Here is a 210,000-nt window from a genome sequence, read left to right on the forward strand (position 1 = left end):
GATAGTTGGGCTCACCTCCACACATAGCGTGGACTCTGGAACCAAACTCCTGGAGAGAGGCTGGACTCTCTCCTTTTCCGGAGTTGCCCAGGGTGAGAGGCGCCGGGCAGGTGTGGGGATACTCACAAGCCCCCGGCTGAGCGCCGCTGTGTTGGAGTTCTCCCCGAGGAACGAGAGGGTCGCCTCCTTGCGGCTGCAAGTCGAGTCTGTCTGTGCTTATGCACCGAACAGCAGTTCGGAGTACCCGGCCTTCTTGGAGTCTCTGGGTGGTGTCCTGGAAGGGGTACCGCCTGGAGACTCTATAGTTCTTCTGGGAGACTTCAACGCTCACGTGGGTAACAATGATGGTACCTGGAGGGGGGTGATTGGGAGGAACGGCCCGATCTGAACCCGAGCGGTGTTTTGTTATTGGACTTCTGTGCTCGTCACGGATTGTCCATAACAAACACCATGTTCGAACATAGAGTTGCTCATAAGTGTACCTGGTACCAGAGCACTCTAGGCCAAAGATCGATGATCGATTTCATTATCGAATCATCAGATCTGCTGCTGCATGTTCTGGACACTCGGGTGAAGAGAGGAGCAGAGCTGTCAACTGATCACCACCTGGTGGTGAGTTGGATCAGGTGGTGGGGGAGGCTGCTGGACAGACCTGGCAACCCAAAGATGTAGTGAGGGTGAACTGGGAACGTCTAGCGGAGGCCCCTGTCCGCAGGGTCTTCAACTCACACCTCCGGAAGAATTTCTCCAGCATCCCGGGTGAGGCTGGGGACATGGAGTCCGAATGGGCCATGTTCAACATGTTCAAAGCCTCAATTGTTGATACGGCTGGTAGGAGTTGTCTATCGTGGCGGTAACCCAAGAACCCGCTGGTGGACACCAGCGGTGAGGGAGGCCGTCAAGCTGAAGAAGGAGGCCTTTCGGTCTTGGCTGGCCGAGGGGTCTCCGGAATCAGCAGACAGGTACCGTTCGGCCAGAAGGGCTGCAGCTGCGGCAGTCGCCGAAGCAAAAACTCGGGTATGGGAGGAATTCGGGGAGGCCACGGAGGAGGAATTTCTGTCGGCCTCAAAGAGGTTCTGGCAAACCGTCAGGCGACTCAGGAAGGGAAAGCAGGGCTTGGCCCAAGCTGTGCTCAGCGGGGAGGAGACCTGCTGACCCGACCTGTGGATGTCATCAGACGGTGGAAAGAGCACTTTGAGGAACTCCTTAATCCAGCCAACACGTCCTCTGTGGAGGAGGCAGAGTCTGAAGACTCAGGGAAAGACTCACCAGTATCCCTGGCAGAGGTCGTCGAGGTAGTCAAAAAGCTACCCGGCTGCAAGGCGCCAGGGTTGGATGAGATTCGCCCTGAGATGCTGAAGGCTCTGGACACTGTTGGGCTGTCATGGTTGACACGCCTCTTCAGTGTCGGGTGGAGGTCTGGGACAGTGCCAGTGGAGTGGTTCCCAATTTTAAAAAGGGACCGGAGGGTGTGTTCCAGTTACCGTGGAATCACACTTCTCAGCCTCCCCGGAAAAGTCTACTCCAGGGTGCTGGAAAGGAGGCTCCGGCCGATTGTTGAACCTCAGATTCAGGAGGGACAATGCGGCTTCCGTCCTGGCCGTGGAACAACGGACCAGCTCTTTACCCCCCGAGACTTCTGAAGGGGGCATGGGAGTTTGCTCATCCAGTCTACATGTGTTTTGTGGACTTTAACTTTATCTATTTTTGGTCATTTTGTGTCATTTATATTCATTTTTTAGTCATTATTAATCCCTTATCCCTTATAAGTGCGTATAAAGTCCATACAAAGTAAAGCATATTAAGATCATAACTCATATACAACAACTTCCTTACTTACTACTAATAACCAATAATTCTGAGGTTATTGAGGGAAAACTCTTAGTTAATGTCTTACTGGTTGTATAATAAAGCCATGCAGAATAAGGCATTAATAACTACTTAATAATGACTCATTAAGAGCCAATATGTTACTTATTTGCATGCTAATAAGCAACTAAATAAGGCTGAATATTTGTTCCCTAATATAAAGTCTTACCAAAAAAGTTATTGCAAAATGGAAGTTGAGGGAATTAGGAACCATAGAGACCTATTACACCATAACTTTATATAGAGATCACCATTTATACTGCAACATCTGCAGCAGCTGCTCAGCTGGTTCTACTTGTGGTTAGCATTTGTCTCTCTTCTATCTGCAAACATCTAAAGAGATCAGTATGAACATGTACAGAGCACTGTATTTATTTCACAGCTTCAGTGAACGGCCTGTTTGCAATCACCAGCAAAGAGAGAAGAAGAAAAAGAAAAGAAGGATTCGTGAGTGTGAAGCAGGGCGCTCGCTGTTTGTTTCCTTACATTTATCATGTTTAGATGGCAGCTTATTTGAGTCCGAGCCTGATTCACTGTGAGAAACAGGAGGCATAAATATAAATGTAATATTGAACACTCAACTCCTTCTCCATTTGTCTGCCACAACAGCTGTGGATGTCGGACACTTGGCTGGAGAAACAAGAAGCTTATTCACTGAAACACTCCTCCTCCACTGGGAAAAGCTCTACAGCACTGGGAAAAGCCCCACAGCACTGGGAAATGCTGGTGTGAGGATGAGACACACTGGAGGTGACTCCCGTCTGGGGTTGGACGAGCACACACACCGTCCTAGGGCCAGAAATATTTGCACCAAATGTGTATTCATCCGCTGCTGAAAACAGTCCCCAACACAAAAACTATTTCCTTTTATTTGAGTGAGTTCTCTTAGAACAGGGGTCTCAAATTCAAATTACCTGGGGGCCACTGGAGGCAGTATCAAAATGACCATAAAAAGACACAAAATTACTAAAAAATAAATAAATTACTTAAAAAAGACACAAAATTACAAGGAAAAAAATACTTAAAAAAGAGACAAAATGACCAAAAAAGACACAAAATTACAGGGGAAAAAAGACACAAAATGACCAAAAAGACACAAAATTATATATATAAAAAAAAGATACATGACTGAAAAAACACGAAATTACTTAAAAAAAGATTATTACCAAACAAGACACAAAATGACCAAAAAAAGACACAAAATGACAGAAAAAAAAATTACTTAAAAAAGACATAAAATGACCAAAAAAGACACAAAATTATTAGAAAAAGACACAAAATTATTTTAAAAAGACATAAAATTATTTTAAAAAGACACAGAATTACAAAAAAAGACACAAAAATACCAAAAAGACACAAAATTACCAATAAAAGACACAAAATTACCAAAAAAAGACGAAATGGGACACAATGGTGGCTGGGGAGAGGGACGTCTGGAATGCCCTGCTTAGCCTGCTGCCCCCGCGACACGGCCGGATAAGCGGACGAGAATGAATGGATGGATGGATAGATAGGACAATAAGCAAATGGTGATAAGCAAATCTTTCATTGGAATACATAAAAAACACAAGCTATCTCATGCTAAAACTAGGAGAAATTCATATATATATATATATATATACTAATATATACATTATTCTGAATTTGATGCATTCTATTTCGTTTATGTTTTACACAGCGTCCCATTATTTCAAAATTTGGATTGTAATATTTAGGATTTCATTCATCCAGAAGCTTTTTAACATGAAACTAGCATTCAGAATCCAACATCTGCAGTCATTGATTAAATAAAACATGTTTCTCTTGTGTCTTTTCACATTTTTCCAGGGCGTCGGGGCAGTTTTTACCAGAGTCATCATCAAGTTTGGATTCTTTGCAGTGTTACGACATGCTGTCAGATCAGCGTCAGAGCTGCTTCCCCACACGGCTGCTGCACTCATTATGCAGGAATGTGAGTGTAGCAACACTTTAGACGCCTCTCATGTCTCATGCATGACTTTAAACGAGCTATGAAAGCCTTTGAGATAACAGTCAATCAACACACTGCAGCCTGAGACATTAGCATGTGGTCGGTGGTCGGAGGAGAACTTAATATGAGACAAACAGTTATTATCAATACCACAATGAGTGAAATATAAAGGAAGTGTTGATGACGGCTTCACTGTCGTTTATTTCAAGCCTGAGAACAAAGTCATCAAAGCATGAGCATTTACAGATATATATTTTTCTCTCCCTCTGCACTCTAGCGATGATGTCATCCACTCTAGCCTCTCCATAGGGTAACATTGGGGGGATTTTTTGGCGTGTTTTTGCCCAATAATTTGAAAACCGTTTGCTGAAACCCTTAGAAAAGTCAGAGCACACTCGTCATGGCCGAGCTGGTCGATTTGATACCTTTTTAGTGTATGTACGACCGAAACTCTGGGAAGAGTAGCTGACCGGAAAAAAAAACATGGAAGAAACGGAAGAATAAACAGGATTAAGCCTGATGAATAGTATATAGTGTGCTCTTTCAAGCACACTCAATGAATGGCCAAATTTAACCCTTTGATGCACAACATGGGTCTAAAGTGACTCGACAGAGTTTTTATGTTCTATATCTTTGCAATAAATTATTTTCATCATTCAGTATTCCAGGTTTTCCTCAATTAGTTTGTTTTTGATCATCATACATCCTAATTTTATGTTTTCCTTTATTATGTTTTTAATAAAATCCCTTTTTGTGTCACTACTCTTCTAATGCACAACATGGGTTAAAAATGACCCATGTCCATTTTTTAGCTAAGTAGCTTGCTAAGCTAAGTACTTAGCTAACTTCTTGGCTAAGTAGCTTGCTAAGCTAACTACTTAGCTAACTTCTTGGCTAACTACTTGGCTAAGTAGCTTTCTAAGCTAACTACTTAGCTAACTTCTTGGCCAAGTAGCTTGCTAAGCTAACTACTTAGCTAACTTCTTGGCTAACTACTTGGCTAAGTAGATTCCTAAGCTAACTACTTAGCAAACTTCTTGGCTAAGTCGTTAGCTAAGTTGCTAGCTAAGTTAACTACTAAACTAAGTAGTTAGCTAAGGAAGCTACTTAGCCAAGTAGTCAGCTATATAATAATACAAAAACAATTTTTCTTCATAAAGTATGAGAGGCAAAATGGAAATAATGATCTGTTGTTATCAAAAACAAGATATTTAAAGAATACTTGGTATATTCAATCATAAAATGAGTTGATATCAAAAGATAGAAACACACAGCAGCATTAAATAACATGGGGAATGAATGCGGGTCATTTTTGAACCATGTTGTGCATTAGAAGGGGTTAAAATATGTTTTCCATTAACGGGTTAAAGCCACTCTGTCATTGATCTCTATCTCTCCATCCTCTCTACTGTCTCTCCTTGTTTTCTCTGCAGGAAGTCCACAGATCTGCATGTGAGGCGTCTTCACTAGGTCACATGGAGGAAATGGTCCTAACGATGTGTGGATGACTCTCATCACAGAGAGGCCGAGCTCTCTGTCCTCCTGCTGCTCAGCAGACCTGGGTCATGCTGGGGTTTGCTAATAACTCTCAAAGAAACATTTCTTTCATCCTCCGCTGGTGGGGTTTGTCATAACACCAGCAAATTAAAAGTGTCACTTTTATCTGCATCAAAGTCAGGTCAGACATGTTGGTTACACCCTCAGACGTCTCAGCTGTCCAGCTTTAGCTGAATGATTCTGTGTTTCTGTCTTGTTCTGTACATCATGTCAGACAGACGGTCTTATTGTCGGTGCTTTCATCATGTCTGATCATTAGAAAACTAAACATCAGGAGGAAAGTGAATGTAACAGATTTCACTAACAAACAATGACAGCAGCAGTTTGGTCATCAATCACAGAAACTTTTGCCATTGAAATGTTAAAAAAAAATGTTAGAATTGCACAATAATACACCTAAGCCAGGGGTCGGCAACCTTTTCCATGAAAAGAGCCATTTTTGGCCAAAAAACAGAAAGAAAAGTCCCTCTGGAGCTGCATCTTTGAGCCTTATAATGAAAGTAATTTGCCAATTACTCGCTGCAAATCAAGCAAATCACTCAGCGCAAAACAAATCTGTCTTTTCTGTTGTAGCTAGTTTTGGCAAAAATGTATAGAAGAATATAAATGGCGAAGAGCCAGATGGCCATAGGCTATGATGCACATTTCAGTCGACTAAAATATACTTTTTTTCCTGTCTATAGGGTACATATTTTTTACAATTGGATCATGTAAGAATCACTACAATGATGTGAATTAAATTCTAGACAAATTCCAAAATATTTTTTTCTGTCAAAGCAACAGGGAGCCACTGTAGACGACCTGAAGAGCCTCATGTGGCTCTGGAGCCTCAGGTTGCTGACCCCTGACCTCAGCAATACTTATGGCATGAAAAAATTAGGTTGTTTATTTACAAATAATAAACAAGGGAAACTTTTAGATGTTCAATCCTATATTCTCTATGAAACACTGTGTCGTAGATGGCTCTCAATTGTATCGTTTTAATATGGACATATCATATTCAGTGGTGTTAAAAGTATTCAGATCTCTTACTGCAGTAAAAGTACTAATACCACACTGTGAAATTACTCCACTACAGTAAAAGTCCTGCATTCAACATTTACTGAAGTAAAAGTAAAAAAGTATCAGCATCAAAATGTACTTAAAGTATCAAAAGTAAAAGTATTTGTTTTGCATACTGGACCCACTCAGATTGTTTATTTACATTACAAATATATTACTGAATTATGATTATGAGTGATTAGTGAAGGAAAAAGTCTGTCGGTTTAAAAATTAAACAAATTGTATTTGTACAGTTTTCAACTGAATATACAGTCATGGAAAAAAATATTAGACCACCGTTTTTCTCTTATTTCTTGTCCATTTTAATGTCTGGTTCAACTAAAGGAACATTTGTTTGGACAAATATAATAATAACAACTAAAATATCTGATAAGAGTTTAAATTAAGAGCTGATATCTAGACATTTAAGATGGTTTTATTGATAATAACCAAAATCCTTATAAAGAAAACCATGTTAAATGTCTAGATATCAGCTCTGAAATGAAACTCTTATCAGCTATTTTTATTGTTATCATTATATTTGTCCAAACAAATGTACCTTAAGTTGTACCAGGCATTAAAATGAACAAGAAATTGAAGAAAACAAAGGTGGCCTAATCATTTTTTCCATGACTGCATCACCAAGGATTAGCTAATATTGTTTCATTTACATCGTCCCAACTTTCTTTTTACAGTCTACAATCAAAATAAGCTAAAAGATGCTAACAGCTGTGCAGGGCTGATAACTCTGTGTGTCTACATGTTGAATCAGGACTACAGCAGGACGTTAGCGCCCTCTACTGACCACAGACTCAACCTCACCATGTTCAAACAGCCTCCAGTACAAATAGATATTCACTGTCTGTGATGAATAATGCAAACAATAATCTAAACTTGATAAACATTTATGTATTTTGCATATACTTTGGGTCATTTCTTCCATGCCTCTTTTTAACTTTTGAAATATTTTAACAATGTTAGAAAGGTAACTTGTGGTGCTCACAGCAAAGATGAAAATGACAGTAAATGTAAATAAACTAGCAGTTTAACAACATTTTTGCAGTAGCTTGCTAATAGTTCAGCTACCGTCATATTTGTGTAGTGATTCATGTAGTTAAATTAAGTTTTTTTGTTGCATTTTTGTGTAGTTAACTACTGAAACTACAAACTATTATGGGCCATAAAAAGAAAGGAATGTTTTGTTTTGCTTCTCTACTGTAACTGAAACCCTTTTGATCACTCTGCCCACTTTCTGTCATCCTGACTGCTGTGAAGACATCGCATTCATTACGCGGCCACCACCATAGATATTTATAAGAAAGGCTAGATGGCTCATGGTGGAGTCACCAGCGTCCCTATATGGCGGCCATCTTGCTACAGGCAGCTCGACCACTCATAACATCAAAGTCTTAAAACGATTTTCAAATGGTTTGGTTTGTTATAAACCTCAGATTGTTTATGTTCCTGCATATTAAGAATAATTTTAACCATGGACTTTCATAAATAAAACATTAAGCAATAGCTATAGGCCTACACGCACAAGATACACAAACATTTAATCATTCCATGTATGTTATATTAGTAATATTTTTATTATAATATAACTAACACATAACATTAACATATATGTATTTATTTTAAATATAAATATCTCTCATGTTGACTTTCTGTATATCGATTCTGTGAGATGTATATATATATATATAGTGAATAAACACTATAGTAAACCTTCATTTTCGATAGTTTTATGCAATTTATTTTCTAATTAAATAATGGAAACTTGTTAAAATGCAACTGTTGCCCTGAGGCAACAACGTACCATTATGGAAAATTGCTATGTTGCCTCAAGAGAAAAATGAACCACTATGAAATCAGCATGGAGGCATGAGATGTTGGTAGTGTTTGTTTACTTATTTATATAATGTTCAAAAGCATACTATTCATCATAATTTTGTTTTGATCTTTACAAATCTGTAGGCCATAGTCTACTCTTATAGTGAACTTTGCATGTCTTAAAAGGCAACAAACAAAAAAAAAGATATTATATATATATATATATATATATATTTAATTTCTCCAGATTATGTTTATTTAGTCTATTTTAAGACAAAAAACTCTCCAAACATTTTTTTCCTAACTGGCATCATAATGCATACCATCGAGGGTTAAAAGAATCAGAAACAGGAACACGAGGAACGTTTTGCATCATTATGTACAGCTGTTTTATTTGTGATTTCCCCAAAACATTATCAGTATTTTACTACATACAATGCATGTAATCAAAGTACAATGGATCAACTTCAAAGACAAGAAGAGCAAAAAAAAAAAAAAAAAGAGAGAAAAGAGCAACACAAAAAACAGGCGGCGATTTTGACCACGAAGAGAGACATTGGTTAAGGTACTGTATGTATAACACTAGTTCTTTTATATATATCGGGCTGCTGATGGGGCCATCAGCAGCGCTGCTATGGCAACGGTATATGTTTGAAAAGACAAGTTTTCTGCATGGAGCACTGAGGTCTGGTGAGTTTTACTGCATGGTGGTGTGCATGTGAAGGTAAAGGTTCTTATCTTGGGACTCTGCTGAGATCAACTACAGTTTAAAAACTCTTATTAATAATAATAATAATGTTATAATGCTAGTGGAGGTCACAGTCTGCTGGACGTTCTTTAAAAAAAATCAGCTGGAATTAAGTCAAATCTGTTGCATCCGCGTAAGATTTCTACTTGACGTTTAGATTTCTACTTGACGTTTAGATTTCTAACTTGTTAGGCTTTTTTAAAGAAATCATTAGAGGGGAATATATTAAAAATAGTGTATGAAACGAAAGAACAACCAGCAGAAAAACACACGCTCCTCCCACAAGCAAGCTGCAGAAAAAACTAACACGTGTGGATATGAAGAGAGAGGAATCAGCTACTGAAAATAAGTGAAAGCAATACGGAGACGGATCGTCCCGTATTCTGGATTAAAACCCCTGATATTGTCCCAAAATAAGGCTGTGGGTTCTAGGCACACCAAGGTACAACTGAGCTGAGCAATATGTGCATTTATGTTTGTTTTCTTTAAAAAGACATGAAACTTTCTGTATGTACTGGATGAATTTAAATTGATTTCTAACCACCTGGCTAACCCAGGGCTTGCTATAGAGATTTTTTTTTCTTTAAAAAATAAAATAAAATAAAATAAAATTAGAGAAGAAAAACAGAGACGATGACAAGAAATCTTTTTTTTTTTTTTTTTTTTTTTCCTTTTTGAGACGTCACACGTTTTGCAGAGCATTTAGAGACAAAAACACAAGTGCATCATTGGCAAAAAACTGCTGGTGAAGATAAAGAAGTGCACACAAATGTGCATATTGTGTGTGTGTGTTTGAGTGCGTGTTCAGTGTCTTTTTTCAGTCAGTATGTGTGTGTGTGTGTGTGTGTGTGTGAGTGCAGTTGTTTTAAGTGCATGTGTGTATGAGCAAGCGCATATTTAAAGAGGTAGCAGAGAAATGCAATCAGAGCAACAGATGACAATCTTGACTGACAACCATCCGTCTGTTTTAACAGTAGAAAAGCAACTTTTTTTTCCATCTACCTGCTTTTCCTCATTGTTCAAACACAAGCTGTTATATTTCAGAGACCTTCTGCTAAAGGCCTGAGACCCTTTAAACTGTCACAAAACAGCTTTAAGTTCAAGATTCAGTCTGTTGATTTCCATTTCATTTTCCAGGGTAATTTAAGTGTAAACATTTAATCAAACAAATAAGCTTCTTAGTTTCCGTTTCTCAGGGCTTTCAGCAGACAAATTCCACCATCTTTCTTTCTTTCTTTCTGAGTAAAAACTCAAAATCTATAATTTGATCCATTAAAAACAGAGAACATGTGGATGCAATTAAAAATAATAATAATTGCATCACTAAACATCGAATACTTTGAAGAACTGAAGGAACTCAGTCCGTCCGTCTGTGAGTTTCCATATCTGCCCAAAAGCTTTTTAAACTTCCACATGCTGTGAGTTCAAACATAATTCATTAGTCGATATAGTACAAGAGTGATCACTAAAGGCGTGGTGTGTCGTTCACAGCATATATTTCCAAGGCCTGGTTTCCTGAAAGCAGAGTGAATGCAGCGAACGATTCAGAACCAGAGTCAGAGAGAGAAGAAGAAGAAGAAGAAGGCAGAGTGCTGAGGACAGGGTGTGTGTGTGTGTGTGTGTGTGTGTGTGAGAGAGACTTGGCTGTGTAAAAAATAAAAACACACAAAAAAACACACTATTTGTATGTATAGTGTCTAATATGGGATCCCAATGTTACAAACCCTTATGAGACGTTTAAGGAGAGCTACAGCTGGAGGGAAACACAGAAAACCTGAAATACCAAAAGCGAAGCAGACTGAGTCGTGTTTAGTTCAGGCCACGGCAGATTATTACATTTTTTTTTAGCCGTTAGCATAGATCGGTTATTAAAGTCTCCCTTTATCCCAGTCAGTATGGAGCAAAGTAGGGCTGCACGATTATGGCCAAAATGATAATCACGATTATTTTGATCAATATTGTAATCATGATTATTCATCATGTTAGGGAAAACATCTGTATTTTTATTGCACTACTTTTAAACGAACAATAGGAACAGTTTTTAGTGTCCGGTGTTTGTTATTCAACACAGGCTAACAGTTAGCTCTGTAGCATATTCTAAAATTTGTGGATCATGGTTTTCCTTTTTGTGTTTTACTGACTGATACTTCAACAACTGGGGATGAAATATGTATCTGTACCGATAAAGTATGTGCAGATAATGTTGATTATTATGCATTTTTATTATACAATTATAGCCAATAATTTATAATACAAAGCCAAAATTAAGTGCCTTAAGCTGCATTCTACCATAAATTCCAGCAGGGGGCGCTGATGGCAGCTGCAGAAGCATTTGGGTCCATTCAATCTCACTTGGTTTATTATCTCGGTTTTTTTTCTTTAGGACAATCACTAGTAAAAAAAGACAATCTGATGTTAATAGTTTAAATAATGGCCCCATTTAGAAGAAAATAGAAGATAAAGAATCGTTTGATTTGGGAAAATAATGACATTTACCGATCTAGACATTTCCCATGGTTTTCTTGGCAAAGATTTTGGTTATTATCAATAAAACCATGTTAAATGTCTAGATATCAGCTCTTAAATTAAACTCTCATGATCTATTTTTGTTGCTATCATTATATTTGTCCAAACAAATGTACCTTTAGTTGTACCAGGAATTAAAATGAACAAGAAATTGAAGAAAACAATGGTGGTCTAATCATTTTTTGATTGATCCGTCTTGACTTAATCAGTCACACATGATTTTTGGTGAAATCAGCCAGTCAGGAAACATTCTGTGTAACCAAAAATGTTAAAATATGGGTTATTGCATCGGTATTAGCCATGCTAATCGCTATTGGTATCGTGCATCCCCAGGTACTACAATTATTTAGTTTTTTTTATTTTTATAAAACTTGTTTGACATTTACTTATTCACTTTCTGGTGAAGAGTTAGCTGAGAAAAGCAATGCCACTTTTAGATTTGTACGAGTGTGAAGCTACAGCCAGGAGGTGGTTAGCTTAGCTTAGCTTAGCTTAGCTTAGCGTAGCTGAGCATAAAGACTGGAATCAGCAGGAGAAACAAGCTAGCAGTCTGGCTCTGTTCAGAGAAAAAGAATCCACCTACCAGTGCCTCTAAAGCTCATTAATTACCAACAAAAATACTTTCTTTCACTGCTAAAAAGATGAATTAATTTGGTGTCTAGTGTAAGCTAAGTGTTGCTAAAGAGGCCTCGGATTGACTGACTTTAAGAATTGTTGGCTTATATATTGAGATTTGAGGTAAAAAAAAATATCATCAGCATTTGAAAAGTAGAAGAAGAAAAAAAATAGGAATTTACTGTACATATAGATAAAAAACCCTTCTAAATTAGTGTTAAAATAAAAACGAATGCTTTATCATAAACACAATCATGCTGCGACAAATATATATGTATTTATGTTTGTATGGAGAGGTAGTATGTTTGGTTAAACCAGCGTCGGAGCTTAGCGGCACGTCGTCTGTTTGTAGAGACGGAGAGAGGAAAGAGAATGAGGCAGAGATGAGGATCGACGTGAGTAAAGCAGAAAAAGTGACAGTTAACATGTAGAAACATTGGGATCCACTCAGACTGACTGGTTCTACTGGCAAGAAGGGTTCTACTGGGACACTTTAAGTCTTTATACAACTGGCAACTAGTTTACTTTGACAAAGTAAAAACACTGCAAAGGTTGCTGAGGAGAGAGTTGTGGTTGTGTGTGTGTCTGTGTGTGTGTGTGTGTGTGTGTGTGTGTTTATGTTTGGTTCCTTAAAGGCTATTGTGAAAATCATCCTGTAAAATATTGAGGTATCTGTTAATGTTTCCAGCTGAGTGAGGTTTCTGTACGTAAGGCTACTGAGGTGGAGCTGCTGACCTGGTTGAGGGGAGGAGGGCCGAGAGGGACCAGGGACGCCTTGTTGGGCTTCATTAGACCAATAATAATAATAATAATAATAATAATAATAATCTATCATATCAGCTACAATATCATGTTGCATTAACCCAAAATGCAGCCATTTATGGACATTTAATACAGTTTTTCTCAGTCGATTTCGGTGCATTTTTCGCATCTCTATTAATATTTGCACAACAGTTAGTTCAACCTCCACAACATTTAGTTATTTGTGCAAAAAGTAGCAGTTTCTCATTCATAACAACAAATTATAAATGCTTTTAGACATGCATCAAGTGCTTTCATACAACTCTCTGCTGTTTTATAACTTTATCATTTGCTTAAGTCATGTCAGAATTACAGGGCCAAAAAAGTAGTTTAGCAAATTTTATACATTTTTTTAAAAATCTTTATTTATTTATTTTTTACTGAAAATGTCTACGGAATTGAACAAAGGGACTTTATGTTTGTTGTAAATAAGGTGTTTTTTTTCCTTTTGCACAATGCTGTAAACAAATTAGATTTGCAAAGAGCATATGCAATAAAAATATGAAACATACATATTCAGTGTGTTGTATTCAGTTACCTCACTAAATACAGTAATGTGTAACTTTACTGTAGTTTTCAAATGGCTGTAAATAGTATAAAGTCTGTCTGGAGCATTTTCTTCTGACTTTTTTTTTTCATTGAAAACATTTAGAGAGTAAACTGTCATAATGAAAACATGACAGAGACATTGGACTATCTGGTTCATGAACATGATGTCAGGACTTTAGAAATTGAAGAACTTTTATTTTGAAGAGGTGACTTTTATTTTGGTGACTCCTGTTTTGTTATCCGCAAGAGCAACAATCCTTCTTTATTCTTGTGGCATTGCCAGTAGTATGTGTATTTGTATTTGTATATTTGTTTAGGAGGATTTAACAATGTTGTAAATTATATATAATTGTATATTTGACTTATGCACATGGTTAATATTGTCTGTTATTATTTGTTTATTTTCAGTTTTACCTTTTCTTCATTAAAATCCTGCCAAGTACTTCACCCGGCCTGATCTTTGGAGGAGATTTTTGGAGAGATAAGTTTAGCTGTTTAACTGTTTCATAACAGTACAATGTCACTGAAACTTTCATTGATATAAATATGAATTTTGAGGAATTAACTTTCTATTTTGTGCACGCTTTTGCAGGTTATCAACAAGGTTTTTGCAGGTTGTACTAATTGTTTTGAGGAATGCATTAACTGTTGTGAAAATGTAAATAGTAATGTGAGAAATGCACCAAAGCGACTGTGAAAAACTGTAATAATCCAATATAATAACACAAATTGTTTTTGTTTTGTATCTTTCAGAAGCCTTGAAACAAAGCGCCCCCTGCCCCCCCCACCTCGTCCTGCTTTCCCTTTAAAACAGATGATGTAGATGTTGAATGCAAAAAGTCCATTTTTTTTTCTGTATTTCCTTAACAAACAATGGTTTTAAAAATCTAAAATTCCAAGAGAGCTGCGTTGCGAGACGACGTGAGAAAAGGTAAAATGTCACACTTTGGGTTTCAGGAGGTCCGTCACTGCACACTCTGCCTGTAGAGCACGTCACTATCTCTTCTTCGTTGGTGTTTTTTTTTAGTCGTTTTTTTTGTTTAAAACTCTTTAAAATCTTCTATACAGATTCTACACAGTCTTCCGGAGGTCCAATCCAAAGGTTTTCTGGGTCAAACAGGACAAAAAGGAGCCAAATTTCTGCATTGTCTTGTTTCACAGTAAAGTGACGCGTCCAATCAAACAGCAGCTGTTCCACTAAATCTCTAAAGACTCCCATCAGCCCTTGGTGCACCACAGTTTTGTGTTTTTTTTTCCTGTAAAACAGAGTCTGCGAAGTTAAAGCTATGAAGAGTAATCCTGCTGTAATTGGCTATTGCAGACGAAGAGGCGGTTAGATGTTGGGGTGGTGATGAAGAGGCACGCCCATGCTGTTGCTGCAACACTTTGCCATTGGCTAAAATCCTGTGTCAGTCATGTTGAGGCAGTGTTAGTTCATGATTGTGTTTGACATCCTGCTGATTTTTCAGAGCTGGGGACTGCTTTTTTCCATTGCAAATGAAAATATTTTCGCTCCACTTTGTTCCTTCCTGTCAGCGCTGCAGCTCCAGGTGGAAAACCGCTCACCGCTCACCGCGCTGACGTTTTTTATTCCTTTTAGAAACAAAGAAAAGAAGAAAAGTTCCATCCCGGATCTTGGAAAACCAAGAGAAAAAAAGGGAAAAGTGGAGCCGGTAGCGGTCCGCCAGGCTCGTCTCTGCTTCATTAAAACGACGTTCCCAGCGCAGCAAGCCAAGCGCTAGCTAGCTAGCTAGCGAGCTAGCTAGACAGCAAACTCTGACACACAATAAAATTGACAATTTTTTTTTAAAAAGAAACAAAAGAAAAACTTGATTTTCACCAATATGAAAATATTATGGATATACTGTATAATTGTCAAAAGCTTATCGATAGACTTTAGAAAGAGAGAAAGAGGAAAAGATGTACATCCATAAGCTTGGAATGGACAGAGAGGACACAATGCAGAAAAAGGTGACTAAAAAAAACATAAAAACGCTAAATCTGAGGGAAATGATCTTGCTGCATGGACAGATAATTTCACTTGACATTAATTCATAAATTAAGATTATTAAATCTAGAAATAAGCATGTTGAACGCTTAAAATAAGAATTTAACTCTTAAAACAAGATAAATTATCTAACACTAAAGCATGGAAATGTCCAACAAAAGATATTTTTAAAAAAATCAATATGGGTGTTATAGTCCAAAACATCATGAAAATGAGGTTATTTATTATGTTGTTGAAAATTTCACAAAAATATTGTCGGTCATGACAAGTGTGCTATGGCTTTTCTAAGGGTTTCAGGAAAAAGTTTTCAAATTATTCTGCAAAAACACACCATAAAAATCCCCCCAATGTTACCCTATGGAGAGACTAGAGTGAATGACATCATCACTAGAGTGTAGAGGGAGAGAAAAATTTGGAAACTGCGCTTGAGGCCGCAGATACCACTCTAAAGAAATAATTTATACTTAATTTTGAGATAAGTCATAACTATGAGATTAAAGTCGAAATTATGAGACAAAAAAAATTGAAATCATCAGATAAAAATTGAAATTATGAGATTAAAAAAGTCATAATTTTGAGAAAAAAAGTTGAAATAATGAGATAAAAAGTCATTATAAGATAAAAACTTGAAATTATGACATAAAAAGTCATAATTTTGGGAAAAAGTCTTGTCGTTGGAAATACTTTTCAGAGGCCAACATTAACATATTCAACGTACTTTTTAAAATTGGTCTTTTGTAATGTTAAAATTTTGAGAAAAGTCATAATTATAATTTATACTTGGAAACTTCTAAAAAACACACTATTTTTCTTATTTTAAGCGTTCAACATGCTTATTCCTAGATTTAATAATCTTAATTTAAGAAATCTTGTCAAGGTAAATTATCTGTCCATGCAGCAAGATCATTTCCCTCAGATTTACTGTTTTTATCTGGTTTTTAGACTAAACACCTTTTTTTGCAGTTTATTTCCTGGGGAGACACACTGAGTTGTTTGGTTCTTTCAGAAGACTTAAAGATTCTCACACTCGTGTTTTTTTTAGAGCGGAGATGGTGTGAAGAGACTCGGCCAGTTGGAATGATCAACACAACCAACACTGGGAATGTTCAGTCGCTGCAATTAGAACGTCAGATTTCTGAGAATCGTTGCACTTTTACGAGCATCATTGAAAACATAAATGGGGCAATAAAGCAATATTATAGGAGCATCTCAATAAATTAGAATATAATGGAAAAGTCAATTTCTAGTAGTTCAAGTCAAACAGCCCCAGCCAAGTATTGAGTCATATAGGTGGACATACTTTTCAGAGGACAACATTTACATCTTAATTACTATTATTGGTCTTTTGTAATGTTAAAATTTTGAGATAAGTCATAATTATGAGATTAAAGTCGAAATTATGAGACAAAAAAAATTGAAGTTATCAGATAAAAATTGAAATTATGAGATTAAAAAAGTCATAATTTTGAGAAAAAATTGAAATAATGAGATAAAAAGTCATTATAAGATAAAAACTTGAAATTATGACATAAAAAGTCATGATTTTGAGATAAAGTCTTGTCGTTGGAAATACTTTTCAGAGGCCAACATTAACATATTCAACGTACTTTTTAAAATTGGTCTTTTGTAATGTTAAAATTTTGAGAAAAGTCATAATTATGAGATTAAAGTCTAAATTATGAGATTAAAAAAATCAAAATGATGAGATTAAAAAGTCATAATTTTGGGATAAAAAAGTTAAAATAATTATTCCAATTCCACAATTCCAATGACCAAAAGATACACGGACCAATCGATATATACAAGATATATATAAGTGTAATTAACAAGTTTGTCTGAGAGTTTATATACTTTTGTACCCCTCTTTAACTAAATCCATCAAATATTTACTACATTTTTGGGTTTTCAGGTTCTCTGTTCACTGTTTAGACAACAAAAACAAAGTTTTCTTCACAAAAATGAAAGTAAAACAGGGTATTTAAGTGTAATTAAGGGTGAATTATCACTTTAAATTTGGATTTGCTGAATGCTGGGTGCTAAAATGACATTTTTCTTTTAAAAACCAGCTTTTAGAAAGCCGTTCTGGTGGTCTCCGTCCCCCTGCTGGACCCTGAAACAGCTCAGCGTCCCTCCAGGATTTGGTCTCTCTGCCCATTCGGTTTGAATACAACATAAGAGTCCATCTCCTAATTGCATATAGTGCTGTATCTCCAGAGCATCTTGCCATCAACAATTGAATTCTCTTAGTATTTTTGCCTACATTAATCTCTAACTATGTACAGACTTAGCAAGTGGTATTTACAAGGTTTGTCCACAAGGGGGCGCTCCAGGCCTGCATGAGGGGTGAGCATGCACTGTGTCGACTGAAACGTAGTATATGATATGTAGTGATGTCCAAAAGTAACATCCTAAACCTCGCTTATGTGGCTGGTGTTGAAATGATATCAATGTGACAAAAAAAAGGTGAGGTTGATTTTTATATTTAATATAAAAAAAGTTCTTTCTTTCCTGTTTTATAACAGCTGTTAAGAGCATCTAAAGGTTTCATTCCAAAAACACTATATATGTTTAACTACTGTACATTGCTACCTTCTGTAGATTATTTAGTCACTTTGCCCTGAAAAAATTACACTTAACTTAATTACTTAAGGCCGATATTAATAACTTAATGTTTTTGATTTTAGATGGATTCTGTAGTTCAAAATGTAGCTATTTAACCCTTTGATGCACAACATGCTGACTCTTTTTTTTTTTTAATTATTACTACAGATCATTATATCCATTTTTCCTTTCATATTTTATGAAGAAAAATAGTTTTTGTATTATTACATCAAGTTTACACACATGGGTCAAAAATGACCTTGTGCATTAGAAGCGTAGTGATACAAAAAGTGATTTAAAATTAATAATTTCAGTATATGTGTAACTATGTTTGTCTTATTTTGAAGGTTTAACTTTAAAAGAGTTGTTAGAACCACCAGGTTATATTGGAAAATCACATATTTTAACATTTGAGACTTATTAGAGCCACCAAATAATAATTTCCATTGGAAAAAAACACCAATTTAACAAAATAGGATAGTTAATATTTGTGTTTTCTTACATATAAACACCTTCTAATGCACAATAGGGTCAAAAATGACCAAAAATGCATTAGAAGAGTAGTGAAAAAAAAAGTTTTTTATGCAAAAAGTAAGAAATGCAAACAAAAAATTAGGATTTATGATGATCAAAAACAAGCTAATTGAGGAAAACCTGCAATACTGACTGATGCAATTAATTTATTGCAAAGATATAGAATATAAAAACTCATTAAAAGTCATGTTGTGCATCAAAGGGTTATTATTAATGGGGAGGTCCACTTTATCAATGATCTCTAATGGATTGTACAATCATGCAAACCATCTCATAAGTTTAGAATTGATAAGTTTAGGTATGAAAATGTAATTATTATCTCAAAAAAAGGTTCACTTTTTAGCTTACTTATGCTGTTATTTAGTATGATTAGAAATCACAGTGATGCCTAGAGCTTCAAAAACAATCTCTGTCTTATGATTGTAAGCTTACGCCACACACACCATAAACACCAAGTACACAATATCATCAGACAAACTTTTCCCTGAGGCAACAGCCGGTAGTTGGTTGTTTCTGTCCCAACTATCTAGCTCTAACTGTCTTAGCAGCAATCTAACCAGCCGATATAATAACAAATATTTTGGGATAAATCACTATCCACCAAAAAACATTGACGTTGTGTTTTGCGTAAAATGTCAGTCTACAAACTTTCACAGGTCCAAAAAAATATCCAACAGAGAAAAGTGCTTCCCTGCACTGAAGCCTCGGTCAGAGCCTGTACACACACCCCCTTGTGGTCCATCAATATTCTCATTTACTGTACACACATCACAAAAATAGAAGGGCTCCTCACACACACTTCTCAGTGCTTTCTGATGCGTGTTTGTCTTTTAGAAAAAAAGACGACACATACGACTGAGGAGCGGCCTTCAAATCCTCTACATTATACAACACTCAGAACTATTTGCTTCCCACGGAAGCAACCATGTTTCTCTCTCTTAAATATATATATATTCATATATATCAGCTTATCATTTATATTTATATAGCATTATACATACATTCTTGTTTTGTGAGATTCCCTTTTGTCTTGCGAACTGGGAATTCCAACCGTAGCATATCCCTCCTTCTATCCCACCTCCTTTATTTAACTCCTTCTCCTCCCGATCTCACCTTTTTATTTCTTCTCACCAAACAGGAAACGTTCCTACTTTTACTTTGACCTTTGACCTCTCTACTCACATACAGATACACAGGGCTAAAAGCCCGTCTTAACCAACACGTTTTTTTTTTCATTACATTGCTGTATGTTTGCTGGCTATTTTTGATGTTTTGATAATAATATTTGGATGTCTTTGCTGCCAACAAACTGGAAATCAATAGTTTTTTTTTATAGCTATCTAAGTGTAGTAACATTGCTGGTATTTTTCTCTTCTACCAGCATGGTTAATAGATGTAAATCTGTGTATCTGATTCCTGTCTGCCAACATGGAACAATGTTATGAGGATGATGGTAAACAGGATGTGATGTCACATCCATGAAGCTGTCTTCACTGTAAAAAAACAACAAAAAAATGGCAGGAATCTAGCAGAGATGTCTGGATTTAAAAAAAAAAAAAGGTGGTTGATGAGAAAAAAGGCGACTTTTTCTGTGGATTTGGAGAAGATGGAGGTCCGTCTGATCCAGGTGAGTTGGAGATTTCTACCTGATGTTATGACATTTTAATGCTGTGTTGGCGAATCCAGAGAGGTTAGAATATAATCCGGTTATCCTGTGAGTGCTGCAGGAAAAAGATCCACAGCGTTTTTTTAAAATCTGTAAATCCAAAAGGTCCAGGCTGCTTGAGGTCCAGGAGGAGCAGATCAGATGATGAGGAGGTGAAGATTACCGTCTATCTATCTAATTATCCTTTATTTCTCCCTCGGGTCCAGGTAGAGCAGGGCCGGGGGGGTTCTGTTGGGGGGACAAGGCGGCGAGGGTTGGTTTAATCATCCTGTGGTTCGGTGCTGGGCGGAGCCACGCCGGTTGCTATGACACCTCGCTGCCGAACACCTCCAGGACCAGCGGGGTGAGCTGCATGCTGTGCTCCGGCTGGAAGGAGAGCGAGCGGTACTGCTTGGAGTGCTCCTCGTTCAAGCTGCGCAGGTCGGCCAGCTTCTGGATCATCTTGGCGTAGAGGAGGCGCCCCCCCGGGTGGTTGACCCGGATATAGGCCTGCAGCACGTCAGACAGGTGGTCCTGGAGCTGCTCGATGCGCCCGTGGTCCTGGACCCCGGGACGGTCTGAGGAGTAGAAGAGAGGACGGTTCAGGAGAGGAGCAGAGAGGAGGGGAGAGGGAGCAGAGAGGGAGTAGGGTAGGAGTAGAGAGGGAGTAGGGTGGGAGCAGAGAGGGAGCAGGGTGGGAGCAGAGAGGGAGTAGAGAGGGAGTAGGGTGGGAGCAGAGAGGGAGCAGGGTAGGAGTAGAGAGGGAGTAGGGTAGGAGTAGAGAGGGAGTAGGGTAGGAGTAGAGAGGGAGTAGGGTGGGAGTAGAGAGGGAGCAGAGAGGGAGTAGGGTTGGGAGCAGACAGGGAGTAGGGTGGGAGTAGAGAGGGAGTAGGGTGGGAGTAGAGAGGGAGTAGAGAGGGAGCAGAGAGGGAGTAGGGTGGGAGCAGAGAGGGAGTAGAGAGGGAGTAGGGTGGGAGCAGAGAGGGAGTAGGGTGGGAGTAGAGAGGGAGCAGGGTGGGAGCAGAGAGGGAGTAGGGTAGGAGTAGGGTGGGAGTAGAGAGGGAGCAGGGTGGGAGCAGAGAGGGAGTAGGGTGGGAGTAGAGAGGGAGCAGGGTGGGAGCAGAGAGGGAGTAGGGTAGGAGTAGAGAGGGAGTAGAGAGGGAGTAGGGTGGGAGCAGAGAGGGAGCAGAGAGGGAGCAGGGTAGGAGCAGGGTGGGAGTAGAGAGGGAGCAGAGAAGGAGTAGAGAGGGAGTAGAGAGGGAGTAGGGTAGGAGCAGAGAGGGAGTAGGGTGGGAGTAGAGAGGGAGTAGGGTGGGAGCAGGGTGGGAGCAGAGAGGGAGTAGGGTGGGAGTAGAGAGGGAGCAGAAAGGGAGAAGGGTGGGAGCAGAGAGGGAGCAGGGTGGGAGCAGAGAGGGAGTAGGGTAGGAGTAGAGAGGGAGTAGAGAGGGAGTAGGGTGGGAGCAGAGAGGGAGTAGGGTGGGAGCAGAGAGGGAGTAGGGTAGGAGTAGAGAGGGAGTAGAGAGGGAGTAGGGTTGGAGCAGAGAGGGAGCAGGGTGGGAGCAGAGAGGGAGTAGGGTAGGAGTAGAGAGGGAGCAGAAAGGGAGAAGGGTGGGAGCAGAGAGGGAGCAGGGTGGGAGCAGAGAGGGAGTAGGGTAGGAGTAGAGAGGGAGTAGAGAGGGAGTAGGGTGGGAGCAGAGAGGGAGCAGAGAGGGAGCAGGGTAGGAGCAGGGTGGGAGTAGAGAGGGAGTAGAGAGGGAGTAGGGTGGGAGCAGAGAGGGAGCAGAGAGGGAGCAGGGTAGGAGCAGGGTGGGAGTAGAGAGGGAGCAGAGAAGGAGTAGAGAGGGAGTAGAGAGGGAGTAGGGTAGGAGCAGAGAGGGAGTAGGGTGGGAGTTGAGAGGGAGTAGGGTGGGAGCAGGGTGGGAGCAGAGAGGGAGCAGGGTGGGAGCAGAGAGGGAGCAGAGAGGGAGCAGAGAGGGAGTAGAGAGGGAGTAGGGTAGGAGCAGAGAAGGAGTAGGGTAGGAGCAGAAAGGGAGTAGGGTGGGAGCAGAGAGGGAGTAGGGTGGGAGCAGAGAGGGAGTAGGGTGGGAGCAGAGAGGGAGCAGAGAGGGAGTAGGGTGGGAGCAGAGAGGGAGTAGGGTGGGAGTAGGGTGGGAGCAGAGAGGGAGTAGGGTGGGAGCAGAGAGGGAGTAGGGTGGGAGCAGAGAGGGAGCAGAGAGGGAGTAGGGTGGGAGCAGAGAGGGAGCAGAGAGGGAGCACCAGTAAAACAGGATTAATGTTATTTCGACTATTTACATTGCAGCACATAGAGAGTCCGGCAGCTAATGGTGCATTCAAGGTCTACACGAATGTCAGAATTTTCTACGTTGTTCGAGTATGATAATTTTTTTTATCACATACTGGTATCGGATCTGTGGTATCAGAACATCTCTAGTGGTGAGAAGCTCAGTGTTTTGCACACAAAGACCCAAACTATTCGCTACACTACAATGTTTCCAAATATCCCGTCAACTCCAGAAAGACTCCCTGTGGTACCAGTCCCACTGGTTGTAAATCTCTGTTTTACTCTCCTGACATGGTGCTGTTAGCAGTCAGTCAGTGTTCTAACAATCTCTGTGTTTAAAAAGCTCAGCTGGGAATACACCTCCACATGAACACAGAACCAGCAGCGGTACCTGGGGAGAGCAGGCAGATGGCCATGAGCAGCACGTGTTCCTCCTCGTGCAGGTTCAGTTTTTTCAATCCAACCTGGAATTTCACCAGCGGCTCCAACAGCTCCAGAGTGTGACCCGCTGAGGAGGACAACAACATCTCGTTAGGGATCCACACTCGTTTACTACGAGGCGGGAAAAGATACACTACAGGCAAACAAGAGTTGGAAGCAACTTAAACTTTCTGTTCATAATGGCTTTATTAACCCTTTGATGCACAACATGGGTCTAAAGTGACCCGATATGTATGAGACCGAAATGTTTTTTCAATTCTAGTTTTCGCTAACTGTTGCCCCCGCAACCCGGCCCCGGATAAGCAGACGAGAATGGATGGATGGAAGTATTTATGTTCTATATCTTTGCAATAAATATTTTTAATCATTCAGTATTCCAGGTTTTCCTCAATTAGTTTGTCTTTGATCATCATACATGCTAATTTTATGTTTTCCTTTGTTACTATTTTTAATAAAATAAAATAATTTGTGTCACTACTCTTCTAATGCAAAACATGAGTGAAAAATTACCCATATCCATTTTTTTAGCTAAGTAGCTCGTTAAGCTAACTACTTAGCTGACTTCTTGGTTCAATAGTTAGCTAAGTAGCTCGTTAAGCTAACTACTTAGCTGACTTCTTGGTTCAATAGTTAGCTAAGTAGCTCGTTAAGCTAACTACTTAGCTGACTTCTTGGTTAAATAGTTAGCTAAGTAGCTCGTTAAGCTAACTACTTTGCTGACTTCTTGGTTCAATAGTTAGCTAAGTAGCTCGTTAAGCTAACTACTTAGCTAACTTCTTGGTTAAATAGTTAGCTAAGTAGCTCATTAAGCTAACTACTTAGCTGACTTCTTGGTTAAATAGTTAGCTAAGTAGCTCGTTAAGCTAACTACTTAGCTAACTTCTTGGTTAAATAGTTAGCTAAGTAGCTTGCTAAGCTAACTACTATAGCTTTTTTTGGGGGAAAATGCTTAGTTTTAGTTTAGTTTTTATTAGTTTTAGTTTTTTGTAATGGGGTATTTGTTGGGTGCCAGATTCAATAAAGTCACAATAAATGTTTCCTTTATTTCCTTTGTCTGATCCATCTCAGCCCCAATAAGTTTATTAAGTCATAAAACCAGATAGATGAAACAGATTTCATATCAACGAAAAAAGGTTTATGTTTGAAAAAAGTTGACAAAGACGAAAACGAAGGACATTCTCACTATAATTTTAGATAGTTTTGTAACCACAAAATACAATTTCAGTTAGTTGTTATTTTTAATTCAGTTAACGAATTCGCTAACTGTTGCCCCCGCGACCCGGCCCCGGAAAAGCGGACGAGAGTGGATGGAAAATAACCTTAGAAAGAAGGAGACACAAAATCTAAGCAATAAAAACCCAAAGAGCTGATAATTATAGTAAAAATGTGTTCTAAGAAGTGATTCTTTATATAATAATCACATTTATTTTGTTGCAAAGTATAGCAATGATGATCTTTTTCTGTACAAATTTTATCTTGCTTCCAAATTTTTTGGCCTGTAGTGTACGGTATAAACATATATTGTGTTTTTCTGATTTATGAATGAAAACACTTCCTCCAGCAGCGTGCTCAGAGAATCATTACTCTCTGTGTATATATTTGCTCTCTGTGGACACTGGCCTGCATGTGTGAGTGAATAAGAACTGAGAGAGAGTTTGTGGCTTCTTTTATTGCTTCCATGAAAATACCTGCAGTCAAACCCTCACAGTAATGTGCAAGTGTGCATAGAGAAGCAGTGCACTGCAAAAACTGACATCCAAGTCAGATTAAATATCTCAGATCAAGGGGATTTATGCTTATTTTTTGTCTTAGTCAGCATCTTTTATGTTCGACTGTTTCACTTGTTTTAAGTGTTTTGGTCCTTAATTATCTAAATAATCAGATATTGCAGCTTGTTACTGAGATTTTATGACCTATACTGAGTAAATACATGCTTGAAACTAGAATATCAACAGTTACAAAGCTGTTTCATCAACACTTACAAGATTTACAAGACACAAAAAGACACAAAATGACTAAAAAAATACACAAAATGTTCAACTGTTTCACTTGTTTTAAGTGTTAAGTGTTAAGTGACATTTTGTGTCTTTTTTTGTCATTTTGTGTCTTTTTTTTGTTCATTTTGTGTCTTTTGGTAATTTTGCGTCTTTTTAGGTAATTTTGTTTCCTTTTTTTAGTCATTTTGTGTCTTTTTTTGGTAATTTTGTGTCTTTTGGTAATTTTGTGTCTTTTGGTAATTTTATTTCCTTTTTTTAGTCATTTTGTGTCTTTTGGTCATTTTGTGTTTTTTTTAGTAATTTTGTTTTCTTTTTTTAGTCATTTTGTATCTTTTTTTTTAAAAGTCATTTTGTGTCTTTTGGTCATTTTGTGTTTTTTTTGGTAATTTTGTTTCCTTTTTTTAGTCATTTTGTGCCTTTTGGTCATTTTGTGTCTTTTTTTTTTAAGTCATTTTGTGTCTTTTTTTAGTCATTTTGTGTCTTTTGGTCAATTTGTGTCTTTTTTTAAGTCATTTTGTGTCTTTTTTTGTCATTTTGTGTCTTTTTTTAAGTCATTTTGTGTCTTTTTTTAGTCATTTTGTGTCTTTTTTTAAGTCATTTTGTGTCTTTTCTGACAAATCCCAAAGCAGCAAGTTATTAAGTGAGCGGGGGTCACGGACAACATGGAGGTTGAGAACCACTGTCGTATATGACAAAAGGAAAAATAATCAATGGTGTGTCATCAGCCCCAACAATGAACACTCCTCTCTCCTTGAGAGTGTGTTTGTGTGTGTGAAGCATGTTTGACACATGCAGCAGAGCTGGGTGGATGGAGGCTGCAGGGACCTTGAGGGAAACTTCCGGAGCGTTCGGTCCACGCAGCAGAAGAGACGGATGTGTGATCAATAAGCAGGATGTGTAATCAATAATCAAGGCCTCTGTGTGTGTGCTGTCATGTGTCTATGTTCTGGTTGTGGTGCTGTACGGGGACCAACCCTTGGTGACGTCGTTGATGCAGTACTTGAAGTCGGGTCCTCCACAGCTCCAGGACATGTCCTCCAGGCTGAAGGACTGGTTGGAGCGCAGCATGATGATCTCGATGGCGCTCGACTTCAGCAGAGCGATCTGGTCCTCTGCTGTCAGCTCTCTGCAACACACACACACACACACACACACACATACACACACACTTTGTTACTGCTGAAACACACACTGGACGGTTATATATACACTACCGGTCAAAAGTTTTAGAACACCCCAATTTTTCCAGTTTTTTATTGAAATTCAAGCATTTCAAGTCAAATGAACAGCTTGAAAGGGTACAAAGGTAAGTGGTGAACTGCCAGAGGTAAATAAAAAAAGGTAAGCTTAACCAAAACTGGAAAATAATGTACATTTCAGAATTATACAAGTAGGCCTTTTTCAGGGAACAAGAAATGGGTTAACAACTTAACTCTATGGAGTCTTGGGCTATTTTTGAATTCTTTTCATGTCTTTGTAAGTCATTTTGTGTCTTTTTTGGTAATTTTGTGTCTTTTTTTGGTCATTTTGTGTCTTTTGGTGTCTTTTTTTGGTCATTTTGTGTCTTTTTTGGTAATTTTGTGTCTTTTTTTAGTCACTTTGTGTCTTTTGGTGTCTTTTTTTGGTCATTTTGTGTCTTTTTTTAGTCCTTTAGTCCAACATAAAATGTGATTTTGAATCTTTTTTTTACTTTCAAAACACTATCATGCTCGATAAAGAATTTTAAATGTTGCAAATGTGCACTCATTTCAGAGTAGACTGAGACATTAAACCGCATCATTTTCAATTAAATTCTGGAAAAAGTTGGTGTGTTCTAAAACTTTTGACCAGTAGTGTATGTAATATAGTCACATGTTGTGTCAGCTGCTGGGACTACTCTTTTTTTTTTACTTTGGTTATATAGGAACTGTAATGTCATTGCAATCTTTTAAGGTAGATAAAAATAAATAAATTGACTGTATTGTGCATAATATATATATATATAACTTCTTCATGACGTAAAGACATAAAAGTGAAGCAATGTGGAGCCTTCAGCCATCAGCTTCCCTCTGAAGTTCTCGCTTGAAACTCCATACCAGATTTTTTTTTTGATGATATTCGGCCAAGTAAAAACGGAGATAATGTCAAATATATTTAGTATAAAAATACAGAAGTAGGGATTATCCTCATTTTGCCTGTTATATGTAATATTTGCAACCTGTATTCATATTTCCAACATTTAAAATTCTGTGTATTGAAATATAATTTTCATAAAATAAATTACACAGAAAAACCTGAGTTTTAGTCCATTAAACTGAACTCTCAATAAAGGAATGAATGCGTCTATTGTTGCTCTCTAAACTGAAAATCAGTAAATGAATAAATAAAAAATAACTCTGAAAAACATAAAATATGACCCTGAAAAAAAAAGAGAAAAACCACAAAAAACTGAAAAAATGACTCATTAAAACAGAAATAAATACCCCAAAAAACTAACCAAAAATTAAATTACTCAAAAACGCTTCCAAACAAGATAAAATAAATTCAGTAAAAATATTTTGTTCAAATTGAAAGTATTTTAACTGTACAGAAACCAAAACAGACAGAAACAGAAAAATGACAAACAACTATATTTTCCTGTAAGTTTTAAAATCATTCAGTGCTATGAGGTTCAGCTAATGTCTGAACGTTTTTGTCTAGACTGCACAAATACTAGATAAAGTCAGTGTGTAACGTGTGAAACGAGTGTGAAAATTAACTTCCTGTTGAAACTGAACACAGCAGCAGAACAAGAACCTCAGATAAAATATCTGTATCACAATATTTCACTCTCTGCACGTTTCAAGATCCACTTAACAGATTACAGGTAGACAGAACCTGACAGGAAGTTACACACACACACACACACACACACACACACACACACACACACACACACACACACCCTCAGCCTTCAGCAGGTGACAGCAGCAGGTGGAAGAACAAAGACTCTCAGTCATGGAGAAAGATTTTATAAAGGTCTAAAAACCTTTGTAACATTTTTAAATAATAACAATAATAATAATAATAATAATAGTAATAGTAATTATTATTATTATTATAAAGTCTGTTTAATAATAATAATAATAATACTTATTATTATTATTATTATTATAATTATAAAGTATTTATAATAATAATAATAATAATGTATTATTATTATTATTATTATTTAATTATTATTATAAAGACTTTATAATAATATAAAGTATTTATAATAATAATAATTATAATTATATGAAGAAGAAGAACAATTATTATTAACTCCATTGATTTTTTGGGGGGCTAAACAGAATGTCCTTTCTTTTCTTTTTGCTTCTTTTTAAAAAACTAAAACAAATAATAAAGGTGAAGTTGCACCACAGTAATTCTAGTGTAGAAGTGAACAGATATAACTATTACTGTTTTACAGGACATGTATTTTATTGCTGTTTCTTTTCTATCTTTTTTGTACGGTGTCCTTCAGTGCCAAGAAAGGCGCCTCCAAATAAAATGTATTATTATTATTATTATTATTATTATTATTATTATGAGGAATAGATAGAAACTGTTATTTTCAAACAGTATAACCTGTATTATTTAGTAAATGCTGAGGATTAAGACCAAAATTAATATGAGATATTGACGGTTTTTACAATTTTCCCGGATTCATTTCTGAATTGACATCTTGAAAGCTGCTGAACAAAACAATTTCCATACAATGTTCAGTATTAAATAAGAAAATAACATGGAAAACATTCACACTCAGATCAAAAACTGGCTGAATTCTTTAAATCCAGACCAGAGAGACCCCTAGGACCCTGATCTTCAGCATCCAGCTGCAGCTTTTCTTATTTCCAAACAAAGAAACCCAGCATCTTGTATATTCCCAGAGGAGACCTCCCTCACCACACACAGCTGAGCCTCAACAATAAATGTATGTAAATATAACACGAGCTGCATGACAACAATTAGAGTTCAGTTTTCTCTCTCACAACATGCAAACACACACATTATGCATGATGTGTCGCCACATGTGTCATATCTCTTCTTTTGTTATGAGCTCTCTGTTTGTGCATACATTAAGAAACTTAGCTCAGCGTGCATTCATAAAGCTTCATACAGCTTGTTCCAGCAGATTCCTGGAAGAGCCTGTTTGTCTGGAGAGATAATAGCACCTCAGCCTGAAACATCCTGCTGCACGGAGGCAGCACAGCACTGTGTGTGTGTGTGTGTGTGTTTGTGTGGGCGGCTATGACTAGTTTTACTAGTCATCAGGGGACAAAAACATGGCGTACGCTGTTTTTCCCACAAACGCCTCATGGATGAAAAGTGAACCTGCCGTGAGAATGTGAGGTGGCAAAAACTTCTGTTTTTTATGTTCTATTTAAAACGAGTTTCTATCAAAACTCAAACTACACACAACTGGCTTTGTGTTTACAGCAGGGGTCTCAAACTCGCGGCCCGCGGGCCAATTGTGGCCCTCGTGATGATATTTTGTGGCCCCCACCTTGATATGAAAGTTTAATGTGAGTTTTATATGAATGGCACTTTACCGTGTTGTGTGTGGAAGGTCCCTTTAATTACTTTTTGGGTAATTTTGTGTCTTTGTTAAAAATAATTTTGTGTCTTTTTTTGGTAAGTCTGTTTTTTTTTGGTCATTTTGTAACTTTTTAAATTATTTTTTTCCCCCTGTCATTTAGTGTCTTTTTGTAATAATTTTGTGTCTTTTTTAGTAATTTTGTGTCTTTTTAAAAAAAATAATTTTGTGTCTTTTTTTGGTAAGTTTGTGTCTTTTTAAAAAAAATAATTTTGTGTCTTTTTTTGGTAAGTCTGTTTTTTTTTGGTCATTTTGTAACTTTTTAAATTATTTTTTTCCCCCTGTCATTTAGTGTCTTTTTGTAATAATTTTGTGTCTTTTTTAGTAATTTTGTGTCTTTTTTTAAATAATTGTGTGTCTTTTTTAGTAATTTTGTGTCTTTTTTTAAATAATTGTGTGTCTTTTTTTGTAATTTTGTGTATTTTTTGGTCATTTTATGTCTTTTTTGTGTCATTTTGTGTCTTTTTTTAAAGTAATTTTGTGTCTTTTTTTGGTCATTTTGATTCTGCCTCCAGTGGCCCCCAGGCAATTTGAGTTTGAGACCCCTGGATTAATCCCTTTGTCTGTAAAATGTAACAAAATTGTAAAAAAATGACCATCAAGATTTTTTTCAAGAGTTAATTTCTTATTTTAAGCGTTCAACATGCTTATTTCTAGATTTAATAATCTTAATTTAAGAAATCTTTTTGGTTTTTAGACTAAACACCTTTCTGCAGTGTAGTGTGATTAGAGTAACGTGTTACTAAGTAGCGTGTCAGTGACATCACTGCCAGTCTGTACCTGAAGCCTGGGATCATCTTGGCGAAGCCGATGACCTTCTGGATGCTGTAGGAGACCAGGTCGGCCAGGTGGGGCAGCATGGAGAGCTTGGAGTCCTCCTCGCTGGAGTCGGGGCTGCTGGCTCCGTCCTGGTACATCATCAGCAGGTTGCTGAAGTTCATCTTGGTGTCCACCGACTCTGTTAGAGGAGAGAGGAGGAGAGGGGAGGAAAGAGAGGGAGGGAGAGAGTCAGGGAGGAGAAGAGGAAGAGAGAGAGTTAAAAGGAGCATTTTGAACACAGAAACAGCAAAATACTGTGCTCCTGGGCTCCTTTTTGACCCCAAATCACATCATAGATTTGCTTGAACTTTTCAGCATATGTGTCCCTCTGCATCCTTTATAGATAATATAAATTTCAACTTTCTTCATACATTTTTATGTGTTTCATAAATTTGACAGCAGCCATGGTCCTCAGGGGTCAAAAAGGACCCCATGACATCAGACTGGTTTTAGGACATGTAGAAAAATATTTTTTTTTTTTCACCTTTTAAGGCAACTCATGACCAACACATTGATATTTAATTTTCATATTTTTTTCATTATTATTGGTCAATCTTTAGTTGAATTTTTGGAACATATATTAGACATACTGAGGAAAATCAGGTGGCCGTCTTCTTTACCAAACTCAAAAAGTTGACTTTATTCCCTGCATTTCGATTTTTTTCTCATCATGTCGACTTTTTTCTCGAAGTACATAATTAATTTTTTTCCCTCCTCTCATTATTTTTTTCTACTACCTGGCCCTAATAGCTCACAATGCTACAACTTAAGAAAAAATGCAAATACACAAAACACAAGCAAATTGAGAAAACATCTTCATCAATCTGACAACACAAGAGCAGCATTTAGAAAACGCTGCAAAGACCACAACACAACAGAAGTGTTTCCAGAGGACACTTAAAAGTGATGCACACGTCTGGACACGCTTGATATTATCACGTTATTTCAAGATAATTATAATTTCACGTTAAAAATGATCATAGCATGCTAACATTAGCCGGCCATCAATAGTGTGCTAGCTTTAGCGGGCTAGCAAGACCAAGGCCAACTCGGTGTCGTTGAGAGAGACCAAATAAAACGTGAATCATTCATTTATTTGATTTGTTTAAGTGCAAAGTGATTGATACGGGCTAGCAGGCTAACGCTATATATCACGTTATAACATGAAAATATAATTATATTGAAATAATGTGATAATATCAAGTTTGTCCAGACGTGTGCATCACTTTTAAGTGTCCTCTGGAAACACTTCTGTTGTGTTGTGGTCTTTGCAGGGCGTTTGATAAAGATGTTTTCTCAATTTGCTTGTTTTTTTTTGTGTATTTGCATGTGTTTTCTTAAGTTGTAGCACTGTGAGCTCTCAGGGCCACCGTAGTTATCCTCTTCCATATCATCATAGAATGATATATATATATATATATATATTTAAGGGCAGCCAGTCCTTGGTCCAGTAGTGACAGAGCCCTGTGGAGGGAGATCTGGCCTTGCAGTAACAACGAGTATGAAGCAGAGCTGGACTGTGTGTGCAGAGCTCCTGTTAGAGTGTGAATGTGTTTCTAAATGAGCAGATGTGTTGGTGAGTGAGTCCTTGGTGAGTCCCACTGAGTCTCACCAGGTGAGTGGTTGAATGAGTCAGAGGAGGCGTCAGACAGAGAGTGGAGGGAGGCGGCTCTGCTGGCGCTGCGTGTTACTGGACCTTCACGCACTGGAGGCTGAGGACACACATAGAAGAACACACATTAATATCATTATTATCATATTACTGTATTACAGTCACAACTCAATGCTCTGCTGGAGCTCCAGGGTCAAATATCATATAGCACTTTGTGTTGCATTTTTATGTATGAAAAGCGCTATATATTTGATATCAAACACAAATAATCAGCAGCAGGCTGAGTCACTGGTTACCTGGACACTCTGCTTTCATTTTTACATTTAGAGTTGTTTTTTACTTCAGTCCGTGTTCCACTTTTAAATGTGTAATATTTTACAAATGTTTCATTTTCTGCCACAAGGGTTCTCTCACTCAAAAGATGTTGTCACTTTCTCTCTGCTGGAATGTTTCTTCAAACCTCAAGTTTAAACTTTAAAATCACTTTTTCTGCAACAGTGTTCAGCATATCGCTGCCATTTTCTCAGCTTGATTCTCTGGATCAAAACTTTCAGGAAGATTTTACCAGGAGCTGAAATATCTGCAAAGCAGCGTGGAGCCCTACTGTAAATTGACCTCTAAAGTTCTGGCTGTAAACTCCATGAGGCCAGTTTCAGTTTGATGATGATATACCAAGTAAAACTGGAGACAAGCTCAAATAGATTTAGTATCAAATGATAGAACTGGATGGAACCCTCTTATATGGTAGATTTGACACCTTTGGTCACATTTGCAACATTTAAAATTCTTTATTGAGTATGATAGTGTTTTGAAAGTAAAAAAAAGATTAAAAATCACATTTGATGTTGGACTAAAGGACCAAAAAAGGACACAAAATGACTAAAAAAAAGACACAAAATGACTAAAAAAAGACACAAAATCACAAAAAAGACACAAAATTACCAAGAAAGACACAAAATGACAAAAAAAAGACAAAACGACCAAGAAAGACACAAAATTACCAAAAAAGACACAAAATGACTAAAAAAAGACACAAAATGACTAAAAAAGACCAAAAAAAGACACAAAATGACTAAAAAAAGACACAAAATGACTAAAAAAGACAAAAAAAAAGACACAAAATGACAAAAAAAACAACACAAAATCACCAAAAAAAGGACACAAAATATCTAAAAAAGACACAAAATGACCAAAAAAAAAAGACACAAAATGACCAAAAAAAAAAGACACAAAATGACCAAAAAAAGACGCAAAATGACAAAAAGAGACACAAATAAAATAGAGTCCCACTAGAATAAAAACCAGAGTTGATGACAGGATCACACACAATCACATTTATGTTGGTTTTTCTTATTTTCTCTTTGGATCCAGTAAGTCAGAATAAAAAATAAATTATTATTAGTTCATATAGGTGAGGTTGTGCTGAAAAAAATATACCAACATGGCATTTAAACATTGTTTAAGTGGTGTATAGGCCTACAGGCAGGATGGAAATTGTTTTAACTTGCTCTTCAGATAACTCAATGACTCATTTGTTAAACAGGCTGATCACTTCCGAATAACCTTGAGTTTTGTTTGTTTGTTGTTTAGATCAAAGCTGATTGTTTGCTTCAGCCCAGGTCACACACAGTAGTTCAACTTGACACCCACAACTCACTTCCTGTGGTTGTGTTTGAAGCACAGTGTGTTCTAGTCTCAGGCGAAGGAACAAATGTTCTGAGACGTTCTCATCTACTCCGGGGAACCGTATTATTGTGGTGCGCAGAGAGAACGTCGTTTCAATGTATCAAGTTCACGACGTGAAGGAAGAAAACACGAAGCTTCTGATGGACGGATCGACGCCTTTAGTTACTCCTGTTACCAGTGGCAAGTTAATTAAAAACACACACACACACACACACACACACACAGGCGAGTGTAGCTGGTAGCAGGTTAGAAGTAAATCTGAGTGTGGTGACAGACATTATCTACATTTATATATCAAGATCACAGAGCAGAGCTGAGTCCCATTTCTTTCATCCACAGTACAGTCGTTTTACACCACGCATTCATTAATCTGGCTGTCATGTGTGAGAGTTTAATTTAAGAGCTGATATCTAGACATTTAACATGGTTTCCTTGATAATGATTTTGGTTATTACCAAGAAAACCTAGCCTGGGTATACCCATACTGCCTTGCGCGCTCGAATTTAATTTCGAACCTCCAGACGGTCTGGAAACTAGAGAGAGATCTTAGCCCTGTTTTAGGGATCCAATCACAGAGCGGGGAGGGACGGCAAGACGATGACGCGTACTACTCGCCACTTGGAAGCTTGTAGTTTTCTTACGGATCCAACATGGCTGCAGCAGGCGCGAAACTCTCTTTAGCTGTAGATGGTGTTTTAAATAGTTTAGAGCGAAAGTTGAAAGGCGAAAGGTCTCTCGGCGGCTCCGCTGAGATCACCGGCGTTATGGTAGGCTCGGTGGCTCCGCTGTCCGCGGTAGCGGGGCTATTAGCGCCGCTAGCGACGCTAATAGCCCCGCTACCGCGGACAGCGGAGCCCCCAGAGACCCGCAGCAGCTTGTTTGTTGCCCATAAAATCAGTGGATGTGTGTGGCTGAATGACATGAGGGGGAATAAAGCGTGAAAATAAATAATCTTGCAGAAAGCGAGAACTGGAGAAGCAAAGCAGCAACAACACTCTCTCACAGACACACACACAACAAACATCCATCTCTGTTGCTCTACTACGTCATCTGGTATAACTGATCTGATTGGCTAAGAGCTACCTACAGACGCTTTGATAGACATTCTAAGCGCCCAATAAACGGCTCCGGAGGATCGTAAACCACACCTCCTCTACGGAGAAATAAACGGCTGGATTCCAGACCTAATCTCCAATGAGATTTGGTCTGCTGTTAGCCAGGCTAAAGAAAACCATGGAAAATGGCTTAAATTAAACTCTTATGAGCTATTTTTGTTCTTATTATTATATTTGTCTGGCTGGGCGATATATCAATATAAAAGATATATAGATATATTTTTAAGTGTGATATGGAATTGGACCATATCGCATATGTCGATATAGTTTTTTATATTAATTTTTTTTTGTGCACACTTTAAGATTTTTTTTTATTTAAATGTTCACTTTATGGAGCTTTGATTCTTAAAAAAGGTTCTCCTGTTGTTATACAGTATTTATGTTCACTTAAATAAACAGTTTCAATAAAAACTACTTGTGACATGTCATATTTGACTTTGACTGAACATTTGCTCTCACTTTTCGATATTCAGCCTAAATATATCGAGATATGATTTTTGGTCCATATCGCCCAGCCCTAATATATATATATATATATCTTTAATTAGCCACAGGGACTTTTACTGTCTGGTTACTAAAAGTAAATCCTACTCTCAGCATGCTGTAGTTCTCTACTTCCTCCCTGTTAAAATTTAAAACATGAAGGAGTAGCAGTGTTTCCTGGTATTATAACTATAATTGCAGCCTCCATAACAAATTACAGTGGTGGTATAAACTAACCAGGACAAAGCCAGAGTCTGTAGTGTTGTTGTGGCAAACCACAGCAGATTGTTCCCATATATCCTCTGATTATACTTCTGTTTGTTTGACTAGTTCTTTAGCAGCTTACTTCCAATGAGTTTAGTTTCTCTGGTGGCAGCAGGCTGCTACTAGAAAAATAAAAAGTTTCTCCTCTATTAATTAGCTTTTTAACTGATCTATGTTGGAAGTGTGGGGCAGAAAGTGGCACATTTATCCATGATGCATTATGGGAATGTTCTAAGATCCTCCCCTTGTGGGAAAAAGTTATAGATTATATGAGCAAATCATTAAATTGTGCGAGAAGACGTTGAGGAGATTAAATTGTGAAAATTATATTATAAAAGAAAAATGAGATAGTTTTGGTGGACAGATGTGTTAATTTGCCTGCTTTGCCTACTCACCTGCCTGTCTTATTTTTAGTTCATTTATTTTCAGATTTTGTATTTATTTATTTATTTATTTTATTTCTTATTTTATTTATTTACTATTATTATTATTATTATTATTATTATTATTTTTATGACCTCCATTCTGTCTGTTTTGTTCGATGTTTGTTTGTCTGTTGTAATAATGAAAATATAATAAAAACTTTGAATTATAAAAAAAAAAATCGCTTTTTAAATTTTAAAATTTAAATTGTGAAAATGATATGATAAAAGAAAAATGAGATAGTTTTGGTAGACAGATGTATTAATTTGCCTGCCTTGCCTACTCACCTGCTTGTCTTATTTTTAGTTAATTTATTTTCAGATTTTGTATTTATTTATTTATTTAATTTCTTATTTTATTCATTCATGTACTTATTTTATTTTATTTTAATTTTATTTATTTATTTTATTTATTTATTTACTTTTTTTATGACCTCCATTCTGTCTGTTTTGTTTGACGTTCGTTTGTCTGTTGTTATGATGAAAATATAATAAAAACTTGGAATTATATATATAAAAAAAAGCTTTTTATCTGGAATATGTAGTGTATTATGACTCGACTTCTGTTGCCATCAGGACCTGCTCGACCTGTATTTATGTGAAGTGATTTTAGCTGCACAGATGATTTGAACAGTGTTTTTGGTTTTGTTAAAGGAATAAAACTGGACTCACCCTGAAGCGGGAGAAGTCGGAGTAGGAGGCGTCGTAGGTCTTGTGGTGAGCTTCCACCAGACTGGAGATGATCCGGGCCTGCTCCTCGTTCAGACGAGGCCTCATGGCCTCACGGGCCGCCTCCTCCTCCTTCCTCTTCAGGATCATGTCCTTCTTCCTCTGCACCTCCTCGTCCGTCAGGATGACTGCAACAGAGGACAGAATATAGTGAATATTATATTAAAATATCTTGAAATTAACAGACGAACCAAACACACATTCCCACATGCCTGAAACTGTTCCTACATCATAAAGTATGGGAGAAATAATAAACAGCAGTTATTGTCAAAATAAAAAAATAAAACCAAGCTTTAAAAAGTCTGATTTTGTATTTTTTGCTAAATAATTTTTGCTATTTTCCGCCTTGAATAAAAGATTGAAGAAAGGCAGACGGGTGACCGGGAAGTGAAAATAAATCTATCAAAAAATAAAAGCAGAGAGTATAAAATTGTAGTTATTCTGAAAAACACTATGCAAGTAGGGGTGGGCGATATGGCCCAAGAGAATATCACGATATTTCAGGGTGTTTTTTGCGATAACGATATTCTTGACAATATTACAAAATACTGAAAAATATATAGAAAATATGATGATTTAGTCTGTATAAATAAAAATAAAACGTACAACAAAATGAAAATCAATCATAAATCTAAAATGGAGTGTAAAGTGCAAATCGCCAAGTTGCCAAATACAAAAAGTTTACTCTTTACTCTTGAGTATTAGCAAATAATAAAAACTAACCATCTAGGGGGGCACAAAGTTGCCTTTTCCAACTTTTTTCTTGTAAATCTGCAACTTTTTTCGTGCAGATATGCCACTTTAGATCTCTTAAATTTGCAGCTGTTTTTCTTGTAGATTTGCCACTTTAATCTAGTAAATTTGTTAAAATGAAGTTATCAAATATAGTTCTTCGCCTGATAAAGGGTTAATGGGAAACCCTTACGCCACTACGTCAAAAATGCATAGCGGTATAATGGTGAACGATACGATATGGTACACCTCTATCATAAAGTAACTACTTATTCATTAACGTCTTCCATTCCTGTGATATACAAACACTAAAGAAAGAACCAAAAGACAGAAAGCTGCAAACAAGTCTTGGATTTAATCAAGAGGTAGCTCCATTAACACCCTGAGTATCACAAGGTGTAACTGATCTGGGGGGTATTCCAGAAAGCAGGTTCAACAACCTCTGAGTCTATCCCTGAACTCTGAGATGACTTACCCTGAGATGGGAAACTCTGGGTATCCGGTTCCAGAACAGCTGATCTGAGTCAGTTCAATCATCTCTGAGTATGTCAGCCTCGGGTTACGCGCGTGCACAACCACTATAAAAAGCCATCATCAATGGAGCCCCGATTCCACGAGTCACCATGACAACGGAAAAAAAACAAAGATCGACCTATTTCACCGCGGTAGAGTTGGAGATACTCATGCAGTCCTACGGCGAGTATGAGCACATATTTCGCCGAAAAAGTAACACGGCTGCAGCAGCGAAGGAGAGAGAGACTGCATGGGAGAAAATTGCTGCCCGAGTCAACGCGTAAGTTTGAATGTAACACTGACGTAACATTTAACCGTAAGATCGTAGCATTGCCTATAGTTATGATCATAAGTAGGAATTAAATCTAATTTTCATTTAGGTGCAATCCAACAGGAGAAAGGAGGACTTGGAGGCAGTTAAAAATGAAACATAAAAACATTATTCAAAAAGGTAAGACATATTTTGCTAGGCTATGATTGCACCTCACTTAGATTTTTATTTTATTTTTTTAAATTGACTTAGGCTATTAAACAAAGTAAATATTAATTCAGTGGCTACTTCAAATAGTAATTTAAACCCCTAACAAAATGTTGTTTTTCAACGTCCTCTCACTTAATACTCCACTTAGTAGATTAACACTTTATACACATCGAAACACATTTATATTTTATATCTATTGAAGTTATTTAATGTGAGTGCTCGTCCACGGTGTGTGAGGTTGGTGATATATGGGCGGAGAAGGTTATTGAGATAAATGATACTGTTTGATGAAAAGCGGTAGCGTTCGAAAAGAAAATCCTCTGGAAATGATAAAACGTCTAACCTGGGTCGGAAGATTCTTTCGCGACGTAAAACATTTCTAATCAAAACGGCCTCGATGTCGATCGGATTTCTAAGAAAGGGGCAATCCATATCTAACCGCTTTCTTCGTGTGGGAGGAGACAGGTAGAAACTCTGGGGTTTTTATAGTAAACCTGCAGCGAGCAGGTTATGTTCACAGAGTACGTCACCGCAGTAACGGACCCAGAGTTTAAGTTACCTCTCTTTCTGGAACGGATAACCTCAGAGTTTCCCTCATCTCAGGGTTAACAAGCTCAGAGTTTTCACATAACCCGCTTTCTGGAATACCCCTCTGGGCTCCTTTCATTGAGTCTGATCTAGTGAAAGTAAACAAGCACACATGGAGTCACTATTCTCTCTTTACTCTCTGCTACGGTTGGGCGATTCAGCCCTGACAGAGCAGAGCAGAGCCTTTATCTAAATGGAAAAAGTGTTTGTTGGCATCACATCACAACAGCAGGTTGTCTATTTATAGAGTCATTAAGCTGGCAAATATATTTATACATGTAATGTCTTAGAACAGTAGAGTGTTGAAGTTTATATAAACATTGCTGCTGCAGACACACCCACTACACGAGGAAACCCGGAAACAACAAGATATGAATAGTGTTGCTTTCGTCAACGAAAGTTATGACTAAATATCGTCGTCAACAAACTTTTTTTCACGTGACGAAAACGAGACGAGATGCAATGTAAATGCTGGTCATGTGACGATAACTATAATTTAATATATAATGCAATATTGTTGACGAATAAAAACGAGACTAAATGTGGTTCACTAAATAAAAACTCTGCTAAAATAACGAGACGAGACGAAATGTTATTGTAACGTTATTTCGTCTAGTTTAGTTGCGTTGTTATTATTATTTTGCAGTATTTCTGTTTCTCCAGTAAAGTCAATCAATGGTGATATATAACCTGCTGTCTTATGATAAGCGGAGGACGCTGTGCATAATTAGCCATGCTGGTTTGTTTACTATCAGCGGAGACGCTGTGCATAATTAGCCATGCTGGTTTGTTTACTATCAGCGGAGACGCTGTGCATAATTAGCCATGCTGCTAACGTTGTGCACAGTTAGGGACGGTGGCCAAAGTTGCGTCTCCCGAGTTTAATCCGTCACATATGTGACATCGCGGCCGAAACTGTTGCTAAGCGATTACACAACGATCTAAAGCCATACGTCACCTCCGGAGGCTCGTAAATCCCTCTGGAGGCCTTTTTTTGTAATAGAGACACGCAGAGTGGATTTCGGGAGATTTTAGGGTTATTGGGGTTTTTTTTATTCATCATTTTGGTATTTGTTGTTGTTGTTGTTGTTGTTGTTGTTGTTTTCAGTCCATGGTACAGGAACATCCTGTTAATCTCATTTTATGTAATGGGTACAAATTAAGTTGTTTTGTTCCACTCACTTTCAATAAAAATGGAAACCAGGAACATGAAGTTAGGACCCCCTTCTTATGTTTGACCTTAAAATCCTTTTGATGACATCAAGACGTTTTTAAAAGCGTAAAATTAAAAGTGTCTGCCAACTCATAACATGTTCAGAGGGTGGTTCAAATCCCTAAATATCACCTGAACCGGCTCCAATAAACAGAATAATGATCAAGTTTTTGGATTAACTGTAGCTTATACTGCAGGAGTTGTGTGTTGGGTTAAAGTTAGAGCATTCTTCCTGCTTCCTCCTTTAAACTGTGGAAAATATCATCTCCACAGTTTAAACTGCAGCTGCCTGGTTTAAGGCTGGGTAAGTCTGAGTGACCAGCCATAGAAAGACCTCCAGAGACTCGGCACTGGGAGTGAAAATTTATATTTTAGAAAGCCTGAAGTTCTGTTGCTAGTGTGACTAACTCAGCTTTTACATTAATATTCATCCAATCATGGCTGACCACAGCTGGACTTTCCTTATCTATCACTACTGGGCAGCACTCATTCTACCAGTCACACTATATTCACTATATTCTCACAGCAGCTCTGTTCAGTTTTCAGTTTTGCACAGTTCTGTTAGTTGATGCGCAGCTATTCTCAACCTTGGGGTCCCGACCCTAATTGGGGTCGCGAGATGATTTCTGGGGGTCGCCAAACCATTTTGGAAGTCAGCTCTGTCTCCACTGTGTTAAAGTCTTCATGTGTTAATGTGTTTTGATTTGTGTCTTTGTGGTCATTTTATGTCTTTTTCTGATCATTTTGTGGTGAATTTGTGTCTTTTTTGGTCATTTTGTGTCTTTTATTAGACAATTTGTGTCTTTTTTTTGTCATTTTGTGTCTTTTTCTGATCATTTTGTGGTCAATTTGTGTCTTTTTTGGTCAATTTGTGTCTTTTTTTGGTCATTTTGTTTCTTTTTTGCGTCATTTTGTGTCTTTTTTGTGTCTATTTTGTGTCATTTTTTTAAATTTTTTGGTAATTTTGTGTCTTTTTCTGATCATTTTGTAGGCAATTTGTGTCTTTTTGGTCATTTTGTGTCTTATTAGACAATTTGTGTCTTTTTTTGGTCATTTTGTTTCTTTTTTGCATCATTTTGTGTCTTTTTTGTGTCATTTTTTTTCTTCTTTTTTTTTCTTTTTTTTGGTTATTTAGTGTCTTTTGGGGTCATTTTGTGTCTCTTTTAGTCATTTTGTGTATTTTTTTTAGCATTTTGTGTCTTTTTTTGATCATTTTGTGTCTTTTTTTAGTCATTTAGTCCAACATAAAATGTGATTTTTCATTATTTTGTTGCTTTCTTTTCTTTTTTTTAAAACTACAATCCAAATTGACTGGACTCCTTTTGTTGCCACACGTTGCGTTTTAAAAGTTTTTTTTAACTTCACAACATCCCTGCTTCATGTCTGGGAGTGCATTGGGTTTTTAAATCCAATCGAGCTAGATGTAAATCTGTTGCGATCTGTAATAAATAATGAGTGTTGTGAATATAAGATTACAAAGTATGTAATGCCTTCAGACATGTGGAAGTGGCATGCAAACCCAGAGATTCCCCGAAGAGTCAAAGCTAAGAGTCCCTATAAACACCATGTCTAATCCATTCTGCAGCAGCGTCCTCTCCGCCTGCAGCCTCCGCTCTGCTGCATGAATAAGGCACGAGGCACTTAAACATCCAACACCAGCAGCATCAGCCACAGAAAGAGGAGCAGACATGACAGGTCTGCTCTGCCTTCTGAGCCCAGGAGATGTATAGTTCATGTAACCTGGATGGAAATATTTGGAGCTTACATTACAGCTGCTTCGCCTAGTTTTAAGAGCTAACTTTGCTTTACTGCTGACAAGTAGCACTTTTTTTTTTTTTGCGTAACTCGATGGAGTCTGGGGCTGTTTAGTCCATTTCTAATCCTTTTCATCCTGCCTGTATACACCATTTAAGTGTCTTTTTTTGGTCATTTAGTGTCTTTTTTTAAAAATCATTTTACTTCTTTTTTTTGTCATTTTGTGTCTTTTTTTTTTGTCATTTTGTGTATTTTTTTTTTTGTCATTTTGTGTATTTTTGGGCCATTTAGTGTCTTTTTGTGTCTTTTTTTCTGGTCATTTAGTGTCTTTTTTAGTCATTTAGTGTCTTTCTTGGTCATTTTGTATCTTTTATTGGTCATTTTATGTCTTTTTGTGTCTTTTTTTTGGTCATTTTGTGTCTTTTTTGGTCATTTTGTGTCTTTTTTTAGTCATTTTGTGTATTTGTTGGTCATTTTGTGTCTTTTTTAAGTAATTTTGTGTCTTTTTTAGTCCTTTAGTCCAACATAAAATGTGATTTTTAATCTATTTTTTTACTTTCAAAACACTATCATGCTCAATAAAGAATTATAAATGTGTCAAATGTGAACAAAGGTGTCAAATCTAACATATAAGAGGGTTCCATCCAGTTCTATCATTTGATACTAAATCTATTTGAGCTTGTCTCCAGTTTTACTTGGTATATCATCATCAAACTGAAACTGGCCTCATGGAGTTTACAGCCAGAACTTTAGAGGTCAATTTACAGTAGGACTCCACGCTGCTTTGTTTTCTAGTCTGGATGGAGTCAACAAGTCTGGATTATTTGGAGCTTTTGGAGTCTAGGAAAGCAGCAGAGCTCGACTTCTTGATGACGTCACAACGTAAAAACGAAGCAGCATGGAGTCCTGTCTGCTGTCAGCTTCCCTCTAAAGTTTTGGCTTTTCTACAAGTTTCCATGTCCCAGTTTGTGCGTCAACTCTTTTTCAGCAAAAGTGAAAACCACCATGACCAAGTGTGACATGATTTTACTGACGTTTTTGCAGAGTTTTTTCAAATTTTGCACTGTGCATTCAGCATTTTAAATGCAATATTTTCTTGTGAAACAAAATGTGTTTTTTGTGTGTTTTTTTCTGTGTTTTTTTTGTATTTTTTTATGCATGTTTTTGTGTGGTTTTTATGTGTTTTTTTTATTGTATTTTTTGTGTTTTTGGTTAAAAAAATGTTTTTTGTGTTTTTTTTGTGTATTTTTCTTTTTTTTTTGTAAAACAAAATGTGTTTTTTGTGTGGTTTTTTTTCTATGTGTTTTTTTATGCATGTTTTTGTGAATTGTTTGTGTGGGTTTTATGTGGGTTTTTTGTAAAAAAGAAATTGTATTTTTGTGATTTTGTTTAAAAAAAATGTTAGTTTTTCCTATGTGTTTTTTGTAATTTTTTGTTGGGTTTTTGTGTTTTTTATGCATGTTTTTGTGGGTTTTATGTGGGGGTTTTTTTTGTAAATTTTTTTATTTTTTTGGTTAAAACAATTGTTTTTTTGTGTTTTTTATGTGTGTTTTTTTGTGTTCAACATGTTGATCCAGTAAGTCAAAATCAAAAAAATAATAATTAGGTCATATAGGTGAGGTTGTGCTGAAATGTGATATATACAGGCAGAATGAAAAAGAGTCAAAAACCAACAAAATCTCCCCAGTCTCCATAGAGTTAAAGGCCTCTGAGCCACAGAGTGAATGACCAACATCTGGATGTGCTGCAGAGTGGCCGGTCGTGGTGTGAAACAGGAAACCTCAGAATACAAGCTGTGCCGTTAGAGATTTTATAAAGATGACAAACAGGCGGAGAAAATGTTCCATATGAGCATGTGACATCTGTAACGAGGTGGTCTGAAAAAATCCATCTGTGTTACATTTCTTGTTAGACTACTTTGCAAAAAAAGTTGTTAGAACTGGCTGTAAGAACACATTTTAACACTAAATCACTGTCATTGCTTTAATTGAGTGTGTTTGAAACTCAGCACACTATAAACTATTCACCAGGCTTGATCCTAGACTTTATTCTTCTGTTTCTTCTGTGTTTTGTTGCACTTACACTGAACAGGTTTTTATGTTTATTCTAGTCTCATAATACTTATTCTAGGGCAAAATTGCATTTCATTTATTTATTACTTTTTATTGGTGATCAGGCTTAGCACTTCTAATGTCACTGTGTACTGCAGACAATAAAGGCTTGATTTAATTATGTTGTATTCTGTAAAAAAATAAAAATGTAAAAGTATACAGGAGTATGCCATTAAATATGCCATAGAAAACAGTCATAGTATATAGTATGTCGTCCAAAATCATAAAAAAGTCACAAGATATGTTGTCCAAAAATGTCATAAAAATGTCATAAAAATGCCACTAAAATGTATAATATGTCGTTCAAAATATATAAATATGGTATGTCATAGTATAGTGTATTGTCCAAAATGTCATAAAAATTGCCATTCTCTTTGTCACTATCAAATAAAGCATGGAAATGTAAAAAAAAAAGGTATTTAATATAGTATAATATGGGTGTCATAATATAGTATGTCGTCCAAAACATCATGAAAATTAGGTTATTTATTATGTTGTTGAAAATTTCACCAAAAAGTCATGGTATTGTTGGCCATGACGAGTGTGCTATGACTTTTCTAAGGGTTTCGGGAAATTTTTTTTAATTATTCTGCAAAACACGCCAAAAAATCCCCCCAATGTAACCCTATGGAGAGGCTAGAGTGATGACATCATCGCTAGAGTGGAGAGGGAGAGAAAAATTTGGAAACTTTGCTCGAGGCCGCAGATACCACTCTACAGAAATCATTTCTTCATAGAAACGTAGGAAAACTCGTCTTCTCACTCACATTGGACGCACACGCTTAAAATAAGAAATAACTCTTAAAAACAAGATCAATTATCTTACACTTGTAAATCTAAAGGTTTTTTTTATCTTGGTAAGAAACTAATAATCATCAGGTCACTCTGCTCGGGCCAGTTCATCGCTGCTTGCAGCTTTAATTTATCTCTTTTGTAAATTTTTTTGTCTTTTTTTGGTCATTTGTGACCAAAAGAAGATGTAAAAAAAGACACAAAAAAGACAAAAAAGACAAAAAAGACAAAAAAGACACAAAATGACAAAAAAAGACACAAAAAAGACAAAAAAAAGACACAAAATGACCCAAAAAAGACAAAAAAAGACACAAAATGACAAAAAAGACACAAAAAAGACATACAATGACCAAAAAAAGACACAAAAAGACACAAACAAAGGACAAAATAGACCAAAAAAAGACACGAAAAGACAAAAAAAAAACACCAAAAACTACACAAAATGACAAAAAAAAAGAAACAAATAATCGTCAGGTCACTCTGCTCGGGCCAGTTCATCACTGCTGGCAGCTTTAATTTATCTTGTTTTAAGAGTTAATTTCTTATTTTAAGCGTTCAACATGCTTATTTCTAGATTTAATAATCTTGATTTAAAAAAAAATCTTGTCAAGGTAAATTATCTGTCCATGCAGCAAGATCATTTCCCTCAGATTTACTGTTTTATCTGGTTTTTGAACACACCTTTTTTTGCAGTGTGGCTTCAAAAAGTGAGCACATCCACTGTATATACATCCAGCCGTTAAATATTGGACCCAGGTGTTGCTCTCCTATCTGTTTCAGACTGAGCTGTGTCTGTTTGGTCCCAGAGAAACAAGCACAAAGAGAGTTATGTCATCAGTGTTTGATGTAGCTGCTGCTGCCAATAAGAACATATGGCAACCTTCCCAGAACACACAGAGACTGTAGAGAGAATATACAGCTAATAACACACAGGGAGAACTGGACGCCTTTATGTTGAGAGCAAACATGACCCCTGAAGTAAACAAGGAGGGAGGATTTGCCAAACCACATTTCATTTCCTCATCACAATATGTTATTTGCACACAACGTTTTCTTCTTCATGTGATTGTGACGGATGAAAAATAGAACACAGGGAACGAAGAAACAGCACAGAATACAGAAAAACAAGATAAAAACACTAAATCTGAGGGGAATTATCTTGCTGCATGGACAGATCATTTCAAAATTTCTTGAAATAAGATTAATTAATCTAGAAATAAACATGCTGAACGCTTAAAATAAGAAATTAACTCTTAACCCTCTATGGCAGTAGTTCTCAACCTTTTTGAGTCGCGACCCCTAATCTAACGTCCATGTTGTCCGCGACCTCCGCTCACTTAATAACTTGCTACTTTGGGATTTGTCAGAAAAGACACAAAATTACCCAAAAAAGAATCAAATTGACCAAAAAATGACATAAAATTAAGCGAAAAAGGACTCAAATTGACCACAAAATGACAAAAAATGACCACAAAAAGACACAAATTTACAAAAAAAATGACAAAAAATATATATATAATATAAAATTTCTTCAGATTATGTTTATTTAGTGTATTTTAAGACAAAAAAGCGCTTCAAACATTTTTTTCCTAACTAGCATCATGATGTGTACCATAGAGAGTTAAAAGAAGATAAATTGTCTAACACTCCTGAATCTAAGTTTTTTTTAAATAATAATATCATTTTTTATATATATATATTTTTTTAATAATTTGCAGTGTTCTCAATAACTGAACAGAACATGTCTGACTCCAGTGGTGTTTTACAGTCAGTCTTCCTGACAGCAGGTCTGTGGCTCCGAGTCATGCTCTGACCCCTGAATGCCTCATCCTCTATTATCCTCTTGACTCTCTGCCACACTGACCGATTGGCCATGAAGAGATCAACTGTGCAGACAGACAGACAGACAGACAGACAGCATGACTGCCAAAGAGTGACAGGCCTGGAGCGATGAGGTCACAACAGGAACAGATACGCTCCGCCGGACTGTTCACACTTCACTCACTTTACATTTATCTCAGTGCAATGATGCTAATTCATTCAGGTTTAGAAGCACACTGCAAAAAACATGAAGCTTGCCAAGTATTTTCTTCTTATATCTAGCAATAGTACCTTAATTATGTTGTTTTGAGTATAATTTACCTACTGACCATAGCTTTATGTGCTTATTAGGGCCTCGGGGCAATCGCACCGAGCACTGGTCCCTACAGCAATAGCTGTAGGGACCAGTGCTGCACTACTGTTATACTGTGGATTTCTTCTTCTTCCTCTTCCGGACGCAATTTCGTCCCGCTACTAGTCCTACAACTTGAAGAGTTGCAGGACAAATTATATATCAAAACGTGCGTTTTGATTGGGATCGGTATGCTACTACTTTTCTCTACACAATACAAATTTTTGCCCAAAATTTTGCATTGAAATGAATGGGACGGCCGACAAAAAATGAGCAAAAAAGAACAATAATTGGAGATTTTTAAACGTCTACTTCTCCGGCATAATTTCACCTAGAGACTCCATTTAAACTTTAAACAGTAGACACAAGTCTTGTGTATCGGTGTATTAATCCACGTTTCGATAGGTCATATAGTTTTTTATCAATCGCTGTTCAATGACCATGATCATTTTTGGAGAAATTCTGAGATTATAATGGGTGTGTATTGCACGGAATGTTCGTGTCACAGTGTGTGACATCATCGCCAGAGTGTAGAGGGAGAGAAAAAACTGTCAAAAAATACATTTGAAAAGAAAACTGCACTCCAGGCTGCAAATTCCACTCTACAGAAATAATTTATACATAGAAATATAGGAAAATTAGTCTTCTCCCTCACAATCCTCTGGTAAAGCTGTCAGAGTTATAGTTTGGGCGTAGGACGCACAGATGATCCACCAACACCACCAACAGCCTCATTGGCTCCCATTTTAAAAACGCAGGAAGATTTCGGAAAAAAGGAAGATGGAACAGTTTTTTTAGATCGCTCTAACAAAGCTATTTTTTCATTTTTCTTAAAAAAAATTATATGTAGACGTTCAGGAAGAACTCAGGACGCTCAAAGTGAAGTCGGATCAATGATAGGTATTATGGTTTTGCCAAAAATGCTTTCTGTTCGAGGACAGAATTTCCACCTGTCAGTGTTCCGGGACATTACCAGGTGTCAGTTAATTCTGTTGATTGCTTTGATCTGATTGCCTTTGATCTTTGATGTGATTACAGTTACAGATACACACACACACACACACACACACACACACACACACACATGCGCTACATACAGTAGCCCCCGCTTTTGACTTGTTTTTAGGATTGACATTGTGAGCTTTTTAATGCTTCCTTTCAATCTATTCAACTGTTGAATATGGTGAGTTTTTACCTAAAATATTGGCTCCAAATGAGTTTTAGTTGCATGTAGTTTGAACGCTATTTCAAAATGTTCTATCACCAAAACATGCTCGTTTCAAGTCTTGCTGGCTTATTTTAATGTTACTACAGTCGGGCTATTCAAGCCACAATTGCCCAAAATAAGTATATTTGGATTTATTTCAAGACATCATTGGTTTTCCAATGCCTCCAGTAGATATTTTTTTTACTTATTTAAAGAATTCTTACAAAGAAACATTTACTTACTGCACAGGAAGATAATTGTACTCGTTTCGAGCATGTATTTGCTTCATTCTAGTTATTTATTTCTTGTTTTTTGTCAGTTGGTTTTTGCAGAGTGCACTGCCAATTATTAGTTTCTTACCAAGATAAAAAAATAACTTGTGTAGAAGTGTTAGATAATTTATGTTGTTTTAAGAGTTAATTTCTTATTTTAAGTGTTCAACATGATTATTTCTAGATTTAATAATCTTAATTTAAGAAATCTTGTCAAGGTAAATTATCTGTACATGCAGCAAGATCATTTCCCTCAGATTTACTGTTTATATCTGGTTTTTAGACACACCTTTTTTGCAGTGCATGCATGCACACACACACACATGCAGAGTAATCACATTTAGAGCGAGAGGTTGGTTAAGATCAATTATTTCAGGTTGGTTTCAAATTTCTTCAGGTTTAAATCGTCAGACAAAGAGCAGAAAAAGACTTTCTGGGGGCGGCAACACAAGCAACCTGGTCTACCACCTCCATGCAATATGAAGAATATGAGGAAAGTAAAAGAATGCGACTAGTGAGTGGACAAGCAGCGGTGGGAAGGAAAAGGCGAACTCTGCACAATTTCAGACGTCACTAACACTGCTGTATTTAGAGTAAAACCAAGAAGGTTAACCAAGCAAAGATGGATCAAGGAGAAGACTTTCTTTCTCTTTCTTTCTTTCTTTCTTTTTGCACTATTACTAGGCTTATTCCTGCAATACTGCAACTAGGGCTGGGCGATATCGTTTTTAGTATATATTTCCTTGTATTTATAATATCTCCTTGTTTTTATATTTTATATTGTATTTTTATGGTGTGTTGAACGCTCTTATTTTGCACATTATGACTAGTTATCGACTTTTTTCTGATTTATTCTATTTTATTGTATTGGTGTTGTGCTGCTGCTGGAATTGCCAATTTCCTGAGGGATACATAAAGTTTCTATCTATCTATCTATCTATCTATCTATCTATCCATCTATCCATCTATCCATCTATCCATCCATCCATCCATCCATCTATAAAAAATAGTTTCGATATATTTTTAAATGTGATGTGGAATTAGACCATATCACCTATATCGATAGTTCATTTTTTTATTTATTTTATATATAAATGCTGCCCTTACTAGAGTTTGTCATATTTAGTTCTTTTGTTGTGTTTGTTATTCTTTCTCATATAAATATATTTATTTCGGAAAAAGATTGGCCTATTTTATTTCATAGGCTATTTTCATTTAAGATATTTCTTTTGTTTAAAAGTGCACAGAGACAGAAATTAATGCATAAGAAGTTGACAAATTTGACCCAAAATCTCCTGGACTTCAGAGGGTTAAAGACGTACGTAGTGTTTTTAAGAGACAGAGACCTTGTTCATGTCGACTCAAATCTGGATAAAAGCTCTATAAACTATGTTGTTTTCTACATTTCTGTACTGGTGAAACCGTTCGGATGTCTTCATCTGTATAAAAAGCCATTTTTATATTGTTTAATATGTTATGCTACAGGTTCCAGCCTCAACAATGGTAAGCACATATTTGGATCAAAGGAATAAATCCAGCCAATAAAAACATATTTTACAGTAAGCGCTAATTTAAAAGCCCGATGATGACTCAGCCCATGCACCTCCAACTGAACGCTGCTTGTTTTCCTGGAAGCTGTAAACAACTATATTTGAAGTGGATTTTCAGTGATTGCGACCACAGAAACGGCGTTACATAACCTCATAATGTGTCCAAGCAGACAACAACAACAACAACAACAAGAGTTTGGCTACACGGGATTAAAAGGGCAACAGAATCTGACTGCTTAGCTCACCAAAGGATTTATTTGGCTTTCATCTCTTTTAACCCACCGCCATTAATTAGGCCTTGGCTCGGCTCCAATGTCCATCCAGGCGGGAGCCAGCAGGACGGCGTGCCAGGACCGCTCCTTGTGGCGAGGACATCCAAGTATGCAGCATGGAGCCCAATCATGAATAGGCACAGTTTGGTCAAAGTTTGGCTCGGGCGGTCAAAGCAGCTATTCTAAGTCTGGGACATGATTGAAGCAGTCAGACGGCAGCCAAGCTCCAGCCTGGATGGCATCATTAAGGCAGCAGGCCACCAAAAACAAGAGAGCATCAAAGGGACATGGTGACCACCCCACAGCGCCTGGCAACCACGCTCCGCTACCAGGAGAACCGTTCTGTTGGGAACACTGACTGATTGGATGATGTGGTGATGTGGGGCCCTGAACGCCACAGACCAGCAGAGAGAGAGAGAGAGAGAAAGAAAGAAAGAAAAAAAGAAAGAAAAAAGAAAGAAAGAAAGAGAGAAAGTATTTTTTGTCTTATTTTTCTCCTCTCTCCTGTAATTATCATTATTAGTATTATTGTTACTCATGCATGCTCTTTTTTTATTTTATTTTTTATTATATATATATATATATTTTTTTTTTTTTTCATTATATTTACATTTTAGTGATACCGCTTTCTCTGCCTAATAATGATACATAATATTCAATATCATATATTAATACTTAACTGCTTAACACGCAAAGAAAGAAAGTAATTATTTTATTATTATTATGTAATTATCATTATTAGTATTATTGTTACTCATGCATGCTCTTTTTTATTTTTTATTTTATTTTTTTAATATATATATATATATATATATATATATATTTTTTTTTTTTAATTCTGTTTACATTTTAGTAGTAGCGCTTTCTCTGCCTAATAATGATACATAATATTTATTATCATATATTAATACTTAACCGCTAGATCTATAACTGAAACACACACACACACACACACATAATATAATATATAATATAATATTCACAGAAAGAAAGAAAGAAAGAAAGAAAGAAAGAGAGAAAGAAAGAAAGCACATCATCATGTTGGTTTTTTTTGTCTTATTTTTCTCCTCTCTCCTGTAATTATCATTATTAGTTTTATTGTTACTCATGCATGCTCTTTAAAAAAAAATGTAAATAGAATAAAAATAATAATAATATAATAATATATATATACTATTATTATTATTATTTTTATTCTATTTACATTTTAGTAGTACCGCTTTCTCTGCCTTATAATGATACATAATATTTATTATCATATATTAATAATTAACTGCTAGATCTATAACTGAAACACGCACACACACACACACACACACACACACACACACACACACACACACACACACGGGGGTACCATTATTGTCGTTGTTTAATATTCACTCTGTCTGTCTATGTCACTGTATTGTATTAGAAAAAAACAAAGAAAAACAAAGAAGGACAGAAAGACAAACAGAGAGAGGGGGGGTTAGAGGGTGGTGGTCAACACCAGTGATGCCAGAGACTCAGGAGGACAAAGAAGTAGAGTGTGGTTGTAGTGGAGGCCAGAGGTTCCCAGTGGGTTCAGTCATTAACCAGTCCAGAGACCAGTTCAACACAAAGGACGCCGCCAACACTCAGATCTGCTCTGATAATATGTCAACAGGGTCTGGTGTTGGTGTCTGGCCAGTATCAGTCCTCTGCTGCCCTCAAAAGCACAACACAAGAGGTCAACTCAGGTCAGAGAGGCACCAAAACATGCTGAGAGTCATGTTAAACGGCTTAACAATAACAGAGAATACACTGTGAAAAATGTCTGTAGATTTTACGGTGAAAAACTGTGTGCTGTTGTTTTTTATTAGGGCCATTATTACGGCAAATTAATTGAATGAATGAATTCTGAGGACTTTATCATATTCAAAAACTCACCAAACTTGGGACCAAATTCAATCCTGTTGAAAATGTACGTATTTCATTGGTTCCAGAAATGGGCGTGGCTAAATGACCTACTAGCGCCCCCTAGAATTGAGGTCCCTAAAACAGGTTTGTCGTAGAGACACGAAATTTGGTACATCCATGTATCATGGGAAGACGCACCAAAAAGTCTCAAGAAGCCATACCCAAAAACGAACAGGAAGTCGGCCATCTTGGATCGAAAATGGCGTTTTAGAAGTTTTTCGACATTTCAACGCCGCATACTTTAACAAACTCCTCCTACAGATTTAATCCGATCCACTTCAGACTAGGTCTGTACCATTTTAAGGCCTTTGAGATCAAAAGTTATGAAAAGCTCTAACGACCATCACAATATGTGGGCGTGGCATGGCGGCAAAATATGGCGTTTTGGCATAAAACACGAGACCTTATAACTTGACCATACATTGTCCAATCTGCCTCAAACGTATCCTGCATGATGATGGTCCATCACTGAACAGTTCTACATAACAATATTTCAATAAGGGCCACCCCTTATGCTTTGACCACGCCCCTTTTCATAACTAATGAATCGTTTGTCATGGAAACTTGTTCGGGGTGTCAGTGTACTCAGCAGTGACGTCCCTTTTCACAACTCATCGACGATTTGTTGATTCCATTTATTTTCTTAATCTTTATTCTACTTTCTTAATGTTATTTTGTCTTTTTTAATTTTTTCTTATTTATATACATATATTTATCTATTACTCTTGATTACTCTTCAATGTCTGCATATATTGCGTCACAAATTGTTTCACTGTAACTATTTTCACCTGTCTGGTCTTTCTTGTTGCCTGTTTTTGTGGAGAAAAGCAATAAACAAAGTTGGGTGTGGGTGGTTAGTTGTCTGATTGTATCTACTTTGTAATTTTAATAACCTCTTCATTTCTTTATGTGGGCGTCAGTCTAACCACTCATGTAGCTCTTCTCTTTAATTGAAATTCATTAGCTTAAGTTACCGCCAACAGCAAGATATATTATATTGTGTGGGTGCAGAGAGAAGAAAATACAGATTTATTTTTATGCATAACTTAGTGTTACAAAAATGAAAACTAAGAGGCACTAGAGCTGCAACAATTTGTCGACTAATTGATAAGTAAGTTAAGTTATAGTCTATTATAGTCATATTATAGTCTCAAATGTGGAGATTTCACTTTGTGACAAGTGTCTACCGCTGAGCTGATATACAGTCATGGAAAAAATTATTAGACCACCCTTTTCCTTCAATTTCTTGTTCATTTTAATGCCTGGTACAACTAAAGGTTGTTTACTTATGAAAGTAACAGTTGATAGTAACAGTTGCAGCCCTAAGAGCCACAAAACATTTGATTACGGCTGGGCGATATATCAACATAAAAGATATATCGCCCAGCCCTACATTTGATCACATCTGGACAGCACATTACACAAATCTATATGGATGTAAATGCTTTAAAAGATCAGTTGAACAGCCTAGGAGACCAAGCCTTTGTTGTTGTTTTTTTGCATGATACACACCTCCATTTGAAATGCCTATCCAGCTATAAATTAAGCATGTGGCACTTATGGTAATGCAGGTGAAAGGGTTGTCAAAGAGACGGAATACAAAAGAGTCGGAGGAGGAGGATGGAGAATATAAATGAGGGAGGCAAACGGAGGGCAGCACCGCGGGAGGAGAGCTGCTGCTGAAAGACGGCGAGGGCGGGAATCCCATCATCTAACGGATAAAACATCTCACAAACTCTGAGATGTGATTCTAATCCTGTTACCACACACACACACACACACACACACACACACACACACAGCGAGTATGCAAATACATACGCTCACACACACACACACACACACACACACACACACACACACACACACACACACAGGGAGGTCTTTTCCTGGCAGTTCTCTAAACTGTCAAACAACGACAGCAGAGAGTGTTTACTACGAACTCACAGAGGGGAGCACACAAACACCCAAACAAACACATACACACACATTCTTGTACTTCTATCTTTGTGAGGACCCTCATTGGAACAGTGAATTCCCTAACAAGGTTATAATAGTTTTGGATTTTTCATTAGTTTTAATAATTGGGTTTTGAATTTTTGTTTTCAAATTCAGTTAGTTTTAGTTAGTTTTTTAGAGTGAGTTTGCTAGTTTTAGTTTAGTTTTTATTTTTTTGAAATACTTTAGTTTTAGTTTAGTTTTTATAAGTTTTATTTTTTTGTAATGGGGTATTTGTTGGGTGGGAGATGTGTCCTCACTTTGCAAAAATGCCCTCACAATGTTGGTTAAAAACGTGTCCCAGTCCTCACTATGTAGGAAGTACAAGAACACACACCCACACATTCTTGTACTTCTATCTTTGTGAGGACCCTCATTGGAACAGTGAATTCACTTGCAAGGTTATAATAGTTTAGAATTTTTTATTAGTTTTAGTTTTAATTTTGTTGTGAATTTTTGTTTTCAAATTCAGTTAGTTTTAATGAGTTTTTAGAGTGAAATGCTTTAGTTTTAGTTTAGTTTTTATTAGTTGTAGTTTTTTGTAATGGGGTATTTGTTGGGTGGGAGATTAAAAGAGGTCACAGTAAATTTTGCCTTTATTTCCTTTGTCTGATCCATCTTCATTATGTATGAAAATACATAACATTTTCACTATAATTGTAGTTAGTTTTCACTATAATTGTAGTTAGTTTTGTAACCACACAATACAGTTTCAGTTAATTATCATTATCATGTAATCTATAACCCTTAAAACAAAGTCTGAAATAATAAAAAAAAACCTTTAAAGAAGTGAGGACCGGCCGAAATGTCCTCACTTTGCAAAAATGTCCTCACTCTGTTGGTTAAAAACATGTTCTGGTCCTCACTATGTAGGAAGTACAAGAACACACACACACACACACACACACACACACACACTGAATGGTGGTGAAGCTCAGACAAAGCTGCTGATATAAAAGCAGATAAACACAACAAAGAGAACACCTGAATTGTAATTAATCCTCAAAGAAACATTTGTGACCATAATGAGAAAATAATGCATGAATAAATTCTGAAACCTAATCCTTTAAAAAACAAAAAAAATCAGGTAAGACTTAATATCAGGGAACACATATTCAACATTATTAAGTTGCTTATTAGTATGCAAATAAGTGACATATTGGCCTTTAATGAGTCATTATTAAGTAGTTATTAATGCCTTATTCTGCATGGCCTTATGATACAACCAGTAAGACATTAACTAAGACTTTTCCCTCAATAACCTCAGAATTATTGATTATTAGTAGTAAGTAAGGAAGTTGTTGTATATGACTTTACTTAGTAGGAATATGTCTAACTTTACTTCAGTAAAACCAAAATTTACCAAAAATGACCAAAGACGAGGTAAAGTAACCAAAAAGCCGTAAAAACCCACAAAATTTTCAAAAAAAGAAACAAAAAATTACAAAATTTTCTGAAAAGACACAAAATTACAAAAACGATTTACAATTACCAAAAAATAATCAAAATTACCCCAAAAAAGACACAAAATAACCAACAAAAATACACAAAAAAAGACAAAATTAAAAAAAAAAGACAAAAAATTACAAAAAAAGATTTACAATTACCAAAAAAAGCGACACAAAATTACCAAAAATGTATATATATATTTAGAATATATATAACAATCTGAGTGGGTCCATTCTGCATAACGAGTACTTTTTCTTTTGATACTTTAAGTACATTTTGATGCTGATACTTTTGTACTTTTACTTCTGTAAGTTTTGAATGCAGGACTTTTACTGTACTGGAGTCATTTCACAGTGTGGTATTAGTACTTTTTCTGAAGTAAAGGATCTAAATTCTCTAAAGTTGTATTATTTTCATCTGACAGAGCTGCAGGATTCCAGTTTCTTTCTGCAGGTCAGATAGAAAGTCGTGTTTGTCACAAGGTTCAGTGAGACAGATTGATGAAACGCTGTCTGGAGCAAACAGAAAAGAGATGCAGCTACAAAACAATAATGATTTCTCCTCCTCGTCACTAGTCTGTCAGGTGAGTAACTTATGTAAGGTCATAGGTCATTTCCATGTTGATATTTGTTTGTTTTGTGGATTGTGTTTGTTATGTCTTCAGTCTTGTGACCAGTAAGTGTCCTCTTTATTAACTCAATATACTGTTATGTATGCATGTACACTGCAAAAAAAGCCAACTTGTATTTTTTGGCCTAAAACAGTGATTTAAGTTGGTAAAACTTGGAAATATAAATTATTGACATTTAGGGCAATAGTGTAAGTTAGCACAACAAAGGAAGCCAGTTGTCTGCTCAAAAACAAGTTGGTGAGTTGTTGTTACTTATATCTTTAAGTTGGGGTTCACAACAAGGGACAATAGTTCTGATAACTCTTATTTCTTTGTTGGGAAATGCGGGAAAGCCAACTTTCCGTGTAGGCACTGCACTTGAAGTCTCATTGTGGCTGTTGTTGCTGCCTGAGCTTGAGTCCACACAGGTAATCAACCCTTAATTAAATTAATTAAAATGATACGGGAATTTTATTCTGAGTTGTGTTGTGCAGTGTCGTACGTCGTTTGTTGGAGAAGGGAACCTACACATTTTCAGCATTTAAACACAAACAGTTTTTCGGTCATTAGCAAAAGCTAGCGGCTAACTGATGCTAGCGACTAACTGATGTTAGCGGCTAACTGATGCTAGCGGCTAACTGATGCTAGCGTCTAACTGATGCTAGCGTCTAACTGATGCTAGAGGCTAACTGATGCTAGTGGCTAACTGATGCTAGAGGCTTGTTACAGCTACAAGAGTAGCCATTAGCGTATCAATGCTAACTCAAAATTGTGGTCGCAACATTAGCTGACATTTCATAGAGGCGTTACAATCGTGCCAATTCAGCACATTGCAGAAGTTAGCAGAAGTAAGGATTAAAAAATATATAAATATATAAATTAGTATAACTTACAGTTGAGTTGACAAAAATCTGAATTCAGAGTTGAGCAAACTCAAAAACAAAACTTAAAATGTTTAGATTTAGATTTAAAACTTAAATATATCAGCCCTATGTGTATATAATAAGACTATAATAGAGCAGAAACTGACTCATTTTGAGCCTCTGTATCCACATCAAAGACCATCAACAATGACCTCCTGAACCCAGATATATTTATTTGAAGTCGTTAAAAATAAACTAAAACATGAGCTCAGTCATGAGCAGATGCACAAGATCACGTCTGCACAGGAAGGCTGGAGGGTTTTTATATTTCATATTTTAGTGAGTGGAGGCGCATGATGTTTATCCATACAGTCTGTGTGTCATCTATCAACCACGCAACATAAAGATCGGTCTGTTTAACAGCAGGAACGCAGATCCAATGAGGGACTTTGATTCTGCTTTTGCTTTACATCATCAAATGCATATCGTACATTTATCATGGAAGAAAGAAAATAAACCACTTTTAGATCAGGGCAAAGCCATGCTGAATACTGGACTTCAGGACAATTTTGAGGTTCTTGGACTTTACTTGAGTATAAAGTTATTGGTTTCAGAAAGCAGCCTGCTGAGTACCTTTGCAGAAACACAATTTTCTGCCATTTATGCATAAAAAAATATTTTTAAGGATATAATAGGATATAATTAAATGAGAAATACTTAAAAGTATTTAAGCCACACTGGACAATACAAAGAGGCTTTCCTATGTGCAGTGGTGGAATGTAGCTAAGTACATTTACTTAAGTTCTGTACTGTGTCTTTTTGTAGTAATTTTGTGTCTTTTTTTTGGTAATTTTGTGTCTTTTTTCGGTCATTTTGTGTCTTTTTTTCAGTCATATTGTGTGTTTTTTTAGTAATTCAGGTTTTTTTCTGTTATTGTGTCTTTTTTAAAGTAATTTAGGGTTTTTTCTGTCATTTTGTGTCTTTTTCCTTTTTAGTAATTTTGCGTCTTCTTTTGGTCATTTTGTGTCTTTTTTTAGTAATTCAGTTTTTTTTTCTGTAATTTTGTGTCTTTTTTTAAGTAATTTACGTTTTTTTTCTGTGATTTTGTGTCTTTTTTTGTAATTTTGTGTCTTTTTTTCTGTCATTTTGTGTCTTTTTTAAGTAATTTAGTTTTTTTTTTCTGTCATTTTGTGTCTTTCTTTAGTAATTTTGTGTCTTTTTTTGGTCATTTTGATACTGCTTCCAGTGGCCCCCAGGTAATTTGAGTTTGAGACCCCTGGTTTAGTGGCTTTGACTGAACATTTGCTATATATATCATACATCGATATTCAGCCTAAATATACCAGGATATAACTTTTGGTCCATATTGCCCAGCCCTAGGCTAGTACAGAATATGAACAAAGCCTTGAAGTCCTCTAGTGTCAACAAACAGAGTCTAAAAGCAGCTGTAACAGTCCACAGAGAGTAGAGAGACTTCCTCCAGCCCACTAACCTGAATACTGAGACAAAGAGAGCGTTTTATAGCGATACGTCTCGCTCCTCCCTCCCTCCCGTCGCTCTGCTCTCATCTTTTCTCAATGAGACACAGACACCACAGTGTCATGTGGCTGTTTGTGGTCAACACAGTGGTTATCAGCAGCCTGAACCCTGGCCTGCATCTTCTCTCTTACACACACACACACACACACACACACACACACACACACACACAGTGTTTGTGAAAGGAAATGTGGGCCAGAGCATTGTGCTTCTATCTGAAGAAAGAGAGCCATTGTTGAAGCGGACTTTAACCCCCCCGGCTTCCTTCTTTCTTTCTTTCATTCATTCCCTCTAAACAAAATTATTAAAGGAAAAGACACAAAATGACAGAAAACAACTAAAATGCTTAAAAAAGACACAAAATGACCAAAAAAAGACACAAAATTACTAAAAAAAAGACAAGATTATTAGAAAAAGACACAAAATTACCTTGTCCGGCCCGCGTGAGGTCTCAAATGTTAAAATATGTGATTTTCCAATGTAATCTGGTGGTTCTAACAACTCTTAAAGTTAAATTTGTGTCTTTTTTTGGTCATTTTATTTCTTTTTTAAGTAATTTAGGTTTTTTTTCTGTCATGTTGTGTCTTTTTTGGTCATTTTGTGTCTTTTTTTGGGTCATTTTGTGTCTTTTTTAATAATTGTGTGTCTTTTTAAAATAATTTTGCGTCTTTTTTGGTCATTTTGTTTCTATTTTGGGGTCATATTGTTTCTTTTTTAAGTAATTTAGGTTTTTTTCTGTCATTTTGTGTCTTTTTTGGGTAATTTTGTGTTTTTTTTGGTCATTTTGTGTCTTTTTTGGTCATTTTGTGTATTTTTAGGGTCATTTTGTGCCTTTTGTAATAATTGTGTGTCATTTTTTTTAAAAATTGTGTCTTTTTTGGTAATTCTGTGTCCTTTTTGGTCATTTTGTGTCTTTTTTGAGTCATTTTGTGTCTTTTTTAAATAATTTTTGGTCTTTCATACACAGTTAGCATGTTCTGCATTAGAAGGGGTTTATATGTTGTGCATCAAAGGGTTAAAAAAGGAGAAAAAAAGGTGCTTCCTTGCTCCCTGGAGGACTGCTTGAGCGCAAAATGTGCTAATTTGTCAACATGCAGAATAAAGAGTGTGTAATTATGAATTAGTTGTGACAAGGTGTCGTTTGGTGTTAACGGCAGCGAGCTGATGTCTCATTCTGCCTTCGCCGCCTCCTTCTTGTATTACACTGCTGCTGTCTGCATAAACAACATGGTTCACAGCAGAACTGTGTCAAACACACACAATAAAACTCCTTTCAGTAAAAACAAATGACGACACTTTGATTCATACCATCTAAACTGAACTGAGGATGAAAAAAAGCCCGTCTGGGAGGATAAAAGGAGGATTAAATCCTAATTTTCAGCTTGTATTTGACCCCAGTGTGAGTAAAGCATATGGTGCAGCCAGCGTGTCTTATGCATATCCACTATCGACTGTCTCCTCGTTCCAAATCAGATCAATTTACAAGCAGCTCATTGATTCTATTGGCTGCTGTCCTTCCTGAATGTCTTTAAATATTAGATTAAAGCAGGAAACCGGTTTAGTGCCTGCAGCAGCCAACCCGACACTAATCTCTGCAGCCGCTTGGTACATCTAAAAATACATTTATTAAGCTTTTTTTTTTAAGTGACAGATTATTTAAAAGCAAGTAAAAATAAAAATACAATGTCGTAATATTAGATATAATTGTGATTATCAGGAGGATAGCATAAATTACAGCAGGGGTCTTAAACTCCAAAAATTACCTGGGGGCCGCTGGAGGCAGTATCAAAATGAGCAAAAAAAACTAAATTACTTTAAAAAAGACACAAAAAATACTATAAAAAAAGACACAAATTGACAGAAAAAACTAAATTGCTTAAAAAAAGACACAAAATGACCAAAAAAAGACACAAAATGACTGAAAAAACACTAAATTACTTAAAAAAGACACAAAATGACCAAAAAAAGACACAAAATTATTAGAAAGACAAAAAATTACCAAAAAAAGACACAAAATTACTAACAAAAGACACAAAATTACTAAAAAAGACACAAAATTATTAGAAAAAGACACAAAATTACAAAAAAAAGACACAAAATTACAAAAAAAAGACACAAATTTACTAAAAAAAAGACACAAAATTACCAAAAAAGACACAAAATTGCCAAAAAAAGACACAAAATTACCAAAAAAGACACAGAATTATTAATGAAAGACACCAAATTACATAACATTTCCACTTCTTTTTAGTCCATTCATTTCAATACAAAATGAGAAAACTTCTCACTTGATTTATTACCTCAGAATGTTTTTTAGGACAACACTATGGTCTCAATCACTAGTAAAAAATCTTCTTCAAGACAATCTGATGTTAATAGTGTAAATAATGGCCCCATTTAGAAGAAAATAGAAGATAAAGAATCGTATGATTTGGGGCGGGGCTACCTTTGATTGACAGGTCACTAACAAGGAGAGCCGTCACCAGGAGAGAAGCAGAACAATGCGTATCCATGGCAACGTGTCAATAAAGTTATATATAACGTTATATAGATATAAAAAAGGAGGTTTAGCAGTTTGGTCTCATCATTTTGACCCTTTCACTGTATTTTCACTTAATGACAGTTTATCAGTACGCCCATTATTTATATACAGTCTATGTTTTTTTTTACATTATATGTTGTGTAAAAATGTCTCATATTGGAAAATATACACACTGATATTGTTAAGATACCAATATATGGAAGAGTTTTATTTACTTTACTGTCCTAATTGGAAGCTGACATGTTAAAAAAAAAAAAAAAAAAGGAAGACAGAAAGAAAGAAAAGCTATTAGGTGATCCAGACACAACAACTCATTAAACAGAACTGCAGGCTGCTTTCCTCTAACCGGCTATTTGTGTAATAAGCCGAGGAATGGACTAAAATACTGTCTGGTCAAGTAGAAAAAAAAAGAAGTCGTGTTATGTCTCATGCAACATTGGCTGCAGCATCACAGGAAGCTTCAGATGCTTCAATTAATATTAGATCAAATGATTTTCAAGAGGTTGCTAACAAAATTATTAGAAAAAGACACAAAATTACTAAAAAAGACACAAAATTATTAGAAAAAGACACAAAATTACAAAACAGACACAAAATGACAGAAAAAAAACAAATTGCTTAAAAAAGACACAACATGACCAAAAAAGACACAAAATGACAGAAAAAAACTAAATTGCTTAAAAGACAAAAAAATGACCAAAAAAGACACAAAATGACACAAAATTACTAGAAAAAGACACAAAATGGCCAAAAAAGACAAAATTACAGAAAAAAACTAAATTGCTTAAAAAAGACACAAAATGACCAAAAAAGACATTAAAATTACAAAAAAAAAAACTTTTTTTTAGTAATTTAGTAATTTTTTTAGACTCTTGTCTGGTCAAGTAGAAAAAAAAAGAAGTCGTGTTATGTCTCATGCAACATTGGCTGCAGCATCACAGGAAGCTTCAGATGCTTCAATTAATATTAGATCAAAGGATTTTCAAGAGGTTGTAAACATGTTGCCCTGCCTTATAATCAACCTTTAGAAATCTTACCTTGCTAATGTGGCAATTACACGACATTATCATGTCTTTTCTGGTCATATAATGGTGGTTATGAGTGTAAAGTGTAGAATATGAATGTAATGTGACCTAGATAGGACTGGATCCAAGTATTGTCATTGTAAAAAAAAAACAGCGTTAGAAATAGGGCTGGGCGATAAAAGATTATCACCATATTTCAGGGTATTTTTGCGATAAGGATATTCTTGATATTCTATTACAAAATACTGGAATAGATATAGAAAATATGTTTTTTTTTTAGTCTGTATGAATAAATAAAACTACAAATAATACTCTTGACTCTTGAGTATTAGCTAATATTAATATAAATAACCATTTAGGGGGTCCGAGGGCCCCACCAGGAGAAAAAATGTGTACATTTTTAAGTAAAATGCATCAATCTGGTCCACTTTTAAACTAAATGTGAGCAAACACCTCACATAACATTTTTCACAGTCAACATGGTTTCCACTAGGACATGGAGCAGCCAGACAGTGTTAAATACCAGCTGGTTCGGGGGGTCTGGGTGCCCCCCTGGAGAATTTTTTTTCATAAAATCCCAAATTTGGTGCCTTTCACACATTCTAATGCCACCATTCCATCATATTCACTGATCTTATCATTGCATATTTTAATTAATTATTGTAAAGGAGAATAAAAGTTCTTGCATGTTTTATTTAAGGCATCTTATTTTGACAGTATTCTTGTAAATTCTGCAGTGGATCTAACAAACTGTGCTCTTATTTTGAAAGCTGCGTGTGTTTAGCGACAGGAAGTAATTGCAGCTTTTTGTGATTAACACAGCTTTAATTGTTAGCTAATGTTAGCTCGAACGGCTAACGAACGGCATAATGCAGCAGTTTGTTTGGACCTCTGACGGCCCGGATAGGTTGATAGGATTTAGTTCGGCGCGCGCATGTAGAGATGATGTGGGGACGGGACTGATAAAGACAGGTAGGCACAGCAGCTCGGTATATTCAGTGTGTGAATGTGCCTCATGTCTCGAAGGAGCACAGAGAGGTGGGTCGGGGTTTGACTGACCTACGGACACTCTGCTGAGCAGAGACACGCAAAATAATGTAATTTTATGAAGATTTCATGCTCAAATGCATGTAGTTGCACTGAGGGCCACTTCAAGTGAGGGTGAGGGCCGTATGCGGCCCCCGGGCCTCCAGTTGCCCATCCCTGGTCTAGGTAATTAATGGAAACCCTTACGCCACTACGTCAAGAAGTAGGAATGTTGCCAATATCATTTTATGCGTTTTTTTAACTCAGAAAAAAAATTATACCGCTATAATCTCGAATGGCAAACCCCTATATGATAATATATACCAATAGAATATACTAATAGAGGCCAATGCTGAAAAGTGAAACATTTACAAATGACTTTGAATTTAAGGAAAAAAATTCAAGGGAAGTAAAGTCAAGAAGTAAGAAGCAAGTAGGAATGTTGCCAATATCATGATAAGCAGTTTTTTTTATTATTTTATGGCACACCACTAGTTATAAATAAGTCGAATCATCATTCATCAGATAGTTCTGTGTTCAATGCGAAGCTGAAATAAAGCATGAAAACAGCAGCTTTTAACTCCACACCTCCATCTCAAGCTACGACTTGATGAAATCAGCAGCAGCAGAGAAATAAACCAGTCTACTCACACTCTTTCATCATGCCGATGTCGATGCAGCGTTTGAGGCGGCAGGCCTGGCAGTGGCGCCGGTTGTCCTTGGTGATGGTGCAGCTCCCGTTGAACGGGCAGGTGAAGGAGGCTTTACGCTTCATGCTGCGCCTGTTCAAGGAGATAATCAATCAACTCATTATCCACCGTTTATTCTCTCTGCTGGCTCACACAGAACACATATTGACCATAATAATACAGCTTTCATGCATAGGATTTTTAACCCATTGATGCACAACATAACATGCTGTTTTATGCACAACATATCCATTTTTCCTTTCATACTTTATGAAGAAAAATATTTTTTTGTATTATTATATCAAGTTGACCTTGTGCATTAGAAGCTTAGTGATACAAAAAGTGATTCACTGAATTAATAATTTGAGTATATGTGTAACTATGTTTGTCTTATTTTGAAGGTTTAACTTTAAAAGAGTTGTTAGAACCACCAGATTACTTTGGAAAAATCACATATTTTAACATTTGAGACTTATTAGAGCCACCAAATAATAATTTCCATTGGAAAAACACCAATTTAACAAAATTGGATAGTTAATATTTGTGTCTTCTTTGTCAGGTTTTAAATTGGTGACAACATATAAACACCTTCTAAAGCACAACATGGGTCAAAAATGACCTTATGCATTAGAATCGTAGTGATAAAAAAGGGGTTTTATTCAAAAAGTAAGACATGAAAACAAAAAATTAGGATTTATGATGATCAAAAACAAGTTAAATGAGGAAAACCTGCAATACTGAATGATGAAATTAATTTATTGCAAAGATATAGAATATAAAAACTTAGTCGGGTCACTTTAGACCATGTTGTGCATCAAAGGGTTAAATGTGAGATGGAAGGATGCATGAAAAGGCAGCTAATAACACCTCACAATCGTCAGAATAGGGCTGGGCAATATATTGATATAATATATGTCTAATTTCTAGACTCTAATATGGGATATTAAAAATAAAACTTAATGACTTGTAACTGATTGTAACCACTTACAGTCTTGACAAACAAAATTTGGCAGAAAAGTCACAGCAAAAGTGTAATATAAAACATAAAGATGCATGGAAAGGCAGCTAATAACACCTCACATTCGTCAGAGTAGGGCTGGGCAATATACCGATATAAAAATATATCGATATATTTTTTAATGTGATATGGAATTAGACCATATTGCACGTATCGATACAGTGTTTTTCTTCATATATAAAAGCTGCTCTTACTAGGGTTTGTCATATTCAGTTCTTTTGTAATGTTCGTTATTCTTTTCTCATATAAATATATTTATTTCCGAAAAAGATTGGCCTATTTTATTTCATAGGCTATTTTTATTTAAGATATTTCTTTATTTAAATGTGCACTTTTTGGAGCTTTGATTTAAAAAAAAAAAAAAAAGGTACTCCTGTTGTTATACAGTATTTATGTGCACTTAAATAAACAGTTTCAATAAAACTACTTGCGACATGTCATATTTGGCTTCAACTTTAACTTAGGGCTGGGCAATATATTGATATAATATACGTCTAATTTCTAGACTCTAATGTGGGATATTAGAGATAAAACTTAATTACTTGTAACATAATGTAACCATTTACAGTCTTGAAAAACAAAATTTGGCAGAAAAGTCACAGTTAAAGTGCAAAATAAAACATAAAGATGCATGGAAAGGCAGCTAATAACACCTCACATTCATCAAAGTAGGGCTGGGCGACATACCGATATAAAAAATATAAAAAAATATATTGATATATTTTTAAATATGATATGGAATTAGACCATATTGCACAGTCACAGTCTTGACTAACAAAATTTGGCAGAAAAGTCACAGTTAAAGTGCAAAATAAAACATAAAGAGGCATGGAAAGGCAGCTAATAACACCTCACATTCTTCAGAATAGGGCTGGGCGACATACCAATATAAAAAATATATCTTTTTTTTTAATCTGATATGTAAAGATGCATGGAAAGGCAGCTCACCAGCACTAATTTGCTGCAACTCCATCATCCAACAAGGTTTAAAAACACTCAGAAAGACCATGAAAACACTGTGATTCACCCACCTGAAGAATCCCTTGCAGCCCTCACACGTCATGGCGTTGAAGTGGAAGCCGGTGGCCTTGTCGCCGCACACGCCGCAGATCCTCGGGGCGTTGCGGTCGAACTCGTCCGGTCCGACCACCGACGTGGTCACCGTCATGGGCTCCATCACTGCCGAGGAAAAAAAAAAAACAACAACAACAAAAGAGAGAGAGAAGAAAGGATGAGAGGATTGCTCGCCCACTCCTCGTTTACGAGTTCAACACTATAAAACATCAAAAGGGGAAGAATGTTTACTGCCTTTGTGCATCCATGAATGTCACCAATCTCACCCAAAGCTTAATATCAGTGAGCTTTTCCTCTGCTGGTGTGTGTGTGGGAGTGTTTGATGGGGAGGTGTGTGTTTTCCTCTTCTTATACAAACAGGTGTCAGGCTATTAGCATATTTAGCAAAAGGCATTGACAGCCACGCTCTGACTCTCTCAGCTATTGGTTGAGTCACTCAGCAGACGTAGGCACTCACACACACACACACAGATGAATATACACATACACAAAATATTAAGAAACATGAATTTGCAGTGTTGAATTAATTAGAGAAAAGAGGGCTTTTTGCCAAAGGCTGGGAAATGACTGATACATTTAACACTGCCAAAATGAAAAGTGCTCATTTTTCCACTTTCACACCATCTGGACGTCTCTTAGTTATGAAATATACAGCAGCAGAGTAACACACACCAACCAGCCAACTGCAAGCAAACTAATCCATATCAATCTGGACACAAAGATCTGATGGACTTGATGAGGGAACTTAGGAAGTCCACAAGGAGAGGAGAGAAACATGATTCAGGGTGAGGGACGGTAGATTGTAGGTTTGATCAGAGGGTTTATGTGAGTAAATGTGTGTAAAATGTGTGTTATAAGTCACACAGGACTGACAAACACACTCTGATTTGGTCATACGATGATGTGACCTCATGAATATGTTTCTGCTAAGCTAGCGAAACCACATTGGCAAGAAAAAACTTTGATTTAAACACACAAAAATATGTTAAATCTCTGGGCTCTGAGCCCATTTTGGCCGTTTTTGAATACTTTTCATTTTGCCCTTCATGTACCACATAAAAAAATGTTTACTATACCCATATTTGGTATCCATTTTTTCTTCACCTATATGATCTGACAGTTATTTTCTCACTTTAACCTACTTTATTAACACATTGAGCCCAAAAATCATGAAATCCGAGTTGAAAAATCACACTATTTACTACAATAAAACTCACAAATATGCTCAATGAACTGTTTTGGAACTTGAAAATGTTAACATAGGATACAAATATGAACATATAAAAAGGTAAAATATTAACTATAATAAAACTATATATTAAATTGAGGATTCAGTTGAATTTATCTTTTCTAACTCATGTAACACAAAGGCAAAGTAGGCATGCTATGATAGTAGGGGTGGGCGATATGGCCCTAAAAGATTATCACGATATGCATTATTTTTTTATCAGAAAAAAATTATAGCGGTATAATCATGAAAAAGATACAATATGGCACACTCCTATATGATAATATATACCAATAGAACATACTAATACAGGCCAATACTGAAAAGTGAAACATTTACAGTAAAGGTTTTTTTCTTTTTAAAAGTAAAATAGAAAAAAAATTGAAGGGGAAAGACTAAACATGTAACAAAGTGATGGGAATGTCCAATTTTGGTACGTTTTAGGGCTGGGCAATATATCAATATAATATAATATATTATATATATATATATAATATATATAAACAAGCCAATTTCAAACACAAAATGTATACTTTTAAATCAACCAAAACTGTTGGGCCGGGACTTTAACGTGTTAATTAAGATTAATTAATTACACAAAAATTAACGCGTTAAAAAAAATTGACGCATTTTAATCACTTATCTTTGCACCGCGGAACGTTTCTCACTGGATGAGTTTCAGGAGGACCGATTATACTGGAGCACCAACTAGCGTTGATGAGTTGAGACAACAACAAACCACAGTGAACATGAAGGAAGAAGCTGATGAGACCTTTGGTTGGCCCCGTGGATGATGGGACATTTAGTTACTAAAAACCAACGGATGGAAGCGTCCATAAGAGCATGGTTGTGTTGCTAGGCAACAAGGAATTCACATATCACCATAGCAGCACATCCAGCCTCAAGTATCACCTCAATGCTAAACATATAGCAGCTAGCGGCTAGTGTGGTAGCTAGCGTGGATTGTGTTTCACTTAAAAAACCAAAGTATTCTAGTTTACAGAAGGTCTACCTACCTATAGGCTACCTGAATTTATGAAATGTACTATATTTATAAATATGCTATTGCTACACTTAATGGCAAAAATTGCACTGGTCTGTTGGACTTGAACAAAAATAATCAATATGTTTGTTGCTTAAGCTAATTTATTCATCATTATTCAATGGTATACTAAAAATACATGTGAAAAAAATTACTTCTCGCTGTTCTCAGGTCAAATATTCTGGCCCGACTAAAAACATACATTTTACATTCAGTTGCAAGTAAACAGAGAGAGATCAGGGCCTGTGGACACAACAGCACCATGAGAGAGAGAGAGAGAGAGAGAGAGAGAGAGAGAGAGAGAGAGAGAGAGAGAGAGAGAGAGACGGAGCGGAGGGGTAAAAGGAAAGAAAAAGAGGCACGAAGGGAAAAAAGGCTGGTGGAGGAAACGAGAAGCAAAGATGGTTGAAAAATACTCGTAGAAGAAAACAATGAGGCAAGAAGAGAGAATAAAGGGATGAAAATGACAAACTGTGTGGGCCTTCAAGTGATATATGTGTAAAAATGACCGAAAAAGACACAAAACTACCAAAAATAGATACAGAAATGACCAAAAATGACACAAAATTATCAAAACAGACACAAATTGACCAAAAATACATGTAAAATGACCGAAAAAGACACAAAACTACCAAAAAAAGATTAAAAATGACCAAAAATGACACAAAATGATCAAAATAGACACAAATTGACCAAAAATACATGTAAAAATGACCGAAAAAGACACAAAACAACCAAAAATAGATGCAAAAATGACCAAAAATGAAACAAAATTATCGAAATAGACACAAATTGACCAAAAATACATGTAAAATGACCGAAAAAGACACAAAACTACCAAAAATAGATGCAAAAATGACCAAAAATTACACAAAATTATCAAAATATACACAAATTGACCAAAAATAGATGCAAAAATGACCAAAAATGACACAAAATTATCAAAATAGACACAAATTGACCAAAAATACATGTAAAATGACCGAAAAAGACACAAAACAATCAAAAATAGATGCAAAAATGACACAAAATTATCAAAATGGACACAAATTGACCAAAAATACATGTAAAATAACTGAAAAAGACACAAAACTATCAAAAATAGATGCAAAAATGACACAAAATTATCAAAACAGACACAAATTGACCAAGCACTTCTCCAGTACGCAAAACAAGAGAGAGAGAGAGAGAGAGAGAGAGAGAGAGAGAGAGAGAGAGAGAGAGAGAGAGAAAAAGAGAGAGAGAGGTCATCTGAGGGGAAGACAACGAAATGAGGACAAAAAGAGGAGGGGTGCATGCTATAAACTGAGGCGCAGCATGGAGGAGTCACGTGGCTGCAGAATATAGCCTGAGGGGGAGTTGACGTGCAGAAAAGTAGGACTGTGATGGAGTCAAACGAGGACACAGAGATAGGAGGAGTGATGCGGTGAAGCCATGGATGGATGGATGGATGGAGAGAATAAAGAAAGAGAGGAGGAGGAGGAGGAGGAGGAGGAGGAGGAGGAGGCAGGTGAGAGGGAAGGATGGAGACAAACAGAGTCAGACTCCATTAGCTCTCATTACGTGGTGGCCAGTTGGAGCGTCAGCGCCGGTTCCCAGGAAAACACTAACATGCAAACACACAGCGCCATTACCCAGAATGCACTGCAGCGGGAAAACTGGACACGCACTAAAACACACACACACACACGAATAACAGAGATGCACTTGACTGTCTTTGTCTGTGAGTCCAAAACACCAGCTCTCATTCATAAACGTGTGTGTGTGTGTGTGTGTGTGTGTGTGTGTGTGTGTGTGTGTGTGTGTTCTTGTACTTCCTACATAGTGAGGACCGGAACACCTCTTTTAATCTCCCACCCAACAAATACCCCATTACAAAAACACTAAAACTAAACTAAAACTAAATCATTTCAAAAATAAAAACTAAACTAAAACTAGCAAACTCACTCCAATAACTCATTAAAACTCACTGAATTTGAAAACAAAAATTCACAGCAAAATTAAATGAAAAAATGAATGAAAAATGAAAAAATCCCAAACTATTATAACCTTGCTAGGGAATTCACTATTCCAATGAGGGTCCTCACAAAGATAGAAGTACAAGAATGTGTGTGTGTTTGTGTGTGTGTGTTCTTGTACTTCCTACATAGTGAGGACCGGAACACGTTTTTATTTTAACCAACAGAGTGAGGACGTTTTTGCAAAGTGAGGACATTTCGACCGGTCCTCACTTCTTTAAAGGCTTTTTTTTTTGTTGAGATTTCAGACTTTGTTTTAAGGGTTAAAGGTTACATGATAATGACAATTAACTGAAACTGTATTGTGTGGTTACAAAACTAACTAAAATTATAGTGAAAATGTCCTTCGTTTTCGTTTTCGTCAACTTTTTTCATACATAATGAAGATGGATCAGACAAAGGAAATAAAGGCAAAAATTTACTGTGACCTCTTTTAATCTCCCACCCAACAAATACCCCATTACAAAAAACTAATAAAAACTAAACTAAAACGAGCAAACTCACTCTAAAACCTCATTAAAACTAACTGAATTTGAAAACAAAAATTCACAACGAAATGAAAACTAAAAAATAATGAAAGAAATCCAAAACTATTATAACCTTGCAAGGGAATTCACTGTTACAATGAGGGTCCTCACAAAGATAGAAGGACAAGAATGTGTGTGTGTGTGCACGCACACTGACAGACACAAAAACAAGACTGAAATCATTAGTCATCGTGTCACAAAAACAGCCTTTTTTCTCTCGAAAACGCAGCAACAGGTGAATAATGAAAAGATGCAGGGGGGGGGGGGGAGGGGTGTGTGTGTGTGTGTGTGGGGGGGGGTGACAAACATCTAAACAGATTTGCAAAAACAACAACAAACAAGCTGGCGTTTCATTAGCGGTGCTGATTAACAGCAGTGTGAGTGAGCTCCTGGTGTGTCATTAACAACTCTGCTGTTATTTCTCTCTTTAATAATTTCTCTGTCACTCTTTTTCGCCCCTTCTGTTCCTTCTCTCACTTGTTTCTCATTTGTTACACCGCTCTGATAATTAGCATTTTTATTTATTTATAGTCAGCATGATTAGGTGGTAAAGAAAAGGGGGCAGACTGTTTTTTTTTTGCTGACTGGCTGACAGATAACTCTACTTCTCTCTCTACCACTTTAACTCTATGGAGTTTTAGGCTATTTTGTCCATGTTTAATCCTTTTTATCCTGCCTATATAAACCACTTAAAACATGTTTAAATGCCATGTTGGTATATTTTTTCACCCATATGACCTGATAATAATAACTGAATTTTTATTCTGACTTACTGGATTAAAACATTTCGAACCAAAAAGAAACAAAGAAAAACCAACATAAATGTGATCTTGTGATTGTGTGTGATCCTGTCATCAACTCTGGTTTTTATTCTAGTGGGACTCCATTTGATTTGGCTCTTGTGTGTTTAGCGTAACAATTTTGGTCATTTTGTGTCTTTTTTAAAATCATTTTGTCTTTTTTTAATCATTTTGTGTCTTTTTTGGTCATTTTGTGTCTTTTTTCATAATTTTGTGTCATTTTTGGTAATTTTGTGTCTTTTCTTGGCAATTCTGTGTTTTTTTTGGGGTAATTTTGTGTCTTTTTTGGTAATTTTGTGTCTTTTGGGTAATTTTGTCTTTTCTGGGTAATTTTGTGTCTTTTTTGGTAATTTTGTGTCTTTTTTGGGTAATTTTGTGTCTTTTTTGGTAATTTTGTGTCTTTTTTTGGGTAATTTTGTGTATTTTTTCTAATTAATTTTGTCTTTTTTTTAATAATTTTGTGTCTTTTTTAAATAATTTTGTGTCTTTTTAATAATTTTGTGTTTTTTTGGTAATTCTGTGCCTTTTTTTAGTAATTTTGTGTCGTTTTTTGTTAATTTTGTGCCTTCTTTTAGTCATATTGTGTCTTTTTTTTTGTCTTTTTGAGTCATTTTGTGTCTTTTTTAAGTTATTTAGTTTTAGTAAAATAATGCAACATGTCCATCCCACTTTCTCAAAGTCTGTTTGACAAAACCCCCTTTATATTCAGTTTAATGTGACACAAATAGAAAAAAAGCAGGTATTTCTCCATGACAAACGATTGTAACGATTGAATGATTATCAAATAAGACGGCCAATATTTATCTGTCAATCAACTACTTTATTAGTCGTCTAATCAGTGGACGTGTTGGAGGAGATTAGTTTCAACTAAAACGTCTTTAAACTAGAGATATCTTCATCATCATCATCATCATCAGAGCCGATGGTTTGATTTATTAAACTTTCATGTTTATTTGGATGCTTCGGTACCAGTTAATATGATTTCTCGCCAACAAAACGAACTGAAGTGGCCAAGACAAAAGAGGGATGTTGCAAGAGGAAACAGAACAGCCAGAGTTTAATGGATTCTTCATGGATCCATTTTCATTAAAAGTGAATGTGTGAGTGGAGAACGCTTCATTAAACGTGTTACACAGTGAAAGGTCACAGCGTCTCACAGCACAAAGACAACTAGACACATTATTTACCTTCATTCAGACACACACACTCCTGTTATTCTCCCTTTGGATTTATTAAAAAAACACAGTCATACCTCACTAATAAAATATGAAGTTATTGGCTTTATTATGCAGGCAACCTTCATGGTTTGAATAGAAACGGCTCTTTTTGTCGTCATGTGTGGCCTTCTGCATCTTAATATCTGCTGAATGCAGGAAAGGAGAAGTTATATAATATTGAACTAGAACTCTATCTTTTATTTATATACAGCTCATCTCATAAAACTTTACTTGTATTTCACAATACACACATAGCTGTTTTGTTTTTGTTTTGGCGCATGGGTCTCAAACTTGCGGCCCGTGGGCCAATTTCGGCCCTCGTGACGATATTTTGTGGCCCCCACCTTGATATGAAAGTTTAATGTGAGTTTTATATGAATGGCACTTTACCGTGTTGTGTGTGGAAGGTCCCTTTAATTACTTTTTTTGGTAATTTTGTGTCTTTTTTTTAATAATACGGTTTGTTTTTTTTGCTAATTCTGTGTCTTTTGGGTCATTTTGTGTCTTTTTTTTATAATTTTGTGTCTTTTTTTAATAATGTGTCTTTTTTGGTAATTCTGTCTATTTTTTTTGGTAATTCTGTGTCTTTTGGGTAATTTTGTATCTTTTTCTAAGTAATTTAGTCATTTGGGGTCTTTTTTGGGTCATTTTGTGATTTTTTTGGTAATAAAGTGAATTTTTTGGGTCATTTTGTGTCTTTTTTGGTCATTTTGTGTCGTTTTAAAGTAATTTAGGTTTTTTTCTGTCATTTTGTGTCTTTTTTGTAACACACACACACATGCGCACACACACACACACACACACACGCGCACACACACACAAGTGACTTCATTCTCGGCTCAGGATGTAATTACTTCCCTGTATCTTTACATAACAAATATTTGTTCACAGCTATATTAATGTTCTGAATGAGAGTTTTATTGGCTCAAAACAATATGATCCTGACTCCCCAAAGAAGAAGTCGTTGGGAGTCTTTGGGGTCTAGCCAGCATGGTTTTCTATTGATCTAGACGTGGACCTGTGTTGTTGTTGTTGTTGTTGTTGTGCACTGTTCACCTCGTACCCCCCCCTCCAGCCTTGTGACTCTATCACTCTCAGTCCTTGCTCATGTTGACACAACATCAGAATCCATTGCTACGTCAATAATGTTACACAACACAGAGAAACAGACCGCAAACTTCCAGATTTTTACCAACTTTGACTAAATGAACCACATCAAAGCCTCGTCCTCAGGGTGGAAATGTGCAGACTGGAGCAAGTTAAACAGTCAAACAGAACAAGTTAAATACACTCTGGATCTGTTTTACAGCATTCAGAATCAGGTAAAACAACACTAAAGCATCAAACAATCTCCTTTCCATCATCCCGTCACAAAGATCTTGTTTTTGTCTCTTTCTCCTCTTCATGGTTTCACTTTGCTCTCCATCCTCAGGTGTAAACTTATCTGCCCTTGTTGCTTCTGTTCGTTATTCTTTCCTCATATGAATATATTTATATAAAAAAAAAAGATTGGCCTATTTTATTTCATACGCTACTTTTATTTAAGATATTTTTTTTATTTAAATGTGCACTTTATGGAGCTTTGATTTTTAAAAAAGTACTCCTGTTGTTATACAGTATCTATGTTCACTGAACCCATTTAAGCCAGTAAAGCATTACTGGATACGTTGTTTTGTAGTATTTGTAGTTTTTTCCACCTGTTTTCGGTCTCTTGGCCAATGAAATGCATCAGAATACATGTGGGAGTGTCGCAATGCAACATGGGACTTTTCCAGAACTTTGAAATCATCACCAAAAAAAGACCCAAAATGACTAAAAAAGACACAAAAAGACCCCAAATTACTAAAAAAAGACACAAAATGACAAAAAAAAAGACACAAAATGACTAAAAAAAGACACAAAAAGACACAAAATAACTAAAAAAAGACACAAAATGACCCATAAAAGACACCAAATGACCAAAAAAAGACACATAAAGACACAACATGACTAAAAAAAGACACAAAATGACTAAAAAAAGACACAAAATGACACAAAAAAAGACACAAAATGACACAAAAAAGACACAAAATGACCAAAAGAAGACACATAAAGACACAAAATAACTAAAAAAAGACACATAAAGACACAAAATGACTAAAAAAAGACACGGATTACAGCAGAGCTGCTGTATCCCCATCATCACCACGCAACACCTGGAAGAAACATTCAGCAGATATAGTTTGTGGCACTATTTACTTACTGCAGGAGAACAGTTTGTTTTTCTGTTTCCAAATAAACGCCATTAGTATTAAATTCAGAGAATGTATCAAAATACAGCCGAGCCTGTTCAGAAGCACTGAAGCCATTCAAGCTCTAAAAAAATATAAATGATTAGAGCCATTATAGGTGCAGCCTGTAATGTCCATTATAATGCTGCGGTACACCTGGAAAGTTTTGTTGCCCACGGTAAAAACATGCTTTTAGGGGTTTTTAGGGTGAAACACATAGAAACTCTTTCCCACTTCACAACAACACCTTGTTTTCTTTTTCATTTTAATGGCTGGTACAACTAAAGATACATTTGTTTGGACAAATATAATGATAACAACAAAAATAGCTGATAAGAGTTTACTTTAAGAGCCATTTTCCATGGTTTTCTTGATGATGATTTTGGTTATTATCAAGAAATAAAAAAACTTACTATAAAAAACTTCAGGTTTTAGGGGCATATTTTAAAATCGCCCAGAGGTTTTACAGGCATTTCTTCCAGGCGTTTTAGGCCTAAATGGGTTAAGACAAAAAAAATGTTTTTTCCCAACTGGCATCAAAATGCGTAACATAGACCTTCCATAACCTCACCTAGCGGTAACTTCCCCTAGTGGTAACCTCACCTAGCAGTAGCCTCACCTAGCGGTAACCTCACCTAGCGGTAACCTCACCTAGTGGTAACTTCCCCTAGTGGTAACCTCACCTAGAGGTAACCTCACCTAGCGGTAACCTCACCTAGAGGTAACCTCACCTAGTGGTAACTTCCCCTAGCGGTAACCTCACCTAGCGGTAACCTCACCTAGAGGTAACCTCACCTAGAGGTAACCTCACCTAGCGGTAACCTCACCTAGCGGTAACCTCACCTAGAGGTAACCTCACCTAGCGGTAACCTCACCTAGCGGTAACCTCACCTAGCGGTAACCTCACCTAGAGGTAACCTCACCTAGTGGTAACCTCACCTAGAGGTAACCTCACCTAGCGGTAACCTCACCTAGCGGTAACCTCACCTAGCGGTAACCTCACCTAGAGGTAACCTCACCTAGCGGTAACCTCACCTAGCGGTAACCTCACCTAGAGGTAACCTCAGCTAGCGGTAACCTCACCTAGCGGTAACCTCACCTAGCGGTAACTTCCCCTAGCGGTAACCTTACCTAGCGGTAACTTCACCTAGCGGTAACCTCACCTAGCGGTAACCTCACCTAGCGGTAACCTCACCTAGCAGTATCCTCACCTAGCAACAGAAACACAGAGCTAATGGAAAAATGTTGAAGCGTCAGGGAGACGAAAATGCTTGCCTAGTGGTAACTTCCCCTAGCGGTAACCTTACCTAGCGGTAACTTCACCTAGCGGTAACCTCACCTAGCGGTAACCTCACCTAGCGGTATCCTCACCTAGTGGTAACCTCACCTAGCAGTAACCTCACCTAGTGGTAACCTCACCTAGCGGTATCCTCACCTAGTGGTAACCTCACCTAGCGGTATCCTCACCTAGTGGTAACTTCCCCTAGCGGTAACCTCACCTAGTGGTAACTTCCCCTAGCGGTAACCTCACCTAGTGGTAACCTCACCTAGCGGTATCCTCACCTAGCGGTAACCTCACCTAGCGGTATCCTCACCTAGTGGTAACTTCCCCTAGCGGTAACCTCACCTAGTGGTAACCTCACCTAGCGGTATCCTCACCTAGCGGTAACCTCACCTAGCGGTATCCTCACCTAGTGGTAACCTCACCTAGCGGTATCCTCACCTAGTGGTAACCTTGCCTAGCAACAGAAACACAGAGCTAATGGAAAAATGTTGAAGCGTCAGGGAGACGAAAATGCTGAATATCTCAAAAAGAAAAAGAGAGGGTACCATGAAAGTTACATTGAGTTCAGCTTCATAGAAGCAATGGACAATGGGGGGGTCGCCAAAGTTTACAATGGTAAAAATGTGGGTCCCTCAAGAAAAAGGTTGGGAACCACTGGCATAGAGGGTTAAAGAATAAAAATGCTTCAAACCCTCAGCTGTGTACTTCAAAGTAAAAACATCCAGTATATAGTGGGTGTATTGATGATAAATACTCCGTCCTGCGTCGTAAAGTCCTGCACCAATATAGACAGAGCCCACTCAGTCCTGTTTACGGCTTTAGACAGCTCCATGGAGCTCTCTAGTGACTCTCTGTCTGCTTTTCTTCTGTTTCACTCCTCCACCTCCTTCTGCTCCTCCTGGAGGAAAATCTAACTACTGTGCTGCATTTGTTTGGATTCCCCCCAGTCAGAAATCTGACGTTCCAGTTTAAAAACCTACAGAGTCTCAGAGCTGCTGAAACAACCAGAGCACCTGACTGGAGGAGGAGCAGAGGAGGAGGTCTTTAGACAGAGGAGGAGGTCTTTAGACTGAGGAGGAGGTCTTTACTGAATAATAACACAACTTTATGCACTAAACTTTAACTAGGCCTGGACTACCAGCTAGTGTGTGTGTGTGTGTGTGTGTGGCTTTCTGTTAAATCATAGGTCTCAAACTCGCGGCCCGCGGGCCAATTGTGGCCCTCGTGACGATATTTTGTGGCCCCCACCTTGATATAAAAGTTTAATGTGAGTTTTATATGAATGGCACTTTGCCGTGTTGTGTGTGGAAGGTCCCTTTAATTACTTTTTTTATTTTTTTTATTTTGTGTCTTTTTTAATAATTTTGTGTCTTTTTTAAATTATTTTGTGTCTTTTTAAAATAATTGTGTGTCTTTTTAAATAATTTTGTCTTTTTTTGGTAATTTTGTGTCTTTTTTTGTGATTCTGTGTCTTTTTTTGGTAATTGTGTCTTTTTTAAATAATTTTGTGATTTTTAAAAAACAATTTTGTGTCTTTTTTAATAATTTAGTGTTTTTTTTGGTAATTCTGTTTGGTCATTTTGTTTCTTTTTCAAGTAATTTAATTTTTTGGTGTCTTTTTGCGTCTTTTTTTAATCATTTTGTGTCTGTTTTGTCATTTTGTGTCTTTTTTTTGGTAATTTTGTGTCTTTTTGTAAAAAAAATTGTGTGTTTTTTGGTAATTCTGTGTATTTTTTGGTAATTTTGTGTCTTTTTTTATAAATGTTGAGTCTTTTTTGGTAATTTTGTGTCTTTTTAAAGTAATTAAGTGTTTTTTCAGTCACTTTGTGTCTTTTTTAGTAATTTTGTGTCTTTTCTTGGTCATTTTGCGTCTTTTTTTGGTCATTTTGTGTCTTTTATAAAAAGGTGTCTTTTTTGGGAAATCTGTTTCGTCATTTTGTTTCTTTTTTTTATTTCATTTTTTTGGTCATTTTTTGTCTTTTTTGGTCATTTTGTGTCTTTTTTGTGTCTTTTTTAAAAATAATTCTGTGTCTTTTTTTGGTCATTTTGTGTCTTTTTAAAGTAATTTAGTGTTTTTTCAGTCATTTTGTGTCTTTTTTTTTAGTAATTTTGTGTCTTTTTCTGGTCATTTTACTGCCTCCAGCGGCCCCCAGGTATTTTGACTCTGAGACCCCTGTGTTAAATGGAGCATGAGGACTTATCAATGTATTGATTCACCGTCAAATATCATCACCAGGACTGATCGTTCTGTCACTAGGACACGGAGACGGAGCTGATAATTAATGAGCATCTGGTGTTCTGTTTACACCGGCGGAGGAATGCTTTCACTAACCACAGGCTGACTGAATTATTATTTTGGGATTTTGTTGAGTTGAAGTTGCTGAACAACAAGTCGGATAAAATCAGAATGTTGTGGGCTGCATTTCAGCATCATTTCAGCATATTTTGTGTCAATAACTGCTGTAATAAAAGAAAAACTGGCCGTGGATATAAAGACTGGTTTGTGTAGAGAAAAAACTGAGTGCCACATCCACTTTTTATACTATAATATACCTCGTATGGGAATTTATTTTTTTGTTGATATAAGCTAGACTAGAGCCAATTTTATCATCGATATTGGCATATCACAGACATGCATCTATTGCTGTTTGCACTGCAAAAAAGGTGTCTAAAAACCAGATAAAACAGTAAATCTGAGGGAAATGATCTTGCTGCATGGACAGATAATTTACCTTGACAAGATTTTTTAAATTAAGATTATTAAATCTAGAAATAAGCATGTTGAACACTTAAAATAAGAAATTAACTCTTAAAACAAGATAAATTATCCAACACTTCTAAATCCTACTAAAGTTTTTTTTTTATCTTGGTAAGAACCAAATAATCATCAGGTCACTCTGCTTGGGCCAGTTCATCACTGCTTGCAGCTTTAATTTATCTTGTTTTAAGAGTTAATTTCTTATTTTAAGTGTTCAACATGCTTATTTCTAGATTTAATAATCTTAATTTAAGAAATCTTGTCAAGGTAAATTATCTGTCCATGCAGCAAGATCATTTCCCTCAGATTTACTGTTTTATCTGGTTTTTAGACTAAACACCTTTTTTGCAGTTTGGGTACATGTTTTCCAAAGTGCGCCCTTATGGAAACTTTTATGGCACATAATGCAGAAATAATGCATTTGGCTGCAATTAAAATTGTATTAATATATATTTTTTAATTCTTTATTGAAGTAGACAGCAAGTGAATGATACTGAACGAGAGTATTTATGCTTAAATTATTTATTTATTTATTTATTTTTACCCAAAATAAACAGATTTTGCAATAAATGGTCCAAAGTAGGGCTGGGCAATATGGACCAAAAGTCATATCCCGATATATATTTAGGCTGAATATCAATATAAGATATATATCCTGATATATTCATGGCAAAGTGAGAGCAAATGTTCAGTCAAAGTCAATAGGACATGTCACAAGTAGTTTTATTGAAACTGTTTATTTAAGTGAACACAAATACTGCATAACAACAGGAGTAGCTTTTTTTTTTTTTTTTTTTAATCAAAGCTCCATAAAGTGCACAATTAAAAAATATATATATATATATAAAAAAAAGCCTATGAGATAAAATAGGCCAATCTTTTTCTGAAATGTTTTTTTTATAAAAATGTTATAAATGTTTATATAATAATATGTTTATAAAAGAAAAATATAACGAACATTTCAAAAGAACTAAATATGACAAACCCTAGTCATTTATATGGTCTGATTCCAATTTATCGATATAAAAGATATATCGATATATTTTTAAATGTGATAAGGAACATTTTGCTCTCACTTTGCCATTACTTTTTAACTACGCAATGTTTGACTCGTGCTTTTTATTATTTTATCAATTTTCTTATCCTGCTGTATCTTATTTTATCTCATTTGTATTTTTATTTCTATTTCCCTGTTTTAATGGACTGTTTTTACTGTTTTCAATTATGTCTTGCTGTTTTTAATGTTTATGTAAAGCACAGTCAGTATCTTCTCTGAAAAAATGCATTAAAAGTGTGTCTAGACTTGTGGTTTGACCTTGTTGTTTGTTGTTCCCCACATGTCGTATCTCATGTTTACAGAGCGACCACGTGAGGCTGGAGTGGTTTGAACTTGGCGACGGAGCAGAAAGGTTAAAGAGATTGTGAGGACCAGCGTTCACACCAGTAAAACCAGCACCAAGTGTCCCTACCAGCTGCTGTGGCTGACCTCTGACCTCTGACCCCCAGTGGTGGTGACAAAGAATTTTGTGTCTTTTTTAAAATAATTTTGTGTCTTTTTTTTTGGTAATTCTGTGATTTTCTTTGGGTCATTTTGTGTCTTTTTTTTAAATAATTTTGTGTCTTTTTTAAGTAATTTAGTTTTTTGTCATTTTGTGTCTTTTTGGTAATTCTGTGATTTTTTTGGTAATTTTGTGTCTTTTTTAATAACTTTGTTTCTTTTTTTTGGTAATTTTGTGTCTTTTTTGTTATTCTGTTTCTTTTTTTTTATAATTTTGTGTCTCTTTTAAAATAATTTTGTGTCTATTTTGGTAATTCTGTGGTTTGTTTTTGGTCATTTTGTGTCTTTTTTAATAACTTTGTTTCTTTTTTTGGTAATTTTGTGTCTTTTTATGTTATTCTGTTTCTTTTTTTTGGTCATTTTGTGTCTTTTTTAATAAATTTGTGTCTATTTAGGTAATTCTGTAGTTTGTTTTTGGTCATTTTGTGTCTTTTTTAAGTAATTTAGTTCTTTTCTGTCATTTGTGTCTTTTTGGTAATTTTGTGTCTTTTTAAAAATAATTTTGTGTCTTTTTTAAGTAATTTTGTATCTTTTTAAAGTAATTTTGTTATTTTTCTGTCATTTGTGTCTTTTTTTTAAATACTTTTGTGTCTTCTTTGGTCATTTTGTGTCTTTTTTTAGTAATTCTGTGTCTTTTATTGATCATTTTGATACTGCCTCCAGCGGCCCCCAGGTAATTTGAGTTTGGGACCCCTGACGTAGATGCTTAGTCTAGATGCTACCAGCTGCTGCTCTGTGGCTGACCCTGACCTTTGACCCCTTCAGTGGTGGTGACAAGAGAAAAAGTGAAGAATTCCCCCACAGGGATCAATAAAGTCACACTATTGTGTGGAAGAGGAGCCTCTTTGTTTGAAGCTCCGTCTGCTGCAGGGAAGAACTTCACTTTCTATTCTTTCCATTCAAGTAGAATGACGATGGAAATTTAGTGTTTAGTGGGAATTTTGCTGAGAAGATGTGTAACACGTAGATGCTTAGTCCAGCAAAAAAAAAGATACTGCCCTACAAAGTCTAACTGCAGTAACTACGCAAAGAGTAAAGCTGAGAAAAAATGCTTTAAAGTTTTTTAACAAATGTTTTAGAGGTAGGTAAGTGATATGACACTTATTTCTACATGTATTGATGATGTAATATTTATGCTCAAAAATCATGATGCTTTATTTGACCTTTGACCCCAAAAATGTACTTCCTGCACTCTGGTTTTGCTGTAAAAGGTTCTAATAGTAATGTACAAACAGAGTGCAGTAACTTTTAACTAGATAATTTCCTCTGGGGAAATTCTGAAAGGGCCATGGGGGCTACTGCCGGTGTGTGTACACTATGATGAGATTCTTCAGAGATTTATAACAAGTAACACTAGTAATGTTATGATACTATATAATATACAAGGAGCACACCTACAACAAGCATTCCTTTTCAAGTATTTCTTTATACAGCAACCTATGACCTTTAACCTCAAAATGTGTGTGTGTGTGTGTGTGTGTGTGTGTGTGTGTGTGTGTGTGTGTGTGCGTGCGTGCGTGCGTGCATGTATTTGAAGCATGCGTATCTGGAGGAGTGTGTGTGTATCTGTAACTGTAATCACATCAAAGATCAAAGGCAATCAACAGAATTAACTGACACCAACTGCCAATGTTCCATAACAGAGGTGGACAGAATTTCTGGCCTCGAACAGAAAGCATTTTTGGCAAAACCATAATACCTATCATTGATCCGACTTCACTTTGAGCGTCCTGAGTTCTTCCTGAACGTCTACATATGTTTTTTTTAAAGAAAAATTAAAAAATAGATTTGTTAGAGCAATCTAAAAAAACTGTTACATCTCCCTTTTTCAGAAATCTTCCCACATTTTTAATATGGGAGCCAATGAGGCTGTTGGTGCGTGTTGGTCGATCATCATCAAAAATGATCATGGTCATTGAACAGGGATTGGTAAAAAACTATATGACCTATCGAAACGTGGATTAATACACCGATACACAAGACTTGTGTCTACCGTTTGAAGTTTAAATGGAGTCTCTAGGTCAAATTATGCCAGAGAAATATACGTTTAAAAATCTCCGATTATTGTTCTTTTTCCCTCGGTTTTTTTTTCCGGCCGTCCCATTCACTTCAATGCAAAATTTTGGGCAGTTTGGGTGCCCAAATCAGTCCAGTGCTTGTTGCGATTGCCCCGTGGCCTTAATAATGTCTTCTTTCAGCTTTTATATTTTGTTTTCAGTGAATAAACATTTATAAATTGATTTTGTTATGAACGTATTTAAAAGTGTTTAACAACTCTATTCAAAGATTTGTGTATTTTAGACTAAATATCATTTTCCAATAATATTCTAATAGTTTCCAGCGAATATCAATGTTCAATGTGTATGTGCTGGATGGTGTGGTACCTTATGAAAAGTAAGTGTTTTATGGAGTTGCAGACGTTGTTGTGGTCTGCATAGCCACAATATATGAAACACAATAGTAATCAATCAATCTACACATTCCACATTAACACACCTAATAACCCTTACTCACATTATTCACATCCATCTGTTTGTGCTGCATGTAAACTTATTCCCTCCTATATCTGTGTCTGTATATATGTCTAACCATGTTGAATGATTAACTTTCTTTTTCTTAAAATAACTATTTCTGTCTCTTTATATCTCAATGTACATCCGTGTATTACCCAATATACACTTTGTATATTAACACTACGCATATAGAGTATTACACCTCATTGTACATCCCACTTTCACACACAACCTCATCTGGCCATAATTGAAAAATCTACTTAATCTCCCACTATATGAATACATATACTTCCTACGGGCACTGCACTAGTGCTAATGAATTAAAGAAGACCACACACTGCTATTGTGTCCTGATGTGAGTCTTATAGTAATTAAATCTAATCCATTTCCTGTTCATTCACATTTCCATCTATCACACAGCTGTTACATGTAGAACAGCAGCAGTGAATGAGACTGTCAGGCTGAGGAGCTGAACATTTTTCAACATTTCCTACAAAAAGCCGTGTTCCTCTCCCTCTCCCTGCACAAAAGGCCAGCAGTGAGCCGGTCCAGCCCAGCGAGCTGTATAGGCTCAGTATAGGAGGATACCATAGGAAATGGAATCCGTGCTTATAGAGGGGTTCACTCTATAGGCGGCACAACAGGGCGCATGGCCTACTTTTACCACCAGCTGCCTCACAGTGGGCCTCACTCACAGCTAACCGCCATAAAGCGGGGTGCACTACAATACAACAAAGCTGCAGCCAGCCACAGCTTAACACACACACACACACACACACACACACACACTGAGAAATCCCTCCAAACGCTCCTTATGTTTCCCTACGATGATGTTACACTGAGACTCTTGACTTGTTTACTGATCTGAGTGAATTCTGTTTGAATCTGTTTAATTGAAAAGGCTCGTTTTGCAGGTTTTTAATCCCTGTTCCTGCAGAAAAACCTCATCAAAGGTAAGTTAAGAAATCTCAGAGGAGTAGTGGCATGTGAACCCAAACAACCTACGCCGGGTCCAGACCTCAGAGCTTTTTTTTTTCTGAGTTCTTACCAACAGTGGGTGATGGAGAGATTAAAACAGGTCCACAGGTATGCTCACACAATCTCTGATTTCTTTCTCTCTTTTTACAAAAAAAAGACACACAATTACTAAAAAAAGACACAAAATGACCAACAAAAGATACAAAATGACTGAAAAAACACTAAATTACTTTAAAAAGACACAGAATGACAAAAAAAGACTCAAAATTACCAAAAAAAGACACAAAATTACTAAAGAAAGACACAAAATGACCAACAAAAGGCTCAAAATTACCAAAAAAAGACACAAAATGACTTAAAAAAAGACACAAAATGACAAAAAAAGACACAAAATGACTAAAAAAGACACAAAATGACCAACAAAAGACACAAAATTACTAAAAAAAGACACAAAATGACTGAAAAAACACTAAATTACTTTAAAAAGACACAAAATGACCCCAAAAAGAGGTATGCTCACAAAATCTCTCTGATTTATTTCTCTCTCTCATTCTTCAAGATATTCTACCAGACTAACTGAATTTCCCCTCAGGGATAAATAAAGTATTTTTTATTGTTAGTTTAAAAAAAATCTATTATTTTGTCTAACACATGTAGAGCAATAACGGAAGGCTAAATAAGTATCTTCAGTAAGAAGATACAGTTTAGAGCAGGGGTCTCAAACTCAAATTACCTGGGGGCCGCTGGGTTTTTTTTTAATGTCATTTTGTATCTTTTTTTGGGTCATTTTGTATCTTTTTTTGGGTCATTTTGTGTCTTTTTTTAAATAATTGTCTTTTTTGGTAATTCTGTGTCTTTTTTGTAATTTTGTTTCTTTTTAAATAATTTAGTTTTTTTTCTGTCATTTTGTATCTTATTTGGTCATTTTGTGTCTTTTTTTGTCATTTTGTTTCTTTTTTAAGTCATTTTGTGTCTTTTTTGGTAACGCTGTGTATTCTTTTGTAATTTTGTGTCTTTTTTTAATAAACAGTTTCAATAAAACTACTTGTGACATGTCATACTTGGCTTTGACTGAACATTTGCTCTCACTTTGCGTTAAAAATATCAGTATATATATTGATATTCAGCCTAAATATATCGGGATATGACTTCTGGTCTATATCGCCCAGCCCTACCCAGGCTGAAGATGGATGCTGGTATCTCAGGGCTCCACTGAGCTTCACTACGGTACAATAGGAGACATGAAACATGGAGCAGACAGAAGAAAGAGCGAAGATTTAAACTGATGCCTGAACATCCACAAACGAGCCGGAGGACATTAACAGCAAGCCGCCTCTCAGCCTGCATGTGTGTGTGTGTGTGTGTGTGTGTGTGTGCTGCGTGCTGAGTCTGTTTCAAAGACACTAATGGTGCGTCCTGATTGGCTGGCTGAGTCTGCTACACAGAGGGAGTGATGTGATTGGTCGGTACGTGGCGCACCCCCTGACACACGCACATACACAGACTCACAATTAAGTGGTTGATACAACAATCTGCAGTGAAACTAAACCTTAGAAATAGACTTTAGTTGGGTTTTTTTAATCTAAAATGAAATATATAAAACCAAAGAGATGTTTTTATGTTTTTTCCTGATGTACTCAAAATAAAAATAACAAAAAAAGAGAAAATGTATCCAAAAAGTCATATAGTTGGTTCTAGAAAAGGTGTACATGCTACAAAAAATGTCCAGATGATTGAAAATATTCTGACAGTGTTTTACATATATTATATATAGATATTTAAGCATTCAAAACCTTTATTTTAGCTCATTTAAAAATCTCATTTAATTATATTTGTAGACACAAATACACTGATTGAAACAATGACATTTCTCATTTTTGTGCACAATGCTTTTTATTTTATTTTGAAAGTGCAGTATAGTCAGAATGATCTTTTTATATATACACGAGCTTTTATTGCAAAATTAAACTATTATGTAATGTACACATACGGGGTTCCTTTTGTGTACAATGAGATATTGTTTGAACAAAAAAAATAGGTAAGAAGTATTCTGTCATTGATCGTTATAAATTGATCATTTTATTATTAACACAGGGGCCACAACAGGGGCCACGGGCTTCTTCACAGGGGCAGTGGCCCCTGGAGGCCCCTGTGTAGGACCGCCACTGAAGATATTTAAAGAATACTTGGAATATTTAATCATAAAATAAGTTGATATCAAAAGATAGAGCACAGAAACACACAGCAGCATTAGATAACATGAAGGGATTGGATGAGACTCGTGTTATGCATCAAAGCGTTAAAGCTGCTGATCTTTCATTTTTCTCCAACACACAACAACAAAACCACAACCGGTTTTTATCTCCTTTCACACACACACACACATACACACACACACACACACACACACACACACACGCCTCCTCAGCAGCAGGGAAAGTGCTGAAGATGCTGCTAATTGTCTGTCTGCTGCTACAAATAGGAGGGTTGTGTTTGATACAGGCTGTAATAACAGCTGAAGGAAGCTGAGCGGGATAAATACAGGTGGCCACCCTGGCTCTGTGTGTGTGTGTGTGTGTGTGTGTGTGTGTGTGTGTGTGTGTGTGTGTGTGCCTCCACCTGCACCATTAACACACACCTCTGGCCTCAAACACACACTGCCTCCACCATGGGAACAGCCAGGAACAACCCAGCTGTGCAAATGAATAATATGTTCATGACATTAAATCTCTCACATGCACACAACTATTTTTGTTGTTACCATTAAATTCGTCCAAACAAATGTAGCTTTAGTTGAACCAGGCATTAAGATGAACAATAAAGTGAAGAAAACAAGGGTGGTCTAATAATTTTTTTCCAGGACTGTATTTTATCTTATGTTATTTTACATCTATTTTTGGTCATTTTGTGTCTTTTTCGGTTATTTTTAACATCTTTTTTTGGTCAATTTGTGTCTTTTTCAGTTATTTTTACATATATTTTTGGTCATTTTGTATCTTTTCGGTTATTTTAACATCTATTTTTGGTCAATTTGTGTCTTCAGTTATTTTTACATCTATTTTTGGTAAATTTTTGTCTTTTTCTGTTATTGTTACATCTATTTTTGGACAATTTGTGTCTTTTTCGGTTATTTTTACATCTATTTTTGGACAATTTGTGTCTTTTTGGTTATTTTTACATCTATTTTTCGTCATCTTGTGTCTTTTATCGGTTATTTTTACATCTATTTTTGGACAATTTGTGTGTTTTCGGTTATTGTTACATCTATTTTTGGTCATTTTGTGTCTTTTTCAGTCATTTTTACATCTACACTCAGCTACCCAGCTGTGCAAATGAATAATAAGTTAATGACATTAAATCTCTCACATGCATGATGAGCCCTGTGGGTGGACAGTAAGAACTATATAAGCAGGACGTGGGAATATGAAGCCCAGCAACATATATTTTCCTTACTAATCAGATTAAAACGCCCAAGAAAAACAGCACACACACACACACACACACACAGAGGAGAACAGTTATATTTATGGCGTCTCACAAGAGTCCCCGTTTGAGGCTTTAGGCCAAAAAAACATGTCAAAACAGATTTGATTTGTGTTCTCTGCTTCCCTTGAACATCACCTTCACTTTCTCCTCTCCTGGCATAGTCATTGTGCAGCTTTGTGCAGCACATTACAATCAGAGGACAAGTGTCTTAACCCTTTGATGACAACATATAAACACCTTCTAATGCACAACATGGGGCAAAAATGACCCACATTCATTCCCCATGTTATTTCATGCTGGATGTGTGTTTGAATATCTTTTTTTTATTACAACAGATCATTATATCCATTTTTCCTTTCATACTTTATGAAGAAAAATAGTTTTTGTATTATTACATCAAGTTTACACACATGGGTCAAAAATGACCTTGTGCATTAGAAGCGTAGTGATACAAAAAGTGATGCACTAAATTAACAATTTGAGTATATGTGTAACTATGTTTGTCTTATTTTTAGTTTAACTTTAAAAGTGTTGTTAGAACAAAAACAGATGCAAAAATGACCAAAAATGACACAAAATTACCAAAATAGACACAAATTGACCAAAAATACATGTAAAAATGACCAAACAACCAAAAATAGATGCAAAAATAACCAAAATAGATTAAAAAATTAATTTAAAATAATGACAAAAAAAATATTTAAAAGCCTGCATTTATTAATGAACTAATATTACAGTTTTTGATTTTACATTTTACAAAAGAAATGTTTATTTACACGTCTTTATTGTGTCGGAGGGAAAAAATGTAATTGTGTAATAATCAGACCGCCATTACATTTTTCATCTTGCGGACCCCCTAGCAGCAGCTCATGCACCCCCATGGGTCCACGCACCACACTTTGGGAACCCCTGCTTTAGCCCCATGTTGTGCATCAAAGGGTTAAATACACGCCAGTGCAGAAACATACAAACATTTTATTTTCCCCATCAAGAGTTTCCACTTTTGGCTCTAATTTGACCATTTTACTTGGTCCAAAGGCTTCTTGCACAGCGATCGTTTCTGTCATAAAACTGGAGAAAATATGAGTAATCCATCTCCGTTTTATTCCTCTAATTCACAGGTGATTGCGTCTAGTGAAACTGAAATGCGGAGTCTGATTAGATTAAAATTCCATCCGTTTAAGAGGACACTGAAATGGGTTTCGACCCGGCCCGGCCTCCTTCTGTGTTCCCTCTCCTGCCGCCAATCCACAACAGCAGCTTTGAACTTTAGACCTTGTTTTCTAGGCAGAGGATGAAAACCAACAGGCCGTCGGGCTGCTGGCAGCAGGACAAGGAGACGGGAGAGGGTGGAGCGACAGGACGAGAGGGAGAGACAGAGAGGAGCTTGTAAAGAAAGGAATGAAGTAATGAAAAAAAATAAGGCGGGAACTGAGGAATGAAAGGAGAGAGAGAGAGAGAGAGAGAGAGAGAGACGGAGCGGAGGGGTAAAAGGAAAGAAAAAGAGGCACGAAGGGAAAAAAGGCTGGTGGAGGAAACGAGAAGCAAAGATGGTTGAAAAATGCTCGTAGAAGAAAACAATGAGGCAAGAAGAGAGAATAAAGGGATGAAAATGACAAACTGTGTGGGCCTTCAAGTGATATATGTGTAAAAATGACCAAAAAAGACACAAAACAACCAAAAATAGATGCAAAAAATGACCAAAAATTACACAAAATTATCAAAATAGAAACAAATTGACCAAAAATACATGTAAAATGACCGAAAAAGACACAAAACTACCAAAAATAGATGCAAAAATGACCAAAAATGACACAAAATTATCAAAATAGACACAAATTGACCAAAAACACATGTAAAAATGGCCAAAAAAGACACAAAACTACCAAAAATAGATGCAAAAATGACACAAAATTATCAAAATAGACACAAATTGACCAAAAATACATGTAAAAATGACCGAAAAAGACACAAATTGACCAAAAATACCTAAAGGGTTTCAGCTTCACTACAAAGTGCGTTGTGTGTTTTTATGTGTGTCATGTTTGTATTTTAGATATTGGAGAAGATATCTATCTATCTATCATATCTTATGCATGAATTATAACCTAAATATGTTTCAGATTCATGTTTGTAACCAGTTTTTATTACCTAGAATTGCTTAAATGATCAAAGTAAGCCTACATAATATTAAATAATATAAATCTAAATGGGGTTCTTGGGGACAATAATGCACAATTGCCCTAAACTGTGTAAACTAATTCTAAATTTTCTTAGTAAATTTCAAATAATAAGAGCTTACACAAAATGTCATTCCTCCCATTTAGTGTATCTTTTCTTATCTAATCTGATATTATCTTATCTTACTATCTATTGAATGAATCACTTACTGAAAAATGTTTCAGGTTCGTGTTTTAACCTGTTTTTATTACTGTGTTATTGTTAGATTAACCCGCAAAAGACCACAAAACGGGGATTCATCTTTTCAAATAAATGTACAGTTGGATTAAATCTAACAACTGTAATTAATTGCAGGCCGCCAGAATGTATTAGAGTAAGCTGACAGCCCGCTCTGTTTATATTATCTGTATTCTTAAATTATGAGAGATGTAAAAAAAAAAAATCTCTCTACATGCAGACAGATGAGCTGATGTCTGATCAATACATTCCTGTCGATGTCTGACCTAGAAACAGTGAATCAGGCCAAAAGGACACCAGCTGATTGATGGAACGTCATGGAAAAAATGATTAGACCACCTTTGTTTTCTTCAGGTTCTTGTTCATTTTAATGCCTGGTACAACTAAAGGTTCATTTGTTTAATTTAAGAGCTGATATCTAGACATTTAACATGGTTTTCTTGATAATGATTTTGGTTATAATAAAAAAAAAAACATGGAAAATGTCTAGATATCAGCTCTTAGATTAAACTCTTATCAGCTATTTTTGTTGTTAAAACGGTGGGGCTTTTCTTGAAAGAATATTCAAAGATCAGATCAGATTCAATAGAAAAAATTCCAGTCTGATTTTTAAGATTTTGAACCGGATTTAAAAAAACACATTAATACTATATCTTTGCAATAAATTATTTTCATTATTGTGTATTCCAGGTTTTCCATAATTAGTTTGTTTTTGATCATCATACATCCTAATTTTATGTTTTCCTTTATTAATTTTTAATAAAATCCCCTTTTGTGTCACTACTCTTCTACTGTACAACATGGGTCAAAAATGACCCATATCCATTTTTAGCTAAGTAGCTTGCTAAGCTAAATATGTAGCCAACTTCTTGGCTAAGTAGTTAGCTTAGCAAGCTACTAAGCCAAGTAGTTAGCTATGTAATAATACAGAAACTTTATTCATTTTTAATAAAATCCTTTTTTGTGTCACAACTCTAATGCACAACATGGGAAAAAAATGACCCATATCCATTTTTTAGCTAACTAGCTTGCTAAGCTAAATACGTAGCTAACTTCTTGGCTAAGTAGTTAGCTCAGTAGATGGCTAAGCTAACTACTTAGCTAACTTCTTGGCTAAGTAGTTAGCTCAGTAGATGGCTAAGCTAACTACTGGTACTTAGCTAACTTCTTGGCTGTGTAGTTAGCTTAGCAAGCTACTTAGCCATGTAGTTAGTTTTATTATAATACAGAAATGTTTTTTTCTTCATAAAGTATGAGAGGCAAAATGGAAATAATGATCTGTTGTCATCAAAACAAGATATTTAAAGAATACTTGGAATATTCAATCATAAAATAAGTTGATATCAAAGGATATGCGGGTGATTTTTGTGCCATGTTGTGCATTAGAACGGGTGTCAATATGTTGTGCATCAAAGAGTTAAAAACCTTTACTTTAACAGATAAACATGAAATATCTCCTGTGTTCTCCTGTTTGGTTTGAACAAAAATCTGCAGCCACAGCAGACCTTTTAATGGATCAGTGTGACACCTCTGGGCACGCACTCAACTCCACGCTAAATGTGTTCTGACAACATTAAGAGAAATTAGAAGATTTCCCTGTTTCCTGCTCCGACTCGTTTACAAGCGAGGGGAAAAGACGCAGCAGTGGCAGCCTCATTCAGACGAGAGGAGGAAGCAGCCGGAGCTCTGAGCCAGAGAATCAGTCAGCACACAGAGTTCCTGTGTGGTCTCGTCTCTCCGGAGAGAAACCCCTGGACGTCTGCATTCATCTTTTCAGGAGGGACGACCAAATAACAAACCACACAGAGTAATGTACAGTATGTACTCCGCCTACTACACCTCTAATTACACTAAAGGATGCTGAAATGAGAAGAGAAACGCTTGTTTCTTGTTACAGAATCTCAGCAGCAGGATAAACACACAGATCTGCACAGTAATAGCTGCATATTAGGGCTGGGCGACATGGTCCTAAAAGACGATATTAAATGATATTTAACCCTTTATCAGGCAAAGAACTATATTTGGTAACTTCAGGTAATATTTCGAGAAAAAAGTTGCAAATATACTAGATTAAAGTGGCAAATCTACAAGAAAAAAAGTTGCAGATTTAAGAGATTTAAAGTGGCAAATCTGTGCGAAAAAAGTCGCAGATTTACGAGAAGTGGGAAAAAAGCAACTTTTTCTCCCAGATTCACCAGGGCACTCATTGAAATACTTGCAAATTTCAACCCTAGAGAATATTGGAGGATATTACATACTGCCAGAATGTGTAAAAAAAAAACATACGAAAATAATATTTTGAGAAAAAAGTTTACAAGATTAAAGTGGCAAATCTACGAGAAAAAAATGTGCAGATTTATGAGATTTAAAGTGGAGAATCTGGGAGAAAAAAGTTGTTTTTTTTCTACTTTTTTCTCGTAAATCTGCAACCTTTTTTCCTTGTAAATTTGTGTCTTTTTGTAATAATTTTGTGTTTGTTTTGTAATTCTGTGTCATTTTTTGGTCATTTTGTGTCCTTTTTTGGGTCATTTTGTCTTTTTTTGGTAATTTTGTGTCTTTTTGTAATAATTTTGTCTTTTTGTAATAATTTTGTGTCTTTTTTTTGTAATTTTGTGTCATTTTTTGGTCATTTTGTGTGCTTTTTTAGTAATTGTCATTTTGATACTTCCTCCAGCAGCCCCCAGATAATTTGAGTTTGAGACCCCTGGTCTCGGTCATTAATGGAAACCCTTACGCCACTACGGCAAAAAGTAGGAATGTTGCCAATATCATGAAATGCATTTTGTTTTTACCCATAAAAAAATTATACCGGTATAATCATGAACAATACAATATGTACTCCCTACTGTATATCACCATTTGATCTCAGTCATAAATCAGTTGTAGCTCATAATTTGCATGCACATTAATGATTTGATTTATTGTTTTATTAACTCCATTAACAGTTATCAATCTCAATGACTTATTGAGTACATTTACATGGCTGTTTACAGAATAAAGTCCAAACAGGAAATGATTTGGAGGGTCAGTCTTCCACCTACAGAGCTGTGGACTAAGAGTGTTTAAATCACATAGAAGAGAACCAAATACTACATCAATCAGTCGTTATGTACTGCATACTGTTCATTCTGCCATTATCTGCAGATTGTTCACACTGAAGTGGACTCAATGGCACTAAATCTGTCTCCTCTCAGCAGTAACATAACGTCACTCTTCCAATCATAAAATCATTATTTTAACTTTAATGTCTCTCAGTTTGGCATTGGACACTTTGAAAAGCCACAATGCATTCATGTTGAGAAGTCTGATAATCTATTATGTATACATGCATTATTTGTAGACACAAAATGTACATACTATGCAGTAGGGCTGGGCGATATATCGCTATAAAAAATATATTGATTTTTTTTTTATGTGCATATATCGATATAATTCCACTTTTTTTTTTATTTCCTTATATATATATAAATGCTGCCCTTACTAGGGTTTGTCATATTTATTTCTTTTGTAATGTTTGTTATTCTTTTCTCATATAAATATATTTAATTCAGAAAAATATTTATTTGTTCTCCACTGGAATTTTAAATCCTGTTTCATTTTTTTTTTTTTTTTTACCAATTTGTTGCTGGATTTAAAAAGGTATACACTTCAACTGTAATCCCTGTTCATTTAAAATAAAATATATTTTTTACTATTATTATTTAAAAAAATTTAAATGTCTAATAAAAGCTGCTGGTGCACAATGTATTATTTTAGTGATAAATACATTAAAAAAATCAGTAAATGTATATCTGTGCATAGGGCTGGGCGATATATCAATATAAAAGATATATTGATATATATTTAAATGTGATATGTAATTAGACCATATCACATATATTTATATATAAAAGCTATAAGAGAATGATTTTGGTTATTATCAAGAAAACTATTTTAATTGTTTAGATATCAGCTCTTAGATTAAACTCTTATCAGCTATTTTTGTTGTTATCATTATATTGTCCAAACAAATGTACCTTTAGTTGTACCAGGCACTAAAATGAACAAGAAATTGAAGAAAAAGGCTGGTCTAATCATTTTTCCCATGACTGTATATACCTATTTAATCTTTATTTTCTCAGTTTTTATGTATAGAATTTGCAGACGATGTAATTCATTGTTTGTATGATGTTTAATAATGTATAACAATGTTATGTAAAGTAGCTCCGGGTGGTGGAAAATCATATAAATCACATAAAAAAAGGTCAATTTTCATTCCAGCTCCAAAAAAAATATTATACCAGCCACCATAATGGTAATCAATGAATTTTCCAGTATTGGCATCAGTCTCATAAAGGCCATATCGGCCAGCTGTAGTGCTTTCTTTATCAATAGATTAATTCAAAAATGTACCTTATTTTGTAGCACTAAGTGACAACTAAAGGATCCGTCCCAGAGTCCTCAGACTGCTGACAGAGTTTAACAAAGTAAAAGTTTCTAACCACGTCCGTTTTCTTTGTCTGGTCTGGTTTGGTTTTGGTGAATTAGTGTTTGTTCCTTCAAAATTCATGCTGATTTTATGGCTAAACAAAGCCATCATAATAGACCAGAGCCATTAAAGCACACAACATTTGCTGGCATATCCTGTCATGACTCATAGATTACTCATTAAGCACACGTTTACGACTCCTTTATTAAAAACAAAACAACAAGCAAAGAGAAAAAAATTCTTTTCACTTTTCATTTGGCCTGTTCGGTTTATTCTGAGCTCCTCTAGACCAGGGGCCTCAAACTCAAATTACCTGGGGGCCGCTGAAGGCAGTATCAAAATGACCAAAAAAAGACACAAAATTACTAAAAAAAAAAAAGACACAAAATTATTTTTTTTTAAAGACACAGAATTACCAAAAAAGACACAAAATTACTAAAAAAACGACACAAAAATATTTAAAGACAGAAAATTACCAAAAAAGACACAAAATTATTAAAAAAGACAGAAAATTACCAAAAAAGACACAAAATTACCAAAAAGGACACAAAGTTACAAAAAAAGACACACAATTAATTAAAGAAAGACACAAAATTACTTAAAAAAGAAACAAAATTACCAAAAAAAGACAAAATTATTTTAAAAAAGACACAAAATGACCAAAAAAGACACAAAATGACCAAAAAAAGACACAAAATAAAAAAAAGACACAAAATTACCAAAAAAGAAACACAAAATTACTAAAAAAAAAAAAATGACACAAAATTATTTACAAAATGACACAAAATTACCAAAAAAAAGACACAAAATTACCAAAAAAGTAATTAAAGGGACCTTCCACACACAATACAGTAAAGTGACATTCATATAAAACTCACATTAAACTTTCATATCAAGGTGGGGGCCACAAAATATCGTCACGAGGGCCACAATTGGCCCGCGGGCCGCCAGTTTGAAACCCCTGGTCTATAATGAATGTGATATTCACACATTTGGAACACACTGACACTGACTGTGATTAAACTTTTGGTGGAAAGCCTAAAACAGACCTGGCAGGAATAAATAAATATAATAACGTCTGATATAAAGGAAATAATAAGACACATGTTTGAGCCTTTTGGCAGCTTCCACCGACCTTTCACTGCTATGAGATCTCTTCCTCCATGTTGTCAGCAGCAGCCAAACACGGTAGCGTACTGGGGACACTCCTCCAGATCAAACCTCCCCGGGCCCGCTGCTATAACTCCTTATAACTCCTTATAACTCCTGCTGCAGCCTCTCTCCTCCACTTCCTTCCTCTGCTGTGATTCTCTGGCTGCTCCTCTGACTCGGAGGTTCATTGATGCTCCCACGCCTCTCCTCTTCCTCTACACCTCCACTCCTTCCTCCCACGCCTCCTCCAGACACCAATAACTTCCTTTTATTTCTCTTTTTCTCTCTCAACTGACAGGAGCGTGCATATTTGATGCAGCAGAAAAAACGAGTGCAGCTCTGACAGCTCTGACTTGGCGAGGAGGACTCGGGGGCAAAGGGCCAACGAGGTGAAACCTTAAAGTTAATGGTTAACATGATAATTGGGGTCAGCGGGGCAAACTCCACAAATATAGCACAAAGCATCACGACATGAGGACAGAGTGGAAAGAAGGGGAAGACAGAAATCAGGTCCTACACACTGCAAAAAAGCCAACTTGTATTTTTTGGCCTAAAACAGTGATTTAATCCTTAGAAGTCTAAGCATTCAGCCTTTGGAGTTTGGGGCTATTTCGTCGTTTTTTTACTCCTTTTCATTCTGACTGTATAAACCACTTAAAAATCTTTACCATGCAATGTTGCTATCATTGTTTTCAAGACAACCTCACCTATATGACCTGATTATTATTGTCATTTTGACTTACTGGATCAACATTTTTAACACACAAAAAAAAGACAAAAAACACACATAAAACATGAAAAACAATCCAAAAACACACACAAAATTACAAAAAAACACATACAAACACACTCAAAACACACAATAAACATCATAAAAATACACAAAACACAAAAAATTACAAAAAACACACATAAAAACACGAAATTATAAAAAAAAAAAAAAAAAACAGTAAACGCAAAAGTTTGCATTACAAATGCTAAATGCACAAAGCTAAATTAGAAAAATCTCTGCAAAAAAAATAGTCAAATCGTGTTAATACACTTCGAGGGTTTTTTTTTTTTTTATATACCTTTGCTAAAAAGGGTTAATGCATTAAATTGGACGTGGAAACTTCTGGAAAAGCCAAAACTTTAGAATACAGCTGACAGCACTCAAAAGCAAAACTTAAAATATTTTGTTTAATTGTCCAACTTAAAATTTTATCGAAGTTTGTTGCCTTGAAATTTTGAGTTAACCCAACTTTTCTTTTTTTGCAGTGTACTCTAATAAATAAAACATTGGCTCAACAAAAACTAAAACATGTAAACTGACACAAGTCATTATAGTGTATTGAATCAATAGACATTATTTGTGTGTCATCCGAACTCAATAAAATAACAATTAAAGTAAAAAGTCAGTATCCTCAGAATTGATTTTCTATTTCACAACAATATATATATATTAGTAATGACTAAAGGTCCTCTGAATTCGTTTTATAATTTTATAATTAGTGTATAAAAAACATTAAATTCTGCACTCAGGGAAGCCATGAATGACACTGTTGAGACAAACAGTGACATAACAAATATTCAGAGGTTTTAGTTTTGTTTTGACAGAGCTGCAGGCTGTTTACACAGCAGACAGAAAGAGGACAAGAGAGGAGAAGTAGGAGTTGTAAAAACATAAATAGTTTAAAAGTAGTAAATAAATAACACTCCCAAAACAATATCTCACGGAGAGAACGGACTGGGCACAATTTTTTTTCATTTCATCCATCCTTGTTCTGTTGTTGGATAAAAGCAGGTTCTTTATGTTTGTATCAAAAATAAAATGAAGGAAATAAAGGTGGGCACATGGACAAATATTGCAAGTATAGATTCTATGGCTGGGCGATATATCGATATAATATATATATATATATATATATATATATATATATATTTTTTTTTTTTTTTTTTTTTTTTTGTGTGGAGTTTTTTGTGAAGTGTTCATGTGTTAATGTGTTTTAGTCTTTTTGGTCATTTAATGGTATTTTTGATAATTTTGTGGCCAATTTGCGTCTTTTTTGGTCATTTTGTTTCTTTTTTGGGCAATTTTTTGTCATTTTGTGAGTTCTTTATTGCTTAATTTTATGTCATTTTTTGGTCATTTTTTTCTTTTTTGATAATTTTGTGTCATTTTTTTTATTTTTTATGTGAGACCATATCACATATATCGACATAGTTCTATTTTTTTTTCTTTTATATATAAACGCTGCCCTTTGTTCTCACTTTTTGATAAAAAATATCGGGATATATATCATATATCAATATTCAGCCTAAATATATCAGGATATGACTTTTGGTCCATATCGCCCAGCCCTAATAGATTCCATTTTATTTTGAAAAATAAATAATAGTGCTTTAACTGCATTGTGGAAACAGTTATGAAAAATATGATAGGAGCAAAACCAAAAAGTCCTGTAACTGCTTTGGGTTCAGAAGGCAAAGAGCAAGAAAAAAAAGTAAAGATAAAGACGTCAATTCAATAAAAACAGATCTGAAAAGCGGAGGGTTTTCAAAATAAAAAAAAAGCACACAAACCGGAGTAGAGAGAAAGGAACCAACTAGGGTTGAGAGTGAAGTAAATAAAAGAAAAGAGAAGAGAGAAGGAGTCCCTGAACTCAGAGAATAACCTCTGGTAGAATGAACCACTCCACTGTATGATGTTATTAAATCAAGAGAACGTGATAAAAAAGGTTATAAAAGTTCAATAAGACTGGCAGCTACATTTTACAACCCATAATTTGGTCAATTTTCCAAGAATGTAATGGCTTTTTTGGTCATTTTGTGTCTTTTTTTGGTCATTTTGTGTCTTTTTTTGATCATTTTGTTTCCTTTTTTGGACATTTTGTTTATTTTTTTGGTCATTTTATTGTCTTGGTCATTGGTATTTTTTGTCATTTTGTGGTCAATTTGAGTCCTTTTTTACTTCATTTTATGTAATTTTTTAGTTATTTTGTGTCTTTTTGTGGTCATTTTGTGTCTTTTTTTGATCATTTTGTGTCTTTTTGGTCATTTTATTGTGTTTTCTGGTCATTTAGTGTCTTTTTTGATCATTTTGTGGCCAATTTGCGTCTTATTTGGTCATTTTGTGTCGTTTTTGGTCAACCTGTGTCTTTTTGTGGTCATTTTTTGTCATTTAAAAAAAAAATGTATTTAACTGCATTTTAGACCTTATGAAGATAAAGATGTAAATTCAATAAAAAAAGATCTGAAAAGCAGAGGGTTTTCAAAATAAAATAAAAAGCACAAAAACAGGAGTAGAGAGAAAGGAACCGAGTATGGTTGAGAGTGAAGTAAATAAATGAAAACAGAAGAGAGAAGGAGTCCCTGAACTCAGAGAATAACCTCTGGTAGAATGAACCACTCCACTGTATGATGTTATTAAATCAAGAGAACGTGATAAAAAAGGTTATAAAAGTTCAATAAGACTGGCAGCTACATTTTACAACCCATAATTTGGTCAATTTTCCAAGAATGTAAAATTAGAAAAATGTGTGAGACATCAACACAATGGCTCAATTCAGCGTCTTGATGCAGACGGAGCTCTTTGAAGTAGCGTTTACTGATTTAAACTGAGAGATAAATGAGCTGAACGCTGCAGCATCTTGGCAGAAACACAACACAATTATAGAACCAGAAATAAATGCCAGCTTAGAATGATTGGGAATAAAAGGGCAGACTCATCTTTTCCTTTGATCTACACTGGACACAAACAACATTATGCCTACTAGAGCGGTTCTCAACCTGGGGGTCCCGGCCCCAATTTGGGTCGCGAGATGATTTCTGGGGGTCGACAAATCATTTTAGAAGACAGCTCTGTCTCCACTGTGTTAAAGTGTTCATGTGTTTGAGGTCATTTAATGTTTTTTTTGGTCATTTTATTGTCTTTTTTGGTCATTGAGTGTCTTTTTTGATCATTTTGTGCTCAATCTGCGTCTTTTTTGGTCATTTTGTTTCTTTTTTGGGCCATTTTGTGGCCAATTTGCGTCTTTTTTGGTCATTTTGTGTCCTTTTTTGGGCCATTTTGTGGTCAATTTGAGTCCTTTTTTGCTTAATTTTATTACATTTTTTGGTCATTTTGTGTCTTTTTTTGATCATTTTGTGTCTTTTTTTAACATTTTGTGGTCATTTTGTGTCTTTTTTTTGATAATTTTGTGTCTTTTTTGATCATTTTGTGTCATTTTGTGGTCAATTTGATTCTTTTTTGGGTCATTTTGTGTCTTTTCTGACAAATCCCAAAGTAGCAAGTTCTTACTTTCGAAGGAGTCTCTGGCTTGAAGCTGACGGTATAATCTACAACTTTAAAATGTTTTTGTTTTTTTTATTACAGTTTTAGGATGTGAAATGTACAAGTTGTTCTGTAAAGATGTTTACATTTATACTGTATTTTTTACGGAAATATTCTGCCCGAGCTGCCAGTTTTTTTCTGTAAAAACAACGGGACATTTTTACAGTGTAGAAATGGATATAATATTCATAAATATGCTTTTTATTTCTGTATAATGCCCTGAAACTAAAAACTATTGTGATGGCCGCCAAAGGCAAAGAATTGGTCGCCAACTGTCACGCTAACCACAGATCAATCTGACACCCACAAACAACCAACAAACAACAACATGGATAGCATGACAACATGTGAGGAAACATAAGACTAAGTTGAACAAGTTCAAGTTCACTTCAGAGCAGAAACCTGAGTAACTCGGAGGATGACAGGTCTGGTGACTCGTGTAGGTTTAGGTTAGCGAAATGGGCTAAAGCTAACGGTGCTAGCCACATGACGCTGGAATGCTACAGAACTGATGAACTCCAGGTGAATCTCCTAAGCCTCAAACAACCTGAGGAGGTCCATGCCAAGATAAGTCATTTTAAATTAAGACATAGTGGAGATAAAAGGGCGTACTGTGGAGAGTGACATAATAGAGAGTTAAACCTCTGAATATATTATATAAACCACTGATGCTAATGGACACATTCCTTCACAACGCTCTGCTGCATCTTCCTCTACTGAAGAAGAAGAAACAGGGTTTGAATAATTCAACAAGCCCTCTAGTTTATTCTGGCTTCAGTAACGTGTGGTCTTCAAAGTCCAACCATCTCATTTGACAGGGTCTTTAGGAGAATATTAGCAGTTTCACATATAATGGTGATATTTGGACATAGCCTGCTCCGGTGAATTATGGTATGATTTCATGACGATGCAGTGATTTACTCAGCTTGTGGTTAAGTATGATAGATTCAGATTCAGATTTAACTTTGTTGTCATTGCACATGTCACAAGTACAAAGCAACGAAATGCAAATGGCATCTAACCAGAAGTGCTTAAGCAGTAATTATATTATTATTATTGAATAAAAAAATGCAGTAGGGTGGATTCTGGTAATGTGGGACAGGTTTGGCTGGTTTATTTCCTGCTTAGAGTAAATATAGTCATCAAAACCTTTGCTATTGGTCTACCATGGCTGTCATGTGACTGAAATTACATAAAATATTTTTAAATTTAGAAAAATATAACAAAGTCAAAATTGCAAAAAGTGTCCCACATTACACAAATTCACTATATATATAGATAGCATGATTCAACGGAAATGTATATATCTAAAATATTGTATTATGACTACTGACTACTGTGCATTAAATTGATGTACACTGCATCATTTTTACAAAGCCAGTGATTCAGTTAAAGAAAGGCTCAAAGTAACTGCAACTTAAGAAAACAGTGCAGAGAGCAGCATTTAGAAAATGCTGCAAAGACCACAACACAACAGAAGTGTTTCCAGAGGACACTTAAAAGTGATGCACACGTCTGGACATGCATGTGATATTTTCACGTTTTTTCAAGATAACGGTAATTTCCCACTATAATGTAAAATTATCACCTTATTTCATGACAATGATAATTTCATGTTATAACGTGATATATAGCGTTAGCCCGCTAGCCCGTATCAATCACATTGCAGTTAAACAAAACGGCACCGACTTAGTCTTGGTCTTGCTAGCCCGCTAACGCTAACACGCTATTGATCGCCGGCTAAAGTTAACACGCAATGAACAGCTGCTAACGCTAGAATGCTATCAATTGCCAGCTAACACTAGCATGCTATCGACCGCAGGCTAACTCAACTTTACTCAACTCAACTTTATTTGCAAAGCATTTTAAAACAACCACAGCTGCAACAAAGTGCTGTACATAAACAAACAGAACAAGGGACAATAAAATAAATAAAACAGGAATAAACACTAAAATAAATACATTGATTGCTTTTTAAAAAACAATTAATAAAAGCGAACCATAAAACACTAAAAACAAGAGCAGAGTCTCATGCGTGGTTAAAAGCCAAGGAATAAAAATAGGTTTTAAGAGGAGTTTTAAAAATGGACAGTGAGGAGGCTTGTCTGATGTGCAAAGGCAGCTCATTCCTAGCGCTAGCATGCTATCGATCGCCGGCTAAAGTTAGCATGTCCAGAGGTGTGCATCACTTTTAAGTGTCCTCTGGAAACACTTCTGTTGTGTTGTGGTCTTTGCAGCGTTTTCTAAATGTTGCTCTTTGTCGTTGTCAAATTGATGAAGATGTTTTTTTCTCAGTTTGCTTGTGTTTTGTGTATTTGCATGTGTTTTCTTAAGTTGCATGTGTGTTGCTTTTTGTTTTTCCTTAAGAAAATAGAATGTATTATACATTATACATTAAAGTGGCTTTTGACAGAGAGAGTGAGATAAGCATGTGAAATATAAAGTTTTATTAAAGAAAAGCTGACACCTAAGAATTTCTATCTAAATGCTTCATTTTTAACGCATTTATTTCCAAAGTGCTCATGTTTGAGAGGATGAAATCATCTGTATTTTTCAATTTTGAGCCATGGATATTAAGTGACCATTTTCCATACACAGACTACGGTTTTGTCAAATCAAACAACATTTACAGACCAAACTTATCACAAAGTCCACAAATCGAGAGTCCCGGTGATTTCATCACCTCACTGCAAACCCAAAACAAGCAAAAGAGAGAAAGGGGGAAAAAAAGCGAGGCCTTCTTTGCCCCCTGCCAAAATCTCCATGTTACAGAAAAAGAGGCATCAGGCCAAAACTAACATATTAGCTCATTGAAATGTAAGGTGCTTAATGTGGCCAGACAGCCTCAGAGGGGACTTTCTCTCCCTTTAACTGGGACAGAGGCAATCTTTTAAGCATCGGAAATATCAGAAAATAGTTTCCTTTCAGTAATCTCTAATGATTATTGCACCATTAGCTGAGGTTTGTGTGGCATACCTAAAATATCTGACATTGCTCCGCTCAGACAGACGAAGGCTTTCAGCACATTACATAAACCGTCTCTTCTTAGGGCTAAGGGGGAAAAAAATATAGAAACTAAATTCTGAAAGGTTAACTTGTGTTAGACAGCAGTGTAGAGCAGGAACAAATCAAACTACTATGACAAAGCATGAGTATATCATGCCTACTGTTATTCTACAGCAGGGCTCTCAAACTCAAATTACCTGGGGGTCGCTGGAGGCAGTATCAAGATGACCAAAAAAAAAGACACAAAATGACCAAAAAAAAAAAAGACACAAAATGACCAGAAAAGACACAAAATGACTAAAAAAAGACACAAAATGACCTAAAAAAGACACAAAATTACAACAAAAAAAAGACACAAAATGACCAAAAAACCCCCACAAAATTACAAAAAAAGACAGAATTACCAAGAAAGACACAAAATTATTTTAAAAAAAAAGATAATTACCAAAAAACGACACAGAATAACCAAAAAAGACACAAAATTATTTTTTTTAAAAAAGATAATTACCAAAAAACGACACAAAATGACCAATAAACCCCACAAAATTACAAAAAAGACAGAATTACCAAAAAAGACTCAAAATTATTTAAAAAAGACACAAAATGACTAAAAAGACACAAAATGACTTAAAAAGACACAAAATGACTAAAAATAGACACAAAATGACCCAAAAAAACACAAAATGACCACAAAAAAAACACAAAATTACTAAAAGAAGACACAAAATGACCAAAAAACCCCACAAAATTACAAAAAAGACAGAACTACCATGAAAGACAAATTTATTTAAAAAAAAAAGATAATTACCAAAAAACGACACAGAATTACCAAAAGAGACACAAAATTATTAAAAAAGACACAAAATTATTTAAAAAAGACACAGAATTACCAAAAAATACAGAAAATGACACATAAAAGACACAAAATGATTTTTTTAGTCTGTATAAATGAATAAAAAACGTTATGGAGGGTTATGGTTAAATGCAGAGGCCCACTGTGGGATTAATAAAGTAATCCTAATCCCAAACATGACAGTAAACAATGCTTCAAATGTGGATGTTGATGCAAATATCTAACTCTTAAAATCTGATTATTCACACACATCTTCAACCAAGGAGCACAAAAGAGCTGCACAATCACCTGTTTCAGGGCAGAAACCTGAGATTAGTGTCAACAGTTCGATATCCGACCAAATGAAATATGATCACAATCTCTTCTTCTGTTCTTGTGTTGTGTTGTTTAATAATGACCAGAATGACAGAGTAGCACCATCATAGACAAGTAACACACAATGATCAAATCACTGGAGCACAAAACCTGCTACAGGATGCAAATACACACACGACAAATAATCTAATAAACAATCTGAGCAACTGTGATGTTTATTTTCTAGAAATGAGTGAGTTCGTACACTGTAAAAAAAGAAAACAACTGTTGTTTTTACGGTAAAAAACCAGTAGCTGTGGTTGCCAGAACTTTACCGTAATAAATATGGTGCAACTTTTTCTAATATTACGGTAAAAATATATTACCACTGTTGACTTCACATTTAAGATTTAAGCCATTTTATTCCATATTTTACCATTAAAAAAAAGTTTTCCCAACAAAAGAAACGCTGTTCTGCTATTTAATTGACAAGAAAATACTTTATAAATGCTGCATAAATTAAAGATTTTACCATTAAATATTACAGTATATTTTTGTTAGAGATATGGTGTTCAGTACATTTAACAGTGAGAAAACTGTACATTTTTTATATTATTATTTTATATATATATATATGTATATATATATATATACACACACAAGACATCCCTGTAATTTTTGCATTTATTTTTTGTAAAAATACTTATATTATTACTATAGTATATTTTTGTTACACACATGGTGCCAGAGTATTTTACAGTGGAGTATTTTTAAAAAAACTGTAAAAAAAAAAAAAATACTGTTTTGGCTAATATATACATTTACAGTGTTTCATTGTAACTGAAACTGATTTAACTCATTTATCATTTTACGTATTTTACTGTCGTGGTTTAGCAGTTTTTCACCGTAAAATCGACACTTTTTTTTTTTACAGTGTACAGTGCAAATTAGTCCTTAACTTGCATTCATTTTAACTTGATTTGGGGGAAAAGTAACAGCCCAACTATTCACCATCAGTTTCACTTGCAAAATCAATCATTGCACCATTGATACATTAACAGTTGTTACTTTTGTTTCCATGCAAATAAAAGGAGAGCTGACCTGCTGTTGATGTGGACTGGTGGGCACTTTATAATCACGATGCTGGACTCGCTGCTGGATGACTGTCAGCCATCAACGATGGATGATGGAGCAACCCTCATGTCATCACTTCATATTATCCTGCAAAACATTGGAAAAGGAAAATGTATCAGAATTATTCATTCCTGAGGCAAATAACAGATTGTGTTGTGACCTCGACCTTTGAACTCTAAAATAGAATCAGTCCATGCTTGATTCCTAGTGGATGATTGTGCCAAATTTAAAGAGTTTAAAAAATATAAACTGATGGTCCTCTGATTCAATGGTGAACTTTGAAACAAAAAGCCAAAAAAGACACAAAATTACCAAAAATGACCAAAAAATTACATAAAATTAAGCAAAAAAGGACTCAAATTGACCACAACATGACCAAAAAAAGACACAAAACGGCCCAAAAAAGACACAAAATTACCAAAAAAAGACACAAAATTACCAAAAAATTACATAAAATTAAGCAAAAAAGGACTCAAATTGACCACAACATGACAAAAAAAACGTCCCAAAAATGACACAAAATGACAAAAAAAGACACTGGTGACACTTGGTCATTTTGTGTCTTTATTTTGTCATTTTGTGTCTATTTTCCATTTACATTTGTATCATGTTAATGGAGGGAGAAAAGGCAATATCGGCTTCAAAAAAAATCAGCAGCACATAATCGGTACTGGCCTTAAAGAACCCGTATCGGTCGACCACTGATGGTACCACAGAGGGTTAAGAACCACAGAAAGGAAGCAATCTCGTCTCCGGTCTAAGAAAAATAATCTCTGTGTTCTAGAAATCAAAACAATCCCATCTCTGTGCAGCATTATTTGCTAGTTTCAGATTGCCTTTGGTATTAGCAGCAGAGAGATCCGTTAATTTTTCCATTCTTTAGTTGGACTTTGGAGGGAAATCCAACACGGTTCTTTCCTGAGTGAAGAGCTTAGCGCTGTGCTGAGGAACCGCTAACAGCCAACAGGACAGGATCAGCTGCTGCTATGTAACTCTAGTTCTCTGCTGCCTTCGTGCTCTCTGAACGCAGGAAAGGTGAATTCTTTAGTGTATCATTCCCACGTGTTAGCGTTAGCGTTAGCATTAGCAGCGCTGGATACAGATGGTGTCAAACCTCGAGACAGACAATCCATGAAAACACACATTCATTTACACACATGTTGACACAAAACACACAAACATGTTTTCAGTCTTCTCATTCCAGTTTCCTCTCATTCTTATTATTAATAATAATAATAATAATAATAATAAAGACAAACTTCAGTAAAAGAACTGCAACATACAGAGCCATGACTCCCCAAACATTAACTTTAAATTATTATTGAAAAAACATCTCTTAAATGGATCTATTTACTCATTATGAAATTGTTATAAATTAATTAAATCCATTAAAAATATAGAATGATATGGTTCAGTAAAGAATATTAACTACTACGTAATAAACACAGCTATATATTATTAAATTATATATAATATCTATAGCTTTAAGTAATGGATATTAAATGAAAGATGAAAAGATTAAATAAAATCTCCTAAATGGATATATATGGAAATTAATACTATTAATTTACTATTAAAAACATAGAATAATATGTTAGTAAGGTATATTAACTACTATGTAAAAGATCCTGATTTTGAAGCTTTGCTATCATTTATATTCTTGGTTTTATTTCAGTTTTTCTTTTGTTTTTTTTTGCTTCACTATTCCCATTGTTAACTCTTTAAGTTTGTTTTAATTTAACCTCCTGAGACCCAAGCATTCATTTGGTATGTATTGTTCGTTTCTCCTAGATATTTGGGATTTGTAGGACCTGATGAGTACAAAAACTAAGCATTGTCTTTGCACAGGAAGTAGTTTTTTTTTTTTTTTTTTTTAAAAGGGTTACTTTTACTATATATCACAATTAATTCACCAGTGTATAAAACTTTTCATTTCCTTACATTTATACCCTCTCTTTGGAAGAACGATAGTAAAAGTATAATCGTTCTCAATATCAAACTACAAACATTATTAAGCACAAATAAGCAAGATGCTGCTAACTGATTTTTACACTGATTGATGTATTGTGTCTTTTTCTGGAGTGTGTACTACTGAGGACAACATGTTATAGTTGAGCAGAATTAAGTATAAGGTCCAGAAAAACTAAAATGAAATGTCCACATGTGAGGATGCAGGGTCACAGGAGGTTAAGTTGTATGTTTTTTATATTATATGTGGGACCCCAGGAAGAATAGCTGCAGTTGTGCTGCAGCTAATGAGGATCCAAATAAAACAACAAACAATAAACAATTCTGAGACGTGACACACGGGGCACGGTGATGGTAGCTCTGTCTTCTGCTGCCAGCAGGTAATAATAAGAATAACAACAATAAGCAAATTATCAGTTTATCTTCCACCGCAGTATTGTGTGTGTGGGCTCCTCCCAGCTCGTCTAGACTGCCAAGTATGCAGGTGTAAGTCAATACACCAACACACACACACACACACACACACACACACACACACACACACATTCTTGTACTTCTATCTTTGTGAGGACCCTCACTGGAACAGTGAATTCCCTTGCAAGGTTATAATAGTTTTGGATTTTTCATCAGTTTTAGTTTTAATTTCATTGTTATTTTTTGTTTTCAATTTCAGTTAGTTTTAATGAGTTTTTAGAGTGAGTTTGCTAGTTTTAGTTCAGTTATTACTACTTGTATTTTTTTGTAATGGGGTATTTGTTGGGTGGGAGATTAAAAGAGGTCACAGTAAATTTTGCCTTTATTTTCTTTGTCTGATCCATCTTCATTATGTATGAAAAAAGTTGACAAAGACGAAAAAACGAAGGACATTTTCACTATAATTTTAGTTAGTTTTGTAACAACACAATACAGTTTCAGTTAATTATCATTATCATGTAACCTTTAACCCTTAAAACAAAGTCTGAAATCTCAAAAAAAAAAAAAAGCCTTTAAAGAAGTGAGGACCAGCCGAAACGTCCTCACTTTGCAAAAATGTCCTCACTCTGTTGGTTAAAAAACGTGTCCTGGTCCTCACTATGTAGGAAGTACAAACACACACACACACACACACACGGTTCACATTTAAACTTCCCTGGAATCTGAAGTGTATTTTGCAGCGTGCTCTCTACAAGATTTACAAGAGAAAAACAAACAGTTGAACAATAAACAAACAGATAACAGGAGACGGACGGAGAGCTGTGAGATGTGAAGCGCCGCCTCATAAAACCCTCCAGGTGACCGTGATAAGGCCCTCGGTTCAGGGCCGGGCCAGCGGTGAGGATATAATAAAGTGGAGTGATGGATCTTGAGTCTGTGCTTGAAAACAGACTGGTTCTCATTCTGTGATGTGGCTTGGCAGGCTGTTAAAGGAGAGGAGCTCTGAAGGAGCAGGGCCTGGCACTCAGAGAGGCAGAAGGGCTCTTAGTGAGGAGGAGAGCTGACTCCTTATACAGAATAGTGTGTGGAGTGTTAAAAATCAGGACACTTTTCATTGTGTTTTCAGCCAAAAACTGTAGAACCAGAAGGGTTTATTATCACCAAAAGACACAATTCTGTGATTTCAACTCAATGTGTTATTTGTCCACTCCATGCCTTAACCAAAATATGTTTTATTTCAACATTTTTAAATACACTGTAGTGTAAACGACAACCAACATATTATTATTAACATAAATTCCCAGTCTTTTTTAAATAGTTTTGTGTCTTTTTTAAATAATTTTGTGTCTTTTCTTGGTAATTTTGTCTTTGTTTTACATAATTTTGTGTCTTTTTTAGAAATTGTGTGTCTTTTTTTAGAAATTGTGTGTATTTTTTGGTCATTTTGTGTCTTTTTTCATAATTTTGTTTCTTCATTTGGTAATTTTGTGTCTTTTTTGTGTCATTTTGCTTCTTTTTTAAGTAATTTAGTTTTATGTGGTCATTTTGTGTCTTTTTAAAGTAATTTAGTGTCTTTATTTGGTCATTTTGTGTCTTTTTTTGGTCATTTTGATACTGCCTCCAGCAGCCCCCAGGTAATTTGAGTTTGAGACCCCTGCTTTAGAACCAGTGTTTCACACAGAATTTTGCTTTGTCAGAAATTTTTGCCCTAAAAGCCTAAATTTGGTGCCTCTTGCACATTCTAATGCCACTATTCCATCTAAATTGCATATTTTAGAGAATTATTGTAAAGGAGAATAAGGGTTCTTCTATGTTTTATTCAAGGCATCTTATTTTGACAGTCTTCTTGTAAATTCTGTGGTGGACTCTGCTGACACATCCATGTGCTTTTATTTTGAAAGATACTTGTGTTTGCTTTTATTTTGAAGGCGGGTCTAACACGTTATTACCGTAACGCCTTATGGTATGTTTAAATAAGACTCAAAGTCAAAACTTAAAAGTCGGAACTTGGAGTTCGGAACAACATCGAAAATTCTGAAATTCCTGTAGACCTTGAACGCACCATTAGCCGCCAGACTCTCTATGTTCACTGCAATGTAAATAATCTAACTAACGGATCATTAATCCTGTTTTACCATCCCTAGTGCAATCTGCATGCATGGTACTGAAAGAGGAAGTATAAATAATAGTCCATGTTGAATATTTAGTGCTCCAGATAACTTTTTGAAGTCAACCATGGAGCAAATGAACACTGAACAGAGGAAGAGACATTAAACAGAATGTAGGCCATAGACAATAGATTTAGTTTTAAATGGGATGCAGGAATGTGAGATGTAGGACACAGAATATAGGTTAGATGATGCAGTTCAGATAAAGGTGCACAGCAGGGGGTGGTTACTATGTTGGCAGGCTGATTGCAGTTTGTATTTATAGTAGGGCTGGGCGATATGGACCAAATGTCATATCCTGATATATTTAGGCTGAATATATCGATATATGATATATATCCTGATATTTTTATTGCAAATTGAGAGCAAATGTTCAGTCAAACACTGCAAATTATATGTTTTTCTTCCCAAGATTAAAAAAAAAAAAGATTTGCAAGTGTTAGATAATGTATCTTGTTTTAAGAGTTAATTTCTTATTTTAAGTGTTCAACATGCTTATTTCTAGATTTAATAATCTTAATTTAAGAAATCTTGTCAAAGCCAAATATGTCATGTCAAAAAAAGTTTAAGAAAGAAAAAGTTTAAATGTATTAAATTGATCATAGTAGTATTTTTAGTCTTAATGGGGACCGTAAAGCTAATTAAAATACAATAAATATTGTTAATTGAAATTAGGGCCGGGCGATATGGACAAAAAAAAAATCCCAATACATTTAGACTTAATATATATATATATCCTGATATTTTTATCATAAAGTGAGAGCAAATGTTCAGTCAAAGTCAAATATGACATGTCACAAGTAGTTTTATTGAAACAGTTTATTTAGGTGAATATAAATACTGTATAACAAGAGTTTATTTTAAATCAAAGCTCCATTGAGTGCACATTTAAATAAAAAAATATCTTAAATAAAAATGGCCTATGAATTAAATTAGGCCAATCTTTTTCCGAAATAAATATATTTAAATGAGAAAGGAATAACAAACCCTAGTAAGGGCAGCATTTATGTATATAAAGAAAGAAAAAGTCTAATTCCATATCACATTTAAAAATATATTGATATATTAAAAATATATTGATATATTTTTAATATCGATATATCGCCCAGCCCTAATTTCAAGTATGCTTCCTTACTCTGTTGCAGCTGTGTGGAGAAAATAAGATTCACTTTCGGATTTTTTGATGTGTAACCACAAAGACCTCAATATTTAAATGTCTCTAATCCGAGCGAAGTATGACAGCGAAGCAGAAAGACACCTGATCACTCACTCACTGACAGGATCAACTCTTTTATCTCCAGAGACAAAGTAGGTTGATGAAGAAAGAGGCACAGAGTCAATCAATAACATAGAAGGAATGAAGGACGTGTCAGAAGGTTTGTCAGCTGGAAATCAATGCAAATACGTGCAAAAACCCACCAACGACTCAGGAAGGTTATAGTTAGAGAAGAGATACTTATACTTATACATAACAGCAGAACTGCAAAAAACATGAAGCTTACCAAGTATTTTCTTCTTCTATCTAGCAATAGTATCTTAATTATCTTGTTTTGAGTATAATTTACCTACTGACCATAGCTTTATGTGCTTATTTTAAGAACATGTGTCTTTTTGTAACAAAAACAAGTGAATAACCTCTTCACAGGGATCTCAGTCTTGTTTAAAGACTTCTTTTTTAGGATTGAAATTGTGAGCTTTTTTCATGCTTTTCAATTTATTTTATCATTATTCAATTATTAGTTTTATTATGCGTTTATTTAATTATTAGTATTATTTTATGTGCTTATTTAATCATTAGTATTATTATGTGTTTATTTTTTTATTATTATGTGCTATTTTATTATTATTATAATTATTATTATGTGCTTATTTTATTATTATTATAATTATTATTATGTGCTTATTTTATTATTATTATTATTATTATTATTATTATATACTTATTTTATTATTTGTAATATTATTATGTGTTTATTTAATTATTAGTATTATAATCATGTGTTTATTCAATTATTATTATTATCATTATGTACTTATTTATTTATTTGTAGTATTATTATGTGCTTATTTAATTATGACTATTATTATGTGCTTTTAAAAAAAAATTTTATTATTATGTGCTTATTTAATTATCTTATCGTTTATATATATTTAAATATATTTATATGACAAAAGAATAACAAACATTACAAAATAACTAAATATGACAAACCCTAGTAAGGGCAGCATTTATATATAAAGAAAGAAAAAAATTGGACTAGATCAATATATGCGATATCGTCTAATTCCATATCACATTTAAAAATATATCGATATATCTTTTATATCGGTATATATCGCCCAGCCCTAATTGACATACACGGCTAAAAAAAAATGTGGTTTGTCTTGGACGATTCATTGTTTATCTTCAACGTGAAATTGTGTCTAAAATGTTCAAACTGTATTTCCCACCCTTTGTAGTTTATTTATTTGAAGTCAAATTATTTATTTCCATGCTTCACATTGTTATTCTCTCAGTGCAAGCTGGAGGAGACAGAAAATACCATGCAGGGATAATTATAAGTAAAGACAAAATTGCACCAAAGTTAAAAGCTGCGGTAAAAGATCAAAGAGTAAAAAGAAAGTTGTGGAGGGAAAAGAGAAACGGAGTGGAGGCGTGTTTAAGATTACGATTACGACAGCTTGTTTATATCTTTAAAATCCTTTTATCAACTGCTGTATCCTCAGCTAACAGGTAAGAGCAGAAATATTAAACAGAGTTATGTAATAAAAGCTGTCAGACATAAGCGTGTTTATGTTTCCTCGTAGGCGTCCTGTCATATTAAAGCATGTGTGTGTGTGTGTGTGTGTGTGTGTGTGTGTGTGTGATGGATGAGCATTAAAGAACACACACTCAGCTGTTGGGTAACCTGCCAAGAAATACCATTTGCTACACAGAGTTTGACTGAGGGGAGGTTTAAGCTATACAGTGTGTTTATATATACAGTATATGTATATCTAAACACACTTTAGACTGTGAGCTACGGCTGGGCGATATGTTCCAGAAGTCATATCCTGATATATTTAGGCTGAATATCGATATATATCCTGATATTTTTAACGCAAAGTGAGAGCAAATGTTCAGTCAAACACTGCAAATTATTTGTTTCTTACCAAAATAACAGAACTTAGATTTAGAAGTGTTAGATAATTTATCTTGTTTTAAAAGTTAATTTCTTTGTTCAACATGCTTATTTCTAGATTTAACAATCTTAATTTAAGAAATTGTGTCAAGTGAAATCATCTGTCCATGCAGCAAAAACATGCAAAAAAATCCCCCCAATGTTTCCCTATGGAGAGGCTAGAGTGGATGACACCATCACTAGAGTGCAGACGGAGAGAAAAATGTGTCAGCTGTTGGGTTACTTGCCAAGAAATACCATTCGCTACACAGAGTTTGACTGAGGGGAGGTTTAAGCTATACAGTGTGTTTATATATACAGTATATGTATATCTAAACACACTTTAGACTGTGAGCTACGGCTGGGCGATATGTTCCAGACGTCATATCCTGATATTTTATAGCAAAGTGAGAGCAAATGTTCAGTCAAATACTGCAAATTATTTGTTTCTTACCAAAATAAAAGAACTTAGAAAGAAGAAATCTTGTCAAGTGAAATTATCTGTCCATGCAGCAAAAACAAGCCAAAAAATCCCCCCCAATGTTACTCTATGGAGAGGCTAGAGTGGATGACATCATCACTAGAGTGCAGAGGGAGAGAAAAATTTGTCAAAAATTACATTTGGAAACTGCGCTCGAGGCCGCAGATGCCACTCTACAGAAATAATGTATAAATTGAAACATAGTAAAGCTGTCAGAGTTATAGTTTGGCCGTAGGACGCACATATGATCCACCAACACGCACCAACAGCCTCATAGACCGCCATGGTAAAAAGGCGGGAAAGTTTCTGAAGAATAGCAGTGTTCAACATGCTTATTTCTAGATTTAACAATCTTAATTTAAGAAATCTTGTCAAGGTAAATTATCTGTCCATGCAGCAAGATCATTTCCCTCAGATTTACTGTTTTTATTTTGTTTTTAGACACACCTTTTTTTGCAGTGTAGGGTTAGCAATATTTAAAAAATGTTTGCTGTTTGCTGCCTCATTTTGTGGCAGTTGAGTGTGTGTTCAAACGTAAAGCCACTATTTGGTGTCCAATTTATCAAAATCTTGGCAATGATAAAACTGTCAATACTTATTTTATCCTTTTGTCTTATGCAGCTTCTTTATATTGACATTAACATTGTGCTGCAGTTACACGTGTTAAATAATTTATCTTGTTTTAAGAGTTAATTTCTTTGGTCAACATGCATATTTCTAGATTTAACAATCTTAATTTAAGAAATCTTGTCAAGGTAAATTATCTGTCCATGCAGCAAGATAATTCCCCTCAGATTTAGTGTTTTCATCTTGTTTTTAGACACATGTTTTTTGCAGTGTGAGCACCAGAAAAGTCAACTTTGTGCTCTAGTGGAAGAAGTAAATATTTAAAGTGGGAGCTGCTGCTCTGGGCCTGATGGACAGACTCTGGCAGTGAAGATGCCAGCCTTGAAACCTCTTTTTAATACTTCTCCATGACACTGAATAGGAAAGAATCGAGTAGCATTAGATTAGCGGCAGAAAGTATTAAACAGAATCCAAAAACAGATGGGGTGGAATTGAATTGGATAATAGAGGTTTGAATGGAAGCTTATGTCTGTGTTTGAATCTGAAGGATCTCTTTCAGGAGGCCATTTGCACTCCGTTAATCTGCCTGTGAGACTTTCTCCTTTTATCACAGGAGCTAATCTCCGCCCTGGCCGCTGCACTGTAACCACTTCTTTCCCGCCATGACTCGTCTAAGATTATGTGCCAGCCGTTCACAGTGAGAGCCATTGTGAGAATGGCATTCATAGGCATTCGTCCTTTATCTGGAGTACTACGTTTCTGATAGCACTCTACTACGACTATCACTTATTCTGGATTTTACAGGCCAACACACACACATTTAAACAACTATTTCCAGGCTCACAATAGGGCTGGGCGATATATCTATATTAAAAATATATTGATATTGATAAGATAGTTCTCTTGGTCAATGCAATTGTTTGTAAAACTATTTTCTGCACAGTATATGTATATCTAAACACACTTTAGACTGTGAGCTACGGCTGGGCGACATGTTCCAGAAGTCATATCTTGATATATTTAGCCTGAATATCGATATATATCCTGATATTTTTAATGCAAAGTGAGAGCAGATGTTCAGTCAAACACTGCAAATTATTTGTTTCTTCCCAAGATTTAAAAAAAAAATAGATTTACAAGTTTTAGATTATTTATCTTGTTTTAAGAGTTCATTTCTTTGTTCAACATGCTTATTTCTAGATTTAATAATCTTCATTTAAGAAATCTTGACAAGTGAAATTATCTGTCCATGCAGCAAAAACAAGCCAAAAAGGCATTCGTCCTTTAGCTGGAGTACTACGTTTCTGTTAGCACTCTACTACGACTATCACTTATTCTGGATTTTACAGGCCAACACACACACATTTAAACAACTATTTCCAGGCTCACAATAGGGCTGGGCAATATATCTATATTAAAAATATATTGATATTGAACTTGATATTAAGAAATCTTGTCAAGTCTTGTCAAATCAATCCATCCATGCAGCAAGATCATTTCCCTCAGATTTACTGTTTTCATCTGGTTTTTATCCCTTTTTCTTCAGTGCACTTCCAACAGATCTCTGCGTAAATGTGATATGGAAATGGATCAATATGTTCAATTTTTTTCTCTCTCTCTCTATATATATATATATATATGCTGCAAGGGTTTGTCATATTTAGTTATTTTGTAATGTTCATTATTCTTTTCTCATATAAATATATTTATTTCAGAAAAAGATTGGCCTATTTTATTTCATTGGCTATTTTTATTTAAGATATATTTTTTATTTAAATGTGCACTTTATGGAGCTTTGATTCTTTTTTTTATTTTAACTTTTTTTGTGTCTTTTTGTGTCTTTTTTGTGTCTTTTTTTGGTGATTTTATGTCTTTTTATGTCTTTTTGTTTATTTATAGATCTAATAATCTTAATTTAAGAAATCTTGTCAAGTGAAATTAATCTATCCATGCAGCAAGATCATTTCCCTCAGATTTACTGTTTTTATCTGGTTTTTATCCCTTTTTCTGCAGAGCAGTTCCAACAGATCTCTGCGTCCTATAAAGAGACATGTCAGAACATGTCTGTGACCAGTTAAGCAGCAATTTGATGGGCATTCCTTTTCAACAAGTCATACATTATGATTGGATTTTATAGACTCTGGGGTCATGAAACATGTTGGAACTGTAATTATGACACGATGATAATGACATTCTCTAGTCAACACTTTCAAAACTTCAAACTCTACTTGTGTATATTCGCAAACAAGGGCGGGGCCGTGGTTAGCGCTGTCGCCTCGTAGCAGGACGGTTCTGTGTTCTGCATGTTCTCCTCGTGTCAGCAGGAGTTTTTAACTGGCTTCTCCAGCTTCCTCCCACAGAACAAAGACATGCAGCTCATGCAGGTTAAGTTAACTGGTTCCCTGTGATAGTCTGGTGACCTCATATCCTGCCTCTCGCCGCCATGTTAGCTGGGACCCTACACTGTAAAAAAGCCAACTTGTATTTTTTGGCCTAAAACAGTGATTTAAGTTGGTAAAACTTGGAAATATAAATTACTGACATTTAGGGCAATAATGTAAGTTAGCACAACAAAGGAAGCCAGTTGTCTGCTCAAAAACAAGTTGGTGAGTTGTTGTTACTTATATCTTTAAGTTGGGGTCAAGGGACAATAGTTCTGATAACTCTTATTTCTTTGTTGTGAAATTCGGTCATTAGCGAAAGCTATCGGCTAACTGATGTTAGCGGCTAACTGATGCTAGCGGCTAACTGATGCTAGTGGCGCTGCTTGTTACAGCTACAAGAGTAGCCATTAGCGTATCAATGCTAACTCAAAATTGTGGTCGCAACATTAGCTGACATTTCATAGCGGCGTTACAATCGTGCCAGAGAAATTCAGAGTTGAGCAAACTCAAAAACAAAACTTAAAATATTTAGTTTAATTGTCCAACTTAAAATTTTATCGAAGTTTGTTGGCTTAAACAGTGATTTAAGTTGGTAAAACTTGGAAATATAAATTATTGATATTTAGGGCAATAATGTAAGTTAGCACAACAAAGGAAGCCAGTTGTCTGCTCAAAAACAAGTTGGTGAGTTGTTGTTATTTATATCTTTAAGTTGGGGTTCACAAAAAGGGACAATAGTTCTGCTAACTCTTATTTCTTTTCTTGTGAAATTCGGTCATTAGCGAAAGCTAGCGGCTAACTGATGCTAGCAGCTAACTGATGCTAGCGGCGCTGCTTGTTACAGCTACAAGAGTAGCCATTAGCGTATCAATGCTAACTCCAAATTGTGGTCGCAACATTAGCTGACATTTCATAGCGGCGTTACAATCTTGCCAGAGAAATTCAGAGCTGAGCAAACTCAAAAACAAAACTTAAAATATTTTGTTGGATTGTCCAACTTAAAATTTTATCGAAGTTTGTTGCCTTGAAATTTTGAGTTCACCCAACTTTTCTTTTCTTGCAGTGTAGTCTAATTCCATATCACATTTAAAATATATCGATATATCTTTTATATCGATATATCGCCCAGCCCTACAGACTGTACTCAACTAGTGCAGACTGGTGCAGACTTTGTCCAAATGGGAGTTAAAGGTAAAATGTGGTAAATGTTGCTGTGTGTCCTCAGCGCTGCCACTGGCCACCAACCTGCTGCTCGGCTCATTTTCTGTAACCAGTGTAGCATGAAAGTGTGGTGGAATTAGCGAGGTAGCTATTAGGTAATGGCTGGGTAGTTAGCTGGCTTGCTCTTTTAAAATGTTGCCATGCTGTGTGGCTATGTGAAGAGGAAGCATTAAGTTGTTAAATTTGAATAATTTAGCTCCTGGCTATGAGGCTCAGCACCAACCAGGAGGGAGGTCTACAGTCCCAGAAAGGTTAACAACGGTAGCATCTTTCAGCTGTTTGGATTTTTTTTTTTTAGCCCGCTAATTCACTGTTTTGGTTCCCTAATATGGGGTTGCTTCAAAGAAAAAGCTCTGATAAACCCTGTGTTCACTATCTGCTCAAACAAACAGCAGACAGACAAAGTTAGCAACTAGCTGGTGAACACAATGAAGCATTTATCAGGTAAACACACTGTAAAAAAGGTGTTTAAAAATAAGATAAAACAGTAAATCTGAGGGAAATGATCTTGCTGCATGGACAGATAATTTACCTTGACAAGATTTCTTAAATTAGGATTGTTAAATCTAGAAATAAGCATGTTGAACACTTAAAATAAGAAATCAACTCTTAAAACAAGATAAATTATCCAACATTTCTAAATCTAAAGGTTTTTTTTTATCTTGGTAAGAAACAAATAATTGTCAGGTCACTCTGCTCGGGCCAGTTCATTGCTGCTGGCATCTTTAATTTATCTTTATCTAAAACAAAACAAAAACAAAAAAAAAGACAAAACACCAAAATAAAGACACAAAAACACCAAAAAAAAGACACAAAAGAGACACGAAAGACAAAAAAAAAAGACACAAAAAGACAAAAAGTTGTTGTTTAAAAATGCAAAAGACGTAAAATCACAAAAAAGAAAAAAGGATAAAAAAATCACCAAAAAAAGACAAAAGCACAAAAAAAAACACAAAAAAATGAAACAAAAAACAAAAAAAAGTTTTTTTTTATCTCTGTAAGAAACATAATCATCAGGTCACTCTGCTCGGGCCAGTTCATCGCTGCTGGCAGCTTTAATTTATCTTGTTTTAAGAGTTAATTTCCTATTTTAAGTGTTTAACATGCCTATTTCTAGATTTAATAATCTTAATTCAAGAAATCTTGTCAAGGTAAATTATCTGTCCATGCAGCAAGATCATTTCCCTCAGATTTACTGTTTTATCTGGTTTTTAGATTCCAATTTTTTATGCAGACTTGGTGGAGACCAAAACGGAGCTAAAAGAGAGTGAATATTAGACATATTTTGGACCATCTGCTGTGTAAACAAGCAACGTTTTTTGCAATATCATCTTTATAAAAGTTAACAATATGTCAGCATAGTATTTTTGCTGCCTGCCCAAAAAATTTGCAGAAGCGAGTTAAGGCAACTTTTTTTTTTTCCATTTGTGCTATAAGTGGACACATTTTTGGTAAATCACAACATGCTGATGCATTAAAGCAACTATGAACATTTCAATGTGACCAACCATTAATTTTCATCTTATGCCAAGTAATTACACAATGCATGTTTTGGTCAGTCTAAAAAAAGGGAGAAGAAGAAGAGGGTTACATAGGGACAAGTCCATGCAAATGATTCAAGTTTAACCACAGTCTGCCCCCATTATAAAATTACACCAAATGTGAAAACAAAAAAAGAGACTCTTTCCACCCACTACCTGGCATCCATTTATGAGCGAAAATAACAGGGCTTAGTGGAAAACAACAGTGTCTGACAGAGAAAATGACTCATCTCTCGCTCCATCCCTCCATCTCTCGCTCTCTCTCCCTTCCTCTTTTCTAGTTACCAGCTCCAGCACATCCTGTACATAAAAACATTGCTGAACTTGAATGAGAACATAGACGTCGGCGCTGTGCACAACACGTTTTACCTCTCTGTTCCAAGAACCGACGGGGCACGCTGACAAAAGTTAAAGGAAATAAACAGGCCGCGCAGATGTCATACAACACACATAAACAAGTTGTTTAACGTTGGTTTTTAGAATTAGAAAATAATAAAACACGGTGACCTCGAAAAGAAAATGAAAGTGCACATGTTTTCCCCTTTTATTTCCACGGATTAGTCATAAGGGTGGGATTGTTGCTATGATGCCCACATTACTTGTTACAATGTCATCTATGGAGCTTTAGCAGCCTTGTTAGCTTCCACTAGCAACTGGTGCATTGTGACGTCAATAATGATTTCAACTGACAAGGTTTTATAAGACTTGTATTTCTTCTTTGCATATATTTTTGCAGTCAAATGCTCCATGTACACTGCAAAAAAGGTGTTTAAAAACCAGATAAAACAGTAAATCTGAGGGAAATGATCTTGCTGCATGGACAGATAATTTACCTTGACAAGATTTCTGAAATTAAGATTATTAAATCTAGAAATAAGCATGTTGAACACTTAAAATAAGAAAATTATTTGTTTCTTACAGAGATTAAAAAAAAAAAAAAAACTTTTTGTCTTTTGTGTCTTCTTTGGTGTTTGTTTTTTTTGTCTTTTTTTGTTGCTTTTTTATCTTTATTGTGATCTTACGTCTTTTGCTTTTTTTTTTTTGGTCATTTTATGTCTTTTGGTCTTTTTGTGTCTTTTTTTTTTGTCTTTTTGTGTCTTTTTTGTCTTTTTTGGGTGTTTTTGTGTTTTAGATAAAGATAAATTAAAGCTGCAAGCAGCGATGAACTGGCCCGAGCATTTATCTTGTTTTAAGAGTTAATTTCTTATTCTTAAGTGTTCATCATGCTTATTTCTAAAATTTAAGATTCTTAATTTCAGAAATCTTGTCAAGGTAAATTATCTGTCCATGCAGCAAGATCATTTCCCTCAGATTTAATGTTTTTATCTGGTTTTTAGACACACCTTTATTGCAGTGTGCATGGAGCATTTGACTGCAAAAATATATGCAAAGAAAAAATATAAGTCCTGTTGTCAGTTGAAATCAGAGAGGAAGTGATGCAAATACAGTCTCAGGCTGCTCTGCTCTGCTATTTAAGATGTTTTTTTTATTTAAATGTGCACTTTATGGAGCTTTTTATTTGAAGAAAAGGTTCTCCTGTTGTTATACACTATTTTTGTTCACTTAAATAAACAGTTTTAGTAACTTGTGACATGTCATATTTGGCTTTGACAGAACACAACAGGAGCATAATTAATACACCTATTTTTAATGTTATCACAGTTGAATGGGGGGTTTTCAGCGGTTATCATTTCCAAGTAGGGCTCCACCTTCTAATAGGTCATTATTATCTAATTCAACGCCTGTTGAAACAACAGTTACATTATGTTAAAATGCTGCAGTTTCATTAGGTTTACACTACAAAACTAATTCTCTAAGGTTAGCTTATTCTGACATCAATATTGAGGAACTACATGGAGCATTTGACTGCATTAAATATATGCAAAGAAGAAATATAAGTACAATTGTCGGTTGTAATCAGACAGGAAGTGATGCAAATAGTTTCAGACCGCAAAAATATATGTGGCATGCCACAAGTCTGTCCATGTTTGTGAACTGTATTATGCACGTTGTGCTGTTTTTCTTTCTCTTCACCTCTGTCATATTGTTTGTGTGTTTTTATACGTTTTGGACGGGTTGATGATGGCAAATTTCGTTGTACCACCCTGTGTAATGACAATAAAGGCTTTCTGATTCTCTCATTCTGATATATGCAAAGAAGAAATGGAAATCTTATAAAAGCTGTTGTCAGTTGTAATCAGAGAGGAAGTTATGCAAATAGAGTCTCAGGCTGCTGTGGCTAGCTGAGCCAGGTGGATGAAGCTTGAGCTCCGAATCTAACACTAAGCTAACAGGGAATTTCACAGTGGAATTCTGTGAAAAGTAGCACAATTTATGCCACATTTGATGGAGAGGCAGAAATGTCTGCTTCCAGGAGGTAAATTAAATCAGAGTAGGGCTGGGCGATATGGACCAAAAGTCATATCCCAATATATTTAGGCTGAATATCAATATACGATAAATATCCTGATATTTTTATTGCAAAATGAGAGCAAATGTTCAGTCAAAGTCAAATGTGACATGTCACAAGTAGTTTTATTGAAACCTTTTTTTTTTTTTTTAAAACAAAGCTCCATAAAGTTTACATATAAATAAAAATAGCTATGAAATAAAATAGGCAAATCTGTTTCTGGAATAAATATATTCACAGTTGCAAGAAAAAGCATGTGAACCCTCTGGAATTACATGGTTTTCTGCAGTAATTTGTCATAAAATGTGATCAGATCTGCATCACTTTTAATGTTTTAATGGATGTGTTCGATGAAGACATGAAATATTATAATTGTTTGTGTGGTATTAGGTTAAGCACGTTGTGTTTGTCTATACTTGCGACTTAGATGCAAATAAGATCACGTTTTATGAGAAATTAATGCAGAAAATTCGGTAATTTCAAAGAGTTCACATACTTTTTTCTTGCAACTGTATATGAGAAAAGAATAGCAAACATTACAAAAGAATTAAATATGACAAACCCTAGTAAGGGAAGCATTTATATACAAAGAAAAAAGTTTGTTTTTTTTAACTATATCGATGCGATATGGTCTAATTCCATATCACATTTAAAAACATATCAATATATTTTTCATATTGATACATCGCCCAGCCCTAACTTCATGTTCCAGTCCTCATAATATTCTCTATTTTTTTAGTTTATACTGTTTTCATCACATTGTTTGCAGTGACATCAATATATATATTATCAACACATTTTTTATATCAATACATCACCCAGCCCTAATTTATTTATTGAATTAGCAGAAAACATGCTAGAATGTTTTTGGTATTAAATAAAAGCAACAAGCAGCCATGAAAAGCTGTATTTGTATGCTGTTATTTTCCCAGTCAAGTGGTACTAAGCTCAGTTTCTAAGGCAAAGCACATCATATAAATATCAATCTACAGAATGTACGTCTGAGCCTAAGTGCGTGTGCAAGTGTGCATGTAAAGACCACTTGCGAAATGCTTGTTTATCTTGATGCACCACTTAGATTAAAGGAGTTCCTGCAGATTGCAAACAGCAGGACGTCGCTAAATCTGTGTGTGTGTTTACAAGCGCATGAATGTACGAGAGGCCCCTGCAGAGAAAGCTGCTCGGCAACACGACTCCGGCCTTGGCTGGTTTGATAACTCCTACTTTGTCCTTGTCAGCACCCTCGACTGTTGCCCAACTAACATGCAGCTCTTCTGGTTTAACCCTCTGGAGTCTCCGAAAGCTCCGAATAATCCAGACTTCTTCACCACATCCAGACTAGAAAACAAAGCAGCGTGGAGCCCTACTGTAAATTTACCTCTAAAGTTCTGGCTGTAAACTCCATGAGGCCAGTTTCAGTTTGATGATGATATACCAAGTAAAACTGGAGACAAGCTCAAATAGATTTAGTATCAAATGATAGAACTGGATGGAACCCTCTTATATGTTAGATTTGACACCTTTGTTCACATTTGCAACATTTAAAATTCTTTATTTAGCATGATAGTGTTTTGAAAGTAAAAAAAAAAGATTCAAAATCACATTTTATGTTGGACTAAAGGACTAAAAAAGACCTAAAATGATTAAAAAAAAGAAACAAAATGACACAAAATGACTACAAAAATACACAAAATGACTGAAAAAAGACACAAAATAATTAAAAAAGATACAATAGACACAAAATGGCATAAAAAATGTGTTTTGAAAGTTAAAAAAGATTCAAAATCACATTTTATGTTGGACTAAAGGACTAAAAAAAAGAAACAAAATGACAACAAAAAGACACAAAATGACTAAAAAAAGACACAAAATGACAAAAAAAAAACCACACAAAATGACACAAAATTACTAAAAAAAAAGATACAAAATGATCCAAAAAAAAGACAAAATAACTACAAAAAAGACACAACAATAGACACAAAATGACAAAAAATGTGTTTTGAACGTTAAAAAAAGATTCAAAAGTAACATTTTATGTTGGACTAAAGGACTAAAAAAGACAAAATGGTAAAAAAAAAAAAAAAAAAAAGACAAAATTACCAAAAATAGACACAAAATGACTTAAAAAAAGACAAAATGATCAAAAAAAGACCGAAAAGGATTAAAAATGGACTAAATAGCCCCAGACTCCACAGAGTTAAAAGACAGAGAGACAAAATTGTCTTCATTTTACAGAGATGTAAAAAAAGAAAAAACTTGATTTGCTCCACAGCCTGCAGGGTTGCATGGGGTTTTTATTTACCTGCAGGAATAAAAAAAACTATGCAGATAACTTCTGATCCAAAGATATTCAACATCAAGCGCTGCAACATTTTTGTTTTAACACGAGAACAAGATAAAAGTTAGAATCCAATGTTTTCCATCTAACAGATACGTCATATCTGAGTAACAAACATTCTGCTCTTACAGATTACATCATGACGCACAGAGACTCTCCGATGTTTTACTGATCAAAAAGATTACATCATGTCAAAATGTGATGTCGACATTTTCCAAACTACTGTAGCTGTCAAGTTTCACAGGACTTCATAAGTGATCGACCTCCTGTCATTGTTCCAGTTGGTCATCCTCAAAGTGAGCCAACAACTGTTTCTTTAACTTCACTGGATTGGATAAATCTGCTGCTTTTTGATTTTAAAAACCTCTAACTCCTCTAACTTTCCACAACAAAAGTGTTTAACATCCAAGTCAGTGATAGAAATCTCAAAATGTCAAAGGCTTTTCTATGGTATTTCCTGAGTTCTTGGTGTCCTAATATTGATATTTTGGAGCGATTTATGACCATATTTATCACTTTGAGTGGTCAAAATTTTTTATAATAGCCGTGTTTCTGCTGATTATAAACAAACCGGCATCACTAACTGTGCACAGAGTGTCTGGTGCTTGTTGTAAACAAACAGAGATCGCTAAGTGAACACCTCCTGCAGCAGCAGCACATACACACTGTACTGCTACAGAGCTAACTGTTAGCCTGTTAGCACATACACACTGTACTGCTACAGAGCTATCTGTTAGCCTGTTAGCACATACACACTGTACTGCTACAGAGCTAACTGTTAGCCTATTAGCACATACACACTGTACTGCTACAGAGCTAACTGTTAGCCTGTTAGCACATACACACTGTACTGCTACAGAGCTAACTGTTAGCCTGTTAGCACATACACACTGTACTGCTGCAGAGCTATCTGTTAGCCTGTTAGCACATATACACTGTACTGCTACAGAGCTAACTGTTAGCCTGTTAGCACATATATACTGTACTGCTACAGAGCTAACTGTTAGCCTGTTAGCACATACCCACTGTACTGCTACAGAGCTAACTGTTAGCCTGTTAGCACATATACACTGTACTGCTACAGAGCTAACTGTTAGCATTTACCGTTGACTAGGGCTGGGCGATATGGACCAAAAGTCATACAATATATATATATATATATATATATATATATATATATATATACACACAATATATATTGCAATATTTTTATCACAAAGTGAGGGTAAATGTTAAGTAAAAGCCAAATATGACATGTCAAGTAATTTTATTGAAACCGTTAATTTAAGTGAACACAAATACTGTATATACATAAAATATATCTTGAAAAATAGCCTATGAAATAAAATAGGCCAATCTTTTTCTGAATTAAATATATTTTTATGAGAAAAGAATAACGAACATTACAAAATAACTAAATATGACAAACCCTAGTAAGGGCAGCATTTATACATAAAGAAATATTATTTTTCACTATATTGATATGTGATATAGTCTGATTCCATATCGCATTTAAAAATATATAGATATATTTTTTATATTGATATATCGCCCAGCCCTACTGTTGACCTGCTACCTCCCCCTAAACATCCTGTTTTCCCTTAAAAAAAGACAAAGAGTTGGCCTGTGTGAGACTCGGGGTCGATGGTATGATTGCTTCTATTTTTACTGGAGTTCTCGTCTTTAGAAGTGTTTCTAAAGCTCTTCAATACAAAAGCTTTGTCTAGCTTAAAGTAATGATTTCCTGTGTTTGAAGATTCTCCGGCATTACTGGCAACTGGAAATTCTTTTGATCTTAAAAATGACATTCCTTCAGTTGAAGAAGAAGCTATTGAAGTTGTCCTGCCTGCCGCTGCTGCTGCTGCTGCTTCTGTAAAAAAATATGTTCTTGATATTTCTGCTGGATAGTGTTTTGAAAGTAAAAAATAGATTCAAAATCACATTTTATGTTGGACTAAAGGACTAAAAAAGACACAAAATGACCAAAAAAGACACAAAATGACTAAAAAAAGACACAAAATGACTACAAAAAAGACACAAAAGACACAAAATGACCAAAAAAAGACACAAAATGACCAAGAAAAGTGTGTTTTGAAAGTTAAAAAAAGATTCAAAATCACATTTTATGTTGGACTAAAGGACTAAAAAAAGACACAAAATGACCCAAAAAAAAGACACAAAATGACTTTAAAAAAAAGGCACAAAATTATCAAAAAAAGACACAAAATGACTAAAAAAAAAAGACACAAAAAGACACAAAATGACCAAAAAAAGACACAAAATAACTAAAAAAACAACAATAGTTTGTCTCTCTATTTTCTAATTTTGACTTTTCTGACAAATAAAAATGGCTACAGATCACTTAATACAAATACAAAATGACCAAAAAGACACAAATGACCCCAAAAAAGACACAAAAAGACACTTGAAAGCAGTCAAGAGGAGAGAAAAACAAAAGCGGAGAGGGAAAAATTGTGGCGTTGCTGACAACGACACACCCTTAAAGTCATACAGAAACCAAAATGTTCACATTCTTACAATTCGGAGAGCACAAACATAATCACAAGTACAAGCAAAATGTCAAAATGGGATTTGCGAATCAAGTTCCTCGGTGAAGCCATAAAGAACACGACTGTCAGACATGATGGCTGTTTTTTAAACAAGCGGTCGGGATCACCACATGTGAAAGCAGAATCTGATTCTGAGTGACAGTTTCAACTCTGCGGTGACCGGCGCAACTGTAAACAAGTGGGATCAGGGCGGGAACTGGCACTGCAACGTGTGCAGACGTTTAGTTTTTCTTCTGCAAATGTGCCTCAATTAACGGATTTATGTGTAATCCCGTGCATGCATGCATGCGTGTGTGTGTGTGTGTGTGTGTGTGTGTGTGCATTTCCCAGCCGAATCAATACGTGCACACAAGAGTTCCCAAATACAAAAAAAGCCCACAACCAACCGACACCATATGGGGAGCAGTGGGGAGAGAAGGGGTGCTGAAAGAGGACAAATCTTTACCTCTGTTTAGACTTGTTGTGGCTGTTGTTTGTTGCTTGGTTTTTCCGTGGGTAAACTAGCATGCATCCTCGGAAAACATAACCACCGTCGCTGGTTTCTGCATGCATATGTATTTACACAAACATGTACACACAGAAATGCAGGATAAAGTTTTGGTCGCAGACTAACAAAACAGCAACATCTGCTGCACAGCTACGTTATTCTGTCAGGACTCGGAAATAACTGAATCCAAGAGCGTTGAATACATATTTTCTTTGATCCTTTATAACATATACAATCGAAAGTATGAATTTATAATCTATTTTTTTTAAATTTCAGGTGTTTTCTGGCATTTTTTAGAGACACTGTGGGCAGAATTCATTACCGTAACACATTTTTAAATAGAAATAAAAAAACAACAAAAGGTTGTTTTTTTTAGTTGTTTGTACCAAGAAAACTGTCTAGATATCAGCTCTTAAATTAAACTCTTATGGACTATTTTTGTTGTTATTATTATATTTGTCCAAACAAATGAACCTTTAGTTGTACCAGGCATTAAAATTAACAAGAAACGGAAGAAAAGAAAAGAATGGTGGTTTAATACTTTTTTCCATGACTGTATTTTTTGTCAATTTGTTTATATTTTGATAACTTTGTGTCCTTTTTCGGTCATTTTTACATCAATTTTTGGTCATTTTGTTTCTTTTTTTTTTTTAAATCATTTTTACATCTATAGTCATGGAAAGATCATTAACATCATTCAATTAAACTCTTATCAGCTATTTCTGTTGTTATCATTATATTTGTACAAACAAATGTACAAATATAATATATTAGTATTAATAGTAATAGTTGTACCAGACATTAAAATGAACAATGTCTTTTCAGTCATTTTTACATCTATTTTTGGTCAATTTGTGTCTTTTGTAGTTATTTTTACATCTATTTTTGGCCAATTTGTTTCGATTCAGATACTTGTGTCCTTTTTTAGTCATTTTTACATCTAACATCTAACCCTATGTACCTTTAGTTGTACCAGGCATTAAAATGAACAAGAAACTGAAGAAAAGAATGGTGGTTTAATACTTTTTTCCATGACTGTATTTTTGGTCAATTTGTGTCTTTTTTTACATCTATTTTTGGTCAATTTTGTTAATATTTTGATAACTTTGTGTCCTTTTTCGGTCATTTTTACATCTATTTTTGGTCATTTTGTTTCTTTTTTTAAAAATCATTTTTACATCTAAAGTCATGGAAACATCCTTGATAAAAACCAAAATCATTATGAAAAAAACCATGTTAAATATCCAGATATCAGCTCTTACATTAAACTCTTATCAGCTATTTCTGTTGTTATCATTATATTTGTCAAAACAAATGTAACTTCAGTTATACCAGACATTAAAAAGTCTCTTCAGTCATTTCTAGTTTTGGTCATTTTTTGTCTTTTTTGGTTATTTTTACATCTATTTTCTGACCAATTTGTTTCGATTTAGATGCTTTTGTGTCCTTTTTTAGTCATTTTTACATCTAACATCTAACCCTATGTCCCTTTAGTTGTACCAGACATTAAAATGAACAAGAAATTAAAGAAAACAATGGCCTAATCATTGTTTTCCATGACTATTGCAGTAAAAAACAAGGCCACAGTGAGTTAAATGTGGTTCCAGATGAAGACAGAGTGACTTAGGAAGCTGTTTACAGTTCACATTAGCTGGAAACTTTTGGCTCTTTTGTGACAGGCACAGAAAGGAGACCCCAATATGCATCACCACGTGTCTGCTAATTGCATTGGACTGGATCCACCAGTGTGCATCACTGCCATGAGCCCTGGTGTTAATGACTCGCACCCCCCATGAATATTAACGGAGGATTTTCAGTCGTCTGGCCTCTCGAGAGATGTGGGCAACAAAAAAAAACAGTATAAATTATACATTCAGATGATCAGCAAGCAAAGTCAGAGCATCAGTGTCCTTAAAATAAAAAGGACTTAACCTTTGATTCAAAGACAAGGAAAAATAAATCAGCTAAGTTACAAGGTATTCGTGGAATAACAACGTTATGCAACTGGTGCAGAATCCAGTCAGAGCTGCCAGCAGGGAGGCTGCATACAAAACAAATGGGAGACGGAGCGAGATTTGGCTTCTTTAAAAAAAGGGTTTTCATTTTTTAGCTTCAGTTTATTTTATTTCTGATCATTGGTTCATATGAAAGTAGTTATATTTCAATCATAAACATTCATACCAGACACGTATTTTCATGTGGTCACAGTAAAAGTAGCAAAAATACACCAGGGTCCACACTAGGGTCGTCAAAAGTATCGATACTCAAAAAAGTATCGATACTAAAACGTTGTATCCGGATACAATACTCATTTTCAAAAGTATCGAGTATCTGAAGCTTGTTATCATAGTTGCAGTTTCTTTTTGCCCAATTGTTTTCATTATAAATATTTAACCTGTGGTTCTGTTCATTTTTACATGTTGCATTTTTCTTGTGAATAAAAATATTTCTGTTAAATTTTGGGGTCTTTGTTTTTATCCTTGTGGTATCGAAAATGGTATCGAGTATCGAATATTTTCCTGAGTATCGGTATCGAGTATAAAGTCTATGAGAACTTGTGACCATGTGACTTGTGACAAATGTTGATTTAAACAGATTTCTAATAAAGATGACTAGTATGTCTGACCTCACTGCTTCATTTAAGAGCAGCTCTGATTTAGCAGAACTCGGGAAATACTCATTTTCTAACCTTTTCATATCCAATTTAATCATGTCTAGCTAATGTTTACAAATTAGGAGCATAAACTCATATAACAGCTGTTGCACAGAAGCACAACACAGAAAAATAGAGCTAATTTATGTGCACATATTAAATGATTAATGATGAAATTACAGAAAGCGACCTGTTTTACATTACAACTGTGCAGATAAGACTTAAACAATATCTAGACTTGCCTAACCACTTAACTGATATGTAACATGATATGTATACATGATGTAGCCTATTTGAACCAAAACCATTTTGGTCCATATCGCCCAGCCGTAGCTCATTCCAGATTAAAAATACACAACAACAACCATTATAGTCATATCCCGTGGCTATTCCAACATACAAAGTGATTATGTACATTCACTGAGTGAAGATTTAGAAAATAAAACATATATTTCTCGCTATAAATGTGATTAAAATCAATTTATGCAGAAACTAAGTCAAAATATTGATTTTTTTTTCACTAAAAATGAGAGAACTGTCCGCCATGTTTTTTGTTCTGACCGCCGGGACCTTGAAAGTCACGTGACTTGGAACAAACCAATAGGAAAAAATATTCATTAACTTGCATTGTAGCGAAATCCGTGTCAGTTTCAGGGAAATTTGAGTGATTCCGCGGCTATTCCACGGATTTTGAGTGAAGCAAATCCGTGGCTATTTCACGGATTCCTGTGAGACCAGGTTCATTTTGGTCCATATCGCCCAGCCCTAGCTCATTCCAGATTAAAAATACACAATAACAACCAGCATATCTGTAATGGGGGCAACTTTCCACTCTTAAAATCGATACGGGCCTCAAAAATCCAATCATGATGATTCAAATAATTGGACGAGCAGTCCCTGAATGGATGGAGATAACAGGTACCATCAACAACAGTAAACAGATCTGACAGATTATAATAGTGCATCTGCCTTCATAATTTCCTCTGAGTCAATATTAGACACTCTCATTTCTCCAAATGTTTAGTATCTGTTACTTGGCAACACTGTTTCTATGCGTTCTTTGTGAGACCACACAGGTTTTAAAGAGACAATCTGATCTGTTTTAGTTCGTCCGACTGCATATGTACAGTCACAAAAAGTTGTTTCAATTGTTTGCCTCACTCTGGTGCAAACAATTTCCTTTCCTGGCTAAGGTGAATTAAAATACCTCACCTCCCTGCTGCCCCTGGCCCCCAGCCAGCCGAGGGGCCTCTCGGCCGGGACCATGGGGGCTGAAAGCCTCCATCTTAGACCCTGACTCACTAATCACTGCAGGTCCTTCCACTGGATCTTTGTGCAACTTCTGCTGCATTACAATAAAGAGAGAAAGCTGAGGCTGACATTTTGAAAACAAACTTTTTAACCCTTATTTGGGCACTCATTGAAATACTTGCAAATTCCAAATTCCAACCCTAGAGAATATTTGAGGATATTACATACTGCCAGAATGTGTAAAAATAAACAACAACATACGGACCCAGGGGAGGGGGGTAATATTTTGAGAAAAAAGTTTACGAGATTAAAGTGGCAAATCTAGGAGAAAAAATGTGCAGATTTATGAGATTTAAAGTGGTGAATCTGCAAGAAAAAAGTTGTCTTTTTCCCCACTTTTTTCTCGTAAATCTGCGACTTTTTTCACGCAGATTTGCCACTTTAAATCTCGTAAATCTGCAACTTTTTTTCTTGTAGATTTGCCACTTTAATCTAGTAAATTTGCAACTTTTTTCTCTAAATATTACAAATCCATGTGGTTCTACAACCTCACAGAGAAACATGAGGACCCCAGTTTGATATCCACTGAAGTTACCAAATATTGTTCTTCACCCGACAAAGGGTTAACTCTTAATAGGACACTCATTAAAATATTTACAAACTCCAAAATTCAACCCTAGAGAATATTTGAGGATATTACATACAGCCAGAATGTGTAAAAAAAAAAAAACACATACGGACCAGGGGTAGGGGGGTAATATTTTGAGAAAAAGTTTATGAGATTTAAGTGGCAAATCTACAAGAAAAAAATTTGCAGATTTATGAGATTTAAAGTGGTGAATCTGTGAGAAAAAAGTTATTTTTTTCCCCACTTTTCTCTCGTAAATCGGCAACTTTTTTCACGCAGATTTGCCACTTTAAATCTCAAAATTATTTAAAAACACACAAAACTGGGGCGTCCCGGTGGCTCACACCGGTAGAGCGCTTACCATGTATGCCGTGTGCTGCGGCGGAGCCGGGTTCGAATCCGGCCTGAGCTCCCTTTGCCGCATGTCTTCCCCTCTATCACCCCCTTTCACTCTATCACTGTCAATAAAAGCAACAAAATGCCAAAAAAATAATCTTAAAAAAAAAAAAAAAAAAAACACACAAAACTATTAAAAAAAAAGGACAAAATTACAAAAAAAAGACAAAGCTCACATTAAACTTTCATATCAAGGTGGGGGCCACAAAATATCGTCACGAGGGCCACAATTGGCCCGCGGGCCGCAAGTTTGAGACCCCTGGTTTACGGGTTGAGTAGAAGACACTGAAACCTCCTTTATTGTTTTTGTCTTTTTGGTCGACATGTTGTTTTTTCCCCACTTTTTTCTCATAAATCTGCGACTTTTTTCATGCAGATTTGTCACTTTAAATCTCTTAAATCTGCGAATTTTTTTCTTGTAGATTTGGCACTTTAATCTAGTAAAATTTGCTACTTTTTTCTCGAAATATTAAGTTACCAAATACGGTTCTTCGCCTGAAAAAGGGTTAAGTCAACATGTTTATGCTTGGTTCAAAGTGTTTTGTTGATAAAGATTTCCAAACAAGTAATAATGTAAAAGCAGTGTGGATAATACCTCCTCTCAGAAATGTATTAATCCTTTAAAGTGACGCTCTGCCAGATATCTTAGCTCCTGTTTGTCTTCAGTCTGGTTCTCAGAGAGTGGAAACATGTTCAGTTGTCCTGAGGTCAGGCGACCTAACTTGACCAGTCAGAAACATTCCACAGTTTGGCCACAACAGAAAAAAAGGGTCTGTTTGTGCTGTGTGTTGGGTATCATTGTCCTGCTGCATTGTCATAAAATGCAGAACTATGCATAATTAAAGGGACTAACCCAAACACTGTTAAAGCCGGAGCTTCATAGTTATTATTTCAATACTAACATGTCGACCAAAAAGACAAAAACAATAAAAGGAGGTTTCAATGTCTTCTTCTCAACCCGTAAACTAAATTACTCCTTGTTTGCAGCTGGAATAAACAAATTGATTTATATTTTTGTGTCTGTAAAGTTTTGAATGACTGTTTAAAAAGTTCAGTTGGATACAAAAAGAAGCTTTCATAACTCAATAATAACAATATATAGCAGGATATAGGGCTGGGCGATATGGACCAAAAGTCATATCTTGATATATTTAGGCTGAATATCGATATAAGAATCAGTGTTTCCCCTAGTATTTTTTTTTTGATGACTCAAAACAAGTCAAAAGCCAAATATGACAAGTCATAAGTAGTTTTATTGAAACTGTTTATTTAAATGAACATAAATATTGTATAACAACAGGAGTACCTTTTTTTTTTTTTTTTTTTTTTTTTTTTTAAATAATCGAAGCTCCATAAAGTGCACGTTTGAATAAAAAAATCTCTTAAATAATAATAATAATAGCCTATGAAATTAAATAGGCCAATTTTTCCTAAAATAAATATATTTATATGAGAAAAGAATAACTAACATTACAAAACAACTAAATATGACAAACCCTAGTAAGGGTATTATTTATTTATTTTTTTTTAAAAAGAAACAAATTGAACTATATTGATATATGCAATATGGTCGAATTCCATATCAAATTTAATATAATCAATATATTTTTTGATATCGATATATCGCCCAGCCCTAGCAGGATATAGCAAGTTTTGTGTAATTACTGTAATTTCCCAGCTTGGGATAAATAAAGTATATCTATCTATCTATTGTGGTAATTCAGTTCATAAATGATCTATGTAAAATAACCACATGGTACACCCATCCATGTTGGCAAAACAGCGTTGCCATGGTTGCTGTCAGCCTCATTTTCAACACCTATATATGGTCATATGACCCAACAGTGTGTTTCATAGGGTCTCCCGGCACATTGGAGCAGATGAAATGTCAACTTTGATGACTTCTTCCTTTTCAAGTCTTTGTCCCGCCCACAATGTCTCCTCACAATGTCCCAATGGCCTTCTCACCATTTCACGCCCACTTGGTAATAAATGGCTGAAAGTGAGATTAGAAATGTGCTGAATTGTTCAAGACATTTTTTTTGTCTCCAACACAATAGTCTGAGGCGTTCAGCTCCACCATTTAGATCAACTGAAAACAAAAAAGGTTGGACTTGAAATAACTGCCGTCTTCCTGACAGTGAAATTAGACCTTTTGTCTAATCTTTTCATCTCAATTTTCAATCAATCTACTGAAAAAGATTATTGGAACAAACTGAGTCATCACACTCTCACAGTCAATGTCACCCAGCAATTTAATCACAATGGAGGAGGCGGGAACAATAAGACAAACCATCACACACACACAGAGCTCTGAACAACAACAACGGAGGAGAAATTAATACTGGTGACCACAAAGGCCGGCAGCAGGTTCTTCCTCTCCTCCTACGTGGTGCAGCCTTCGCTTCATTCATAGCCAGGGCTGCAGCAAGAGACGGATCATTCACATCATAGCAACAAGGTGATATGATGTCAACTGCTCTATTGCTCCCAGCTGGGCATTTTACGAAGAGCTTCCGGTGTTTTCAGCTGGGAAAAAAATGCTTTTGCGGGCACGCAGCCTCTTGAAAAGTAACACTAGCAATTGTCCACCATTGAGAATTTGGTCAGACTAGAGCATATCAACCAACCAACCAACCAGGAATCACAAAATCACACCAGAATTCTGCCCTGACACTACACTATACACCAAAAAGGTATCAAATCGACCGGCTCGGCCATGACAAGTGTGCTATGACTTTTCTAAGGGTTTCGGCAAACGGTTTTCAAATTATTCAGAAAAAAGACGCCAAAAAAATCCCCCCAATGTTACCTTATGATGAGGCTAGAGTGGATGACATCATCGCTAGAGTGCAGAGGGAGAGAAAAATTTGTCAAAAAATACAGCGAGACATTTGCGGGACCTCACGATGCTAATTGTAAACAAACCGACATCGCTAACCGTGCACAGTGTTCGGTGCTTGTTGTAAACAAACAGAGAGAGACTGAACACATTAATTGCAAGAAGCACTTTTAAGATTTCATGTTTTTGGTCATTTTGTGTCTTTTTATGTTCATTTTGTGTTTTTTTTTGATGATGTCATCATTCTAGCCTCTCCATAGGGTAACATTGGGAGGATTTTTTGGCGTGTTTTTGTCTCTTTGTGTCTTTTTGTTCATTTTATGGGTTACTTGGTCACTTAGCGTCTTTTTTTGGTCATTTTGTGTCTATTTGTTTATTTTGTGTCTATTTGTTTACAGTGCAGTAATTTTACATATTTCATGTTTTTTTTTCAGGGCAAGAACAGCAGAACAACATTAATTGCAAGAAGTAATTTTGTGCATTTTTACACTGCACTTTTAAGATTCCATGCTCAAATGCATGTAGTTGTACTGAGGGCCACAAGTAAGAATGAGGGCCGTATGCGGCCCCCGGGCCTCCAGTTGCCCATCCCTGCTCCAGTAGAAATGGATATTCACTGTATGGACAAATGGAAAGTCTGGGCGTCTGTGATGAATAATGCAAACAATAATCTAAACTTGATAAACATTTATGTATTGTGCATATGCTTTGGCTCGTTTCTTCCATGCCTCTTTTTAACTTTGGAGTTTTAAACTATTTTACAATGTTAGAAAGGTTTCTTGCAGCCCCCTGGGCCTCCAGTTGCCAATCCCTGCACTATATATTCATTAACCCTTTGATGCACAACATGGGTCTAAAGTGACCCAGTGACAGAGTTTTTATGTCCTATATATTTGCAATACATTATTTTCATCATTCAGTATTCCAGGTTTCCCTCAATTAGTCTGTTTCTGATCATCATTCATCCTAATTTTATGTTTTCCTTTATTCATATTTTCATAAAATCACGTTTTGTGTGCACAACATGGGTCAAAAATGACACATATCCATTATTTAGCAAGTAGCTTGTTAAGCTAACTACTAAGCTAACTTCTTGGCTAAGTAGTTAGCTAAGTAGCTTGTTAAGCTAACTACTAAGCTAACTTCTTGGCTAAGTAGTTAGCCAAGTAGCTTGTTAAGCTAACTACTAAGCTAACTTCTTGGCTAAGTAGTTAGCCAAGTAGCTTGTTAAGCTAACTACTAAGCTAACTTCTTGGCTAAGTAGTTAGCTTAGCAAGCTACTTAGCCAAGTAGTTAGCTATGTAATAATACAAAAACTGTTTTTCTTCATAAAGTATGAGAGGCAAAATGTAAATAATGATCTGTTGTTATCAAAAACAAGATATTTAAAGAATACTTGGAATATTCAATCATAAAATAAGTTGATATCAAAAGATAGAGCACAGAAACACACAGCAAACATTAAATAACATGGGGAATGAATGAGGGTCATTTTGGACCAATGTTGTGCATCAAAGGGTTAAAAAAAAACAAGAAATAGAGGCAACTTTGTGAAAATGTTGTGTCCAAAAAGCTAGGTAACCATTTGAAACGGCTCGGTCCATCAAGCAGGTTAAAAACAAAAGGAAACATCCAGAACTGGACACACAACACACACAGGCAAACACCACGGGCTGACCGAAAGGACACAATGACGGTCGTGTGCAAACACACAGAAAACACACTACAAACACACTCGCGGGGTAAATCTGTGGGAGGACGGACGGAGCGAATGTGAGAAAGTGAGAGAGGAGAAAAACAATGAAGGAGGGAAGTGGCAGGAGTTGATTGGAGGAGAGCCACGGAGTGAAACTGTAGATAGTGTGGAGAAACAGTGTGGTTACTGTGAAACAGCTGTGTCAGCTTTCAGCATACGCACTGGACACCATCACACTCACAGCATGGCTAAAGTAAAAACACGTATGGATTCCCTGTGAAGTTATGAAACACACACACACACACACACACACACACACACACACACACACACATACATGCATGCATACTCCCACTGTAGTGTGGCTGCCAGGTCCAAGCATGTGACATCTCACACACTCCCACTGCCTCCAACATTGACATAAGTGTCATGCATACACACTGCCATCTGACTGCTGCAGCTCAATCAGAGTCACACACACACACACACACACACACACACATACATGTCTTTGTGTAGTTGTGAGGACCACCACTTCCCCTAGCCCAACACACACATTTCAGGGTTTACCATCTCTGTTAGGACCTTCCCTGAAATTCATACAGATGATTAATTAAGGCCTTTAGAGGCTATCCTAGCATTTTCTTTGTGAGGACTGGGAAAAAATGTCCTCACAACTACAAATGTCCTCACAATGTTGGTATTCTGCCATGGGTTGGTCCTCACAACTACATGAAAACAAACACACACACACACACACACGCAGAGGAAACATCACGTCAACACGAGGGATGGGCATTTTCAGTAATCAGCATATTGAAGTGCTAGATTACTGGAGAAAAAAAAAAGACTTGATGTTGTGAAGAAGCGTTGGATATCTTTATTGAGTGTGCTTCAAAGAGCACACTATATAATATTCACCGGGCTTCTTCTTACACTGAAAAAAAGGTGTTAAAAACCAGATAAAACAGTAAATCTGAGGGAAATGATCTTGCTGCATGGACAGATAATTTACCTTGACAAGATTTCTTAAATTAAGATTATTAAATCTAGAAATAAGCATGTTGAACGCTTAAAATAAGAAATTAACTCTTTAGAAAAAGATAAATTATCTAACACTTCTAAATCTAAAGTTTTTTTTTATCTCGGTAACAAACAAATAATCATCAGGTCACTCTGCTCGGGCCAGTTCATCGCTGCTTGCAGCTTTAATTTATCTTGTTTTAAGAATTAATTTCTTATTTTAAGTGTTCAACATGCTTATTTCTAGATTTAACAATTCAAGGTAAATTATCTGTCCATGCAGCAAGATCATTTCCCTCAGATTTAGTGTTTTATCTGGTTTTTAGACTAAACACCTTTTTTAAAGTGTATTCTTCCGTTTCTTCTGTGGTTTTATTTCCGTCGACTACTCCTCCCAGAGTTTTGGTCGCACAAACACTAAAAAGGTATCAAATCGACCGGCTCGGCCATGACGAGTATGCTATGACTATTCTGAAGGTTTCGGCAAACGCTTTTCAAATTATTCTGCAAAAACATGCTAAAAAAAAATCCCCCCAATGTTACCCTATGGAGGGGCTAGAGTGAATGACATCATCGCTAGAGTGCAGAGGGAGAGAAAAATTTGTCAAAAAATACAGCGAGACATTTGCGGGACCTCACGATGCTTATTGTAAACAAACAGGCATCGCTAACTGTGCACAGTGTTCGGTGCTTGTTGTAAACAAACAGAGATCGCTAACTGAACACATTAATTGCAAGAAGTAATTTTGTGTATTGCTAAAAAAAATCCCCCCAATGTTACCCTATGGAGGGGCTAGAGTGAATGACATCATCGCTAGAGTGCAGAGGGAGAGAAAAATTTGTCAAAAAATGCTCGTACATTTGGAAACTGCACTCGATGCCGCAGATACCACTCTACAGAAATTATTTATACAAAGAAACGTAGGAAAAACTAAATCGTAGTACCTTTCACAATAAAAGCCCAAGACATACTCAATCACTGCTTACCAGAGATAACTTATATTCACTCAGAGCATTTTTTGCAAAAATGCACAACAAGATAGCTTACAGTATTTAAAGTTTCATAATGTACGTAAGTTATATTTATGTCATTTCAGTCTAACGAAATAGTCACTTAACTGACACCAACTCCAAACAAACGCTAACTAACACATTCAATCGCTGTTAAAACATCATATAAAAAAATATTTTGACACAATCTTTCACTGCAGCTGAAATTAAAAAAGACCTTTTTATGTGGATTGTGCACCAATTTCTCACCACTCTACAAATGAACCCAGAGAGATACTTTCTTAAAAACTTTCTTAAATACTATTTACTACTGTTATTTATTATAATACATGATACAAACAATGCATTACATTGTCAGCAAATTCTATAAATGATATAAACTGAGAAAATAAAGAATAAGCAGGAATAAAATGGACAGTTAAATAAACATCAAAACTGTTGAGTTTCAGTCAATTGCTGACTTAAAAGAATCATGGCAAGCAACATTTAATTTCATATATTGTGCAAAAAATAAATAAATAAATGAATAACCGCACATATCAGACAGTATATACACCGATATCGGCCGATAATATCTGTCAACCAATATATCTGTCGGGCCGACTCTCTATTCTGATGTCGTAATCCCGTACTAATGCCAATCTAAGCCAGTCCAAGACACAGACAAACTAAATATATCCATCCAAATCTGAATAAATACCTCACAATGTGCCATATAAACAGGATTAATGAGTGAAAGCCATCTGCACTCATGTCTAATTTTGGAAACGAGTTAAAACGACTGGTGTCAAACCTGCGTCTAGCCGAGGGATGAGCCACTCTGTCGAGTATATATATATATATATATATATATATATATATATATATATATATATTACCTAAAAAACGTACATTTCCCAAACTGCCATTCCAGCATTTCAATGCCAATGTTCAATATTCTTGAGAATTAAAAGTTAATCTTAAAAAGGATGCACTTGAATTATAATGATCTAATATCATTATATCAGCAGCATAAAAAAGAAAGAAAGAAAAAAAAAACAACATCAACATTTCTATCGGTTATCGTCATAGTTTCTGGGAAGATATATCGTCCTAAAAAATGTGTTATTGTGATAGGCCTAACACACACACACATATATATATATATATAAATAAATATATAAATAATGTGTTAGGGGACATCCAAAACCGATATATCGGGCCGATATCTGCGTCTTTAACTTGTATCGGCATCGGTTTGCCGATCAATTAGCACATTGAGCAGCCATGCGTTGAGGTAAAAAAAAATATTCAATTTAAAAAAATGTTGTTTTTTTTTAAAATTGAGTAATTATATGTATAAGTCCACTAAAATACAATGTAGGTGGATGAAGTATTTAATATTTAGCATTTTTTGTGGTTACACCATTTGACATTTTGCCAACCCTTATTTGTCATTGACCCGTATATGTTCATTAATATGTATTGTCAAACTCAAAATAATCGGTATCGGTCTTAAAAAACCTGTATCGGTCGACCTGTATATCAGATAAACCTTTCTGCTTCATGACACAGAATATATTACTGTTAATATACTGGAATTATCAACTGTTTACACATCATTTAAGCTCCGTCTATGTTTTTCCCTGGAGGTAAACTAGAAGCGCTGCCGTTTAGCCCCAGGTGAGAGATGTTTCTATGATAGTTAACTGTGGTTTTACCTGTTGGGCCCCAACAGGTACAAGATCAAAAGCTATTTTTCCCTTTGCCGTGCATTTCTGCATAGTTATAATAGTTTATATTTTAATTTTGATGTGAGAGAAATCTATTTTGCTTTGCAGGAAAAAACACTATTTAATGGGATTTCTTGATTTATGGGTAACAGGTTTCCTATTTCATATGAACAAAATTCCAATGAATCTAATTCTATATACGTGTAAGCTATTTTATTAATATTGGTATTACTATAGAAGGAGTATTTGAGATGGTAAAATACAAAGCATGATTTTAGTTACAATACCTTACACCATGGGTCTCAAACTCGCGGCCCGCGGGCCAATTGTGGCCCTCGTGACGATATTTTGTGGCCCCCACCTTGATATGAAAGTTAATGTGAGTTTTATATGAATGGCACTTTACCGTGTTGTGTGTGGAAGGTCCCTTTAATTACTTTATTTTGGTAATTTTGGGTATCTTTTTTTGGTAATTTTGTTTATTTTTTTAGTAATTTAGTTTTTTTTTCTGTCATTTTGTGTCTTTTTAAAGTAATTTAGTGTTTTTTCTGTCATTTTGTGTCTTTTTTTGGTCATGTTGTGTCTTTTTTTGGTCATTTTGTGTCTTTTTTTGGTCATTTTGTGTCTTTTTTTTGTCATTTTGTGTCTTTTTTTGGTCGTTTTGTGTCTTTTTTGGTAATTTTGTGTCTTTTTTTGGTCATTTTGTGTCTTTTTTTTTGGTCATTTTGTGTCTTTTTTTGGTCATTTTGTGTCTTTTTTTTTTGGTCATTTTGTGTCTTTTTTTGGTCATTTTGTGTCTTTTTTGGTCATTTTGTGTCTTTTTTTGGTCATTTTGTGTCTTTTTTTGGTCATTTTGTGTCTTTTTTTTTGTCATTTTGTGTCTTTTTTGGTCATTTTGTGTCTTTTTTGGTCATTTTGTGTCTTTTTTTGGTCATTTTGTGTCTTTTTTTTGGTCATTTTGTGTCTTTTTTTTGGTCATTTAGTGTCTTTTTTTTGGTCATTTTGTGTCTTTTTTTTTGGTCATTTTGATACTGCCTCCAGCAGCCCCCATGTAATTTGAGTTTGAGACCCCTTCAAATCTAACTGTGTCTGTAGGTTAATAAAGATTCATTCTCTGTTCTCTAGCTGCTTTTTGTTGTTGTTGTTCATGTTTTGTCTGTGTGTGTGTGTGTGTGTGTGTGTGTGTGTGTGTGTGTGTGTGTGTGTGTGTGCCAGGAGAGGATCACTGATGGCCGTACTCAGTCACAGCTGCTAGTAATAAGTAATTAGGAATGATGACAGTTTATTTCCTTTCAGTCACCAGACTGCCAGCTACACAGCAGCATGCAGCGTTACTGTCAGTTTATGAGATCAGCCTCGGTGGCCTCAGCTCTACTTTACTAATCTGTTATTAAGACTTATGATTTTTTGTTTTTATTGTATTCATGCAGATTTTATTTTGTGCGGGCAGTACATTTTACATTTTATTTTATCCCATTTTTAATTTATTTTATCTTATTGCATCTTACTGATCTATTGTTTACTACATCTCTTTGTATTGTTATCTATTTATTGTTTGTGCAGCACTTTTTGTGTGTAATTTTGTGTCTTTTTTGGTAATTCTGTGTCTTTTTTTTGGTCATTCTGTTTCTTTTTTAATTAATTTAGTTTATTTTCTGTCATTTTGTGTCTTTTTTGGTCATTTTGTGTGTTTTTTTTGATAATTTTTTGTCTTTTTTTAATAATTGTGTGTCTTTTTTAGTAATTTTGTCTCTTTTTTTGGTCATTTTGTTTCTTTTTTAAGTAATTTTTAAGTATTTTAAGTACGTTTTTTTCTGTCATTTTTGGTCATTTTGTTTGGTTAATTTATTTTATCTTATTGCATCTTACTGTTCAATTGTTTACTACATCTCTTTGTATTGTGTTATCTATTTATTGTTCGTGCAGCACTTTGGAAACCTTGTGTTTGCTAAAATTGTGCTATATAAATAAAGTGGATTGAAGACTGGTGTGTGTGTGTGTGCATGTGTGTGTGTGTGTGTGTCATAAACAAAACAATCCACTTGCTTCAGGTGTGTTGACCTGAGAAACAATCAATTCCTGTTGTTTTGATTCATATTTCTATAAATATCACAATAGAATAGAGTTGTTTTTGTTTGTTGTTTTATAGCCTGTGGAATAAACAATTCTCTATGTTGGATTCCATTCAGAAAAACGCAGGCAATTGCCAAGTTTTAAAAAGCAAATATCTAATCTTAGACATATCAGATTACCCTGATCTGGGTACTTTTTAAATACCAAAATATATTTCTAATGCTGCACCGTATACTTAGAAGCTTCATTTATAACATTGACATTCAAATTCTAAATCCAAAAATCTAAATTTGAATGCTGAGCGGCTATTTTTTCCCCTGGAAACTGGTATTTCTGCATAGCTATTATAGTTTATATCTTAATTTTTATGTTTTTTCCTGCAAAGCAAAATAGATTTCTCTCTTATTTTAATTCTATATAATATTGGTATTTCTATGGAAGGAGTAGTATGAGAGGTGGTAAAATCCAAAGCATGATTTTAGTTACAATACCTTTTATTATTGCAAGCCAGTTTATTGAGTGCCTCTTGGCGAAACGTTAATTCAAGTTGGGCTTTTATTGTGAAGAGCAAAATGCTCAAAGCTATGCTCAAATTAATTAATAAAAATCAGTTAATTACCCATCTCTAAAAGGTAGATATATGCACCTGCAGCAATCTAACAGCACCATAAATTACATTTATGTAAGCACAATAACAAAAAAACCTTGATTAAGTGTTTTCAAACTCGCGGCCCGCGGGCCAATTGTGGCCCTCGTGACGATATTTTGTGGCCCCCACCTTGATATGAAAGTTTAATGTGAGTTTTATATGGATGACACTTTACCGTGTTGTGTGTGGAAGGTCCCTTTAATTACTTTTTTTGGTAAATTTGTGTCTTTTTTTGGTAATTTTTTTGTCTTTTTTAAGTAATTCTTTTTTTTCTGTCATTTTGTGTCTTTTTTTGGTAATTTTTTGTCTTTGAGTAATTTTTTTTTCTGTTATTTTGTGTCTTTTTTTTTGTCATTTTGGGTCTTTTTAAAGTAATTTTGGGTCTTTTTTTTGGTCATTTTGTTTCTTTTTTTTTGGTCATTTTGAGTCTTTTTTGTAATTCTGTCTTTTTTAGTAATTCTGTGTCTTTTTTTAGTAATTTTGTGTCTTTTTTTGGTCATTTTGTGTCTTTTTTTGGTCATTTTGTGTCTTTTTTTAAGTAATTTAGTTTTTTTTCTGTCATTTTGATACTGCCTCCAGCGGCCCCCAGGTAATTTGAGTTTGAGACCCCTGCTTTATTAGATTATAAACCAATGTCACTCTCCACTCGAGCTGAAGAGCCGAACAGCCACACAAACTATCTCAAAACACTTCACAACAAGCCAGAAACAAGCTGCACATGAAGCACTGCTCCCATATCTAAAACATCCATCGTTTGGGCCAAAAGCACAATTATTATTACTGCAAATACTCAGAGAATATTGTGCAGAAATATAGGCCACATATGCATGCAATCTGAGGCTACTTTGGTGTGTGAAAGATGGCATGCCTAGTCGAAGTAAAGGGAAGCACATGGCACACACACACACACACACACACACTAAAAACACCATTAAGAGCTATTTAATCTCTTTTATGGTCTTGGAGTTGCGTCATTTACCTGAATGATTCAGTCAAAAGGGCAGCGCAGCTTGCCTCGTGCATATGTTGGGGGGAGAATGCATATGCATGCATGTGTGTGTGTGTGTGTGTGTGTGTGGCAGGTTTTTTTCCTTCTCCGGGGCATAAACTACACGCTACGATCAGTGCAGCACTTAAACAAATCTGACCCAGGCAGGATCCAGCTGCTGCCACAAGCAGACAGTCTAAATGCTACATAGTGCAGCTCACAGCAGGAGGGAATATGAAAGGCACTTCACCGTGTTGTGTGTGGAAGGTCCCTTTAATTACTTTAATTAGTTATTATATGGGTCATTTTGTGTCTTTTTTTGATAATTTTTTGTCTCTTTTTTTTTAAATAATTGTCTGTCTTTTTTAATAATTTTGTGTCTTTTTTGGTCATTTTGTTTCTTTTTTAAATTAATTTAGTTTTTTTTCTGTAATTTTGTGTCTTTTTTGGTCATTTTGTTTCTTTTTTTGTCATTCTGTGTCCTTTTTTGATATTTTTTTGTCTTTATTTAAACAATTGTGTGTCTTTTTTAATAATTGTATGTCTTTTTTGGTAATTGGGTGTCTTTTCTTGGTCATTTTGTTTCTTTTTTAGGTAATTTAGTTTTTTCTGTCATTTTGTATCTTTTTTGGTCATTTTGTGTCTTTTTTGGTCATTTTGTGTCTTTTTTTGTTAATTTTTGGTCTTTTTTTTCATAATTGTGTGTCTTTTTTAATAATTTTGTGTCTTTTTTGGCAATTCTGTGTCTTTTTTGGTCATTTTGTTTCTTTTTTAAGTAATTTAGTTTTTTTTCTGTAATTTTGTGTCGTTTATTGCTAATTTTTTGTCTTTTTTGGTCATTTTGACCCAGGCAGAATCGAGCTCCTGCCACAAGCAAACACAGTCTTAAATGCTCCATAGTGCAGCTCACAGCAGGAGGAAAACAGGGAACGGGTTAGAGCAACATAGAAAAACCATAACAAGGAGGAAAAAAAAACGCAGTATGCAAAAAGAAGGACGGAGAGAGAGAGAGAGAGGGAGGAGGGACGGAGAAAGAGAATAACAAGCGTAAAATGCTGGCGGTGAAGGAAGAAGAAGGACAAACAGGAGGAAACGAGGCAGAGACAGACCGTAAGAGGACGGAGACACTCAACGTTTCAGAGGAAAATTAAGACTTTACTGCTACCAGGAATTTGATTCCAGGCCAATTTATTTCTCAAAAGTCAAAAAAAACAAAAAGAGAGGGAAAGCTGTGTTGCATTAAAGCCCCATTCTGTATTCATTTAGCTGTGGACAAGTATGCAAATAAAACTCACTTTGACCACCTGAGGTGAAGCAGAAAGATCATCACAGCAGAAAATAACACCAGCACGGCAAGAGCTTCTTTTCCTTAGAATTCGCTCTAATTTGAATTCCAAATAAACATCCAAAAGGCATGATTTAATACTATATTCACATATTTTTTTGGCGACACCTTTATTTTTTATACTGTATATTTATATTTTATTCTGCACAAGAATCAATACTCCTTCTTTAGACATTTTTATTGCATTTTGGTGATTCTCAGGAAGCCAGTTTAATGTCTGTGAAGATTATAAGGACATACTTTATTAAACTAAATATCTATCTATCTATTCAAGATGAAACTGAAAATAAATGTCAACAGTATTGGTATTTTTTTGTCTTTTTTATAATTGTGTGTCTTTTTTTAATAATTTTGTGTCTTTTTAAAGTAATTTAGTGTTTTTTCAGTCATTTTGTGTCTTCTTTTTTTGGTCATTTTGTGTCTTGAGAGTAATTTAGTATTTTTTCAGTAATTTTGTGTCTTTTTTGGTCATTTTGTGTCTTTTTTTTAGTAATTTGGGTTTTTTTTCTGTCATTTTGTGTCTTTTTTAAGTAATTTTGTGTTTTTTCTGTCATTTTGTGTCTTTTTTAAGTAATTTTGTGTTTTTTCTGTCATTTTGTGTCTTTTTTTTGGTCATTTTGTGTCTTTTTTTGTCATTTTGTGTCTTTTTTTTTAAGTAATTTTGTTTTTTTTCTGTCATTTTGTGTCTTTTTTTTAGTCATGTTGTGTCTTTTTTTGGTCATTTTGATACCGATTATAAACCAGTGTCACTCTCCACTCGAGCTGGAGAGCCGAACAGCCACACAAACTATCTCAAAACACTTCAAGATGAAACTGAAAATAAATGTCAATATCTCATTAATATCTCAAAAGGCTTATTTTTTATATCCAACCACTTGTTTTGTGACATAACAGTATCATGAATCTTATTTCCAAGCTATATAATCAATGTTAATACCTCTAAACGTCACCTTGACTGTAGATTGAGGTGAATATGGGAGAGATTATTGAGCTCAGCCTTTATGTAACACTACTGTACATGCTGTACACGCCACAGTACGTACAGTATGTACTGACTGTATTCTGCACACAAGCTAACTCGTCATGTATCCAGGCACCACACAAAAAAAAAAAAAACAGCAAAGGAAACGAATCCCAGCAGGACGTTTCAATAGGTAAAGCCTGGTTATTCTGCATTTTATTCATATAGCACTGCTGTGTTCCCTGATAAAGCAGTGAAAGGGGGATGATGATACATTAATGAAAAAAAAAAGGGGGGAGGAGGGTGGACTGTTTTTATAATCATACAGCCCACACACACACACACACACACAGCTTGGGGTTTGTGTGCGACACTAAAAGGACAAATAGAAGACGGGACAGGAGAGAAGGGAAATTGGGAATATCCAGTTCCAGATGGATTTTTAAGATGAGAGGAAGAGGAAAAGCTGTCAAATTAAACTCACAATAAATTAATAAATGTGTCAAGACTTTAACCTCCTGAGCCTTATATGTTCCTATATATTCCTATGTCATTTCCTGAAGTAGCCTCAAATAGAGCTGGGCAATACGGGACAAAAGTCATATCCCGATTTATTTAACCCTTTGATGCACAAAATGGGTCAAAAATTACCCGCATTTATTCCCCATGTTATTTAATGCTGCTGTGTGTTTCTGTGCTCTATCTTTTGATATCAACTTATTTTACGATTGAATATTCCAAGTATTCTTTAAATATCTTGTTTTTGATAACAGATCATTATTTTCATTTTGCCTCTCATACTTTATGAAGAAAAAACGTTTTTGTTTTATTACATAGCTAACTCCTTGGCTAAGTAGCTTGCTAAGCTAACTACGTAGCCAAGAAGTTAGCTAAGTAGTTATCTAAGCAAGCTATTGGCCAAGAAGTTAGCTAAGTTGCTAGCTTAGCAAGCTACTTAGCTAAATACTTAGCCAAGAAGTTAACTAAGAAGTTAGCTTAGCAAACCACTTAGCCAAGAAGTTAGCTAAGTAGTTAGCTAAGTAGTTAGCTTAGCAAGCTACTTAGCCAAGAAGTTAGCTCATTAGTTAGCTTAGCAAGCTACTTAGCCAAGAAGTTAGCTCATTAGTTAGCTTAGCAAACTACTTAGCCAAGAAGTTAGCTAAGTAGTTAGCTTAGCAAGCTACTTAGCCAAGAAGTTAGCTCATTAGTTAGCTTAGCAAGCTACTTAGCCAAGAAGTTAGCTAAGTAGTTACTGAATACTGAATGATGAAAATAATTTATTGCAAAGACATAGAACATAAAAACATATTTGGTGACTTTAGACCATGTTGTGCATCAAAGGGTTAAGCTGAATATTGATATATGATATATATCCTGATAGTTTTATCAGTTTATCAGCAGTTTTTTAATGCAATGATTCAAATTGAACAATACAAACACTCTATCTACACTCTATCAGAAGGAAATTGTAGAATTGGGAGACTTCCTTTGCACAAACTGCATTTTAAATTAAAGATAAAAACCCTGTGGGATTCCCTGATTACCTGCCAGTTTAAAGCAGATTCAGGATTTTAAAGTCCCGGTTAAAACTAAACCACAACTGTAATTATGATGTCAGTTAGTCAGTATTTGTGTTCCTCTGTTTGTTTGTTTCATCTGTCTGTTTGTTTGTGTGTTGTCATGGATGTTGTTCTTGTTTTTGATAATTACTGATGACACGTTATTTTAATGACTCCTTCAGCCATCAAACATCCATGAAGGAACTAGTTTTAACATTTTCTTTGGCCATAAACTGTAACTAAGTACATTTACTCAAGTACAATTATGAGGTACTTGTACTTTACTTGAGTATTTCCATTTTATGTAACTTTATACTTCTACTTCGCTACATTTTAGAGGTAAATGTTGTACTTTTTACTCCACATTTAGTTACTTTTCAGTTGAGATTTAACATAAAAAATACATTTAAATTGATTAGACTTTGGATTTTTTATTATTAAACCTCATAACAGTATATTTAGTAGTTAAAATGAACCTCATCTTGATACATTTAAATGCTGCTTACATAAATGCATCATAATATTATTCCCATAATATATAAAACAGTCTGAGTGGATCCATTCTGCAGTACTTTTACGAGTACTTTTACTTTTGATACTTTAAGTACATTTTGATGCTGATACTTTTGTACTTTTACTTCAGTAAAACCAAAAATTACCAAAGACGAGGTAAAATAACCAAAAAAATAAACAAAATTACCTTTTAAAAAAAGCCATAAAAGTTCCAAAAAATATGTAAAAACCCACAAAATTTTCAAAAAAAGAAACAAAATTACAAAAAATAATTAAAATGACCCAAAAAAGGCAAAAAATTACCAACAAAAATACACAAAAATGACAAAATTTACAAAAAAAAGACCCAAATTACAAAAAAAAAAGATTTACAATTACCAAAAAAGCGACACAAAATTACCAAAAATGTATATATATATTTAGAATATATAAAACAATCTGAGTGGGTCCATTCTGAATAACGAGTACTTTTACTTTTGATACTTTAAGTACATTTTGATGCTGATACTTTTGTACTTTTACTTCAGCAAGCGTTGAATGCAGGACTTTTACTTGTAGTGGAGTCATTTCACAGTGTGGTATTAGTACTTTTACTGCAGTAAAGGATCTGAATACTTCTTCCACTACTGTACTCTACTATGTTACTATGTTACTAGGTTTCTGTCCCTTTAACATGAACTAATAATTGAATTAAATGCAAAAAAAGCACAAAGGGAAAGACAAAGACAGATCCATGTTTGATAGATTGTCCAAGAGGATAAAGAAACCTTTTTAAGCTTTTAGGAAAACATTTCTAAGACGTTTGCTATTCTAGTGGGACCTGACTTTAAGACCAATTATAAATCGAAAACCAGACATAAAGCTGTCAAATATAGTTTGTCTTTAGCAGAAACTGGATAAGAAAAGAAAAAGGAAAAAAAAACCCAACAGTAGTTAACAGATCTGCAGACTGCCTCACATCTTTACCCATTTGCAAGACATTTTTCAAAAAGTGCCAAGGAGATAAAAATAAACATTTGCACATTTTGTAAATGTCAAATATAATTTTCTCTCCATGCAATTGTAAAGTCCAAGTACTGGCATGGTGTGAAACGGAGCGAGAGGGAAAGTTAAAGTGGGATAAATCCAACAGCATTGAATACATATTTTCTTTGACCCTTTATAACATATACAATCACTATATAAAGTCAAAAAATTAAGGTATTTTCTGACATTTTTAGAGACACTGTGAGCAAAAAAATCATTACCGTAACACATTTTTAAACAGAATTTAAAAAAAACAACAAAAGGTTTTTTGGCAAGCACTTAAATATGCTCAAGGGTAGCTGGTATTTTATTAAAAATATGCACATATTTTAATGCAAACGATTCTATCATTACCGTAACATTTAACTATTTTTTCTCATCAATTTTCATTCAGATTTTGTTCTTTCTACATTGTTAAAAACCATTCAATTTGATTATAATATTTTAAATTATACATTTTTAAACAAATGTATATTTATTTTTATAAAGTTTATAAATATTTATTGTATACAATAAATGGGGGGAAACCATGATTTTTTAATCAAAAATGTGTTCAAAAATATAGAAAATATTATTTTAGCAAAAAAAAGTGAAATATCTTTAGTTTAACCCTCTGGAGTCTCCAAAGCATGACTTGTTCATCACATCCAGATGTAAGACAAAACAGAAAGACACAAAATGACTAAAAACAGACACAAAAATACAACATGTTTAAGTGGTGAATACAGGATGAAAAGGATTCAAAACTGGACAAAATAGCCCAAAACTCCATAGAGTTAATAAAGTATGTCCTTATAATGTTCCCAGACAGAACTCAGACGTGTTCTAGAGTGTTCTAGCTGTGAGCCAGAACATGCTTCGTCCTGTCGGCTCTGGCCTGCTGTTCTGCATTTACACTGGGTCCTCGCTATGTATGTACACGTGTCACAGACATGCAGGCAGGAAGACGAAGAGTGAGGCATGAAATATTTATTCCAATAGTAATAAACGCTATCGACTAACTGCATTTCCAGCATGTGTGTGTACATACGTGTGTGTGTGTGTGTGTGCGTGTGTGCATATGTGTGTCCGTGTGTGTGTGTGTGTGCGTTTGCATGTGTGTGTGCATGTGTTTGCATGTGTGTGTGTGTGTGTGTGTGCATGTGTGTGTGCATGTGTGTACGTGTGTGTGTGTGTGTGTAAGTGTGTGTGTGTGTGTGTGCATGTGTGTGTGTGTACATGTGTGTGCGTGTGTTTGCATGTGTGTGCGTGTGTGTTTGCATGTGTGTGTGCGTTTGTGTGGATGTGTGCATGTGTGTGTGCATGTAGATGTGTATGTCCATGTGTGTGTGCGTGTGTGCATGTGTGTGTGCATGTGTGTGTGTGTGTCAGCGGGCATGTGTGTGTGTGCATGTGTGCGTGTGCATGTGTGTGTGTATGTGTGCGTGTGCATGTGTGTGTGTGTGTGCGTGTGTGCATGTATGTGTGCATGTGTGTGTGTGTGCGTGTGTGCATGTATGTGTGCATGTGTGTGTGTGTGTGCGTGTGTGCATGTATGTGTGTCTGTGTGTGTGTGTGTGTGTGTGTGTGCACGTGTGCGTGTGTGCATGTGTGTGCATGTGTGTGTATGCATATGTGTGTGTGCATGTGTGTGTGTGTGCATGTGTATGCATATGTGTGTGTGTGTGTGCATGTGTGTGTGTGCATGTGTGTGTGTATGCCCGGTCAGCTGCAACACTTTAGGATGACTAATTGTCCCACAAACAGGATGAGGTGGGCGGAGCCTGCTGTGGGGGGCCTGTTGAGTTACAACCAATCCCCCTCTGTGGGCTTGTCTGCTCGTCTCTCCCTTTTCTCTGCTACAGTAGCGTCGCGGAAAGAGAAAAATGAGGAATGGAGGGAGGAGGAGGGAAAGAAAGGTTGAGAAGGGTTAGTAGCTCAGTGAAAGCCCCTCCACTGGGCCTCAGCAGGCAGACGCACAGAGAGGGAGACAGAAGCTGAATCTCATTTGCTTGTGTTTTATGTTTCCTTCTCACTCTGTGGCACAATTCAGCTGTAATATCCAGTAATGTTAACACCCCCTTTTTGGAGAATATTATTCAGTGGTGATGGTCACAAGATGTCGTGATTTCCTTCCCATTTTTCTAAGCGTGAGAAAGAAGAGCACTGCAAAATTATTTATTTCTTACCAAGATAAAAAGAACTTGCACTGTAAAAATGTCCCGTTGTTGTCAGCTGTGGTTACCAGAATACTTCTGCAAAAAATACAGTACAAATGTAAACAACTTTACAGAACAACTTTTGAATTGTACTGGTATTCAGTGTACAATAAATAATAACTGAATGTTAATTTACTGGTTTTCAATGCACAATAAGCAAAATCTGCAAATTTTGCATAAATAATTATCATAAAAGCAGCATCATCCTGTTAAATTAGCAGTAAAGGACGGTATAATCTACAACTTTAAAATGTTTTTGTTTTTTTATTTTACAGTGTACTTTTGCATACACTGTAAAAATGTCCTGTTGTTTTTACAGAAAAAAAACTGTCAGCTGTGGTTACCAGAATAATTCTGCAAAAAATACAGTACATATGTCAACATCTTTACAGAACAACTTGTAAATTTTACATCCTAAAACTGTAGTAATTAAAAAAAAAAAAAAAAAACATTTTAAAGTTGTAAATTATACCGTCCTTTACTGCTCATTTAACAGGATGCTGCTGCTTTTATACCAATTATTTATGCAAAATTTACATGCAGATTTAGCTTATTGTGCATTAGTGAATTAACATTCAGTTATTATTTATTGTACACTGAATACCAGTAAAATTTACAAGTTGTTCTGTAAAGTTGTTTACATTTGTACTGTATTTTTTTGCAGAATTGTTCTGGTAACCACAGCTGACAGTTTTTTTCTGTAAAAGCAACAGAATTTTTTTACAGTGTAGATTTAGAAGTGTTAGATAATTGATCTTATTTTAAGTGTTCAACGTGCTTATTTCTAGATTTATTTAATCAGCTTAATTTAAGAAATCTTGTCAAGGTAAATTATCTGTCCATGCAGCAAGATCATTTCCCTCAGATTAATGATTTTATCTTGTTTTTAGACACAGGTTTTTTGCAGTGTGTGCATTAACTCTGGTTTCCACCTGCATGTGATTCATTTTGGACAGGTGTGAATTCAGCAATACACACGTTTTGAGAAGCTGGTCTCGGTTTGGTCCCAAACAAACTCTGGAGCGGATCATTTGGGAATGAGATCTGACCGATCCAACCCAACAACCGGCTGTGCACCGCAAGTTTCAACTCAACGTGCAGCAAAGGTGTGTTTTGCATTCAGGGATGCAGCCGAGCATGCAAACTGTAGCAGCCTGCGTCGTAGCAAAGGTGTTAAGAAGCGAAGCGGATCACTGACGAGTCGGTTCCTGCATCTGTGACGTGGGTTCCACCACCACCACGACCCTATAGGACAGCTGCCTGCAGCGACAGGTCTGGTTTGTAAGTGAAAGAAAGTACAGATTATGAATAAAAGGAAAATTAACTTTGCGTGAGACCTGTCGCTGTCTCTTTATTTGACCCTCATGAGATCTAGCAACAGATAGCATTAACCTGAGCCTTGTGAGATCTGGCAACACAGAAAGAATCATCAAACTGTCATTTATACTGTTTGCAAATTTCCTAGCTTACCAATTGAGCTATGGCTAAGCCCCGCCCCCAAACGCGATGAGCCAATCACAGTGTGCATAGCTAACCCAATACACTCCGACATTCTCTGCTTCCACGTCCATTGAAATTCTTTGGACTTCATCAGTTTTCATTCTTTTTTATATGTTTTATTCTTGAGATTTTAAGTTTTAAATGGTCAAACGGTATGCATGGGGTACCTAAGATGCTGGGCGATGGGGTTCATTTTCTACCTTTTACCAAGACACATCTCACCCCAGATAAGTGTCTGCTCTGGATAAAGTTCTGCGGTAGACCACAACACCAACTAAACGTGGATAAAATTAACAAGGATGTCTACATCTGTTCTAAGGGAAGTCAACAACGTATTTGAGGCAACATATTGTCACTCGATGTTTAGATGTGCTTAGAGATGTTAGTTATCTTTAACATCTCTAACGTTAGCCTAAAGTTAGCTAACGTTAGCTTCTAGCTGTGTTGTACATCATGTCACTTTGTTTGCTGGGAGTTCATTGGCCTGTAATGTGCTAGTTTTTGTACTTTGACAATCATACATGATTGTTAGCTGTTGTCCAAAGGGCTCTAGTTATACTAACGTTAACTTTTGGAGCTTAGCTTCATTAACTTAAATTGTAATGAAATGCCAAATGTGACTGTTAGCTGTGTAAACATCTACTGTTATCAAAAGAAAATATACATACATTGAGCTTATACAAGACTTCCAAATGAGCAGGTGGAGAGGCAACCACGCCCATTTAGGAGACAGGAAGTGTATACTAGGGGTGTGACATATCGAATCGTTCAAGATCATACCGGAACATTTTATATAAGATTTTAAAAAATGCACATCGCTATATTGGCAACATTCCTACTTCTTGACATAGTGGCGTAATGGTTTACATTAATTACCTAGACTGTAGCGGCCCAGAGTCTCATGTGCTGTGCTTACGTCACAATTCAAGCTACTGAAAGTATATCTGTCTGTATCAGTCCCGTCCCCACATCATCTCTAACTAAATCCTATCAACCTATCCGGGCCGTCATAGGTCCAAACACACTGTTGCATTATGCCATTCGTTAGCCGTTCGAGCTAACATTAGCTAACAATTAAAGTTGTGTTAATCACAAAAAGCTACAATTACTTCCTGTCGCTAAACACATGCAGCTTTCAAAATAAGAGCACAGTGTGTTAACAGAATCCACCACAAAATTTACAAGAAGACTGTCAAAACAAGATGCCTTAAATAAAACACACAAGATGCCTTATTCTCCTGTAAAATAATTCATTAATCTATGCAATGATAAGATCAGTGTATATGATGGAATAGTGGCATTAGAATGTGTGAGAGGCACCAAATTTGGGTTTTCATGGGAAAAAAAATCTCGAGGGGTGGCATGCTCCCAGACCATTTTTCTGCTCCAAGTCCTAGTGGAAAGCTGTTAACAGCAATTAAAAATGACACAGCAGGATAACAAAGATTCTATATTAAGGTATTTCCCAACTGTGAAAAATGTTATGTGAGTTGTTTGCTCATATTTATCTCTCAAAGTGCTCCGAGATTTATGCATTTTACTTAAAAAATGTACAAAATGTGCATGCTACCGGACCCCCTAGATGTTTTTTTTTTTAATCATTTGCTATTACTCAGGAGTCAACAGTAATTTTTTGGTATTTGGCAATTTATTAATTTTCACAAATGGATTAAGAAAAATGATGTATGTTGAATATCTGTGATCAATGTTCATTTATTCAAATAAAAAATAAAAAAGAATATCGTTATCGCAAAAATACCCTGAAATATCGTGATTTTCTTTTAGGGCCATATCGCCCACCCCTATACCACCTTTATACAGTTGGCACAGTCTGCAATGTAATAAAAGTATCTTAGTAGCACTGTTTCTCTCCACAACACAGGACTGTCTTCCTGCAATTACTTTCTTAATAATAATAATAAAATAACAATAAGTTTTATTTGGAGGCGCCTTTCGACACCGTACAAAAAAAGATAGAAAAGAAACAGCAATAAAATACACAGAATTAATAACAATACAATACAATAGATAGATTGAACAGGGTAATTGTCATCAGAGGGAGTAGGCAGTTTTAAACAGATGTGCTTTGAGTTGTGATTTGAAACGGGGGAGCTCCCGCCCCAGAAACATCTGACCATTAAGCGGCGTGAACGTCCTCACGTGTTTTGTCGTGATGCGTTTTGATTGGCTTGGATTTTATTCCTCCGTGTGAAAAGAATCTGAACCAAGAAGAAAGCACTCCAAGTTCACCAACTCATCAAAAACAAACAAACTATTGGTGTAAAAGTGCCTTTAGATAGCCGTCTGAGACATTTAAATACCTATTTACCTTCATATATTTCGCTTCACACACACACACACACACACACACACACAAACACACTCTCTCCCAGGTTTAACGAGTGGCTGCACTAATGAGCCAGTCGTGCCTTTAGTGTGGCAGTAAAACACGTCCAAGTTAACTCTCACATCAGTCTAATTAAAAGGCCTCCGTTTAAATCAATGGAAACACAACACAAGGCAGTGATGGTTACAATAGACTTTTGGCTGCTTGAGGAAATATCTCCAGCGTTTGGAGTTTGGTCGTCTGATCCCACTTAAAACTGAAATGACTTTTTGGAAAGAAGATTACGTCTTGTTAAACGTCTGAGTTTGTACGACATGGGAAACACTTTTAACAGTAAAATGGCAAAGCTTTTTCCCATGACTCCACCTTTTTCTGCCAATTTAAATACCACCGAAATATATATTTTATCCTGCACTGCATGACAGAAAAAGTCACTTTCAGCAATCTGTTATCTTGTTTTAAAAAAACGTCTTTTCTTGGCTACAGCTTTGGAAGCAAGTCATCTATGAAGAAGTATCTGGTGCAATAAGGACTTGGCATATATCGCTGTCACCTGAATCCAGATCTGCCGTCCAAGTTACCTCTGTAAGGACAGACTCCTGGTGATTTTAGTCTCTCGTAAGCGTTTAAGCTGTTCTCTGGCCACTTTAAGCCCTGCGTAGCTCTGCTAAAAGAAAAGTGGGCCTGTGCTTTATCTTAAGTCAGCCTGACAAGTAAAACGGATGCTGCTGCTGCTGGTGATTATATGGAGGGCGGACTGGTTTCAGATCTGTGCCTGAAGGGATAAAAAAAAAAATTCAGTACTGCCAATTTAATTGATTTAATCATGTTTCACCATCCCTGGGTGCATTGCATGGATATATGCAATCCTAGAATTAATATGGGTCTTATTATAGCACACAGAAACATAAGGAGCTTTGTGTGTTGGTGCAGAAACTATTAAGTTTGCTACATTTTCAATGGTGAATACATTTTTGCTTAAAAAGGGAATTCAACCTCTAACTAGGGCTGGGCGATATAACGATATATCGATATATCGTATTTCCTCAAATAGTAGCCGGGGCTTCTATTAATAAAAAATTAGTTTGGGACCTGGCTAATAATAGGGGCAGGCTATTATTTGAAGGAGGCTTTTATAAAAAAAAAAGAAAATCAGAACAGCTCTGACCGGCACTTTTGTGTTTAGAGTGTTTTACACAGCTCATTGTAGCCAGTTATGTCGGCCATATTGGAAGTACTCGGATGTAAACAAACAATGAACAGCACAGCTTTAAATTGAGGAAATACGGTGTATTTAAATGTGATATGGAATTAGACCATATTGCATGTATCAATATAGTTCAATTTTGTTTCTTTTATGGGTCAATGACGTGATCTAACCCATTGTCAGCTGGTGTAACCACTCTTTTTTTTCCATATACATCTGATATCAATATTTATATATATATATAGGAAAATAAATATGAACTAAAATGAGAGAAAAATACAATCCACGTTTACATTGTAACATTATGGCATATTTAAAAAATTACATAATTTGTCCAAAATGTTAACTATATGTAAAAGTCCACTTAAATACACTGTAGGTGGATAAAGTATTTAATATTTAACCTTTTTTTAACCTCTTTTTTACAGATAATATAATACAGAAAATGATGCTTGGGGTGATTTGGAAATGGTGTTGGCTATTAAGTGAAATGCCATTTATTCTTTATTTAAATGGTCATCAATTGACTGATACTGAATATACAATACTAATGTATATTGTATTTTATTTATTCTTTATTTTGTTCTTTTATTCTCAGTTTTCATTCTAAATGTAATATATTGTATGTATACTGTATCATAATAATAGCGTCATATTGGTGCTAAATCCACATAAACATGTTGTTCATACTAGGGCTGGGCGATATATGGATATATTTTTAAATGTGAAATGGAATTGGACCATATCGCATCGAGTGCAGAAAACGGAGGTGCTGATTGGCCGAAGAGGCGCTATGGCAACCGGGTGGCAACAAACGTTCCAAAAGAAAACGGAGGTGCTGATTGGCCGAAGAGGCGCCATGGCAACCGGGTGGCAACAAATGTTCCAAAAGAAAACGTAAGTGCTGATTGGCCGAAGAGGCGCTATGGCAACTGGGTGGCAACAAATGTTACAAAATAAAACGGAGGTGCTGATTGGCCGAAGAGGCGATATGGCAACCGGGCGGCAACAAATGTTACAAAAGAAAACGGAGGTGCTGATTGGCCGAAGAGGCGCTCTGCCTCAACTACCCGGATGTTTGTCGCAGAAAATTGAAATTTAATTTTGCGAACTGAATTTGAATTGCGAGAACTGGATGTTCAGTTCCCAACTAATAAATTAAATTTCAAATTACAATTCAGGTTCAGTTTTTCAATGCAATGACTCAAATTGAACAACACAAATTCAAATGATGTGATTCAAATTCAGTTTTTCACTGCAATTATTCAAGTTAAGCCATTCAAATTCAAATATGAATAATTCAAATCCAGTTTCTGGTGGCACATATTTCCATACTCTAACCCTGGCAGTGTTTGCTGTGCTCCCAGCACTCAGCCCAACATCTCATCTACAGTCTATGCCATCGTTCACCACCAACACGGAGTCCTTCAAATTTCAAACCCCGAGAAATTGCAATTCTCCGAGCACTACTTATATGGTAGCCGCTATTGACGTTTATCTCGCCAACCTCCCTCGGGGCTTCAAACAAGACCTAATCACACCAGCCACAACACCAGAGCCTCTATTACATTTATGTTGTAGCTACACAATTACCTCTCATAAGGAATCCATTAGCCCCTGTTTAGCACGTCCACATTAAGGAAGGAGGAGGAGACAAGAAGAGTGCAGCAACGGAATAATAAAAAAGGAGTTATCCGTGTCACATGGCAGACAAATGTCTGTTTTTCTTCCTCTGGATTGCTGATTTATTATTATTATTATTCTCTGGCCAGCTCAGAGCTTATGGACATATTGCCACTGTTTTGTTTGAAATAAGCAAAAGAGAACGTGGTTAGTATAAAACACCATGGTTATAAACAGACAATGGGAAAATTCAAGAGAAAACACAATGAGAGGAGAAGTGTAGAGCAGAAATACTGCATCAATCAGCACTTTTTTAACAAAAGATGAGGGAGATTATTGTCAAATTATATCAGAATAATTGTAATTGTATGACATAAGCAGTGATATGTCTTCTAGTTGATCACTTCAAGTCAATTTCAGAAGTCTCATCCTCCAAGTTAAACTTTTATTAACATCATATTAGGGCTGGGCGATATATCGATATATTTTTAAATGTGATATAGAATTAGACCATATCACATAGATCGATATAGTTATCAATATCGATAGATATTTTTATTTAAATGTGCACTTTACGGAGCTTTGATTTAAAAAATATTGTTGTTATACAGTATTTATGTTCACTTTAATAAACTGTTTCAATACAACTACTTGTGACATGTCATATATTTGACTTTGACTGAACATTTACTCTTACTTTGCGATAAAAATATCGGAATATATGTCTTATATCGATATTCAGCCTAAATATATTGGGATATGACTTTTGGTCCATATCGCCCAGCCCTACATCATATTAATAAATGGCACTTATACAAACTTAATGGTTTCAAACCAGAGCCTTCAGCTTTTCTAAAAAGCAGCTCCTGAATAATTAGGAGTGCCAGATTTAGTAGCTGCAGTTGTTATTTCAATGTGTCAGATGCCACCACGTTTAAGTGAATAGAAGGATCACACTCACTATAGGGCTGGGCAATATAACGATATAAAAGATATATCGATATATTTTTAAATGTGATATGGAATTAGACCATATCACATATATCAATATAGTTCAAATATGCACAGTGATCCTTGCTCCAGGCAAGCTGCAGCTTTTATTTAAGATATTTTTTCTTTAAAAGTGCACTTTATGGAGCTTTGATTTAAAAAAAAAATATTGTTGTTATACAGTATTTATGTTCATTTAAATAAACAGTTTCAATAAAACTACTTGTGACATGTCCTATTTGGCTTTGACTGAACATTTGCTGTCACTTTACAATAAAAATATTGGGATATATATATTGTACATTGATATTCAGCCTGAATATATCGGGATATGACTTTTGGTCCATATCGCCCAGCCCTAATTGTTGGTATATGATTTTGCATCAGTGTAGAGCTGCAACGATTAGCTGACTAATCAATTAGTGTATGATCGACAGAAAAATAATCTCAGACTATGGATTATTGATTAATCCATAAATGGCACAAAATTGTGTTTTCAGCTTCTCAAATATTGAGATTTCTTCATGCATTTCTCTGTTTGATATCACGTTAAACTGAATATTTTCTGTGTTTTCAAATGAGAAAACAAGACATTTAAAGCCATTACCTTTGAGAATCTGGGATGGAGTGATTTTTTTTTCACTTTTTTTGTTATTTATTGTACATTTTATGGCCTAAGCAACATAAAAAAAAACGGGATATGACTTTTGGTCCATATCGCCCAGCCCTAGCTCACTATTACACACACTATTATTAAAAGAACTCAGATGAGGCTTAGGGCCCGAAGCGCTCGAGGACATCCCGACACATTATCAGTTGTTTTTAAACATCCTTCAGCTAAGCCTGAGCTTCTGTCTGTGACGAGGGATCATCTAAATCTGAGAGCAGTGCAGATTAAACTGGAATCAGTATCCAAATATTTGTCTGAACTTTGAAAACCCCCATCTACAGTGTTGATTCAGGACAAGACCTGGCCGAAGCAGCGCCGCCGCCTGCCAAATATAAATAAATCACTGACTGACACCAATGTGCCCTCAAACAATCACCAACTGTTGTTGAACACAGTCGACAGACAACAGGATCATCCATCTGCCCCAAAACCTGCAGCACTATTCTCAACCTGGGGGTCCCGACCCCAAATGGGGTCGCGAGATGATTTCTGGGGGTCGCCAAATCATTTTGGAAGTCAGCTCTGTCTCCGCTGTGTCATTTTGTGTCTTTTTTGTTAATTTTGTGTCTTATTTTTGGTGATTTTGTGTCTTTTTTGGCCATTTTGTTTCTTTTCTGGTTCATTTTTTGTCTTTTTTTAGTCATTCTGTGTCTTTTTTGGTCAATTTGTGTCTTTTTGTGGTCATTTTTTGTCATTTTGTGGTCAATTTGAGTCATTTTTTGCTTAATTTTATGTAATTTTTTGGTCATTTTGTGTCTTATTTTGATCATTTTGTGTCATTTTGTGGTAAATTTGATTCTTTTTTGGGTCATTTTGTGTCTTTTCTGACAAATCCCAAAGTATCAAGTTGTTACTTTCCAAGGAGTCTCTGGCTTGAAGCTGACTGTTACACACTCAGGAGGTCAGAATGGACCTTTAAACTGATAGCAAAGGACTTAGATTAAAAGTAACAACAAAATATAAAAATATATAAATGTACAGACAGATAGATGTTTTAGTTGTTGTCTGCTTCATTATTTGTCCAAAATTCGTCGTATCAACTGAGTTTGTATGATCTGAACTGGACAACATGCATGTTAAATTGGGGGTCCCCACTCAAAAATATTTAAGACCAAATTTACAACCAATTAATAGAGAAAATGATAACCAGGTCAATTGATTTTTATTGTTAACCCACAAACCAAAACTATGGATCCATATCAGAAAAAAAAAGTGTAAACAGTTGTGTGTTGTAATGAGAAATCCTGGTGCAAATAAGAAGCAACTTTTAAACTCCATGAACTGAACAAAGTCAATGGAAAAAATGTTCTCATAGCAACAAAGTGTGTGAGTGTGCAGACCTGTAGGTATTTGTGCAAATGTGTGAACGTGTGTGTGTCTGTGAGATAGACTGCACACACACACACACACACACACACACATGCACACACACACATGCATTCCATATTGCCTGGAATTAGCTTATGTTTCAAAATAGTGTGCTGTGCTGCACCTTGAGGCCCCCGTGCATCTGTTATCATTTTACAACCTGCCTGTAACTCAGCAGAGTACAAACCTCCTGAGCACAATGTGCTCCACTAAGCACCTCATTACAGAAAAAGACCCTTTGTACCCCACTGAGGTAATAGGTGGGTGGGAGGGACCTTTAGATGAAGAATCCAACGCAGCAAAGTGACAGAGCGATTATCCCTTTCATGACAAAACCCCTCAACTCCCAGCGCTTTCCACATTCACAAACTCTGGATTCACAGCTACGGCTGGGCGACATGGACCAAAAGACATATCCCAATATATATTTAGGATGGATATCGATATCCGAAAAATAGGGAATATCCACTTCCAGATGGATTTTGAAGATGAGAGGCAAATTAAACTTACAATAAATTAAAAAATGTGTCGGGACACCTGACACTGAAGTAGCCTCAAATAGGGCTGGGCAATATGGGCCAAAAGTCGTATCCCAATATATTTAGGCTGAATATCGATATACGATGTATATCCTGATATTTTTATCGCAAAGTGAGAGCAAATGTTCAGTCAAAGCCAAATATGACATGTCACAAGTACTTTTATTGAAACTGTTTATTTAAGTGAACATAAATACTGTATAACAGGACAGGACTTTTCATTTTTAAAACCAAAGCTCCATAAAGTGCACATTTAAATAAAAAAATATCTTGGAATGGAATAAAATAGACCAATGGTGGTATAGTTTGTCCGAAAGTACCTGAAAAATACAATAATATATGGGTGGTCTGAGGTTAGGAAATCAGCTTGTTACCACAGGGGTCGCTGGTTCGAATCCCAGAACTCACGGGTCAAGAATTATTTGTCAAAAAATAGCAACAAACTACCACATTATGGGATGTCCTCAAAAAAACTAAATTTTTGTCAAAAAATGCTTAAAATGGGTCAATTATAGTCTGTTAAAACATATTAGAGCACCATATAGCCATATTTATATTTATATGAGAACATTACAAAATAATCAAATATGACAAACCCTAGTAAGGGCAGCATTTATATATAAAGAAAGAAAAAAAAAAGAACTATATCAATGTATCAGATACGGTCTAATTCCACATCACATTTAAAAATATATCAATATATCTTTTATATCGATATATCGCCCAGCCCTAATACATACAGATATCCCATGCATTTACATTACTCTGCGTATAAAATGGAAACATAAATGGAAACCTAAACAAGAAGAAAAAAAATGAACTATATTGATGTATCAGATATGGTCTATTTCCACATTTAAAATATATATCAATATGTCTTTTATATAGATATATCGCCCAGCCCTATTAAGAGCATGATGTAGCCACTAGAAAGGCGCTAAAAAACACTAAAAACATGACACGGATGGAGATACGAGGTCTTGGTCCAGCAGCAAACAGCGGGGTGTAAATAGAGAGTGAATCACGTTATTGCAGGGTGAAACATGGTGTGTTTACTCACAATGGAGGAAAAACACGAGCCAGTAAAATCACAATGTGCCACAGCAAGCAAACACATAAAAACCCACAATGTTCTTCACACAACCAAATGATCATTTTCATACCAACCTCACACAGTTGTCATGGCATGAAATTGCCTAAAAGGTACTTTGTCTTTCATCATATTCAACAGAGTCCACGTAACAAAAAAGAGACTGGAACAGTCCCTGTAATTCCAGCTCAGCACTACCTACAATCACCTACAATGCTATATAGGTCCAAATAGAAAATCCTAGAGACTGGAGTAAAAAAAGAAAAATCCTCTCATTCATTCACATTTATCTTAAGTATGAGTGAAATGCAAATAAATGTCTCTTCAGCCAAGTGGAGCACTCTTAGTCTGAGTGTGAAAACATAGAAATCTGCTAGAAAATGCATCTATTTAGGGCTCTTTCAAGCACTTATCAGATATTACAAGGTGCATTTTTTAAGATTTTCCAGCATCATATAACTGTGGTAAGCTAAATATTTACATGCAGTACAGACAGTATGTACACTATATTGATTATTTCACTTCTTCATTACATTAAATTAAATGCTACTGTGTGATGACATCATTCTGCAGAAGGGTGATAACACAACAAAGTTTAGAGTTTAAAAAAAAAATGTGCCATGTTATTATAAGAACACTTTAGATCCTTTATAACATACATTTTAAGCCGATTCAAGCACTTTTCAAACTTTAAAAACATTAAAATCAAAGTGTTTAAGGATTATAACAGCAACTGTAGGAAGACTGAAAACAGATAAATGATTAAATGGTTAAAATTTCAGCCTCTAAGTGAAATATATAAGCTGGTAAATTCACAGCATAACCAGCAAAACAGTTACATTTCCTGCATGAACAACAACAAAACAGAGTACTGCACTACAAAAAGCAACTGATAAAAAAATAAGAAATAAATAACCAGAATTAAGCAAATACTGTACATGCTAGAAACAAGTAAAATTATCTTCCAGTGCAGTAAGTAAATGTTTCTTTGTAAGAATTATCTAAATAAGTAACAATATCTACTGGATAGAAACTGGAAAAACATATATATTTATATGGGAAAAGAATAACAAACATTACAAAATAACTAAATATGACAAACCCTAGTAAGGGCAGCATTTATATAGAAAGAAAGGGGGGAAAAAGTACAATATCGATATATACGATATGGTCTAATTCCATATCACATTAAAAAATATATCAATATATTGCCCAGCCCTACTGTTGCTCGACATAAGAAGAAAATACTTGGGAGGTTCATGTTTTTTGCAGTGTGGAACCATCAACAAAAATGAACCAGAAAGTTAACAGGCATTATATATATGAACGCATAATATAACCATTATATAACCAAATAAGAGTCACACCACCACTTCTTGTTTGTTTTTGTTTTGCTTTGTTTGTTAGCTTTTGTTTTTAATAATAATAATACATTTTATTTGTAATGCACTTTACATTACAGGAAATCTCAAAGTTTTCTGTTTCATAAGCCAGGTATTGATTTTGTATGTCTTAAAAACTGTTTTTAATAATTTCTTTGAATTGTATTGTAATCTGTATTCCACTTTTTGGTAAATTATTGAATTTAATATTGTAATTTCTTTCTTATAACTGCCAGAGATTCTAGATTGTAATTGTTACTCTGCATGCTTTTACTATGTGTATTTAAATTGTGTCCTGTTTAAGGACCCCAGGAAGAATAGCCATTACTCCCACAACGGAGTGATGGCTAATGGGGATCCTAATAAATAAACAAACAAATAAACAAAAAAACCACAATCTCTAACTGCAGTAAGTGAGTGAAGCTCCACGCTGATCTGTCCCTTTGTTTCCTCCACATCACACACACTGACACCCTCCAGGAAGGAACACTTCTTAAAGCCACATCCCATCATCCATCTGCATGTCACACAAACACACACAGTCAGAAATAATAGCAACTCAATGCAATAATAACCTCATAGTGGCTTTATTTTTCCTATCGCTGTTGTGGGATTTGCAGGGATTTGCAGCAGTGGCCGCCTGCTGCAGGCAAACACACACATGTGGAATGTGGAGGGAAGCACCCGCCTTTAACAATAACACACACACACACACACACACACACACGCACACACACACACACAACACAACCGGGACGAGGCTATTAGTGCACAAGTTGTTGCAGAAATGCATCTAGTGCCATGTGGCGTCAACGCATGTAAACGTGGTAGAGCGAGGAAACAAAGAAAAGCTGCAGGGTTTTTTTTTTTTTTTTTTTTTTACTCCTCATGTGCTGCAGCTAGCTTAAACATTGCATGCTATAACCGGAGACTTTAGTGCGTTTCTGTCACAAAACTAAAACTGTGAACGCTTCTCTTACCTGATGTGGCATAGCACAACTCTCTGTGCAGCAGGGCAGCAGAGAGAAGAAGCACAGATTTTTTTTTTTTTTTTTTTTTGGAGCGATGTGGTCCAATTATCCGAGCTTGCTTGCTGTGGTTAAATGAAGTCTTTTTTTTCCTCTTAACTATTCCTCCACGCTGCAAAAAACAACTTTTTCCTCCGCGTAAAAGCTAAAAAACTGTATATATCCAGATCCAGGACAGGAGTGATCCGGCTCGGCTGTCTAACGGTCAGTCAGTCAGTCAGTCTGGGGGGGTGGGGGGGCTGGGATCTGGGATCTGGATCTGGGATCTGGTAGCCCTGATGACGTGCAGTTATGTCTCGCATGGACACAGTGTTGCGCCAAACGTCATTCAATAAATCTGGCGATTCAATAGCAGAGGTAAACAGTGCTTTGAGGAGGACTTTGGACCTTTTTTGCGAAACGTTTTCGCGACTTCTGGGACATTCAGCAACAACACAATGCACATAAACACCATAGAAACTAACTTTTAACTTTAGGATGCTTGCTACGATTGACATTTAGTTATTATAGGAGAATATGACGCAACATCGCCACCCTGTTATAAAATAATCGCCTAAGTCATTTTTCCAAGTTTTGCAGGAAACACAAAAAACTTCACCAAAAGTCTAACATAGGCCTATGACATTTATTTATTATCATTTCACTCAAAAATGATGTAACAAAAGATGGCTGTTGGCATAGTAATAACACTGTGTGTAAATTATGTAACTTAAGATAAATAAATGACTTGGGCAATTGTTTTTTGAACATGCCTTTGTGACTTATGCAAGATGTGGTAACACTTTATTTTGAAGGCGTCTACATAAGAGTGACATGAGCGTGTCATAAACATGACATGGGATGTGTCATGAACATTAATGACACTTTGAAGTCACATTAATGCTCATGTCATGTTTCTGACACGCTCATGTCACTCTTATGTAGACACCTTCAAAATAAAGTGTTGCCATATCTTGCATAAGTCACAAAGGCATGTTCAAAAAAAAAATTGCCTAAGTCACATTTTATTTTGACTTAGGCATAATAAATCCGCTTAAGTCACACACTTGACATAGGCCATTATGTTAAAAGGGGGTAAAATCACATGATCTGATCAACTGAGGATGTATGTGATTTTACCATAGGTGGAAAAAAAATGACAATAAATGACTTATAGGCGATTATTTTAACAGTGTGACGACAATGTGGGACTTAAACGCAACATGTAAGTGAGAGAAGCAGCAAAGTAACAATTTTATCTGATACATTTGTGAACTCACGTTGCAACTTCTGTGCATTCGGCCATATTCAATTGCTACATTTTTTTTTTTTATATATATAGGGGGTTTTCGCGGTCCCCCCTTTCTTTCTTTCTGCACACACACACACACACACACACACACATACACATGAGCGTTAACGGGACTCGGACACTGGCGAACAAAAAACGGCAGCAGCAGCAGCACTTAGAACACAAAAACATGACCTTTAATGAACATGAAGCACACATGAACGTGTGTGTTGTGGTGTTGTGTGTTGTGTGAAATGGCTCGTGTGTGTACGGCGGCATGTCTAAAGGCTGCAGCCCGCTACAGAGCAATAACAACAGCTACGGTAACACACTTCACTGGCCTGGAAACGTGTTCCACTCGGCCTGAAAGCACTTCTTCAGCAAAAAAAAAACGACAAATACGAGAAAAAAGAGCCCAACAACAGCGCTGTAACACTGTCACACCCACTGTCACTATAGGGAATAGAAGTGGAAAATAACTTACATTAGTCCACGCGAAGGGCAACGTAAGCAGACACACTGTTAGTCCAGTTTTTTAGATCTGTATCAACATAGACGGGCAGCACTTCTCCTATAGTCCCGCCCCCTCGGTTTAACACTCAGGCATATCTATACATATATATTCCCCTCCAGTGGCCAATCACAGCGCTCCACTCCGGAGCAGAGTCTGCTCCCATTGGTCGAGACGCGGATCAGTTTCCAGCCAGCTGTCTCGTTACCATATAGGGGGGGTGTCGTCAGTAACACACAGCCTGATAGGTAGTAAACAATTTCTTCAAATAATAATAGGCAATTTAAAAAATATACACGATTAACTCTTTGGAGTTTTGGGTTTTGAATCCTTTTCATCCTGCCTGTATTCATCACTTAAATAATGTTTAAATGCCATGTTGGTATATTTTTTCACCTATATGACCTGATAATAATAATAGATTTTTTTATTCTGACTTACTGGATTAAAACATTTTGAACCAAATAGATACAAAGAAAAACCAACATAAATGTGATCTTGTGATTGTGTGTGATCCTGTCATCAAGTCTGGTTTTTATTCTAGTGGGACTCGATTTTATTTGTGTCTTGTGTGTTTAGTGTAACAATTTTGGTAATTTTGTGTCTTTTTTTAGTCATTTTGTGTCTTTGTAAGTCATTAAGTGTCGTTTTTGGTCGTTTTGTGTCTTTTTTGGTCATTTTGTTTCTTCTGTTGTATCTCTTTTAGTTATTTTGTGTCTTTTTTAGTTATTTTGTGTCTTTTTTAGTCATTATGTGTCTGTGTTTTTTGTTGGCCATTCTGTCTTCTCATTTTGTGTCTTTTTTTGGTCCTTTAGTGTCTTTTTGGTCACATTATGTCCTTTTTTGGTCATTTTGTGTAATTTTTTAGTTATTTTGTGTCTTTTTTGTCATTTTGTGTCATTTTTTTGTCATTTTGTATCTTTTTTGGTCACTTTGTGTCTTTTTTAGTCATTTTGTGTCTTTATTTGGTCATTTTGTGTCTTTTTTTAGTCCTTTAGTCCAACATAAAATGTGATTTTGAATCTTTTTTTTTACTTTCAAAACACTATCATGCTCAATAAAGACTTTGAAATGTTGCAAATGTGAACAAAGGTGTCAAGTCTAACATATAAGAGGGTTCCATCCAGTTCTATCATTTGATACTAAATCTATTTGAGCTTGTCTCCAGTTTTACTTGGTATATCATCATCAAACTGAAACTGGCCTCATGGAGTTTACAGCCAGAACTAAGATATATATATATATAGAGAGAGAGATATAGATATAGATATAGATATAGATATAGATATTGATATAGATATAGATATATATGTATATATATATATATATATATATATATATATATATATATATATATATAATTATAAAAATATATATAAATATATAAAAATTATTATTTCACTATAATTATAGAAAAAATATGAAAATTAAATATAAATTTGTTGGTCATGAGTTGCCTCAAAAGATGAAAAAAAAGTATTTAATAATATTTTTCTACATGTCCTAAAACCAGTCTGATGTCATGGGGTCCTTTTTGACCCCTGAGGACCATGGGTGCTATAAAAATGTATAAAACACTTAAAAAAAGTTGAAATGTATATTATCTATAAAGGATGCAGAGGGGCACATATGCTGAAAATTTCAGCAATTCTATTAAAGTAAACTTTTATGATGAAAATGATTTGGGGTCAAAAAGGACCCAGGACCACAGGAGGGTTAAGTAAAAGTACTAATACCACACTGTGAAATAAAAATAATATGTAAAAGTCCTGCATTCAAACCTTATATAATTAAAAGTACAAAAGTATCAGCATCAAAATGTACTTAAAGTATCAAAAGTAAAACTACTCGTTATGCAGAAAGGACCCACTCAGATTGTTTTATATATTCTGAATATATGATTAGATTATTGTACTGATGCATTTATGTAAGCAGTGTTTTAATTTTGTCAAGGTAGAGCTCATTTTAATTACATAATATACTGGTATGAGGTTAAATCATTTTTAAAAAAAAGTTGATTTAAATAGATTTCTAATAAAGATGACTAACATGTCTGACCTCACTGCTTCATTTAAGAGCAGCTCTGATTCAGCAGAACTCGAGAATAATATTATTAATAATATATTAATATTAATAATAATAATAATTGATTGTGATGATGATATAAGAAATCATGACTGTTTATGTCTTATATTACTTTATGCGTCATTGAGTACCCTGAAAAGTGCAATATATACAATGTATTATTATTATTATTATGATAATTTTTTTTTTTTATTACAGTAGGCTAATGAGAACTATGACTTGTTCTTCCAGTGGTCATATCATGTTTGCATCTTGCTAATGGGCATGTATTAGTATTATGCATAGGATTTTTTATTCAGTCAAATGTAACATTTGCTGAGTTTGTTGATTTTTAAAAAACTTTCTTGAAGGTTTGGACAAATAAACTCAACTTTGTATGAAAGCCACGGGTATCAGCTCTCAAATACTTTTTGAATTTCATTTTTATCTGCTACAGAGGCTGAAAAATCTATTATTTAGTAGGTGTTGAATTTCCAGAAAAACTTCAGGTTTTAGGGGGTCATTTGAAAATCGCCCAGAGGTTTTACAGGCATTTTTTTCCAGGCGCTTTAGGCCTTAATGGGTTAAGAGCAGCTCTGATTTAGCAGAACTCAGGAAATACTCATTTTCTAACCTTTTCATATCCAATTTAATCATGTCTAGCTAATGTTTACAAATTAGGAGCATAAACTCGTATAACAGCAGAAGCACAACACAGAGAAATAGAGCTAATTTATGTGCACATATTAAATGATTAATGATGAAATTACAGAAAGCGACCCGTTTTACATTACAACTGTGCAGATTAGACTTAGACAATATCCAGACTTGACTAACCACTTAACTAATATGCAACATGATATGCATACATGATTTTTTTTAGACCACTGTGGTACAAAATCTGTCCATTATGATTCTCTTATCTCTATTTCTAAAAAAAATTTTTAAAAAGTACAATATTTGCCTCAAAATGTAGTGGAGTAGAAGTATAAAGTTACATGAAATGGAAATCTTCAAGTAAAGTACAAGTACTTCAACATGATACTTAAGTACAGTACTTGAGTAAAAATGTACTTAGTTACTTTCCACCACTCATATTAAGTATGGCAATAATAATAGTATTCAGATCCCTTACTTAATTAAAGTGTATGATTGACAGAAAAATAATCTCCAACTATTTTGATTATTTATTTATCCTTAAAAATACATTTCCATGTATAAACGGCAGAAAATTGTGTTTTCAGCCTCTCAAATATTGACATTTCTTCATGTTTTTATCTGTTTTATATCACGTTAAACTTAATATTTTCTGTGTTTTTAAATGACAAAACAAGACATTTAAAGACATTAACGTAGCCTTTGAGAAACTGGGATACACTGTAAAAAATGTCTGTAGATTTAACAGTGAAAAACTGCTAAACCATGACAGTAAAAGACGTAAAATAATAAATGAGTTAATTCAGTTTCAGTTACAATGAAACACTGTAAATGTAAATATCAGCCAAAACAGTATTTTTTACTTTAAAAAAAAAAAAAACATTACTCCACTGTAAAATACTCTGGCACCGTATTTGTAGCAAAAATATACTGTGATATATATACTGTATACACACACACACACACACACACACACACAAACACACACATACACACATGTGTATGTAGTGTATGTAGTGTATGTAGTACAATGTAGTGAAGTAGAAGTATAAAGTTACATGAAATGGAAATACTCAAGTAAAGTACAAGTACCTCAACAAGATACTTAAGTACAGTAATGAGTAAAAATGTACTTAGTTACTTTCCACAACTGTAATTAAGTATGACAATAATAATAATAATAATAATAATAATAATAAAAATAATAGTCATGGAGCTTGAGTCATGATCAGGGTTCTTGCTTCCCTCCATGACCGGTGATTTTTTTTTTTTTTAGGCTACATTTCTGTGTACAAATGTGTGTTTTGACAATTTTGAGTGTTGCATGTATATTGTAACTCCACATTTCTCACCATGAATTATTTATGATTTACCTATACATAATATATGAAAGTTCCAGCTTGCTCTTCTCTCCCTTTCTGATCTCCGTGTCCTGCTGGAAACCGATAGTATCCACACATACCAAGAGTAAAGTGAACAACACGTCCACTAACCCACTAACCAGCCGCTCTGTGTTTATATATGGACAGGGCTAATTTGTCGACTTGATGGGAGAAGTCAGATGGAGCGATGGGACCCTGGGGTGCTATACTGTGACACCCCTGGGAGGGTTTATTATAGCACTTCAATTACCACATTACCCACTCTGTAATTAGGAGTGATTCACTTCCTATATCCATCTCTTGTCATTTCTCTGATGGGCTTAGCAGCCCACAGCACCAGCCTGGGAACCTGGGCTATATATGTATATGTATATATATCAAGTACATATGAACTTTAGGTCATTGCTGTTTCAGGGGTTCAAGATTCCTGGGGGAAATACCTGGAATGAGGCGGGTCTCACTCGCCGAAACGACCCTAATTTGAATATGAGACGTCCGGAGCGGACTTTTGTCGGGACTTTTTTCGTCCCTGTTGAACAGTAGTTCTCAACCTTTTTGAGTCGCGACCCCCAATTTTATATGCATGTTGTCCACGACCCCCGCTCACTGAAAAGAATCTCACACGCACAGTTCAGATCACCCAAAAAAGAAAGAAAATGACCAAAAAAAAGACACAAAATGACTCAAAAAAGACACAAAATGACCAAAGAAAGAAACAAATTGACCAAAAAAAGACACAAAATGACCAAAAGGACACAAAATGACCAAAAAAAGACACAAAATGACCAAAGAAACAAACAAATTGACCAAAAAAAGACACAAAATGACCAAAAGGACACAAAATGACCAAAAAAAGAAACAAATTGACCAAGAAAAGACACAAAATGACCAAAAACAGACACAAAATGACCAAAAAAGACACAAAATGACCAAAGAAAGAAACAAATTGACCAAAAAAAGACACAAAATGACCAAAAAAAGACACAAAATTACAAAAAAAACCAACACAAAATTACCAAAAAGAAGACATTAAATTACCAAAAATATATTAACTCTTTAACACAGTGGAGACAGAGCTGACTTCCAAAATGATTTGGCGACCCCCAGAAATCATCTCGCGACCCCAATTGGGGTCGGGACCCCAAGGTTGAGAATAGCTGCTGTAGAAGAGCAGGGGCTTTTTTCTCCCCTGAAAACAGCCTGGTTGCTGATTGGATAGAATGTTAAGCAGGATGTGATGTAGTACTCTGCGCCACAACAACGAGCACCATTTGTAAAAGCCAGCAAAGCAGTGTTGCCAACTTAGCCACTTTGTTGCTATAATTAGCAACTTTTCGGCTCTTCTTAAGAAGAGTAAGAACGAGTTGAAGCGGCACAGTCCTCCTGCAGCAGTCTCTCCCAGCTGCAGAGCCGGAGGGGATGTTTACCCCTTAGCGTCCAGTCTGCAAATTGCTAACAGGCTAAAAGTTAGCTCTGTAGCAGGACAGTGTGTAATCCTCAGGTTCACTCCTATCCAACGCGTCAATCTTTAGATCTTCATCCTCCAAGATTTCTGACATGCAGAGGTCAATTTATTGTTCAATTTAGGGATTAAATTATGGATAAATACATTTTCCCATCTGTCAAAGAACTTCATCTCTATAAATTGTTTCATGTTGTCTAATGATGTCTAAAAGCTCATTTAACTGCTGTTTGAACAATATAATTCACACACAAATCCACTTTTATATCATGTTCATTTTTGTTTTTATATTGTTATGTTTGTTATTGTCATTAAAACTTGTTGTTGATCTTATACATGTGTTTTTTCTATTATCAGTTTATTACTTTCTTATAACTATGACATTTTTAAATCCAGGTTTTCTGCCTATTCCTGCACTTTATACTATTTGTTATCTTTGTCATTTTATGTAATTCTAACCGTGCAAATAAAACCTAAAAACCTAAAGAGTTTCAACCTTCAACCTATGACTTTTCAGAACAAGAAGGTCCATGTTGACAATTGACATCCCAATAAATAATCCATAACTTGTCGTACATTTCCTGCAGGTACCAGTGTGAGAGGCAACATTAGCTCTGTCTCTTTCTGACGGAAGAAGAAAAAAAAAGTCATCTTGAAGCCGATTGGTGGCTTTGATTCCTCTGTAATTGGATTAGGGTATTGCAAAACTTGCTCTCAGTGCTGTGTGAAAGGAATCTTTTGAGAAAGAAACCCTTCTTATTCATTCTGTGATATAAGGCATGGAACATGTAAAAAATAAATAAATAAATAAAAACTGCCAGGAGCTGCTGTCAGACAGTGTGTGGAGGTGTTTTCATCATGGATGGAGTTTGATGTTGTTACAGTTAAATCAACAAGTTTATCTCAGGTAACTGAGGAACATCTACGGTGGTAAACAGCTCTAATGTTGCTGTTATCTCATTTTCCTCAAATAACGTGAATAACTAGAGCAGACGAGCCTGAAATATACTGTTATATTATTACACCCTGTTCTCTATATTCTACCATACCATACTACACCATAGTTATCCTATACAATATACTGTCATAACATGTCATAACATGACATAACTATATTCTGTGTTATTCTATACTTAACTATACTATACATTATACTGTCAGACAGAACTATACTCTGTGTTATTGTATACTAAACTATACTATATATACTGTATATACTGTTATGTTGCACTATACTCTGTACTATTATATACAAAACTATACTATACATTATACTGTTATAGAGCACTATACTCTGTGTTATTCTATTCTGTACTAAACGATACTATACATTATACTGTCATACATTACTATAATCTATGCTATTCTATACTAACCTATACTATATATACTGTTATATAGCATTATTCTCTGTACTATTCTATATTAACTATAAAATACATTATACTGTCATACATTACTATGATCTATGCTATTCTATACTAGACTATACTATACATTATACTGTTATACAGCACTATACTCTGTACTATTCTATACTTAAAAAAAGACATAAAATGATTAAAAAAAGAGACAAAATTACTAAAAAAAGACACAAAATGACTAAAAAAAGACACAAAATTACTAAAAAAGAGGCAAAATGACAAAAAAAGACACAAAATGACTAAAAAAGACACAAAATAACTAAAAGAGACACAAAATGACCAAAAAAGACATACAAAAAAAGACATAAAATGATTAAAAAATACACAAAATTACTAAAAAAAGACACAAAAAGCACACAAAAAAGACACAAAATTACTAAAAAAGACACAAAATAACTAAAAAAGACACAACAAAAGTAACAAAATGACCAAAAAAGATACAAAAAAGACACAAAATTACCAAAAAAGACCAAAAAATGACTAAAATTGTTCCACAAAACACACAAGACCCAAATAAAATAGATTCCCACTAGAATAAAAACCAGAGTTGATGACAGGATCACACACAATCACAAGATCACATTTATGTTGGTTTTTCTTTGTTTCTTTGGTTCAAAATATTTAATCCAGTAAATCAGAATAAAAAATCTATTATTATTATCAGGTCATATAGATGAAAAAAATATACCAACATGGCAACAAGTGGTGAATACAGGCAGGATGGAAAGGATTAAAAAATTGACAAAATAGCCCAAAACTCCATAGAGTTAATGAAAAACATAAAAGTTAAAAACTGAGTATACTTTATAATATACTCATAGTACTCCGTACCATACAAAACTATATTATAACTGGTCTGATTGTGATTCAAAACTTAACTTTCTTCAGGCAAATTCCAACTGCTGCAATCATTATGACGCTAATCTTGCTTGACTTTTGGCCGAGCGCCCAAATATAAATGTCAAAGCTAAATGGTCATGTGGTATGTATGTTAAAGTCAGACACAGTCTGACCAAAAGCTGCTGCAGCGACAAGAAAAACCTCAAATAAATCCATAAATAAAATTTAAAAACAGCATGAATCTGCACAGCTCACAAGTGCCTCAAAGCCAGTGATAGACTGCAAAAAGCAACTGCCAAAAAATTAGAAATAAATAACAAGAATTAAACAAATACATGCTCGAAACAAGTAAAATCATAAGCCAGTGCAGTAAGTACATTTTTCTTTGTAAGAATTATTTAAATAAGTAAAAATATCTAGGCACTTTTTTGTCATTTTGTGTCTTTTTTAAATAATTGTTTCTCTTTTTTGGTAATGCTGTGGGGGTTTTTCAGTAATTTTGTGTCTTTTTTTGGTCATTTTGTGTTTTTTTTCCAGGTCATTTTCTGTCTTTTTTGTCATTTTGAGTCATTTTTTGGTCATTTTGTGTCTTTTTATCAGTAATTTTGTGTCTTTTTTCTACTTATTTTGAGCAATTGTGGCAAAACTTGTGTAAAAATTCATCATATTCAACAGTTGAATAGCTTCAAAAGCAGGAGAAAAAAAAAAGCTCACAATGTCAGTCCTAAAAAACATCTTTAAACAATAAGATAAATAATAATTAAATAAGCACATAATAATAATAATAATAATGATAATAATAATAATAATAATAATAATAATAATAATAATAATAATAATAATAATAATAATAATAATAATTTAATTAAATAAGCAAGAAAACCAGATAAAAACAGTAAATCCGAGGGAAATGATCTTGCTGCATGGACAGATAATTTACCTTGACAAGATTTCTTAAATTGAGATTATTAAATCTAGAAATAAGCATGTTGAACACTTAAAATAAGAAATTAACTCTTAAAACAAGATAAATTAAAAAATGTAAATTGTCAAGGTAAATTATCTGTCCATGCAGCAAGATCATTTCCCTCAGATTTAGTGTTTTTTTGCAGTGTAATAATAAAATAAGCACATACAGCTATAGTCAGTAGGTAAATTATACTCAAAACAATATAATTTAGATACTATAGCTCGAAATAAGAAGAAAATACTTGGTAAGCTTCATGTTTTCTGCAGTGTTCTGAACATCAAACACAGTAATTTCACAGTTGAGTAGGAATTAATGTTGACTGAAGAACAAAAAGTGAAACTGTATCTGCGTGTGTACATTCTGCAGATTGCTCTACATTGTAATGTATATGTGTGAGTCTGTCAGCCGGCCTGTGTGTGCATGTGCAGGAATCTAGGCCATCCCTGTGGCTTTGTGTCTGAGAGGATCAGCCTATATGAGGGGCAGCAGGCAGGGGGCGGGGCCACGGAGGGGGCATGCGCACACACCACCTCATCTCCCTTTCTCTGTGTGTGTGTGTGTGTGTGTGTGTACTGTATGAGGTACCTGAGTTGTCTCGGGGTGTTTCCACTGTGCAAACACACTATAGCAGGGGTCATAAACTCAAATTACCTGGGGGCTGTATCAAAATTACCAAAAAAGACACAAAATGACCAAAAAAGACAAAAAATTACAGAAAAGACATAAAATTATTTAAAAAACACACAAAATTATTAAAAAAGACACAATTATTAAAAAACACACAAAAATATTTTTAAAAAGACACAAAATTACAAAAAATTGACACATAATTACAAAAAAAAGACACAAAATTATTTTTCCAAACAAATTTCTTAAAAAAGACACAATTATTAAAAGACACAAAAATATTTTAAAAAGTCACAAATTACCAAAAGAGACACAAAATGACCAAAAAATGACACAGAATTATTAAAAAAGACACGAAATTATAAAAAAACACACAAAATGACCAAAAATTATTTAAAAAAAATTCATTAAAAAAGACACAAAAATATTCAAAAAAGACACAAAATTACCAAAAAAATGACACAGAATTATTAAAAAAGACACAAAATTATAAAAAAAAAAAAACACACGAAATTATAAAAAAAACCCCACACAAAATGACCAAAAAAAAGATACAAATTTGCTAAAAAAAAAAAAAAGACATTTATAATTTAAAAAACACACAACATTATTACAAAAAAATTATTAAAAAACACACAAAAATATTTTAAAAAAGACACAAAATTACCAAAAAAAAGTAATTAAAGGGACCTTCCACACACAACACGGTAAAGTGCCATTCATATAAAACTCACATTAAACTTTCCAAAGCTCTTTTCTCTCTTCCTCACTATCTTCCTTCCCAGAACTCTCTCTCTCTCTCTCTCCCTCTCTCTCTCTCTCTCTCTCTATTCCCTCCCTCTCCCTCTCCCTCTCTCTCTCTCTCTCTCTCTCTCTCTCTCTCTCTCTCACAGGGAGAGTCTAGGAAACAGCTGGAAAAGCAAACAGTGGCGGGCCGGGGCTCGGCCGGCCCGCTGGCTCTCACACATGACTGGACCTTTGCTTGGATGAATGCAGTCCTCACACTGATGTTTCAGCTGCAGTCAGAAAGCACAAGGAGCAGCGCAATTGCACAAACCTAAAGGAATGCTGCAGCTCTTGGCAAACACGCTCTTTGATCGAGTTCTCGCTGTGCGGCCAGAAGATTGGTAGCAGTGTCACCGAGAGGAGAGTGTGCCACAAGTTTCTCAGGGAGATTCTGGCCCGCCTCCCCTCTGTCCCCATTTTACATTTCATGCTCCTCGGCTCTGCCGTGACCTCCGACCCCTGTAACAATGTCATCATCGGGCCTCCAACATCAATAAACTCGACCCATATTCACAACAAATTTGCTGCATTCTTTCCAATTAGACAGGAGAGAATCTGAGAGCAGAGAGAAAGTGGAACAGACAGAAAACAACTGCACTGCAAAAACTAAACTGACAGGAAATAAGGAATAAATTACTTTATGTGCTTATTTAATTATTATTATTATTGTTATTATAAACTGCAAAACTGACAGAAAGGAAAAAATCACTAGAATTTAGCAAATACATGCTAAATGATGTTCAGACTGCAATGAACATGAAGCTTACCAAGTATTTTCTTCTTATATCTAGCCATAGTATCTTAATTAGATTGTTTTGAGTATAATTTACCTACTGACCATAGCTTTATGTTCTTTTTTTTTTTTTTAAAACACATAAAAAACCCAACAAAAAAACACAAAAAACAGAAAAACAAAAAATACACACAAAAAAACACAAAAAATGCAAAAAATTACAAAAAAAACAAAAAAAACTGAAAAAAAAAACAAAAACACACACAAAAAATATGAAAACATAAAAACACACATTAAAAACACACAAAAAGAAAAAAACAAAAAACACAAAAAAAACTCAAAACACACACAAACATAAAAAATACACAAAACACACAAAAAACATAAAAAACACAATAAAATTACAAAAAAACATATTAAAACACACAGAAATCACACAAAAAATTACAAAAAACACATAAAAAACCCTGATAAAAAACACAAAAAAACAGAGAAACAAAACAATACACACAAAAAACCACAAAAAATTGCAAAAAAATTACTAAAAAAACTAATAAACTGAAAAAATACACAAAACACAAAAAAAACACATAAAACACACCAAAAAACATTAAACCCAAAAGATTGCATTAAAGATGCATTGGAATGCTGAATGCACACTGCAGAATTAAAAAAAATCTCTGCAAAAACTTTAACTTAAAACAGTAAAATCATGTTACACTTGGTCGAGGTGGTTTTAACCTTTGCTGAAAAAGAGTTGATGCACTAAATGAGACGTGGAAACTTCTGGAAAAGCCAAAACTTTAGAGAAAAGCTGACAGCAGCAGGGCTCTCCGGCGCTTTCATAGACTCCAGAGGGTTAAAAACTAGCACAATATCTTGTTCGTGATCACATGACTATTAGGCTCCAACGAGAGAAGTTCAGCCTGAGAGCAGGAAGTGGTTTTCCTGCCCTCCATCTGGAAAGTGCGTCCATGTATGATGTCATGTGCAAAGACACTATTAGCAGAAAATATCTGGATGATGTCATACAGTTTGTCTTTTATTGAGCATATTCAGGATCATATTTATGTGGCGCTGTAATAAAAACAACCTCAGCTGGGATCAGATCCAGCTCCATGTGACCAGAGTTCAGATAAGCTGTTAAAAATAATGAATAAATTAATGTAATAAAAACAAGTAGAACATACCACTCATATCTACACTGGAAATAATCGCTGTGAAATCTACAGTTATTTACTGTATTATCCACAGTTCATCACTGTGTTTGATTTTTACAGTATAGTGCTGTATAATTTACAATAAAAATCAGTTCTTGTGACAAAATTACAGTAACTAAACATTACTGTAGAAAAAAACACATTAGACAGTATGAAAAGTAAAGTAGACTCCTGTATTTTTCCATTTTTATCATAATTTTGATCAGAATCAGTCCTATACAAATGCTGTTTAAATAATTAACTTAAAGTTTTTCATACAAAACACAGTATGGAAATCAATTGATATAAATGTATTATTATTATTTTCTTTAGTGTATAGAGTAATTACTTGCAATTAATAGTTATTTCTATAAAAAATAATGATGAAATTATTAGCAAATTAACAGCATTGTTTTCTGTGCCATATTGCCATATACAGTACCATTAAAAATCACAATGTTTAACTGTTTTTTATTCTTACAGTAAACAAATCAGTACTGTAAACACAACTAAAAAAAAATCAGTGTTTAATTGTTTTTTATTCTACAGTAAAGAAACCAGTACTGTAAATAAAAATACAGTAGTTCTACTGTAAATAATAATTACAGTAAGTTAATTGTTAATTGCTGTAAATAAGTTACTGTAAAAATCACAGTTAATTATTTACAGTGTACATCTTACCATCCTAAACTCCTTGTATACATTCTTTACAGTGTTTTGTCTCGTTTGTGCTCCTGCAGGAGGCAAAAAACATCAAAAGACAGAAAATGTTTTGGACACATTTCAAGAATGTGGATATTACAATCTGAATGTAACATAGACAGAGTATATATTAAAGACAGAGGCCTCCTAACCCATAACATAACTTGTTACATCATAAAGTCAAACCCTGGCATGCAGCTGCACTATAACATAATAATATTATATATTATAATAATATAATATTATTAAGGATTAATGTCTCATGCAGAGCAGACATCAACACAAAGCATCTTCAGTAAAGGAAGCTCTAAATCCCAATTGTTCAATAAATTAAAAACCTTTTGACCACCAAGATCTCTCGGACTCTGCAGCTTCAAACTTCCAGGAACATAAAAACAAAACAGAATATTTGAATGTCAGGACTCAGATGCAGAGCAGGTGAACTTAAAAGTTTCTTTATTCAAAGAATGCAGCAGGGTAAATCCTCACAGAGGGAAAGAAAAGAGCTCTGAAACACCTGAATCTGAGTAAAAACTAGACAAAGAAAAGTCGCTGCAAAAGTCGCTGCAAACACTGAATCTATCTACAATTAAAACTACATATAAAAATCCTAATCTAAGATAAAAAGGGGGAAAATTAACTAAACTCTCGAGGGGGAAACTATAAAATAATAACACCTACAAACTAAAAGCACTCCAAAAGGGAGAAACAAAAAAAAAAAAAGATTCTACTAAACACTATGAAAAACTGGATCAGGACTAAAGAGGGGGAAATTATAAAGAACATAAAATCATTCCAAAAGGAGGAAAAACAAAACGGTGTCTTTTTTCAGTATTTTTGTGTCTGTTTTTTGTTGTAATTTTGGGTCTTTTTTAAAATAATTCTGTGTCTTTTTTAAATCATTTTGGGTCTTTTATGGTAATTTTGTGTCTTTTTAAAATAATTTTGTGTCTTTTTAAAATAATTTTGTGTCTTTTTTTAGTAATTTTGTGTCTTTTTTGGTAATTTTGTGTCTTTTTGGGGTCATTTTGTGTCTTTTTCAATATTTTTGTGTCTTTTTTGGTCATTTTGTGTCTTTTTAAAATAATTTTGTGTCTTTTTTTGGTAATTTTGTGTCTTTTTAAAATAATTTTGTGTCTTTTTTTTAGTAATTTTGTGTCTTTTTTTTGGTAATTTTGTGTCTTTTTAGGGTAATTTTGTGTCTTTTTCAATATTTTTGTGTCTTTTTTGGTAATTCTGTTTATTTATTTTTTTCATTTTGTGTCTTTTTTGAGTCATTTTGTGTCTGTTTTTGGTCATTTTATACTGCCTCCAGCGGCCCCCAGGTGATGTGAGTTTGACACCCCTGCTTTAGAGAGTTTTTCTTTGGTTTTCTTTTCGATTTTCTTCCTGTTTGAGTCATTGTGCTGGTATCTTTCCTGTTTCGAAGGACACATACTTGCACATATTTAATATTTCCTGAGGAAATTGTGCAGTTTAAAATGTGTCACCTGTGCAGACTAAACATCCAAGCCATGTTTGTTTTCCAAGCCTCTAAAGCTCATTTTATTTGCGCACCCTCTGAGCAAATTAACATGCTTGCTTTAGCATTTGAGAGTTTCTGGACTTTTCCTTTGCTGCTGTTCCAAAGTAAAACCCAACACATGTTGTGTTATAACTACTTGGCTGAGGGGGAAATATATTTGATGGATTATTTCCACTCATTTCAGCTCTTCAGGAAGCTTTAAATGTGAAGTGGCTGCTGGGCTGCAGAGCGGATGCAGTCAGAGTGAACGCTGCACAAAGCTGCACAGTCATTAATCAGCTCTATCATAACACGCCACCTGTGTAGAGCAAGGGTCAGCAAAAATACATGTGTCAAAAAAAGATTTGGATTTAGTCCCTTATGGTTGATGTATTATTAGGGCCTCGGGGCAATCGCACCGAGCACTGGTCCCTACAGCAATAGCTGCAGGGACCAGTGCTGCACTACTGTTGTACTGTGGATTTCTTCTTCTTCCTCTTCTGGACGCAATTTTGTCCCGCTACTAGTTCTACAACTTGAAGAGTTGCAGGACAAATTATATATCAAAACGTGCGGTTTGATCGGGATCGGTGTGCTATTACTTTTCTTTACAGAATACAAATTTTTCGCGACATAAGTCGCGAAAAACTGCCCAAAATTTTGCATTGAAGTGAATGGGACGGCCGACAAAAAATGAGCGAAAAAGAACAATAATTGGAGATTTTTAAGCGTCTACTCCTCCGGCATAATTTCACCTAGAGACTCCATTTAAACTTTAAACAGTAGACACAAGTCTTGTGTATGGGTGTATTAATCCACGTTTCGATAGGTCATATAGTTTTTTATCAATCCCTGTTCAATGACCATGATCATTTTTGGAGAAATTCTGAGATTATAATGGGTGTGTATTGCACGGAATGTTCGTGTCACAGTGTGTGATGTCATCGCTCAGAGTGTAGAGGGAGAGAAAAAACTGTCAAAAAATACATTTTAAAACTGCGCTCCAGGCCGCAAATTCCACTCTACAGAAATAATTTATACATAGAAACGTAGGAAAATTCTCTCATTTTTAGTGAAAAAATCAATATTTTGACTTAGTTTCTGCATAAAAATGGATTTTGATCACATTTCTAGGGAGAAATATATGTTTTATTTTCTAAATATTCACTCAGTGAATGTACATAATCACTTTGTATGTTGGAATAGCCACGGGATATGACTGTCATTAACTTGCATTGTAGCGAAATCCGTGTCAGTTTCACGGAAAATTGAGTGATTCCGTGGCTATTCCACGGATTTTGAGTTAAGCAAATCCGTGGCTATTTCACGGATTCCTGTGAGACCATGTTGAAATAATCAGTGGTGGAAGAAGTATTCAGATCCTTTACTTTAGTAAAAGTACTAATGCAACACTGTGAAATTACTCCACTACAAGTAAAAGTCCTGCATTAAAAACTTACTGAAGTAAAAGTACAAAAGTATCAGCATCAAAATGTACTTAAAGTATCAAAAGTAAAAGTACTCGTTATGCAGAATGAACCCAATCAGATTGATATATATATATTTCTAATTATATTACTATTATTATTATTGATGCATTTATGTGAGCTGTGTTTTAATTTTCTTAAAGGGTTCATTTTAACTACTTAATATACTGTTTTGAGGTTTAATTAAAAAAAAAAATGTCTCATCACTTTCATATTTATCATATTCTTTATGTTAAATCACCTGAAAAGTAACTAAAGCTCACTACTAAATGTAATGGAGTAGAAGTATAAAGTTACATAAAATGGAAATACTCAAGTAAAGTACAAGTACCTCAAAATTGTACTTAAGTACAGTACGTGAGTAAACCATAATAATGGTATAATAATAAACCATGTGAGAAGTTTAAGAATTGGTGGATTTAACAAGAGGGTCGAAGTAGAGACAACTATGTCATGTAGTGTCAACAACAAATGGTGACCCTTGGTTTAATATAGTATTTTTTTTGTATAAAATAAAATTTTGCATTGCTGCAAATTTAAATATTTTCAATGTAAAATCTAAATCAAAAGGAACAGTTGACCCCGAATTCAAATTACATGTATTTATATATTGCCAAGTGTTGGAGATATGCCTTCTCTTGAATCAACTGAAACTAAGTGGTATTTGGCTTGTGGCGCTCAAAGTACGGTGGCCCTGAGAGCTCACAGCGCTGCAACCTAAGAAATCACATGCAAATACACAAAACACAAGCAAACTGAGAAAACATCTTCATTAATCTGACAACACAAGAACAACATTTATAAAACGCTGCAAAGACCACAACACAACAGAAGTGTTTCCAGAGGACACTTAAAAGTGATGCACACGTCTGGACACGCTGGATATTATATCACTTTATTTCTAGATAATGAAATTTTCATGTTATAACATGATATATAGCATTAGCCCCCTAGTGTTAGCCCGCTAGCCCGTATCAATTACATTGCAGTTAAACAAATCCAAAAATTAATGATACACGTTTGAGTTGGTCTCTCTCAACAGCACCGAGTTGGTCTTGCTAGCCTGCTAACGCTAGCATGCTATCAATTGCTGCTAACGCTAGCATGCTATCAGTCGCTGCTAACGCTAGCATGCTATCGATTGCCAGCTTAGGTTAGCACGCTATGATCAGCCGCTAACTTTATGATGTGAAATTGTCATAATCTTGAAATAAAGTGATAATATCACATGCGTGTCCAGATGTGTGCATCACTTTTAACTCTATGGAGTTTGGGGCTATTTTGTTGGTTTTTGACTCTTTTTCATTCTGTCTGTATATGCAACTAAAATAATGATCACCATGCCATGCTGGTATTTTGATCTTTTTCAGCTCAACCTCACCTGATTATTATTTTGTCATTTTGACTTACTGGATCAACACTTTGAAACACAAAAAAACACATAAACACACACACAAAATACAAAAAACACACATAAAAAACAAAAACACACACAAAATTACAAAAAACACAAATGAATACACAAAAAGCACAATTTTGTTTTTTGCAAAAACACACACAAGAAACACACAAAAACACACCAAAATATTACAAAAAACACACAGAACACACACAAAAAATTACAAAAAACACAGTAAAAACACAAAAATAACAAAAAAACACACAAAAAATACTCAAATCACACAAAACCACTAAAAAAAAACAGTAAAAGATTGCATTAAAAATGTTGAAACGCGAACTGCAAAATAAAAGTAAAAGTAAAATCATGTTACACTTGGTGATTTTTGCTTTTGTTGAAAAAGAGTTGACGCACTAAAGCCAAAACTTTAGAGTTCAGCTGACAGCAGGAAACATGCTGCTGAAGTTTTTATGTCATGAAGAAGTCGTGCTCTGGCGCTTTCGTGGACTCCAGAGGGTTAAATCTTTTACCCAGATAACAAAAACGTAGTAAAATATAATATTCTATTGCAGGATCAGCACACTGAAGATGACTTAAAAGCTCCATGAATATTGATGGAATGAGATTATTGATTTTCTTGCAATAATAGTTTTTTTTGCTGTGTGGACAGAGCACAAAGAGGAAGACAGACAGAAAGACAGAGAGGAAGACAAAAGGAGGGGGGGTTGGTGTTGTGCAACAGCTCGACATTGATCAGTGTTGTCCAATGATGACGCGGCGCTCTATTGTCTCATCTGTCTGCAGCGTGCAGCCGCTCCCTGCTGCTTCTTCTGCCTTTTCTCTCTTCTGTCAACTCTCACCTCTCACTAACTTTTCTTTTTCATTTGCCTTTTCAAACACACAGTCAATACACATTCACACATGCTGGCCTTGAAAGAGTTTTTCAGCCATGTGTGTTATTGTTGTGACAGCAGCTTGTCTTGTGTGTCTTTCCAGCATCCGTATACTGAAAGGGATGGTTTGGATTTCTTCAAGTGGAGTTGTATGAGGCTCTTATTAGTACGGTGGCCCTGAGGGCTCACTGCAACTTAAGAAAACACGTGCAGATACACAAAACACAAGCAAACTGAGAAAACATCTTGGTCTATTTGACAACACAAGCGCAGCATTTAGAAAACACTGCAAGAAATTAGAAAAGACGATGCAAATAGACCACAACACAACAGAAGTGTTTCCAGAGGACTCTTAACCCTTAATATTGCACTCATTGAAATATTTGCAAATTCCAAATTTCAACCCTAGAATATTGGAGGATATTACATACTGACAGAATGTGTAAAAAAACATATGGACCAGGCGGAAGGGGGGTATAATTTTGAGAAAAAAGTTTATGAGATTAAAGTGGCAAATCTACGAGAAAAAAATGTGCAGATTTATGAGATTTAAAGTGGTGAATCTGCGAGAAAAATGTTGGGGTTTTTTCACTTTTTTCTCGTAAATCTGCAACTTTTTTCATGCATATTTGCCACTTTAAATCTCTTAAATCTGCTATTTTTTTCTTGTAGATTTGCCACTTTAATCTAGTAAATTTGCAGCTTTTTTCTCTAAATATTACAAATCCATGTGGTTCTCCGAGCTCACAGAGAGACATGGGGACCCCATTTTGATATCCACTGAAGTCATTATTATGTAATTATAGTTCTTCCCCCGATAAAGGGTTAAAGTGGCAAATCTACAAGAAAAAAAGTCGCAGATTTAAGAGATTTAAAGTGGCAAATCTGCGTGAAAAAAGTTGCAGATTTACTTTTTTCACCACTTTAAATCTCATAAATCTGCACATTTTTTTTGTTTTTTTACACAATCTGGCTGTATGTAATATCCTCCAATATTCTCTAGGGTTGAAATTTGGAATCTGCAACTATTTCAATGAGTGATCTATTAATGGTTAAAGAGAAATGACAATGCAGGCTCTGCCTCTTTTCTCTGCTGGCTGTTTTCATTCCTCCCCTCCCTCCCTCTGCTCCCTCATGACCTTTGCCCTAGTGGGATTCGTCACGAGTGGCGGCGAGGAGGCCCCGATCAGCTTCAAATCAACCCGTCAGTGTTTGGAAACAGTGACGACCTCCTCCCATAACAAACACTCAGGAGCTATTTGACTTTCCAATCTCAGTGCGCTCTTCTGCACTAACATACCCTACTTTTTCCGCTTTATTTACCCCGTATCATGCCCTGAAAACATCCGTGTATTGATGCCATGTGTTGGTATATAACGCTGTAATGTAATGCTCCCCCAGCGCTGAGTCAGAACCCGAAAATGGATCCTCACATGACAGGAGTGCCAGTGTTAGTTCACCCTTTATCATGCGAGAACTATAATTATATAATAATAACTTCAGTGGATATAAATATGGGGTCCCCATTTCTCTCTGTGAGGTCGTAGAACCACATGGATTTGTAATATTTAGGGAAAAATGTTGCAAATTTACTAGATTAAAGTGGCAAATCTACAAGAAAAAAAGTCGCAGATTTAAGAGATTTAAAGTGGCAAATCTGCATGAAAAAAGTTGCAGATTTATGAGATTTAAAGTGACAAATCTCCGTGAAAAAAGTCATAGATTTACGAGATTGAAAGTGGCAAATCTGCGTGAAAAAAGTTGCAGATTTAAGAGATTTAAAGTAGCAAATGTGCGTGAAAAAAGTTGCAGATTTACAAGATTTAAAGTGGCAAATCTACGTGAAAAAAGTAGCAGATTTACCAAGGAAAAAGTGAAAATAACAACTTTTTTTCTCGCAGATTCACCACTTTAAATCTCATAAATCTGCGCATTGTTTTCCTTGTAGATTTGCCACTTTAACCCTTTATTGGGCGAAGAACTATAATTATATAATGATAACTTCAGTGGATATCAAAAGGGGTCACCATGTCTCTCTGTGAGGTCGTAGAACCACATGAATTTTTAATATTTAGGGAAAAAAGTTGCAAATTTACTAGATTAAAGTGGCAAATCTAGAAGAAAAAAAGCTGCATATTTACGAGATTTAAAGTGGCAAATCTGCGTGAAAAAAGTTGCAGATTCAAGAGATTTAAAGTGGCAAATCTGCGTGAAAAAGTTGCAGATTTAAGAGATTTAAAGTGGCAAATCTGCGTGAAAAAAGTCGCAGATTTAAGAGATTTAAAGTGGCAAATCTGTGTGAAACAAGTTGCAGATTTATGAGATTTAAAGTGGCAAATCTGCATGAAAAATGTGGCAGATTGATGAGATTTAAAGTGGCAAATCTGCGTGAAAAAAGTTGCAGATTTAAAGTGGCGAATCTGCATGAAAAAAGTCGCAGATTTAAAGTGGCAAATCTGCATGAAAAAAGTTGCAGATTTAAAGTGGCAAATCTGCGTGAAAAAAGTTGCAGATCTAAGAGATTTAAAGTGGCAAATCTGCGCGAAAAAAGTCGCAGATTTGTGAGATTTAAAGTGGCAAATCTGCATGAAAAAAGTCGCAGATTTAAAGTGGCAAATCTGTGTGAAAAAAGTTGCAGATTTATGAGATTTAAAGTGGCAAATCTGCGTGAAAAAAGTCGCAGATCTAAGAGATTTAAAGTGGCAAATCTGCGTGAAAAAAGTTGCAGATTTAAGAGATTTAAAGTGGCAAATCTGCATGAAAAAAATCGCAGATTTAAGAGATTTAAAGTGGCAAATCTGCATGAAAAAAATCGCAGATTTAAAGTGGCAAATCTGCGTGAAAAAAGTTGCAGATCTAAGAGATTTAAAGTGGCAAATCTGCGTGAAAAAAGTTGCAGATTTAAGAGATTTAAAGTGGCAAATCTGCATGAAAAAAGTCGCAGATTTAAAGTGGCAAATCTGCGTGAAAAAAGTTGCAGATCTAAGAGATTTAAAGTGGCAAATCTGCGTGAAAAAAGTTGCAGATTTAAGAGATTTAAAGTGGCAAATCTGCATGAAAAAAGTCGCAGATTTAAAGTGGCAAATCTGCGTGAAAAAAGTCACAGATTTATGAGATTTAAAGTGGCAAATCTGCATGAAAAAAGTCGCAGATCTAAGAGATTTAAAGTGGCAAATCTGCGTGAAAGAAGTCGCAGATCTAAGAGATTTAAAGTGGCAAATCTGTGTGAAAAAAGTAGCAGATTTAAGAGATTAAATTTGCAACTTTTTTCACACAGATTTGCCACTATAAATCTCATAAATCTGCACATTTTTTTCATGCAGATTCACCGATTTAAATCTCATAAATCTGCACATTTTTTTCTTGTACATTTGCCACTTTAATCTCATAAACTTTTTAATCAAAATATTACCCCCCTCCCCCAGGTCCATATGTTGTTGTTTTTTTACACATTCTGGCTGTATGTTATATCCTCCAATATTCTCTAGGGTTGAAATTTGGAATTTGCCAGTATTTCAGTGAGTGTCCTATTAAGGGTTAAAAGCTCCACAGACAACACACTTCCTCATGAGGATCCGCGGCCAGAACAAGCTCAACAACTGCTGCTATAATATAAACATCATGTATTAAAGATGAGGATTGTCTTTTTATAACGCAGAGCGAGCAGAGATGCCCAGCTGGGACAGTTCTTTTTTTTATTTTATTCTGAGTGCATTTCTTGCCCCCTATTTTAGATTTTTTTTTTTTTTTGTCGTGTCCCTTTTTTATTCAATTTCAGTGAACTATGAAATCATACGCTTTCACTCAATACTGGCAATTTCCTACCACTAAGATTTCTGTTTTTATGTAGTTTGCCACACATCCCACACTTGTTCCCCACGGCTGGAAAATGGCAGCCGGTTTCAAAGAACAGACGGAGCCATTCTCTCCCTCCATCCTCGACCTACACCGCCGTTCCTCTTCTTGTTTTTTGTTGACATAGCGGATCGGTTGGTAGGCATTTCCTGCCAACGCAGGCAGACTGCTGTCAACATTTTCTTTTATTCTGTCTACTTCTTGTTTTCGCCTCTATTTTCTTGCCCAGAATGCACTGAAAAGCAGTTTTCAGGTCCTTTACTGCAGTAAAAGTACTAATACCACACTGTGAAATCACTCCACTACAACTAAAAGTCCTGCATTCAAAAACTTACTGAAGTAAAAGTACAAATGTATCAGCATCAAAATGTACTTTAAGTACTTGTATTGATGCATTCATGTAAGCAACATTTTAATTTCCTCAAGATAAGGCCCATTAACTACTTAATATGCTGTTATGAGGTTTATTTTTTAAAAACATCTTATCACTTCCAATTTATCATGATTTTCATGTCAAAAGCAACTAAATCTGAAGCAGATATGAATATATATACAAATATATGTAAATATATATATACATATGTAAATATATATATATATTTACATATATATATATATATATATATATATATATATATATATATATATATATATATATATATATATATATATACATATATACTTAAAGTATCAAAAGTAGAAGTACTTGTTTTGCTGAATGGATCCACTAAGATTGTTTTATATATTCTAAATATATTATTAGATTATTATTATTATTATTGATGCATTTATGTAAGCAGCATTTTAACTTTGTAAAGATTTATTTTCAGATAATTTTAACAATTTAATGTCTAATAACTTTTTACTATATAACTATAAAATATATAACTTTTTATTATATATTCTAAATATATTATTAGATTATTATTGATGCATTTATGTAAATTTTCTCCATAAAGGGCTCATTTTAACTTCTTAATATGTACGCTTAAAATAAGAAATTAACTCTTAAAACAAGATAAATTAAAGCTGCCAGCAGTGATGAACTGGCCCGAGCAGAGTGACCTGATGATTATTTGTTTCTTACCAAGATAGTGTTAGATAATTTATCTTGTTTTAAGAGTTAATTTCTTATTTTAAGTGTTCAACATGCTTATTTCTAGATTTATAATCTTAATTTAAGAAATCTTGTCAAGGTAAATTATCTGTCCATGCAGCGAGATCATTTCCCTCAGATTTAGTGTTTTATCTGGTTTTTAGACACAGTGTGTTTCCTAAGATCACAGTGTGTTTCAGTGTGTTTCCTAAGATCTAGTCCTTTTTTTAATTTTTTTTTTAGAATTTTATTTTATTAATTTCTGTGGGTCATCATATTAGGTACCAGGAAGGACATAAGAACAAAATAAATAAATAAATAAATAAAACAAATAGCAGTTTCAGAATTTCATCAATATCAGTTTCATAGTATTTCATCAAAATCAAAGTTACTTCAGAGTTGACAACACCTAGTGCACAAGACTTCTCTATCTCAGTGCTGCATACACTAAGCTACACATATACATACACATACATACACATGCATACACATACACAAACGTATATACACATACATAAAATAAAATTAAAATAAATAAATAAATAAAAAAGATCTAGTCCAACTTTAATGATTTCTGCAGAATCATAAAAACTCTCTGTTTAACTCCCCATTTTCCAGACATGTGCACACACAAGTTGTCCTCGTTGTCAACAAGAGACGGTTTCCGTGGAGCCGTGAGGACGTCTCCATGCTCCGCTCCGTTCTGTTCGTGTGACATGAACATTAGTCCATTCATGAGCAGATGCATGTGACACAGATCACAACATCCTGCAGCACATGCTAAGCCTCAGGGGTTAAAGGAGCAGAGCATGTGACTGCAGGATCACACGACAAGAAGAAGAAGAAAGCCAAGGTGATGACATGGGATTGTTATTGAACATGCATGGATCATATTGATGCTGATATGTGATGAGAATCAGTGAAATTGTGTGTAGCACACAGATACCAAATACCCTCTATTTCTTCCCACATATACAACATATAACAGATAACCTCTCCTCCCACATATATCACAGAGAAACATATCAGAACATAGACAGCAGCAAACATGACACCCATTCATAACCCCTCCCATGACAGATAACAAACCTCACCACAGAAAGAGACGGGTCTTAGTGCATTCTCCATGTGTCCTAGTTATACAATCAATATTATCGGGAAGTTATTACATTATCAGGTTCTACAGGGAGAGATTGGGATTTGGGACATTAAAAAGGTTTTTCTCCACAAAAGTATGTGAACACTAAAAGTCACCAATCCCACCACAAAACAATGGAGAAATTAACTTCACTTGGCATTATTTTCCCTTAAATTATGTTAAATCTCAACCTGAAAAGTAACTAAAGCTGTCAGCTAAATATAGTTACTTAAAATGGAAATACTCAAGCCTCAAAATTGTACTTAATTACAGTACTTGAGTAAATGTAGTTATTAATAATAATACAACATGGTCTCACAGGAATCCGTGAAATAGCCACGGATTCGCTTAACTCAAAATCCGTGGAATAGCCACGGAATCACTCAAATTTCCGTGAAACTGACACAGATTTCGCTACAATGCAAGGTAATGACAGCCATATCCCGTGGCTATTCCATGGATGTTTTTTCCTATTGGTTTGTTTCAAGTCACGTGACTTTCAAGGTCCCGGCGGTCAGAACAAAAAACATGGCGGACAGTTCTCTCATTTTTAGTGAAAAAAAATCAATATTTTGACTTAGTTTCTGCATAAAAATGGATTTTGATCACATTTCTAGCGAGAAATATATGTTTTATTTTCTAAATATTCCCTCAGTGAATGTACATAATCACTTTGTATGTTGGAATAGCCACGGGATATGACTGTCATTAACTTACATTGTAGCCAAATCCGTGTCAGTTTCACGGAAATATGAGTGATTCCGTGGCTATTCCACGGATTTTGAGTTAAGCAAATCCGTGGCTATTCCACGGATTTTGAGTTAAGCAAATCCGTGGCTATTCCACGGATTCCTGTGAGACCAGGTTGTATTATTCAGATCTATGATGGCTGTGGGGACAAAACTTTTTTTTGAAGTTGGCCTTTTTGCAGTCCAATACCTTATATCTGTGGCCAGATGGGAGAAGAGTGAAGAATTGGTGTAGGGGGTAATTTATTTAAAAAACATTTTTTTTTTTTTAAATACTGTTTTGTCTGATATATACATTTACGGTGTTTCATTGTTACTGAAACTGAATTAACTCATTTATCATTTTACGGCCTTTTACTGTCGTGGTTTAGCAGTTTTTCATCCTAAAATCTACAGACTTTTTTTACAGTTTGAGCGTTTGAATGAGGATGTGTGTGTGTGTGTGTGTGTGTGTGTGGTGCTGCACATTTCTGGGGTTTTCCCTCTTTCCTTTCACTCGTACCACAGAAAAAACAAACGGTCTCAGATGTTTTGTTCTCCTTCCAAGACAACAGGTGCAAATCTATATAAGCTCAACTGTTTCTACGTTATCCTGCATAATTTCCCCAGAGGGAACGAGACGAGAGGCTGAGGATTAACAGAGGTTTGACTGGAAGAAGTGTTTTTATCTGCAGCTGCACGGCTCAATGCAAAACTATACGTTCTCAGAGAACATGAGAACATGTTTGTGTCTGTATTGACATTTTTCAACAATTTGTGTATTTCTGCTTTGTGTGTGGTGTGTTTAGATCTAAATTGACAAGTTTAGGTAACAGCGGTGAACCCTTTAGTTTTAGTTTGGGGCTATTTCATTCTGTCTGTATATATCATTTATAAATAAGAAATGTTTGTTGGTATCATTTTTTTTTTTTTCATTTTGACTTATTGGATCAACATTTTGAAGACAAGAAAACACACAAAAACACACACATTTTTTTCCAAAGACAAATTCTTTTTTACAAAAAATCCCACATAAAACATACACAAAAAAGTGCATAAAAACCCCACAAAAAACCCACAAAAAAATACAAAAAACACAAAAAAACATTAAAAAAACACAAAACACACCAAAAACACACATTTTTAAAACAAAAAACACACAGAAAAACACACAGAAAAATAAACACAAAAATACAATTTTTTTCCAAAAAATCCTGCATAAAACCCACACAAAATGTGCATAAAAACCCCACAAAAAAAAACCCCAAAATACAAAAAAAAACACATAAACAAACCAAAAACACCCAATTTCTTAAAACAAAAAACACACAGAAAAAAACACAAAAAACATTTTTTTTCAAAAACACAATTTAAAATAAAAACGACATAAAACTCAGATAAAAACAACACAAAAAACACATAAGAAACAAATTTTTTTAAACAAAAAACACACACAAAAATGTGCATAAAAACCCCACAAAAAATACAAAAAACACATAAAAACACACCAAAAACACACACAAAAAACTTTTTTTTTTCAAAAACACAATTTCAAAACAAAAACGACATAAAACTCACACAAAACAACACAAAAACCACACCAAAATATGCATACCTACCCCAACCCCAAACACTATACGTTCTCAGGAGTCACATGAGAACGTGTTTGTGTCCGTATTGACATTTTTCAAGTATTTGTGTATTTCTGCTTTGTGTGTGGTGTGTGTTTGGATCTCCATTTCAAAGAAAAAAGAAAAAAAGATATTCTGGCAACCCTGCCCCGTAATGCCTCAGAGCCAGAGTTATACATAGAAAATTACACAGTGGTGTGCCAACCCTCCTGACTGCAGCCTGCAACACAAAGAGACACACAAACATAGAAATACTGCACACAGATAGAGCCATCACAGCAAACCAGACACAACCAAGCCCTGAATCCTCACGTTCTTCACTTTCAGACACCAATGATCACTAGCAGCCCTTTACATCCTCTCTTTAGATTGAGATGAAGTTCTGCTGCTTCTGCTACTCAACCAGCCGACTGTTACGCAACACAACCGACTCGCTTTTTAATTTTTTAAACGTTGAGTCTTAAAAAGCTGCAGGGTAAAAGCGGTATTGTTGGAGCTCTCCGGGCGAAGCAATAAGCTCCCTGACATCCCCAGGTTCAATCCTTCACGCGAGAGGGGGAAAGGGACTTGTATGTGTGTGTGTGTGTGTGTGTGTGTTCTTGTACTTCCTACATAGTGAGGACCGGGGCCCGTTTTTAACCAACAGAGTGAGGACATTTTGGCAAAGTGAGGACATTTCGGCCGGTCCTCACTTCTTTAAAGGCTTTTTTTTTTTTTTTGAGATTTCAGACTTTGTTTTAAGGGTTAAAGGTTACATGATAATGATAAATAACTGAAACTGTATTGTGTGGTTACAAAACTAACTAAAATTATAGTGAAAATGTCCTTCGTTTTCGTCTTTGTCAACTTTTTTCATACATAATGAAGATGGATCAGACAAAGGAAATAAAGGCAAAATTTACTGTGACCTCTTTTAATCTCCCACCCAACAAATACCCCATTACAAAAAACTAAAACTAATAAAAACTAAACTAAAACTATCAAACTCACTCTAAAAACTTATTAAAACTAACTGAATTTGAAAACAAAAAATCACAACAAAATTCACAACAAAATTAAAACTAAAACTAATGAAAAATCCCAAACTATTATAACCTAAATTACTTAAAATAGACACAAAATGACCAAAAAAGACACAAAATGATTAAAAGAAGATACAAAATGACCAAAAAAGACACAAAATTACAAAAAAAGACACAAAATGACTGAGAAAACACAAAATTACTTAAAAAAAAAGACACAAAATCCCAAAAAAATAGAATAACCAAAAAAGACAGAAAATTATTTTTGAAAAAAGACACAAAATGTCCCCAAAAAATTATTTAAAAAGACACAAAATTACCACAAAAGACTCAAAATTATTAAAAAAAAGACACAAAATTATCAAAAAAAGTAATTAAAGGGACCTTCCACACACAACACGGTAAAGTGCCATTCATATAAAACTCACATTAAACTTTCATATCAAGGTGGGGGCCACAAAATATCCTCACGAGGGCCGCAATTGGCCCATGGGCCGCGAGTTTGAGACCCCTGAGTTAACGGGTTAAAGAGCTGAGAGGAAATCAAACTGTTAGTGTGTAAAAGTTTGATGAAGATTAATTTAGCTCTCATATTAAATGTGTGGTTGGACAGTTACTGTGACTGTGAGGAGAACAGAAACCTCCTCTCTCCTCTCCTCTCTCCTCCTCTCTCCTCTCTCCTCTCTCCTCTCCTCTCTCCTCTCTCCTCTCTCCTCTCCTCTCCTCTCCTCTCTCCTCTCTCCTCTCTCCTCTCTCCTCTCCTCTCTCCTCTCTCCTCTCTCCTCTCTCCTCTCCTCTCTCCTCTCCTCTCCTCTCTCCTCTGGTAAATGTTTGACAACGAGTGTCGTCGCCGTATGGATTTGTTGCACGCGAGGCTGCCGAGGAGGTCTGAGAGGAGACAAGACACACTGAATATAAATACGCACACAATTAATCCTTAGAAGTCTGAACATTCACATTACTGAACCCTTTGGAGTTATTGGGGCTATTTTGTCGGTTTCTGACTCCTTTTCATTCTGCCTGTATATAAACCACTTAAAAATCTTTACCATGACGTGTTGGTATCATTGTTTTCAAGACAACCTCACCTATATGAGCTGATTATTTTTTTAATTTTTCTTTCTTTTTTCATTTTGAACATAAAAAACACACAGAAATTTACAAAAAACACACATAAACCATGTAAAACATGAAAAACAAACCAAAAACACACACAAAATTACAAAAAACACACATAAAACATGAAAAACAAACCAAAAATACACACAAAGTTACAAAAAAACATATAAACACACTCAAAACTCACCAAAAACATAATAAAAATACAAAAAACACACAAAAATTTACAAAAAACACATAAAACACATAAAACATGAAAAAAACACACACAAAATTACAAAAAACACACATAAAACATGAAAAAAACACACACAAAATTACAAAAAACACACATAAAACACATAAAAAATGAAAAAAAAACCACACACAAAATTACAAAAAACACACATAAAACACATAAAACATGAAAAACAGACCAAAAACGCACACAAAATTACAAAAAAACACACATAAAACATATAAAACATGAAAACAAGCCAAAAACACACAAAAAATTACAAAAAAACACATACAAACACACTCAAAACACACCAAAAACATAATAACAATACAAAAAACACACACAAATGACAAAAAACACACATAAAAAAACACAAAGAAATTACAAAACCACAAATAAAAACACAAAGAAATTATTAAAAAAAAACAAAAACAAACAGTAAACACAAAAATTTGCATTACAAATGCTAAATGCACAAAGCTTAATTAGAAAAATCTCTGCAAAAACAGAAAAATCATGTTAATACACTTCGAGGTGTTTTCTTTTACCTTTGCTAAAAAAGAGTTGACGCACTAAATCGGACATGGAAACTTGAGTAAAAGCCAAACCTTTAGAGTTGAGCCGACATTAGAGCTCCATGCTGCTGAACGTTTTTACATCATGACGTCATAATGAAGTCGTGCTCCGGAGCTTTCAGATTGTTAACCTAAAGTGAACTTTTCCCTGTTTTATCTATAACTTTCACACTGAGCACACACTCCTGTTTACTGGGCTTATATGTACTTATGTGGTTTCTTATTGACTCTCCCACCGCGTCACTAAACACTTGCTCTTTTATGTATTCATCTAAAGCCACAGACATAAATAAAACACACATGCAGCCAGATACATACAGGGATTAATTATGATCTGGAGGAAATAGAAACACTTTCTCTTCTGAAATCTTAAGTCATCTACACAAAACAGTTTGTAAATGTTTTCTCGTTTTTAGACTTTTTTAAAGGTTTTTTTTAACCCTTTGATGCACAAATGACCCTCATTCATTCCCCATGTTATTTAATGCTGCTGTGTGTTTCTGTGCTCTATCTTTTGATATCAACTTATTTTATGATTGAATATTCCAATTATTCTTTAAATATCTTGTTTTTGATAACAGATCATTATTTACATTTTGCCTCTCATACTTTATGGAGAAAAAACGTATTAGCTAACTACTTGGCTAAGTATTTAGCTAAGTAGTTAGCTTAGCAAGCTACTTAGCCAAGAAGTTAGCTAAATATATATATATATATATATATATACACACACATATATAAATATATGTGTGTATATATATATATATGTATATATATATATATATATATATATATATATATGTATATATATATATATATATATATATATATATATAAACATCTATATATATATAAACATGTGTATATATATATATATATATATATATATATATATATATATACATATATTATATTATTATAACTGGCCCGAGCAGAGTACACTGACAATTATTTGTTTCTTACCAAGATTAAAACATTTAGAAGTGTTAGATAATTTTCAGCGTTCAACATGCTTATTTCTAGATTTAATAATCTTCATTTAAGAAATCTTGTCAAGGTAAATTATCTGTCCATGCAGCAAGATCATTTCCCTCAGATTTACTGTTTTTATCTGGTTTTTAGACTAAACACCTTTCTTGCAGGGAGGGAAAGGCCTCAAAAACACGAGTAGCTCCTGAAGTTATATTAATAACCATTAACCACCGGTTATTTTATCATAAACAGTGAAACAAGACGAGTCAGTCAGCAGTCAGTAATTAGTCGGTAATCTAATACTCCAGAGTTTTCCTTCCTTTGAACGCTCGCTGGGGGTCATCCACCCGTCTTAAGAAGCTTCCAGCCTCAAAGGAACCTCATTAGTCTGGTTTCACTGGAAAATGAATGTCTCATGATGGTCTGGAGGCTTTTCCACCCACCAGGAAACACTGACTTCTTGTAATTTGGAGGCATAAAAATAGAAAATCCTTAATCTTGGTTGAAATTCTGACATTACTCAGGGGCTTTCAGTCGCCGCAGAGTTTTACGCGGACCTCTTACAAATAAAGAGCATGAAGTCCAGTGTGTGGTCACACAACTCTTAAAGTGCTAAAATGAGACCATTAACACTGTTCGTCTGTTGGAAAACCTCTTAACCTGCCATAACCTGACTGGATTACAGTCCAAGACGCTCTAAGCCAATCAGACGGGAGGAAACCCAGGATGATTTTCATTTTTCTCTTTATTCATTTTGAAAAAACACAAAAAAAACACAAAAAATTACAAAAAACACACATAAACCATGAAAAACAAAACAAAAACACACACAAAATTACAAAAAACACATACAAACACACTCAAAATACACCAAAAACATAATAAAAATACAAAAAAGATTAAAAAAAATTACAAAAAATAAGATAAAACATGAAAAACAAACCAAAAACACACACATTACAAAAAACACGTACAAACACACTCAAAACACACCAAAAACATAATAAAAATACAAAAAACACACATAAAACATTAAAAACTAACCAAAAACACCCACAAAATTACAAAAAACACATACAAACACACTCAAAACACAGCAAAAAAATAATGAAAATACAAAAAACACACAAAAATGACAAAAACACACATAAACAATGAAAAACAAAACAAAAACACATACAAAATTACAAAAAACACATACAAACACACTCAAAACACACCAAAAACATAATAAAAATAGAAAAAACACACAAAAATTACACAAAACACACATAAAAACACACACAAAAATGATAAAAACAAAGAAATTATTAAAAGAAATTATCAAAAACAAAAACAAACAAACTAAACACAAAGGTTTGCATGACGAATGCTAAATGCACAAAGCTAAAGTAGAAAAATCTCTGCAAAAAAAGTAAAATCATGTTAATACACTGTACACTGCTGTTTTTTTATTGTTTTATTTTATTGTTGTGGAAAAGCCAAAACTTTAGAGTTCAGCTGACATTAGAGCTCCATGCTGCTGAACGTTTCTACGTCATGACGTCATAAAAATTCTGAACATTACTGAAATAAAGAGCATGAAGTCCAGTGTGTGGTCTAAAATGAGAACATTAACACTGTTTGTCTGTTGGAAAACCTCTTAACCTGCCATAACCTGACTGGATTACAGTCCAAGACGCTCTAAGCCAATCAGACGGGAGGAAACCCAGGATGAACTGTTGCATCAGAGGAGACCACTACTCGGACTAATAAGGTCGAAAAGTGATTTTTTTTTCTGCTCACAAATTCACTTTTAACACCTTTTCAGATACGAGTCTCTCCTGGTGATCAAGAAAATGCATGCTTTGCTTTTCTGTTGGCCAAAAATAATGATGCTCTGGTGAAACTTTATTACTGTAATACTGTAATGACCACAGGTTAAAGGGATAGTTTGCATTTTGGGGAACATGCTCATTCATTTACTTGAAGAGAATGTCTCTACACTGTAAAAAATGTCTAAAAACTGCTAAACCATGATAGTAAAAGACCGTAAAATGATAAATGAGTTAATTCAGTTTTAACAATGAAACACTGTTAATATCAGCCAAAACAGTATTTTTTACATTTAAAAAAAAATACATATATACACACACACACACATATATATATATAGATATACATATATATACATATATACACATATATACATATATATATATATATATACACATATATGACACAAAATGACCAGAAAAGACACAAAATGACCAAAAAAGACACAAAATGACCAAAATAAGAAACAAATTGACCAGAAAAGACACAAAATGACCAGAGAAGACATAAATTGACCCAGAGGAGAAACAAAATGACCAAAAAAAAGACACAAAATGACCAAAAAAAGACACAAAATGACCAAAAAAGACACAAAATGACAAAGAAAAGACAAAATGACCAAAAAAGACACAAAATAACATAAAAAAGACATAAAATTAAGCAAAAAATTACTCAAATTGACCACAAAATGACAAAAAAAGAAACAAAATGACCAAAAAAAGACACAAAATGACCAAAAAAAGACATTAAATAACCAAAAAGACTAAAACACTTTAACACAGTGGAGACAGAGCTGACTTCCAACATGATTTGGCGACCCCCAGAAATCATCTCGAGACCCTAATTATATAGCTGCCATAGAGGGTAAATTATTTGCACAATAAGGTGTAATGTAGCTCGACTCACTCCAACCTTCACTGTTCACTGATATTATTATTCTGTTGTTCTGCACACTGACATGGTGACAATCAGAGAACAGAGAAGAACATCATCGATCCTGGAGAAACCAAAAGGTCACGACTCTCTGATCTCAGCTGCTGTCTGTCTGTTTGACAACAATAATCAAATCTACATTATTATTATTACATGTGGATCCACAGATTGATTTTCTGTCATTTTCTTGAATCAGAACTGAAAGAAACAAATACAGCAAATCCCTTCATCACTACACTGTAAAAAAGGTGTTTAGTCTAAAAACCAGATAAAACAGTAAATCTGAGGGAAATGATCTTGCTGCATGGACAGATAATTTACCTTGACAAGATTTCTTAAATTAAGATTATTAAATCTAGGAATAAGCATGTTGAACACTTAAAATAAGAAATTAACTCTTAAAACAAGATAAATTATCTAACACTTCTAAATCTAAAGTTTTTTTTATCTTGGTAACAAACTAATAATCATCAGGTCACTCTGCTCGGGCCAGTTCATCACTGCTGGCAGCTTTAATTTATCTCTTTTGTACATTTTTTTGTCTTTTTTGGTCATTTTGTGACCAAAGGAAGATGTAAAAAGACACAAAATGACTGAAAAAAGACACAAAAACATAAAATGCCAAAAAAAAAGAAACAAAAGATGTAAAAATCACAAAAAAGACATAAAAATACAAAAAAACCCACCAAAAAAAGACACAAAAAGACAAAAAAAACCCACAAAAATCAGTCATTTTACGTCTTTTGTTTCTTTTTTGGTCATTTTACATCTTTTTCTGGTCTTTTTGTGTCTTTTTTGTGTATTTTTTTGTGTATTTTGGGCCATTTTGTCTTTTTACATCTTTTTTTTGGTCACAAAATGACAAAAAATGTACAAAAGAGACAAATTAAAGCTGCCAGCATCGATAAACTGGCCCGAGCAGAGTGACCTGATGATTATTTGTTTCTTACCAAGATAAAAAAAAACTTAGATCTAGAAACGTTAGATTTATCTTATTTTAAGCGTTCAACATGCTTATTTCTAGATTTAATAATCTCAATTTAAGAAATCTTGTCAAGGTAAATTATCTGTCCATGCAGCAAGATCATTTCCCTCAGATTTACTGTTTTATCTGGTTTTTAGACTAAACACCTTTTTCTGCAGTGTTTATATATATTCTGATTTATGTTGAAGTGAATAATTTAAGGAGCATGCACATGTATTTTCCTGCCTTAGATGCTTTCCCTTACAGTTTTATTTGTCTGACAGTCTCGCTATTCCCTCCACACACACACACACACACACACACACACACACACACACACACAGAGTCTTCTCTGACAGTGTGAGCCTGTCTGTGGGAGTTCTCCCGGTACAGTATGCAGTCTGTGGGTTTTATCAGAGGTGTCCCACCTGGAGGGAGTCTGGGAGCAAAAACACAGCTTCAGACAGATTTAGAGCTCTTTCTGCTCCGCAGGAATGAATGAGAAGTGTTTGTGTTGCTGGCTGTTTGAATAGTGCTCTTTTTGGAGTGAGCCTCCCATTGGTAAGTGGCTCCTGGAGTGTGAGGATGCATAATGATGCTGCTGGGTAAAAGTCTTGCATCTGTAAAATGTCAACACACAGAGGTAACCGGAAAAAAATAGCAGCAGAATGGACACTGATTTGTGTGTATTATTTTAATGATATTCAATCAAATGGTGGTGTTAAATATACTGTAGAATTTTCCCATCAACAACATTGTACTCTCTGCAGATTTTAATAGAGTGAGAAAAATGACAAAAGCCCTCAGGAAGCATATATTTTTGGGGGGAAAAAAACAAAAACAGTTCGATTCAAGTGTGTTCTTGACCTGTGGGTCATTATTCTCTACACCAGCTATTCTCAACCTTGGGGTCCCGACCCCAATTGGGGTCACGAGATGATTTCTGGGGGTCGCCAAATCATTTTGGAAGTCAGCTCTGTCTCCACTGTGTTAAAGTGTTCATGTGTTTTAGTCTTTTTGGTCATCTAATGGCTTTTATTGGTCATTTTGTGGGTTTTTTTTGTCATTTTGTGTCTTTTTTGGTCATTTTGTTTTTGTTTTTTTGTCATTTTGTGTCTTTTATGGTCCTTTTGTGTCTTTTTTGGTCATTTTGTGTCTTTTTTTGATCATTTTGTGGTCAATTTGTGTGTCTTTTTGTGTCATTTTGTGTCTTTTTTTGATAATTTTGTGTCTTTTTTGGTCATTTAATGTCTTTTTTTTGGTCATTATGTGGGTTTTTTAAGTCATGTTGTGTCTTTTTTTGGTCATTTACTGTCTTTTTTGTGATTTTGTGTCTTTTTTTGATCATTTTGTGGTCAATTTGTGTCTTTTTTGGTAATTGTCCATTAATTTCAATGCAAAACGAGAAAACTTCTCACTTGATTTATTACCTCAGAAATGTTTTTCAGGACAACACTATGGTCTCAATCACTAGTAAAAAAAAAATGTCAAGACAATCTGATGTTAATAGTGTAAATAATGGCCCCATTTAGAAGAAAATAGAAGATAAAGAATCATATGATTTGGGGCGGGGCTACCTTTGATTGACAGGTCACTAACAAGGCGAGCCATCATCAGGAGAGAAGTAGAACAATGCGTATCCACGGCAACGTGTCAATAAAGTTATATATAACGTTATATAGATATAAAAAAGAACGTTTAGTAGTTTGGTCTCATAACTTTGACCCTTTCACTGTATTTTCACTTAATGACAGTTTATTTGAACGTTTTGTTCATTAAATGTCTTGTTCAGCGTTTGGTTGGACTAACAGACACTCCAAGGAGTCACTGCTCAGTTTTCTGAGGTCAGTAACAAACATATTGTTTTTGTGTTAATGCTAACATGAATTAGCAGCTACTTCGCTCAGTCAGGCAAAGCTGTATCCTTTGGAAAAGTCTGCAAAATAGGGTTTCAATATGGCCTCCTGGAGGTCATGTGACAAATTAAAGCATTGCTATTGGTTCCCCATACTCTTCCCTCTTTTTTTAATGTATCAAATCACTTAAAAACATGCATTGTAGAAATCTGACAGGCCAAATATTAGTATGTTGTCTTAAGGTTGTTAAATATTCTGTGGTCCACGTCAAAGAATGTACCTTTTTCCCATAAACAACATTGTACTCTCTGCAGATTTTAATGGAGCGAGAAAAATGACAAAAGCCCTCGGCAAGCATATTTAAAAAAAACAAAAAAACAGTTGGATTCAAGTATGTTCTTGGCCTGTGGGTCATTATTCTCTACACAGGCTCTTTTTTTTTTTAAACTTGTGTTGCTTCGGTTCTTAGCACCTAATTGAATGCTGAGAAAATAGAGCACTTATGAAATGAGCGCCACATAAATGTGTCAGTTTAAAAGTCAAAAGGAAAACACTATAAATTGGTGCTCCAGGAATTTATATATTTATATATATATATTGTGTGGATGGATAAAACAGCCATGTGTTCAGCAGCTGTCTGTTAGAACTGTGTGTCTTCTTCAAATATAGTTCAGCACCAGGAATAAATCACAGGCTGCTGCTGCACTGTGTGACTCACATTAAATGAAGTCAGGCTGACGAAGATTGAAACCAAATTTAAAGCAGGTAGCTCAAAATACATGATTTTTTTTAACATATGGCTAAAATTTAACATGTTTTCGTATAGCACAAGTGATACTTCTGTTAATATTACATGTGGTTACAATCTAAGCTCTATAAAACATGATTTAATACGGTGTTATTGTATTGTTACATATTGCGTCTCCATGCATTATACACATACATGAAATGTAATCTCATAAAGTGAACACACATGTTGCATCTTAAACCCTTTTTTATGTTTTTGATTTTCAATATATCCATCAGTTTAAAGGCTAATTATATGAAATTTGTCCAGGAGTCGTTTTTTATCATAATTTTTTTAATTCCATGATCCCGTCTTTATAAGTTGTATAGAATAGGAGATAGGATAGGAGACAGAGTGTCAGTTAAAAAGGGCCCTTTTAACCCTTAGATGCACAACATGGGTCTAAAGTGACCCGACAGAGCGTTAATATTCTATATATTTGCAATAAATTATTTTCATCATTCAGTATTCCAGGTTTCCCTCAATTAGTTTGTTTTTGATCATCATACATCCTGATTTTTATGTTTTCCTTTATTATGTTTTTAATAAAATCCCTTTTTGTGTCACTACTCTTCCAATGCACAACATGGATCAAAAATGACCCATATCCATTTTTAGCTAAGTAGCTTGCTAAGCTAACTACTTAGCTAACTTCTTGGCTAAGTATTTAGCTAAGTAGCTTGCGAAGCTAACTACTTAGCTTACTTCTTGGCTAAGTATTTAGCTAAGCAGTTTGCTAAGCTAACTACTTAGCTAACTTCTTGACAAAGTATTTAGCTAAGTAGCTTGCTAAGCTAACTACTTAGCTAACTTCTTGGCTAAGTATTTAGCTAAGTAGCTTGCTAAGCTAACTACTTAGCTAACTTCTTGGCTAAGTATCTTGCTAAGCTAACTACTTAGCTAACTTCTTGGCTAAGTATTTAGCTAAGTAGCTTGCTAAGCTAACTACTTAGCTAACTTCTTGGCTAAGTAGCTTGCTAAGCTAACTACTTAGCTAACTTCTTGGCTAAGTAGCTTGCTAAGCTAACTACTTAGCTAACATCTTGGCTAGGTAGTTTAGCTTAGCAAGCTACTTAGCCAAGTAGTTAGCTATATAATAATACAAAAACTTTTTTTCTTCATAAAGTATGAGAGGCAAAATGGAAATAATGATCTGTTGTTATCAAAAACAAGATATTTAAATATATATCAAAAGAAACAGAAACATACTGCAGCATTAAATAACATGGGGAATAAATGCAGGTCATTTTTGACCCATGTTGTGCATTAGAAGGGGGGTCAATATGTTGTGCATCAAAGGGTTAAAGTTCCAATGAACGCTTTATTGTCCACATTGATTATTGCACAGAAAGTAAATAAATGAGACAGCTGGAACAAAAGAGAGCAGAGATGCAGCTGACAGCTGTTTGACAGCAGGCACTGAGGCACAAAGCAAGGAGAGTCTGGGACAAATCACACAGCGGTGAAAGAAAACAGTTTGTTTATGGGAAATCTTGAGAGTTGTGTTTCCAATATTGTGTTCTTATTAGATTATTAGAGAAAATGTCCATGGGGTCCATTCAGACATGCTGCAGAAGTGTAGAGAACAGGAGGGAAAATGGAGCTGATACAGCAATAAAAATGAAATAAATTAAGTAAAACTGTCTTCACACGAATAAATATAAATACAGCTTGAGTTTATTAGCTCACTAACGGGAAATGAAAGTCAATGGGACTTCAAATTCTCACTGATTTTGTCTGGATAGCATTTCGTTTGGACATTTTCTTTTTAAAACTCATTTTAAAACCTTTTTTTTTATTATTCCTTGGCTTTCAACCACGCATGAGACTCTGCTCTTGTTTTAGTGTTTTATGGTTTGCTTTTATTTATTGTTTTTTAATTTTTTTTTTTTTAAAAGCAATGAAACTATTTATTTTAGTGTTTATTCCTGTTCTGTTTATGTTATTGTTATTGTTGTTATTATTTTTTTCATGCTGTTTTTGTGTGTATAAATGGTAAAAAAAAAAAAAAAATTGTATTTTGGGTTCCTTGCAGCTTTATACTTTGTTAATTAAAATAAAATGAAAAATCTGATGAGAAACTAATGTACAGGAAGTTGACAAATTTGAACCAAAATCTCCTGGACTTCAGAGGGTTTATCTTCCACTATATGAATAGATACTTCCTACGGCCACTGCACTAGTCTGATGAACACGAATGTTGTAAAAGGGACCAAAAAAGACACAAATGACCATAAAAAGACACAAAATGACCAAAAAAAGATACAAATGACCATAAAAAGACACAATATGAACATAAAAAGACACAAAAAAAACATAAAAAGACACAAAATGTCCAAAAAAAAACACAAAATGACCATAAAGATACAAAATAAACATAAAAAGACACAAAATGACCATAAAGAGACACAAAATGAACATAAATAGACACAAAATGAACATAAATAGACACAAAATGACCATAAAAAGATACAAAATGACCATAAAAAGACACAAATGACCCCCAAAAGACACAAAATGAACATAAAAAGATACAAAATGAACATAAAAAGACACAAAATGACCATAAAAAATACACAAAATGAACATAAAAAGACACAAAATGAACATAAAAAGGCACAAAATTAACATAAAAAGATACAAAATGAACATAAAAAGACACAAAATGACCATAAAGAGACACAAAATGAACATAAATAGACACAAAATGAACATAAATAGACACAAAATGACCATAAAAAGACACAAAATGAACAGAAAAAGATACAAAATGACCATAAAAAGACAAAATGAACATAAAAAGATGCAAACGCGATAAAAAGACACAAAATGAACATAAAAAGACACAAAATGAACATAAAAAGACACAAAATGACCATAAAAATATACAAATGACCAAAAAAGACACAAAATGAACATAAAAAGATACAAATGGCAAAAAAAAAGATACAAAATGGTCAAAAAATACACAAAATGGCCATAAAAAGACACAAAATGACCATAAAAAGACACAAAATAAACATAAAAATACACAAAATGACCATAAAAAGACACAAAATTAACATAAAAAGATACAAAATGAACATAAATAGACACAAAATGAACATAAATAGACACAAAATGACCATAAAAAGACACAAAATGAACAGAAAAAGATACAAAATGACCAAAAAAATACACAAAATGACCATAAAAAGACACAAAATGAACATAAAAAGATACAAAATATAATAATGAATAAAATAAATAATATTAATAAAATAAAATGAAAAATCTGACTGATAGCCAAGTTTGTGTGGAGAAAAAGGAGCCATGCATGTGATGTAAGGACAGACTGAAAGATGCTGAACAGAGACAGAAAGTAATGCAGAGGAAGTTGACAAATTTGAACCAAAACCTCCTGGTCTCAGAGGGTTAATTTTCCAAACGATATTGGTGTTGCATTGACTTCCATGCCAACACTGCTGAGGATGTCAGTTGACTGTTTGTATTTGCTCTTCATCATTTCTCCTGTGGAGGTTGTTCAAGGTGGCTCTCCTCTCTCAGCCGGGGAGGCATGAAGCGAGAACACTGAGTGACAAGATCACATGTGGCAGAGCTGCAGCAGAGGAGGTTTGCGTGACAACCAGCGAGGAGAAAGAGGAGGAGAGGGAGGGAGGCAGGAGAGCGAGATGATGGAGGGGAACAAAGAAGGAGCAGGAGGAGAGAGGAGGAGGAGGAGATCTGGAGCGATGAGGGAAAAGGCCAGTGGTTGCCGAGGGGAACGGAGGAGGAGCTCATAGAATCTATACGGAGGAACATATATTGCTTTTTGTCAAGAACATGCAAGAAGCATGAGAATAAAAGCAAATAGTCATTTTTAAAGGTAAAATCTTTCATTTATGCTGCATTATGAAGTATTTTCTAGTCAATTATATGGCAGAACAGCTTTTCTTTTGATGGAAAAACTTTATTTTTTATGGTAAAATATGGAATAAAATGGAATGTGAAAACGTGAAATCAAAAGTGCTAATATCATTTTACCGCAACTTTACCGTCTTACTTGTCTTTTTTTGTCTTTTTATGTCTTTTTTTTTTGGTAATTTTACGTCTTTTGTTTCTTTTTTGGCCATTTTGTGTCTTTTTTGTGTCTTTTTTTGTATCTTTTTTTGGTCTTTTTGTCTTTTTTGTGTATTATTTTGGTCTTTTTGTGTCTTTTTTGATCATTTTAAGTCTTTTTTGTGTCTTTTTGTGTATTTTTTTGTCTTATTGTGTCTTTTTTGGGTCTTTTGGGGTCTCTTTTTGTGTATTTTTTGTGTCTTTTTGTGTATTTTTTTCTCTTTTTGTGTCTTTTTTGGTCTTTTTGTGTCTTTTTTGGCCATTTTGTCTTTTTACATCTTTTTTTGGGTCACAAAATGACAAAAAAATGTACAAAAGAGATAAAATTAAAGCTGCAAGCAACGATGAACTGGCCCGAGCAGAGTGACCTGACAATTATTTGTTTCTTACCAAGATAAAAAAAACCCTTTAGATTTAGAAGCGTTAGATAATTTATCTTATTTTAAGTGTTCAACATGCTTATTTCTAGATTTAATAATCTTAATTTAAGACAACTTGTCAAGGTAAATTATCTGTCCATGCAGCAAGATCATTTCCCTCAGATTTACTGTTTTTATCTTTTTTTCAGACACACCTTTTTTGCAGTGCACTTGCTTTTTGTCAAGAAGATGCAAGAAGCATGAGAATAAAAGGAAATAGTAGAACATGTATCAGGGGGAAAAACATCATTAGATGTGTGATGCCATGAGATCTCAACCTGCCCACTAGAATAAGAACGAGGCATCAAAAAGAGATCAAGGGAGATTATAAGAGCGTGGCTGAGGAGGGGGCCGGGGGTCCACAGGTGTTAATCTGACTCTGTTACAGAAACACTGGGCTGCCTTCCTGCCTGCCAGGTCGACGTGAGGTTACAGGATCCAATCAGAGCTTGTGAGGTCACAGCAACATCCAGGCTACTATCTCTAGTCAACAAGAGACACAACGGGAGGAGACACCAATAACAACAGCTTCTTACCGCTTTTAACCCTCTATGGCAGTAGTTCTCTACCTTTTTGAGTGGCGACCCCCAGTTTAACATGCATGTTGTCTCACTGAACAGAATCTCACAGTTCAGATCAGACAAACTCAGTAGATACGATGAATTTTGGACAAATAATGAAGCAGACAACAACTGAAACATCTCTCTGTCTGTGCATTTATATATATTTTTTATATTTTATTGTTACTTTTAATCTAAGTCCTTTGCTATCAGTTTAAAGGTCCATTCTGACCTCCTGAGTGTGTAACAGTCAGCTTCAAGCCAGAGACTCCTTGGAAAGTAACAACTTGATACTTTGGGATTTGTCAGAAAAGACACAAAGTTACCCAAAAAAGAATCAAATTGACCACAAAATGACACAAAATGATCAAAAAATTACATAAAATTAAGCAAAAAAGGACTCAAATTGACCACTCAAATGACACAAAATGACCAAAAAAGAGACACAAAATGACCAAAAAAAGACACAAAATGACCAAAAAGAGAAACAAAGTGACCAAAAAAGGACACAAAATGACTAAAAAGACACAAAATGACCACAAAATATTCAAAAAGACACAAAATGATCAAAAAAAGACATGAAATGACCAAAAAGACTAAAACACATTAACACATGAACACAGTGGAGACAGAGCTGACTTCCAAAATGATTTGGCGACCCCCAGAAATCATCTCGAGACCCCAATTGGGGACGGGACCCCAAGGTTGAGAATAGCTGCCATAGAGGGTTAAAAACCTTAAAAGTCAAAATGACCCATGACAGAGGAAAAATGAGGGGATATCCGTAGTAAGTATATGCTTTCATTTTTAGGAACTATGAATGTTTGTACAAACT

General features: G+C 35.1%; 1 protein-coding gene across 1 annotated transcript; it reads right to left on the reverse strand.

The window, feature by feature from the left end:
- Nucleotides 1–18,677: 18,677 nt before the first annotated feature.
- Nucleotides 18,678–167,388, reverse strand: LOC131972265 (vitamin D3 receptor A). The gene is made up of 10 exons (XM_059334070.1): nucleotides 167,222–167,388; nucleotides 105,457–105,576; nucleotides 66,130–66,277; nucleotides 64,043–64,173; nucleotides 36,686–36,870; nucleotides 32,044–32,143; nucleotides 30,393–30,570; nucleotides 25,990–26,141; nucleotides 22,969–23,085; nucleotides 18,678–20,874 (listed from the first exon to the last, which is right to left on the reverse strand). The coding sequence occupies exons 3-10, from the start codon at nucleotides 66,273–66,275 to the stop codon at nucleotides 20,621–20,623; spliced, it is 1,263 nt and encodes a 420-aa protein (XP_059190053.1). The 5' UTR covers nucleotides 66,276–66,277; nucleotides 105,457–105,576; nucleotides 167,222–167,388; the 3' UTR covers nucleotides 18,678–20,620.
- Between the last annotated feature and the right edge of the window lie 42,612 nt (nucleotides 167,389–210,000).

This window comes from Centropristis striata, chromosome 5 (genome assembly GCF_030273125.1).
Source record: "Centropristis striata isolate RG_2023a ecotype Rhode Island chromosome 5, C.striata_1.0, whole genome shotgun sequence".
Lineage (NCBI taxonomy): Eukaryota > Metazoa > Chordata > Actinopteri > Perciformes > Serranidae > Centropristis > Centropristis striata.

Coding starts and splice junctions, on each gene's coding strand:
- LOC131972265 (XM_059334070.1), bottom strand. CDS start 66,275: ATGGAGCCCATGACGGTGACCACGTCGGTGGTCGGACCGGACGAGTTC. Junction 36,871..64,042: donor CATCGGCATGATGAAAGAGT/GTGAGTAGACTG, acceptor CCTCTGTTGCAG/TCATCCTGACGGACGAGGAG. Junction 30,571..32,043: donor CTCATTCAACCACTCACCTG/GTGAGACTCAGT, acceptor CTCCTCTAACAG/AGTCGGTGGACACCAAGATG.